Raw genomic sequence first — 288358 nt, 5'->3', positions numbered from 1 at the left:
AAAAGGGGGAACTTAACTAAATTTAATTTTCACTAAAATAATTAAGTTGAAACTCCAGAACTAAATTATTCATTATGTAAATAAGAATGTGCTAAGAATCAATTAAATTTACATTTCTAAAGTGGTTCTTTAGACAGAGCCTAGGAAGAATAAAGTGCCAAATTCCAGAATCAAGATTTAGGCCCAAGTGAAATCAGATTTTATCTGAATCAGTCCAAGCCAATCTGTTTTCTGAGAAAGGATCAGAATGAAATCTTGTGGTTATTACTTTTCATGTTGAGAAAAAGGGAAGCATTGTGACAGGGAAAGTCTGCAAATAGCTCACTTGGTGATTCTTTCACAGTCAGCTCATGGAGAACTAATAGCATTGCATCACTGGTAGGTGTAGGGACCCACACTCATGGAATAATTTTAGAAGTGACTCTTTTGAGAAGATCAGTGGCATTCTGTTTTCTGTTTGTCCATAGCTATGGAAAGAAATAACCTGAGCAAAATTTGTCATTTTTAAAAAAGTAATTTTTCTGCAGAGCTGCCATGGTAGAAGAACTTGGGTGAGCTGTTGTGACATTGCTCATTCCTGAGGGCAGGATCACCGCAATATTTGGGCTTGTTCTCAAAGATTGCTGGCACATAAGCTAAACATCTCTTCTGCCTTTTTTTGGACTCAGTTTGGAATGGAACTCAGTTCTGCTTTACTTGTGTTTCCTCCCCCCCCACCACACCACACACACACACACAGTTTTTCTACTTGCCAAATATTTGTATGTGATAAACCATCCTGCAGCTGAAAGAGGGTTTGCATCTTTATTGTCTGCATTTCTCTTAAACGGTTGCTTTAGTTTTTTCAAGCTTTCCTTGCATATTTTGCCCCAAAAGAAAGTGCCACGGCCCTCCTTACTGCTACTTCTTGCAGTGGTGCAGTTCTATGGTGCATCAGTTTGATATATTATTAAACAGAGCTCTGTGGTCTGGTTCCCAGATGCGTTTACAATTACATTTTAAAAGAGATAGAAAAAAAAGGAAGAAAGAAAGTTCATGGATTCACTAGTAGTGAAAGACTGGAAATCAATTTGGCCAAAGATTCAGTGCCGTATGGTGTCTGCAAATCTCAAGGAGACTTTTCTTAAAACAGGTTGTCCCATTTAGCCAATACCATATAGATGCCATTCTGCCATTATGATTTCTTTTAATGTATTCTTTAGTTTAGAGAATTACATTGATATAAGCTCTTGTAAGGACCACTTAGGGAGTGTGTGCTGTGAAAGCCTGAAATATAATCTGCAAATGCTAAGTATAGTATTAGCTCTCTTAGCTGTAAATCTTGAATCAAAACATATTTTTCTTGCTCAACAAGTGGTCTACTGCTTTTGGAATCTGAATTAACATTTCCATGCCAAGAAGTAGGAACTACTCCTTGCCCCACCACACACCACCCAGGTTTTAGAGTTGATTTTTTGTTTTTGTTTTTTTGAGTTCATGGTAGAGGGAAGAAGTGTTTTGCAACAGGCACATGTGACCATTTGCCTGAGGTGTGGTGGCCAATGATATGTACTTTCCATGGTGTTCCTTCAGTGCAGTGCCCACTGGGATTTCTGCAATGAGAGAGCATTTCCTTGCTGCAGCTGTGATATTCTAAAAAAACAAGGGAAAATAACAATAAAAAGTAAAATAACAGGACAGCTTGTGCTTCATTGGATGTTCAGACACAAGGACAGCAAACAGATGTAGCAGATTTGATCATATGAGTGTGATTTTGGCAGTCTTTCTGTGCAACAGTCCCACCCATGGTTTGTGCACCTGTGAAGATGAAACATTTATCTCTTTCAGTATCCTTAAAACATTGACGTACATGCATATATCTGCTTCTTAAACTAGTTTTGAAGGTTTTACATTTGAACTCCTGAATACTTTGTTTTACTGCATAGTTAAATCTACTTAGTACCTTTGCTTAACAGCCATCAAAAAGATCATGTCAGTGGTTTCTCTGATGAACTGGCTACTCAGCTTAACAAAAATCCTTGAGCAGCCCCTGACTAACCTGTTTTTATGAGAGTTGGATCCAGGTTTGTTTTGTAAACCTGAGCTGCCTTCTGCAACCACCCTCCTTTCTTAAAAGGAAAAGAGGAGGGAAACCCTGATCCCTAAACCCAAAGCTGTGGGAGATACTGTCTCTGCATTGCCTCTTTCAGTTTCCATCCAAAATTGACACTTGGGGTGGGGAAGATGAGAGGGAAGCTAGCTTCAGAAACTTAGTGTGTCTTTCCTATATTGCTGGAAGTGGAATGGATATTTGGATGACTGCCAGTTGATCACTGAGAGACCATACCTCCTACCCTCCACCTATCCCTAGAACGAAGCAACCACTAAGAAAGTTCTTCTTGCCACAACAACCTTGTTTCCTGAACATAAGGGGACATATGGCTCAGGATATTCTAGGAAAAGCATCTCAGATTGGAGGAACCAAGTTTATTTATTTACTTATTGATTTGATTTATATTCTACTTTTCTCCCAGTATGGAACCCAAAGCAGCTTACACTGTAGGTTAAAAGAAATAACTAGAACAAATTGTAATAAAAAAGTTTTAAAAAGCATTAAACAACAACCCACTTCAAACGTCCATTTAAAAGAATTTAAAACATATTGAAATATATTACATATTAAAAACAGGTAGGAGGTCCTTAGTAGTTGTCTTGGAAGATAGATTGTGTTTGACTTTCTTTGTGGTTTGTTTTTGTTTTTAATGTATAAAATCATTCATTTATTCCAATAGTCATAACATCGTCTTCTGGCTATTGGTCCCATATCCTGACTAGACACTATATGTGAAATGTGCACCCTGTGGATTAAAAGCTTCTGCTGCTGGGTCTCTGTCCAGCTCTTTAAATCTTTTAAATGGCTTACTATTGTGTACTGAAAGAAGCTTGCTTTGCAAATTCTAAGGCAGTGGGGCCACTTTTTTCTCCCTGTTGGGGCTCTTCTTCCCTCCAGAGTTCCTTGCTTGCTTACAAAGGTGTCTGGGAAGAGGACTGGGTTATGTTCTCATGTGTCTGTTTGAAGATGAGCTGCGTGAGAATTTTAAGAGGAAGTGAACTCTTCAAACATGAAATAGTAGGAGAAGCTTTGGTTGAGAGTTATTTGTGGTTTTAAGATGAATACTCTTGTTATCTGGTCTAGTGACTAGCAAATGGACCAGAGAATAAGTAGAATGTGTTCCTTAAGAGTCTTGGCTAAAGAGTTGGCTAAATTTCTTTTTTTAAAAAAAATCTTGCCAGGCATCTGCAGTTTAGTTGAACTGAAGATTAGCTGAAGAATAATCTTGAACACAAGCATCCGTGTTTGTCAATATGAATTTAAAACAGGGAGTCAGATGAGGGAGTGAAGTTCAGGTCTGGTTCAGTTGTTTCGACTCAGTCCACTAAAAGATAAGTCAGCTAAGAACATCTGAAACAATAATGTTGTAATTCATGTCGGGAAATATAAAGACCATCCACAGTATAATTCTGATTTACAAATTTGTATGGTAGTAGGTCTCAAGGAGAAGCAATCCAAAATCCATGGCCATCCAAGCTTGTTTCCTGCATCTCTGCTGTCCAAGCATCATGCAGATGGCATCACTAAACATCTCTTTCTGTGCAGCTTCCTATATTTTTTTCAAAGTTTTCAGCATGGAGTAATGATTTGAGCACTGGACTCTGGAGACCAGTGTTCAAACCCCTATTTGGTCATGGAAACCCACAGGGTAACCTTGAGCAGGTTGCACTCTCAGGATGGCAAAGGCAAAAACCCCTCTGAAGAAAATTTCCCAAGAAAACCCTGTGATAGGTTCGCCTTAGGATTGCCATAAGTCAGAAGTGACTAGAAGGTACAGAGAAACAAGAAACCAACTTTTGAACAAACATATACACACACAGCTGGTTAAAACTTGCTTAATCTAAGTTTAAAATAGGACAATATCTTTTTCATTTTATGCAGTAAATTTTGGACTCTCTTCACTTTGTAGCGGGAACTATCTTATGAAAGTGTTTCAATATGAAGGCTGTGTTATAGTTTTGGTCAGCAAATTGTGTTTTTTTTTTTTGGTTTGGCAGCCATGTGATGTTTCCATTACGCTGCCCAGGGGAGTAATTATTTGACCATATACACTTATATGAAATTGTTGAAGTCATTGGCTCTACAGTTGCTCTTGTACTCAAAAGGAGAAGCTGGCTTTACCAGGAGAAGTGAATATTGCCAAGGTATATTATCTAATTATAGTACTTTTACTGACTGCCTACAGGTTGGTGCTGTACAAAAAGAAAACATTGCACAACTATATTCATAGGCTCAAACTCTATAATAACATTAAGTAGGAAAACTAGAGAAATATTAAGACAAATGATTGGCGAAGAATCAAGCTAGATTTTAAAAAAAAAAACCTTCTGTGAATTGAAATAAGCTTTAAATCATGTGTTTAAACTCTGGGAAGGATTCAGCAGTTCATCTATCAGTAGACATCAGCGATTCCAGGGATGGGCAACTAACGAAAAAGAGCAGAGATTGGAGAGAGATAAAATATCTGACATTCATTGGGAGTGGTAAATGGAGGAGAAACCAGATGAAAGCACAAACAGGGAAAGGAACAAATCCAAAGCAGAGAAGAGAAATTATCTTGGGCAGGAGAATGTAAATATTTAAATGAAAGCAGTGGTTTTAAAAAAAATATTGATGCTATATAAGGCTCTGTGGAAAGCAGAGATGGATAACTGTTGTTCTACAAGATAGATCCCATCCCCAAAGCAATTTTATTTCTATACCCTGTCTGTTCTACACAGTTTTAATAAAAAATGTTATCCTATAGCTTTTACTCTCAAAGAAGACAAATGTTTTGACTTTAAAGAAATGGATGTATGCCCTACTTGAAACTACAATACTGTAGTTTAAAAAAGAATAGTGTAGAAGTAAAGATGCTCTGATCCAGTTTTGCACCATTCCTTTTGAATCACCATCTATTGTAGATTTTACATATATAGTTCCCTTGATTACTTGTGAGGTGCTGAGTTTCCTTGGCAATGGACTGCTGTATGGGGCATAAAATGGTTCCTGAAGATATAGATGCTGATGTGGTCTCTGATGTGTAAGGTATACAGTACTTACAGTTGTGTTTGCTTTCTGTCCTTCTACTTGGCTAACCCATGTACAACAACTGAGGGCTACAGGAATTTGGAGCCCTGTTGAGCTTTTTATAGAATGCATGGACTGCTGCAGTGTTCTGTTGAAGGTCTATTTAAAACAAGTGTGTGTAAAATAGGAAGGCAGGTCATGGGGGTGGACTTACGATGGTTCCCTCACTGGAAACATTATAATAAAACTCAAACTAAAGCTGATGAATTGGATTCTGTTTCATTTTCAACGTTATGTTAAGTGTTTCTGCAGTTGTTTGTACAGTCTGAATTTAAATAACAGATAGTTCTATAGTCTTAAATAGTAAATAATATTTATCACAAAAGAGTGAATACTAAGATCTCACTTGGGACCACAACGGTGGTCTGCTTCAGGAGTGGGCAGTCCCAGGTCAATCGGGCCAGAGCGGTCAGAAGCCGCTTCTTTTGGGCCATCTGCTTCGGCCCTCAGAGAGTGTAACTTGCCCAAGGTTATCCATTGGGTTTCCGTGGTTGAGTAGGGGTTTAATAGTCCAGTGTTCAAACCACTACAACAAGCTGGGTCTCTAGCATACAGTACTTAGATCCTGTTCTACACAGGGTGAAACAAATGAGATGGTAAGAATGTATTGTACTAGTTCAGAGTTGCAACTGAAGATGCGTTGAATGCTGCCTGTTTTTGAGTAGAAAAAAAGAAATCACCTTTTGGTAAATAAAGGTGTAGGAAAATACCAGGGAAGACCCAGTGTTAGAACTTTTTTCCTCACCTGTTAATCCTCTTTCTTTTTTGCTTGCCTGAATGTTCTTTTAAGGCCTTCTGTCATTGGGACTAAGCTAGACGCTGAAATGGTCTCTTTTCCACCAATCAAAAGCATCTTCATGGTTTGTGTTCCTAAAGTCTCTGATTAAAATTCAGTTGTGTAGTTGGTGAGCATATCTGACAATGGTCTTGAATGCAATATTTAGTGAAACACCAGTGTAGTTGGGTGTGCATGTGATCCCCCATCTTGTCTTATCTGTGCTAGATGTTCTGAGAAGTCATGTATCTTCAGGTGATGCAACTTCGTAAAATGTTCCTTTGGGTTCCATTAATGAAGCAGGAATGAAGGCACTGGTAGTGTATTAATTTATTATTTGCTTTCAAAATGAAATACTCCAGGCATGCTGCCTTTCAAGTCTGGTCTTTTGAGCTGTGGTGCTATATAGCGATAACAACTTGTTTGCTTTAGATACCACCCGGTGATATCAGTGGCTCAAGATAAGTCTTTCATGCATTTTAAATTAAAACAGACTCACACACCCTCTCAACTCATTCCTTTTGCCTTTTGCAACCAGGAAACAGATGTTCCTTATAGGAACGGTGCTTTCTTTTTATCCAGCCACTGGGATTTGAGAGATGATTGTGGAACTCTGTCCAGGGTTAAAGACTTCTAAAGTCCAGAATCTCAGAGAGTGTAACCCTAATGTGGCCCATAGGTTCTAATCCTGTTCCTCATTACAAGCAGAAGGTGACTTTGATGCTGTGGGATTTCTCTAGGTGATGTAGCAGAATGAGGTTATTTCAGTGCGCAGACAAGGCTCTATGTGTGTTTTTTGGCTACTGTTCAACAACTGTGTCATGATCTGAGGAGTGTAAGAGTAAGGCTGCTGGTGGTGCTGTTTTCAGACAGGCGTGTCCTCTGAAAGATCAGGCATGAAGTTCATCCCTCGCAGCTGAACAGATCTTTCACAAAACTCTTTAGAAGTACGTGGGTTTAAGACTGTACCTTGAGAGAAGATGCCTGTGGGTAAACAATGTCCCTCACCAGCTTTAATTTTGGATTAGGATCAAGAATGACTTCATAATATTTTTATCCATGCTGTTATTTTTACTTCAGGTGTGGTCATTTGTGATCTGGAGATGCCTGCTAACCCCAAGCAGCATGGTGCCTCTCACAACCATATCTCACTGTGTTTTCAGTGGAACAACGCAATCACTTATCTTTCTGGAAATGTTGTATGGAACAATATTGGTGAACTGGTACAGTAAAATGATCTCATATCCTGAAAGCATGTGTGCTGTCAAAACTGGAAAATCCACTGAAGGAAAGAACTTCAGTATTTTGTTTTGCTATGGACTTGCTAGGAAATTAGCCTCCTTGAACTCACTGTGGAGTCTGAGCATAGTTTTTCAGAGTGTACAAGGGAAGCTACTGATTTTGTATTGAAATATCTGGATAATATCTCATGTAACCTGCAGAATAAATGTTGATGGTTAACAGACACAGTGGTTGTAATTAAGGGTATTCCAACTGGAACTCAGTTTTAAAAACAACATGAAATTAAAGAGTTAAAAGACCTTAGTAAATGGGGAAAAGTGGTGTTATTTTTTTTACTTGACATCCAAAAGAAAAGAAGAGTACCAGGCAAACTCACATCTAATAAGGAGAATGACCTTAGGTGGTGTTCTACCTATTAATTATTTTAACCTATATATCCAACTCTATAACTGGAAAGCTCCCATAAAGATGTCTCCATGCTTTCATCACTTTAGAATATACAACTGCAACTCTCAGCACCTTCAGGTGTAGCATAAACTAATAGTTAAGAATGCTGGGAGTTTTAGTTCAATGATATGTGGAGGGCTGCAAAATTTGCAACCCATCTTACACAAAATATACACATTTGCTTTGTGTCTTTTAAAAATTTTCCAAGCTTTTTAAGCAGATCATACTTACATCTTTTCTATTTTGGGAAGTTTTAAAGATCAAGACATTATTGGGGTTGTTGTGAGTGCTGCTGTATTGATTTTATTTTCTGTTGTCTGCTCTGTATTGCATTAAATTTTATGGTCTTAATCTTGAATTTGAATTTGATCATTCTTATAACCAGCTTGTGGAATGTTTGTTGGGCCCCATGTAACTATTCATAATAAATATAACTAAGTTATATTTTTCTTTTCTGGTAGTTTAGATCTGCAAAGAGGTTTAGATTCCATTTCATCTCTCCCTCTGCTCTTCCCCTCCCTTTCTCAAACCCATTTCAAAGATTTCAGCCTTCCCAGCAAGAAGATAATATCTGTGTAAAAGAAACATATACAGCCTCTTGTGAAGAACAGAGAGACCTCTATTTTATTCAAGGATGCATGTCATTGATGGGATGCATTTACAGCCCTGCTGCAAACTTAGTCTCCATGCTTTATACATATGCAAATGTGATTCTTTCCCTTTTTGCCTGTCCTGGTCCTGTTCGGTTTCCATCTACTCACAAACACCATTGTTTAAAATGAAAACATCTTTTAGGATTGATGTGTGATTTATGGTTTTCCCTTTGTCAAAAGGGTTCCTTGTGATGATCCACATATCACCTTTCTAATCCTTAGAAGAGGCTTGCCAATAATAATAATAATAATAATAATAATAATAATAATAATAATATGTTTTATTTTTATACCGCTTTTCCGAGGTGATCTGCATAATGTCATTTCTCTCTACAGTGTAAGGTTTTCAAAAACTAAAATGGTACAAGGCTTAGTTTATCTTTCTGTCATTTACCATAGCCCTCAGGAGTTACTACCTTGGGGTTTTAAAATATTGCTGTTGGGGAAAGAGGCAGAGAGTGATTTTCTATGAGTACAGTTAGGCAGAAGAGTACTATAGTTGCTTTTTAGTGTAAAGTAGTGAGAAATGCCTGTGAGAAAACACGTCTCAAATCACTAGCTGAGCCCTTCAATCTGACATTAAATTGTCACGGAATAACATGCAAGCCCTGTGCTGTCTTGACCGCCTACATGCTGTACTCAATGGGGCCTTTGTTCCAGGTCACGTTAGAAAAATGCATGAGCTAATGGAGTGGTGGGAGTTTAGCTTAGTTACAGAGTCTTGGAGGCTTTGCAGAATTTCCCAGAGGCTGCTAGTATTTCCTGTACCCTTCCCTCCTAAAGGATGAATGTTGCAGATAACCATAAGGATTCCTTGTCTAGATGTGTGTGGCTATTTCTCTACACTCCAGCACATGCACTGCTTCCACTATCCCTATAAAGCTTTCTCTTTGTTGTCCAGCAGTTAGGTCCTGCCTTCAAAGCTGTGTGATAGAAGTGTCACACACTTGGCTGAGTGATGAAAATGGGTGGTACTGTGCACCATTTGTTCATCTTTTTAAAAGATCTCATTCTTGAGTCTACGAATTCTTAAGCAGCTAACACGTAAGAGACAGAAAATCATAATGGTTGGTAAAGTTAGACTTATGGTGACCAAGAGTCTCCGTTATCAGTTGTGCTGCTCCCGCTTTGTAAACTCATGAGCATGACTTCCTTGATTGAATCAATCCATCCATTATTTGATCTTCCTCTTTTCCTACTGTCTTTCAGTTTACCAAGAATTATTGTCTTTTCCAATGAGTCATGTTATCTCATGATGTATCCAAAGTAGAGTAGCCACAGCTTAGTCATTTTGGCTTCTAAGACAGTGTTCAGACATTACAGTGCACCCACACCATAAGCGAGCACACTATATGCGGCTTTCAGCTTACATTGAAGCCGTGCTGCAATACAATGAAATGCATGCACACTGGCGCGCCCAAGCCCCATTATATTCAATGGGGCTTGAGCATATGCGTTATTCGCCTTACATGGGGAGGGTGGCCGGAACGGATCCTCCATGTAAGGCAGGGGTTCACTGTATTTGTTTCCAGACTCATCTACAGTGGGTCCTCCCCTTATGTGGGGATCCATTCCAGATCCCGGCCCAAGGGGAAATCTGCGTATGCTCACGTCCCATTAAAAACAATGGGCCGCATGCTCGTGGCTCAGGCCCATTGCTTTAATTGGCATGCGGCTTCCGCGTAAGCTGGAAGCTGCATATAGTGCGCCCATGTATGGCGTGGGCATACTATATTTGTATTTTTAGCAGTCTGCAGTATATTTAGTATTCTCTTTCACCACTACATTTCAAATGAGTTGATTTTCTTCCTGTCAGCTTTCTTCATTGCCCAGGTATCACCCCTGTACATAGAAATCAGAACTATGGTGGCATAGATGGTTCTGACTTTGGTATTTAGTATCTTTACACTTAACAGTCTTACTTACTTTCATAGTCTATTTGATTTCAATATTGACCAGCCAATGACGTCTGCATATATACATAGTCTTTGGTTTCCTAAAGAATTGGTTTGCAATGAACAAGCTGTTGGCCTCACATTATCTGATAAGCTATCCTCCCACTTTATTTTCTGATTTAATGTTTGGTTCTGCTGTTTCTAGCTTTTGTAGTCCAATTGCCAGTGATTATCAACATGTCCTGTTTCGTTGTGTAACTAATTTCTTCCTGGTTGCCAGCACAAAACCTTTTGATTTATTCCTTATCTGTCTTTATGGTGGGAACATAAACTTGGATCATGATTATATTGATAATCTTATTAATATTATTTAATCAGAGTCTCCCCAACTATTTTTACAACCTCTCTATTGATGCCATTCTGTTTCTTCTTTGTCATTTCCAGAGCAAAACACTGTAATTATCTGAAAACATTCCATTCTAGTCCACTTTAGCTTGCTCACACCACGTTTGGCTATATCTGTGTGGTCTGTTTCCTGCTTTATGATTTATGAATTTTAGGAGTTTGCTTAATAATTCCACATTGCTATATCCTTTATCTACAAAGAATTTTATTTTCCTTTTACTCACAAATTTAATAAACTTTCTGACTCCAGTCTGCTGTCTTAAAATATCTTAGCAGTAGTCCTCAAGATCTCATCCAATAATACGAAAGGCAGAATACTCACCTAGGCATTGATGATAACCACTGGATCAAAGATTTATTTATTTCCTGTAAATCCCGTTGTTACAAAGATTATTTTAAAAGTACTTTGTTGCCTTTGTCCGTAAAGGCTTGCATGCAGCGGGGTGATCTGATGGAATTTGTCCTGCAGTCCCTCCTCCCTCCCCCACTTAAGTTGTGGTTGACTGTCATAGTCCCCACAAGCTTGGCAAGGTTTTCAGACTTTTGTGGATGATTTCCTTGTCCCCTCCCATCTGAGAAGAAAAATCACCTGTCGGAACTTGCTTCCAAACCACTGGTAGCACCACAACCAACAATCTTCAGATGGCACTGAAATACATTATGGTGGGATCAGGTCAGCCAACACAGGGGAGCATATCCTTCTAAAGAAGGGTAACATCATTCAGAAGGCACTATCCCTAGGTCCATGCCTACCTATCTTTTAAAGAAGGGAGAACAAACCATAGCTTCTGTGGAAGATCTTAACATCTCAGTAGGTTGTCTTTTGAAAGAACATGCCTCAAGAAGTTGGGTCTTTAAAGGGGGAAACCAGCAGTTTTGGTTCTGCTTGAAAACAGAGATGGAACATTCTATTTTGGGACAAGGTTCTGGAGCATATAGTGGCCACCCAGCTCCAGGGGTGAAGAAAGCTTTGGTCATCTTGTTGGACCTATGCAGGAAACTGGACATGGGGAGTGTGTCCCTATTGATCCTGCTGGATCTTTTAGCAGCTTTCGATACCATCAACCTTGTTATCCTTCTGGGCTGATTATTTGAGATGGCGCTTGAGAGCACTATTATGCAGAGTTTCAAGGTTTTTTTTTTGGGGGGGGGACTCAAAACATCGGTGCTGGGGAACTCCTGTTCAATGCCCTGGCTGTTGACCTGTGGGGTCCCTCAGGGTTCCATTTTGTCCCCCATGCTGTTTAACATCTACATGAGATCTCTGGGAGAGGTCATCTGGTGTTTGGGGGTTTGATGTAACCTATATGCTGATGACACCCAACTCTGCCTCTCTTTCCCATCTAATTCTAAGGAAGCTGTTTCAGTACTGAATCAACGTCTGCTGTCAGTAATGGACTGGATGAAGGCAAACAAATAGAAACTTAATCCAGACAGAAAGGCTCCTGGTCAGCTGAAAGGCAGATCATGGAATAACGACTCCTCTGCCTGTGCTAAATGGAGTTATGCTCTCCCTGAAAACTCAAGTCTTTCAGCTTGGGTGTTCATCTGGACTCTGTGAACCTGGATGTCCAGGTTTCAGCAGTGGCAAGGATTGCATTTGCACAGCTAAAACTAATGTACCAGCTGCGTTCGTTCCCTGAGATGTCAGATCTGGCTAAGGTGCCACATGCCTTGATTACATTCCATTTGGACTACTGTAACTTACTTTATGTGGAGCTGCCTTTGGAAACTGCCTGGAAACTTCAGCAGGTTCAAAATGCTGTGGCCAGAATGCTGACTGGGGCCAGTTACAGGGAGCATATAATTCCCTTGTTGAAACAGCTTCACGGGCTACCAGTTTGTTTCTGGGCCCAATGCAAAATGCTAATAATGATCTCTAATGCCCCATACAGCTTAGGTCCAGATTATCTGAAAGACAGTATTGCTCCACATGTACCTGCGAGGATCCTAACTTCTACAGGGGAAGGCTTCCTTTTAAACCTGTGCCTGTCACAGGCTCATTTGGCAATGACATGAGAAAGAGCCTTCTTAGTGGTTGCTCCCATCTTCTGGAACTCCCTTTCACAGGAGGCTAGCCTGGCCCCCTCCCTGCATTCCTTTTGCCCACAGGCAAAACATTTTTGTTTCAGCAGGCTTTGAATGTGTAAGCAGGGAAGATTCTCACTGGAATGTATAATTTATTTATTTTTAAATCACTTTTTATGTCTTTTAATTGATTCTGTACTATTATAATGTGAGAGGTTTGATTTTTTAAAAAATAAATTGACTTTCTTTGGGATCTTCTTTAGGTCCCATTCTGGGAGAAAGGTGGCATACAAATTAGAAAGAGGGAGAGTGTGTGTGTGTGTCTTACTAGATAGATGAATGTTTTTCTGAACTTGGAAATGACCACTCTTCTGATGATCCTGTGGTGAATAGTGACTTCCAGCTCTTAGGCGAGGATATGTTGCAGAGGGTTTTGTCTTTAGCAGTATCATTTGAGATTGTATGCTTGGTGCACAAGGGTCTTTTGTATGATGTTTGTTGCTATGGCGAAAGGAGTGACCTCTCCCAATGACTTGACCTCTCCAAATGCAGCATTTTCTTCTACAGAAATATCTTTCTAATTAGTAATGGCTACTCTCTCACACACACCTTCTCCTGGTTTTGAGTAAGCTATTAATATTTCTGTGTTTTTTGCTGTTTGTTAGATTTTCCAGGTTAATTAACTTTCATCATCTTGCTAGCAGAGAAAGAAATATCTGGGATATACTGTATTTAAAGCATGTAATACTACACTCAAATTATCTAACTTTAGACAGTTAATTGAATTAGACAGAATGTAAGTTAATGTAAGAATACAATCACCGAGAATGCAGCTAGTTAAGATTTGGATACAAAATGAAATTACTGGTAGCTGAAGAAATGGAGGTTCAGCACCAAAATTTACCTCCCTTCCTATCAAAAGAATCAAAACTTCACATTGATGCTAGAAAACAGGAGTATTAAGGTGTTGATTGTGCTCAGTATATTTGGACTGATTGCCTTTTGTGGGTGGTTGGCTTTCTTTGGGAACAGTACTTCATGTACAAGTGAACTGCATGTTCCATTAACTATATTTTTTACAGATGTTCTGGAACAGCTGTTGACATTTTACTGCCCATTTTATGTCACTGATATCTGGATGGTAGATTTAAGCTACTGTTACAAATTGGCTGGATTTTTTTTAGCCCACCAATTGCTTGTAAGCATATAAGAAGTTGCTTATGTTCTCCCTTGTTAGCATTGATGCAGGGCATCAACTTTGGTTCACATAATTGAAACCAAGGCTTCAATATTCAAACTGCTGGCTAATCAGTGTTAATTTTTTTTTTAAAGTACTCTGATAGGTTAGCAGATATTTAAAAAACTGTTGTTTTTTCATTTCATTTAACTTCTGTGTTGCCTTTCTTCCAGAAAGGAATCCAAGGCAGCTCACAGATAAATTCATTCAAATTTTTTTACAATATCTTGATAAAGATATAAACGGATTAGACTGATACTTACCAAAATGTACAGATATCGATTATAGATTATATTTGTGAGTAAACACAGATCAAAGAAAGAATAGCAATGGTCATAGAAAGAACAATGAACTGATTTGGCTTTAACAAAACTCAAACAAAATAAATAATATGTTAAATAAGGTGGGAGACAGGGGTATTAAACTAATAAAAAACCACAACAAGACAGTGTATATGAACATGTAAGAAACAAGAAAATGTAAATATATGTAATCTGTAGGAATGGATATTGAAAAAGTATGAATCACTGATGTTGAATAAAGATATTAAAAAATTTTACAATAAAAATGTAAAACAATTAAAATTATCTAGCTCAAAAACTGTATAAAATGACAAAAAATGTGCAAAAGTTTTAAAATATATCTAAAGCACACACCTTGTATAAAAGCCTTCCTGACACAATTATATATTAAAAGCTTGCCTGAATAAAAATATTTTTGCCTACTGGTGGAAGGAAAGCAGGGAAGGGGACCAGCCTAGTCTCCTATGGAAGGGAGTTCCAGAGGGTGGGAGCAGCCACCAAGAAGGCTCTGTCCTGTATCCTCACCAGGCATGCCTTTGATGGTGGCAGGACTGAGAAAAAGCCATCCTCTGTAGATCTTATTTGTAATAGAAATACTTAAATAACACACTTAAGTATCTTACTGATGGTGGATGGGGACTGGGGGAATACCTCCTCTAAGGCAGTATTTGTGGTAATGTGTGACACTTAAAAAGAGAGAATTTTGGTTTATTCATATTGTTTATTCATAGCTAAGTGATGTATTAAGACTCATATTAACAAAGGATTTCTTTGATCAAGTGGCAACCCCAATTGAGGAGTTTAGGTGTTTTACAGACCACCTTTGTTTGCTGCGCGTGGAATGAGATGCTGGGGAAATTGAAAGTCCCACTCAGCATGGCTAATTGTAAGTTATTGTGGAAGTTCTAGTCAAGAACATCTGGAGAGCAAAATATTATCTGTTCCTGGTACAGAGTATGATCATCAAAAGTGCTGTTCAGTAAAAATGATATGGGTGTCAGAGGTGAGTGGCTTGAGATAAGAAATGGGGAAGCCAGCAAAGCAGCCAATAGGAGAATAAATAAGATAAGGCACTAATATACCAGTGAAAATCAAAATATAATAATATGGCTGTTTGATTCTGTGTAGCCTATCTTGACAGTTTAGGAGGTATATTTTTAATGATCATCTCAACAACCCTGCAAGTTTGAAGGATGTCTGAACCAGAGGGATAACACCTTGCCTGTGAGTTCCTTGTGAGTCATAAACTCACCAGAGGTTAGATTTGACCCAGTTGTTTTCTAGTTCACACCCCTCTTTCTTAACAATGTGATATACTGGCTTTGCCCAGTTTGATGGCATGATACTGCTTAAGTGCCACTAGTGATTAAAATGGCTTGAGGGCTTCTTTCTCTGAAATCTGAAGGGACGTTTCCACAGCTGAAATAGTCATAGGGACTCCAACGGGGTTATTGGGATGCTGGCATATTTGTAGCTTTAACTATCATTTTATTGTGTACGTGCACAGACACCAGTATACGAAGGTTATTCCTTGAGTGTGACTTAAATACAACTTTCCATTTGAATCTTGTTTAAACTTCTAAGTTGTCCTTCATTTCCCAGACACATCTGGCTCCCAAGGGAATTCCTGCTTGAGTAGGTGGACATTTTTTATGGTTGGCAGCGGATAAAACAAAGGAGACAAAATGCTTAGGCTGTTCTTTCAGAAAAATTAAAAGAAAACATAAAGAGGTAAAATGCATCCTGTTGCTACAGGCAGAAACGTTCACAGGGGCCAGAGAACAAACCATGTCTTTCTGAGCATGAAAGGATGTGATATGACCTATTTAAAAGAGAGGGAGGGGGAGAGAGAACTCTTTATTATGTCAATTGATTTCAGTTAGAAGGTGGTCTTGTAACCAATGTCATACACCCTAAATGTTATAGAAGGATTCCAAACCTTTACCAGAGGCTACTTGCCTACCTCTTGATTTCTTTTCCTCCTGTAATCCAGTTAAAGTCTCATAGAATAGGAAGAGATCGCAAGGGCCACCTAGTCAGTAGTTTATATCTTTCGGAGGTGGCTGTTTAAAACCACCAATGGAGGAGAATCCCCCACTTTCCAAGGCAGTCTGTTCCACTCTTGAACAGCTCTTACTGTCACAATGGCCTGTTACAGACAGCCAAAATAAAGCTGCTTCGAGTCACAGTGGAGGTATGGTGTTTCAATGATGCATGCGTCCTAAGAGTCCAGAAGTCGCACCAAAGCCACGCTCCAGCCCTAAGGACTGGAGCGTGGCTTTGGTGTGGCTTCTGGAGTCTTAGGACTCATGCATCATTGAAACACCATGCCTCCACTGTGACTCGAAGCAGCTTTATTTTGGCTGTCTGTAACAGGCCAATGTATTTCCTAAGGTAGTTGGGATCTTGTTTTTTGTAATTAGACCCAATTGGTTCAGGTCTTGTCCCCCTGGAGCAGCAGAAAACAAACTCATTGCCATTTTCCATCCAACAGCCTTTCACATATTTAAAGATGGCTGTCATGTCACCTCTCGATCTTCTCCAGCCTAAACATGCTGAACAGGTACAGTCGTTTCTCATAGGGCTTGATTTCTAGACTTGTTTGCCACTCCTGTTTGGGGATATGTTCATTCTTTTGTCTCCTTCCCTTCCAGTGGCTCCAACAGGTATAGAAACTTAAGACACTGATGATTTTGGAGCGGGGGGGGGGGGGGAGAGGCAGAATCTCTAGGTTGTAAAGAGAAGGAAGAATGGGTGGGTTAGAGAGGTTCTGCACCCTCTGCTGTCCTACTGATTTACACCACTCTCACTTTTGACCTGTCTGCCATTTTAATACATGGATTATGCAACATTCACATCTAATTGGATCTCTTCCCAGTGAAGTGAGTGAGACCCTCCATTTGTTACTGGACTCCAACTCTCATCAGTCCAAGCCAGCAAAGACTGTGATGAAGAATTTGAACAACATCTGGAGGGTTATGCTGCCCACTCTTAATCTAGCTGGAGTCTTGGTTTAAATGTGATATGGGGGAAGTGTATATTAGAATAGTGCAGAACAATCACTGAACTGATGTTGTTGTCTTGTTTTCATTGGGCTCCTGGCAACTACAGATGCAGATTTCATATTTATGCTGATGTTCTGGCCACTGAGCATGTGGACCCTCTTCAAGCGTGTATGTGTACACGTGCACATACATATCCTCCTTCCATCATATATAATTTAGGTCTCAGAATGCCAACTGGGTGAAAAAGAGCCTTATGCATGTCTCTTGCATAACCCTGCATTGTAATAGGTGTACTTTTTTTGAGTGTGTGTCCTGGATTCTTTTTTACTTCTCTTTAACATTTAAGAATTGTTAGCTATTCAAGAAGAATGGCTTTCAGGTGGCATTAATTTTATTGGGCCTTTGGAGTTTACCCTCAGACAGGATACAGATTTCTGCCTGCTTTACTGTAAATTTGTTCTTTGTAGTTTGTTATTCCTACTAACAATTTTGCATGATGAAGTGTTTAACTCTGGTGTGTTAATTTTCATACTTGTGGAAAAGTTTTCATTATTAGGGTCAGATAAGTTCTGTTTCCTCCTAGAGATCAGAAAAATATTTGTTTGGTCCACATATAAATAAACAACTGATCTATTTGCCACTTCCTTATTGAATGTGTGAGCCAAGTGTCTATTGCTTGTGTCTGTTTTCCAAGCTTTGAGGTTTGGATCAGACTTGTGTCTGTTGTAATTTTTATGCAGACTTTTAAAAAAAGCATTTGCAAGGTTTTGCAGAGCAGATTTGCGCATGATGAAATACAGATATTCCAGAAAATAGTCCATTCTTGTTTGCCATAAACTAGGCTACAGTTCACAATTGTCCCCAATTGGTGATGCTCTGTCAAGAGTATCATAGGTGATAGAAACTGTGTAGCTGACTTTGTGGTAATCTGGAGAAGAAAAAAGTCCATGTCTTTACCAAGAACACTTGGGCTTTCCCAAGACTTGCCTTCTGGTTGCAATGATTGTACAGTGGAACCTTGCCATACGCGGGGGATCCGTTCCGGATCCCGCCGCGTATGGCGATTTCCGCTTATGCTCGAGCCCCATTGAAAACAATGGGGCTCGTGCACGGCGGCGTGGAGGTGTGTGCGGCACAACGGGCGCACCCATTCAACTGAATGGGACGTGCCGCCCTGCGCGCACCCAGCGGCTTGAGCGCATACGCTCAAAGCCGCTTATAAAAAGTTCGCGTATGCAGAGGCCCCACTGTACTGAGAAAACGTCTATGTAACCTTGTGTATCCACTACCTTGACTGACTAGCCTTCCCTTTGTTACCTCAGATGTTAATTGACAGTCCCATTAAGATATCTTCATTGTGTATTAAGAGCAGCTCTGAAAAATTTAAGATGCAGGGAGCAAAAGTGGAGGAATTTCCAGCTCATGCTTATCTCACGAAACCAATCTTCTCACAATCTGGCACTTGTATCCATCCGTTTTGAAGAGCAGAGGGACAAGAGGACGTTTGTACTCTAAGGACAAGGGAGGGGACTTTTTCCTTTATTGACTTAAATGGCATCTCTGCATAGTTTTTCCCTTCTCTGTATTTATAGATTCAAGGCTGCAGCACTTCCTTTAGATTTGCTGGCATTTATGCCGAGGGATTAATGTGGCTTGCAACACCCCCTCCCCACTCATGTCAATCTCGCCGCCTGTTGCTGATGCCCACCTCTTTTTAAAAGCTATTTCATAGCAAAGCCGATGGGAGCTTGCGAATGGAACTGCTAAGGGAATGCTTGTTTGAAACCCTGTGGGCCAGCAGATATTTAATTAATGGCTTTTTCAAACACAAACTTCGGCCTTCCAGGGGTTTTGGATTGCACCATCCACTAGCCTTGATTATTGACTGTGCTGGCTGGGAGTTTAAGCCCAAAGTATTTGGAAGGCTTGAGGACTGTCTTGGATCAATGCAGTATCTAATCCAGGGGACATTCCTCTCTGATCTTGGGCTGAGTCTTTAGCCTTCTTATTCAAAACCTCTTTCTTTTAAACTGGCAAAGGTAGAGACTGAAACTAATGCTCTGTAAATGCAAAGCCTCTGTGCTCTCTCTCCATGGTTTTAAGGTGCCCACAACCTTATGGAGGTATTTCCAAATGGTCAAGTGGAAGAGGAAACATAAGTAGCATGTTCATTTCCTACCTCATTTCTGAATATTGTGAAAAGGTGGTATTGGGTGGTGAGGGGATGCACCTTTTCCAAATACTAGGACAGAGTCAACATTGCTCTTCTACTCCAGAAGCAGTGAGTAGAGTGACCAGATTTATCTTTCTCCAGTAGAGTTACTGAAGTAGTCCTCTACTTGTTGCAAGGAAGGATGGGTTGTTGGGAACCAACTGATACTCTTCTTGAAGACAATCACTAATATATTTCTGATCTAATATTTTAAATCTTTATCTATTCATTCCTTTCAGACTTGGATACATCTGATATATTGAACATGCCATCTGGTCATTAGAGGGCTTAAATGCATCGTACACTTCGTTTTTATGTAGCATAGGATTGTTCATAACATGAAGCCCATCCCTTTTGCTTCAGAAAGCAAAAATTTCAGAAACCTTTGAAGTGTAAGACCCATCCTTTGCCCCACCTTAATGTTGTTGACCTTTAAATAAAAGGCTCAAAAGCACAGGTTGACCCTGTGTTCTAGTTTTGAAATAGTTATTTGGAAAGTTTTCTGCTTCCTGGTATGGTTTATGATTGAGGTCCACTCCCCTCCCCTTTCTGTTATGTACTGACTTGAGTTCAGTGCTTTATTACCTCCCATGAATTTTCATTTAAAAACGTGAGCACTGTGAAATAGAATGGGAACTGAAGGAAAGTTGGTTGATAGTAAGTAAGTATGGATTAAAGGTAAATTTAGTTTGAAATTTGGAGGTTTTAAAAATCATGACAAGAATGACTATAATTTGGAAATACTTCTTTTTGGAATTGCAACTCCCAGATTTCCTAAAGCCAGCATGAAATGCAAAGGGAATGCAACAAACAGTTAACTCCTCTAGTATACACACTTTCTGATTTTGCATTTTCATCTGTAGTATCTGTTTAACAGATTTCTAGGCATGGAGACCATGAGCAAAGTATTGTCTGAGCACTCTATAACTTCCATTATCAACAGGATTCATCACAAAGAAGGAGAACAAACTAGGATTTAAACTGATATAAATAAAAATTGGCTTGGACTTTACGACAGATTTGAGTGGTGAAGGCATGGGTTATATCCGAAGGGAGAAGCAGGAGATATAAATAAAATTTTATTATTATTATTATTATTATTATTATTATTCTCGGTCAATTCTGTACTTCAGTATGCTTCCAATCCAATAATTTAAACTAGAATCAATATTCCTTTCTTTCTTTTTCTTCTATTTATTACAAATAAGAGACTATAACCAAGCGATTCCCTAAGAGAAGGGAATGACTCATACTTCCTCCACATGTTGTCTGACTGCAAGCCCCGGCATCTCTAGACAGCATAGCAATGCTAAGAGTCTTGATCTGGATAGTAAACCCAAATGTTTTTGTTTATCCTTACTGTCCACTGTATAATTATGCAAAAGATCTGCAATGTCCACATTACCCCCCAAAATTAATATATTAGCATTAACATTATTTGTAAGGAATTACTTCCAAGTGCCTCCTTGGCAGTCCTTTTTCTCAAGATAAACTTGGCAGAAGGAAATGACTCTGAGCAGGGATATGTATATGAGTGTGTTTGTGTATGTCCTGGTTGCTTCTGTGCTCCATATTCTCCTGCCACCACCCTGCCCCCAGCAGTTTGTCCAAAACTGGACAAGCTGCTAGGGTTTGTGTTCACATATTTGCATTTATTTAGACTCTCAGTTGTACTGCTGCTCTTCTAAATCACTGTTTGCAGCGAGGGTGTTCATAATATTTGAATTCTTTGCATTGTAGTCTAAGTCACTGAACTCTTAAACACACACACACAGACACACACCCTTATGTTATTTGCTAGTCCCATCATGGCAATACTTTTTTGTGTTGGTGAGATTATGTGCTCCTGTGAGGCAAGGGGCTATACTGACAGTAGCACTGCTGCTAGTAGGTTCTCCATGTCAGACAGGCTTTTGCTGAGGAGCCAGATCAAATATGCCAAACAGCTGCTGGGCGGTGGGAGTAGTGGGTGTTGACACTAGTGGAGGATCTCTCGGAGACGACATCAGTGGCATCATGGCTAACACTTGGTAGTACTGTGCAAAGAGGGAATGGTAAACCTCTTTTGAATGTCTCTTACTGTGAAAACCCTATAATGACACCATTCAAAATTAAACAAGAGGTACTGCCAGAAGATAAGACTCCCAGGATAGAAGATATTCAATGAGTTACTGGAGTACAGGAAACTATGAGTAGAACTGTGCCCAATGATGCAACTAGACTCAAGCTGAAAGGATGTTTAACTATTGATATGCTCAGATGTGAAAGGAAGGTCCAAAGATGTACAACATATATTACAGGAACATGGATTATGACTATCAATATAACCATAACCCAAGTTTATGTCCCAGCTACAGAGGGAGAAGAAGAAGAAACTAAAATATTCTGTTATGAAGTCCTGGAGGAAGTTGGTCACACACCAACACAGAACTTGTCCATCATAGGTGATTGGAATGCAAAAGTAGGAAAGAGAGCAGAGTCAAAGATTGCAGGAAAATTTGGCCTAGGAACAAAAAAGGAAGAAGGAGAGTGACTGAATTTTGTGAGGCCAACAGTTTGTTCATTGTAAACACATTGTTCAAGTAACCAAAGAGGTGATTATATGCATGGACATCACCTGATGGCCAAAATAAACATCAAATAGACTACATGATTGGAAGCAGAAGATAAAGAAATTCCGTTCTCTTTGCAACAAGAAGAGCAGGAGCAGATTGTGGCACAGACTATGAACTGCTAATTAAAAAAAATAAAGTTAAAGAACACTAAACCAACCATCATTCCAAAATGCAATCTGAAGAATTTCCCAGTAGAATGTTAAAATAATGCAAAAAATTTATTTGCACTATTAAGCATAATTAACTGGAAGCCATAAGAATCCTGGACAGAAGCCAGGGACATGTCAGGAAGGAATGGAAAATTATGCTATCCGAAGCCAAAAAGAAAGAGATGTGTCTGTGGATAACTAATAAAACTCTTCAAGCAGTTAAGGACAGACAAGAAGCAAAAGTAAAAACTGACAAAAATAGAGTTGCATGTAACTAAACCCTGAGTAAAACTGTTCAGTGACTTGTTTGGAGGGACAAGGAAAACTATTAACATATAATAAGCATTGCAGAGAAATAGAAGATGATGACAAAAAAAGGGAAGAACAATAGACCTCTTCCACAAGATTCAAGAAATCAAAGAGAAATTTAAACCAAGAATGGGGATGCTCTATAATCAGCTGATGAATACATTACATGACCAAGTACAAATAAATAGTTGATGGAAATGATACATTGAAGCATTATATAAAAGAGATGAAAAGGTGACAGATTCATTCAAGGAAGAACTATTTGAAGATGAGCCTACAGTTTCAGAAAGTGAAGTGGAAGGTGCACTCAGAGCACTTGGGAGAAATAATTCACCAGAAACAGATGACATAACAAAAGAGCTGCCTCAAGATACAAAGACAGAATCTACTCTTAATTCTGATTAAAATCTGTCAACAAATATGGAAAACAAAACAATGGCCCACAGACTGGAAATGCTCAATTTGCAATATATCTCCCAAGAAAGATGACACTAGAGATTACAGTAATCACAGGACAATTTCATTTATTTCCCATGCAAGTAAAATGATGATCAAAATTCTACATCAAAGACCAAGCATGCCACAACATTGTAAAAAGTAAAGCTGCATTTTATCATCCTGTCTGTTCAATCTGTATGCTGAAAATATCATACACAAAGCAAAACTACATTTGGAAGAAGGCGGTGTGAAAATTGGGGGGGGGGGGACATCAATAGTGCAGGATTTGCAGATAACACTTTACTACTAATAAGAAATAGAAAAGACTTAGAACAATTACTGAAGAAAGTCAAAGAAAGTCAAAGCAGGTTTACAGTTGAATGTTGTTGCTGTTGTTGTTGTTGTTGTTGTTGTATGCCTTCAATCTGACTTATGGAGACCCCAAGACAATGGCTATCAAATGATTTTCCTGGCAAGATTAGTTTAGAAGGGTTTCGCCTTTGCCTTGCTCTGAGGCTGAGAAAGTGTGACTTGCCCAAGGCAGTTGAACATTAAGAAAATAAAAATAATCACACTGATTATTTTAAAGTAAATAGCAAAGACATTGAAAGAGTTAAAAGGTTTATTAGAAGAATGAGAAGAAGGCTAAGACTTAGAAGGGCAACTATGAAGGAACTAGACAAGTCTCTGAAGTGTAAAAGTGAATCATTGAATACTAAAGTTAGAGTTGTCCAAGCCATCATATTTCCTGTTTCTACATACCATTGTGAAAGGTGGAAAGTGAAGAAGGCTGATAGGAACATAATTAACTCATTTGAAATGCGGTGCTGGAGTAAAGTTTTATAGATACTGTGGAATGCTGTACATAAATAAATGGGCCCTAGATCAAGCCTGAATTCTCCCTAGAAATCAAGATGAGTAAACTGAGACTGTTGGACATATCATGTGAAGACATGGCTCACTAGAAAAGACAACAATGCTTGGTAAAGTGGAAGGCAATAGGAGAAGAGAAGGACTGCATTACAGGTGGATAGACTCAAGCAAGAAAGTCACAGCCCTGAATCTGCGGAACTTGATTATGCCTGTTGATGATAGAATGACTTTCAGGTCCTTCATTCATAGGATGCGAAAGCTGAAGTTAGTTTGATGGCAGTTGACAACAACAATTTGCAACTCCTTTCAGTTTCTCCATTTGTGCTATCCATGTTCTTTCCCAAAGAAACAACCATGTGTGCTAATGTGTAAATGAGGGCTTAACTCAGGATAATTGGTTTCTCAAAGTTTAGAAATGAAAATAATTTCTCAACATCTTGGCTGAAATGGAGCTTTTTTATTTTGTTGACTTTTTGGCACTTATGCATTTTAATTCACCCATAAAATGACTGTGGTTACAGTTATTAGCAGCTTCTTTGCCCTGCTAAATCTGTGTTGTTGTGAAAATCCCCACAAACTGGTCCCATTTGGCTCTTTCAGCAACTAAATGAAGGAAGCTTTGACGCCAGGTTTCTTGCTTTACTTTTTAATAGAGTAAAGATTTGAAGGCACATGAATACACACACACGCACACTCACACACAAGGGTACAGATTCTTTTAAGTCTTATTAGGAGATTGACAGTGAATTGAGTAACTCCTGAACCAATGAGAACTAGCACCTGGTCCTCTGGATGCCAAACAGGCTAGAAGAGAACAGAATACTTCATCTGTGGAGTAGAGTGTGTGCATGTGTGTACCTGAAGGACACACACACACACACACACACATTCCTTCCTACATCTGGAGATCAGAGTTCAGTGTATAATAAAGTTAAATCCTTGGCTTGAAGATCAGCCCCTCAGTAAACATAACATGGTTTCAAAATGAACAACTTATATAACAAAGAAACTTTTGCAAACTATTGTAAACTGTTTAACTTTATTTGTCTAGTGTCTGAGCAAATAAAACCCAAGGACTAATGAAATTAATCCGAATGGCAGAAATCAGATTCCTCATACCTACAGCAGAGTCACAAATTCAGGATTTGAATGTAGTTTATGGATCTTAAACAGGCCTGTTTCAGGAATTATACCAAATGAGAGATGCATGCATGCACTGGGCTGTTTCTTCTGTGTGCCACGGAGGTCCTAATGTTTAATCAGTGCTCGTGAATTTCCCATAGAGATCACACAGGAGAATGTGGCTGCAGACAACTTTCCCACTTGCTAAGGATGGTGTAATTTGTCCATATTGCTACTGGTCATCTGTTTGGAGTGACAAGGATAGGTTTATCAAATATTTCACCAAGTACTCGCTAGTAGAAGGTTTGGCATGATTTAGTCCATGGTGAAAATAATTTTGTCATAAAACCTGTCTTTTACAAGACAAGTTAAGATCCCTGTGTGGTTGCCTTCCTTTTTTATCAGGATTTTGGAGGATGTCAGTGGGAGTTGAAAAGCTTGTTTATTTATTTTTGCCAATAATTGTTGAATAGCAAACTTCAAAGCAATGGTAATTAATTTCTTCCATCTCTCCCCTCAGCCCCCAAGTTCCTGTGATGTATATAGGAAAGGAAAAATAGATTTTTAATGGCTTTCCCAGTATTCTTCAGAACAGAGAGGTTTGGACCATTGGTTATTATCCAAGTTCTAGTATAATTTTTAAGTTAATCCACAGGCTCTTCCGAGTCTGTTGTACTTTTTATATCGGACATATGAGTGCTTTGGTTTTCATGTTATGAATTATAATTTGCTGAATTACACTTTTAGAAATATTTTGATATTTGTTATAACAATGTATTTATATGGGACCAACTAAATCCAAGGTGCTTTACAAATTAAGGGAAGATGGATCACTTTGCAAGGGATTTATAGCCAAGAAATTTTAATGGGGAGGCAGTGGAGAACGGGAAGGAGACAAAGCTTGGGAGAAACCAGGAAGATTTTATTACCATATATAAGCACGTATACGTTGCCATTGTTGATAGCTGCTTTTGAGCTGACTTCACCTTATGGCAAACCTGTGAATGAGACACCTCCAAACTCCTCTGACCTCCTACAAAGGATGGACTACACAACTTTTCTTTCTGGCACAGTATATAAAGCCTGGCCTGTGCAAAATCTGAGCAGGGCTGTTGATAACAGGGTGACCTGGAGGTCTCTCATTCATAGAGTTGGCATAAGTTGAAGTCAACTTTACAGTAAGTAACAACAATGACATAAAGCTAACCTGTATGCTGCTAAATTCTTGTGCTATGGTGTAAATCAGAGGTTTTCTATACTGTTTTCCAGGTGGCACTTTGAAGCATTTGGGGATCCCTCAGTTGGAAGATAAGTACAGTAACACAGGTTTCATGGTCCCCTCTAGTGGGCAACCACAGGGAAATGTGTTTCTGAAGAGTGACAGAGAGATCTGACAGGCCTTAGCAAACTATATGTGACCTGAATATGCACCGTGGACAACTGTGGCTTCCAGATGTTGTTGGATTCCAACTTTCATCAGCCATGCGCCTGTTACTTGGAGCAGAATAGCCAGTAGTGAGGGTTGGTGGGAGTTGCAGGCCAGTTGCTACAGGTTATGGAGGGCCACATGTTCCTAATTTCTGCTCTAAAATGATCCCAGGATCATCTGCTCAAGAAGGCAGATTCTTGTAGGAATATGGGGTTTCCTCAAAACCAACTCTTGTAAATGAATTGCAAAGACTTAGGCTTGAACAGAGAAACAAAGAGAGTTTGAAAGGCTGTGTATTCTACATTGTAAATCTGGTTCTAGTAAGAGTGACTAAGATGCAAAAGTCTGAAGCACTCATGCACATACTGTAGTTGCTGACTTACATGTAGTACATGAAGGTGTTGTGTTATTCTGGAGACCAGTTTATAAGTGTGGCTGAAAAGAAAGACTACTGCTCCTACTGTTGAAAAAAGAAGTTTGGAAAGCTCTCATCTGAAGCTGAGGTAGAGTCTTGCTCAGAACTTGGAAATGTTTTTATCCCTTTGGCCAGTTTTTTGTAAACTGGTTGATTTTCAAACAGCCACTGGACTCTTGCGTCTTGCCACAATGGATGAATGTCATGACTCTTTAAGAAAAGAAACAACCTGGGTAATGGGTTGTACCAAGTAACAGGCACAATCAGTATAGTAACGGAAATTGTTGTTCATAGCCTGAGGAAACCATGCCGCTTTGAGATGACCGTGATACCATAAACAACTATGTGCTCTTTTGTGTTTGTATAGTGCATAAAAACTGGTTTGGGCTGAAGGGCATTCTTCTATATGTGTTTTTGTTGCCAGGCTGCAGAACGGGATGATTAGGGCAAGATTGTATGTGCATCCAATCCTGCCCACTGAGGTGAAACAATAACAGCTGGCGTGCAGCTGTACACCTCATCCTGGGAACTTTTCTCACAGCCAAGAAGTCTTGAGAGGAAGGTGATTTTTTTTTAAAGCTCTTCCCACAGTTGTAATTCTTGTTAACTATTTCTGGCACCCCAGGGGCAACTCTCTAGCTCTTCCTTTGCTCTCCGGGTCCACTTTTTCCTCCTGTCACCAGGATATAAGAGTTAGGGAGCCTGCCCTGCAGATGAGCACCCAGCTGGCCTGTGTGGGTATCTCAGAAGCTGTTTGTCTTGAGCCTTAGGGAGGCCATTGACCAAAAAACATTTCCCAGTTTTATATTCCTGGTGAGGAATGGCAGCCATTTCAGCCTGCTGCATCACTGTAAAACTTGGAAACAATAAGCACTGTCCCCTGTTGCTACATTCGGCTGGAAGGCTGTCTCTCTAGTCCTTGCTGAAAATTCCTTGAAGCGTCTCTTTAACAGAAGTGCTAGTGTTCTTAAACAGTGAAGCTTATGAGCTGTTTGTTTCATTTCCAGTTCAGAAAGGCTTTCCTTTTCAACCCAGATCTTGAAGCTGTTAAAATTGTTTGTGGTGTCAAGGGACTTCAGCAGAACACTGTGGCTCAGGGAATGAAAACTGGGTTCTTTCTAATGTCCTCCTTTCACATCCCTGCTGCTTCCAATTCCTGCCACCTCCACATCATGTGCTTCTTTTATGGCAGATAATATTTTTCATAATTTTGAATGTTCCATTCTTTGGCATTTAGGGGTTAGGGAAGGGCTATTTGCAATTGCTTCAGTCTAGGGCTGGAAGAAGTTAAGCCAGTTGTTTTCAAACTGTCTACAGTTTCTAGTCTTCTTTTGAGATGCTTCCTGGAAACAGAGAATACAGCATATGAAATTCATCTGTTCCCCTGGCCATTTCTTTTTATGGTCTTTCCCTGAGAGGCATAGCTATTTGCGGGAGGCATAGTGTGAGGTGTAATCTAGACCAATGCTAATAAAAGTGGTGGGCCTGTGCCATTCCTCAAGCCATTGGCTGCCAGTCTGTGGCAGGTTTTCAAGGAAAGAAAGAATTGTAGCCATTGGGCACAAATATAGTGCTGGTTCCAGGTACATTTGGCGAAAAGACCTACTGGTCTTTCATATCAGATAGTTTAAGAATCACTGCTCTAGACTAGAGTACAAAGATTGCCCTTATGAATGGTATTTGTCCTAGAACAGCATTGCGGGGGGGATCATTTGACTCCCTGTGATGAAGTAACAATTACTTGCAGTCCACCAAGTAGGTAAGACCTCTGAGAAGGCTAGCTGGTATGCAGTCCAGGCCAAATTTTAAACTCTCAACGCTCTCTTGTCATTGATGGGAAAGGTCTAAATCAATTGGCCTTAAAAATACTGAACTGAACTTGGATTGTGTCCAATGTTCAGTGTGTTTCTTTTGTTTTGCAGCCCATCAAAATAGGAATGGCTTAGAGGACTAGTAAAAAAATTCCTGCAGGATAGTAGCTTTCAGTTGACTTACTTACAAGGCAGTCCCAAAATTCATTTGAGAATTGTCCGCTGTGTGCTTGGGTTCTTTGCCAGACAAACTTTTTGTAGAAGAAGGTTTTCTGAAGGAGGAAAGTTTGAAAAAAATACATACTAGATAACAGAGAAGTGAGAACCTGAAATTCCACACATTCTTAGGAAGCAGCAATTCTCATGTTTAAATGAACTGACATTTATTGGACTCGTTTAGGGATATGGCAGTATTTGGAAAGAATTATAAGGGGCAGCCTCTTTGCACAACTGTTTTGGGAAGTCCACACAGGGTATGGTGGATATTTTGTACATCAATTATAGAGGAGGGGGCTTGCAAATTTGGGTGCTTGTGGAATTCGTAGTGTAAGCCCCCAAAGTATTATTTATGTATCTTGGTGATCTACAGATAAATAATGTCAAAGGAGCTTTCTCCTAGCTTCTCTTTGTCCTTTCCAGGATGATTGGGTTGAGCTGAAAACAGTTCCTTCATTCCCTTCGCTATAATCCCACAAGAACTAACAATGGTTCCAGTTATAACAAAAGGCCTCCACTTTCTGGCCCAGCTCCAGCATTTCCTCTTTGCCTTCAGAGGCCATGGAGAAAGAGGCTTTAGAGAAAGTGGAACTATGAGCATGGCCAGAAAGCTGATCCACTTGATTTTGTTTCTTTCCAATGGCCTTACTTACCAAAAGTTACTTTGGAGGATTACAACTCTCATAATGTCTTAGCTAGCAAAGTCACTGGGCCATGGGGGTTGTTCTCTAAAACATTACTTTTCAAGATCAGGTCATATTCCAGAATCATGTCATCTGGCTTGGAGTTCCCCGGTGAGGCTATGTGGATCCTCCTTAAAAACAACACCTAGTGAAAATATTTACAGTATGTTTTGAATGTTCAAAACAAACCAAAAAGTGTCCTCTCTATAGTTTTTTTCAGTGGCAGTATACCAGTGTCAGGGCTGAGAGAATGATTTCATTCAGCGCACCTAAGGAAGCCTGACCAAGATAAGATCTGAATGGAGAACTTTCCAGCTCAGTGTGACACTTCACATATTTACTTAAGCCAGGGGTAGGAATTGTGCAGCCCTCCAGGTGGTGGTGAACTACAAACTGGCATTCCTCACTATTGGCTAAGCAAGCAATGATTGCTGGTAGTTAAGGTCCAAACAGCATCTGGAAGGTCACACAATGTAATTTTCTCTTAGGAAAAATAGGCATAGGAGATCAATCTTAGCTGCTGTTCTGTAAAGTTAGTAATATGGAAACACTGGCCATGTTTCAACAATAGTCTCTCTGCTTATTAAATTAAGACACAAAGGAGCACATCCTTTTTGCATTATTAAGCCAAACATTCTATAATTAATAAATAAATTGTGAAGTTTTTTTTTCCCCTGAACTGGGAATAAACCGAGGTCCTAAACTATGGTTTGAAGTTCATCTTCAAACTGGCTTAGATGAAAGAGGAAACTGTAGTTAATTAGAGGCTTCCTGGTATTAGTTAGATGATTTCCACTGCAAAGAAAGAAGCAAAGCGTCTGCATGCAGAAAGGGGGGAGCTTGTTCATATTTGGCTTGACCATACAAAATGGGCCACTCATAAAAGAGCTTAATTTTGTATTTCAGTTCAGCAAAATGCTATTGAGATGTATTTATCTAAGCTGCTTGTTCAGATTACCCACAATTATGAGAGCCAAGTGAATTAAGGGTTTCTTTTTTAAACTCACGGGTTATCACTCTCCCTATTAATCTTTTTATTACCAGCTTTTTTGTGTTTTAGACTATATTAAGATTCTGATTTCAAACCTTACCCTGCAACTCATCAGAAGGTCTTAAAATCCATGGGTAAGGAAGAATGAGGTAGGGCTCAAGATCCAGATATGTTTTATACCATTTTAGAAACTGCTTTTAAATGAAATGATAAAATTATAAAAGCCAGTTACTGATCTTACAATACAGTATTGAATATGCAGTCTCATTGTTTTTCACTCAATTAACAAACTATCTAATATAGAACAGATGTATTGCAATCTGAATAAGATGGATCATATTCAGAACTCGTATGTTTCCTTTAAGTGTTTAATTTTACACAGAAGAAACATGCCCTGACCATGACTCCAAATCAGTATGGGCAGAGTACAGTATTTAAACTAGGGAATGATGAGCTAAAATCCCTTCTCAGTACATGAAGCTCGCTTGATAGCCTTGAACTACTCAAATATATCACTGATCTATCTTCTGGGGTTGTTGTGAGAACAGAAGGAGTCATCTCTGAATTTACAGTGAACTTAGTTGGAAGAAGCTCTGGGTACAAATGTGTTAGATGTATTTCCCCACAAGGTTTCCAGGGCAGCGTACCTAAGTATGTAAAAATGAATATTTGATTCTAATAAAATGTACAACAGCATAAGGTTTAAAACCGTATTTTAATCTATCCAAAATCAATTTAGACCAAGCTTCTAATTTTACACTTCAGACTTTCTAATCCCTGAGCAAACAAATATCTTAATTTGGTACTGAAAAGAAAGCAAAGTTGGCACTAAAGTCAAAGTGTAATCACTGAGGAGGCCCTCCCTTTTGTAAATCTTTAACATATTTCCTTCAGTGAAAACCTCAGAAAGAAACTCTTGAAGGTCTTGAATATATGGCAAGAATGATAAGGGAGATGTTCCTTTCCATATAACCTTTTCTATTGTCCTTATTTTCCACTTTTGAGAAGGAAAGTGATTATATACAATTTTGTAGTATGGTGAATATAAATGTTTATTCTGACCAACACACTCATAAGTTGGAAAAGTTATTGTTTGCACTTGATCTTCTAGAGTCCCCTGACCAGCATGGCTACTGGCTGGCTAGGAGGTCTAGAAATGGTAGTCTCCCCCCCCCCCCAAAAAAAAAATAACCGAATCCAAGCTATGTATGGAACATAGCACTTTTCACATATGTAGTCTAAGAATCCAAACCTCTGATGGCGTTGGAAAGACTGAGGAGATATTTCTGCCTCTCCTTCTACTTTCAGCTGTTTTTGTCTAATTTCCAACCTTTCTCCCATTGTAGGAAAGGCCTTTGATATTACGTATGTACGCTTGAAGTTCCACACCAGCCGGCCAGAGAGCTTTGCCATCTACAAGCGGACCCAGGAAGATGGCCCATGGATACCTTACCAGTATTACAGTGGATCCTGTGAGAACACCTACCACAAATCCAACCGAGGCTTCATCAGGACTGGGGAAGATGAACAGCAGGCACTTTGCACAGATGAGTTCAGTGATATCTCTCCACTGACAGGAGGCAATGTGGCCTTTTCAACCCTGGAAGGAAGGCCCAGTGCATATAACTTTGACAACAGTCCTGTATTACAGGTAAGGGGGACTGGAGTTGTGAAATTGTAACAATTCTATCTCAATTACTGAGAATCTTGGTTTCCCAAAAACCATCGCAGTAAATACAATGGGAACCAGATTTCCATATTCTTTCTCTAGTGACTAAGTGGTTGGATCCCCAAATGCTTGTGCTTTCCTTAATCAACATCTGGTCAACCTGTGGGCTGTAGGCATCCATTGAAGGTCTTCAGTGCAGCACTCATGAGAGCCATTCCTTCCCTCCCAGCCCCCACATCCTAACTTCAAATCCCATTTGGACACTGCATGGCAGGCCAGGAGGAGAAAGTCTGTGATGATGATTATGCTGAGTAGCACAGTTAAATCCCTGTATATAGTCCTCCCTATGTAAATCATTGTCTCCACAGTGCACCAAACAGCATTAAGCAGGCTAGGGAAAGGCAGTATACAGGGGTGGCAGCACAAAGAAGAGGAAGGTTAGTGCTGGCCTCCTCCCATGACAGTACTCCCATGTATATTTAGTTGCATGGGGCGGGGGAGGCTGTGTTCATGGAGCTATGTTTATGTGGCTGTGTGAGGGATAGACTTGAATAGGGGGAAGCCTGTGTCTGAGAAAGATGGAGTTGCAAGACTGAATAGAAGGGAAAGGCTGCATGTAATAAGGAACATCCATGTATGCCTGCAGAGTATGAAAGGATTATGCTTACTCTGACCCGAGCCACCACCAGCTCCAGCAATGACCACAAGCTCCTGACTCACAACCTACAACTGAATTAAGTCCTCAGAAACCAAAAGGTTGCATTTTGCTGTCTTAATAATCACCAATTTTCTTTCTGTACTTTGCTGTAGATGAGTTGTTGTGTGCCTTCAAAGTAGTCAGTCAAAAAAGGAGCATTAGTATGGGCAGAGCTGAAATCAGTTTCTGGTATGTGAGTGGGGCAGCTTGTGGGAACAATTAAAGAAGTTTCTGGCCTGGCAGGCAAATTGGAAATCGGCTCAGATCTAGCATCCCTCTCCGGTTGTAGTTCTTCACAAGTTGTAGTTCTTCTTCCTGCTCCCTCTTTCTTGGAAAGAACATGAACTATGAAATAATAATCCAATAGGCAGAATTGGATACATAATGCAGAATAGTTAATAAGTGGGGAATCTTGGATATTTGTTCCTTTTTTGGTTTACAGTGCAAGTCATTCCATTCAATGGGGGATGGAAACTGTTGCTAATGTTTATCCATTCAGATTTATATCACTTCACAACTCTTAATAAGGAAATAAGCCATCTTCCCTTTAAGGAAGTAAAGCTGTTGCACTGTATTGTTGTGGTGTTTGTCTTTGGACCCACCTGCTTCCTTTTCATATTGTAGTTAGCATAGTTTAAAATTACTTATACATGAAACAGATGGGGCGGTGGGGGGGGGGGGGACTTGATTGCTGTGACTATGAAGGTTATGCTAATGACTATTCAGTACATGTCTGAATGAAGGCTCCAAAAGTCAAATTTGGCTCTTTGTTTTAAAGAACAGATAATATTGCAGATGAATCAGTTAATGCCCACTTCCCTTGTGTGACAGTACGTTTGTGAGAATGGTAAAGAAAGGAAGCTGCAATTTAAATTAAGCATTCATATAGGGACGCTACAGTATTTTCTGCCTACTCCTGTGGTTCTGTGACTGGAAAGCTACAAGCAAACCAAGTCCATTCTCACATATTTGCTTAAGTTTTTCATCTTCTCCCTGAACTTCCTGGATTCAGTTCTATAAAACATTGCAAATCATTTGAAAGGAAGAAAATGTGTGGTAGGACTTATGCATTCCACTTGTGCGGGCCGATGACTTCCATGGAAAATATTTTTGCTACTGGGGTGGCACTAAACCATAATTACCTCCCTTAGGCTCTCTTGCTCCATATGTGTGGCAAGGGGAGTTTCTTACCTTGGAGAAAACGATAACTTGTCATTTTCCTTCAAATTAGGACAAAAGGCAAAGGATATAAGGAGATGGGTTGTGTTGATTTAGGTGTGAAGAGAGAAGGGATATAGCCAGGCCTGAACTCACAGTGACAAACCATACTTTGACAGGACATCTGAATGAACTCACTGAATTGTGCGTTGCACAATGCAGTATATACATAATGGACTATGATGAGCTTCTTGGTACAGCTTCCACAGTTTGGTGATGCTGATCTTTTAAGTGGGGGAGATGGAGATAGCATAAGACAGAAGTACACTTTTTGCTGATCTTTCATTGGTGTGTCAACAATGCTTGATTGTGAAGAAAATGAACCTGCATAGGCACATATTTTTCAGTCACCACTTTAGGCTGCTGTGACATACTTCACATGCTTAGTGATGGGGTTGCAATTGAAAACAGTTCAGAAACAGCAACCTGCTGGTTGGAGTTCATTTCCATATAAGGTGGGGTGGGGTGATTGATGCATGTCTATCCTGTTAACATCAGTTGTGCTGGGTGTTGGTCCACTTCTGGGGAGCAATCAAATGGTTGTTAGCAACTTTAGACTCCTAAATGGTTTGTGGCATCTATACTGAATGGAATTTTTTTCCTGTGTGATCCTGCCCACTCACAGAAATCATGAGGAGTGACCTTCTTGTAGTTACAACAACCTCTCCCCCCCCCCTCCAATATAATTGGTGGGAATGTGAGAGAAACACTTTCTAAATTGTGGCACTATCTTGTGGAACTCTTTCTTGCCAGACCCATATGCTCACATTTCTGGTAGCATTTCCTTATGTCTGAAGAACAAGGCTTTGGTCTGCCTCCTGCTTAGCTTTTGATGGCTCTTTCTTGTACTTTTATAGCATTTGTGATATTGTTATTTTTTCCCCTGCTGGTCTCTTCTTAGCATTTAAAATTTTCTTTGTGATTGTGTTTTTTAAAAAATGATTATATTGCCTGCATCAGGTGGTTTGCTTTGACCTAGGAAAATGGAATAAAAATGTCCCGAATAAAATAAACAAAATGCATTTACTAGCTTGTTAATGTAAATGGCTGTAGCTAAAGAAAGTTAGTACAGTCACCCCTCCATTTTCGGGGACTTGAGACCTGTGGTCTTGAATATTCATGGAGAGGCGACCTCCACTAATTTCAATGGGGTGCACCCCTGTGGTGCATGCCCTGCGTGCGCTCGCGGCATGCACCCCATTCAAGCCTCTGGGACTTGAATATTGATGAGTCTCTATTTTTGTGGGTGGGTCCGGAATGGATCCCCCCAAAAAACGGAGGGCTGACTGTATATAGAAAGGAGGTGATTCCTTGTGCATAGCACTTGGATGGACCTTCAAGGAATACCAGATGTTTTGGGCTATATTTCACATTAACCTTGTGAAATTCATGGATTACCATAAGTCAACAGGCAACTGTGAAGGCACATATTCACACATTTTAGATGTTGAGATCTAAACTGGATCTTGTTCACTTCCTAGAAAAATATGAACCTAACAAGAGTCTTGTACTTTCTCTTTCATTTTACTCTTTTTGGACATGGGAAAACTGCTCTGTTTTCCTTTTTCATTCTGGCAATGAATTTAGTGTCAGGGGAATTCCATACTTAAATAACTCAGTGTGACTCAAACTTGTAGTGCTTGAGGTACACACATTTAGAAAAAATGAAATGAATTTTAAAAATAAAATAAAATTGGAAGCATTCTTTATGCATTCACATCATTAAAGGCTTACTATGAGAGGTTGTAAGAATTATATAAATTGTGAAGTCGAAGGCTTTCATGGCTGGCATCCATAGTTTTTTGTGGGTTTTTCGGGCTATGTGGCCATGTTCTAGAAGAGTTTCTTCCTGACATTTCACCAGCATCTGTGGCTGGCATCTTCAGAGAATGCTTGCCTGGAAAGGACTTGGGTATATATATATTGTGTGACCTGGAAAGGCAGGCGTGATTTGCATGTGTATTGTTTTGTTGCTAATGGCAGGCCTCTTTTGAAGACCCTCCCACCCTGAGGCCTGCCATTAGCAACAAAACAATACACATGCAAATCACGCCTGCCTTTCCAGGTCACACAATATATATACCCAACTCCTTTCCAGGCAAGCATTCTTTGAAGATGCCAGCCACAGATGCTGGCAAAATGTCAGGAAGAAACTCTTGTAGAACCTGGCCACATAGCCCCAAAAACCCCAATTTTTTTAATATAAATTGCCTAAGCCAACCTTCAATATGAGCCATCAAATTAGAGATGCCTACGTGTAAGGCCAGGACTCCAAATAATGGAGAGAAATCAGGCAGCTTCCTCCATGAGTAGATGATCTGAGGCCCAAAGAGACTTCTCTTTACTGAAATTTCTTGTGATGTATTAGTTTATCCTGGGTTGAGACACAGCTTGAGAAGTCTGAACATGAATATCTTAAAACAGTTTCTTTTTCCTTTTCTTGTATGGCCATGGGCTGAGTAAGGGAGGGAGGTATCAGTGATTCTTGTTGACAGAGATTTTCAATCAAACAGAATTTAAAACTGTATTGATACAACTGTATTTTCAAAATTAATAGCTCGTGCCTCCAACCCAGGATATACAGTGGTACCCCGGGATACGAATGCACCGCGTTACGAAATTTCCGGGGTACGAAAAACTTAGATTTAAAAAAACTGTTCCGGGTTACGAAGGATTTTTCGGCTTACGAAGATTTTTTCGGCGCGTTTCGGCGCGAAATTCAAAAGCCGCCGCTAGCCGCTAGCGGCTTTCCAGCGGCTTTTCGGGTTGCGAAATGTATCGGGTTACGAACGGCGCCGCGGAACGAATTAAATTGGTAACCCGAGGGAGCACTGTACTATACTTCAAGATCTCAAGTATATAGAAAGGTTTCTGCTTCATTGCGTGTTGCAATCTAATGTTTTTTCTTTGTTGATCCTAAGTCCTCACTTACACTACAGATATTTAGTGGCCATCACCTTTTGTCACAAATGTTGTGAGGCAGACAGGGGAACATGACTACTTCAGTAAATCATGCTAGACATTGCCTCATGATAGATAATTTTCAGATGACAGCTGTTTGATGTTGTCTTTGCTTGATCACTAGTCACAATTGTAAACCTTGGTCTCGACTTCTAGAGGTAGAAATAATGCAAAATGCAAATGATTCTTACATGTGAGGTTTATAACATAATTACACATAAGGATGTACAGTGGACCCTTGTTATACTCTGGGGTTTGGTTCCAAGTTCCCCCGTGTATAACAAAATCTGTGTATGCTCAAGTCCCATTAAATATAATGACATAGCAAAATGCTGTCCCTTATAAAAATGGAAAATCAAGGTTTGATATTTGAAATTTATACTTTTTTGAACATTTTCAAACCATGGATGCTTGAATCTGTGTATAAAAAATCCATGTATAAGAAGGGCCGACTGTACTCTTGTCAACACACATTTTTATGGAAGCTACAATACACATTGTTTTTCTGGGTTGCTAAGTGAGTTCACCAGTACAAGAAAATTGCACTGGTAGTTTTAAACAGAAAAGTTCTCTGCATATTTTGTGTTATGTGCCTTTCCCTCCTTCCTCTCTCCACTCAAGGCATTTTTCACCCAATCTCCTCCTCCTCTTTGTGTTTTGTTCATATATGTGCCTCTTACAGCTCAAACTTTTCTCGCACTTCCCTTAAATGCTTCTGGATTCTTTATACTTGGAGAACAAGGCTATTTGTGTATGTGAAGAATTTCTGTGGCTTATCTGTTTCATTCTCATTTTCCTTTCTAGGAGTGGGTAACTGCCACTGATATCAGAGTAAGCCTAAATCGCCTGAACACCTTTGGAGATGAAGTTTTTAATGATCCCAAAGTTCTCAAGTCCTATTATTATGCTATTTCTGATTTTGCTGTGGGTGGCAGGTAAGTAATAATCTACACTTAATTGCCTTCTTAATAGCTTGAATAATTATTTGCTTAGGGCTCTGGCTGTATTTTGATGGTATCTTCTGTCTGTGGCAAGTTATTTTAACGTGCATGTTCATCTGAAAGGGTGGTATCATAAATCATCTGTTATTGAACCTGTACAGCTATATAAAGGGTGGGGTAGTGGCCAGAACTGGAGAATGCAGAGGCATTAAGGGGTGGGGTAGGGATTTCCCTTAGAATATATAGGGCCTAAGAGCTTCTTATAGAATCATAGAATCATAGTTGAAACAAACTCATTTGGTCATCTTCTCCAATTTTATCAGCGCAGGGATCTGCAGCTAAATTTCCATTACTTTAAGTGCATCTTTTATTTTTAATGTATGCTATCCAGCTGTGATAGAGTGTTTATCAAGTTTAAAGGTAGTTCTGTTATTGCCTATTTTATCCTTAACTAATGAGGATTGCCAGTAGGTAAAAAAATAAGTAAGGTGAATCTACCTGTATGTAGTCAGTATAACTCTTTAGATGAGAAGAAAAGAAAACCTTTAGAATTTGGCTTACTCCCCTCCAGCCTCTGTTCAATGAGTCTAAAATGAGAATTCTAGTTTTCTCACAAAGATTTATGACGGCTGAATTTGTAAAGTTCTTGGATTGATTCTGAATTTCTGTAAAAGTGATGAATATCTCCTGAAACAATAGAATGAAATTCTCTTATTCAGACAATTAAATATGAAAACTTTAATATGCTCTGGATTTATGTCCCTCAGCAGTTGCTTATTTCAAAATATAGACCCATTTTAGGTTTGAGCAAGGTGTGAAGACATAGTAATATTGTCTCACTTCTGAATGAGCCAAACATGGCCTAAATTAGGGACAGGATATATGGGCTTCCAGATGTGGTTCTGTTGCAACTCCCATTAACACTCACCATTGGCTATGCTGGTTAGGACCGATGGGATTTATAATCCACCCACATCTGGAAGGGGCATATATTCCCCAACTCTGGCCTAAGGACTCTGCAAATTCCACCACCTATTCTGAATAGCATTAGAAACTGGGCATAGTTCTCCTTCTGCAACTCAGTTGCTCACTTCTATTTGCATGAGCGTCATGCATTGGGAATTAACCTTGTAGCTGGAATGTGTAAGTAGAGAAATCTGACCCAGTCACTTTTGCTTGGGATCTAGCGATCAGACAATATGGCATTAAAGCCTTTTGCTTACATCTAAGCAAGCATCTGAGGGTACATCATAGAAATGACACTCTGATTAAAATGTCTGCTATTTATTGCCTATGTCTTGGCTTGCTTGGGAGAAATCAATTAGCAGTCCCCATAGCCTGGACTTGCAAGTCTATAGTTGCTGATTTGTAATTTTATTGTCTTCATTGGGAATCTGTTGTTGTGATTCCTAAGTAATACTGAAGTACGCTGGACTTTGGGGGAAGGGGGCAGGGACTGTTACTAAATTAGATTGCTAGTCATTACTAGAACTTGGGTAGATTACTTTTTTGAGCAAAGATCCCAGAATCCCCCAGAGATCCTGGAAGTTGCATCCCCAAAGAGTAAATTCCCCAAGCTTTGCCTTCAGTTGGATGTCAGCTGTCATTGGAATAAAGCAGGAGTACTTGCTCAATTCACTTTATTAAAGAAATTTCCGCTTTCACAGAATGTCCTCCCTCTTAGCAATGGAACAGCCAGGGCCCAGGATTTCCTCCAATGTGAGTCAGTCTCTGGCTGCTTGGGTAGTATGGTCTTGTTTGGTAAAAGACCATACATGTTGCTGTTTTTTTCTTGAAGTTTGTTCCTACCTTTCAGGTGCAAATGCAATGGCCATGCAAGCGAGTGTGTGAAAAATGAATATGGGAAGCTTTCCTGTAATTGCAAACATAATACCTTTGGGGTTGACTGTGAAAAGTGCCTCCCTTTTTACAACGACCGGCCTTGGCGAAGAGCAACAGCAGAGAGTGCCAATGAATGTTTGCGTAAGTTTGCGTTGGGGTTGTTCTTAAATAATCTGGCTTTGTCTAAGAAGAAAAATCTTCCTGCCAATTATTTCACCACCTCCTACTGTCAAGTGGGTGGTAGCCAATTTTAAGAAACTTCGGTGTGTTCTCTTCCTTTTTCCTCCTGGCAAGCTCCAGTGGCTTCCTGTTTCTGTCATCCTGTATTAATGCAGGAGGTTAACATATTTTTAACTCTAACCTCAAATGTCTTTGTTTCATGTTATCTCTTGGCACGTGATAATGCAGTGGAAATTTATTGAGCCCAGCAGAGTGTTGGATAATTCTCTTCTTAATACCTCAAATCCAGACCACACTAGCTACTGTTGGTTCATTATCTATAGTTATTGTTGGCTTACCTAGCCTTTTATCCAAATTGCAAAATGGAAAATATATTTCTTATTCACGTGTTGTTGATTTAGTATAAATGTCTGGGCTCAACCAATTATCACCTAGAGCCTTTGTTATACACGCCAAAATAAATAGATAACTGATCCGTTTAAAGGTGACCCAAATCCTACAGTCACGAGAATAAAAACCTGCAATCTGTGTGGCTACTAGTAGTAGCCATGTAATGTATGTACAATAGGAGGTGATCATGCATTTTTGCTTAGCTGACCCAAAGCAGGAATGTGCTTCTACTTTTGCACGTATTATCTGGCAAGTACCATTCCTGGAGGTGGGACAAAGAGCTAAACCAATCATTAAAGTCTTTCCTCCTGAGAATTGGAAATTCTTATTGGAAAGCCCCTTTGGCTGCTGAAACTTCATTCAGTGTTGGCTGCATATTTTCAAGCACATCTTTGCAGATGCTACTGCTAGTGTCATTGGATTTGTTTGTTTTTTTAAATAAAAGCTGAAATTTTCAGGAAACTGAAGACTGAGGTGGTTCTAAACTCTGTAGTCTGTGCTTCTTCTGAACTTCGGAAGAATTACGACACACAGACAGTTCTGATCATGGCTTCAAAACGTCCTGAATACAGATTGTAAGGTGATTCAAGAAACGGACAGTAATTTGGATTTGTTGTCTTTATCCTGGGTGAAACATTGATAAGTTTAGTTTAAACTTACAACTTACTGCTTTTTCCCCATGGAACTGCTGTGAGAACAAAGTTAGAAAAGCTTTCCCTAGCCACAGGGCTGGAAGACATTAATGTGAGATGTGCCCATCAAAATTAGTCTTGGTATGCAGAATTTTACAACATCCTGTATGATACAAGAGAGCAGGCTGCTTCCTCCAAGGCATCTTACATCTGTGCTATTTCACTGATCCCAGAATGACTCCTTTTCTGCGGGAGGGATTGATAAAAGCCATAAAGGGCTCACAGATGGCCTCTTGTTGAGTTCACTTGAGTTCAGGACTGCCACATGACAGTTCCTCTCTGCAGAGCTAAAAATGCTGCCTTCCATAGGTTTGGGACTACAGTTCCCACCATCCATTACCATATGCCATGCTGGGAGTTGTAGACCAAATTGTCTGTAGGGATAAAGGTACCCACTCCTGTCCTTACTATGTAGTAGAGAAGGGCCATAATGAAGGTTGGAAGTCTGTTTTAAGTTATTTGTCTGAAAGTACTTGTGTGCAATAGTTGTTTGTTTCTTCCATGCCTTCCTTGGGAATTAATTTTCTGAACTATTCATATGAGAACAACTTCCCTGCAAAAGGAGGCAAAATATTTTTGACAAAAGCAACATCTTTTTCTTGTCTGTTAGGATACCTGTTTTGTTTATCTATGTGGTTCTTCAATTGTATATCTTTGTACGTTGCAAATATATTTGTGACATACAAAGATTGCTCTAGGCTTTTGGAGCAGGCAGTGGTGTTGGATACAATAGGATGTCTACCATCAATGTTTCAATAGATTGTTTGTAACTGTGAAACATTTATTGCACTCAGATGTCTTCCTTTATCTTTGGACAAAACCACATGTTACAGAAAGAACAATGACAAGCTCTCTGTGGTCTTCCATAGTATAGAATACAACTTGTTTTAACTACTGACAACATCATGTTGTGCATTTTCTTCCTCTGTTATTGGCTCTGTGTAATGTTGTCAGGGTAGAATGCAACCCTGTATTCATAATGGAAGGAAAGATTGGCAACTTAATGCAGGACTGCAGCTGTCTTTGGCAAAAGCTCTGTGCTTCTTTACATCATGTATTTCTGTCCTTAAGACTTCCAAGATTTCTGACACTGAAGGGTTGGGATCAGGAGAATGGCACAGATTAAAATCTGTGGTTCCAGATGCTTGCTTGCTTGCTTATTTATTTATTTATTTATTTATTTATTTATGTATTTATTTATTGCATCTGGAAGACTAATAGCAGATAAGGGTCCACTCTTCTGCGATACAGACCGGAAACTCCAGAAAGAAGCAGCATCCAGTATCTGCCCTTCAGGTCAATGCCTTGCACAGTCTTTTCCCAGGCAAGAAGAGCAGAAGGAAGAGACAGTACTTCTGCTAAAATGACCTTCTGTATCCATTTATCATTTTCCCCTTGTAGTTGCAGGATGCATGCCACACCTTGTAAGATCTTTCATTTACACATTGGCCAAACAGGTGCCTGGTGGGATGGAGTGGGGACGGATCCTGGACAGTGGAAAGAGGGCTCAGGTTCAGTGGTTGCGAGACAGTATTGGCTGAGTGGTTCGGTAAAAATCTTATATGGAAGCAAACAGTTTGCAAAACACTCATAGGGTAAGCTGTCATTCTGTGTTCAGATCTCATTGATTATACAAACAGAACTTTTCCTGAGCTTCTGCTGACCATCATTACAGTATGGATGGCAGGAGGGGCTTTAGTTCATCAAAGTATGCAATTTTTTTCATTCTGTTCAGAGGTGAGAATGGTGAATAGGCATTATTATCACAGCAGGCTAACCCAGATAATACCACCATGCAGCATCTTTCACTTTCCTTTGGTAAGTTAGTCCAGGATGAGATGCTTTCTGCACTTTGGTGATTCTTCTGTGAGCTCCTTCCCTGCCAATTTATCTGTGAATTATAGCATTGTTTTAGAAAATTCCGCTTTTCCTTCGTTGTCATGATAGAACTGCCCACATCGTGCCATTTTTGAAAGCACATTTTAACCTCCTGCACTTGATGTATATTACTACTCTGTCACATGAAAAGATGGAAGGTGCCTTTACAGATTACATTGTTGTTTCCCACTTTGGATGCTGTGTTTAGAAAAGTAACCTTTTTGGGCTCTAGCTCCCAGAATCTTCCAGCCAGCATGGCCACTGTTCCCAGCTCTCTATTTGAAGTCGTGATTTGATTTGAAGGCCCAGCAGACCTGATGTCTGATGGCTCTTGTTCTGCTTTGTGTCCTAGACATGAACAATTAGGTCTGTCTGCAAAAAAGCGAGCTGAAATACCACCTCCCCCAAACAGGATGCAGTTGTGGGTGGCTGGTCTCACCGTTATCTTTCTTGTAGTTTGCATGCCAGAGAGCAGCATAACTGTGTGGGAAGGCTGTGGGAAGGATAGGAACTTTAGCACAGCTGGAAAGGCAGCTGGGTGGAAAATCCAACAACCCAGCAGCGTTTTCCAGCTGCAGCACAGTTGCCATAGCCTAGTTTTTCTCTAAAGGCAGATTGCTTCCACTTCCTGGAGCAATGGGCATGCTCTTAGGGCAAGTAAGCCCTGTCAAATCCATTCTGGTTTGTGCTATAATTCATATACATCTCTTCCTGTCTTCTCCTGCTTTGGTTTGCCCGTAGTCTAGCTGAACTGAAGAAGGATGACACCAGAAGCTTGGAAACATTACTTTTTTGGACTATAGCACCCAGAATTCCCTCACCAGCATAGATTCTAACTTTTACAAGCACAGCATGACACTGAGAAGGCAGGCTGATGAATGGGCCTGTTGGTCACTTGGCAGCTGGTGGCCTGGGAGCTGAGCCGTTCTCTTCAGCCACTATTCTCTCATGCTAAAGAACCTCCCCATTCTACACCTTAGCCTTTCCCCCCATCTATGCCAGCATGGCATAGTGGTTTTGAGTGTTGGACTACAATTCTGAAGACCAGAGTATATCTCTACCTGTAAACAACTATCCAGAATTCTCTGTCATAGGCAGAGGTGGATACTCACATGTTGCAGTGCTCTCTGCCTGGTGGTATTTGTGGTGACTCAGTGAACTAGAAGAGAGCAAACCACGGTGTTCTGGTGTTTTTGTTGTTTTTTTAAAAAGCTGATCACTAAAAAGAGAGTGGTATAGAATGCTTCCTTATTTTGTAGGTACTATATAGAATAGATGCTGTAGAAGGAGTCTTTGTTTTCTGTATGGTTAAGGCAGAGTCTTTTCTGAAGGAGTAAACACCTACTCTGTCATCTCTGAACATGCAGAAACCATTCCTTACAGGAATGGCTTTGTGCTTTACCCATCCCCTAACCCCTTTTCGTTTCTGACCTATTCATTTTTTATACAGTAGTCTTTATTTTTGGACTTAGAACATTATAGACCTAATAGTATTTGTTTCAGAGTCTATTGCTGTGGAGGCTGGTTTGGTGGCGGGTGGGAATGGAAAAGATTTAAAGGAAATCTGCTTTATAATCTATTGAACAAATGTGTGTTTGTGCCTTACATACAGCCTGTAACTGCAATGGACGATCACAGGAGTGTTATTTTGATCCTGAGCTGTACCGTTCTACGGGCCATGGTGGCCACTGCACTGGCTGCTTTGGTAACACGGATGGACCAAACTGTGAGAGGTGCCGAGAGAATTTCTACCGTGTTGGTAGTGAGGAACCATGTCTTCCATGCAGCTGCAACCCTGTTGGTGAGTAGTAGGAATTCTGAATTTCTGGGTGCTTTTTAGTTGTTAGATGACATGGATGGCAGTACGTCATTGTCATTGCCCTCTTCCTCCTCCTCCTCATTTAGAAAGGCTGGGAGGGGGAAATTCTCAGCCTACTAATAGCTTCAGCAACTAGCTAATGCTCATTTGTAAAAGGTACCAATTAAAATCATAATGTGTATGATGTGAGCTCTAAGCAGAGCTCAGAAGTATTGAATTACAAAGTAACTAGTGACTTTGGGGGGTGATAATAAAGACGGATTCCAAATGTAAGGTTAAGGGGAAGAGAAAACTACTTTATTGGCATCTATTTACTTTTAAAAGTTACTTTATGGTTATTTTTACAATTTGAAAAAGAAAAAAAATCCGAGTTTCATGTCATTATTTTATTTATTCTAAGGGTTTCCCCCTCAAAACCAGGAAGTAATAAAAAATAATAATCAGTGCAACAAGCAATATAAATTTTCCTCCATTTCTAGCATCATCACAAGTAATGGGAATAGGTTACCTGTTGAACACTGCAATGTGTAATGGGAGCAAGTTACTTTTTAAGTAACTTCCCAAGCCTTACTCCTAGGTTAGCTTTATTAAAAGCACAGCAAAATGACTGTGAACATAATAGATGTGATATATAGGGGGGAAAGAGCCAGTGGGGTTGGAGCATCCAGTGTCAGGGGTAGAGGGTACATCTTTGGAAAGATACAACACTGTGTCACCAGGTGTGTACAGCATTTTACCTCTTGAAGTGAAGAGTTTAAACTTTTGGCTGGCTCCAGTGTTTGGCACACAGGATAAGTTTATCCCTTCTTTGTTTTTCCCTAAATTAATTTGTGTTTTGCTCACTCTGGCCAATAAACAGATTTTTGAACTCAGTGTGTGTATGAGACAGAGAGACACACACACACACAGAGATGGAATATGTATATATAAATCTCTTTGTTTTAAAACCAAGTTCACAGAGTAATTTCCACCTCTAAGATGAGGTGTCCAAACTCAGACACCAATTTAAACTGTGATTTGCATTTCTCCACCAGAATAGGGCTGTGATGAGACTCCTATTTTGACTTTGCACCTGGGTATAACAGTGTAACAATGAAGGCTGATAGCTCAGTCATTCAAGGGCAAATTTAGAAGGCTCGATAAGGAGCATTAAAATCTTGTAGTATATTCCATGACACACAGGCAGCCAGCACATATTTAAAGAGAGAGAGAGAAACTGTGTGTGTGTGTGTTGATGTAAGATGATATTTTTGTCTGAGTAATTGTTTCTAAATAATTATAGGCCAGACACAAGAATGTTGACTGTATATGGTAAAGGCATTTAAGAGCTCTTCCTTGCTAAATGCTTCTGCTTTGTTTAATCCTTCTTCAAACCTGTGGGTTTTGTTTAGCCTGAAGGTGGCAGTTGTTTTTTTAAAGAAAAAATAGCTTTTAAAAGAAAAATCTTGCTTTTTTATTTAATTAATCCAAGTATGGATGCCTTGCTGTTAAATATGCTTATATCTATTCACTGTTGTATCTATTCACTGTTGTATGCCACTGTGGATTTTTTTTAATTTAGAAAATGAAAAGTAGTATAGACGTTTTCACAAATAAATAATACTTTTAAAAAGTAAACTAACAAGTTTGAATGCACCAGAATTTTGGAAGTATCTCCACAGTATACATCTGTTAACTTCAAACCAGTTCATCTGCTTTTGACTTTCAAAGGCTTTAATGTAACAGTTAGCATGTGGGACTGCCTAAATCATATTTGCTTCCGTTCTGCCACTGCCTAGTCTCCATTCATCAGAGTGGAGAAGAAAGTGGTGTGGAGACATGGCATATTTGCACCACACTTTATTTAGTTATCAAAGTCCACCTGGGAAGCTCATTATTGGCCAATGTACAGTCAGCCCTCTGTTTTCATGGAGGAACCTTTCCGGAAACACACACACACTCGCGAAAATGGCAACTTGCAGATATTCAAGCCCCATTGGTTTGAATGGGGGCACATGCCCCATTTTAACCCCCTCCGTTTGCTCCTCCCAAGTAAGCAAGGGTCGCAGACCTGAAGTCTGCAAAAATGGAGGAGCAACTGTATTAACAGATTAGCATCTGCATTATTTCAGAGCTTGCATCTCTGAAGTCCATAGGTCTAAGTAATGGAATGAGCAGACAAGTGAAGACATCTTGGTGGTTTCTTGCACACTGGGATTGTACACATCTTCTGTGAAAACCTTTGGATTTGTTTTGGTGGTAGTTGCCCTAGTTCTCATCAGGCCAGTGGATTTTGTCTGTGCTAGAAGGTGGAATCCTGCCCACAGAAACATTCTTTACCATATTGGAAAGGAGCATGCCAAGGAAATGGCTAGAACCATTTCTTTCTATCATCCAGATTTTAAAAATGTGTTTGCTTGCATATGGAGCATTCTGTTACTTGAATGCGCATTTGAACTGGTGTGGTCTAAACCCAAACTTTGAGAAGTAGGGAATTGTTTTCTGCATTGAATGGATTCCATACTCTTTCTGCAGTGTGTTATTGTCAGAATTACAGCTCCTAACAAGTTAAAGGAGAGCAATTTTGAAGGTTTGTGGGTTGTTCTTTTTGCTTGCTGCATCCAAGCTTCAGCCTCTTGTGACTGAATCATTGGCTGATTTTTAAAATTCCTTGGCATGAGGGAATAATACACTTGTTCTGGGTCATTCCTTCAGCCAGCCTGAAAATGAGGTGTCATATGGTAAGCCAAAATAAAAAATAGAATGCAGACCAAAGAAAGTTAAATAGAGTGTGTGTGTGTGTGTGTGTGTGTGTGTGGAGGGAGGACTCCTGTGTCTGTGTATGATACTGTTTCTGTCTGAAATGCAAAACGATAACAAGGCAAGGGGCATAGATAGAAAAGGTACTTGATCCTAAGGATTCCAAAGTAAAATTAGATGACACTGGGAGTAAAGTGGAGTTTGAGAAGATAGCTAGAAAGCCAGTACCAGAAGGACAGCACTAATTGTTTAGATGTTTATGACATTCTTGAATATCAGAGGCATTATATAAATGCTGAGCATTTAAATGTAATATAATTGCAGCATGAATGGAACAGCTGGCCCAAGTCCTGAAGCTTAAATTGGGAATGTTAAAGTGATTACATTTTGTGTATTTGACACATAGTTAAACATTTGGCTTCAGACTTGCTTAATTTGGAGTATCATCATGATAGTCCTGGAAGACTACAGAAATAATATATTATTGGGATCTTCACGGCATACAATAAAGACTTGTTCTAATTCTTTAGAGCATTGATTGATGAACAACAGACATATGTGGATTTTTTGTGCATGTGTTTTAAGTGTACCAATTTCACTTTGTTTTTACAGGCTCCCTCAGCACACAGTGTGACAACTATGGACGGTGCAGTTGTAAACCTGGTGTGATGGGAGACAAATGTGATAGGTGTCAGCCTGGTTTCCACTCTCTCACAGAGGCTGGTTGCAGGTAAAAGCTAATTAGCCTGGTAAACCATGATGAAGATGAGAGTAGCTGTATCCAGTGTCAGTGTATAGTCTTGAATCCGGGTTTCCTTATTTTTCTGACAAGTCTGATGGGTTTCTTTTCCTTCAGGCGGTGCTCTTGTAATCCTGCTGGCAGCACAGATGAGTGCAACATGGAAACAGGGCGTTGCACTTGTAAAGACAATGTGGAGGGGTTCCATTGTGAGAGGTAATGTTGTCTTGTGAGAACCGGTGTGGTTTAGTGATTTGAGTGTTGGACTAGGACACTGGGAGACCAGGGTTTGAATTTCTGCTCAGCCAAGTCACATCAGAAGAAGGCATGGAGCAAACCCCTTCTGAACAAATTCTATCAGAAAGTCCTCTGATCGATTCACCTTAGGGTTGCCATCAGCTGGAAACAAATTGAACTCATAAAACAACAATATGTTGTTTTGATTGATGTCAGGATTTTTGATGTTGGACTTTGGTCAATTTAGCTTCCCTTTTTAGAATTTTCTCATTATTTTAAGGAGATCCCATAGCTAAATATTTTGGCCAATGCTATGTCATTCTGACTAAACTCCGTTAAGATGAAAGAAGGTGTCTTACTGAGAGCCACCTAATGAATTTCCAGGTTGAGAACAGATCTCCACTTTGACCTCCTTCTCACAGACAGCTGATTTGCATCTGACCTAGAAGATGCAGAAGGAAATTTTCATAAGAGATTTTTTTCCCCATGTTTGTGGGAAAGGAGAAGTTTGGGGTACTGAAAAAAGGACTGTTTGGGCCATGGGAAGAAGACATGGGAAGAGAAATATATTGATGTGGTCAGAGGTGGCTTCGTGGTTAACAGCAATCACAACTACATCTACAGTGGACCCTTGTTATACGCTGGGGTTTGGTTCCAAAATCTGTGTATGCTCAAGTCCCGTTAAATATAATGACGTAGCAAAATGGTGTCCCTTATAAAAAATGGAAAATCAAAGTTTGATATTTGAAATTTATACTTTTTAAAAATATTTTCAAACTGTGGATGCTTGAATCTGTGTATAAAAAATTTGTGTATAAGAAGGGCCAACTGTATTTAGTCACCTCTGTGTACATATTCTTTTGTACAGGGTGGCCACAGCTCTTGTAGTACTATCCACTGATATACCCATGGCAAAAACAACTGCGCTATACAGTGAAGGGCCATTTTAAGTCAGAATTTGAATCCAAGATTTCCTGTTTGATACCCAGCAGTCTACCTGCTGTACCATGCGAACAGGCCAACTTCTGCTTTATGTCATGCCCTTCTCAGAACAATTTTTCAGGGTTGTAGCTATTGTTTTACATGGATGGAAAATAATAAGAGTGGAGCATTTCCACCCAATGATCTAGTGTGGCTGTATGATGTATTGTGGATTTGACCTGTTCTAAAGCTACGAATATAGGAGTACAGAATAAAAACAAGAGAGAAGTACTTGGATTAGACATTTCAGAGTTGTTGTTTTTTTCTTTTTAGGTGCAAACCTGGCTTTTTTAACCTGGATTCCAGTAATCCTAGGGGATGTACCCCCTGCTTTTGTTTTGGGCATTCATCTGTCTGCACTAATGCCAATGGATACAGCATCTACAGAATTACCTCTAGTTTCCAGAGTGGTAAGTTTATAAGACAATGGTAGTAACCATACCATAAATCATTAAAATTATCTTCATTTAACGTAGAAACATTGGTGCTTTCCATGTTTACTACAGTGTAACACACTTAATGTTCTGACCACACAAGTAAAAAAATATGCGGATATTGTAAATTAATGAAATGGAAGCAAGACCAAATTAGGTTATGCAGCAAATTAATATTCAGTGCTAACATCCAGGAAACTAAACTGGTTAAGCCGTTTGGAGGATATACCTTCCAGTTATGCACCCTAATAAGGTGCTCGGGGGAGGGGGGGGGTAGCTGTCCTAAAATTGTTGGAATTTTGCAACCTTCTGGTTTTTTTATTTAGATTTCTTTAGTAGTATAACACAAGCTTCACTGGCAAACATGTAGGATCATTCCATGTTCCAGACAACTTACTTATTCCCCAGTGGCTCATCCAAATTGATGTCAAAATACAGTAACAAATTTTTAAAATATATTTCTGTATGAAAGAGTAGTAGTTAATCTCTGTGCTTTTCCGGTGTTCTCATATACTTCCAGGAAGAAAAAGCACCACTGCCAGTTGTCCCCTTGAGAGGATCTGTCAAGAACCACGTTTTCTTTTTCAGATCTTCACCACTGTGTAATCACTGATGTTATACCCTGCAATCGTATAGTCTCCATGCCACTTGAAATTGCCTTCTGCTAGATGGTAGCAACTTTATTAGAAAGCGGACATCTGTGAGGGCATTGAATAATGTTGATTCTCAGAATTATTATTTGGAAACCAGAGCAATTTATGAAAACACAGAAAAATAGCTTTCTTATTTCCAATGTCTTCTAGTTCGGGCATTACAATCTCTGTCCAGTAAGCCATGGCTTCTTGGACTCAGTACAAGTATTGAGCTCCTGTGAACCCTTCTCTTTATGCATTTTAACACAAAAGTTATCTCAGGTTTGTTAATACAAAGTTTCTCATTACATTGGGACCAGGATACTAGTCTCTTATTATAAGCCAGGATAGTTGTTGCTATTTTGTTAGTTTTAATACTACAGTTATTTTAAAATTATACCAGCTCAGATTTGCACATAACAGTAAGTGTGGTTTATTTTGAGCAGCCTGCTAGTGTACAGAGTTCATTTGCTTCTGCTTTGCACAAACAGATAAATCAAATCAGAAATGAGAAGCTCTATGTGACATCCAGACCCTAGGCCCCTAGGGACTAGGAATCAAGTAGTAAGGTCATCATGCAGAGATTCTCCATTTTGTTTTGTTTTATGTGCCCATCAGAGTGGAGAAGCAAAGCAGGGCCAGATGATGTCCATGCACTACCATTCTGCCCATTCACAATAATCCATGTTGATCCAGAAATTCTGTTTTATTGTTGTGCATGCATGCTTCAATTGTGGCCCAACTAATAAGGTCTGTCCTCGTACATTATATAAGGTAAGTTGTCATGCAAGAATACAAAAAACAATTAGTGTGTTCTTAACCGCTACATTGACTGTGAAATAATACATCCTTAGCATACAATGATTTCTTTCTGTGGCTATCAGGAGAGGAAGAGTGGCATGCGGAACAGCGAGATGGCTCTGAAATCTCTGTTCAGTGGATCACTGAGACTCAAGAAATATCTGTGATTTCAGACACACCTTTTCCCATTTACTTCATTGCACCAGGTATATTATGCGAATAATTAACTTTTGTATAAAACAATATAAGCCTATTTGCATTTAAATTTTCTGCTTTTACCATTACTTGGATGTGAACTTTGTTGTTCTCCTTTCAGCCAAGTTCCTTGGAAATCAAATCTTGAGTTATGGGCAAAACCTGACATTCTCTTTTCGGGTCGATAGGCGGGACACACGCCTTTCTGCTGAGGACATAGTTCTTGAAGGTGCTGGACTGAGAGTATCAGTGCCTCTGATTGCTCAAGGCAATTCCTATCCCAGTGAGAACACACTGAAGTACACATTCAGGTAAGGCAACGTATATGTGTGTGTATGCGTGTTTCTGGTGGAATACATGATTGATCAGAGGAAAGCACAAGCAAACACAACATAAAACACAGTTTAACATAGAATAAAACACAGCAGAACTTTTCAAGGGTAGCCATGTTGGCTATAGGGCAAGGTACAATAACATCTAAAATCCATAAAACAGCAATACTTTTAATGTGTGTTGTGTGCCTTCATGTCATTTCTAACTTATGGCGACCCTAAGGCAAACTTACCCTGGTGTTTTCTTGGCAAGATTTGTTCAGAGGAGATTTGCTTTCCTTTGAGGCTGAAAGCATATGACTTTCCCAAGGTCACCTGTGGGTTTCATGGCCAAGCGGCAATCGAACCCTGGTCTTCAGAGTTGAAGTCCAATGCTCAAACCACTAAAAGTACAAAATACATGAAGCAAGCTTTCGAAGCTCCACTGGCTTCTTGCATCAGACAAAGTTGTTAAACATCAAACAGGAGAAAGGAAGAAAATGACTGTGTTGGATTCATAGGCCTACATTTTTTCAAGACTGGACTTTAAATTTCATTTCCTGGACTTTACAACTCTGTCTTCAAGAGCCCACATGGCCAAGAAGGAGAAATAACCATGCCTACACAGATATCCCTCTGCACCATATAACTGAGAACAAGTATAACAATGTGAAGTCGAAGACTTTCATGGCCAGTATCCATAGTTTTTTATGGGTTTTTCAGGCTATTTGGCCATATTCTAGAAGAGTTTATTCCTGACATTTCATCAGCATCTGTGGCTGCCATCATCAGAGAAATCGTTTCTGAAAATGCCAGTCACATATGCTGGCGAAACGTCAGGAATAAACTTTTCTAGAACATGGGCACATAGCCCAAAATACCCATAAAAACTAACTATAACAATATTGTAGATTTTGAGTGTTATTATACAGCAGAACTATGTTTACTTTGAAACCACAGGCTAACAATTTTTAAACACCTTCCTGTTATTGATGGTGCTTTCAGAAGCCAGGTAGTGGAGAGACTGCATTGCTGTTGCTGTGGCACTTTTGGATCGGGAAGTTTTTGGAAGATCTTCCTGGAAAGCTTATCCAATAAACCTACAGTTCTGCAAGGCAGTCCCTAGCAAGAGCAACCCATTAAAAGACTGTCAAATTACAGTAGTTGGGGCGGGAGGGGAGATGTTGGGACAGGGAAGAGAAGGGTGATTGAGAAGTTGTTTCTGACCCTGTTATCTTGGCTGGTGGGAAGGAGAGAGAGAAACCAAGCACACAAACCTCTTTGCTTAGCTTTGGCAGAGTCTGGTGCTACAGCACAATAACATCAAATGGTTGAGTTCTGTACGTGACCATTGCAAAACTAAATTCTTCAGAGATTTGAAAGTAATGTATTCTTCTTTCCATTAGGCTCCATGAAGCAACAGATTATCCCTGGAGGCCTTCTCTTACCCCTTTTGAGTTCCAGAAGCTGCTCCGCAATTTAACTGCTATAAAGATTCGTGGGACTTATAATGAGAGGAGTAAGTTGGCAATAATAGTTGAGATTGAATGGATAACAAGGAATAGCTTTCCTTGTGACCTACCTATATGATGAAATTCTTTGCTCTGAGACTCATCTCTGCACCCCCAAATCTTATGGTTTCCCACTGAAAAGACATTCCTGCTTTCGTCAGTCTTTTATTTTATTTTTAGGTAGGTTTTTTGGGGATGGGGGTAAATCTGGTGCTTTTCTCTTATCTGCTGCAACTCTTGTTTTTTATTTATTTATTTAACCTGAATGATGTTGTATTTTGTGGTTTATTGTAGTTCTCAGTTGCTCAATGGTGCATAAGTACTAAGAGGGCAATCTCAGAATGGTTTGGCGGTTATTTTTTAGTGTGTCATTCAAACAGGATCCTGCTTTGTCATTGCTCTTACAAGTCAGGATCATAAACCATGTCATGTTCTTGATTTACAAATCCTATCTTAATTTGCTGAAAATACTTGGTTCAGAAGACTAACCCGAAAACATCAACCCCTGGTTTTTTAGTGCTAATACTGGTAAGGAGGAGCAAATTGGGAGCAGATAGACTGTATGTACAATCTTGCTCAGAATACGCCAGATTGTCTAGAATCCCCAGATTATTGTTCCATGTGAACAAATCCGCTTGATCCTTTTTTTAAGGAACCAGATATTCCTCTTCCCAGAATTTGAGTGAAAGACAGTAAACAAGTGGCATCATTATTATTGCAATTCAGAAACAGGGTGGAACCAGGAAACAAATATAGATCCTTGTTCTGAAACTATACAGCCTCCTTCTTTGTGAAAGACATTCTGCTAAAATTCTGTAAAAGAATGATGTAACAATCTCTCAGGAAAAGGTGTAGTGAATGGATAATAATGCTGATTCAACTAGCACTTTCATAAAATAGGCCCTTGATATCTGCTGAGTTTGGTTCCAGAACCCTCTCGTGGATACCAAAATCCATGGATGCTCAAGTCCCATTAAATACAGTGGCATGGTAAAATGGCGGCCTTTGCATAAAATGGCAAAATCAAGGTTTGCTTTTTGGAAATTATATATTTTTTGAATATTTTCGAACAATGAATGGTTGAATCTGTGGATAAGGAATCTATGGATATGGAGGGCTGAATATATCACTTTTGGATATTGATCTTATTTATTTATTACATTTATATGTCAGCTTTCTCCCAGAAGGGACCCATGGTAGTTCACAGATAAAAAGATTTTTTTAATAAATTACAATAACATTTATAACATTTAAAATCTTCTAAAACAGTATAAAATTACATTAAAATATACAAAATATAAAAGCACGACTAAAACACACATATTCCATAAAAACCATGCTGATATGATTATATATCAAATACCTGCTTAAATAAAAACGTCTTAGCTTGCCAATGAAAGTCTAGTCTAGCCTCCCATGGAAAAGAGTTTCTGAGGAAGGGAGCAGTTCCAGAGGGCACAAGATAATCTTGGGATAATCTTCCCAAGGATTATCTCAGAAATCCTTATGACAGCCATGTAAAGTTGTTGTTGCATGCCTTTAAGGCATTTCCGATTTATGGGTTATCCTAAGGCGAACCTATGACAGAGTTTTCTTTGCAAGATTTGCGCAGAGGGGGCTTTGCCTAGCGACTTTCCCAAAGTCACTCACTGGGTTTCTATGGCCAAGTGTGAGTTTGAACCCTGGCCTCTCAGTATTCTAGTCCAACACTCAAACCACTATACTACACTGGCTCTCTACCATGTAAAGTACATCAGTATTATCTACATATAACAAATTTAGTGTGTTGGAAACTGAGATGAGAGGAGAGTAACTTGCCTGTAGTCTCTTAATGGGTCTGTGGTGGGTTTTGAACTAGCAATTTAGAGATTTGCAATTCAGTGTCCTACTGATACTGCCTATGTACTGAGGATATCGGAATTAAAAAGGTAAAACATAAGGGTAACCAGGAAGCTCCCCTTAATATTACACTAAATTGGTATAATGCAGAAACCTTCATGCTAGCTATGTTTAAAATGTATGGAATTTTGGGAGCACTGAGAAGCTAAGTATATTTAAGGGAAATGTCTTTACTGGAGAAGAAGAGATTCATGAAGATACAGTGTAATTAACATTCTTCTCATTTCTAACTTGCAGGAGTGTTTGTAGTTGGATTCAGAGTTGCTACTCAAAATGTAAACATCCTTACATCAATATATAGCCCCATAAAATTACTGTATACGTAAAACAGAGCCCTTCCTCAGAGCAATTACTTAAATGTAGCTGTCATAGACAAGATCATGTGAAGGAGAAGACAGTCAAACCTGAAAAGGGTAGTTCTCTCTTTTCTAGGATTTTTTTTTCCTGGAAGGGCTTAGTGTATTTATAAATTAGACTGAAAAATCTACCAGTCCATCTGTAAATGATGGGGACAGTTCCTTGTTCTTTTCTGACCATATATGCAGAAGGAATGGTGTGCAAATAAATGTTGTGGTAGTAAAAACCACATTCTTTACCCACACTGGGCTTTTACAAGGAGGATGTTTGGATGTTTGCCATCCTTGCATGCCTGTTAGTGAAAGCAAAGGATCTACCCACTTTGATATCTGGGCATTCCATGCAGGCCTGGTACAGATACAACACTACTTCCCTGCAGACCAGATTTGCAATTCTGGAATCGACATAAGAAATGCACATTCCCTTCTCTCTGTGGGCCATTCCTCTTCTCTGCACAGCATTAGCAAGGATGGAATGTGTATCACTGACACAAGCTGTGGATTTCTTAAGAGTCAAAGAGTGAAAAAAATGTTTAAAATGGATTTGGAGTTCAGAAGGTGATTTCCATACGGTTATGGCTTCCTTTAGAATGTCAATGCTAATGTGAAATAGTGGCTAACACAGGAAAATTGTACCCCTGTTTGAACCATTTTGCTGAATCCTTAGGGAACAAAATACTACTGAAAATAGCTTTATGGCGGGTTACAGACCGCCATTTAGTACGTAATGAATACGTACTAGGGTTAAGAAGGGGCGGTGCTTCCGCACCCCCCTAACCCTAGTACGTATTCCATATGTACAACATGGCGGCGCCCCTTCCACATGCGGGCCACCATGTTTACGTATCGGATGCTGTGCATCCGCACGTGTCGCGACGTCACAGACGTCGCGAGTCCGCCCCTGGCGCCTCGCGACGTCATAGAGGCGCCGCTTAAAGAAGCTCCATTTTGGAGCTTCTTTTTTGCTCCGCAAGGGAGCCGCGTGGTGTGGGTGCGGCGGCTCTCTTACGGAGCAAACGGCGGCGGCGGCAGACCGCCTCAAAGCGGCGGTCTATAACCCGCCTAGGACTCCCTATCTCTAGCTTCCCTGTGCCTAGTTTCATTTATGAACTAATGATTCAGACATGTGTGCACAGCCCACATTACCTGACGTACTTTGGGGTTTTTTTAAACAAATAAGAAACAGTACATGATAATAGAACGCTCCAGAGCATGCAATGAAGAACAGGACACACAGGGAAAAGCCTGTAATGCAGTGTTGATTGCTGTTGTTGTTGTTCTTTATCTTGTTGTTCTTGTTGTATTCATTTTTATTCCATCTTTCTCCTGATAGTGGGACTCAAGACAGATAGCATATCTAAAACAATACTAATTAAAACAATACAGAAGTATCTTATATAAGATTTTTAAAACAACTAAACAATTTATGAAATTAAAAACATTAAACATTAAAAATATTTAAAAATGCATTAAAAGACTGTATACCAACCTTAAAACAGAACTGCACAGCATTAAAAGTCCAACTTTAATTGATTTATAAAAGCCTGATGAGACAGAAATCTTTTGACCTGATGTCAGAAGGTGAGCAAGGATGAGGCCATCCTGGCCTTTCCAGGGAGGGAGTTCCGAAGTCTGAGAGTAGCCACTGAGAAAGCCCTCTCCCTTGTTTTCATCAAACAAGCCTGAGCGGGTAGTGGGACAGAGAGAAAGCCTTCTCTGGATCAGCATACAGCTCTACTGGCTTCAAAGAGTGCTGCATTGTGAAAATGACTGGGAAGGGAGGGAATTTTGGAGTGGGTGATGCCCTCATCATCCCAATGGTCAGATGGCTCATTGGCTGCAGCCATCTCCTAATCAAATCATAGTGCATTGAACCTACAAAGGTCTCATGGATTAGCAACCTTTATTAGAGTTAATTTGTGTCATAGAGGTGGAGTGTTACTGAGTGTTATTGAGGACACTGATCTAATCTTCAGTTTCATTTCTTAATGGAAAAGCCTGCACAAATGAGCCCATTAGAGCTGCATGAGTGACAGTGGGCCCTTGATATCCACTGCGGTTGGGTTCTAGGACCCTTCAGGAATACCAAAATCTGTGGATGCTCAAGTCCCATTAAAAACAATGGCATAGTAAAATGGTGCCCCTTAATGACAGTATCAAGGTTTGCTTTTTAAATGTATATTTTAAAAAATATTTTCAAGCCGTGGATGCTTGAACCTGTGAATAAGAAATCCATGGATATGGAGGTCTGATTGTAGAAGTGTACTGCAGCATGTAAGAGCAATTTAGGTAACTGAAGTAAATATGTCAAAGTAGTATGCTATTTAGGAAGATATTGGTAGTTGTAGTTGTTAGCCAGATTCAACTGGAAGAATTGTTCCTACTCCTAGATATTGCTATTATTTAGACTCTCTGAATGTGATATAATAACATGCATGTAGAGCCCCTCAGTATCTGATTTATATATATATATATATATATATATATATATATATATATGTATATAATATTCATCTGTAGCTCATAGTTGTAAATACTGATCACATAGTATCAATAAGAAATATTAAAACATCTACAATTAAGATCAAACCATCTGTTTACAATTAAATATGCACTAGATATACAGAATCTGCATATTGGCACTACGTATTTCCATCAGTCATGAGCCATTTAAAAACCAAATCATTGTTGAATATACATTTTACCATTTAATAACTTGTGGAAGTTTTCTTGACATTCAACCTTAGGTTTACCCAGCACAGCAGGACTCCCTGTTTTGAAAACAAGCCAGATATTAGGAGTGATGAGGAAGACTTGTTGTTCTACTAAGTTTAGGATAGGTGGTGCAAGCAGCAACTGAATCTGCTCTGGCAACTTTAGAAAATGAAATTTGCCATCATGCCTTCTTTCTCATCCCACACTCTGCCTTCTAGGAAAACAAGTTGCTGTCCATTCCTTTGGAGGAGTGAGATCAAAACATGTTGAACCGAGTGCTGAACTCGGGGACTAACTGGAAATTACAAATATATCCAGCTTTGTGTGTATGAATTTGTATATGTTCTGTCTCTATATGATCAAGGTTTTTTTGCTCCCTGAGGGTGCTGTGAAGGTTTTTCTGCACCTGATTCATTCTACATCTCTTCCAGATGCTGGCTACTTGGATGATGTCACTATTGTGAGTGCTCGGCCTGGCTCTGGAATTACAGCAACGTGGGTAGAAAGCTGCACATGTCCCACAGGATATCTAGGGCAGTTCTGTGAACGATGTGATGCAGGCTACAGGAGAGAGACTCCTAGTCTTGGGCCCTACAGTCCATGTGTGCCATGTTTCTGCAATGGGCACAGCGAAACCTGCAACCCTGAAACTGGTAAGGAAGAATGAGCAGTACAGATGGTGCTGAATCTAGTTGAGCTTGGTTGTTAGGCACAAAATATGAAGTTTGCATGCAAAATGCATGCATGAATCAAAGCCTTGAGAGCTGTCTCATGAGGCATAGCTCCTTGTGTCACTGAACAAGCACACTGAATGTTGCAGTATTTTCCTTCTTAGTTGTATGGGTAGTACCTAAATGCAGCAGAAAACAAGCCAGTTGCTCCCTCTTCTGGCAGTCTGCCATAGTGGCACAGAGGGGAAGGTGCTTGGTCTGGTCCCAAGCATTTCCAGTTATCTGGCACCTCCTGGGACCTTACAGAGGCATAATCTCAGCAGCCAAGGTTAAAATTCCTCCCAAGCATAAGATTCATTTATTTTTTGAATATATAGGTGCTTCTTGTCCTAGTATTCGCGAGGAGGCAAACAGTCACTAAAAAAAATGAACAATAAAACACATTATGAAATCACTGTCCTCTCTCAGTGTGTAAGTCATCAGCATACAATGTTTTTGGATCAGACTACATGCTGGCAAATATGCTGGGACAGGAGCAATTTCTGTAAGACAATTACCCATGCAGCTGCATCATGCTGAGGAACAAACCTCCCTCTTTTCCCTGTCTAATCCAGGAGCCTGTGACTGCAGGGACAACACAGCTGGTCCTCACTGTGAGAAATGCAGCGACGGCTATTATGGGGACGCTACCACAGGCACTTCTTCGGATTGCCAGCCATGTCCGTGTCCAGGAGGTTCGAGCTGTGCCATTGTACCAAAAACTAAGGAGGTGGTGTGCACTAATTGTCCAGCTGGTACCACAGGTATGCCACTTTACATGTTGTTGTACAGGTACATGCTGCTTGCCAGAGGGTTGCTTGTAATGCATGGTAAGGAAATGAGGGGGAAATGGTCAAACAATTCCCTAGGCAGTTTTAAACTAATGTATGAACTACAGGGCTATGATAACTGCATTCATAGGGTTGCTCATTAATGTAAGATTTGTCAGTAGAAAAGTCTTTTAATGGCTTTCCAGTATTAACAGTAAACAATGATGTATTGCAGCCAAGATGGAAAGATGTGTCAGATTCAGGGAAACAGAAAGAGAACACTCTTCCTGTGGACCAAGAGCATAATGAAGCCCAGGGGTTTGACACAAGGAGTCTTTGGCCCTTAAGTAAATAAATAAATTTTCCAGAAGCCCAAGATAGCATGGCTAGTGATAAGGGATGATGGAATTATGTAGCCCAAAATATCCAGAGTCCAAACCTTTCCTATACTTGATTTACATAGTCAACTCAAATTAATGAACTGGATGCAGTTGTTAATACCAATCTGTTTCTAACCTGCTCCAGTTCCAAGAAGATGCCCATGGCAAGGGGGAGTTGTATAACAGTCAAGAGTGCAAAACAGATGTGAATCCTGGTAGAATTTGCTTTTTTTTTTTTCTTTGTCAGAATGCCCTTGGGTATCTCATGGAAAATTTTATGAAGAATATGGAATTGCCCCCTTTTTTCTTGTCACCATTAGAATTGACAGAAGAGTTCATATATATCCAGACTTTTTACAATTCTGTCTTTGTGACTTATTGGACAGTTTGGAAGTGGGCTCCAAGGATTTGCTATTCCTGCCTCATGATTCATCCTAGGGGAAAGGAACCTCCAGATAATTGCACAACTTGTCTACGTGCTTGAGGCAGCTTGTCAGACACGTCCAAGCAACACTGCATGACATTTCTGTGTTAGATTTATTGCAGGTGTGCATTTGTGGTTCCTTTGTTGTTCTTATCAGTCTGAACAGCTATGATACAGACCTGGATTCCCATTTCTCTGAAGTTCACTTTTTTACACATCTTTTCTTCTTCCATTTCACTTGATGGATAGATGACCACAGTTGGTGTCACCCAGTGTGGTAACTCATGGTGTCACTTTCCACGCACCATTGACCTCCTCCCATTTGACACCATACAGAATCCTTAATAATGCTTTTTTTGCTCTACTCATAAATCATAATTCCCATATACCACTGAATGTAATGCTAATAGTTTTGATATAAACAACTAGCAAAATTAAAATTATACCTTCAAATTACAATATCATCTGCACAACCTGAATGTTTTTACATACATATGTTAAAAGAATAATTTTTTAAAAATTTCAAAAAATCTTAATTTCTTTTTTAAAAACATAACTTTTTGACATTTGAAATTTTAATTTAAAAAGATCAGGGGCCTCTCCCTTCTCCTCCCACTGAGCTTCAACCCACTCCCACCATCCTTTATATCATTTTAAAGGGAAGCAGATGAATGCCTCAGACCATTTCTGCCAAAAGATAGGTGTTTGAGGAGCAATGGTATCACACACCCCTTTAGGGTGTCACCTGGTGCAGTCCGCAGCCCCCAAGTGATGCCACTGGATGACAATTCTCATAACTAGTCAGCTCAGTGGCTGTAAGGTTTTGTAGAAATTTGGCAGTCTCACAAAGCCAAATAAATGACTGTTCTGTAGAAAAGAGGAAGAAGCTTTACCCCTGTAAAGATGAACTTTCAGAAACTGAGCATTTCATGCTGTCCTGAATTTCTTGCCAATACAAGCACTAAAACATGAGAAAACAACAACATATCTTCTACTGGTATTTATTTTATCCTGGCTTATCTTGACCCTGGTTCCTGTACTAATCCTATGTTGATTGGTCATTCTAAGTCATGACTTTAAAAGTTCTCTTCCTTGTGTGTGTGTGTGTGTGTGTGTGTGTGTGTGTGTTTAGATTATAAATCTGATCTTATATATTTGACTATAGTTGTGTTCTAATGTTTCTTTGTGTTTAGTTTATATAGATATTACTTCAGTTAAGTTTTTATTTCTCTATACTCTTTGATCTTTCCAGACCTCAGATTTGCTTTGCATTAGGTAACATATATATTTTCTGATTCATCTTTGTGCTTTCCCCATCTCAGCCCCATATCTTTGGAATTTGCTACCAGCTATAGTCAGGTCAGAATGATTTTTTTCCCATCTTTCAAAAGGCGCACAAAGTCTGTCTGTGCTGCTGTGTACTTCTGTCATGTCATTTGAATCTGCTTGTCTGATAACAATCTCTTAACTACTTTGTGAATAAAAAAAGATTTTAAAAGAAATATATGAAATCCCATTTGTTTCAGCTGCATCATGCTTAATTTTCTCCTGTGTTGGATTGTGAATGGTCAGTTTGACTTCATTTTCTTTCCAGTTTCAGTTTTCCCTTTTCTCTTCATTTCTTCTCATATTGTTTTAATTATTTTGTGAGCCTGCAGGAATGCCCTGGTTGCTGTTATCTCCATTCAGCACCTAGTTTGTTTTTAGTACTTGACAAGCTATCTTTTAAATAAATAGATGTTTAGAGAGTGATACCCAGTGGTTAGATCATAGGTCTTGCATGTAGAAAGTGCTGGTTCATGTCTCCCTAAGGCTCACCCATTGGCCTTAGGGAAACCATTATCTCTTGGCCTAATCTACCTCCCAGAGTGAAGCTACAGTTTTACACTTGAGTTTCTTGGAGAAAGGTCAGGATGCAAATGTAATGAACAGGTGAGTTTGGCAATAACATGTTACAGTTTATCCTCCCTTGTTCAGCAGTTCATCCTTGTTCAGGGTTCCAGCTACCCATTCGTTCCCAGCAGGGAGAGCTCACGCTCTTTCTCACCCATATTTGTTCTTCTAATTTTCTTCTTATACCATTGCCTTTCATTATGTGGCTGCTGATCGTGCCTAGTCCTCATTGGGTTGTTTCAAGGGGTACAATTGCTCCTTTGGATTTAAAAGTTGCTTTTTTTTTTATTTCTGGAAAACTTGGGGTTCCCCTGAGTATGCTGATATAATTAAGTATGCACCATGTAGTGATGAGAGCCAGTGTGGTGTAGATATTTGAGTGCTGGACTACAGCTCTGGAGACCAGCATTTGAATCCCTGCTCAGCCATGGAAATCCACTGGGTTGGGGAAGTCACAGTCTCTCAGCCTCAGAGGAGGACAAAGGTGAACCCCCTTGGAAGAAGCTTTGCCAAGAAACCCCCATGATAGGGTCACTTTAGGTTCTTCATACATCAGAAATGATTTGAAGGCACACAGCAACAATATATAGTGAAATATAAGTGTATTTACAGAGAAGCCTGCCTCATGATAGTCTGTGCTTTAAAGGAAAGACATTAGAGAGAATTCGATTTGCTTTCTAATTTCCATAAATTCTGTGCCCCTGCAGGTAAAAGGTGTGAGCTGTGTGACGATGGCTATTTTGGAGACCCTCTTGGCACTAATGGCCCTGCCAGGCTTTGCCGCATCTGCCAGTGCAGTGACAACATTGATCCTAATGCTGTTGGGAACTGCAACCGCTTGACAGGGGAATGTCTGAAGTGCATCTATAACACAGCTGGTTTCTATTGTGACCGGTGCAAAGATGGATTTTTTGGGAATCCCTTAGCTCAGAATCCAGAGGACAAGTGCAAAGGTAAGTTTGTCTTCTCTGTGTTAGTATGCTCTTTGTACAGTCCAGTGGTCTAAAATACCAAGACCTAAATGCTCTTTAATACCAGTTAGGGTAGATCTGTTGAATTGCTCTACCTAGGACTAAAGAACAGGATTTCAGCCCAAGTACTATTCCTTCCATGCACTAGGAGTCAGTATATTTTCTAAAGAAAGATTTAGACTAGTGATTTCCAAAGTGGGCAGTAATGCTCCCCTAAAGGTGGTGGAGGAAAAGAGGACAGCAGGGGGAAGGCTTTCAGTATTGGTCATAAGAAAGACAAGGGGAGCCAGTGGCCTTTAAGACCATGGTAGGGTTGAGAGTGGGTTGAGAGATGCATGAAACTTCTCTTTCCAGGGTCCCTTTAAAACACCGCACAGCATTGTGGATTGCAAAGACTGGCACAGGCAAGAGGCTTCTCAGTTGTTGCTCAGCCAAATGTTTGTTTACTGCTCCCAGGATAGATAAGGGAGCAGCAACTAAGAAGCCTTTTGCTTGTGCTGATCTTTGCCACAAGGCTGGTATGGGTGAGAAGCTTCTCAGTTGATGCCCAGCCATGTTCCTAAAGTGACTGAGTACAAAGGGAGCAGTGACCTCGATTGGTTGTTCTGAATTTGTTTAGAGTAATATATTTAATATCAAGAAATTAGTGTTGGTGGGGCGGGGATACTAGTGTTGTCACCCAAGAGGCAAGGGAGCAGTAGCCTAAAAAAGTTTGGGGACCACTGGTTTAGACTCCACTGTTGCCACCACAGCCGTGGTCACAGGTCTCTTGGGTGTATTTGCTTCATTAAAAAAATGAGTCTTCTTACTGTGAAATATCTACAGGCCTAAGGGATGCACACACATCCTAATCCTTGGAAGTGTTAACCTCACAGAAGCTTGACATAACTATTCTATGTGTGATGGAAAACTAGAGGTGGGAAGTGTGATATGATTTCATTTGCTAGTCTACCAATATAACACGAAACAGGACTCATTCGTCTATCAGGCATGATGTATTCCCTTGTCTTAGACAGTGGAGTGTAGGCAAAAGTAAGTAACAGTAATTGATATAAGACAGCAAATGTCATCATTTCAACATGATACAGTCTTAACTCTCTTCTCTCAGGGACTCTTGAGAAATGTCTTACCGTATATACTCGACTATAAGTCGACCTCATATATAAGCCGAGGACAGGTTTTGGGGCCAAAATTATGGATTTTGATATGACCCATGGATAAGTCGAGGGTAAACCTGGGGGGCAAGTAATGAAGGACGTAAAGGACAATGCAAAGGAAAACAATGCCAAAGAACTTACAAAATTCCAGCAGGCATAACTATTTGTACCCATACTAAAGACAGAATGGATGAGACAGTAGAAGCGGGTCAGTACTTCCAGGGCAGATTAAACTCTTGACTTTCTCCGTGTGTGTGTATGAAAGTTAAAATACAGTACTTGCATTGACCCGTGGATCAGTCAACTCAGGTATTTTTGGGTTTTTAACCTAAATTTCTAGACTTATACATGAGTATATACAGTAATTTGTATTTGCTTAATTGAAATGGTCAGCTATAAATTTCATAACAGCAAAGATGGTGTAAACTGCTTCCAGTGAAGGCTAATAACAACATCTATTGATAAATAGCTGCAGAAGGTAAGGTCTGGGAAGGTGGCCAAGATAGACATCTTGATTTACTCCGTCAGAATGAGACCAAACCAGAGAGGCTTTCCAAAGTGTGTAACTTCTTCAGTTAATTGTTGGAAAGCTAATAATTGAGAAGCAGATGGAAGATTTTTGTGCTCATTAACATTTTGTCTAGAGCATATCCACAATAATTTTCTTGTTTTTCTCCCAGTGAGGCATTGCTGTAGGTATATCTTAATGGCTTTTTTAATAATATTTTTTTTTAATACAAAATATAGCTTTTTTATTTCTCTGACATGCTGATGCCTCACCCCAAATGTTGAAGACTATTGGGATTTGTATCTGACATGCTAGAGAAGCACAAAGATAGGAAGCACAAATCATTTGTGCTCCCTGTAACCATGACCAACCTTGCAATGTTCTCTGGAACTTTGCTTATCAGAAAATGCATGCTGATACATTCCTTTTTGCTCTTGCAGCTTGCAGTTGTAATCCTTATGGAACAGTGAATGTACAGACAAACTGCAATCAAGTGACTGGGCAGTGTGAGTGCCTTCCACACGTCACAGAGAGGGACTGCAGCTCCTGTCAGCCTGGTTTCTACAACCTGCAGAGTGGGCATGGCTGTGAGAGGTGAGCTGGTCTCACTGCTCTGAAATGGGCACAGGAACACTTTGGGGGATGGCACCCCTCTTGCTGGATGGGAGAACTAATTTAAAGTATATTGGTCTGAGATTAGAAGTGTTACAGGTTTTGCTAAAGCCTGCTCTTAACAGAATTTAATGGAGAGGGATGCCTTCTATTCCCTTTATGCCTAGAGTAACCACATTTTAGGGAAAGGGATCACTTTTCCCTTAAAATTTATGCCCCAGTCCATCTTTTGTAGAAAGACTTAATTCAGTCATTTAGTTCTCATCCTCCATCTGAAACTGAGCTTGACTTTTTATGACGGCACGTATGTGTAATGTTTCCCTTTTAATTTTTGTCTCTGTCTTCATTATTGAATGTTTAGATTGTAAAACTGCATAGGGCAGAAATTGTTGATTTGGTTAATGTTACTTTCTACAGAACTGTATGCATTTTCAGTGGTATATAACGAATAAAGACAGTAACATACAGGATAAATGTATATAAAAAGGTAAAGGTATTCCCTGTATTATCAAGTTGTGTCCAACCATAGAGGGTGGTGCTCATCTCTGTTACTAAGCCGAAGAGCCAGCATTGTCAGAGACTACTCTCTGATCATGTGGCCAACATGATTGCACAGAACGCTATTTACCTTCCCACCGAAGGTAAACTTGCAAGGTACTAAAGTATCCAAACATGCATTTTATAATCATTTTAGGTGAGACAACATAAGTGTTAAGATTATTTATTAAATGGAAAAGTTTTAGTCTTCTGTTGTTTGAGAATAGGTATTAGTGCTCCGCAAATAATGGAATAGAAGATTGAGTTAAGGTGCCAGTCTGAAATGTAGTTGTATTGTGCCTTGTGTTAGTTTAAGCTCCTTTTGAGTGAATACACATGTATCTCACAGGCAAATCCCCCTTGTCTTTTATTCCATACCTGTGCTTTTAAATTTAGCATTGTTACAAAATTCTTATGGGAAAAATCAGTTTCTTTCCAGCATCCCCAAATAAAAGTAGTGGGCCTATGAAAACTTGGTACTATGCACATTGCACTGTTCCTCTTATTCCTCCAGGTGTGACTGTCATCCATTGGGTTCCACTAATGGCCACTGTGACATACAGACTGGGCAATGTGAATGCCAGCCAGGCATCACTGGCCAGCGTTGCGAGAGGTGTGAAACCAACCATTTTGGATTTGGTCCTGAAGGCTGCAAACGTAAGGGGGAGTGGGGAACACAATGTCTCCATCCCATTATCTCCTTTTCCCTTTGTTTACTGAGCCTTTTTTTCTCCGTACTAAGAGTCTTCTCATATTGAGAGTCTGCTCATTTGCTTGTCACTGTTAGTTTGTTTAAGGACTTGAACATCATAGAACACTCTTTTCTTCTCTCACCCCCTCCCCCCGCCCCTTGTCTGTTTCCTGCCTGTTATGTGAGTTTCAAACCCAGTGAGGATGTTTCTGCAGTTGTGCAAATCTTACTTTCGCCCTCTAGGGCATTATGTTTGCATATACTTCTAGACCATCTGCTGCTTCTTGTCATAAACACTTGTTCTGAATTTTGTCCCAGAACTGACCTGTTTTCTGGCTGTTACACTCCTACGCGTCTCCTCCGGAATGTGGCCTTTAGCTGCTAACTCAAGCTTGAGAACATACAAAGTGTGTAAAATTTGGACATACATTCCTATTTATCTAAATCCTTCCATCTGTTTCCCTAATATTTCAAGAATACATCAAGCCTTACTTGTGAGTTGGATGAGTGTGGTTGCTGTGGCAAAATGCACATGGAGTCCTGGCTTCTGGCAAACTACAGCTGGCAGATCAAGAGCCAGACTTGGGAATACCTAGACTGTTAATCTTCTTCCCACTCCAAAGCAGTGTTGCTACTTCCTTCCCTTTCTTACCATTTGCCATGATGTGTGTTGAAATACATTTTGGAACTTTGTTTAGTGGTGGTGTGCATGTAATCACTTGCTCTGCTTGCAGGAGGATGGAGGGTACATTTTTTCCAAGTTACAAACTAGAATGAGCAGTCACACACTACTACCCAGGCAAGCATAAATGGTAGTATGAATTCAACTAGAAGAATGCAAATGTATTTCAAACAAAGCTTTCCTTGTGACATTATATATATATATATATATATATATATATATATATATATATGAGAGAGATGTATTTGAACTTCAGCATGACCTCACACAAATGGCTGTAATCTGTTTAAAATATGACATGAGATGACATGACAAACGTCCATCAAATTTTAAGCTTATTGAGTGCAATGCCTTACAAACAAATCCTTACATATAGATAAGTAGATGTCAGATAGAAGAATTTTAACACCTTTGTCCACAGTCAGAAGTCATAGGCCTAAATTGAAATACTAGTCCCAATCAGAGGAATTTATGTAAATAATGAGCTGCATCTAATTATTCAGTAATACACAAAAATCATATTTCTAAATGGCAGTAGCATATTACCAGTGTAAGTTCTAAGCATCTGTGAATTTGAAAATCATATTTTTACACAGCCTTCATGGATAAGACTCAATGAAATCAATAGAACTACTTGTTAGTATGGCCTGTTACAGACTGCCAAAATAAAGCTGCTTCGGGTCTCTTTGGAGGTATGCTGTTTAAATGATGCATGTGTCCTAAGAGTCCGGAGGCCGCGCCAAAGCCACACTCCATTCCTAAGCACTGGAGTGCAGCTTTGGTGCAGCTTCCGGATTCTTAGGGTGCATGCATCATTTAAACAACATACCTCCAAAGAGACCCGAAGCAGCTTTATTCTGGCAGTCTGTAACAGGCCTATGTTTGCAAAGTTGTGTCTTCATAATAAAAGACACAATTGTAGGCTATTCATAGAATATAGTCTCCCAAAAATCTTAGCTGCATATAAACTGCATAAGCCAAACAAATTCTATGATCAGTCATTCACCCCATGGTTATTGCATATGGCTTAGTGAACATCCATCCCTGACAACCATTCAGACAATTTTGCCCTTATGAATACCTAGGGTGAAAGTTGAAAAGGAAGTGTTTGTGTGTGTGTGTCCCCTGTTCTCTTGCCATGATAGAATGCAGAATGCCAAAAAGTGATAAACAATCCAGGGTCAGGAGCTGTAAATCAAAGCAGAGGCATAGCAAGATAATAAAAATCAAGAAGCAGCCCAGGGTTTAAATGACAGGGTGGTATCTCACAGTCGGCTGAGAGAAAAACCCATTAGTTTCCAGCAGCGCAAATGAGGAAGGCTACAAACTTATAAAGCCCACCAATTTTGCAGACTGTATTTCAAGAGTGTGTTTCCCTACTGTGCACAGGCTCTCACTTTGCCTGTGGGGAAGGGACTGGTTTGTGCCAACGCTGAAGCATTTCTCTTACCTGTACCTTTTCCAAAGGACTCAGAGCTGTCTCTCCTACCTTCTCTTTGTCTGGGGAACTCAGATGGCTGTCAGGCTGATCTAGAGGAGGACCCAGTTGCAAGTCTGTTTTGTCTTCTGCAGCTGAACTCTCAAGGATGGGTGGGGGCATGTCAGTTTGGACCTATAACCGGGTTTATATTTTTAGCCCTTCCAGGCTTTTGCAAACAACTAAATCTGTGTGCTATGTGTGCTTATGAGGTGCAAAACAGGCTAGTGATATAGAACTCTGTGTTTTACTTAAAAAGAACATCTTGCTTCCATCCCAGACATCCTTTAGTGTCACCAACACCATGCAAATTGTCTGTGATAGTAATGGCATCAGTGTCTGGAGCTTTCCAGTCTGTGCAGCAAGGATCTCTTTGGAAAGATGCTAGGCAAATTATGATATTTATAAAAAAGATTCAGCTATACGCATGTACTCATAAAAAGTCCTATTGGCTTAAGTGAATCTTAACTGTTTCATTTGGATTGTGCCCCCAGATAGTCTTCAAACTTCCACATCCATACAACTTGCAGTAGGTAAGTGATAGCAAGAAGTGATGGTTTTCAGTAACATATGATACAGGTTCTATGATAAACAGAGTTCTGCGTTTTTTTTAAAAAACCCAAAAAAACTAGTTTTGGTAATCCTGTGGGACTTTAAAGATGTTAGCCCATTGATTTTCAGGGTACCATAACATTCTCTGTTCATGTATGTGCTGGAAAAGAGTCATCCAAGCCCATTTCCCCCTTATTTTTGTCTTCCCTATAATCACTTTTAAACTTTGTGTTTCCTCAGCTTGTGACTGTGACCCTGAAGGTTCTCGCTCTCTTCAGTGTAAAGAAGATGGCCGTTGTGAGTGCAAAGAAGGATTTGTGGGAAACCGCTGTGACCAGTGTGAAGAGAACTATTTCTATAACAGATCCTGGCCCGGCTGTCAAGAGTGCCCTGCATGTTATAGACTGGTGAAAGATAAGGTCAGGCCCATGAGAGAATTTATGTGTTTAGGCCTTATATGATTTTGTAAACAAAGAACTCAGTCAAGGTACACTGCATGCTCATGTAGCACTGAGGCATAAAACAGGCCAAGTGATATGGATTTGCATGCTTTAAAAAAAAAACCAAATGCACCCATTTCATCTACCCTGTTTCCAGATATATGTATTTCACTTGCCCTCAAAATCTTTTTATTCACTTCAGTATCTTAATTTGCATGTTGAATATTCATCATTATTTTATTTATCTGTAGCCACTTGATCTTTGTTGAAATGCTTTGTCTTGTTTCTTCTATGTTTTTTTTTTTTGATCAAGCACAGTTAAAATGCTAACTCCCATCCAAACACATTTTGCATATTGGACATCTTTCTTGGCATTAAGAATTTTGCAATCTATGTACACTAATTCAAACCATGGTCCCTTATTTACCCAAAGATTGAAAGCAAAGTTTGAATTAAATTTGCAAATCAGAGTTGCAAAAAGAGTAGTTTGTATTAATGGTAGCTTGTCCTGGTGCATATGTAATATGAACAGTGGCTAACTTTTGGGGAAATGAAAAGGGGAGGTCATTTCAGAAAGAGGAAAAATTGGGCTAACTGAAGAGGGGCACAATCATATGTCACCAATTATGATTGCAAATTTAGAGTCTGTGACTTGCAGTACATCAAGTTTGTTAATTCTGCTATGGGCCTTTTTTGCATATTGCCCTGCATATTTTCTAGAACCCATATTATTAAATGTCCGCAGTGTTTATAAAACCTAGCATCTTTATAATATTTGTCAGTCACTTTTGCAGCACACTTGAGACAGACCACCATCATTTTTCACACATGTGAGAGTGAAGCTGAAAGGAGAAGGCATTGCCTATTGATTGTAGATTTGAATAGGGGGATCCTATACTACTACTGTATATGATTCTAAAAGCAATAGATATTGCACAGTTGCTCAAATTAGTTGTGATAGGGAGGAATTTGGAATTTTGTGATTGTGGACAGTAGATTGGAAAGAAGGAATGGGATAAGTGAAGTAGAAAGCACTAGTAGCCCTACTACATTATTACATTATATGTGTGTGTGTGTGTGTGTGTGTGTGTGTGTGTGTGTGTGTGTATAGTATGGGTATAGTCCATGCATTACAATTTCTGCATGTTTGGTTGAAATTGTCAAAAAGCTTCTGGTCTTTTCATTGCAAAGATAAGTACTGAAACTTGTAAGTAGGACATCTTGGGATTTCTGACTTGGTAAGAGACCTGTCTTGAAATCACAGGTGTTACAACTATGTGGAATCCTACTTTTCATGCCCATACCTTCTTGTAGAGAAAGATTTGTACATGAGAACTGAGTGACTCCTGCTGGAGTCCCAAATGTTTGACATTCATTCATTATTTGCAGCCAAACAACAATAACCTGTTGATACAGCCTACCAACTGGTTAAAAAAAGAGAAAGAGGAAAAAAAGAAAGACAGTGCATTCTAGTATGTGTATAATCTAAAAATGCATGACACAGAAAGAAAAGGGGATGGGGAGGAAAGAGAAAAACAGCAGGTAGCCTTTTAGTGGGGCTTACAAAATGGTCCACCTTTCCATCTTGTCTCCCATTGTTGGCCTGGCTCATCCCACCTCTACACTACTTAAGTAAAACACATTTCCTTAGCCTTATCTTTTGTTCCTTTTGTTTAGGTGACAGAACAAAGGGAGAGATTACAGGAGCTGGAAAATCTTATAGCCAACATTGGAACAGGTGATGAAATTATAACTGACCAGGCTTTTGAAGACAGGCTGAAAGAAGCAGAGAAGGATGTCATGGACTTGCTTCGGGATGCTCAAGGCATCAAAGGTAGGTCAGTGCCATGGAATCAATCTCTTTGAGATTGAGTGAGTGCCTTCTGCTATCTATGCACTCCCTGCCCTGGAACTGTCTTCTGGTATCTAGAAGCTCTTAATACACTTAAGCAAAGGTGAAATTTTTTAAAGTAGCATTGAAAGTAACACTGTGCTTCAGTGCTGGAGAGCAACATTTGTGGTGGAAGTAGTAGTATATGCTTTTATTATTATATAAAACTGTAGAATTGGAAACTACTTCACCACCTTGTACAGCCCCCTGCCATAAGAGCATGAGTGAGTACTTCATAGTTTTGCTTGCTCATTGTTTTTGTGTGATTAATTCAGATTCTCCTGGTTATTTTCCCTTTTCTAGATGTAGATCAGGGCTTGATGGACCGTCTGCATGAGATCAACAGAACCCTGTCCAGTCAACTTGGTAGGTTGAGGAACATCCAGAACACAGTAGAGGAAACAGAAAACCTTGCAGGACAGGCCCAAACTCGGGTTGACAACACGCAAGAACTCATTGATACAGCTTCAGATATGCTGCAGAGAGCAAGAATGGCTGTTGCCAATGTGGTGAGTGCTTTTTTAATGTTCTGTTTGAAATTTCACATCAAACTGCTGAGTTAGTTAGACCTCTGTGTGTGCTGCAATTGTGCTGTCTTTTTAAATTAAGATTAGCTTTCATTTTTTTAAAGTGAGTTTCTAGCCATTATGTCTGAAAGGCTGTAAGCAATACTTAATAAAATTGCTTACGTTAGCCTAAAAATATGTAGTACTGTACTAATTTATAAAGTACTACATAGTTAAGGCTAAAACTACATTGCAAACTACTACCTAGACAATTTACTACTAAATTATTAAGGCAAAAGTACTAGTTTAACTTGGAGGTGCACACCTTACTGAAATCAGTGGCATTCATTTCTGAGTTACACTGTGTGTGTGTGTGTGTGTGTGTGTGTGTGTGTGTGTGTGTGTGTTTGTTTGTGGTGTGTATATTCTTCCCTAGCTTTTACCTGTTGTCCCCCCCATCCCAAATTTCTACTGACTGAAAAGTTCAGCATGAAGTGGCAAATAAATAAATTGCTGTTTCTGGCAAGAAGCTAGATTCTTCTTCGTGGTCTCTGCGAATCACACAAATGGGTTATTTCTGCGCGTGCGCAGCAAACTCGGAAACTTCTAGAATCTCTGGGCAGAAAGTCATGTAACTTTCTGCAGCCTCTTTGCAACTTTTTGGCGGTAGCCCCGCCCATCCCGTATATAAAGCCCCTGGTGGCCCGCTCCTCTTCAGTTCCTTCATTCCGCCGCGCAAGCAGCTCGAGGAACTGCACTTGTTAGCACCATACAGAATCTCTTTGGACATTTGACCACGGACCGGACTCTACCATTCCTTTGCCTAATGATTCGGACTTGTTCCACTCTCCTCTCTACTGTTTTGACCGCGGACCGGATTTGACCATTCTCAATTCCACTGGACTGGTAACGTCTTCTTCCCCGCAATGGCTTCCTTTAAGCAATGTGTGAATTGCGGGGCCAAGTTCCCCATGTCGGACAGACACGATAAATGTGTCCTGTGCTTGGGAGAGGGCCATATCCCCGGGACTTGCAAGCACTGCAAGGCCATGACGGCTCAGGCGCTAAAAAATAGAGACCAAAAACTCAAGGCGTCTCTATACGATAAGGTCTTTCGACCTGCGCCATCTGAGGCCCAACCTTCCACCCCAGATGCTCCAAAATCAAGGGCGGACAAGGCTTCAAAGAGGGCCCATGCCGACAAACAAAAGCCCCCCAAACCGCCTAAGGAAGGACGGGAGTCCAGGAGAGCCAGATCAGCGTCTCCGCCACCAAAGACCAGGCGCAGGGGCCCCCCAAGCACTGTGTCGGTGCCTCCACCGGATTCACGTCCCGTGGCTACTCCAATCCTAGAGCTCTCCTCTGGCTCGGCGCCTCCACCGCTTGAACCAAGGGTCCTCGTTTCTTCCCATCTTGCAGTCCAGGACCCAGACTTGCAAATAGTCAATTTGAATAACTCATTGGAGTCCGAAGGTGAAATTCCGGACTCAGACGCACCACTCTCCCCCCAGAGGCAAAGACAGCCGTCTCGCTCACCGTCCCGCCCTAGACGGGATAGAGTCTCACCGACCCGTGACAGACGGGACAGAACCTCACCTGTGGCAAGAGACAGAGCTACACTGGGAACTGAGGCTGATGAAGCCCTGGATAGGGACCGCCGTGATCGTTCCCCATCATATGACCAACCAGACAGAGCTCTTTTTGATACTTACCCTGACCTTATTTTCGATTACCATACGAGTCAGTACTTGTTGCCCGTGGACGCGGACCACCTGCGCCGTAAGATTCCTGGCCCTACTAGAGTGAGGCTTCACTCTCCTCAACGCCTTTCCACCCATGACAGGCCGGAGGACTTGACCAGACGTCATACCCCAACCAGGGAGCCGTCGCCATTAAGCCTTAGAGACAGCAGATCTCCTTCTGTTTCTCGCTCACGTTCAGCATCTCCTTCTGTTCAACTGGACGTGGACCAGCCGATGGCCTTCGGCATACCAGATGCTCCATCTCCGACGGACGATGTCCGTTCCTTCTCAGACAAAGTTATCAGGATGGCCGACGCGCTCAAGTTGGAAGTGTCCCATCCAGAAGACGACGCACTCGATCCGGTGGAACGCCGGATCCATGGCTGTGCCCCTGCTCCACCATCCCTGGCATTCCTACCATCACTGGAAAAGATTGCCAAGAGGTCGTGGGATAAACCAGCATCTATAGCCTCTACGTCCAGAAAGATAGAGAACCTCTACAGGGTCACACCCTCGGGACCGGCTTGGCTGTTTAACCACCCTAAGCCCAACTCGGCCATAGTAGAAGGTTCTCAGACCTCGTTTGCCGCACGCCCCTCCTCGTCCCCCATGGACAAGGAGAGTAGGAAGATAGACGCCCTGGCAAAAAAGTTTTATGCCTCTGCTGCACTTGACATAAAGATTGCTAACTATGCAGCATGCATGGGAGCTTATGTCCAGCTCCTCATGGAAAAGATGGACCCTGTCATCAGTGAACTTCCAGATGACAAGAGGAGGATCATGACGGCTATCCGCAATGAGGTGCACCCTGTTGGAGGTCAACAGATAATTTCGGCAAGGCACTCCACTGACTGCTCCTCAAAGATCCTCTCGGGCTCAGTGGCTCTCCGACGCTACGCTTGGTTGCGTTCATCGGACTTGACCCCACAGGCCAAAGCAGCTATCGAGGACATGCCTTTCGATAACTCCGGCCTATTTAACAAGGAAACTGATGAAAAACTGAGCTTCAGATATAGAATGAAGACGGCTGGCAAAAAGCATGGCATGTCCACTTCCAGCTCTAGACCTCAAAGACAGCGCTATAGTGGCCAACGCAGCTGGTTCCACCATGGTCAACAACGCTTTCACCAGTCTGAGCGTCAGTTCCATCCCCAGGATCCTACTCATCAAGGTGGACGTCCTAGGTCCCCATCTCACCAGGACCGTCGCCAACAGCCACAAGGCCGCTACCAACAGGGCTACAAAAAGAAAGAGACCAGAGGCAAGAAACGATTCTGAAGTCCTCCTGCGCACTTCGTCACCCCCCCGACAAATAGTCTACAGCCCTTCTTTAACACCTGGGCATCCATCACTACAGACTCTTGGGTTCTCAACATAGTTCGAAGGGGTTATGCCCTAGAGTTTTCTGAGCTCCCCACCACCGGAGCCATCATTACCACCGTCCCCTCGGACACCCTTCTCGACGAAGTGCGCTCTCTCTTGGACAAGGGCGCTATCGAGCCCGTACACCCTTCTCAGGCTCGATACTGTTTTTTCTCTAAGTACTTTATTGTCCCTAAGAAACCTGAGGGCCTTAGGCCTATTTTGGACTTGCGTGCACTAAACTCCTTCATAGTGTACAAACGCTTCAGGATGGTAACTCTCACTTCTATTCTACCACTCTTGCAGAAGGACTCCTGGTTCGCCACGCTCGCCTATTTTCATATCGCAATACGAGACGATCATCGCAGATTCCTCGCCTTCACCGTCGGACCAGATTTCTTTCGGTACAAGGTCCTTCCCTTCGGTTTGTCGTCAGCGCCGAGGGTCTTCACGAAGTGCATGGCCCCCGTCGTTGCTTATCTTCGCCAGCAGGGAATTGTAGTATTCCCTTACCTGGACGACTGGCTGTTCACCGCACCGTCGAGGGAGTCCCTCCAGCACCAGATGGACTTTACACAAAACCTTCTGGCATCATTGGGACTTCGAGTCAACCGCGAAAAGTCACATTTGACTCCATCCAGACAGATCGAATTCATAGGAACACTACTGGACTCGGAGTCAGCCAAAGCCTACCTTCCACGGTCCAGATTTCAAACTCTGGCAATCGCCATACGAGCTTGTCTACGGTACAGACATCTACCAGCCCGTGTAGTACAAGTGGCAATGGGACATTTAGCCTCCACAACCTTTGTCACATCCTGGGCAAGACTGCGCCTCAGACCCGTACAATCTTGGTTCCTGTCCGCCTTCGATCCGGTGAGGGACCATCCGGACAAGATTCTCACCATCCCAAGAAAGGTCCAAACTTCCCTGAAATGGTGGCTCCAGCCAGACAACGTATGTTCCGGTATGCCCTTCACGCCGCCCCAGCCAGAGATAACCTTGACTACAGACGCATCCCTACAAGGATGGGGAGCCCACGCGATGGGTCTGACCGTCAAGGACAAATGGACTCGCGGGGAGTCAAATCTCCACATCAACGCATTGGAGATGCTGGCGGTGGAAAAATCACTCAGGGCCTTCCAGAGTCTACTCTCCGACAAGGTGGTGCTCCTTCTAACAGACAACACCACAACCATGTATTACCTCAACAAACAAGGAGGTACGAGATCAAGGACTCTCCTAGACAACACACTTCGAATCTGGGAATGGTGTATTCAACACAGCATCCTACTCCAGTACATCCATCTCCCAGGGGACGAAAACGACCTGGCAGATCAACTAAGCAGATCTCATACAACATGCCATGAATGGAAACTACACCCAGACGTAGTCTCCTTCCTCTTCCGTCGGTGGGGCACGCCGACGGTGGACCTATTTGCTTCCCCAAGCAATACCCAACTGAGCAAGTACTGCTCACGGGTTCGTGCGCCTGGCTCTCTGGGAAATGCTTTCCAATTTCAATGGTCGAACCACTTCCTTTACGCGTTTCCCCCCTTTCCACTGGTGACCAGAGTACTAGCAAAGATGTGGATGGACTCCATGGATGCGATCCTGATCACCCCGTGGTGGCCCAGACAACCATGGTTTGCCCCTCTGCTTCAACGGGCCCAAGATCATCTTCGCCTACAGTACCGGACCGACTTACTTTCCCTACACGACGGGCAAGTTCACCACCCAGAGATGCAGTCTCTCCCATTGGTGGCATGGAGGATTCGATCCTGACTTCACTCCCACCAGGCGTACAAGATATAATTAGGGCAGCTCAGAGACCGTCTACCCAAAGGTCCTATGCCTACAAATGGGACAAGTTCCTTGCCTTTTTACAGACCAAGGATATTACACCATCCCGTGTTTCCATCCCAGTAGTCCTGGACTTCCTCATGACACTGGCTGAGGCAGGTCTCTCCTTAAGCTCTATTAAATGCTATCTGTCTGCCATCTCTTCCCACTACTTGTTTCGGGACAAACCCTCCTTATTTAGGGACCCTCTTGTAAAGAGGTTCCTCAAGGGATTTAATAATTTGCACCCGCCGGCCCTCGACCCCCCACCACAGTGGGACCTGGACACTGTTCTGGCTCGACTAGTATCTAAGCCCTTTGAACCCCTAGCTACCACGGACTTAAGACTCCTAACTTGGAAGACAGCCTTTCTGGTAGCTATAATGTCAGCCCGCCGGGCTGGTGAACTTTGTGCCCTCAGAATGGACCAACCCTTTCTCCGTTTCCATAAGGACAAGGTGGTTCTCCGTACGGACATTACTTTTTTACCAAAGGTGGTGTCTGCTTTTCACATGAACCAGGACATTGTTTTGCCCACTCTGGCTCCTAACCCGACCACAGACTCTGAACGCCAGCTCCATGCCCTGGATGTCCGCAGGGCGCTGGTGTTCTATTTGGACAGAACGTCTGCTTCCAGGCGTTCGGAGAGACTGTTTGTGTGTTACTCCGAAGCCAAGAAGGGACTGCCGGTTTCACCGCAGAGGTTCTCCAAATGGGTGTCCAACACCATCCACCTCTGCTACAAACTGGTGGGTAAGCCCTTGCCAGGCCGGGTTAGAGCCTACGCAACCAGGGCGGTAGCAGCATCCTCGGCTTTTTTGACAGGAATCTCGCTCGAGGATGTGTGCAAAGCTGCTGTCTGGTCCCAGCCATCAACATTTATTAAACCCTATAGGCTGGACGCCAGGGCCTGGCATGAAGCAGCTTTTGGGAGGGCAGTGTTACTCTCTGCCATGCACTAAAACCTGAAACCTTTGCACTGTTAATAAATTACACAGTTGTTTGGTTTACATACTTTATTGTTTGTTGTCTCATTGTTGATTCTTGACACTCCCTCCTCCACTGACTACAGCTCGCTAGTCTAACCCATTTGTGTGATTCGCAGAGACCATGAAGAAGAAGGACAGGTTGCTCACCTGTAACTGTGTTTCTTCGAGTGGTCATCTGCGAATTCACACAAACCCACCCATCCTTCCCCTCAGTGTCTGCTCATTAGCAACTCTTGTGTTCGCGCTGTTTGCGGCTCATTCGGAACTGAAGAGGAGCGGGCCACCAGGGGCTTTATATACGGGATGGGTGGGGCTACCGCCAAAAAGTTGCAAAGAGGCTGCAGAAAGTTACATGACTTTCTGCCCAGAGATTCTAGAAGTTTCCGAGTTTGCTGCGCATGCGCAGAAATAACCCATTTGTGTGAATTCGCAGATGACCACTCGAAGAAACACAGTTACAGGTGAGCAACCTGTCCTTTCCTGTACTGCTGCTTTATAAGTAGAGTTCATTCGAAAAGCCAGGATCAAATTGTGTCTGCCCAATGTGGCTGCTGTCAAGGCCTATTGCCACATTCGCTTCACACACTGCTCTCACTGCAGTTACAAATTGGTGTTTGGTCTGGTACCTCTCAGTTGATGCATCTCAAGCTAGACCTAATCTAGGATTCTCAAGCTGTTGATTGCTACTAGAAGTACTTGGTGGAGGTGAAATTATTAAATTTGAGTGTTTTTACATTTACATTTACCTGCTGTTAAAGTCCACTGTCAACAGATTTAAAATGTTACAAGCTGTTGGCCATCAGAAAAACTCACACCTCACTCTGTGCCAAGTTCCACCTCCTATCCCTTGTCACCTGTCTCCATGTATTGCATTTCCTTACTCTTACTGGATTTTGCTTGCAGAGGTGAACATTACATTTCATACTTCATACCAGTATATTTCAGGGAGAACAGTGAGAATAACACAAGATTGTGTATTTCATCTGCAACCCTGTTTTTCTTATGGTTACAGTTGATACAGTTCAGTAGTCAAATAGACAATGTTTCTTGTATATTTAAAGATGTAAGAGATGGTTCCTGAAAGTGTGTTTGGTTCCTTCTTTAGTCTATTACTCCACCAACATCAACTGGAGACCCCAACAACATGACTCTCCTAGCAGAGGAAGCCCGTCAACTGGCTGCACGGTGAGATTCAGTAGATTATGTAAGAGACACTTGGCTTCACCTCTAAAGTGTCCAAGTGCATTCAAAGCATTGTCAAGAAACAAAAGATGGATATCCTTCTACCTCACTTCTATCCTTTCGAACATATCCTGAGCCACACACTGTAGCTTTGCCCACTTTATACAGTTAGCCCTCCATATCCAGATTTTTGTATCCATGCAAGCATCCACTGTTTGAAAATATATATATATTTAAATATATACATTGTTTTGTATAAGGAACACCATTTTATTATACCATTGTACAGCGTGCCCGCGTCATACGCAGGCGCGCCATACGCGGTCTTTTTTAAAAATATGCCTTTATTAATTATTATAAGACAAATAAAGAATTACATACATATACAAGCCATGGGGAGCACGCGGGGCAGAAGGGGCGGCACGTCCCATTCAATTGAATGAGGGTGCGCGCCCATGGCACCTTGCGCGCCGCCACGCCGCCGTGCACAAGCCCCATTGTTTCCAATGGGGCTTGAGCATAGGCGGAATTTGCCTTACGCAGCGGGATCTGGAACAGAGAGGGCCGACTGTATTTAATGGGACTAGAGTATCCACGTGTTTTGATATCCACGGAGGGGCTGGAACCAAAGGGCAGCAGATACCAAGGGCCCACTGTACAATCTCCACTACCATCTGTTTGAGATCCTCTTCACTACCATCACCTGTTTGCCACCTCTACTTGTGCTTCTTTCCCACTCCCATAATCCCCCCTCCCCATTGCCCTAACAATGTTAAGATTATTAGTGATAGAAACAGGATCTCAGTAATGGAACAGAGCAAATCCCTGTTCATACCAAACTGTATTCCTTCCAAATTATTTGACTATTATACGGGTTGCTGCTTGGAAAGCTTAGCTTTACTTCAGTACAGAATACACAATGCATACTAACTTGTTTAAGTTATGAAGGAGGGGGCAGATGTTTATATATATAGAAACCTTTCCCATTAAAACACAATGTGAAAACCAAATGAAGAAGAATCCTGTTCCCACTTGAATTTATTTTAAAGGGGAGAAAACCCACAATTTAAGCACACGTCAGAGGTTCGTAAGTCAGCCCTTTTGTATACATTTTGTACTCTGGATATATCCAGACCTAAATACAAAATGTTATATATAAAAAAAAATCACCCTGAGGGTAAGAAGAGCACAACTCTAGTCTGTAATCTGACTTTATTCTAGCCCCAGTGATCTAGGCATACATGGATGACCAACAGCCTATTCTTAATCTCCTTGACTAGGAGACCTGTCTGGAATACAGATCACATCGAGTGTATTTACCTGACCTTGAAAGCTAGGGACAGTCTGGGGCTTCTGTTGGTATACCGTCCACCCCGTTGCCTAACAGGCTGAGCTGACACAGCTGGTCTCGGAGCTGGTGTTGGAGTCCCCCAGGTTTCTGGTACTTGGGGACCTCAGCATCCCCTTCGAGGCCAGCTTATCAGATTTATCAGGTGCGGCTCGGTTGTTCATGGATTCCATGACAGCCATGGGCCTGTCCCAATTAGTCTTGGGTCTAACACATAGTGCTGGTAACACACTCAATGTGGTCTTTAGTACGGATCAGGAACATCCGTGGGCAGATGTAATACAGACTTCTGCCCTGTCATGGATGGATCACTTTCTGGGTCAAGGTGAGATTGAAGGCTACTTCCTATATTCCTCTAGGGGGTGGAGGACCTATTAAAATGGTCTGCCCTTGAAAGCTGATGGAACCTTAAACGTTCCAAGAAGCCCTAGAGGTATTTATGATTGGGAACGACGCCAATTCTTTCGAAGCCTTGGTTGATACTTGGAACAACAACCTTACCAGGGCTACTGACACTATTGCTCCCGAGCGTCCTTTCCAGCCCGCTTCAAATAAAAAACCATGGTATATGGAAAATCCCCGTCAAATGAAGTGGGCTGCGCAACGACTAGAGCGCCGTTGGCAGAAACATCAACATTTATCTGACAAGACATGCCATAACAACCTATTGGATTCTTATAGAGTGGCAATCGATGCAGCAAAGAATTTGTTCTGTGCTGCACGCATTGCATCAGCAGAGTCTCGTCCAGCAAGCTGTTCAAGGTGGTTAAAGAGCTAACCCAACTGCCTCCCATCCTGAACCTGTTATTAGAACAATTATAGCCTGCTGTGATGTTTTTAATGACTTTTTTCAGATAAAATCTCTCAGATAAAGGCTGATCTGGATGCAGATATTATAACAGAAACAGTAAGAAAGGTGTCCAGTGACTCCGCGGACTGTGTTAAAGTGGATCATTTTGAGTTTGTAAATACTGATGAAGTGGACAAGCTCCTTGGAAGTGTAAGGAGGATGACGTATTCTCTCGATCCTTACCCATTGTGGTTGACCATTTAGGGAGAGGATGCAACAAAAATTCTATTACATCTTATAATTGATGCATCCCTTAAGGAGGGAACATTTCCATCAAAATTAAAACAAGTGATAGTTAAACGGCTTTTTAAAAAACCCTCCTTAGATCCCCTGGTGAGTAACAATTACAGATTGGTCTCCCTCTTACAATTTTTGGGCAAAGTGATCAAGGGCAGTCATCATCCAACTCCAAGCTGTCTTGGATGAAGCTGATTATCTGGACCCATTTCAGACCGGCTTCAGGGCAGTATATGGAGTTGAGATGGCCATGGTCATCTTAGTCGAAGATCTCCGTCTGGGCATCAACAGGGGAAGTGTGACCTTGTTGCTGCTCTTGGTCATCTCAGCGGCTTTTGATACCATAGACCATGGTATCCTTCTTGGAACGCCTGAGGGAGCTAGGCATTGGGGGCACTGCGCTCCAGTGGCTCCGATCCTACCTCTTGGGCAGATTCCATATGGTGAATCTGGGGGTCAGCTGCTCTTCTAAAAGAGAGTTGACATCTGGCATCCCTCAGGGCACCATCCTGTTCCCCCATGCTGTTTAACATTTACATGAAACTGCTGGGAGAGATCATCCAGAGACATGGGGCGCAGTATTATCAGTACACTGATGACACCCAAATTTATTACTCTATGCCTCTGACTGATGCAGTGACTAAGGATGGCATCTCTCCTCTGGATTCCTGTCTTGAGTCGGTAATGTGCTGGATGAGGGAAAACAATCTCAAGCTGAATCCAGGGAAACAGAGGTACTCGCGGGGTGGAGATTTGTCAACCAGTCCTGGACGGAATCACACTTCCCCTAAAGGACGAAGTTTGCAATTTGGGGGTACTTCTGGATCCATCTCTACAGTTATTATCTCAAGTAGATTTGATGGCCAGAAAAGTGCCTGGTATCAACTTCGGCTGATACGCCAACTGCGTCCCTGCCTGGACCAAAAGGACCTTGAAGCAATGGTACATGCACTAGTAATCTCTCATCTGGATTTCTGTAATGCACTTTACATGGGCCTACCTCTGTACAAAGTTCGGAAGCTTCAATTGGTGCAAAATGCGGCAGCCAGATTGGTCACTGGAACACCTAGGTCAGACCATATAACACCAGTATTAAAATCTCTTCATTGACTGCTGATTAGCTTCTGGGCGCAGTACAAAATGTTGGTTATTACCTTTAAAGCACTATGTGGCTTGGGCCCGAATTACTTGAAGGAACACCTCTCCTTACACAATTTGCCCCGCACTGTCAGAACATCCGGGAAGAATTTATTAGACTATCCAAAGACCAGATTAATAACAACTTCCCACACAGCATTTACTGCCATGGCCCGCAGACTGTGGAATAGCTTACCGGAAAAGATCCGTCTTATCACCACTTTAAATGCCTTTAAGAAGGCACTCAAGACAGATCTCTTCTGGCAGGCCTACCCCCCTGATCTTCTATGAATAACCATAAGAAGACACTCCACTCTGAGCATGTTCACTAGAAACTAGATGTTTATATAGTTTTATTGATATTAAAACAATGTTGTGATTTTATGGACTGTATTTTATATGGAATTGTAATTCTATTTTTATTGATGTAATCCCGCCTTGATCCGCAGGGAGAGGCGGGAAATATAAATAAAAACTATTATTATTATTATTATTATTATTATTCTCCTGGCCTGATGACACAAGTGTCAGCTATTATTTATTTATTATTATTTAGAGCCTTTATATCCCAGACGGATTCCTATAGTGGCTTACTACTGTATATACTCGTCTATAAGTCTAAAAATTTATGCCCCAAAATTGACCCCAAAATCCCAGGTCGACTTTATTTATGAGTCACTGTGGGAATGTGATAGCAGCTCTTTCAGATTTCCCCATGTGCTCAGGAGACAGTTTCTTTTTCTCTTGAGCCAAACAGAAAGAGTCCTGGCTGATTGATGGATATTGCTGTTTGTTTAAGAGTCCCCCTCCCGCCCCCGAAGCTGAAGCAATGAAGAAAAGCCTCAGTGAGAGTCTCTCTTGCCATATGCACACATACACACATTGAAGGAGCCTCCAGGTTTTACTCTCGACCTATCCAGGGGTCATGGCAAAATCCATAATTTTGGCCCCAAAACTTGACCTCAATTTATACATGAGGTTGATTTATAGTTGAGTATATATGGTAATTGTTAATTTGACAAACCCTAGGGCTTCAAGCTAGCTCTGAGCTGCAGTCTGCAGTGGGCCCTTGATGGTGTTTGGTTCCAGGACCCCCTGTGAATAACAAAATCTGTGGATATCCCATTAAATACAGCGGCATAGCAAAATGGAGTCCCTTATATAAAATAGAAAATCAAGGTTTGCTATTTGTAATTTATACTTTTTACAAAATATTTTCAAGCCTTGGGTGCTTGCATCCGTGGATAAAAAAAATTGTGAATAAGGAGGGCTGGCTGTGTTTTGTGCATACACAACAAACTGACTTGTTTGCATTAGTCACTTCCTTTTGGAGCAGTATTGTTGGCTTGTGGGAAAGATATGGCTTCCTGCAGGACTTGGAGAGGAATCATTGCATTCATATTTTCCAGATGATGGAATTCCATGTGCCTGTGGAGTACAGGTGCTTTAGAGTTACTTGCCCTTCAGAGATTCTTTTCACTTTGGTTTTAGACCAGGTTTTGAGACCAAGGGTCTTTTGGTCAACTTGACAGATGATCTTAGACCAGAACTGGACAGGAGGATTCTCTGTGTTGGTTCAGTGCTACCTTTCCATTATTCTTTTGTTACAACAGCTTCTCACGTGACCACTCTTCTTCTCCGTACAATTCGGAGTGCTGGATGTGACTCTTAGAGCCCTATATTACTTGGGACCAGTGTTTTTGAAAAATTGGGTTCATTCATTTGCTTTTGCTGGTTTTAAGGTCTCCAGGCTAGGCCACGTCCTGATTACACTATTACAAGAGATCTTTTCGATGACTGGAGTTGTGTTCTGGAACTCCCAGCCGAAAGATGCTAAACAGATTGCCTCTTTGCTGGCTTTCTGCTAGAAAGCGAAATGTTTTTTTTTCAGACTGGCTTTTAATTTTTAGGTTGGTTGAATTCAAAGACTTAGCTGTGTTAGTCTGGGGAATCAGTATGCAAAGGGATTTTGAAGCACCTTTGAGACTAACTGAAAGAAAGAAGCTGACAGCATGAGCTTTTGTAGACTTCAGTCTACTTCACGCATCTGAGGAAGTAGACTGTAGTCTACAAAAGCTCATGCTACCAGCTTCTTTCTTTCAGTTATTCTCAAAAGTGCTACAAGATCCTTTTGCACATTAATTTTTAGGATGATTGTTGCAGATCCTGTAGATTTTGATCTGGTTTGTATTATTTATTTTTTCTTTTAAAGAACTGGTGTGTGTTACTGAGTATGTGTTTGTGGATTTTTATAGTTTTAGTTACAATTTTATATTTCTGTTTTATTTTTAGCTGCCTTGCGTGCTATAAATAAATGACTGCAGAGTTGAGTTAAAAATGGACAACTGATGTCATTGGCACCACATGTTTTTGTCACTCCTGCTGAGGAAAAGGAGGAAATGGGCCTGTGCTATTGCAGGGAGTCAAAACTTTGCTGCCTGCTTCCCCTGCGCCATCTGGCTCCTTAGCAAAATAGCTGTGTCAGTAACCCAGTCCAAGTCATAGAACAGGGGTGGCATAGTACTGCCCATGTGAGTTTCAGGGCAGGTTTTGGTGCCCCTTTGCATTCAGAAACATCTTTTGTCAATCTTTTTTTTTAAAATGCCCCTATATGCCCTTTGGGGGCTTAGGGAGAATGTTCACCATATCCCCCACACCACCATTTTAGATCCAGGGGAGGATGTTAAAATGAAATTGAGGGGAAAACCAGCAGTGATTTTTCAGTCACTTCCTGTCCCTTAGGATGTTGTGGGACATTGAGATACTTTTAAATGGTTTTCTTTTGTTTTTTGCAGGGTGTGTGTGTGTGTGTGTGTGTGTGTGCCGCCCTTCACTGAGAGGCTAATGCAACCCCTTAGCCCTCCATAGTTGCCCATGCTGTCTTAGAGGATGGCCTTTGTCCATTAATACACAGTGGACTGTCACTATATCATTACTTAAGACTTGTTTTGCAGCAAACTTGCCAAAAAGGCTCATGAACACTCTACATATTGTTTCCTTTAAAAATTGTGCCAGCAATATCATTTGAAGAGGAAAAGGAGAAACAGTTTTCTAACCATTTCGTTTTACTTCTCTAATTATTGCTCCAGACATAAACAAGAAGCAGATGACATTGTACGTATAGCTAAAGAAGCAAATGATACGTCATCACAAGCGTACCAGTTGCTCTTGGACACATTGACAGGAGAGAATCAGACAATGAACGACATCAATGACCTTAACAGAAAGTAAGTCTGAAATAAAAACAGATATAAGGATGCTCTGACTCCAAAAAATCTGTGGCGATCTTGCTTTTCATTTAAAATGTCTTACCCTCTAGAATCTGTTGCCTGAAGGGGTTTGCATATAATAATAAGTAAGCTAAAATGGAACATGTTTCTTTTGTATTTTGAAGCTCCCAGTCCAGTAAGTCCAGCACACATTTGAAAAACAGTTTAAATCATCATTTTAAAGAGCAAGTAGCAAAATAAAAGTATAATTTACTTTTCTGGTTTATTTATTTGCTTCTGCTGGCAGGTTTTTTTTTAAAAATCCAACATTCTCCAGCAACCAGTCTTAGTTTTTTAAGGTGTTTTTTTTTGGGAGGGGGGAAGGAGGGGTTTGGAAAAGTACCGCCAGTGAATTTGTGTTCAAGACATTAACATTCTCGTTCTCAACGAAATATAGCATCTCCTTAAGTAACTTTTTCAGTACCTTAACCTGAGGTACTGAGGATGCCTAGCCTATTTGAGAAGGAGGAGAATTAACAAATAGTAAAAGTGTAACTGAAGAGAAAGGAAAAAGAGGACAGAGAAGCAAAGAGCAGGAAGAAAAAGGAAAGAGGGAAGGAAAGGGAAGGATTTTTTTTAATCTGAGATTTTCTTACCTTGAGTAAATAGGAGTGCCACACATCAGCTCGGTCTTCAGTGAGGTATAAGAGGTTCTGCTGAAATCTTCAAATTAATCTTGATTATCTATGTTCTCATTTAAAACAAGGCTGATGGATTCTTATTTCGATCCATATCTGAGGACCAGCAATAAAGGAGCTAAGCATAGATGTTTCCTTTTGGTTGAGACCCATCCATGGAATGGTATTCTTAGCCCACATTCCCAAAATATGTGACACGTACCTGCTCCCACACCACATGTACCTCTGGAAGTATACCCCTGAAGAGACCTGACTCAAGGTACAGAAGTGTGCAGGCACCCAATGGATTTGCAACAGTGATTTTTACTGAAGCAGGTCCAGCTTGGTTCCAAACATGTTTTGACTCAGATATACAGTCGCCCCTCCTTTTTCACAGGGGATTCATTCTGGACCCCCTCACGAAAACGGAGTTTTGCATATATTCAAGCCCCATTGGCCTGAATATAGATGTGTGGCAATGGGAACGTGCACACATATGCCTCGGGCACACACCCCATTATTTTCCCCTTTGTTTGTCCTTCAAGCATAAATGAGGGACGCGGGCTCCAACACCATGAGAACAGAGGGAGGACTGTACTTGGAAGGGGAGGACATTCATCTTACCATGAGCAATTTCTGTGCAAGATCACTAGGGTTGTTATGGTGGATCAGGATCACTTCTATAGAAATCCTTCTATTTACAGGCCTGGGGTTGAGGATTGGCAGTGTTAGGGAGTGCTATGAGCCACACAAATGGCTTTGGAAAGCCATCCATTGTGCATTCCTGCCAGAATAATTGGTAGAATTGAGAGGGTTTTCTTGTTCTCTAGGTATAACCAAGCAAAGAACATTTCCCGAGATCTGGAAAAGCAGGCAAACAAGGTCCATGCAGAAGCAGAGGAGGCTGGGAACAAAGCTCTGCAGATCTATGCTAATCTTACCAGTCTGCCTCCTATAGACACTGAGGAACTAGAGGTAGGTAGAACTCAATTTCTTGTAGATTGTGTTTAGGCATTATGACTGACAAAGCTTTAAAGAGTGGGTTTGATTCACCTCCTCAAATATAGGTCTTATAATTTGCGGTTGCTCAGAAATATACAATGTCCAGTAAGCATTCACTTCTTTTCTCACTTTTTCTGTCTGAGCAGAATGAGGCAAATAAGATCAAGAAAGAAGCCAGAGATCTGGACCAACTCATCAACAGAAAATTGAAAGATTATGAAGATCTGAGAGAAGACATGAAAGGGAAGGAACTGGAAGTACAAAACCTTTTGGAGAAAGGCAAAACTGAACAGCAGGTCAGTTACATTTCTGTGAAGAAGTTCTTGTCCATGAGGGATGCTATGAATACATGTTACAACAGAGTCTGTTCATTTAACTATTCTTACTGAGAGCTTGTGTTAAACATACTCCAGAGAAATGGCATGGTCATGCAGCTAGATCCCTCTAATTTCTATATTTGTTAATGTATTTATTTGCATTGAATACAGAGAACAGACATTTAAAATTAAGTTTACCTTTGCATTTTTGTGTAGCAAAATGATAAGAGCATACATGATATGTTGTGTGTTTGCTTAGACTGCTGATCAGCTGTTGGCTCGAGCAGATGCAGCCAAGGCTCTGGCTGAAGAAGCTGCTAAGAAGGGGAAGGACACACTCCAGGAGGCCAATGACATTCTCAGCAATTTGAACGGTAGGCAGCCTGACTTCCTGATGAGTCACTTGGTAGAATTGTAGCGTGGTTTCTCCAAGTGATTCAGGCCTTTCTTGGAGGTGGAATAAGGTTCCATGAAATTTTTGTTCCGGTTATTGCCATCTGAAGTGTTGTAAGTCATTCAAGAATATACTGTCTTGGGTTGGAGCTTGGAAAAGTTTGCTTTCTAGGGCTGCATCAACACAGCAGAAACAATCTTTTACTTCCATGGCTCAATACTGTGGAATTTTAGGAATTGTAGTTTGTTGTGACACCAAAGCTCTCTGACAGAGAAGGCTAAATATCTCACAAAACCAGTTTACAGAATCCCATAGCATTGGGCCAAGGCAATTAAAGTAGTGTTGTACCGGATTATTTCTACAGTGTGGATGCAGCCCTAGACTATTGCTCCCAGAATCTCTTTGGCCAGTATTGCCACTGATTGTTCTTTGTAGGACCTTGCTAGGAAGTTCATGTTTACATAAGAAGTTGATTGCTTCAAATGGCTTTTAAAAATAGGCTCTTTTGACCATATAATCATATTAATTTATGTAGATGTTTTGTACATATATGTATCATCCTGAGATCCAGAATTTGCTGGACAGTTGATATAGCTAGAAAATAAATAGGCACCCCAGCTGCTTATCACTAGTACTGCCTAAGACCACCGCAACTAAAATCAGTCTAATCACAGATGCTGTAACAATCTCTTTTGAAAGGGCTCTGGCCCTGGCCTGATGGTAGTAACAATTTCATATCTGAACTATACTACTATAGAGTGCAGGTCTATAGTATCTTCCAGATAAAAAGCCAGAAAGAAAGCTGGAGCCCACTGCTATATGGATGGAGTTTTAAAATATTTTTGTAAGAAAGATTAATCATGTATTTTAAGATCTGAACATTTCCAAGTGGAGCATGCCTGTGAGGCAGAGCATATGTAAAATGTTGCAGGTTTAATTCCCCAGGAATTCCCAGGTTCACTTGAGAAAGATATGTTTGAAACCCAGGAGATCCACTGTGCCTTGACTATTTGATCCCAGTCTTCAGTCTAAACCTGGATGCAAACCACTCTTAGTGAGACTTAAACCTATAGATATCCATGCTTATAGAGTTAATTGTAAAATAAAATGGCTGGCAAATCCAGTTCTTCTCATCTTCTTAGGTTGAAATGGATTTCTTAAGAATTTCTGGATTTTCCTATGAAATAATGTCTGAATTTGTGGAGGAGGGTAGGCCTGTCAGTGGCTATTGGCTGTGGGACCTCTGAATGAATTGAACTTCCATGTTAAGAACATAGCTTAGAATATTATATTTTAGGAAAAGTCCAAAAAGTGACCTCTCTAAGTTCTGGTTCAGAAACAGGGGATCAAATGACAGAGTGTTTTTGACTTCCTGACTCATTTGTGTGCATTTCAGGAGCATTAATCAGCAACAGAAGGCTGGACTTAATTAATTGTTTGTTTGTTTGTTTGTTTGATGCAAAGGAACTGTTCTCACTATGTTTTTCTCTCCCTCCCAGATTTTGATAAGCGTGTGAATGATAATAAGACTGCTGCTGAGGATGCGCTAAAGAAAATTCCTGCCATTACCCGTACCATTTTGGAGGCCAATAACAAAACCCGCCAAGCAGAAGCAGCATTAGGCAGTGCTGCTGCTGATGCCAGGGAAGCAAAGAACAAAGCTGATGATGCTGAGAAAATTGCCAGTTCTGTACAGAAAGTAAGTCTTGGGAAGAGCCATAGACTTATACCCATGCTCTGAGTCATCCATAGGAAAAACAATCATTTACATGACTGGTGCAGTGACCAAATGTGATGCTTATAACTGTCTGCATTGTGTAGAGTAGACCTTTGGTATAGTCACTCTGTTGTTGTGCTGGTTCCAGGGACTAAATGCAGATTTGTACATAAAAGAAGCCCACAACACAACTTTGCTCAAACTGATTCCTCCTGTCTGTGGCCTAAAGTGGTAGAGTCCATAAAAATCTGCAGCACATGTTTCCTTTGTATATATAGGACAGCAACATGTAATAGGAGGACCAGCATGGCGTAGTGGTTTGAGCATGGACTACAGCTCTGGAGATTAGAGTTTGGTTCCCCACTTGAGCACAAAAATGCACTGGGTGAACTTGGGCAAATCACACACTCTCAGCCTCAAAGGATGGCAATGGCAAACCCCTCTGAAGAAACATGCCAAGAAAGCCCTATGATAGGTTCACTTTAGGGTCTCCATAAATCAAAAATAACTTGGAGGCACACAACAACAGCAAACATAATAGACAAGAAGTTGTCTTGTTCCAGAAGTAGAAACAGAATGCAGATTTTGGGATGGCAAGTGCTGGGATTCTATGTAGGCTCTGTTTCTACAATTGAACAATTGACAAAGGAGCACATTTAATGTTCTTGGTCTGTTTTTTGTATTTAATTTCTTGTTACCCAGGTTAAAGAACTTTCCTAGAACACTGACAGGTGAAATAGTGTAGCAGTATATTCTTTCGTATCTCACTGAGAATCATAGTTCAGTGGCATTAATAATGCCTTCCTAGCAGAGGAGTGGACAACTTGTCCTCTAGATGTTTTGGGACAGCAACTTTCATTAGCTTTAGGCAGTATAGCTATTGGTGAGGGATGAAGGGAGTTAAGTTAACCCTGGAAGGATTCCAGCTGCTCACCACTGTACTAGCATCTCCAGGTAAAGGTTGCAATGCCAGAAAAGACAACTGCATGAGACCTTAAACAGTTACTGCCTGTCAGAGTACTGCCAGCTTCCTGTGTTCTTGTATGTTCAGATTGAATTTTCATAAAGGGCAGCTTCATATGTCCCTATATGTTCAGACTGAATTTTCCAATAAAGCTATAATCAAAAAGGTTTTAATAAAAATGAAATAATTCAATACAAACACCCCAGTATCTCTATTGAGTTATAGACCTCTCTGTTGCTAGACTGTTGGTTGATCCTGGCTGAGCCTACCAATCATATTTTACCTATGATTGGATCAGTTAAGCACTGGTACTTAATATGCTCTTAGGCTCATTCTGCACTGTTCTTTAACACTTTGGTTTTTGCCAATCTTAGAACGCTGCTGAGACAAAGAATGAAGCTGACAAGACCTTTTCCACTGTTGCTAACCTGGACAAAGAAGTGGGCGACATGTTGCAGCAACTGGAAGATGCCGAAAAAGAGCTAAAGAGGAAACAAGAAAATGCTGATCAAGATATGATGATGGCAGGAATGGTGAGTAAATTAGTCTACGTTTATAAAAAAAATGATTGCATTTAGGAAGGTCTCATCCAATATACTTTAAATTGCATAAAGTAGTTGAGGGGTTGTAAGGGAAAATATCTATTTATCAGCACATAGGTTTCTTAAATAAAATAAACAGTAAATACTGTCACAAAAATATTCCTTCCCTCTATGCTTCCATTTCACCCTGGTCTTCCGGTAGAAATTGAACTGTATGATGTAGTGGTGTCTGATACTGAATGCACACTTGCACTTAATGATTATGCTTTAGTTGATTTTGACTATCTGAACAAATCCAATACAGGAACTGGATATTTCATACTACTCAAAAGCACAGTATCTAGTTCATGTGCTCCATTTCAAGTAATTGGATATGGAATTATGCGTATATATTGAGTTACGATATCTCTTCACCTTCTGTTATTCCACAGGCTTCACAAGCAGCTCAGGAAGCAGAAGACAATGCAAGGAAAGCAAAGAACTCTGTTAACAGCTTACTCACCACAATCAATGACCTCCTTGAGAAGCTAGGCACGTATCTTCTTATTCCGCTGCTGAATAGAAAGTTCTGACTAGACAATTTAAACCAGTGATTCCCAAAGTGGGTGGGACGCCCTGCTCCGGGGCAGTGGAAAGATCTGAGGGGGCAGTGGGGGGAAAGGGGCTGGCAGGGAGGCCTTCAGTAAAAACAAGCAAGAAAAGAGGAACCAGCAGCCTTTAGGACCATGGTTACACGCAACTTCTCTTTTCAGGGTCAATTAAAACCACGGTGCAGCATCCTTGATTGCAAGGCCAGCACTGGCAAGAGACTTCTTGGTCACTGCTCAGCCAGCTGCTTGGTTGCTGTTCCCAGGGTCACTGGATGCAAAGGGAGGAGCAACTGAGACTGATTGTTTTGGATTTCAAGAAATATTTGTTGCAGAGTGCTAGGGTTGTCAACCAAGAGGAAAGGGGGCAGAGGCCCAAAAACATTTGGAGATTACCAATCTAAACTATGTGGTATTTAGGGTAATGCTTTCATGCTCTTCTGCCAGCTGGTGGTTTCCAAGTGTTTTGGCCCATAGCCCCTTCCAGTCTTACCTAGCATGGCTGGTGGCTAAGGAATGATACCAGCAGATACTAAGGGCCCACAGTACTCTCTATTTTTGCACTACCATAAAAGTTCATTTACTTGTCAGCTATTCAACTTGTGTGCCTTTAAGTGGTTTAAATACAGTGGTGTAGTAAAATGGCATCCCTTATATAAAATAGCAAAATCAAAGTTTGCTGTTTGAAATGTATATGTTTTAAAAATATTTTCATGCTGTGGATGAGGAATCAATGGATACAGAGGGCCGACTATATATGCTTCTTAACTCAAAATTATGATCTAGCAGAATATGTGAGCCCATGTTCATACATCAGAAACTAATACTGGAAAAACAGTTTTATAGTCCAGTGAAACAATTAAAACATCAGGTATGATGAATCCATAATAATATCCATCAGAAATGATACTGTGACAAGTTTCTTTTTTGCTTAACAAAGTACATGATCATTTGTGATGGGCATTAAAATGCCCTTGTCATATTTGACACCAATATATTAGACCCCCTTAGCTTAATTAACCCTCTGCCCACCATTTTTGTGTACAGGTGCATACCTGTGTATATGTGATATATTCCTCATTATTTCCAGTTTCCTATTCCAGTAGTCTTTTGATGGTTACATGGTGTTTTCTTTTGGTATATGTTTTCTTTTTAATCTTTTAACCTCCTCCTCACCACTTCTCTTTTGCTGCCTCTTATTTGGGGTTTCATTGACCATAATCCAAAGAACTATGAAACTAATTTTGTGAGCCAAGCACAAAATGTTATTTGTGCATTAATTTTATTATTTTAAAAAAGGTGTAGCATGTGTTGGTTTGTTTTTTAGCAGAGACCGCTATGCTACATAGCAAGCTCTTGTTAAGACCTAGGAGAGACACAGATAAGAGTTCATATTATATACAGTGGACCCTTCCCATACATGGGGGATCCATTCCAGACTCCCCTGCTTAAGGGGAAAAACGTGTATGCTCAAGCCCCAATGGGTGCGCTCTCCCATACACGGCAGGTGCTTGAGCCATTGTTTTAATCACCAATCTAAACTATGTAAATCACCAAAATTTGTTACTATAGTTAGAACTGCTTGAAAACAACAAGCTATTTCCTTGTTTTTTCAAAGTCAATGAAATAGTTATTTTTACAGTTGCCCCTCCTTTTTCGCAGGGGATCTGTTCCAGACCCCCTTGCGAAAATGGCGTTTCACTTATATTCAAACCCCATTAGCGCAGGGTTATGCCCCATTCATTTCCCCTCCATTCGTCCCTCTCGCATAAGCGTGGGACGCAAGTCTAAAGACTGAGAATGGAGGGAGGACTCTAATTGTTTGTTTGTTTTTTAAAAAAAACATAAGAATGCTATAAGCTTGTTGCCTCTGGAATGAAATGCACCAAACAGTGCTGCCATATAACCTTTATAACTATGAAACACATAGTTGCAGTTAAATCATAGAAGAAGTGATGTCATGCCATATGTTATTCCAACTGCAATATGATTTAAATATGCTTTAGTTAAAATGAACTAATTACAAATAATTAATTAGTTAGAAGTGTAAATATATACTTCCAAGCTCTGGTTGTGAGCACAGTAGGCTCAAACCTGGTTGTAGCATAGATGTTGCCTCTTAAAATGGGCTAAGGTGGAAGTTTCAATGCTACACCTTTAACATTTTATACACCATGCTGCTCTGTCAGTCTATAAACTAGATGTGCACCAGAGAGCTTGTAGGCATAACAGTCAAATGCAGAGAACGGACCAATTAATTATTTATATTGCTGATAGTATTACACTCTAAAAAGTTAATTTACATGTGTGCATGCTGTTTGTTAAGAGAGGAGGAGTGCAAACACATACTAAAACACAAGTGAAATAAACTTCAACATTCTTGATGTAAAAAGAAGAAACTTTACACTGGAGGAATTTCTGTTAGTGCACTTTGGAAAACTGAATTGAGTGGACATGTGACAATGTTGAAAAATCAGGATTTTGAAACTTAAATTTAATAATAGGCATGTAAAAGAGGAATTGCTTCTACTCTAGTGTCAAGGATATCAGGTGTTCTTTTAAATGTATACAGCCAATGGACAGTTTGCTTTAAGAAATGTCATCTCTTTATGTTCTGCATTTACTTGGCAAGTGGAAATTTTTTCTGTAACATATTGAAATGCAGAGTTCAAAGACATAGCTGTGTTAGTCTGGATCAGTGTGCAAAAGGATTTTGTAGCACCTTTGAGACTGAGAGAAACCAGGTTGTAACATAAGCTTTTGTAGACTGAATCTACCTCATCCGATGCAGGATTGAAATGCAATGGTCAAATGCCCCTTTTAATTTCATATATTGCTCGCTTTGCAGGGCGGGTGGAGCCTGTGGATTCAAGTAAACTGACTGAGATTGAGGATACCTTAAATGCTGCCAAAAAGCAGATGCGGGACAACGATCTGGACCGGAAAGTGTCTGATCTAGAAAAAGCAGCTGAAAAGCAAGCAAGTGCCATCAATGAATACAACAGAGACATTAACACTATCTTGAAAGACATTAGCAATCTAGAGGACATCAAGAAGACTTTACCAACTGGCTGTTTCAACACCCCGTCCATTGAAAAACCCTAAGGGTGTGCTAAGGGCAGGGGGGGCTTTCCCTCAATGACTGGTGGAGCAGTTCTTTTGGCTGTGGAGTGCCTTAATTCCTAGGTTATGTCTTTCAGGACCCCCACCTCATCTCCCATACAGCTCTCAGTTCTTTCTCTCCCAGTTCAAAGCGAAAAATGCACATTTTTGAGTTAAAAGAAAATTAAGTATCAGCCTCTAGGGTATCAAAAAGTTTCAAAATGTTAATATCTACACACTTTCTTGCTCAGACACTCCACCTTCTTCCCCTCTCTCAGTAAACACTCTCCTTTGATTTACACAAAAATGTGAAATATTATGGACTTGTACTGAACCGCAGAAATGGCGATGGGAATGGATATATCATGAGGGGCAATCACAGGCATTTTCTTCATTCCCTTTTCCACTTTGTGTTTCCCTGCCTTTCCCTCCTCAGCCTTACCCACACAGCTCTCTTTTCTTTCTTCTATGAAGGAAATGGTGTGGCTACCAAAGTATTAAATACTAATGGCCAGGTGTAAGAAATACCAATGGATTCAACGGTTGAAACAAGAAGGCGACAGCGCCAACCATATCCATAAATTAGAATTCATCAAAGCACCACTTCAGTAGCCAGCTGCCAAATTTTAAGAACCTTTCTAGAGTGCAATATGTCTGTGTAGATCCTGTTTCTGAAGCCAGTTTCTCAGAAACATTTTGAGGAGTCATGAGGAAAGAGTAGTGTGGTAGGTCTCCATGGTGCTATGCCTTGGCCTGTATACCAGGCATGTCTTCAACCTGTGAGAACAAAGGCAGAATGCATTATACCGTATCTTCAAGTTGAGAAGAACCTGCTTAGGGCCATAGTGGTCCCTGTCACCAGCCAGTCAGTAGACGTCTCCAAAAGATATCTTTCAGTATATGGTTCCGACTCTTTTTTTTTTTCTCTTTTGAAAGACACCCATCATCCAGAGAGAGCTTTGCCTGCCATGAAACTGGATATCAGCGTAATATTTTGTGGTAGAAAATAAAACCTAAGAGGTCTGCGTAGTGCTCTCCAAGTTGAATTATATTGTAAACCTGCCTTAGCAGATTTACCTCTTGTCTGAAATTCCAAATAGTAGCTGACCCAATTTTTCTAGCAATGTTTGTTTTTAAAAATGGTCAATTAATTATGGGGACAAATAACCCCAAGAGTTTGCAGTATTTACAAACTGAGTTGCTCGTTTCTCAGTATGAGTTCGTGCCCCCGTTCAAAGTTTGCCTTCCTCCCCGACTTTGGATACATTTCCCTATAGAGAGCAGATTGTTCCTTTTATGGGATTCTCTCCCCTCCATCCTGAGTGAGAGGAAACAATCTACCTCTGCAGTTTCCTCATTTGGTTGATATTGATACTTCCACCCCCCTGCCTTTTTAATCAGTGTATACCTACCCTTAAACACTATGCAACTTTGTACGTTTGCGTAGAGGGGAAGAAGTTTTATTATCTGACACACACTGGTGCTATTAATTATTTCAAATTTATATTTTTGTGTGAATGTGGGTTTTTGTGTCTTTTTTAATCATGATTATAGTGTGAGGAAAAGTCTGTTTCTCTTCCCTTGCTTCCCTCTGTAAATATGCTTGGTTTTGTTTCCAGAGTGGCACTGTTTCTCCCCTTTGCTTCCTCTTAATCAACACACTACACGCAGCTTTTTCTCCTGTAGTTTATTACTCGGCGTGGGGTAAGAGAAGTCAGCTATTTTCTCTGTCCAAACTGATCCCTTTGTATCTCCATAATGATAGTCAATACTGTTCTGTGGTATCAACATCAAGCTATTTACCATTCATATTCCTCCAAGAGACAGGTTGCCCATCTCTTCTAAAGCCAGCACTGATGCCTTAAGGTTTCAGAAGGGTGTAGCTCGAGAAAAATGAATACTCTTTGGGCCTTTTCACATGATACTTTGCCCCTGAGAGTTCTGCCTGGGATGAAACAAGCAGCAGGCCTTAAATGTTTGTACTACTTTCCTTCTTTCCCACTTTCTTTGCAAAGAGCAGATGGTAAGCAGAGAATATGGAGAACATGTACTTGATTAAATGTGCAGTTTCCCCGGGGGGAATGTCCACCTGCAGTGAAGGAAGAGAGGGAAGGAGTCAGAGGCAAAGTTTTACCTGAACTAGCCCTTTGTTTCTGGTTTACAGATATGCTTATACTGATTCTGGTTTTATGAGTGGTTAAGGGCTTCTTGTTGGGTCTACAGGAAGAACGTCACTTAGACCTCGTTCACACTGGAGTGGTAAACCTGTGTCTGTCTAATACCATTTCTCCATACTAAAAACATATTTCCACATAGAATGCTCCTCTATAAGGAGGAAAAGTAGATTTTGGGCCATTCTTATAGTGCACTAGTTTTTTTTAACATGGAAAGCAATAAAGGAGCATTCAATTATATGAGCCTGTCATTTGCAGTGGGAAAGTGGTATCAGACTGCCACATACTCAGTGAGAACTGGACCATTCTAAGTCAAAGAGCAGATGTGTGGATTTAAAACTGTGGCCTTTCCACCTGTACCAATCTGGGCAAAAACAATCCATTTGAGTCTTTTTTTCCTCCCTTTTTCAAAGTTAGGGATGACTATATTCCAGGGCCAGAGGGAAAATAGGCCACATTTTCATTTCTCGTCTTTTATCCAAGTGACTTAACAGTTTACATTAAATCAAGGTGCCGCCTACATACAACTCGGAAGTGATCGGAAGTGACATTTCACTGTGGCGTGTCACAGCTTGGCCTCAGTATTTTTCATCTGACCAGTCAGATGTCTGCGCTCTTAACAGTATCTCTTCTCTGTCCCTCTCCTACCACCTCCAAAAAACAGGAAAAGAGGATGACAATAATGCACTCAGTTGTTTTCTTCTGGCCCTTTTGCTATCTTTCTAGTATTTTCCCTTTTTTTTTTCTTTTAAAACTGGTTTAAGTAACAGATTTTTTTTTTATTTTTAAATAAATAAATAAATAAATAAAAAGACCTTTATAAGAATCCTCTTAATTGCAAATACTGTGTTAACAAGCCATTATCACATTTGTATAGGTCCAAGTTATTTCTTTGCATAACAAAAAGACGCAAGGGCTGCTCGCAGAAACATACAACCAGGTGCCACAGAAGAGACCTCTTGAAGAATTCCCCTCATATTATTTTGAACTATGAGCACTTTTATGTGTGCCTTCACTCCAGTTTTTGCCTTAAATCTGTGGTCTTACTGTCTGGGAGCAGTGAACAAAAGCAGCAAAAAAAATGCAACACTTGGCAGTTTTATGTATAAAACAGTATTTCTTATTTATAATAAAGTCAGAATATTTGTAACCCCTAATATCCTGGATTCCTGAGTATTTACTGGAGTGGGGTAATGTAAATGCTTGATATCCAAAAGTATTATTTGTTGCAACCAACTCTACAGGCAGTAGGAGTGACACTTTGAAAACATTATTTCACCTTTTAAACTTTGCTTGGGAGGCAGCATGATTTCAACCAGGCCTGAGGATAGAGCTTGAACAGACCACGAAAAGGCTTCAAGATTTAATTTCACTAATTTATAGAAAATAAACCCTTTCTGTAATGGCTAAAGTGTTCTGTTTGAATGCAGATCTAGATCACTAGAGATTTTAGAGATCTTTTCACTGACATCTATATTTCATGTGTAGTGCATAGTTTGTTGCAATTACATTGAATACTGCCTACCATTTTGTTGCCCATTTGTCCAGTTTAGAGGGGTCCTTCTAGAGCTCTTCATGGACTCTGTTCTGAGTAATCGGGTCTTTTTCAACTTGGCAACCTCCCTGTCTGACTTCATCAATATGTTAAATGATGCTGACTCCTATACAAATCCTTGGGAAGTCCCACAGCTTGCTTTCCTCTAGAAAAGCTGGTTCCTACCCTTTGCTTCCTGTTAGCCATTCATAAACTATTATCCCCTTATTCCATATTTGCAAGGTTTACTTAAGAAACATTGGTAAGGAACATCATCAATAGCTTTGTGGAAGTTCCAGTACATTGTGTCATATCAAAAGCACTTGTTGATTCTTGATGAAATCTGAAACCGGAGAAACATTACTCCCTTTTGTCTTTCTGACTGATTCATCCTCAGCAAAACTTGCTTTTATATAAGTTTAAGACGTCTACCTTTTATGCTTTCTGCCAGTTTGCAGACTGGCATCTATAATTGCCTATTTTGCTATCAAGATGGATGCCATAAGCATGGAAACATCATCCAAAATACTACCTCAAGATATTGTTAACACTACATGTCTCTTAAATAGTAGTGGAAACAGTCCTATTTGTACAATGAGGTGTTCCCATAGTGAAAGCACTCAACCCAAGTATGGTGAGGAAAGGAACAAATTATTGTATTAGCATCTGTTTGCCTTTCTTATTTTCTGGCCACAATAGAAACTGAATTCAAACTGCAAGGTACAGTAGGGTTTGGTTCCAGACCCCCCCCCCTCCCCCCTATATAGCAAAATTAATGGATGCTGAAGTCTCATTATATAAAATAGTGTAAAATGGTGTCCCTCGTTTTTTTAAAATGGCAAAATCAAAGTTTGCTTTTAGGTGATTTTTTTTTTTTGGGGGGGGGGGGAGAGATATTTTCAAGAAAATGCCATGCCTTCCAAAGAGACAAAATAGTGAATCCAAAAGAGATACTTTCAGATTCGCCTAAGATTTACAAAGGAAATCTTGGAGTGGTACTCTTTAAGCAAGAGGTATAGGATACAAACTGATAGCCCAATTCAAATGCAAATTGGTGTGAAATTTGGAATTTTAGTCAAAGTACCCAAAACCAGTCTGCAGAGAACCCAGGACTAGAATCTGCAAGACCTAGCACTTTCTAGACATGTACTTGTGTGTCTTGTTCTAACGTTACTATTTTTTAAATGATGCAATGACAACAAATGCTTGCGAAACACTGATCATTCAAACCAAAGTTAGGCATGGAAGTTATCGTAAGTAAATTACATATCATCTGAATTCCAAAAGTGTATTCAAGACTGGAAATGTACTGGAAGATTTAATCAAATCTGCTAAAGGCGGCTACTACATCATGAGTAGAAACAAATAGAAAACTAAAAGTACTGCTGTGAGAGAAGGGCAGAAGTACTGAAATAATCTGAGATACCAAATAATAGCACAAAATCCTAACGGTCAGTGGACACCTGACTTGGTGTAACAAAGATGGTGCAACAGACCAGGCTATACATGGGAAAGAAAATGGAAAGGTTTAGATGCACCTGCATGGGAAAGAAAATGGAGAGGTTTAGATGCACCTGCCAACACCTGGGGGGGGCACCCTTGGAGAGCTGTCTGTGCTAGATGATGAAAGGGATGCTAGTGACCTAGAACCTAGTGACATAGAACAACAATATATTCATGTGGAACTAGAAACCCAACTAACCAAAGGAAATGCCAATGCATATTCAGCCAGTGCAAACCATATCTCCATTAGAGAATTCAGCCATGCTTTCATATAGAGGCGCTATATGCTCCAGAAGCAGCACAGGTTTGTTGTTAATTGCCCTTGATTCGACCCTGACTCATGGCAACCCTGTGGATGAGGCATCTCCAAGGACCCTCATCCTTCACTGCTCTACTTGAGACCTGCAAATTCAGGCCTGTGACTTCCTTGATTGAGTTTATCCATCCAGCGTGTGTGCCTCTCTTTTTAGTGCCTTTTACTTTTCCTAGTATTATCGTCTTTTCTAATGAGTCGTGCCTTCTCATGGTGCGGCCAAAGTATGATAGCCAGCTAAGTTCAAAAGGAGGGAAGCAGTTAATGGCTTGATGAAAGCATGACTGAGGTCATTCAGGAGTACCTGTGTTGGCCATTTAACAAATACAAGCAAAAACCCATCAGTGATACCTTTATTGGCCAACTGAAATGCACAATATACTTGTTGCAAGCTTTCGAAGTTCCATGGGCTTCTTCTTCAGACAAGATAGGGGGGGGAAAAAATTGGAGATGTTAGATGTCTGCATGTTGTTTCAGTCCTTAGTAAAGATGTTATGAGATGTTGAGATGCAAATGGCCTTTACATTTCCTGAACTTTGAAAATCTCCCAGAAGGTGGAGGAGCCTGCCTGCAAAAGAAATCCTCCCAATCATAACATCTTTACTAAGGAGTGAAACAACATGTAGGCATCTGAGTAACATCTCTTATTGTTTGTTTGTTTTTCCTCCTGTTTGGTTTGTAACATCTTGCCTGATGAAGAAGCCCATGGAGCTTCGAGAGTTTGCAACAAGTATATTGTACATTTTGGTTGGCCAATAAAGGTATCACTGATGGATTTTTGTCATGATTGAAGTCATCACTGCCAGCACATTACCACTTTTTCTGTTTGAAGGCATTTGTGTGTGTGTTCTGTATTCAAGATTTAACTATCTTCCTTGGCCTGTGGAAAAGCATGCACAGGTTCATGTTAATTACCCTGCCAAGAAACTGTATATATAGCCCTCTTAATAAGTCGGGTACATTACCAACTTTTGTGGAGCTGGCATTCCTTAGTCAAGATTGAACAGACCACCTCTACTCTCTCGGTCATTTCATGTTGCTGCTATATCAAGTCTAGTATGTTTTTAAAAGGGGTGTAAGTGGAACCTGGCAATCTGTAGTTTGCTCAGTCAAGCCAGATGACTCAGATGCTCCAGTTAGATCAAGGATCTGTTACTTTCAGATAGAGATTAAATCAACTATTTAACCCTAATGGTGTTTTAGGAATTTAGCCTAACAATTCAAATTAGAGCTACATCTCAGTCTAAAAATACAGTCTCATAAATGCTGTATTTCTGTATAACACAGAATCAATTATATATGTTATAGATACAGCTTCCCATCTCCTTAGATTTTATTAGAATGCCCCCCTCCAGGAAGTGAAGGCTTTTCATCCTTTCCTCCCCAGGGATACAATGCAGTAGTGGTTGTTGTTGTGTGCCTTCAAGTTGTTTCCGACATGGCAACCCTAAGGCAACCCTATCACAGGTTTTTCTTGGCAGGTTCCTGCAGAAGGGGTTTGCCATTTTCATCCTTTGTGGCTGATGTGCTCAAAGTCACCCAGTAGTAGGTTTTCATAGCTGAGAAGGGATTCGAACCCTGCTCTCCAGAATTGCAGTCCAACACTCAACCTACTACACCACACTGGCTCCTTCTATGTAACATACTTGCAGTTAAAATCTCTTTCTGAAGCCCAAGAGCTGACAGAAAACGCTTCCCAAGCTTAATCAGGAAATGCTAGGAATGCTGCTAATTAATTCCATTTATGTTCCTTTGCTGACCCCTATAGCAGTTTGGAAAAGGATTGAATGCCTGTGGAGGGTCAAAGGCACGGAGGCTTTGATCTTTTATGGGAAGGTTAAAGATTAAAGGGAGGGTGAGGGCCTTCCTTCTGCCGGAAGGGGATGGAGAGTGGGCAATGTCAAGGCTGACTGTACTTCCCTGCCTTGCGGACACCTCAGCCACCGTCTCGCCAGGTATGCCTCACCTGGCTTGCTCACTGGAACGGTACACCAGGGTGTGGTTCTTCGCTGATCTACCACAACCCTGGGAGTGCGGTGTGTGTGAGTGTGTGCATGGAATTCGGCCTTAGCCTAAGCTTGAGGAAAGCAGCACCTGAGGCAACGTTATCTGAGCAAAGAGGTAGTCACCAGTTCCTAGGTAATGATAGCTTCCAGTTAAAAAGTACCTTTAGACACAGAGTGCTTCCAAAGAGCTTCTATTGTCAGCTCAATTCAGCACCAAAGATCACATTATCTCTACTTTTTAGCAGTATTTGGGGGCTTTTTCATGTATGGAACATTTCGTATATGGGAAGCACTCGCACATGTGGAACCTGCAAGATAACATTTTGAGTGTTCAAAACTTTACCATCTCCGATGTAATCTTGGCAATCTGTGCTGTCAACTACTGAGGTCCTGAGGCTAGAGAGATTTGCATTTTTCATTGTGAGGACTGAGTAGTCGTAATAAACCATGGATTCCCAGGAGACACAACTAACTGTTGCAGCACAGAAACACAATATAAACATGCACAGGCTGTGCATTACCTTGCACATACTGTATCAGGTTGAAAGTAATTCCTACATGCGCCTCGCATCTTTGACAGTAAAAAATTCTGAAGTATTTCTGGGCTCAGCTAAGCTTGGCTTGTTGACTTTTTGTAATATTCGAGTTTATATTTACAAACATATTGGTGCAGCATGAGTGGAAAGGACAGCATGGCTATAAACAATAGATCTACTGCCCCACATCACATCCTCAGATATTTTGTTTATAACATTTGCCATCTGGACCACACTCATAACGTAGCGCTGATCCTGTCATTATCCTGTTAATGCAAAATGCCGGGCAATGCCACTTCAATGACAGGATCAGTGCAATGTCATTTGAAAGGCTTTTGCACGATCGCTGTCACTTGCGCTTTCTGCATGGGATGTCTGATTAAGTGCAACGTCATCTGAAAGTCCTTCCCGCGATTGTGCTGGAAGGACGGCCCAGGGATGGGACAATGACATCCCGTCCCCTGTGTGATAATCTCCAGGGTCTTCTCAGGCTGCTTCACACTGCAGAATTAATGCAGTTTGACACTATTTGATGATTCCCCCTAACCTTAAGCAACTTTTGAAGATTATTCTTTTTAAAAGACTGATATTTTTGCCCTGTGATTATGATACTTTTAGCCCTTTGGAGCAGCACTCTTTATATTATTGTTTCATTTTCCTGTTTGGTTGCTGGATTTCAGTAGTATTTGGATTTAATAGTATTATTTATTATGTTGTAATTTTTTTAAAAAAATATTCTTGTTATGGAATGTCATTTAGATTGTATGCCATTTATCATATGCCCTTCTGTGGCAATTAACAAGTATAATAAATAAATTTGTCAAGAATCCTGACTCGTACTTTTTTGTTAAACGGTTTTCTGCTTCACACTGGTTAGGGGATACTTTTTTCTTAGAAGACTGCTGCATCTTCCTTGAATGTTTTGAACAGAAAAAGTTAAGAGTTTGGGATGGTGGTGAAGGTAGCATACCACTTTCACACACTTAAGAATGAGCTAAACAATATCCATACAGTATGCACCCCCCAGTGAACAATAAAAAGCAGTTTGTGGGAGAGAGAGACAGAGAACTTTATCGCACATCTTTTTTTGCCCATTACGGGAACTGGAAGGGGACACTTGTGTGAGTGTGCGACCCGTCAAAAATGGATTTTATCGCATGCCAAAGCGTCCTCCAAAAGGCCCCGTTCCATGCCCCGGCGCCAAGCCATCCCCATTCAGTGCTGTCGGGCGCCATTTTCTTCGGTCGGAAAACTTCCAACCAGAATATTTAGTGCTCCTCAGCACTGAATGAGGATGGCTTGGTGCCGGGGGGCAGAATGGGGCCTTTTGGAGGATGGTTTGGTGTGTGATAAAATCCAGCTTTGGCTGGTTGCATGCTCACACAGTTGTCCCCTTCCAATTCCCTTAACGGGCAAAAAAAGGTGTGCGATAAAGTCCAAAGACAGAGACATAAGCTAGGAAAGGTTGCAGCCATGTGCTTTTGCCTAACTCCTGGGAAGAACAAGATTCTGCCCCCTCCTCTCTTCTCCCCACATTGGACTGAGTGTAATTTTGCACTTTTAAGTCTGTTTGCACCAGTTGAAGTAATCGGAAGACAAAAAATGTGAATGTGGGAGAAGAGAGAAGCTGGGACTCTGTAAAAGCAGCTGAAAAACTGGAGAGATAGAAGACTGATCAGGCCTGTCCCTGACAAACTGGGACAGTTGGAGGATATGTACTTGGCAGTTCTTCAGTTAGATTTGATTTTCTCCCTTCAATTTCTTTTACTGCAAATGTGAAAAACAGAAGGCTGTTTCAAATATTAAAGATTATTCTTCGGTCCAAACATTATTCAACAGTGTTTTCCTTCGATTGTGCTGCTGGCAGTTTCTGAGACCGTCTATCTCTCTATAACCTGGTTGGTGTGTGTTTGTTATTTTTGGCACTGGTATACTGCCAAACCCAGCATTCTTTTGGCAGATGCTGTAACTCCCCACCAGAACATTTATGATCTCATTTTTCAAGGGAAGCAGTCATTGTGTACGATGTTTCCTTGCCTCTACTCTACACCCTTGGTGCCTCTCCAGGGATCTCTGTAGGAGGTCCGCATATCTGACTTTGGTGGGATTAGACAAATTCAGAGAGGATAAGGCTATCAGTGACTACTAATCGTGATGGCTATGTACCATCTTTGAGATTAAAGACGTCTTTGGAGGTGGAACACTAAGATCACAGCCAATTGGAAATACAAGTTGCTGGTGTGTGCGGGAAACCCCTGGGCTTCTAGCATGCAAATTTGCAAAAGCACGCTCTTTTTCTCTACAAAGAGGGCAATCATGTTAAGGTTTTACTGAAGTCAAAGTATTTGACAGAGCTTGGAAGAGAACTGCTGCAGCAGCTTTATCCATAAAAGATTACTTGGGGCAGTAACAAGAACCAATAAGATAATGCATGGTAATGTGGCTCCTTTTTGAGTATCAAGTAACATTTACTTGTTAAATCTGTAAAGCGGTGTCAAAACTTTTGAGAGGGGTTATGTATACTTTTCTGGAACAATTTGAAAGGATTTTCCCCTCCAAGGGCTTATTTACACAATTAAAATGCTCTTCATTCTACTTGAATAGAATGCAATCCCTCCATATGCAATTCAGATGAATTTGGACTTTTTATCGAGGGGAGATAAAAAAAGAACTGTGTTTTTACCGAAACATCTGCAAGTATCAGAAATGATGTGCATCATTATCTAACAGCTCATCATTTATTTGCTTTGCATGGATTTATGTGGCTGCACATTTTTAGCAGAGGAAGGGTGAATAGATGCAAATTTGTGCAGGAAATTGAAGACAATTAAGTGTCAATGTGAATATATCAATATCTGCAGCAATTCACATAATACACTTACGTATAAACTAGCCCCAAATTGCAGTCAATGGTAGGAATCTTGTTGGTTAGTCACAGCTAGAGTAGACCTAATTACTCACTTGGTGAATGGTGAGTCAGCAGACAAATACATAGTGTAAATCCAACTCATTCAATGGCTGCACCCTAGTTGGGACTAACAGTAGGACTCAGGTCCATTTTCTTTTTCAGATGCATTTGTTTTCCAAAAAGGGAACCTCTTGATTGAATTGGGAAACCAGACTCCTATACCTTAGAGCTGGAAAGAACCCAGGGGTCATGTCAATGGATGTTTTAAAATGTCCAGTAAAGAAGTCTCCAGCAATATCTAAAGTAGTCTCTTCTAGTATCAAACAACACTTACACTCAGGATATTTTTTCCTACTGTTCGGCCCAGAGGTGGGGAAAATAACACACTGCTCCTTTCTATTTTTCCAGACTTTGGGGGCAATTTTACACCTCTCCGCCCAATTTAGAATGGAGATTAGGAGCTTGGGGGGTATTTTGAATGTTACTGACCTTCTAGATTAATGTTTTGGGTTTTTTAAAATGGGCTTGGAGATTTGGAGATTGCAAAAAAGAGGCTAGTTGTTCCAACCCCACTTTGTGCCCCTAAGTTAATAAAGGCCTTATTTTTTTTGGGGGGGGGGAGGGAATTTGTCTCAAAAGATCACCAAATCCTGCCAAGAGTACCTCTATCATTCAAAACACACCCCATCCCACCAGTCCTCAAACTCCATTGAACTCTTCCTTCTGTGTGCTTTTTTTTGTTTGGTTCAAAGGTTGGGTGAAAAATCCATAAGTAAAAACTGGCACTGACTTTTGGCAGCTATATGAGCAATGGCCAAAAAGTCATACTCGACCATCCCACCATCCCTGTGGCAACAAAGGCACCAGCGGTCCCTGCTTGAACTCAAAAGCAAAGAATAATAGAACAAGAAATGTAACAAGCAACTCATATTTCTTGGTGGGAGCATATTATCTTTTTGGACTTCAAAATAAGTTACATAATTAATTTGTTTTAAAACATAATTTCCTGCAGTCTGGTTTTCACTGGTGGCACATGCTGTATGGCAAGGCAACTTTTACTGAGGGCTGTACCTTGGAATTAGCTGCATAGCTGGGTTTGGTATAAGGAAACTCAAGGGCTGTTCCCACTATGAAATAGACCGAATTGCCGATTAGTGTAAATGACCCTCGTTCCCATTTGAAACCGATTCCTGTCGCAATGCGACCGAATCCTGTTGTGATACAGCAAGGCAAAGGCAAAAAACTCAGTTTTTCCAGAGAGTAGTTTCAAAGTGGTTCTTTTCAGAAGAATCGATTCTGAAGCAATTTCAATAAGTGGGAACGACAGATCAGAATTTATTCATTCTGGTGGGGAGGGACTATGGCAGAGGGGTGTTTACCATCCCTCCTCAGTTTTTGACAGATCCACCATCCCCCCCCCCTTTGTGCTTGTTGTGCGACCAATGGGTGCATGTTTGTTTGTTTTTAAATAAAAGTCACAGAAAATTTGATTCATTTATGTTGCAACTATTTGCAAAGACAAGTAGTTGCAAAACCAATTAATTGAATTTTCGATCAATTTATTTTTTAAAAGACCCCTGCTCTGCTTGGATCGGACAATGCATCTTAAGGGGCCAGAAGCCATGCCAAAGCCACGTTCTAGTCCTAAGGACTGGACTTTGGCTCAGCTTCTGGCCTCTTAAGATGTGTGTGTCATTTAAGAGGCATATCTCCAAAGTGACCCAAAACAGCTTTATTCTGGCCTGTCTGTATGGGCCAGAGTCTGGCTGAAGTGAAATACATAATAATAACAATTATTATTATTATTATTATTATTATTATTATTTATATACCGCTTTTCCATGTTGATCAAAGCGGTGCACAATAAAAAAAATAGAAAATACAATAATACATGTTAAAAGTACAAATGTACATACAATAAAACAAAACAAAATAATAAAGATTATCAGTTACAATGTAAAAGCCATAAAAAACCCAATCAAAGCCAGCTGAGTTGATATCAATGATGCAAATACATGTCGGGGGGAAACCACACAATATCAAGGCACATGGGGGAAAGCTTGGTGGAAAAGAAAGGTCTTCAGTCTCTTTTTGAAGAGATCCACGGAGGTGGTGAAGCGGAGCTCATCGGGAAGGGTGTTCCAAATTTTTGGGGCCGAGATAGAAAAGGCCCTCTGCGAGGTTGACGCATATCTCGCGGTCGGAACACTTAACAGATTCTTCCCGGCTGACCTGAGTGTGCGGGGCAGATTGTATGGGGAGAGGCGGTCCTCTAAGTAACCTGAGCCCAAGCCATTTAGGGCTTTATAGGTAACTACCAACACCTTGTATTGCGCCTGGAAGCGAATAGGCAGCCAATGGAGGTCTTGTAAAATAGGTGTTATATGGTCCGCCCTGGAACAACCAGCGACCAATCTCGCGGCCATATTCTGCACTAATTGAAGCTTCCGGGTATGGTACAAGGGTTGCCCCATGTAGAGCGCATTACAGAAATCCAATCGAGAGGTTACCAGAGCATGTACCACAGTTTCAAGGTCCCCCCAGCCCAGATAGGGTCACAGCTGGCATATCAGCCGAAGCTGATAACAGGTGCTTCTGACCGTCGCATCCACTTGAGATGTCAATTGGAGCAACGAGTCCAGAAGCACTCCCAAGCTGCGAACTGAGTCCTTCAGGGGGAGCGTGACCACATTCAAGACAGGTGGACAAATTCCACTACCCGGACCCAGGGAGCCTATCACTAGTACTTCCGTTTTCTCTGTTTTTCCTCATCCAGCCCATTACAGACTCCAAGCAGGCATTTAGAGGAGAGATCCAATCCCTAGTCACTGCATCAGTCGGAGACACAGAGAAGCATATTTGGGTGTCATCAGCATATTGATAACACCGCGCCCCATGTCTCCAGATGATCTCTCCCAGCAGTTTCATGTAAATGTTAAATAGCATGGGGGACAAAATAGCTCCTTGAGGGACACCAGATGTAAGTTCCATCTTATCAGAGCAAGAGTCCCCCAGCTGCACCATCTGGAATCTACTTGAGAGGTAGGAAGGGAACCACTGGAGTGCAGTGCCCCCGATTCCCAACTCCCTCAGGAGTTCCAGAAGGATACCATGGTTGATGGTATCGAAAGCCGCCAAGATGTCCAAGAGCACTAACAGGGACACGCTTCCCCTGTCCATGCCCAGACGGAGATCATCAACTAAGGCGACCATGGCAGTCTCAACTCCATAGCCTGCCCGGAAGCCAGTTTGAAATGGGTCCAGAAAATCCATTTCATCCAAGATCGCTTGAAGCTGGAAGGCAACTACTCTCTCAGTCACCTTCCCTAAAAAAGGCAGCAGTGAGACAGGTCGATAGTTATTACGTATCAGGGGGTCTAAGGAGGGCTTTTTTAGCAGAGGTCTAACTACTGCTAATTTTAAGCTTGATGGAAAACGCCCCTCGCTGAAGGAAGAATTAATTATACGGCGCAGCATAGATGTAACCGCTGTTCCCCCCTGGGCTGTCAGCCCTGAAGGGCAGGGATCGAGAGAGCATGTCGTCTTCCTAACACTTCGAAGAATCTTGTCCACTTCCTCGGTACTCACAAACTCAAACTGATCCAGTTTAATAGAGTCCACGGAGGCTCTAGATGCCTCTCTTATAGGTTCTGGAAAACTACTGGCGTCGAGATCAGCCCTTATCCGAGAAATTTTATCCGCGAAGAAGTTGTTAAAACTGTCACAGCCGGCTTTAGATGGTTCTAATATAGGGTTCAGGGAGGGGGGCAGTTGTGTCAGCTCCCTCACTACCCTGAACAGCTCTGCCGGACGCGACTCCGTGGACGCAATACGTGCAGCATAAAACGAATGTTATGCTGCACTTATTGCCACTCTGTAAGACTTCAAAAGAGTCTCAAGGAGTGTCTTGTCGGATAACTGCTGGTGTCTTCGCCAGTTGCACTCTAGTCGTTGCATGGCCCACTTCATTTTCCTGAGGTCTTCCGTGTACCAGGGCTGTTTATTAGAAGCAGGCCGGAAAGGATGCTTAGGAGCGATACGGTGTATAGCCCTGGAGAGCTCTTTGTTCCAGGTGTTAGGGCATCAACAGAATCACCGTCAGTTCCAACCATATAACCCTCTAGGGCTTCTTGGAACCTTTTGGGTTCCATCAGCCTTCAAGGTTGGACCATCCTAATAGGTCCTCCACCCCCGAGGGGGATTTGGGTAGAAGCCTTTAGTCGAGCCTCAACCAGGAAGTGATCCGTCCATGATAGGGCAGAGATGTTACATACCTCTACCCACGGAGCATCCATGTCCGTACAAAAGATAACATTGAGTGTGTTACTGGCACAGTGCGTAGGCACTGAGACCAATTGGGACAGGCCCATGGCAGTCATGGTAGCCATGAACTCCCGAGCTGCACCCGTTAGTTCTTGTGAACTGGCCTCGAAAGGGATGTTGAGGTCCCCCAGGATAAGAAGCCTAGGGGACTTCAACACCAGTTCCAAGACCAGTTGTGTCAGCTCGACTAGGGAGTCTGTTAGCGCACAGGGTGGTCGGTAGACCAACAGAATCCCCAGACTGTCCCTGGCCTTCAGGGTCAGGTAAATACACTAGATGAAATCAGTTTTCTGGATATGGTTCCTGGCTAAGGAAAGGAAGGGTGTTCTTATGGACCAAGGCAACACCCCCCCCCCCCGCCCACCTAACCTGATCTGGTCCGTGACTGAGTACCCGGCTGGGAGAGCCTGTGCCCACACTGCGTCACTCTCGGTCCCCAGCCAAGTCTCAGTAATGCAAACCAGGTCACAGTTCTTATCCTGTATTAGATCGTATATTATGTGGGTCTTAGAGGCTCCTCCCTCCCTAACTGTCATCTTTCGGCCTCTGAGGGAGAGAGTAGGCTGGCCCAGTTCCATCAGGGGCTAGCCTGAAGAAGAAGAGCCCTCCCTCCAGTCCATCTGCCTTGGTCCAGGCCTCAGAGGGAGAGAAGAATGCTGGACCTGATTCCCTCCCTCCTTCACCATTCCCTTCTCCTTTTGTGTCGTGTCTTTTAGATTGTAAGCCTGTGGGCAGGGAACTGTCTGTTATCCCCTCTATTGTAAACCGCTCGGACTCCCAGTGATTGGGCGGTATATAAATAAAACCTATTATTATTATTATTATTATTATTATTATTATTATTATTATTTCTAACGGACTTGGCATTGCACAGGAGCAGAGACAGGGTTTGTGGTATGGTTGGACTGACCCTCAGTTCTCTTTGGTTAGATAAACTGTGTTGACTGATGAGTTAAAAAAAGAGGGGAGGGGATGGAGAGCTGTACATTTTTATGAAACATTTGGCTAATACCCAAATATGCAGATATTTGGTTGTTCATGTTGCACAAGAACACACCCTTGCACTTGGCATTAGCCCAGAATAATCCCATGTTTTCATACTGGCTATAATTATTGACTGTAAATTAGCACCTCCCCCTTCACTTCTAAACATGCTTTTAAGGAAAGCACCATTCAAAATTGACAGAAGTCATACTGGCCCCTGCAATTATGATTTTTAGGCGAGTTGTTAAGACATATTCCGTGAGTGAACAAAAAGTTTAGGGGGGATAAAAGAGAAACACAGCAATTTTATTAAAACAATATGTTGCAATGGAATGCTGAAAAGATATTAAAAGAAATTACAAAGCATAGATTATATGCTATCCTGGACACAAAAAGGCTTTTTCTGGCCAGGCTTGCCACTCACTTCTTGGTTTGACTGTCTTGCCCCCTACTTAATACCTTGCCATTTCTCACCACATATTTTTTTGTCCAAGGGACTTTCTGACCATTCAAACATGTTGAAACTGGAGCTTATCACTTTTGCCAATAAGCGGGTTTACCTCTTCCAGCTTCAGTTCTGGATCAGGATGCCCCCAGATGCTATCATAACTAAATCACCACCGATCTACACCGGATGCCGCTGCCCGGATGCATCCCAGGTCGAAGCCTTGCTCAGTCTGCACTTTTTTTTAAAACTGGAGAGCTTCCAACTTTAAAAATTGGTTGGCTGAGCAAGGCTTCAACCCAGGATGTATCCGGGCAGTGGCATCCCACATAGATTGGTGGCAATTTAGTTATGATAACATCCAGGGGCATCCCAGATCCAGAATTGATGCCAGAAGAGGTAAACAAGCTTATTTGCCCAAGAGATAAACTCCTTAGTATGCCTCTATCCAACTCTGTTTTCTCAGTTTTGTACTACCTTCTACTGTCCAGTGTTGCCGTGGAATTCTAACACTCGGTGTTGCCTTGGGCCAAAGACAAAACATCTGATAAACCAAACCAAGGCATGGTCATCTCACCTCATCATGCTGTAGCAATGGTGGTTCTGATCCTCTCGGCAATCAGCAACCACAGAAGATTACCCTGTCTGAGACAACATCAGCAGCGTAAAGCTGTGGAAGCTGTCAGACAATTCAAGAGATTATGGAAAACATCTGAGCGTTAATTATCTAAAATTACAATTTGGAATCAGCAACACTAAGCTAGGAGCAGAGAAAGACTTTGCATGTATGTCAACTTTGAGTAAGTTTAGAATTCAAGGGAAGTGGATACAACTATCATGCTTCTATGTACCACTTCTCAGGTGTATTATCATCAACTAGGCAAGGTAGAAAGACGACCCTGATAAAATAATTAATGATATGTATAAAGACATATATCCTTCACCATATCATCCTTCCACGTGAAGATAAACAATTATGGTAGTTTTCTCCCTACCACAGGAGAAAATGAATACTTCTCCAAAATATTCTCCTCATATTCAAACATCGAGCATGTTGAAGAGGAATTATGTATAGTGAAAAATGTCTGCCTTTGTGTAAAAACAAACGAACAAAAGGCTTTTTTGCTCAAAAAATCATTTTTTGCAGTAACCTCCCCCACATGTTTTCTCTGCAGAATAATTTACCAGCATTATTTGAATAACAGGAGAAAAATGCACAAAATTCTCACGGGTATATTACTCTTTCTGACAGTTGGAAAGTCCATTTTTAGATCTGATGGTGAAGAATTGTGAATATTTGGATATGTATATAGTGTCACTGGTGATCACCCATCACACAGGCAGAACTGTAGTGGCACGCTACTTTTGAAAGTCTCTGCCGGAAACGCTGCAAGAAAACTTAATGGAGAGTTTTAACTGGTCTTCCAAGTGGGTGAAATCAGTAAATACAAAATCATAGTAATTGTTTTCAGGAAGGACGTCTAAGGGGCTCTGAAGCACAGAGGTGACTGAGAATTAGCCTCTTTACTAGATGTGGCTTTTAAAAGATCAACTGCAATAGAGTCCTATCACCCTAAGCTGACAGGATGCTAAAATAAATGTCCCGCTCATAACAAAGCTAGGGATAAAATAAATGGAAAAACAAAAGGGAGTCCTGTTTCATCAGTTATTTGGAATCCAATGAAAGTGTCAATAAGCATGAAGAAGACAGTGGTGATCTGAAGACAGACACTATGCACTGACACTTCCATAAAGCTTTTGACAATGTCTTTCACCCATGGCACTTAAGGAAACAGGTCAAATGATCAGAAGAATGATTCATATTACCAATGGGTAATTGATTAAACAAAAGGAAGCAAAGGACAGCAATAAGTGGAGAATTTTCATAATGGAGAGAAGTAATGGCAGTTTTCAAACACACACATTTAACTTTATGAATATTTATTTGCATGCAATTAAAAATGGAAGGAGAAATGTACACACTTGTGCTATAGTCTACTCTAGCAGACCACGTATTGGTTAAATATGTGGGGGTGGGAATACATATTGCAATTTTATTTTCCATCCTTTTAGAAGGGATAGATACTGTAAGCATTCTTGTTTGTTCTGCTTTTCAGTCTGGCAATCCTACATGAACCCTCTAGGGCTACAAGCCCTGATAAAATAATTGCTAGAAAATATTTGAATCCACCTCCTAGTCTGAGACAGCAGTTTTTAAAAAATATTATTTTTATTTTCCTCAATTCAAGTACATTTAGTGGTTATTTTCCATTCTGCAGCTGAACAGGTATGTACCAGATAATTTTCACCTGAATGAAATCCGGACCATCTTGGCATCAGCCATCTTTTCCTCTTTTTAATTACAAATTCAAGATGTGTAGCAGAGTAGTACTAGATGGAATGGATTTAGGATTGCTAGATTGTAAATTGTAGAGGGTTCCCATACTTTTAATAATGGTAGAAGAGAGGGTATTTCAGCAAGCTTTGCTTGACAAGCAATCAGGTAGCAAGCAATGCTTGCTGAAATTCCTTCCTCTACACAACTGTTAAAGGTACAGGAGCCCTTTCCAGTTTTCACTCTGAGTGTTGCCAAAGCTATAATCACAATGCTAACAAATTCTGCAGAAGTATTTTAGCTAAGCAAAGGTGAGTGAGAACATGCCCAGCTCATTCCAGCACTTGGCACAGATTTATCCGAAAGTAAAAGCAAACTCCTTAACGGAGTCGTATTTGATGTTGATGAGTTTACACTGATGTGGAAAAGCTCCTTGCCGTGAGTCTTTGGCTCGCCCCCGTAGGTAACTTTAATGAGGAAGACCCAGATTGAAATGGTTCTTCCAGTCCTACTGCCACCTACCCCACTCCTTCTTGGCTGGCTGCCACGGGCGTTTGCTGCTCTACTCTCTCAAGAGCCGCCCTTCCGAATGGCTAAGAAGAAACTGTTAAGTGTCTCCCTGCACATGGGCTGGGCCCTCTATTTATTTTTTGGGAAAAAAATAATTATTCACTAGGTGAGTCAGACTGCAGGCGAGCTCTGTTCTTCCTGTCTAGAGTGATTCAGGCAAAGGGAGGTGATAAAAACCACCTGAAAGGAGAAGAGGAGACAACAACTCCGCAGCTAGAAGCCTTGACCCCTTGGTCCCAAGACCCTCCTCTAGAAGAGAGCTGGATTTGAGCATCTCCTGGACCTAGACCTGGACCTGGACTTGTGGAATAGTGTTTTTCTGAATTTCCCGAAATGCTTCAGCACTGGCTAGTTACTTGGAGCTGCCTTGCAGCCTCACTTCTCCTCCCTGCAACTGTTGGCACCCGAAGAAGAGAAGGTGAGGCATGCAAGCGTAAAATTACCCTGTTTTCATGAGATTTCATATATGTCTCTCACCTGTCCCATTGCCCTATTTAGCTCTCAGGGAAGTGTCTTCTTGAAGCTGCTAAACAATGTCTTGATGGGTGAGACAGAGGCTATATTCGCACTGCAGAAATAATCCAGTTTGACACCACTTTAACTGCCATGGCTCCATTCTACCATTCCCAGAATTCCCTAAGCATTGAGCCATGGCTTTTAAAGTGGTGTCAAACTGGATTACTTCTGCAGTGCGGATACAGCCAGAAGTAACTTGAGGGTTGTCTTTTAATGAGAGTGTGGGAGTTTTCTGGGCACAAATGGTTCATTGCGGCCCAGCTTTCTAAATATGAGCAAGATGGATGGCAGGACTGGTTCTTCACTCTTCTTCCTTCCTTTGGGCTGGAAATCCCCTTTCTCTCAAATCTGCTCCCATCATCTCAAGCTAGTAGATGGGGAAGCACATGGGATAGTTGCATAGCAACTGACAGTCATCTTCCTTATCCTCTATGCTTCAGTTGGATGGCTAGACTGAAGTCTGGGAGCAAACAGTTTGAGTTTCATCTCCCATCAGTCCAATGACTATGTCCACTGTAGAGCTGTTAGTCCAAAGTGACAAGATGTTGCTCCCCATAGATTAACACATAAGATTTAAATTTTAATTATTTTTATTGATAAAAATCCCAAGAGCTTTAAAAATATTATTCTTTCTGTTTTCCCCCAAACCTTTGGAGATCATATAGGTTCATTTTAGGGGAATGCAATAATCTGTGAAACCACCACTTTTTATTAATGGTTTTGGAGTTGCTGGTTGAGGCGGAGTCAGAAATTCAGTTTTCAGGATTTATAATCTGAGAGCATACAATCTTTGTGTGCATATCTCTTGAGGTGATACACCCAGTGAAAGGCTTTTGTATAATAGTGGTATAATCTTCCCAGAATGGAGCCTGCATTTCTGTGAGTGTGTTTTTGAAACTGTGTGTATGTATCTGTATGGTTAAATATGTATTACTTTAGTGGACAGTCATGTCAAATTTTACACAGTTAATGGGAATGCTAGAACTTAGTCCAGGTGTCTGAGCTTAACTGCCTGCCATAAACTCGCTAGGAGCTGATCTGACAGTATGCACTTACAGTCAGTCTATCTTGTTCTTACATTTGTTGTAAAGCAATCAGTGCATTTATGATGCATACCCCTTGCTGCCTTTCTTTTCCTTCTAGAAATTGCCATTTGGTGAGGGTGCAGAGAATATACATAAATCCCTGCTCACAAACATGCATGGTATATGCATATCCCTATGCAGTCATACACACATACACATATTAACTGCTTCAGTAAAACGAATCCTAAGGAAGAGAGAATCCTAATCCTTTTCTTGCTTACATGTGCCTTCAAGTCATTTCTAAATTATGGTGACCCTAAGGTGAACCTATCATTGGGTTTCTTGGCAAGATTTGTTCAGAGGAGGTATGCCATTCCCTTTTCCTGAGGCTGAGAGAGACTCACCCAAGGTCACCCAGTGGGTTTCATAGCAGGGCCAGGAATCAAAATCTGGTCTCTAGAGTTGTGGTCCAACATCCAATCCACTATGCCATTCTGGCTCTAAGAATTTATTCATTCTCCTAGCATGGGTCCTTATGTAGCCTAAGCGGTACAAGGAGAAAAGTGCAAACTTCAGGGAATCACACATTTTACAGAAATAATAATAATAAAAATATCTTTTTACGTCAGGATCTTGTTTAGTTTCTTAATTCTTGCCCTTCTAAGCCCTAGTCTTCCTCTGATTTCTTGAGTGCAGTCTCCATTCTGATTAAAGACTGAGCCAAGGTTTAGAAAATCTTTGACTACTTCAGTGTCTTCTTTGTCTACTTTAAATCACATGTGACCATTGTTTTTATTTTCTTACAAATAGTTTCATAATGTTCAACCACAAACCTTCCTTTACACGTTCTATCTTGAGCTTTTTCAGTAGTCTTTCCAAGTCTTTGCTATTTTCTAGTAGTAGAATGGTGTCGTTTGCATATCTTACATTGTTGACGGTCCTTCCTCCAATTTTCACACCTACTTCCTTAGAGTCTAAACCAGCTTTGTGTATGATGTGCACATTCCGCATATAGGTTAAACAGATAGGGTGATAAAATGCAGCCTCACCTGACCCCCTTGCCAATTGGAAACCATTCTGTTTCTCCATATTCTGTACTAACAGGTTATGCATTAGCATGATCAAATGTTGTGGTACACCTATTTCTTTAACAGTGATCCATAGTTGTTCATGATATACAGTATATGATCAAAGGCTTAGCTGTTATCTAGAAAGCATAAGTTCATTTTCTTCTGAATTTTTTAGATGCACTCCGTTATCCAATGTATGTTTACAACATGATCCCTCTTCTGAACTCAGTTGGAAATCTGGTGTTTCTTGCTCCTTATGTGGTAAAAGTCTTTGTTGTAGAATTTTGAGCAGAATTTTGCTTCCAAGGGAGATTGATGCAATAGCCTAGTGGTTACTTCAATCTCTGGTGTCCCCTTTCTTGGAGGCTGGAATGTATATTGAGTATTTCCAATCTATGGGCCATTCTTTTATTTTCCAAAAATTGACAAATTTTAAGGAGTATTTGAGTTCTCTGCTGCTTGTAAGAGCCTTTTGGTATGCCATCTGCTCCTGGTGATTTACTTCTCCCAATTGCCGTGAATGTAGCTTCCAATTCAGTTTCTAAAACCCTCATGTCTCTTCCTTGAATGAATCTATCATCCTTTCATTTATTTCACACACATGCTAGACTCTTAGGAGAAAAGAAAATGCACACCATGTTTCAAATATATATATATATATATATATATATATATATATATAGTTTGAAAGATATAGGCCCAAACCTTTTTTCCTCCAGGTTGAATATTAAATAAACTACCTCCAATTTTACTAAGTTAAAAGCTGCGAGTGCGCTGATCCAGGTTTGCATGCAATAGTTGGAAATGGTTTATTATATCCCGAGGCTTTGCAAAATTGTGTTAATACTATGACATTGTATAGTATCTTGAATGTTAGTTATTAATAAAGTTAGTTAATGGGGGGAAATCATAAATCCTGTCTAGGCGAAGAAAAATAAACAATTACTAGATGCATAAGAGCCAAACTGGAGGAGTTCCATTTATATATTTTTCCACCATAGTCAGCCTTTTTGCCAAAGTACAGTTTTAATACTGCTTTAGTGTTCTGCATTTGGAATGTGTATGACTTTTGAGGGAATTATACTGAATCTGGATTAGGAGCAGGCTCTCAAACTGGGTGTCATTGAAAACAGGAAAGGGGTTGGGAAGTAAAAATAAGAAGAAGGAGGAGGAGGAGGAGGAGGAGGAGGAGCAAGAGGCAAGGAAAGAGAATAAGGGGCTTAAGACTTACCATTATCTTGCCTTGTTTTCATTTTGTGTATGAGTATATTTAAGTTTATTATAACCTGCTCATATCTCCTGTGACTGGAAGAGAGCCAAACTCAGATAAATAATTCTGCAGCCAGAAAATCAAGCCCTTCCCTGAACATAAATTATACATATTAAACTAATTTAGTACATGCGCTTGATTTGTGAGCTGCTTTCCGGTTGTTTTTGGCTAAGCACATTATTGCTATGTTCTCTACACACACACGTCTAACCCATGAACAGAACCAAGAGGAAGGAGTTATAGTGAACAAATGTGGGCATGCATGACTCCTCCTAGTCAGTTCTTTATTACCCAGATGCCATGGGGTGAGTGGATAGGGCCTATATTTTGGCACAGAATTACAAAAACCAAGCTGCAGCCTATTGCTTCCACAGCAACACAGAAGGGTTATTTTCAAGGTAAGGTATCTCCAGTGTTTCTTGGAAAGTACCTTGAATTACACTAATTCTGTTTTCTCCCTTTCTGCCCATCCAAAATAAAGGGGCTTCTTTTGTGCCACTTGTAATCCCTTTCTCAAAATTCAGTCTGCTTTACTTTGGATGCTGCACACAGCCCCATATTGAGGTGAAAGCAGCAGGATTAAATCACAGCTAGGGTTGCCATAAGTCAGGACCTCCAAACCGGGACAAATGTAGGACAAAATTTTAAAATGTAGGACACCTTTTTTTTAAGTTGAGGACACGTGAAAAAAAATGGGTGATTTTTAAAAGAATGTCAATATAAATGCGGAGGGGAACAGGCAGAGAGGAAGGGGCACGGCAGGGCCAAGGAGCCTCGCTTCAGCGAGGCTCCTTGGCCCTGTCAAGAGGGGAGGGGGCCAGGCAGGGAAGGAATCCTCCCCTCAGGGAGGCTTTCTTTCCCCACCTGGGCTCCGTCCCTGCCAGCGGAGCCCAGGTGGGGAAAGAATCCTCGCTGAGGGGAGGCTTTCTTTCCCCGCCTTAGCTCCGTCCCTGGCGGCGGAGCCAAGGCGGGGAAAGAATCCTCGCTGAGGGGAGGATTCTTTCCCCGTCTGGGCTCTGTTCTCGGCAGCGGAGCCCAGGCGGGGAAAGAAGTCTGGCCTCCGCGAGGCTTCTTTCACTCCCTTGGCTCCGGCGGAGCCAAAGAGGGGAGGGAAGCCCCCCCGCCAAAGGAGAGAGGTCTACAGAGGCCTCTCTCTTTCCCCCACCACCTCTGTTGCAGACTTTGCAACAAAGCCCGCGGGCAGGGGAAATCCTGGGGGCAGGGAAACCTGGGGCGGGACTGTGCAGACCCACCCAAAACCAGGAAAGTCCCGCCCACAGGTGGGATATGGCAACCCTAATCACAGCCCAATTGAATCTAACCGATTTGCCCATTTCAGCTTTATGGTACAAAGTGGAAAGTGCTGACCCCCAAATGCTGTCTTGTAAAGACTAGTAAATAAAAAGGTGCCATTCCTTCTGGCTTGCCCAAATAATCTGTTCCCAAAGTAGTGATTTGGAAATCTGAGTATTCATTGCCAAGGGAGGAGGAGGAAACATGGTCCTCAGATTTGAAATCTAAGTTTGGAATTGAAAGGCCCTGTTCCAGAGAGGAAGGAGGCCAGTTGACCCCCATGCCTGTCCCGCCTAGGGCTTGAAATGGGAACCCCAAAGCTTTTGACTAGAGTGTTATCTGAGACTTCTTGGGCTCTAGCCTCCCAACCCTCTTCAGGCACAGACAAGAACAAGGAACCCAGCATCAGTTAGTAGACATCAGTTAGTAGACAATATGATGCCTCTGGACTGGCCATGAAGACCTATATAAATATTTAAGCACACCATCTTCAGTCTGTGCTTCAACAGAAGAGCAATGTGTTTTGCTTACACTGGGATGTCAGGTATTCAGGTCCATCTAGTCGTCAAGGCTCCCTCCAACCATACAATCCCTCTTCACCACTCTTATAATGTGGTGTGTGATCTACAGTATGCCTATTGGAGGCAAACTACAATAATATCCACAATCCAGAAAACAGAGTGTTACCTTTATTGGTCAACCAAAATGCACAAAATACATATTGCAAGCTTTCAAAGCTCCACTGGCTTCTTCAACAGGCAAAGGTGCTTAAAATCATACAGGAGAAAAACAAACTATGTTAGTCACAAGTCTGCATTTTGTCAAGATGTGTCTGTTCTCAATTCAGGTGTTATTATACTTGGCTATATGGCCAGCACGGCTACCTATGGATATGTCCTACAGGAGACAAAACTTCAGAGAGAGAGTTGGGGGTATCCAACCCCATCCCACCCCATGTATTCTCCCTTTATCTTGCCTGCTCTGTAATATTCTTGCTGCCTTGCTGATGTTAGTTGCTCTGACTTCACTTCTCCTCACTCCTCTCATTAGTGCAGGTTTTGTCTTAGGTGTACTGCCATAGCGAGCAATTCTCTTCTATCTACCAGACACTGTAATTCCCTTTCAAAATACTTCAGTTAAGGTGATCCAAATGTCCATACAAACCTAACCTTTGGAGCTTTAAAAGGCCATTTATTTTGTTGTTTTGTTCTACAGCCAAATTAAAATGTGGCAATCCTATGCAATGCAAAGTTTTTTCTACTGGGGTGCAGAAGGTATTCAGATATAGTATTATAAGGCTCAAGTACTGCTGTTTCTAGGCGTTACTGACAATAACATTATTGCTATTTCCCCAACTTATTCAGTTTACACGTTGAGGATTAATTGAGATCACCATGTTCTTATCTGTTTTTTGATGTCAGTTTATTTTCACCTAGGTTTTTACTATTGAGAGAGAACATACAAATAAAATAAATAATACATGAATAAATAAAAATGTTGTTGTTGTTGTTGTTGTGCACCTTCAAGTCGTTTCCAATTTATGGCAAATATAAATCCCATAATCCCAGCTAGCATTCCTCTATTGAGTGGGAATGATGGGAGCTGCAATCCAGTACCTCTGGAGTTCATCAAGTTAGGGCAGGCTGCTATAGGTGGTGAGCCTGACCTTTGAGTTTTGTTGAATCTGCTTGTGTCCTCCTGTGTGTCAGTTCAGTTTTATCATGAAAGCCCAATGCAAGAATGAAATCAAATTCAAAAGCTTCCTGAAGGAACTCGACAGGTAGCAACAGCACTGTGAAGCGGTGTGAAATTCTCTTGTAAAAACCATGCAATTACAGACATGCTTATTATCATGATGTAATTGCTTTCAAAGATGCTATTGACAGCTCCAAGACATTTTTAAAAATCCACAGCAGAATCAAAGCATGTTTAGGTGATGTCATCTGTGAACTAGTTGAGGTATTGGGTATGAAAATTGGTATGTGGTGCTAATTATATGTGTTTCTTATTCTAGCCAGCATGTCTTGCCATATAAGGTACCTTCGGTTTGGTTTGGCTTGGTTTGGTTTGGTTAGGAAAAGATGAGCAAAGGGCTAGCTGTCTTATTTCTTACCGAGAAGGTAAATCCATTTCGGAGCTTCACAGCATGAAGTAATGCCAAAAGTATGATGCTAAGAACCCACATGATTGACTGCAAAAAAAGATAAGGGTGGCACATAGGTCCACTGGGAGGATGTCCACCTGCCTCAAGGAAGTACATAATGGCAAGGGACTGGGACCAACTTGGCCTCATCTATCAACCAGAGGAACAGCAGCTTCAGAGAACATGTTTGCCATTCCCTAGTAAGAAGACATAAATTTCCTTTTTTCCTCCTCCTTCAAAACCCATTTTTCTTTTGTATCACGTCTTTCAGATTGCAGATCTAACTGCAGGTTCTATTGTTCTTTGTAAACTTCTCGGGAAACCTTCATCATCTGAAAGGTGGGAGTAAAAATGCTTTAGATACATGTGGCAGGGGATTTCTTGCCACACTGAAAAATAGCACACCAGGAATAATGGTTGTTGTATGTCCTTGTTGTCATGTTAATTTTCTATGTGAAGATAAAGATATAGTATGGAGTTGCACTCAAGCATGGAGATTTCCCACAAGCATTCTTTGGTATCCTCTGAGTTCAAGTTGTCATGTTTACCATAGTTTAAATACTGTGATTTAATGTATCCCTTAATAATGGAACACAGCATTACAGTGACTTAATTCAGTTAACTCACAAAGATGGATTAAGGCAGCTTTATGTTGGTTTGGGGTGGTTGTTGAATTAGCAAACTGTGGTTTGTTATGGCTTTATACTATAGTAGGTGGAGTAGTGGTCTGAGTGTTGGGCTATGATTCTGGAGACCAGGGTTTGAATTCTGGCTTGGCCATGTAAACCCACTGATTGACTTTGAGTAAGGCGCGTTATAAACGGGCCTTTAATATGCCCCCGTCACGTGCTAGGGATTGGCCGAGAACCTAGCATCCATACCGGCCTCACCCCTAGCATGTGATGGGGGCGTAAAGATGGCGGCGCCCTATACACACGGGCGCTGCCATCTTTACGTGCTGGACGCATTGCGTCCGCACATGTCGCCCCGGAAATGACGCCGCAAATGCGCCCCTTGTGCTTTGCGGCGCCTCTTCCGGGGCCTGAGAAGGAGCGCGATTTCCACGCTCCTTCTCGGCAGCGTCCGGGAGCCGCACCGTTTAAAGGCTGCAGCTCCCGGACGGTGCAAGCGGCGGCGGCAGCAGACCACTGCAATCTGGCGGTCTGTAATGCACCTAAGTCACACTCTCTTTGCCTCAGAGGATGGCAATGGCAAACCAATTCTGAAGACATTTGCCAAGAAAATCCTGTGATAGAGTCGCCTTAGGTTTGCAGTATGTCAAAAACATGAAGGCACATGACAAGAACAACAACAACGAAGCATCATTAAGTACAATTTGAACTGGCTTTGTATATCATGATTTATTCTAGTAATGGTTTGGCATGACAACAGAAGTGATTACTCATCATTATGGCCATGACCCTACTCCATGCAGAAACTTCTGCTGTGGTGCTGGGGATGAGTTTATGCAGCTCCATAGTGAGACAAAAGAGAATGAAAGCTTCCCATCTTCTGTAAACTATGGCTTGCCTTTGAATGTTGGAAAGTTCAAACATGAGATGGGTAGGGTAAATCATAGTTTGGAATGATGTCTGAAAATGAAGTAATATAGCCAATATCTTACATAGCCCACCTCCACCCCCAAAAACAAATTGAAGGGAAATTAATTTTTTTTTTGGGGGGGGGGGGAGTTTCATCTACAATGGCTGCTTATTTTGCCTTGGTTTAAAAGTGTCTTAAAGTGCTGTGTCCCTTCCTTAGGAACTATTGCATGGGAAATTAACACTGCAATTGAGCCATCCACCAATGAAACTTTAAGATACTCTGTGTCACTCTCCTTATAAGTGTACAACGTTGACCATACCCTAGAAGTCTCTTTGTATATAATGGGGTCTCCCATTCCAAATCTGTTAATTCTTTGAACATCTCTGGCAAAGAATTTCAACACCCTTGTTGTGACTCTACTGTCATTTCTTCCTTTCCCCTTATTATGTTGCACATCCTCCTGAACATTGTCCATATCTAAAGTCTGTAGCGCCCTTTTTAACATACATTTAAAATTATCTGCATCAAATAACCTGCTCAAAGTTATTTCTTTCTCCATACCACTTTCTGTAGTATCCGCTCCTTCACAAAAAATTCTCCTTTCCTGATTCACCTTCAGACATTTCTGAATCTCCTCAACTGAACCTGAATCTGTGTTAATTTTTTCTAAATGCTTAGATTTTAAAACACATTTTCCGCCAGTTAATTTTGTTTTATTTTTTTGACTTTCTGTTTTCACTATCTTTCCTCTCTTTGCTTCACATATTATTAGTTGACTTACATGATAAATTCTGTTCCATCCTTTTGCTATTTGAATCAGTTGTATTAATTGATTGCTGAAAATCATTAGATAATAAATTCATTGCATTTAATTCCTGTCTGTGCATTAAATTCATTAGACTTATTTGAATAAACCAGTTCATTAAGTTATAGTTATTACAGTTAACTGAACTGCCTTCCATTATTAAGGGTGATGCAATACATCAATTAAGCGTACAATAAATTTCTGCACTCACTAATTGCCTAATTAAATCTTGTAAGTTTAGATTGTTTTCATTAACTGAAAGTAGTGTCATGTGGTTGAGTGTGTGATAATTCATTCACTTGATTGTCTGTTATCATGCTTCTTAAATAATTTTAGAATGAAGGTTAACTGTCTTTGTCGTTGCTTGGCTGCTTCTTCCTGGCCTCGATTCACTTTCTTATTTATGATGGATCTGTGTCAGTTAAGCTTCATGCCTGTGTTCCAGCTTCCTTCTGTTTGTCTCTGTTGCTTGGAAACACTCAGCTCCTCTCTCTGCAATGGGATGTCCATTCCCAACATGGTGGCCCAAAGTGAGGATTGATTTTTCTGCCTGAGTTCCTGGTCCCTTCCAAGAAGGTAACTCTCAATTCTTTATTTTTAGTCCAGACCTAGTTTTCTCCAGCCTTCCCCCCCCCTTTTTTTTTTTTTTTTTACTGTGACTGCAAACTGGTGTGCATATTTATTTCCCGTTTTACGTCCTTGGCTGCTTCAGAGATGTCTGTAATGAACCATTTGACTTGCTATCACTAGATGACACAAATATCTCAGAGATATGCTGGCCTATAGCCATTTGGGTTATTTTACTTATATTTCACCTGCTAGGCAACAGTCAGCACAACCATTTCTTTCACTACATTTCTTTCTTTCTTTTTCACATAGTGAAGATGCATCAATATTAACTGTTTCATCCTGTAATGTCTTTTTTTCTATTCTATATGTTATCCATTATTTTTTTAAAAACCTGTTTGTATTATAGGGGTGTGTGTGAAGGCAGAAAAACCATGACTATTTGGCTAGACAGGAAAATGTAAAACCAACATGAAAGTGGAGGGGTCAACAGTCATAACAGAAAAGAACTTTGGACTTTTGGATTCCTGATATGTCTGCTGGCACATGAGGAATAACCAAACTGTTTGTGGATTGGTCCTCTATGCCATCCAAAGAATAATTGATAACAGCTATTTGGATAGTGAGGTAGTGTTGAAGACTGACTGGTTGAGTGTGCTTTAAGTACCTCTAGATTTTATGCATCTTTCCCTGAGCATTATATGTGCATGCAGCAAACCAAAGGGCATGTGCACAGAGTTGGTCAACAAGTAGTCAAAGCAGGATGGTGGAGACAGTAGAACTAAGAAGAACTTGGGAAAATCTATTGCATATATAACACCCACATTGTGCACTCTGAATTGGATATTCATTTTCTTTTGTATGGAGGGCTACTTCCAAATGGACAGCAACTAGCTTTGTACAGCAACTGATAACTTCATCTAGCCTATTGAATTTTTTTTCCCTTCTGGAAAGGAAAAAGAAAAGGCTATGAGGAAATAGGGGTACGATGTAAATGGAAGACATCATCCATTATCTGGTCCCTTATAAAATTCCTGGAACAAAGCAAGGCAGTGATTGCTCAGTATATCTTACCTGGAAGCTCTCAAGCTGTGTGTGACAAAGCTCAGTATATTCTGGTTCTTGACTCAGCATATTCTGGCCCCAGGTTTTTAATTTACTGTACACATTACTGCTAATTTTAGTGCACAGACATCTTAACAGTCTGCATAATTCAGAACAATGCTTTCCATTTACATAGTTCCTCTCGTTAATTTAAAATATCTGAGCAAGCTCACTTGCACATGTTTTTAGTTATATGCCACAAAATGTAATGTGAAAATTGGATTTAAGATGGGGTAGGCAGTTGGTATCCCTACAGTTGTTAACTGGATGACAGCTCCTGATAAGCGTTGCAGTTCACTCTTTCCCATCTTGCCACCCACCCAAGTGTTTTTGACTTTAAAAGACAAAATCTGGAGGAAACACAGAATTTTGTGTCATGCTTTGCTTGCGCCTGTGCAACCAAGGAAGCAGCAAATGACCTGCTTCTGTAGGAACAGGAGGCCTCTAGCAGGAACAGCCAGAAGGTGAATGAAGCTGCTGAGAGGCACGTGAGCCGAGGCACTGCCTGGGGCTGAAGGCTGATTAAATTCCAGGTGCTGCTGAGTGAGGGTTGAAGGGAATGAGATCAGCTCTGCTTGGCATGGCAGCCGTGGCAAACCCTGCCTATGTCTGACACGTAGGAACCTCTCAGGTGCTTGGAATGCAAGTGTCATGCCTGAACCTGATTGTATGTGCTGGCAGCCAACTGGAGGATTAGCTGGAGCAGCTGTTGGGTGCTGCTCTCTGGGTTTCTAAGACTAACACTTGAGAGTAAAAGCGTATTCGGTAGAAATGCAACAAAGAGGCTTTGCTACAAACTCACTTACATGGCTACCCCCTTTGGAAATTGGAATCTGCAGACTTTGGGGTATAATAGAGGCTGACATGTCATTCCTGAGAATAAAGTCTCCCTCTTCCTTTCCCTTTCACCTTTCTAGACCTTTTCATATTCTGTGTAAAGGCATGCATGTACATACAATCATTGTGGGGGGGGGGGGGGTTCAATGCAAATCCTAGCCTAGGAAGATAGACAAATAGGGGTATTAGTACCCCTATAGGTACTTAGATGGAAATTCAGCTTCACTACCATGCCTTGTAGTCTTGTATGCCGCAAACTTTAAACTTGTGTCCACAAAGATCAACTGCAAAATTATAAGACTGACACGTATCCAAATTCTGTATCAGCTACTCATGTTTGTTCAGAATTCTGTGATCCATATTTATTTGTGACTACTTTCAGATGAGGTACAGTGACCTGGCAAAGGCCTTAATGGTTGTAGCATCCTGCCTGTTGAATCCTATCCCTAAATTGACATAACTGCCACTTATCTGTAACTGAGATTTTTGATTACTTAAAAAAATTGATGATGATACCATTGTGTTTTGCTATTTTTGCTTTTCATTGTATTGTATTGTTGTTACTCATGCTTATATTTTAATATTTTGTGTAAGATGCCTTATGCATCAACTGATGCAAAGGAACAGTATACACTGAAATGGGAAGCCTTTTTGTTTTGAAAGACCACATTCCTTTTTTCTTTTTTCTTTTTTTTTTTTTTTGAAAGACCACATTCCTTTAGAGGAACAACTAAAATCTTTTTGGACCAACTAAAATCTCATGGGATATCCCTGTGCAGTCAGTAACTGAAACCTTTTGCATCTCCAGCCTCCAAATTACTCACATTTGGAGCCAAATTTTGCAAGCCTATAGACAAGGTGGACAAAATGAGGCATTTTGATGGCCTAGACATCAGAAGGGAAAAAAATAGGAAGGGTACTTAGGAAGGACAGATTTTTAGTTTCTGCACCTGACATAAATGCTAAAACAGTGAGGGGATGTTTAGGAGTAGCTGAGACACAGACTGAGGATTGTGGGGAGGCTAGGTTTCCTTGGGCTTGGATTTGTTCTAAGGTACACAGAGGTTGGTAGAGGAAGCCTTGTGTGATCAGGTGAACATTCTCATGATCTCTGTTTGAACTTTCTGATGCTTTCCCCCAGAGATCCACAGAAAATGTGGTGTTTCTGTAACACAGAAGGAACCCAGGCAGAGGGTATATGTACAAATGAATTCAGTGTATGCATAATGCTGTGCTTGCATACCAGCCTGGAACTCATTGTAATGGGTGAGGAATGTCTAGAAAATTTCAAAATGACTAAAGGAGGAGTGTCCATAGTCTATTTCTGGAGTCTCCACAAAGGGAAGAAGCTATTTTTCCTCATCATAGTATGTGATGGTATGTGCAGGGGGTTCTTCTGTGGAAGATCCATCTGGCTCTGGGTGTTATGTACTTGTCATCAGAGTTTGGAAGATACTTCCTTTTTTCTTTTTTAAAAAAGAGCATTTAACTTGTAACTTTAAAAAAATAACATCCCAGGTTCTGGTTGATAGTGTCCCCCCATTTCCGATCTCATCTGTGATCTTCCCGCATCCCCATTTGTTAGTATTCTACTTATTTTATTTTTGCATTCATAGTTGGAATTGTTATGTGCCAGCCTTTTAAAGTGGCACATGCTTCCCTTTGCCTTTCCCCCACTCTACCTTCCTTGGCATAGCTTGCGATTTTCCGGTCGACTCTGGGGCCAAGCAGGAATTTTTAATTGTGCCCTGGTTGGACATTATTATTAGTTTGCCTACTCATTGCTATGCCTTTTGGTTGCTTGTGGTTGCATTTTACTTTCAGAAATGGTGGGGTGCAGGCTTTCAGGTTGATGTTATGTGGCCTGCTGAGCTTCCTATGGCATCAGCTTGTAAAGGGACCCAATTCACTTAACCTTTCATTGCCATCTGGCTTGAAAAATAACATGTGGGAGGGGGAAATACCTTATTCTCAAGCATCAGCAGGCTCTAAGAGTTCAAACCAGTGCTAAGGGACTTGAGATGCTACATTGATATCCTCTGTTCCCTGAATGGGGAATGGGTGGTGATGACAGAAGTCTTGCTTCTAAGCTAAGAAATATTTACCCCAAGAGAAGTTTGCCATGTCCAGACCCTCTACTTAGAGCCTGCATTACCCATACACTTCTTGTTGCAGATTTATTCGTAGTAAAGTTCTGACCTCTAAAACGCTATACAGTTGTCCAGCATGTTTATTTGGTGGGTGGGTAAACAGCAATGAAACAATAGAGAAATAAAACATAGCCAGGGAAAGGCAGCACTTTCTTCAACTTCCCATTGGCAGGATGCCTGGCACCTGAGAAAGCCACACTACAGGATTTGTGAAAATCACGTTGAACATTGACGTCTTCACTACACTGTTTCAGATTGCAAATGGAAAACGGTGTGTAGTTTCCCCCCTGCTTCAAATACAACATATAAGTAGGCTGAAGAAATGTGACACCTCTGGAGACCAGAACTCATGATCCCCACCAACCAATAACCTGTATTAGGCATTCCAGCTGCAGTGACATCCCATGACCTTTAGGTTGACTCTGAGTCTACAAACTGAATGTAGTTTTCAAATGCTCATTGTCAAATTAAATATGTAAACTAATTTCTCAAAATGCTGCACAGGTCCCTTTTGTTGAATAATGGCCATTCTCTTTGCTTTGGTTTTCAGCCTGCGACTGCAATGGGAAATCCAGACAGTGCATGTTCGACAGTGAATTACTCAGACGAACAGGAAATGGATACCTCTGCCTCAACTGTATTGACAACACAGAGGGAGTCAATTGTGAGCGGTGTAAGGAGGGCTTTTATCGCCAGCATGATCACAACGGTTGTGTGGCCTGCAACTGCAACCCTACAGGTATGCAAGAATTGACAAGGAACCCAAATTAACTGAATTTTCGTAATCTTGAGTCCAGAACAATTAGCTAAATAAGTGGTGCTGGAGGTTGCTGTTGTATTGCTGGCTTCCTAACTCATGGACAATTCACACGTTACATTTTTAAAGTGTACAGCTAACGTAATGTGCAAATAAGACAAACTCATACAAGTTTGCACCAACAGGCAGCCAAGATTGCCTGCAGCTTCCCGTCAAGCGTATGCTTGTTTTCAAACTGAGGGTCAAACTAGATGATATGTTTAAAACATTTTCAAAGAGGGAATCCTTCAAGTGTTGGAAGACAGCATGTTGTCAGAGTTAGTAATGCATATTAGATTCAATAGACTTTCTTTTGTCACTGATTGTTTGAAGCTAAACATGAGCTACCTCTGCAAGACTGATTGCTGACACATTAGTCTCTGAGGCGCTCCTGTTGTGGGAGTCAGTTTTGGGAAATACACCTTCCCCTTGAAACCTCTTTTTTGACTCTCAGATTTGTTGTAATGCAATTTGAGAAAAAGGCCCACATTGCTAATTTCTTCAGGTTGGAGAAAAATTGGCCACCACTTTCCTTCACCCTAGTTTTGGATTTTTCCCCATGCTAGGTACCATGGCTACATATATATTTTTTGTCTTACAGCTGTATCTCGTTGAAATTGTTTTTTGTACTTCTAAAACCATTCTGAGTTCCTTTTATATAGGACACTGAAATAATCACTGCAATGCCTTTCATGCCATTAACGTGGATGTTTACTTAATATATAGGAGAGTACATAGGAGAGACTTTATAAAATAAAAGAGATTTCAGGACAATTTAGGGCTTGTGATTCTGTCCAGAACGGACTGAAACAAAGACCTCCATTAGATAAGTAAGGACTGGAATTTCAAACGTGAGAATATCGTGTGAGTATTGCATCCACTTTGTGGAAAGTATAATTTTCCCTCAGTTTCATCCTATTATATAAGTGGGTTAGTAAATGGAGCTTCCCTTGTGTATGAAGACCTCAGGCAAATTCCTCTGGTTCAGAATTCAAAGTTGGTACAAATGACTGAAACTGGAGTGTTGGTCTGCTACCCCTCTGGGAAAATTCAATAGGTTTCTTCACTACCATATGACTGAGAATTAATGCACATTTTCCTTCCATGTCCCTATTTGTTTATCACACGTTTGTTAATCACGTACAAGAGTGATCTTTTCCTCTGTCTACAAACCATTATTAATTTTATGCAGATTGTTTTGTTTTGTTCAACCAAGCTACAGGGAATTCTTTCCAGTTAAGGTCTGGATGATCTTCCCATAGGCTGGAGGAGAGGAATGATTGGACTGAGGTTAATACAAATAAATAATAAAAGTTTAATTTTTACCCTACCTCTCTGTCAAAGACAACCGAGATGGCTTACAATTGAAACAAGAACATAATACTCCATATCCCAATCAATCCCTCCCTCCCCTAAAACAACAATTAAACAGACTAAACGTTAAAAGCAATACAATTAAAATAATCAGTGATGGGCAGATGGCGCACAAGTGCTCAGCTGCTCTTTAATCAAAGTGCATCCAAACAGTTATGAAACAGAGCAGTTCTGGTTCCCTTGACCATCCCCTCCCAACCAGAAAAGTCATTTTCACAGAAGTGACAATGCAACCTGTGGGGGCTCCTGGCAGCATGACCAGAGCTGAAATCACTGATAAGGGCAAGGCGGAGAAAAGTCTGTGCCACGGGAACGGTGAGGAAAATTATTTTGGCAGAAGTGTTCAAGAGCAGCGAGAACTGACAGTTTCCGAAAAACCTGGGTTAAGGGGGATTTGCACTGGGCCCAACCCAGTTCGGGTTGGAAAAACCCAATGAAAGTGTAAATGCCCCCCTTTTAAACTGGTTTGCAAACTGATTTATAACATAGTGCTGCAGATTCCTCATCATATTCAAGTGAGAATGGCATTCCTATAAGTTATACTGGGTTGAATCTGACTAGGGAACGGGCTAACAGTGAAGTAGTGGTACAGAGCGCCCCAGTAGTGGAGAAAAGACCAATATTTAAGGCAGGTGCATGACATTTAACTGCACCTTATAAAAGTGGTCCCCCAAACACATCACATATTTAGGGCCTAAATAATTAATGCTTTATCTTCAATATTGCAGCAGTATAAAGTGTTAATAGGGAGATTTCACCTTCAAAAAAGAGGGCTTGAAAAAATGGGGCTCCATTTGCTCAGTCATTTTAATTGGGATGCATCTAGTCCCTATGCCCTCTTACAGAAATGCTTTCTAAAAGGTGAGGGAGCAGTTGATCTCCCTTTTTGTATAATATGTTGAATATAGATTTATGCCAGATACGAATATGAATTTTACTTCCCTCCCCTTGCCCCCTAAGAAAGAACCATATTAGTCTATTGCAGCAGTCAGTCAGTCAGCCAGCCAGTCAATCAATAAAAACATTATAGCACCTTAAAGACTAACAAATTGGATAGTTTACTAATGCTAATCATAAATCTGTTAATTCTTTATACGCCACAGGTCTCTCTGCTGTTTTAATTTGTTTTCATATTCTTGCAGTTGCTGCCTAGATGTGTATATGCCTACATTATTCAAGAAGGATTTCAGCTGTATTCTAGGGACGCTGATATTTTAAATTCTATATATGTTTACTTAAGATAAGTAAGTTCCAATAAAAAAAAACCCAGTGGAGTTGCCACCAAGACAACTCTAGGCAGTGGCATCCATAGGGATTAATAATGAATAAGAAATAATCTTGTCTCTCTATTTGCCAAGAGAAAGTAGCCTAGTTCCTAGGGTCTGTTTTGAAAAGATCCTGGAAGCCAAACAGTTGTGGCAGTTTAAGTTCTTGACAGGCAGCAACTGCTGCTTGATGCTGTGGAATTTTCAGTTAACTGACAAAAAGAAAGATGAACCACTGCTCAGCTTATTTTGGTGCTGTACACATAACCCATAATACACTCATATATTTACCCATAGCTTGAGAGATCTGTGGGGATAATTGCTTACAAGGACATGATCTGCAGTTTTTGTCACATTGTGCAGAAAGTTGCTGGGAAGAAAAGCACAGTATCCCAACTCCTGGATATAACAACACTGAAAGAAGTCAGTGAAGCTCTAAAAAGGCACAGGGACAAAGAAAGTGGGGCTGGCTCCAGAATTGTGGAAGTGTCCAGGCAAGGCATGCCCCCTAAACGGGAAGGATGAAGCAGAAATACAATCAAAGAATCCTCTAATGTCCCCTCTCATCTTTTCATACTCTTGCAAAATATGGAAGGCAGTACCCTTGGAAGCAGTGGATCCTCTGCTGGTCGTCTTGTGGTTGTGGCCCCTGTGGCACTTTTTGGAAGAGATACAATCGGGAGCCCACTTGAAATGTCAAACTCTTTAGCTGCTTGTAAAATAAAAATATATGTATGCATATTTGCAAAACGAAACAGCATATCAGGAGAAGAAGATTGACAGGAAACTCCAAGCCTCTCCCCCCCCCCCCCCATATTTTAGATTGTTTCCTCAGTCCTGTATAGAAGCAGAAGATCCTGTCTTGCTTGGTTGTCCTGTCTTGGCTGGGTGAAGAATTTGGGACAAGGCATGGAGCTGCAGAAGCAGCTAGCAGTGGTATAGATCCATGACAGAAGCAGTCAAGAAAATGACATGGAAACAGGATCTATAGGGCCAGATGAGCATCCCAAAAAGCACCCAAACAGAAGTGCTCTCTCTACTGAAAAGTACACAGCAAACATAGAACTCTTTCTGTGTCCTAGTGTGATTCCACTTCATGTTTGTGGAGTTGGGGCAGCTCAGCTGTTGGGGGAGATGTACAGGCAGCAACTAAAATAGATAGAAGGTGGCCAAATTACAGAGTGGACTATGCCACAGCCTTGTCAAAAAACAAGTGCCTCTTGTGGCACTTGTGACATGAGATATTTAGTCTTCAAACATGACACAGTAGAGTATTCTTATGTCTTGCATATAGGTAAGTCAGAAACAAAATGGACTCTAAAAATAGTATAGAGTCAAGCCAAAAATAAGTTTAAACCTGGCAAGCATGATGGCATAATAGAAAGTTCTCTTCTGTCTTACTGACTCTAGTCCATACAAATCTACAAAAGGAACTACATGGTACATTTATGTTCGATATGCGTGGGAAGAACCCAGACGAAGTACACTGATAAACTGCCATCCTGAGAATGAGTTACATGGTGAGCTTGCCCACCTTGTTTAAGACTGATGTCAGGAGCGCTTCAGCAAGTTCCAGGGGGCTAATGCTCTACTGGCTCAAATATACCAGGATATTTTTAGTTTAAGAACCTAAGCATACCTGGACCTGGATGGTACAGGTAATTCTCCCAAATCCTGCAGTTGCTTCTTAAGTACAGTCATCCCTCTGTATCCACAGATTTTTTAATCCAATTATTCAAACATCTACGGTGTGAAAATATTTTAAATATATATAAATCCCAAAAAGCAAAGCTTGATTTTGTCCTTTTATGTGAAAGACACCATTTTACTATGCCATTGTATTTAATGGGACTTGAGCATCAATGGATTTTGGTATCCACGGGGGGGGGGTCCTGGAACCAAACTCCACTGGTTACCAAGGGCCCACTGTATTTTAATTTAGATATCCTATCTTGGCTTGCCAGGAGGCTATATGGGATGGATCAAAATGATTTAGTGAACGAAGGCTCCAGGTTCCTTGGTCTATTTCCACCACATTGATTACACGGAGAGCTCAGCTTTCTTTAAGACTGGAACCGCTGAAGCACCGCTCCTCCGATTCTCAAATTCCCCAAGCATTCCAGGATACCTTTGGGTGGTGGAATCAAATGCCGCTGAGATGTCCAGAAGCACCAGCAGGGGTACACTCCCCCTCTCAATGCTCAGTAAAGCCTCATGATCATGCAACAAACAAAACAAAAAACAAACCCACACACCAAAAGCCCCAAGCACAACAGAGTACATGATATAAACCAGTGATGGTGAACCTTTTCGAGGCTGAGTGCCCAAACTGCAACCCAAAACCCACTTATTTATTGCAAAGTGCCATGTCCCTCTGGCTTTCTAGTAACAAACTGGTAAACTCTGTGCTGGGGCAACGGCACATGTGCCCACAGAGAGGGCTCTGAGTGCCACCTCTGGCACGCGTGCCATAGGTTCGCCATCACTGATATAAACTAACATTGACTGGCATTATGGAAAATGATCATGAGTTTGACTGAAATTCAGGCATTTGGTCTTCTAATTAAAATCATTCATCTTCTTGGAGAAAACAGTAGTTGACTTGCTTCCTTTCATGTAAAGCATAGCTGTGTGTCCAAAAAGAAAATACTAGTTCCTAACGGGGTGGATTGTACTGATTCTCCTTCTGTTTCTTCCTGAGATCATGATCCTCAGTTGGTCAGAGTTGTCTATAGCAGCATGGCTTCTCTGCTCCCCAAAGCCACTGAGATGGCTTCAGGTGCAATGTAGGTTCTTGTCCCATTGTCTGTGTTCAAATAAGATTCAACAGCCAGTCCAATTTGGTTCTGCATGCTGACGAAGATCAGGTGCCATATCGTCCTTTGTCTCAGGCAACAATTTTTTTTTTGGAGGGGGCAGATCTTCTCTCCAAGGGTATTGTTCATTGTAGAAGACCCCACCAAAACATGCAATATAATCTCTGCTTCAGTTTGGAAGAAAAACGACCCTGCAGCCTTTTTTCACTACCAAAGCTGTTTCTTTGCCACCTTGGTGTGCAAGAACTCGCAGTCCTGAAAACGAAATGTACTGACAGTGTTATTATGATCATCACTGCTTATTATCTCAGTCCACATGATGATGTAAAGGCTGTGGTTATTTGACGTAAATGCTCTGAGAAGACATTATCATTGCTGTTATTACTGGAGGGGGAAAGAGCAGGATTATTATGAGGTGTTTACACTTCTTGAGGCTGGCCTTCTATCTTTTTGAGGGCCATTTTGTGAATTTGGAAGAGGGATGCTCAGAGAATTGTTACTGTAGACAGAGGATTGCAGAAGCAAGCGTGAAAGACTAACTGCTCATCCAGATCCCCTTTGGTCAACCTCAGTAACTGCCTCTGCTAACTGCCACCAGGACTTCAACGTTCTGTGGCATTTCTTTGTATTTAAACCAACCAATCAGGGAAAAGCTGGCGGCTTCTAAACTATGGCAGCCATATTTAATGCAATAAGGATTCAAATGTTTTAAACTATATGTTTCAAGTGAAAAATGCAACTTGTGTGATAGTCTTATTTCAGTGATTGTACAATCTAAGCATTGCTATCAGGTCAATTCACAAGTCCTGGACCTCTCCCGATGATGATGATGATGATGATGATGATGATGATGATGATGATGATGATGATATAAAACTTTATTTATATCCCGCTTCTCTGTCAGAAAACAACCGAAGCAACTTACATATTAAAATTCCATACAAAATGCAAGACAATGCATTATCCCCCAGTTTCCCCCTAAAAAAGAATTAAGCATGTTATAATTAAGATAATTAGTTTTAAATTAAATTAAATTAAACAAATGGGAAAGGAGGTACACAATACAAGATGGGAGGCTCATTTTGGATGGGTGTTTCTATTCCGGAAAAGCCAGCCGGAAGAGATTCGTCTTGACAGCTTTCTTCAAGCTGTCCAGGATAGTAATTTGATGGATCTCCTCTCGCAGGCCATTCCACAATCTGGGAACAGCAGTGGAAAAGGAGGTAGCAGTCAGTCTAGGTATAAATAAATTCCACCCTGAGGATCTGAGTGTGCCAAGTGAGTATATGGAAAAAGGTGATCCCTTAGATAGGTTGGCCCCAGGCCATGTAGGGCTTTAAAGGTCATAACCAACACCTTGTACTGCATCCGGAAACTAGTAGGCAGCCAGTGGAGTGATTTCAAAATAGGTGTGTTATGGTCTTTCCTAACATGGATGCAGACACACTGCATAATTAATCTCATGGTTTCAACTGTCATGGCTCCATCCTATGGAACTGTGTGATTTGTAGCTTGTTGTGGCACCAGAGCTCTCTGACAGAGAAGGCTAAATACAGTGGGTCTTTGGTATCCACTTGGGTTTGGTTCCAGGACCCCCATGGATACCAAAATCCATGGATGCTCAAGCCCCATTATATACAACAGCATAGTAAAATGGTGTCCCCTATATAAAATGTTAATATAAAGGTTTGCTTTGATAAGGAATCCATGGATAAGGAGGGCCAATTGTATCTCACAAAATGACAAATCCCAGATTTCCATAGCGTTGAACCATGGCAGTTAAAGCTGTACCAAACTGCATTAACTCACATTAACTCTGCAGTGTAGATGCAGCCCCAGGGATCAGAGCAAGCTGTATCATTAAACCGAATGTATGAATCACCTCAGGCAGGCAGCGAACTGTGGATATAATGAAAAGGCAACAAAATGTTAATTATTTACTTTATTATTCTTACATTTGATTGCAAAGAAGAGTTGGCAACAGAAGTTTGTAAGATTGTTTTGCTTCAACTTCCAAAATAATTTGGTCAACCTTTTAGTACTATGCACTTTGACCTGGGAGTGAGGAGGCCTGCTCTGTGCTTAAGGCAGACAAAACTCTTGGCTTGATCCTTTCCAGAAGTAATTTGTTTTGTTTTGTTTTGTTTGCAAGGAGAGTTCTGGATAAACAGAATCAAAATCTTTTAGGGGGCCTTCAGCAAAGAAGCCTGGATATAATGCAGCCTCTAGTACTCTAGTCTCTATTTCTGAGGAAGGCAATGACTGTTGTCTGCAAAAACCCTCTGAAATTTATTGGGTCACCATAAATCGGCAAACAACTTGAAGGCATGTACTTTAGTTAGTACAGTCTGAGAAAATTGATCCTTATCTAAGTCCCATTGAAATATTCCTAAAAGAAAATACATTAAAATATATGTCTGTGAGCACATGTGCTATAGCTGTGGATCAAATATTAGACACAAAAGTTATGTGGATTACAACTCCCAGAATCCCCAGGCAACATGGCCACAGCCAATTGGCCATACTGCCTGGGGGATTCTGGAAGTTATAGTCCAAAGAACTAACTTTGGGAAACTCAGCATAACCTTGCCTTTTGTCAGAGTTTACTGGTTATCTTATTCATTCCCACTTCATATCATACCATAGGCCAGTGTTCTCAGTCTATTCTGAGCTGACTTGTTTTCTGAACTGAAACTAATGGCATGCTTCATTCGAAGAGCCATGAAGGTTTACTTTCAGAGTGTGGAAGAACGCTTCACCTTTAGATGAGCCATTTCCTGTGTTTGTGTCATTGATCAAGGCCTACATCCAGACTGGAAGGAGGCAAGATACTAGTATGGAAATTCTCCAGGGCAATACCTTTGGAGACCTTTGGAGAGCAAGTAATTTTTTTCTATATTCCACTTTAACTGCCATGGGATCCAGGAATTTGCAATTTAGGAAAGGCTTCTCAGCCTAAGAGTTCTAGCTCCTCATCAGACTACAAACTCCAAAATTCCATAGGATGCAGCCATAGATTTGAAATGAAATATAGCACTATATCTGTGGAAGCTGGAAAGAGCTGAGCCCAGAATAATAATACAGAGGCACGGCAGGTAGGTGATTTAGAGGAGATCATTTAGTTACTCCACTACCTGATGCAGGGTTGAGAAGGACCTCAACTGGGGAGATTACCGCACTGGGTTCTGAGAACGTTCCTATCATCACGTGATGAGAACGTTCCTGGAACAGATATTACTGCATTAGTAAACTAGAACGTGATCAGAACGTGATCAGAACTGCATTTTACCGCACAGCGCTTGAAACCGTTCTCAGAACGGTTTGCTGTATTAGGTTTTGTGGGCTGTGTTCTGATGACGTTGCCACTCAGTGGTTGGACGGCTCGGGAGAGGGGCTGCTCCCAGGAAAGAGGGAAAAGGGAGGCTTGGCTTACTGAAATCCCTCACCTCCCTTCCCCATAGGAATCAATCCAAAAACGGAGTTTAAAAAGAGCAGTGAGCCCTATGGGTCTTCATCTGGGGGGGGGGGGGGCAGAGGATGCTTGGCTATGAGGATGTCCTGCCATCTCTTTCTCTGCCCTCTTTCCCCATAGGAATCAATCCAAAAACGGAGGTTAAAAAGAGCAGTGAGCCCTATGGGTCTTCATCTGGGGGGGGGGGGGGGCAGAGGATGCTTGGCTATGAGGATGTCCTGCCATCTCTTTCTCTGCCCTCTTTCCCCATAGGAATCAATCCAAAAACGGAGTTTAAAATCTCTCCCAGATGCAGACCCAAAGGGCTTGCCTCTGCTCCTTTTAAACTCAGTTTTTGGATTGATTTCTATGGGGAAGGGAGGTGGGGGATTTCAGTAAGCCTAGGGACTCTGGCCGGGAGAGTGCTTCTCAGCCTCACTGAGAAGTCTTCCCTCCGAAGATTCTCTTGGGAGGGAAAGAAGGCAAGCCCCTATAAAACGCTGGGGCTTCATATGCTGGCATATGTTTGAAGAAAATAGGATAAAACCTATGTAACTTGATGGGCCAAGGGCAGAGTCCCCTCCTTGGCAGCCTGGGCTTTAAGGGAGCTCCACGGAGGTCCCTTCAAGCGGAGGGAAAGGGAGGGGACTGGGCCAAGGGCAGAGCCCCAGCAGCCATTGCAGCTCTTTAAACCGGTTAGAAAAAAAGAGTCCTCTGCTGTCATCCCATTTCCTCCTCTGTGTGTACATGTAATGTGTGCCTTCAGGTTGTGAGCTTCCCTCCCCGCTTTAACTCTTGTCTGGCTCTTTGCTATGGAATTCTGGGAGTTGTTTGCTTGCTTTTCTGTGGTGCTCCAAACAGAGGAGCTTTTGTGGGTTTCCTCCTGGAGGGAAGGAGGAGAAGGTCCTGGGCATCCCTGCCTCCTGCATTGTGACAGCACAGGAGCCCCACTGGACATGACACTAGAGGCCCCTGCAGAAGCAGATAGACCCTCTCCCTCTTGCTCTCTGCTCTGGTCTCTTCTTTCCCTCTCTCTTTCTCTCTCTTTCTCTCTCTTTCCCTGCTTTCCTCTTCTCTTCCTTGTCCCACCTTTCCTCCCTTTTTCCTTCCTTCCTTCCCTCCCTCCTTCTTCCCCCCCTCTCTCCCTCCCTCTCTCTCTCTCTCTCTCTCTCTCTCTCTCTCTCACACACACACACACACACCTTCCCTCACTGCAGTCGCTCGCCTGCCTGCCTCCCTGTCTCCCTGCCTCCCTGCCTGTCATTCTTTCAGCCAATCAGGAGACGGAGGAATGAGGGAACGGATTTGAGAACGGATAAGAATACCGCACACACTTCTGTTTGAACGGTCTCATCACGTTTCAGCTCTCTGGGAACACATTCAGAACACATTCAATCTGTACCCTCCTGGAACACATTTGGAACACATTTAAACGTTCTGAGAACCCAATTGGAACACATACGTGCGGTATACTAAAATGCGTTCCGTTCTCATCACGTTCTCAGAACGTTCTCAGAACCCAGTGCGGTAATCTCTCCAGACGCTCAAGCCGTCATGGTCAATGCTAAAGATTATGGGAGTTATAATGTATAAAAGCTGAAAGGCCAACAGTTAAGGAGTATAGGTTGAGGATTCATAGTTATGAGTGTGTGAAGCAAACAAAAATCTTTCCTTTAGGAACTGTCATGTTATGAACTTCAAACTTTAATGGCTCTTCTCTCCAGTCTATTCCTTTTTTGGCAATATTGTACATTTTTGCTCTATATCAGTCTGCAAGAGAGTGGGTCCTAATGCACATTCCAAGATGGCTTTTGTGACAAAGACCAACCTAATAGCGCATGAGGTCACAACTCCTGCTCCCCAAATTAGGAAGATCACTTGCATATTGGAACAATGTGTTGTTCTAATAATGCTATAGCAACCTTTCCTGAATTTCCCTGGGATGCTAATGGGAATCATAAACCAAGCACTGTGTAGCAATCAGAATTGGTGTAACTGCATTTCCCTGCAACTGTCTCTTCTCCTTCATAGGTTCTGTCAGTGCACAGTGTGATAACCATGGACAATGCCACTGCAAACCTGGTGTGACAGGTGATAAATGTGACAGATGCCAACACAATTTCCACTCCTTCTCAGAGGCTGGATGCACACCTGCTGGGCAGATACAGTAAGTGCTGTCTGGTTGATGTAGTTGTTAGATGCTAGAGGTTGTATCTCCTTAGGATTGCAGGTTTGCCCCAGTTAGTCGAGGAAAAGAAGAAGAAAAGCTTTCTCAAATATTGTGGAGGGGGAATGACATACTTACATTTCAATACCACTTTATAGTGCTAAGCACTCTCTAAGTGGTTTACAATGTGTAAGCCAATTGCCCCCAACAAGCTGGGTACTCATTTTACTGACTTATGAAAGGATGGAAGGTTGAGTCAACCTGGAGCCCTAGGGTTGAACTCACAATGTTGTGACTGCAGTACCATCATTTAACCATTGTGCTATCAGGGCTCCCTGGTGTGATATCTAGCATGAGATCTAGTGAAATGATAACTAGATTTCTAAAATATGTGCAGGAAGTCATTTTTAAATGATGTACCATTCAGTGATGTAGTTCTCATATCAACTGACAGCTGTGTATGAACTGTGTAAATTGCATTGTTGAACTGTGCCACTTTTAAAGGACTGTGTGTTTGAAAATTCTCAACCACCTGTACTTAGAATACTAGATGCCTGAGACAAGGTACTCTCTATCATACTAGTTTTCATAGCGCCATTGTTTTCTTTCAATAGGGCAGCATTCAAATATGTGCCACCTGCATCATCCCTTCTTAAAAGATACAGTTGATCAACAGTTTGATCATATTATCTGCAGATTTTGTAGTGGGCTGAGGGAACTACATGTTTACAAATTTTGACATCAGCTGACACCTGATCCATATTTCCTGGGTTAAGGTGTAGATTGGAATGTAACTGTCCACGGGATGTTTACACTTCTTTAAAATGCTGCAGTTCAGTTGTTTGCTCCAAAACCTATCAAATGGATTAAACACATGAGTTCTGAGAGAACATAGATCTTCAAATGCATGAGAAACATTTTAACACTGTAAATATTTCTGTAAATGCAGATATTGTTCAGATATTTAAAAAAAACAAGAAAGATTAATGCAAAAATGGAATAGAATGAATTTATAACTGAGCATAGGCAAAAGGTGGCAGGAACTAGAGAGAGAATCTACTGATCTGCAGTACCCCAAATATTATTGATACTGTCTGGAAAGGAACACTTTGGTACCTCCATCCCCACCCCAGTCACTTATGAGCTAAGGGCAATATTTCTACTCTTTAGCAGCATTCCATTAAACTTTTCTAGGTCTTCATAATGTGAATCATTGCCTCCAAGTTCTTAAGACAATTGACCAACTGGCTAGATAGGAGTAAAATATGATAATGCAATCCATACAACATTGTCTGGAGAGCCAATGTTCTGACCAACAACCAATTCTGTTTAGTGGATTAGTGGCTATCTCTAGCCACTTTTGGTGTATACATTACCATTATATCACCAGGCTGGCTCAGTGGGGGTATGTTGCCCCATCTGTCTCTTTCTATGTCGAATTGCTTACATGTTTCCATGGTGAGTATAAACTTTAATTTGAACTTAATCTATCATTTGTCTCAGGATTTCCAGGTGTAATTGTGATCCTGCTGGAAGCACAGGCGAGTGTGTGTCAGGGCGCTGCATTTGCAAGGCAGCAGTTACAGGAGATCAGTGCAACAGGTACCTGTGTAAAATTGTATGATGAAAGGGTTTTGGTTTTGTGTAAAGGCATCAAGGAATCCTTTGGGTGTGCCAAGTTGTTCTTTAGTTTTGCTTTGTTTTCTTTTTGACTTGTTATTCTTCAGGACTATGGCTGCATCTGCTATGGAATCCTGAAATTGGTAGTTTGTTGTGGCACCAGAGCTCTCTGACATAGAAGGCTAAACATCTCACAAAACTACAGATCTCAGAATTCCAAAGCATCAAAGCATAGCAATTAAAGTGGTGTCAAACTGCATTATTTCTGTAGGGCAGATGCAGCCTATGTAAGTCAAATTAAATATGCAAGCATGGAATCATATATTATTATTATTATTATTAACCTTTATTTATAAAGCGCTGTAAATTTACACAGCACTGTACATACAATCTTTTAGTCAGAAGGTTCCCTGCCCTCAGGCTTACAATCTAAAAAGACACGACACAAAAGGAGAAGGGAGTGGTGGTGGGGAATAGGATCAGGTCCAGCAGATCTTCTCCACCTCCGAGGCCTGGACCAAGGCAGATGGACTGGAGGAAGGGCTTGGCTTCTTAATGAAATATGTGATCCCAAGATCTCTGATGCTGAGAAGTTCTGTTTCCAGCGTAAAAATTATGGTTTTCAAAGTATTTGGGAATATGGGCCTGTAATGTCTGATTGGAGCCTACGGTATATACTCATCTATAAGTCTAAAAATGTATGCCCAAAAAGTGACCCCAAAATCCCAGGTTGACCTATTTATGGGTCAGTATGGTAATGTGAAAACAGCTCTTTCAGATTTCTCCATGGAGAGAGAGTTTCTTTTTCTCTTGAGCCAAGCAGAAAGAGTCCTGAGTGTTTAATTACTGTTAAACAAATAAAAAGAGTCCTTCTCCCGCTATCTGGGGAGTGAAGGGTAAAAGAAAAATTGAAACGCTGAAGCAAAAAGTCTTCATTAGAGTCTCTCTTGCTGTGCACATAATACACAAACTGAAGGTGCCCGCAAGTTTTACCCTCAACCCATCGATAGGTCATGGCAAAATGCATAATTTTGGCCCCCAAACCTGCCATTGACTTATACATGAGGTCGAGTTATAGTTGAGTATATATGGTAAATACCTAAAGGCACCAGATCCTGTCTGGTCTTGGAAACTAAGCACAGTCAGCCCTGGCTAGTACTTGGATGGGAGACAGCCAAGAAAGACCAGGTGCTATTGTTTATATTTCAGAGGAAGGAACAGCCAAAACCATCTCTGAGTATTCCTTGCTTAAGAAAACCCTATGAAATTCATGGAGTCACCATAAGTCAATAGGTAACTTGAAGGTACATGCATGTACCAAAGGGCAAGAAGAAAGTTTGCAGTGTTCTGATCCATCTGACCTCATTGCTACTCTTCCCCATTTCCCCTGTCTGTACTGCCCACATTTCTCAGTGCACAGTGCAAGTGTTGAACTGCACATTAACAGAACACAATTACACAATGAAGCTTTGAGGATTTGGAGGAATAGAAAAATATTCATTCTATTGACTTTTTGACATGAGATAACTAGAATGACAGAGAAGAAAGGAATTTGAGATGAAGTTGCAGGGACATAGCTAGGATTTTAGGAAGGGGGGGGGGTCCAGACTAAGTGCCACCATTATAATGGGGCTTCGGTGCGGCAGCGCGGCAGCACACACCATTCATTTTTCTAATGGAAGGGGGGGTCCGGAGCCCAAGAACCCCCTCCCTTGGCTATGTCCCTGGAAGTTGGCATTTAATCCAGCTCCTGCTAGGTCTAAAGCCCCAGGACAGGGCATCTTATGCCTAAAGTGTCTTGATAAATTCCTGCTCAACCTTTCCTTCCAAATTCTGTGGATGCCTCTATAATCTTCTTAAACTGCTTACTTGTGTACAATGGACTGAATTCTACAGAAGAGACCAGGAACATCCATCTGCAGAACCTTCGTGACAATAACAAAGCATGCCCCCAGGCTGAACCTCTTGTTAGAGACAGGCCCACCATTGCCTGTGCCCTTGGTAATTGCAGCTCTGAGGGCAGAGCCATGTTAGAGCAGGTGAGGCCATATGGCAAGATCTTATCCAGGCCTGTGTTCTTTTGAGAGTACATTCTGTATTGTTTAAATCAGAGGTTGCACCCTTCCCTGAAATGCATTTACCTGAAAAAAGGATCTTGCAAGATTTACTTTTCCTTATTCTATTTTCTTTGTTTGTTTGTATCCCACTTTCCCCAAAAAACTGGGACTCAAGTGCCTTATAGTTAAAAGACTAAAAAGAGGTAAAGGTAGTCCCTTGATATGAATGTCTAGTTGTAACCGACTGTAGGAAGCAGTGCTCTTCTCCATTACTAAGCTGAAGAGCCAGCGTTGTCTGAGAACTACTCTGGTGGCCATGTGGCTAGCATCACTGCATTGAATGCTATTATCTTCCCACCAAAGTGGTACCTGTTTATCTACTAGAAAACTGGGCCAAAGCTAACAAAATGAAATTCAACACAGAGAAATGTAAGGTACTGCACTTAGGGCGGAAAAATGAAAAGCACAGATATAGGATGGGGGACACCTGGCTGAATGAAACTACGTGTGAAAGGGATCTAGGAGTCCAAGTAGACCATAAGTTGAACATGAGTCAACAGTGTGATGCGGCAGCTAACAAGGCCAATGCAATTTTAGGCTGCATCAATAGACGTATAGTGTCTAGATCAAGGAAAGTAATAGTTCCACTCTATTCTGTTCTGGTCAGGCCCCACCTGGAATATGGTGTCCAGATCTGGGCACCACAATTCAAAAAGGACATTGAGAAACTGGAGTGTGTCCAAAGGAGGGCGACTAAAATGGTGAACGGTCTGGAAACCATGTCCTATGAGGAACGACTTAAGGAGCTGGGGATGTTTAGCTTGGAGAAGAGAAGGCTAAGAGGTGATATGATAGCCCTGTTTAAATATTTGAAGGGATGTCATGTTGAGGAGGGAACAAGCTTGTTTTCTGCTGCTCCAGAGACTAGGATCTGGTGCAATGGATGCAAGCTGCAGGAAAAGAGATTCCACCTCAACATTAGGAGGAACTTCCTGACAGTAAGGGCTGTTCGACAGTGGAACAAACTCCCTCGAAGTGTAGTGGAGTCTCCTTCCTAAGAGGTCTGGATGGCCATCTGTTGGGGATGCTTTGATTGTGATTTCCTGCATGGCAGGGGGTTGGACTGGATGGCCCTTGCGGTCTCTTCCAACTCAACGATTCTATGATTCTATGATACAGTACTTGCATTTGCATGCTTTCCAACTGCTAGGTTGGCAGAAGCTGGGACTAGTGACAGGAGCTCACCCCATCATGCAGCACGTAGGCCTTGAACTGCCAACCTTTTGATCTTCCAATCGTCAGAACTGGTGTCTCAATCACTAAGCCACTGCATCCTTTACAGTTAAAAGTACAGCACATTAAAAAACTTACAAAAGTGAAAGTTAAAATGGAATTAAGCTATAAGAGTAAAGTGTAAAGGGGCTTATCTTTGAGGAGAGGAAGAGTCTCCCTGTCCTTGAAGTGTATATATAAGGATGACCACACTGACAGGGCTTATATGTATGAGAGTAAGTAGATTCATCAGACATGTCACTTGAAATATACATATTCATGGGATGGCCAGAAGATCAATCCACTTATGATGGCTTCTTCCCACGTGGTTTATAAATAAGCATTCTAGAGCAAAAAATAAAGAAAACCAACCTGTTTGTTTGGGAGGTACTTGATAACTTGATGTGTTGTCAGGCTTGATTTCTTTATTTTTTGCTCTAGAATGCTCATTGACTGGTAGCACCTACCATTCTTCAGATTTGTTTTATGCCACGTTCTGTGCAAAATGGAATGAAAACAGTAAACACCCACCCATCCACACACACACACTCACCAAAGAACAGATTGTTGACGGGTTCCTGAGACTGAAAATGTTTGGGATATTAATCTAAATCTATCAGGTTTGGTCCAAATTACATAGATCACAAAAAAATATGGATGACACTTAAAGACATGGGAGTGCCAACACGTCTGATAATACTGATGAGAAATCTGTACTTTGGGTGACAGGCTACTGTTAGAACAGAATATGGAGAAATAGAATGGTTCCCAATTGACAAAGCGATCAGGCAAGGCTGCATTCTATAGCCCTGTTTGTTCAACTTGTACTCTGAGAATATCATAAGAGCAGGTTTAGACTCAGGAGGAGGAGTGAAGATGGAAGGGAGAACAAGCATTCCCAGAGGTGAGCCCCTCTCTGACCCAGGAAGCCTCCTTTTAACCATCCATTAAGAAGCCAAGCCCTTCCTCCAGTCCATCTGCCTTGGTCCAGGCCTCAGAGGTAGAGAAGAACTGGACCTGATCCCATTCCCCACCACCACTCCCTTCTCCTTTTGTGTCATGTCTTCTTAGATTGTAAGCCTGAGGGCAGGGAACCATCTAACTAAAAGATTGTATGTACAGCGCTGTGTAAATTTACAGCGCTTTATAAATAAAGGATAATAATAATAATAATAATAATAATAATAATAATAATGTAGACGACACCATACTACTAGCAGAAAACTTATCAGACTTGGAACAATTACTGAGGAAGGTAAAAGAAGAAAGTGTAAAGGCAGGCTTAATGCTGACTATAAAGAAAACACAAATAACAACCACAGAGGAACTAGATAAATTCAACCTAGACAATGAGAAAACTGAAATAGTTAATGATTCCTGTACCTTGAATCAAAGATGGGTCAGAATGTAGATTGTAGTCAAGAAAACAGAAGAAGACTAGGAATGGGAAGAGGAGCAATTAAAGAACAAGATAAACTCCTAAAGTGTAAAGATATTCACTAAAGTTAGAATTGCCCAAGCCATTGTATTCCCCATCAACATGTACGGATGTGAGAGCTGAACAGTGAAGAAAGTGGATAAGAGGAAAATCAACTCTTTTTGAGATGTGAGGCTGGAGAAGAGTGCTCAGGATACCATGGACAGCCAAAAAGACAAACATGTGGGTTCTTGGGCAAATAAAGCCAGAAATTTCCCTGGAAGCTAAAATGACCAAATTAAGGCTGTCATACTTTGGCCACATCACGAGAAGGCATGACTCATTAGAAAAGACAATAATGCTAGGAAAGATGTTGGGCAATAGAAAGAGAGAGAGATGGCTAGATGGCTAGACTCAACCAGGGAGAGCACAGGCATGAATCTACAAGACTTAAGCAGCGCAATGGAGGATAGAGGGGCTTGGAGGTGTCTCATCCAGAGGATCACCATGAGTTTGGGATGCGTCAAGGGCAGTTAACAACAATAGCCAAAGGTTCAGCACTTTGGATAGTTCTTTTAATGACCAGAGTAAAACCCATAGTAGTTTCACTGCTTCACTGAGATGGAAGCCACCAGCCAGCACTGCTGAGCTGGCCCCAAGCTGTTACCTCTTTGGAATGGTAACCCAGGTTAGTGAATGGCTGATCAAGCATGTTATTGCTGATACATTCTCAGTTTAGCTACCCAGTTGGCTTTCACTTATGAAACGAGACAGAGGTATCTGGAATGGTAATAAGATATGTCTTGATCACCACCTTTTGGTGCAGATGTGAATAAAAAGAAAACAATTACATGATATGTTGATTTTTTTTTCTCTCAGTTGCAAGCAGGGTTATTATAACCTTGATGCAGGAAATCCAGAAGGCTGCTCTCAGTGCTTCTGTTCTGGACACTCAACTAAGTGCACCAGTGCAAACAATTATAGCGTCCATAGGATTACCTCTTCTTTCCAGCAAGGTAAAACCTTCACTGCGATCTATCTTTTCTTTTGCATGAGCAATATTTTTGGTGTTACACTGAAGTTGTAATTCTTGTTGCCAATACCAGGCACCAAAAGCATAATAGAAAGGCTGGGGTAGATATAGCCTCCATAGGGCATCCAGGCCAATGTTTCATGTAGTAAGAATGTATGTCACTCTTGAGCAGTGTTTTCCAAACTTTGGTCCTCCAGATATTTTCAACTTCAACTCCTAGAAGCCATAGACAGTTTGCCCAACAATCAGGAATTTGGGGAATTGAAGTCCAAAACATCTGGAGGACCAATGTTTGGGAAACACTGCTCTAGAGTTTAGTTGGACAGTAAGTCAGTATTCATGAAGGGAAGACAATATTACCAGTGACAGCTGGTGACATCCAAGTCAATGGGACCATGAATGCCAAAGAGCCCTTCAAGAAATAGAAGGCAATGTTATGCCTCCTAGTAAAGTCCAGATGTTACAGGAGCTATCCAAGGTCCAAAACACACTGCAGAAATAATCCAGTTTGAGACCGCTTTAACTGGTCTGGCTCAGTGCTAGGGAACCCCGATGATAGGGTTCAGCTCCTTTAAAGTTCAGGCTAAAATCTGAAGCAAATTCACCTCCTCTCTGGCACAGAAGTCATCAGCTGGCAATGAGTGTTACCAGAGGTTTGGAGTGAGGAAGGGTGGGATGTAAAGACATGCATTTTCTTAAAGTTCCATCTCACCAAGCTTGGCTGCAGAAGTAACATATAATCAGCCCTTGGAGAGCCCCGTCTATGCCACTGAAGCAATGATTCTGTTAGATATTAATTCCTCCCTCATATTTGGCATAACATTGCCTCCTATTATTTACTTGTATTCCTTGAAGGGCTCTTTGGTATTCAAGCAAGCTTTTAAGGTTTCCATGATGTTTCAGATACACCCTCCTGAAGTGGAAAAAAATTGTCAACCCCAGTGATTTCTTTAAAACAGAAAAATACTGTAATGGCTTTATATATGTTTCTCAGTAGTACTAAGAAACCTGCTCTGATTGGTGCATTTATTTATAACTGATAGTTGTTGTTGTTGTTGTTGTTGTTGTTGAGTGCATTCAAATCGTTTCTGACTTAAGGCAATTCTAAGGCTATCATGGGGATAACAAGGATTTTTTTTTAAAAAGTGTTTATTAATATTATTATTATGATTTGTCATTCCACTGAAATTTCTGCGTAAGGTCAGCTGCCACAATCAAATCCACATTGACAGTAATCTAGCAGAATAAGCATCTCCATACGTGTTTCACATAAAGATCACTCAAATTAAAGCGATATGCTTCTGATTTTAATTTTTATTTATTATTTAAATGTATAGCTGGCCTCCCCACCCATGAACTTAAGACAGTAGGTATGGACTTCCCTGCTCCTTACTTGATTCTTACAACAACACTGTAAAATAGCTCATGCTGTTAGTGACTGGCCCAACATTACCTACTAGGTTTAATACTTCATTGGGGACTTGGACCTAGATTTCCAAAATTGTAGCACTTTACAATGGCACTGCTCTAGTTGGTGTCAGCCGGTGTGGTGATGGTGGGAATTACTTTGCCCTTTCCCTGCCCAGTCAGACTCCAGCAGCCCTGGCCCTAAAGTCCCATGCAGCTCTTGACGTGGGGGGGATGGTTCTCTGAAGGCCACTCCTCTGGGGTCCTGTGGGGCTCTTGACACGTCGGGCTCTGAAGGCTGCTCCTCCCTTTTAGGATCTGGTAGGGCTACTGGGCAAACAGGAAAGTGCCCTTGCTTGCTTGCCCAGTAGCCATACTGGACTCTCTGGGTATACCACCCCACCAGATAACACTCCCCTCTGGGGTGTCACCTAGTGCAGTTTGTACCCCCTGTATGCCCCTAGCGGTGCCACTGGGACTTTATCACACAAGCCTTGGTCTCACCTTGATCTTGCCAGTCATGTTATTAAAAGAATGAAAATGTGCCAGTTTTGGAAATGTTATTACTTCTTCTGTCTTTCAATAGAACAACTTGGGCATTTTCCACCACCAAGGGTCCCGGTGCGCTTGCTTCTTCATTCTCTTTTAACTCCACATCCTTGCCCCATGGCCAACCCCTTTCTCTTGTTTTTTATTCGTAATATAGTTCTGGAGTAAATATTTTTGCTCGCTCTCCCCTCATTCCACCTGCCGAAGAAGAAATGAGAATCTCTCCTCACCAGGAGAAGACAGTAATTTTTGGGGGGGTGGGGGGGTTGAAGAGAAAAGAAAAAGTATTTTTAAAAACCTGCCCTGAAATAGGGAAGGAGGAAAGGGAGGAGAGGAGAGGACACTGACACCATGTGACTGTCCAGTGATGGAACTGCCACTGAGGAAGTTATCACACTTGATGACAAATGCTAGAGCAGCATATTTGTGAGTTTATTGACGGATGTTCCCCATCAATGAAAAAGGACACTCTAGCAGTAAAGCAGGAACAAAATAGTTACAATGGCGGGATACACACCGCCATATAGTACGTATTGTATACGTACTAGGGTTAGGAAGGGGCGGTGCTTCCGCACCCCCCTAACCCTAGTACATATACAATACGTACAAGATGGCGGCGCCCCTTCCACATGGGCGCCGCCATCTTTACGTACTGGACGCATAGCGTCCAGACGTGTCGCGGCGCCTATGATGTCGCGAATGCGCCAGCGGCACCTCGCGACATCATCAGTGCGCCGCAAAAAGAAGCTCCGAAATGGAGCTTCTTTTTTGCTCCGCGCAGGAGCCGCGCAGTTTGGCTGCTGCAGCTCCCGCGCGGAGCAAATGGCGCCGGCGGGGGAACGCCACAAAGCGGCGGTTTGTATCCCGCCTATGTCATGTGATACGTACTGTCAATAGTAGCTTTAAAGCCCTAGCCCAGCATTCCAACCACTGCATCACACTGGAAGATTATCTAGTCCGACATTCAAGGAATCATCTCATCCTTAAAAGAAGGAATGACTGTTGACCATGGCTACTTATTTTCTCCATGTGCACCGTTCTTTTATATAAGATGGAAAGAATTGCTGTAACTCCTTTGCGGTCACATTTTCTGAGTCAGTGAGTGTGCTGTAGATTGAATTTCCAAGTTCATTTAGTAAATTGGTTTTCTTGTATATCAGGAGATGAAGGTTGGCAAGCTCAAGGAAATGGGTCCCCTTTACCGCTCCAGTGGTCTTCACACCATAAGGTAGTTTATGTGGCAGCAAGAAGGTCAGATCCCATCTATTTTGTGGCACCAGGTATGTATGTCTGTATCTCACAGCAGAGTAGCAGTACAGAGAATGATCTGATAGTTCATTTGTATTCTTTAATATTATTAATTATTTGCTAATATTATCACATGCTCCTAGCCATTGGTGCACTTTAACTCAGCAGGTTCTAATACATGTCTTTTGGGGCTGTAACCCCTATCGAGCAAGCATAGCCCACAGTGACAAACTATAGGAGTATCGGTCCAACAATATCTAAATGTCCACACATTCTCCATCCCTGTTCCAGCTCATACCGTTGTTGACTTCTAGAGGGTGTCAACACTTTATTTATAACACCCTTTGGGGCAAAGCTTCCCCCAAGTTATTCACAGAGTAAAACTTTAAATCAATAAAATACAATCAGCTGAACTATCATATACCATGTAAAACTGTATCAAGAATGAAAATCACATTACTAAAAGACATCTGGAATAATCAGTTCTTTGAAGCCCACTTAAATGTTAGGGAGTTGGGCCGTGCACAGTTAGAATAACAGTTATTCCTCTGACTATTCTGTTTATGTCCCATTTTAAATGTGTTCTTAATCAATCTTATAGTATAGTTGAGACAGCACTCAGTGTTCTTCAGAATGCTTCTATTCACTTTCTGGACACTGTTACATCCATTCGTTTTGTCCAGAAATTCATGATATAGGGTGTTGCATTTCTCATGGTTAGAGGAGCTACAAGTTAATGATCTGTGAAGATATGTTCAGTAGCTTCCCAGCAATTGAAATAGTGAAATAATTTAAGTAAAAAGGCATGGTTAACCCAGGATTGCTCTTTCTGCAAAGTGAGCCATTCAAAATAATGTTCATAGTGTACTACTGGAACATGGTGAATAGTTTGCTCTGGAACACCTTTCAGGATTAGAATATCAGTGGAAAATAGGCCATTGATACTGGTAAGTTTCCTTGAAATCTTATCTACCAATAAGTTGTCACATCCCTAATGCTAGCCCCTGTCAGTGGCATACATTTGTTTGTTTGTTTTTAGTAAATGTCATTTTAAACTGTTGTTTACTTCATACTTCTTTGTAGCCAAGTTCCTTGGAAACCAGCAGCTGAGTTATGGGCAGACACTGTCTTTTGATTATCGCGTCAATCAACCTGGACGTCGTCCTTCCCAACATGATGTTGTCTTGGAAGGAGCTGGCTTAAAAATCACTACTCCGCTTATGCCCAATGGAAGGATGCTGTCTTGTAGAGCCAGCCAGACCTATACATTCAGGTAAATTATATTAAAAGTCTGCTTGAAAATAAAAGTTTTTGCCTGCCAGTAGAAAGAGAGCAGGGAAAGGGCCAGCCAGACTAGTCTCCCAAAGGGCAGGAGAAGCCACTGAATTGTAGTTATTTAGTTAGTGTTTAGGATATTTAGTTGTGTTTATTGGTTTAGTGTAGATTTTAGTACTGTATACTGTTTAGTACAATGTCTAGTCATAGTTTAGTCTTAATTTTACATACCCGTATTTTCCGGCGTATAAGATAACTGGGCGTATAAGATGACCCCCAACTTTTCCAGTTAAAATACAGAGTTTGGCATATACAGTCGACCCTTCTTATACACGGATTTTTTATACATGGATTTAAGCATACACGGTTTGAAAATGTTCCAAAAAAGTATAAATTTACCTTGATTTTCCATTTTTTCTAAGGGACACCATTTTGCTATGTCATTATATTTAATGGGACTTGAACATACACGGATTTTGCTATACACGGGGGATCTTGGAACCAAACCACAGCGTATAACAAGGGTCCACTGTACTCGCCATATAAGACTACCCCTCTTCCAACGCACACCAAATAAAAATTTTAAAAAGCAGATTTGATTTCAATATGGTAATTTTAATTGAAATGCTTATGACATGCAGGTACTTAGTAGGAAAACTTGTTGTATGCAAAGCCTGCTTGGACTGGTCATCTCTCCCTGCCTGCCCAGCCCTCCCTGTCTCCAAGATTTTATATCTTGTACAGCACCTCCCTTCCTGCTTTCATATGGTCGCCACACATGGAGGGGATGAGGCTGCGGCCATTTTGAGCTCCCCCCCAGCATATGTGGCAACCGCAGATTCTCCAGTCCGGCTCGGAAGTTTCAGCACCTGCCCTATAAGATGACACCCGGCGTATAAGACGACACCCAACTTTTGAGAAGATTTTCCTGGGTTAAAAAGTAGTCTTATACTCCAGAAAATACAGTATATATATGTGCCCACTTCACCATATAATCTTTTACTCATTCATCTTCCATCTCTAATTTCAGAAGAATATTTGTACACTTTTTTGATTACGTGAACATCATGTTTGCACAGTTCTGAATAAAACTAATTTTCTCCAACCTCTATGACTGGATTTCTATTAAGTTGGTCAAATCTCTCCATGAGATTTGGAAACAAGTTAAGATACTTGCCTTCTAAGTAGCATTTTCGTTGATTTTAGCTCCCAACTGTCTTGTTCCTAATATATAACATCAACATATAATAACCGTTTTCAACTTTTAGCCCATTGTTTCCTAAGGAAAGCCTCTTGAGTGGAAGTAGCTAATATCTTGGCGAAGAGTCTTAGCTTGTACTTAAGCCAAACTCACAAAAGGGCATTTCTTATACAGTGGGCCCTTGGTATCCACTGGGTTTGGTTTTAGGACCCCGTGGATACCAAAATCCATGGATGCTCAAGTCCCATTAAAAACAATGGCATAATACAATGGGGTCACTTATATAAAATGGCAAAATTAAGGTTTGTGTTTTGGAGTGTGTGTGTGTGTGTGTATTTTCAAGCCGTGGATGGTTGAATCCATGGATAAAGAATCCATGGATACGGAGGGCTGACTGTACAATGATTTTTAAATGCAGCATGCGCTTTAGCTTTATCTTACTAGGTATATGCATACCACCCAAGTCTTAAATCATAACCTCCATGTTCTAAAAAAAGTTCTCAGCATTTTTGAAGTCTTGCTTCTCATTTCACACAAATAATTTCTGCAAAGTCAAGATGAATTATTTAAACTAGGAATGATTTAATACATGACCTGCAGGTGACATGCAACCCCTGCCCCACATTTTTTTGGCCTCTGTCACCTCACCAACATCAGTGTTATTTAACTCCCAGAAGCACTGCTGAAGTGGAAAGTAAGGTGCAGTTCAAAAACAGGAATATGGCCCTTCCACCCCAGATATTGCCCACCTTGGGACCAAACAAAAGAAAGTGCATATACCTCAGTTTCTGATCCATCATTTTGCTTTATTTCTCTTTATCTTAACACCCATCTCTTTTTAGGTATCACTTTTCCGTTCCTCAGGTTGTAATGGCAAAAGCAAAACTTGAAAATAAAAACAGATTACACCTTAGGCGGCTCATTTTGAAGCCCAGCAGGCTGCACCATTCCATTGTGGTCATTATTTGGGCAACTGAAAGTGACATTGCATCATTCTCAGTCACTTTGGGGGGCATTTTAAGTTGCTGATGATGCCCCCCCCCCCCATTTTGGAGTTGCAGGCCCTAAAATAGCATGTTTGTAATGGAAGGGTATCTGGGAGTTTTGGTGGTTCACTGGAGGTCTTGAAGGCATCTCTAGACTCATCTGCTGGGACACCTGCAGTCCATGGATTGCATGATTTCCACTCTTGCCCTTGGATTACTGAAGAAATATGTATTTTGTATGGGTGTTTGTGCCCTGAGAATCACAGGTACCAGACTTCTGTATCCTTTGCACAGACTTCTGTGTTCCTCATTTTTCTCAACCAGAAAGTGTACCATTTTCTCTATATCATTAGACATTTGAGCCTTTCTCCACTGCTAATTGTAAAACAGCTAAGTGGTTCTGTCTTCATTCATTCATAGGTATTTTTGCTAAGTGAAATGTTATCTCTAAGGATAGCTGCTCAGATATCTTTCTGTATAGCCTCAGTTTATTTCTGCTTCTCTGACCTGCAGGTTGGATGAGCACCCAAACAATAACTGGAGTCCTAGGCTGAGTAGAACTGAGTATCATCGTTTAATTGGGAACCTGACAGCACTGCGAATCAGAGCTACTTATGGAGACAGTGAGTTGGAAGTAGGATAGTAGAATGGCTTGTGTACATTTTTTTTAGATGTATTAACTTCATTTTTTAAAAAATCTCAAAAGGATGCTCACAGAGTGCTATAAAACAATATAAAAACTCACTGAAAAGCAGATTGTCATTATTTCTCTTCTGAGGCCTTGTTTTGTAAACTTCTCTTCAGGAACATTGTCCACAGTGACTTGCTTTCTGAGAAACTGTGTGTGACTGTCACAGAAACCCCTGCATGGTACAGAAGATTCTGGGACATGTTTTAAGTTGCAACCAGCATTCACTTGGAGTACTCTTGTCCAGACTATACTTTAGGCTGCTCCCCCACGCACACCTAAACATACGCCATGGCTCCAAATTGGAATAGTGGTAATGAGGGCATTGGTAATAATGAAGACTATTAGAGAGAAAGCTTCAGTTGTATTCGTCTCCTCACTGAGAAATCTTTTGCAATCCAGCATCCCCTTATTTTAGCATAAATATTTGCCTGCAGAGATATGTTGCGCCAGTACTACACAACCCCCTTGCGGACGAGCAACAGTGCACACAACATATACCAATGTTTGGGTGCCATCCTGAAATGCTCAGTGTGCAGCCAAGGTGTGCAATGTGCAACTGCAGTGTGCATCCACAATGCACAGTGCATAACTGGAACATGCATCACTGCTGTATACACAACTCTGCTATAAGCCAAATATGACTGTTGTGGTATTATTGCAAATAATTCATCCAGCATGTGTATCCCACTAACAGAATGCCAGGCCTTTTGTGCTTCCTGGAATACTGTTCAAACATCCCCGATCAAAACATAAATAATTAAAGCCAATGGGCATGAGTTAATCTGCTTACCAAGAAAAGCCTATTTAAAAATACATGATTTTTCCTGTTTTGCAAAAGCAAGGCAGGGCTCCCTTAGCAGACTGAATTCTTAGCAGAATTCCTCACGAAACTGCTTAGCTTGAAGGAGGATTCCACATGATGGTTCACACATTATGGAAGAAGATTCTTCAGAACAAAACTACAGATCCCAGAATTCCACAGGACAGGACAAAGGCTGCAAGTGGTGTCATACTGCTGTGTGTATACACCCTTAAAACTGATTTTATTTGTCATTCATCATCCATAGCCAATGCTGCAAAATGTGTTTCTGTGGAGGGTGAAGGTAGCTTGTGATCTCTAATTTCAGGACCCCCAGCCAGTTGATTTTTATATGACTTTTAGAAAAGTAGCAGATTAATTCAGAAACAGGATGGAAAAGGATCACAAATGAATTTGTGCGAAAATTACATCATACAGAAATGGAATGATCTGTCCATTTCTAAGCCTGCTCTCCAGACATCTGCTCTTCTCTTAGATATTATCTAGTTGGGATTTTGGGCTGTATGGTACTCATCATGTTATTATCTTCTCAAGAAGTATTCAGTGCAATCTGCTTTCTGTTCATTCAGCCACAGGCTACCTCAGGAATGTCATTTTGATTTCGGCACAGCCAACCTCTGGCACTCCAGCACCATGGGTGGAACAATGTGTGTGCCCAGCTGGATACCAGGGGCAGTTCTGTGAGAAATGTGCTCCAGGGTACAAGAGAGAGAATTCTGGTAGACATGGGGCTCTCAGCAACTGTGTGGTGTGCAATTGCCAGGGAGGAGGACTCTGCGATCCAGATACAGGTATGGAAATCCACAGGCACCTATTGTTCTGGACATACTAGTTTTTTTTTAATTATGAGAACAACAGTCTGGACTCTAATAGAAAAGTAAAATAGTCCTCAACCTGTTAGCACAGTTTTCTTTCCAGGTTTTTGGCTCTGTGAGGGAGATGTGGGCATGGCATAATTTTAATAATAATAATAATAATAATAATAATAATTTTTATTTATACCCCGCCTTTCCATGGGTATGATCAAGGTGGCTTACAGAGGATTAAAACAGTAGGATACTTTTTATACTTCATATAAAAAGGAGATTATTGCATTTTTTTTCCCTGAACTGGGCACGGGCTGAGACCGGGGTTGGAACAGGTGTTATCGCATAGCTCTGTGCCCAGATTGTTACCATCCCATCACTGATCAGAATGTCTTCCGTTACGGAAAAGAAGTGTTTTTAGCTAAGGATAGGAGAAGGACAGGATGGTAATGATCTGAGCCTATAGCTGTGCAATAAGACACGGTCCCAGCCTGGTCTCAGCCCATGCCCAGAATAGGAAAAGGCAACTAGTGTGATAATCCCTAAAGTAATGTCCAGTGCAGGCACTGGACAGATATTCACTCAACAAGTATGATTTCTCCAGTTTTGAGAAGAAGGCTTGACCCAGTTGGGCAACATATTAAGGAAGGTCCATTCCACTTAGGTTGTATCTTAGGTTGAATGAAAATTGGGAGGTAAGTGTGCATCCTCCCCATGTGGCAACAGAATGCATTTATAAAAGGCCCTTAGAGCCCTGAGAACTTTAGCCAGTCTTATTGTATTAAAAAAGAGAGAGTTTCTGTCCCTTTTGTGATGAAAAACTTCAGTGTCTTGAGAGATTCTTCTAAACCCATGGTGAACCTATGGCATGCGTGCCCTCTCTGGCATGCGAAACCATTTTGGAGGGCACGAGGAGAGACCTCTTTTCAGAAACAGATAAAGACCCAGGGGGGTGGGGAAAAGAAGAGGAACATGCACGCACCTATTCCTCTTCTTCCCCCACCCTCCTGGGCCTTTAGCTGTCTCTGCAGAAGTCCCACCCTGGAAGTACCGCCACCAGAAGTTGGAAGTCCCACCCCTGGAAATCCCATCCTCTCCCCCCAGAAGTTCCACCCCCGGCACCAGGTAACATCTGGTGCCGGAATACTTTTGAGTTTGGGCACTCTGTCCCTAAAAGGTTCACCATCACTGTTCTAAGCCTTTTCCAGATAATGTTTCAAATTGCATCTGGATGAACATCCACTGAGATTATATTTATATATCTGTTGGTTTATTACACTTCTATACTGCACAATAACTACAAGAGGCTTCTCTGGGATAATACTGTTTGCAATGTTTAAAGCCCACTGCCACATACATAGGGACAGTCACTTTTTAGCCAGGTCCCAAGCAATTAATCCTGCCTATATTATGGTGCATCATTAAACCTTACAAAAGTTCAAGGAATGGATTTGAAGGGGAAAAAAGCATCTGCCACCTGCTGCTGAGAGGTCGAAACCACAATAAGCGAACAAGACAGATAAACAACTATTTTAGACTGATTACAGAAGCCACATTCTCCAAGGAAGCACCTCCGTTATCTTTCCTTCCCAACCACTATCTGATACTATCCAGCAGCTGAGAAAAAGAGAGCATTCCAATAATTCCTAAGAGATAGAGCCTTTAATCAAGTGTGGATATCATCTGCCATGAACTAGAGCTCTACAACAAAGTAAATAAATACTGTTAACAGATGATTTTTAAGGCTGTGACTGATAACTGTTTGCAAATTAATTGCAATTAGAATATGGAATAAAAAACTTTCCTCAAAAATATTTCATAGTTTTCAGAATCTGTGAAGTATATATTGTAAATCTATGTACAGTGGACCCTTGTTATACACTGGGTTTTGGTTCCAAGATCCCCTGTGGATAACAAAATCCATGAATGCTCAAGTCCCATTAAATATAATGACATAGCAAAATGGTGTCCCTTATAAAAAATGGAAAATCAAGGTTTGATATTTGAAATTTATACTTTTTTTGAACATTTTCAAACCATGGATGCTTGAATCTGTGTATAAAAAATCCATGTATAAGAAGGGCCCACTGTATAGTCAAATCTATGCTTTAATGTAGGGATGGGCAGAGTGTGATCCAAGGGGCCACATACAATCCCTCAAGAGCTGCAGGGCAACCATTCTCCAGTCTCCAAACCAATTCTTTCTTAATATCCTTTTTAACAGTAAAAGGCCTCTCCTGCCCTCTAGGGGACACATAAAATAATTTTGGCAAGTTTAAGGCCCACAAGCTGTTTTGGGCCCGGGGGAAGCTTTTTTATTATCACAAATGTCTTCAAGTCTCTTCTTATGTTGAAAAAAAAGCCCCTTACGACTGTAAAACAGTATTGGTTGAGGGACTTGCCAAAACTGTCCTCATACTTTCTAATGAGTACAATGCACAAGGGACAATTTCTGGTAAATAATTAAAAGAAACCAGGGTTAGTGGGGGTATGGGGAGAAATGTGGGGGCTGGAAGGGTATATGTGCAACCTTGGGACTTTGGGGGGGGGGGGTTCCACTTTTGATTAAGTGCACTTCTGATTTCTTTCTGTCCTCCCCCCCCCCCCCATTTTTACCATCATCTTTTAAAACGTTTCTGTGCACAAATGGTAGAAGCCTGTTTTGTGCTTTGTTTCTAATGCCCTTATCACACTACACTGTTATAATGTTATATTCCACTTCAACCACCTCCTGCGGCATTCTGGGGTTTGGAGTTTAGTGAGGTCCAAGAGCGCCTAAGAAATCTAAGTGCCCCTCCTTAAACTACAAATCTCAGGATTCTATAAAATGTCACCATGGCAGTTAAAGTGGAATAGCACTATAACAGTGTAGTGTGATAGGGTCCTATACTGGAATTCTCAGGGTTCTAATAAAAGCTGCGCAAAGGACCTCAAGGCTAGATTCAACTTATGAGTCGTATGTTGTCAAACTCCACAACTTTACTACTCTTGTTTCCCCTTTCTGTCTCTGTTCAGGAGAGTGTTATTCTGGCGATGAAAACATGGAGCCCATACATGCTGGCTGCCCAGTTGACTTTTACAGATCCCCATGGAACCCACAGAGATGCCAGCCATGCCCGTGCCAAAGTGGCTATGGCTGTTCGGTCCAGCAGAGCACAGGGGAAATTGTTTGCAATAGGTGCCTTCCAGGCACGGACGGTAATGCCCCAGTTATGATGTATAACCATTGCTTTTCCTTCAAGTACACTTTTCTGTTTCCTCAGAAATGTCAGGAACCTATATTATAAATCTGTTATAAATCTGTGCCCCATAAGGATCAAACTAAACATTCAGGGTTCATATAAATATGTGCAAGGATAAGATATGATTTGCTGGTACAGGTTGAGTCTTCCTTATCCGAAGTCCAGAAATCCAGGATATTCCAAAATCCAAAATTGTCCACATGGGTGGCTGAGATAGTGATACCTTTGTTTTTTGATGGTTCAGTGTACACAAACTTTGTTTCATGCACAAAATTATTTAAAATACTGTGTATAAAATTGCCTTTAGGCTATATATGTAAGCTGTATATGGAACATAAATTAATTTCATGTTTACAATTGGTTCCCTTCTCCATGTACAGTGCGCCCGTGTTATATGTGGGCGCGCTATACGCGGCTTTGAGCGTACGTGCTCAAGCTGTGCGGGAGTGCGCAGGGCACAAGGGACGGCGCATCCCATTCAGATGAATGCGGTGCGCACCTGTGGTGCACACACACCACTGCATCGCCACGCCACTGCACGCACGAGCCCCATTCAAGTGAATTGGGCTCAAGCATAGGCGGAATTCACCTTACGCGGGGGGGGGGGGCAGAATGGATCCCCTGCATATGGCAAGGGTCCACTGTATATGTAAATGTTCGAAAATCCAAAACACTTCTGGTCCCAAGCATTTCAGATAAGGGAGACTCAACCTGTAGTAGATGCATGACCAGTGAGGCAAAGAGTATTAAACACTTCCTTCTACCATTATTGCATCCATCCTCTCTTCTTCTTTTCTTCTAGTCAGATATCTCAGGCATATGCTTTTGGTGGTTTTCAGTAAAACATGCTGGAGAGGGACCTTCAGTTGTATTGTTCTTTCAATATTGTTGAGCTGCTCTGAGTCCCAGTTCTGAGAAAAGAGCAGGATTCAAGTAAATATAATAAATAAATAAATATAAAATAAGTATAAATATAAAACCTCTGTGCAAGGCACCTCCCTTGTGTTAATTTTTAGATGCTTACTAAAGACTCATGTTTCTAGAGTCATAGTACTCTCAGAGAAGGTAAACCTTCTCAGTCCCCAACTGGAAAATAGATAGATAGATAGATAGATAGATAGATAGATAGATAGAATTTTTTTTAAAAAAAAAAGCATTTGTTAGGGCTGTGCCACCTCAGATTGGAAATAAAGTGTTGAGATTAAATTTATCCTGATCCAAAATAATTTCCTTGACATGTAAAGTTAACATGACAGTGGCTAACTTGGAACCCTCCATCTTGACACCTGTGCTACTGTATGAATACTGTATCTGCAGTATTAAGATGTTGAATTATGGGGTAGTAGTAGGAGGTGTACTAAGTACTAAGAAACAGTTAAGACACTGACCCTGTCAATTGCAAGATCAGGAGGTCAGCAGTTTGAGGCCCAGGCACTGCATGACAGAGTGAGCTCCCTTCATCCTGATACCTGTGCTGCTATATGAATGGAGTGAACCTATCCCAGCTTCTGCCAACCTAGTAGTTCAAAAGCAGGAGTAGGCAACCTGCGGCCCGTGGGCCGGATGCGGCCCGGCAAGGCCTTGGGACCGGCCCCAGCCCAGTCCTGCCGCCGATTGCCACCAGGGCCTTTGGTCTCTCGCACGCAGGGGCAAGGGGGGCAATTGTCTATAGAAGCCTCAAAAACATGCATTTATATTAACATTTTTTTAAAAATCAGCAAATTTTTTTGCATGTCCTCCACTTTTTAAAAAAAAGTGTCCACCATTTGAAAATGTTGTCCTACATTTGTCCCGGTTTATTTATTTATTTAAATTTTTTAAAAATTATTTAGTTATTTATTTTTTGGCTTCGGCCCCCAGTTGTCTGAGGGACAGCAACCTGGCCCCCGGCTCAAAAAGATTGCCTATCCCTGTTCAAAAGCATGTAAAAGTGCAAGTAGATAAATAGGTACCACTGAGGTGGGAAGGTAACAGCATTCTGTGCAGTCATGCTGGCCCCGTGATCACAGAGTCATCTTTGACAACGCTGTCTCTTTGGCTCAGTAAGAGAGATGAGCACTGCCCCGTACAGTTGGACAAGATTAGACAATCTTGTCCAGGAAAAACCATTAACCTTTAACCTTACTAGGAGGAGGCATCTTAATGCAATCTGCAAGCCCCATCTTCTGACCTAACAAATGCAATCATTTACTGTAGGCTGTACAGTAAGCCAGGAGCCAAGTGTTGGGCTGGGAATCAGAAATGAGGATGAAAACTGAGACCAAAGAGTCAGTACTGAAGGACAAACCAAGAAGCGTGATTGAGGAGACTTTTTCAAGTTTTCTAGAGTCATGAAGGATGTTTAGAGGGAGTTCAAATGTTGCATGGTCATGGCTTAATCTACATGTCCTTCCTTCTTTCCTTTACTTTAGGAGTTCGCTGTGAGTTTTGTATCTCTGGCTATTTCGGAGACCCTTTGGGAGAGCAGGGTCCGGTACAGCCTTGCCAACCTTGCCAGTGTGAAAACGTTGACCCTAATGCTTCCCAGATGTGCAACCAATTGACCGGGGAATGCTATTGCAGGGATGGATTCTTTGGAAATCCTTTGTCTTCTAACCCAGCAGAAAAATGCCAAGGTAATAATTATCCTGAGCAAATGAATGTTGACTTCAAGGATAAACCACTTCTTAGATTAGATTATAAGAGCTTGGATGAACCAGGCATTGGGGCAGCCTAGGGATAAATAATGAAATGGCTGCTTTAAATTTTTGTTTCCAGACACAATCAAATTTACATGCTTTGCCTGTATAGGTAACAGACAAGACTAGCTATCTGGCAGATTTTTGAAGGGCAGGGTTGGCTTTAGATAGTTGGATGTTCATGTGTTGGTTGGAGAGCCACCTAAGGAAGACCTGGCAGGGAGGAGCTGGGAAGTGCTGGAGGGTAGAGTTATGTGGAGCAGATAGCCTGCCCAGCATCCTTTAGAGTTGCCCGCTACCATTAAATGTAGTGGAATAATGTATTCTGTCATTAATCACTAAAGTAAGATTACTTGTAAATGGAATTGGGCATCTTTTCCTTTGCCGGGGCAGAAAAATGTCTTGGTCCAGACTTGGGTAAGAATTGTGAGATGTTCTTGAAGGATTGTAACTTATTAAATAGCTCTAAAACATCTAATTGGCCTACAAAGCATTTGAAAAAGGAGAAAGATGGGATAGAAATCAAATAAACAAATAAATAAATTTTATTATATGTCCATTTCTGTCTCTGTGGATTTGTAGTGCTTGTCTCTTATAGCTAGGGAGCATATGCTACGTGTGAGCCTTTTTCATCTAAAAACTCTGCTTTTTCTGACCTGTGCAGCTTGCAATTGCAATCCATTGGGTGCACTTGAACCCCTGCAGTGTCAGAGAGATGGAAGCTGCATTTGTAAGCCAGGATTTGAAGGACGAAGCTGCGAACAACATCCCCGCTGCCCAGCCTGCTACAGTCGAGTGAAGACTCAGGTTAGGCTTCTGAGTTTGTCATGTTCTCATACCAAACACATCACTCCAACAGTCAGTTTGCATGAGAAATTTCCATCTAGCTCCCGTTGGTTCTTTGGATGCAAAACAATGAGTTGTGTTAATGTATACCTCCCAAATAGCTGAGTGATGTCATTTTGCAACCACTAGTAGGAAGGCTATTCATTTAGTAAGCATAAGACCTTTCTTCCTTTCCTCTGAAGGGGTCACAAGGGAAAGCTTGCACCGTAGCTGTTTCAGCATTTGTATTGTGTCCTGAAGCAACCCATTGCCTAACACATTTGCTGTCCTTTTCCTCTCCGAGAAACAAATGCACCTCAGCTCTGGGGAAAATCTTACCTGCTGCTGCACCTTGGGGAAAAAATCTTGAGATGGATCCATCCTATCCTGCTATCTGCAGCAAGGACAGGCTGCCAAGTAGATACATTTCTTGAGAGGGAGCAGCAACATAAGGCTGAAATGTAGGACATGTCCTGGGGAAGGAGGACATCTGGTCACGCTGGACAGGGAGAAACATGGTGAAATTGCCTCTCACAGCCCCAGGGGACATGTGGACATTTTGAGTAAAGTTGTTAACTGCTCTTGAGTTGACCGAGACTCATGGCGACATTTCTAAGACCTCTTGTCCTCCACTGTTCTGCGGGCTCAGGACCATGACCTCTCTGATTGAATCCAACCATCTAGCATGTGGGGTTTTTCCTGATGCAAAACTTCTTTATCAGTTTTGTGTTTTCTCCCCTAAATTTGGGGTGTATAGGCTGTTGGTGTTTTGAGAATTTGGAGGTCATAAAAAAAAAACCTAGTTAATTGTATGTGATCCACATGCACCAGTTTTACCACTCTTATTCTATAAGCTAATTCCCTGAGGACAGTGTGAAGCCTTACATGGAATTCTCCTTGGAGGTAAGCCTATTTGGTTCTGTAAAGTATTTGGATGGAAGACCCCCAAGAGCCAAATGTAAACAGCTCTGAGCTCTTTGGGGGAAGAGCAAATAATGTAATAATCAGTATAAACTGAAATAAAAGAATAACTATATAAAATATCTACATCCTAAATATTAGTTTTTAAATCCCATTGTCTCTCATATTTGGGGGTTTTTTAAGTAACATTCTGGAGTTGCTGGCGAAGCCCTGAATGTTCCTTTTTGCATGGTGTCTATACATCTCTTTCTGTTGCTTTCTGACAGATAATTTGCCTTCTTTCTAGGTCGATCAATACCTCCAGAAACTACAGGGACTTGAAATGCTTGTCCACCAGATAAAGACCAGTGGAAATCAAGGAGATAATGCAGAGCTAGAGAGGAAGATGCGAGAGGCTGAAGAGATGCTCCAGCAAGTCTTGAGAGAAGTCCAGAGCTTACAAGGTGATTTGAGTCTCTCAGACTCTTGTCGGGCTGAGGTTAGAGAGGAGGGAAGTTGGAGAAAAGAAATGCTTAACAGCAAATGTAGAAGCCTGTTCTTTTTGTTGGTTTTGCCTGCCCACCCCCAGCCATACACCAGTTTCCCTTCTACATCAATAATACTTTGAATTTGTCAAGTGAAAACTCTTTTTTAATTCTCTTCTTTTAACATCCAAGCCTCTGATAGGGCCTTGGGGAGCCGCCTGTCAAAGATGAAGGCTCAGAGCTTGACCTACCAGAGTCGTCTGGATGAGATAAATGAGACAACTAATAGGCTCCAGACATTGGGCAAACAATACCAGAACCAGGTGCAAGATGCCAGGAGACTAGTGGAGAGAGCTCGTGTGGATTTAGAGCAAAGCAAAGCGCAAATGGGAAGCATGGCAAGTATCTTGTTGTGTGCTCTCTTTGTCATGATGGTGATCATCCTCATCATCATCACCACTTGAAAAATCTCCTTTTTTAAAACTACAGCTCCTAGAATCTCCCAGCCAGCATGGCCAGTGGTATAGTTATTGCAGTCCAAAAAAGTCATTGTTCCAAACTCTGTGCCATATGAGCAACATAAGAGAATTCAATCAGTCAATCAACATCACATTGAGATAGCATTTATTTGAGGGGTAATTGTGTTGCTACACAGAAGTAAACTATCTCTATTGCAGAGAGTCAGAAGGTGTAGCTTATAGTACCTGTCCCCCCTTACCAAACACCACAGGACAATATATGTGGATCAAAGAGTCATTCAGAATTCTGTTTCCAAGACTGGCCACCCAAATGCATGCTGAAGGTAACAGCTTCTTTTATTATTTGCACACACACACACACCAAAAATCTGGATTTCAGAGGTAGATACTGCCTCTCACTATGAAAGCTTTGTTTAGCTGTTATGGCTAATGTTTGCTAATAGATGTTAAACATCCATGTATTTTCCCTCTTCTAAGTGATTTGGTTTCTCCTTGGCTCCAGTCACCAGTAAGCCAGAGAAGGAGAAACAAATGCAAAGTACTGCTGGGATAGTGATGATCATGATCATGCTTATTATTTCTTGGACTGAGGCAGGGAGCAACAACATTGAACAAATACATGACATGAGTTAAAACACACACCAGTTTAAAATGACAAATAAGATGTACGGTACTTTTTTCTGCTTCAGAGTAAAAGGAATTTATTGATTATGTTCAGGTTCTGGATAGTTCATACTTCTGTCTAGTGTAGATGTGAATAATATGTAAGCCATGTGTCATGTGCATCTCCCTACTACTTTTTGACACACACACACACACAGAGAGAGAGAGAGTCCATCTTATTATCTGAAACAGCCTCTGGTGCAATCTTACCCAACTAGGTGTCTTCTAGATATGTTGGATGGTTATGTTGGCTAGGAATAATGGGAGATGTAGTCCAACACACTTGGGAGGCAGTAGATTGGAAACGTCTGCTGCAATATATTCTCTGCCCTATGCTATTTTAAATTTTTCATGCGCCAGAAAACAGTACCTAATACTCTGTGGGAGCAGCAGTCATAGCAAAGGAGAGCAAGGGAGCAACACTTGTTGAGCAAGGTCTTATAAAGAAGTTTAAAATACTAACTTGTAAAGGTAATACTGACACTCCTCCCTAAAGTTAGAAGAAGATGATCATAATTATGATGATGGTGATCCCACTTTTCTCCTAAGATTGGGACCCAAAGCCGCTTACGGTCTAAAAAACACAGTACAATTAAAATTTTACAAAATTGACAATTAATTAAACTATTATAATATGAAAAAGATGGTGCATTTAAAAAGAGATTACAATTTTTAAAAGATAAAATCACTTTAAAACAATACCCACCCCTCCACCCCCACATACTTTAAAAAGGAGCACACTTTCTTTCATCAAAAGTCCGGAACTGATTATTTCCTTTCTCTGCATATCTGTGGCAGGCAGAGTATATGCTTACATGATAAAAAGTGTTCAATTCTTGCTCAGTGTAAAAATGCTGACACATTCTTTCCCTCCAACTCAGATTATTCCATCATCAGACATCCCTGGAAGTTCAAACAGTTTTTTAATCCTTGCCCAAGAAGCAATGAAGTTAGCAAACAGGTGAGTTGATCACTGTCTTTACCAGACTGCTCTCCACACCATTCCTGTCACTTGGCCTAGCCTTGAACACAAGCCAAAATTTTTGGAAGAAAACCCCTGTTAGTTTTATAACAAGGAAATGCAAATACTGTATGATCATCAAAACATATAATTTAGATAAAAGAAATGTTCAAAATGTTCCTGATTTCCACAGTCTCTGTGATGGACATACGTCTGGGTGGTGCTGGTGGGGTGCTGTTTGGACAATGAAAAGTTGATATAATGGGAACACTAGGGTATGGAATTTTGGGGCAGAAAATGTCCTGTAAATAAAGGTGGTGTCCCCTCCCCTCCCCACCTTTAGTTATGGCAACTGGTCCAGCTTCTGGTAAGTCTGGATGAAGCAGCTTTAGGGTGTTTATAGCTACTAGTGATGGCATTAAATGTAAGCCTTGATTTTCTGATGGACATGGCATGTTTAAAAAAAATAATAATTCAACAGCTGACAAATTCTGTCATAGCATGAGCATGATTAAGATATGATAAGAAACCACACATCAGCACAGATATAGGATGGGGCGCACCAGGCTGAATGAGACTACATGTGAAAGGGATCAGGAGTCCAAGTAGACCACAAGTTGAACATGAGTCAACAGTGAGATGCAGCAGCTAAAAAGGCCAATGCAATTTTAGGCTGCATAAATAGAAGTATAGTGTCTAGAGCAAGGGAAGTAATAGTGCCACTCTATTCTGCTTTGGTCAGGCCCCATCAGAAATATTGTGTCCAGTTCTGGCACCACAATTCAAAAAGGACATTGAGAAAGTGGAGCATGTCCAAAGGAGGACAACTAAAATGGTGAAGGGTCTGGAAACCATGCCCTACGAGGAACGACTTAGGGAGCTGGGGATGTTTAGCCTGGAGAAGAGAGGGTTAAGAGGGTGGTATGATAGCCCTGTTTAAATATTTGAAAGGATGTTATATTGTAGAGGGAGCAAGCTTGTTTTCTGCTGCTCCAGAGTCTAGAACATGGAACATGGAACATGGACGCAAACTGCAGGAAAAGATATTCCACCTCAACATTAGGAGGAACCTCCTGAGAGTAAGGGATGTTGGACAGTGGAACATACTCCCTTGGAGAATGGTGGAGTCTCCTTCCCTGGAGGCCTTCAAACAGAGGCTGGATGGCCATCTGTTGGGGATGCTTTGATTGAGTGTTCCTGCATGGAAGGGGGTCGTACTAGATGGCCCTTGTGGTCTCTTCCAACTCCATGATTCCATGATCAGTTTAAAATGACAAATAAGATGTACTTTTTTCTGCTTCAACGTAAAAGGAGTTTATAAATTATGTTATGAGATTTTCTGCTGCATAAATAAGCCACACTGAACCTCATGCTTGCACATGCCCCTTCCTGTCTAAGCCTCCTTTGTGCATGGAAGAATTTGTATGTCAGTATTAGGGCTAGTCTACACATAAGTGTATTATGTGAATTGCTGTGGACTTTTGCACATTCACTTCAATATTTAATTGTCTTCACTTTCCTGTGCAAATTCACATCTATTCACCCTCCCTCTGCTGAAGATGTGCAGCCATGTGAATCTATGTGAAGCTGACAGATGGCCAGATTATACGCACTCTCAGAGATACTTGTGGGCACTCCAGTAAAAACTGTGAATTATTTTTCAGCTGTGTATGGAGTTTTTTATTCTCCCTGCTCCCTGCAAAAGGCTGAAATTCTTCTGAATCATATATAGTCAGACATCAGTCTGTTCTCTGGATAGACAGGAGGAGGAGCCCACAAGAAGCACTGGATTGTCTCCACTCTCCAGCTGGCCAGGCAGGAATGAACAAAACGGCTTGAAAGTAGTGTAGTATAGTGGTTTGAGCATTGGACTCTGACTCTGCAGACCAGAGTTCAAATCCTTGTTTGCCTATGGAAATATAGGTGGGATACAGACCGCCCCTTTGGGGCGGCCTGCACCCTCCCCTTTCCCTGACGGATCAGGGCCTCAGCTGCCACAGCAGGAGGCCCCGATCCTCCGCTTTTCCTGGCCTCAGGGAAGCAGCAAAATGCTGCTTCTCCGCGGCCTGAAAAGGGGTGTCCTCTGTATCGCTGGCGCGGCCGTTTAAAAGCCGCGCCAGTGATACGCGCAATGGAAGGAGCTCTGAAACGGAGCGCCTTCTGGCGCTGCTGAAAAGGCGCCACAAGCAGCCTGCAGCGGCGCCAGGACGTCACATCCACACCGCACTGTTGGGCTGCAGCATGGCCGTGACATTGTAATGGTGGCACCCATGTAGACAGGGTGCCACCATTAAAATGCCACGGTTATGTGCTAGGGTTGCAGGGTGTCTGGAAAGGACACCATGAGGCAATCCTAGCATGTATCCAGGCCGGCGCTTTGCGCCGGTCTGGATACCACCATATTCACTCAGCCTCAGAGGATGACAAAGGAAAACTCCCTCTGAACAGGTCTTGCCAAGAAAATGTTTTAGGATCATCCATGAGTAAGAAATGACTTGAAAGTGCACAAAAACAAAGTCATAGTCACAATACATGAGTTATGATGTGGATGCATACTTATTCTCCTATTCTCTATATGTAGAGGTAGGATGAGATTTTGGGCCAGTTAGAGGATACTGCGTTAGATAAAGTGCCATGTGTAGCCAAGAATTTCTGTTTGGGAGGATAGAAATGGTTGCTCTGAATACAGAATTTCCCACCCTTATTCCTTTAATGCTCAGCTCCCTGAAGCTAAATTGAATTTCACACTGAGTCACTGCACAGCAAGCAGTACTTAAGAGAGATGAACAATTTAGAAAGGAGTCCATGAGGGGGATGGATTTTGGATTTTGTAGAATTTAGGGAACCAGCAAAAAAAGCAGGACTTGTGAAGAGATCCCAAGTTGAGAGCTACTGTGTATGAGAGGGGGTGGTTGCATGAGAGAGAATAGACTTTAAAAAGTAATAGTTTTACTGTCATGCTCCATATAATCTAAGGTTTCTGGAAAGATGGATTATTTGTTTCAGTAGCTCACAATGAAAATGTTAGGATTAATTCCTTCACCCTATGATAAAAGGTAGGGCTGAAATAAACTGGAATAATAGTAAACATATTATCAATACTACAACAATGCTTTGCTAAGTGAGCATTTAGTATAAAATCTATGGCTGGCTTCTGTAGTGTTTGTGCAGCTCAGCTTTAATCTGCATGGTATTCTTTTACTTGTAATTTTGTATAACAGATGGTTAAACAAATAAACATAATATTCTTACAGAAATTTTTTTTTATTAGCCTCAATTTTAATTTTAATTTCAGTTGTGCTTAAGTGGGGAGGCACTTGGATCGAGTAGAGCCTAACTTTACTGATCCTTCCCTCCACCTCCAGTGCTGCAGCAAAGCTCCACTGAGGCCTCATTCACATGTTGTTTCTTTTACTGGAACAATGCGAATAACCTCACTCATGTATTCTGGGTTTGTTATTCACACCATGGAACCCCATCTTTCCGGGAACCACATCACTCTGCATCTCTTGTGAGTTCAGCTGCTCACATGTGTGGACACGCTTCTCTTTTTTCTGCACCCACCAGCACCCCTCAGCCGGAGAGAAGGGGGTTAGCATCCCTTTTTCTCCCTTCTCTTTCCCTTTCTCCCTCTTTTCTCCTCTCTGTCCTTCATCCACCCCCACCCCCCATACACTTTGATCTCATTTCTAGATATTTTCTCTTTGCCTTTCAGCCACATGCAGCTGGCAAATACCATTGAGCAAGCATCCCGGGCTGCAGAAGATGCCACTCAACAGGCACTAGCATTGCTGCGGTCATCTGCAAGTGGGGAAGGCATCCTGGCCAACTCTGCACATGGGCTCCAGAAAAAGTATGTCCAAAGGAGGTGGCTTTGCACGCTCTTTTAGGGCTCACATTGTTGCCTTTCTCTTTTCCTCTTCAACAGCCTCAGCTCGTAACTATATGGTTGTGATTTCAATGCCTGCCAGTATGATGAAAGCCTTGCATGCAGAGAGACGGTTTGTTTACTGCAAGGCATGCAAAAACAGCTTGCAATCCTGGTCCAGCCAAGGCAAAGGCATCAAGAATTTGGTATGCCACACATCATCCAGGACACATTGACTAACAAGGGGCCATACGTGGTAACTTTCACTCTGATGGGAGAAAGTCAGGGTCCATCCAAAACTTTTTGTTACCTCCCTGATACCCTTTTGTCTACAGTTTTCACCTTTCAGTTCCAGCAAGCTTTTGGGAACTCACTGTTTTACATGCAAAGCACTTTTTATTTAGTGTGCTGTATTACCTTTATTCTATGCTTTCATATGAATGTTTTAAACTGTTTTAATTCTATAGACATTTTAATACTATTTTAATTTTTAAAAAGTACATGGGAAAGTGTTCTAGTAGAGCACAGGTCGAGCAACACATGAGTCAACAGTTCAACAACATGATGCCACAGCCAAAAAGCCAATTCAGATCTAGGCTACATCAATAGGAGTACAGTGTCCAGACTGAGGGAAACAATAGTACCATTCTCTTCAGCTTTGGTCAGATCTCACCTGCAATATTGTGTCCAGTTCTGGGCTCAGCAGTTGAGGAAGGCTGTGGACACCCTGGAATATTTCCAGAGGTGAGTGCCCAAAATGGTAAAAGGTCTAGAAACCAAGCCCTGTGGGGAATTAGCTTAGGGAGCTGGAGAGGTTTAGCCTGGAAGAGAGAAGAATGGGAGGTGACATGATAGGTATCTTTAAACACTTGAAGGGTTATCATACTTGTTCTCTGCTGCTCCAGAGATGAAGGGTATATCTGCACTGTAGAAATGATACACTTTGACACACCTTTAGCACGGAGCCATGGCATTTAAAGTGGTGTCAAACTATTATTTCTACAGTGTAGATGCATCCCAGGACTCAGATTACAAGAAAAAAGTGTTGGAAGTAAAGAGGCATTAAAGACTGTATAAAGTAATTAGAGATAGAGGGAGTCTAGAAAATGCCTGCCCTTTGTTTCGCCTCTCTGTATCTTTCTTTGGTCTCCATTTTGACTTCTATTTTACCTACAGAGTTCACTTCCCCTTCTTTGAAAAGTTAGTTGGTTTCTTTCTTCCCTGTGTCCTCTTTGTCTGGGAAGGGAGTACCCATGGGACTCCAGCCCAGCTAATGGATGCTAGCTTACATCCACACATGAGAACCAGCTCTTAAGGGGTTATCTAATCAAGTTTGGGTCAACTTCTTTGCTTATCCCCTTTCTTATCCTAAAATGGATTTCCTGAAACAATTCCACCCAAACATTCAGAAAAACCTCCTGATGGTAAGAGCTGTTCAGCAGTGCAATAGACAGACTCTGGTAGACTCTCTTTCTTTGGAGGAGTTTAATTGGGTTGCATGGCTATCTTTTGGAGAGCTTTAGTTGTACGTTCCTGCATGGCTAGGATTGGACTACATAGTTCTTGCAGTACCTTCCAGCTCTGTGCTTCTATGGTCAGAAGTAATCACGTCATAGAAGACACAACCAAATAGGGATCGTTTAGTGCTCTTTTCAGTTTACTCTAAAAGTTACTGGTGTAATGGAATGTGGTATCACTAAAGGAAAACAGCCTCAAACCTTTAGGCTTAAACATATATATACTCGACTATAAGTCAACTTCATGTATAAGTCGAGGGCAGGTTTGGGGGCCAAAATTATGGATTTTGAGATGACCCATGGATAGGTTGAGAGTAAAACCTAAGGGCATGTAACAAAGGATCTAAAGGATGAAGCAAAGGAAAGCAATGCCGGGGGGAAAAATATCCCCTATGGATCCCAGCCGTGAAAGCTTTCAATTTCACAATGCCAAAGACCTTACAAAATTGCAGGAGGCATAACTGTTTGTGTTCACACTGAAGGATGGGTGGATAAGAGAATAGAGGAAGGTCAGTGCTTCCAGGACAGATTACTCTTTCCTTTTACCATGGGATGTTTTCTATTTTTATGAGAGTTAAAGTACAGTACTTACATTGACTTGTGGATAAGTTGACTCAGATTTTTTGGGTCAATTTTTTGACTAAAAATTCTAGACTTATACATGAGTATATTCAGTAATCTCCTTTTTTCAGATATGATGAAGTAAAGCTGCTCTCAAGTGAACTGGAAGCTGATGCTGGCAGGGCCGCATCTGATGCTGATAGAATCTACCAGAGTAGCCAGCTGCTGCTTGGCTCTCTGGCACGTTTACCAAAGGTTGACACAAGTTTCTTTCAGGTAAGGTTTTTGTCTCTGTGCACGCAGGGACACATCCCAAGAGATTTTGAGGAACTCTTATCAATGTCAGTTTTAGTTAATTAACACTTTCATTTCTTCAGTATAGGGATGGTAGAAAAAGGGGAGAGTGTCTTGTATGGGATGGATATGACGAAAGGTTCTAAACAATTCATTCTCCATACCCTTCTCTGATGTTCTAGGAAGAGGCCAGACAGCTCCGGCAGAAAGCAGACTCTTTATCAGGCTTAGTGGAAATATACATGGGAGAATACAAACGGCTACAAGGCAACATCCAAAACTGGGAGGAAGAGATGAAAGAGCTGTTGCAAAAAGGACAAAATGACAGACTGGTAATGTACATCTTTCTTAATAAATAGGAAGGCATTGTTCAGTAGTGGGTTTTGGGAGGCATAAGATTCTAGCCCTAGTAGCAACCCATGGTCTGGCATGGTGTGCACCTCATACTACTACTGCAGTCAGGGCATTCTAGAATTGCATTCATAGATTTTTCTACCAATGATCCCAACTTATTTCAGGGCTTGTATGTTTTTCTCTGAGATCCAGTGTGGCATAATGTTTTGAGTGTTGGACTACAACTCTGAAGACTAGGGTTCAAATCCCCACTCAACCATGAAAACACACTCAGTGACCTCAGGCAAGTCCATTACTCTATCTCAAAGGGAGGCAAAGGGAAACCCACTCTGAACAAATCTTGCCAAGAAAACCCCATGATAATTTATCTTTAAAGTCACCATAAGTTGGAAATGACTTGAAGGTGCACAACAGCAACATTTTCCTCTACACAAGGACTAAAAACATGCATTAAAAGAAAAGATATACTAGGTCTGGGGAGAGGGCTGATTTCATGTCTTGCTATTCAGAATCAATCAAATTTTAAACCCTTAAGCATGTCAGTTACCTGGACCTGGACTGTAAATGATACTGGCCAACCTGATTTTTACTTAGGGACCAAACAGACAGGTCAAAATAAAGCTGCTTCGGGACACTTGGGAGGTATGCTGTTTAAATGACACACACATCTTAAGAGGCCAGAAGCTGCGCCAAAGCATGGCTTTGGAATGGCTTCCAGCCTCTTAGGATGCACGCATCCTTTAAACAGCATACTTCCAAAGTGACCTGAAGAAGCTTTATTTTGGTCTGTCTGTTCAGGCACTTAGCAAGCAACTAAGGCAGACTTACAGTGTCTGATGCTGAACTCCATGTCAGTGGGGTTGGGGGTCCATTCCAGGTTTCAGTCTGAGCTATAAAGGAACTATCCAGGGTGTCATAGGGGCTCTTCAGACTGGCACTTTGGGCCAGCTGGGGGGGCGGCATCAGGGTGTAGTGTCTCCACAAAGTACGCCCTGGCTCTGTCCCCAGGGTGCCATGATTCTGCACGCTGGTCCATATGGCATGCAGCGTCATGGTGCTCCTCTGGTGCTGCATCTGGACAATGCAGCACCAAAGGAGCACCATATAGCTATGGTGCTGCAGCTGTCGCACCATTTCCAGGCCGCAAAAAAGGGCCACTTTTTGTGGCTCCTTTTTGTGTCCTGGAAAGGCCAGATCAGGGGTGCAGCATGAGGCTGCCACAGCCCTGATCTGGCTGAAAAAGAGATATACTGCATAGCCCCATACTTTATTCCTGAAGTAGATTCAGCACCTTTGATTGCTCCCTTAAAGTTTGGACTAAAACCCAAAGCAGATTCACCACCTTATTGACAGGAAAGCATCACCTGCCATTTTCCTCTCATGCATAGCATAGTTGTTCAAAAGTGAGTTCTGGGAGTAGGGTTGCATTTTCATACTGTGTGCTTAATTTGTTTTTTTGTCCTGCTGCTTTGTTGCAGGTGTCAGTCCAACTGTTGTCTCGTGCCAACCTTGCCAAGAGTAAAGCCCAGCAGGCAATGAGTGTTGGCAATGCAACCTTTGATGAAGTGGATAACATCTTGAAGAATTTGCGGGGTGAGTAGCTTAAAAATCTAGATCACCATCTATGTCATGGCAAGCTTGTAAACCAGGTAAAGTGTATAATTAATTGGTTGGAAGACAGACCAAGTGTAGAATTGGTCTTCTTGCCTATCACTTGACAATAACTTTAAATTCTCTGTCAAAAAGATTTTGGACATTAATAACTGAGATCAAGAAAAGATATGCAAATCAGCTCATGTGGTGTGCTCTTTTCTGGATGCAACATTTTAGTTTTGCGGGAGGCTGGGTCAATGGATGCTGTTTGAATGAGGTTGGATTTTGCTTTTGGAGTCAATTTTTGAACTGATTTCTAGTTGTTGGTGTTTAAGAAGTTTTTAATACGTTTCAAAGGAAGTATTGTTTTGATAAGCTTCCCTGAGTCCCACTGGGCTTTGTGTCAAGGCATGGATAAAATCGATCACTACTTTCTATCTGCACTGAATAATCTAATCATATAGTTGGAGGGATTCTTGAAAGTCACCTAGTCCAGGTTTGGCTTACTATGGGAACTCTGGAGCAAGAACATCACTGGGAGATGATATCCTTGTTTGCTGACTCGTAGCTCCAAACCATTGCATAACTTAAACAAAGTTGTGGTCATACACTTGGTGATTTTGGCTCTGGCTTCTGCTCCCTTTTCCCTCCCCCACCTCTCCCTACATATAATAATAATAATAATAATAATAATAATAATAATAATAGGATTTATTTATATGCTGCCCAATCACTGGGAATCCGGGCAGCTTACAACAGAGGGGATAATAGACAGTTCCCTGCCCTTCAGGCTTACAATCTAAAAAGACACAACACAAAAGGAGAAGGGAATGGTGGGGGGGATCAGGTCCAGCATTCTTCTCTCCCTCTGAGGCCTGGACCAAAGCAGATGGACTGGAGGGAGGGCTCTTTTTCTTAATACAGATACAGATACAGATAGGGAAACTCTCACTGCTGATTGGGCTATTTACATTGCTTTTCTCCCCTTTCTGCTTGTAGAGTTTAATCTTCAAGTAGGAGACAGACAAGCAGAAGCCAAAGATGCCATGCAGAGGCTTCCTCGCATCAGTAGTATGGTTGCCAGTGCTGATGAGAAGACAAGACGTGCAGAAGCAGCCCTGGCCACTGCTGAAACGGAAGCTGGAACAGCCAGGAGAATGGCAGGAGAAGCAAAGGAGATTGCTGGTGGCATTAATCAGGTAGAGGAGGAACACAATTTTTTTTAAGAATTGGGTGTGAGGATTTCTGACACTGAACATTGGTCATTCAAACTAAACTCTACACTGGAAGTTTGATTTGTTATTCAAAATTATATCAACAAATGAAAGGCGATACTGGTTTTGCCTGTACTTTTGTACCTGTACTTGTACCTGTCTCACAGTGGAGTCTGGAACTGGTCCTCTCACAGTTGAAGAAGACACCTTTTGAGCTGATGGTGACATGTGACTTCAAACTGCTCACCTGGAAGTCAGGGTTCTATGTGGCAATTACCACAACAAGGAAAGCTGGTGAGCTTTGTGCGGTGAGGGTTCATCAGCCATGCTTCCATGACAAAATTGTCCTTTGACCTAACATTTATTTTCTCCCCAAAGTTGTTTCTGCATTCCATCTTAATAAAGATATTGATTTGGCAGAATCAAACCTTGGATCTGGGGCATTCTCTCCATTGCTTCGATGTCCCTGGCTTTTTATGTGGATTGGACAGCTTTTCTCCCCCCAGGAAATTGCAGAGGCTTTTCCTCTGTTGCTGACAAAAAGGGTATCCTATATCATCTCAGCAGCTATCCAAATGGGAGGCAGCCACAATTTGTCTGGCAAATGAGCTCGCAGGCAAGCAACCTCCAGTTCAAGTGAAATCTCACTCAACTAGAGCAATGGAGGCTTTGACAGAGCCTCTCTACACGACATCTTTAGAGCAACCACTTGGTCTCAGTCATCAACATTCATCTCTCACTATGGACTGGACACAGGATCTCAGGCAGAGGCAGTTTTTGGAAGGGCTGTGCTCTTTTCCTGTGTGGCATCTGTAAATTCCCACAACCCCACCCAGTCATGTCCTGCTTTCCCCTTACATCCTTGGGTGCTGATACTTTGGCATCCATGGAACCAAGGTGTTAGGAGGGAAGGACATCCATTAGGTGCACAGAGAGTTGGCAGGTTTACTTCCAAAATGCTTGCATAACAGCTCTTGAAGTTTCCAAATAATGCACTGCACAGGACCAGATAACTCCATTTGTGTGAGTTCACAGATGACCACTCAAAAAACCCCAGTTACAGATAAGCAACCTGCCCTTATAAATATAACTCAGTAAGTAAGGTACCCCAAATGCCTGTCTTATTTTGATCCCATCACAAGAGACCTCATGGATGTTTGTCCTCTTTTCATCCTTGCTTATTCAGGAGATAGGACGACTGGCTTTGGAAGCCAACAGAACAGCAGATGGAGTGTTAGCCCTGGAGCAAGAGATTGTTTCTCTGCAGAAAGAGGCCAGAGACATGGAAAATGAATTACAAAAGAGGGCACTGGAAGTTGACATGGATGCCACTATGGCTCAGGAAGTGAGTCTGTAACTTTTTGCTTTTCTATGCAAATGTCTTTTTGAGAAATCTGTTTAGGTGAGAAAGCCTGCTAATACTTTTCATTGTTGTCATTAGGCTCTTCAGATGTCACAGAGAGCCAAGGCAAATGCTGGCAGTGCTGGGAGAGCTGTCCAAGACATGCTCAGTGCCCTAGAAGGCGTTTTACGTATGATGGGTAAGAGACCCCATGATTTCCTATCAGGGCTTCAAGCGTGAATTGGTTCATCAGTAGGAGCCAGTTATGGCAGATGAGGACACACTTGAAATTTCAGGGCAGACTTCACAGATTTCAGGTTGAAATTTCAGGACAGACTTTATAATTTTTTGAGCCCCTTTGGGGCTCTGGCATGTTATCTTGATGAGGAATGGGAAAGAAATAAAGATGGCTTTTATAAGGTGGCATGTATTACATGCCCTTGAGCATCTCAAAAGTCATATCTGTTGAAAATTTGATGATACATAGATGTAATTAATTAAGATAGTTGAGTTAACACTCTTTTCAAGACTTTTCTCTATTGATGCTCCTATGTATTTGTTCTTGATTTATTGACTAAGTGCTTAATTTCTCACTAACCACTGTCCTTTAGTTCCGTTTTGTATAGATCTGGAGGGTTTATAGTTTTAGCATTTGTTGCTAATATCAAAAATGATATTTCACTTCAGAACAACAACAAAAAACCTTTAGTATTGCTTCTGTTTCTGAGTGAGAAACTGTTTTAACAATTTTCCCCGATTTCAAGAAGGCCAGCCAGTAAGGGTCAGTTGCTAATATCAGAAATGAAAACATATTGGACCTGCAAGCCAAGAACAATTCCCAACTTGTATCCCCAGATGTTGGACTATAACTCCCATAATTCCCAACCACTGGCCATACTGGCTGGCCTTCTTGAAATCCAGGAAAATGCTTAGAACAATTTCTCACAAAGAAACATAGAAGCAATGCTACTTTAGTTGTTGTTGTTGTTGTTGTTCTGAAGTGAAATTAGTTTAAATCGAGGAAAAGGGGCTTTACTTACCAGGTGTGTGTGTGTGTAATGGATATCCCGCCTTTCTTCTAAAAGCGTTTAAGGAAATAAACACAGAAAAATCAAACCTCACTGAGTAAAGCACATCAGTGAAAGCACATTGGGGTGGGAGTGGGTGGGAAATAGCATTACCCAACAGATTAAAAACCCATTTCAAGAGCAAACAAGCTTAGATGCCAAAAGGCAGCCTGAATAAACACATCTTTCCCAGTTGATGGAAAGACATCAGAGGTTTCACTAGCCTAGCCTTCCTAGCTGAGAGATCCAAAACTTGGGAGCAGCCACCAAGAAGGCTCTCAGATTTCAAGAATTGCTTCAATAAAGGCTCTGGCTGGTGGACAGTTGGATAATTACAGTACTTAGGATCAAATTAGGATCGGTTTATCATATTTTCATAGAAGTGTTTCCCCAAAACAATGAATGACATCTGTTTGTAATAATATGCTAATTTCTTTACCTATGTATCCTGTATATATTGTATATGACATGCTTTGTTTTGTGATTCATAATTGGAAGGAAAAATGGGTTTAATTTGCAAACCATATGGCTGAAGTAAAATACCTCTGAAGAAATCCTGCAATGGAAAATGGATTAATTGCAGTAATAAACATCTTAACATCTAATTTGATATAGACTGCCAAATGGAATGAAGGTGCACATTCAGATATTTTGCTAATAAGTGCTTGCTTCTCTTTCTTTTGCAGACCAGCCTGAGGCTATGGATGAACAAGGTGTGAACCTGCTTGAGATGAATCTCAGTAAAGCCAGAATAAGACACAGTCAGTTGAAAGAACTCATGTTCCAGATGGAGCAAACAGCCAGCCGGCAGAAACGTAAGATCAAAACACTGGAGAGAAGCATTACAGAGATCCTTGCAGATATTAAGAATCTGGAGGAGGTACGGGATAATCTCCCTCCAAAGTGTTACAACATACAACCCATTGAGAGACCTTGAAGCTTTATGAGGCAGGGGAAGCAAACTGTCACATATTCTTTTGCCAGCTCTTGGACGTAACATCAAGGTCAGGCATATTATATGGAGTGATGCAAAAGATCCAGCTCTCTGAAAGCTGCATGTGCTTCTACTGAATAGACTCTTTTCAAGTTGCATCACTGTTACATCACTGCCATGCAGCCATTATTTGGTTGGGACAACACTGAAAGAGATAGTTATTCCAGTTGACCAACTCCAGGGGAGAGAGCAGTAAACAACCAAGCTGCATAATGAAGAAGGTGCCCTGACTTAGTATGTGGACTCTGTCCAAAACTTGGATCCAGTAGCTGAATCTCAACTCTCTACAATATTTCATCCACCTCTGGTATACGTTCTCCAGAATTGGAGAAGGATGGATGTTATACCTGAGGCTTGAAAGAGTTACTTTCTTGGACAGTAGTTCTCAGAATCCTTAAGGCTCCATGACCTGTGGCTATGAAGGCTGTGGGACTGTGGGAGGTACAGTCCAAAAAGGTAAATCTTCCAAGCACTTGTTTGCATCCTGTTAAATTAACTGTCCCGAGTTATCAACTCTTGTGTTACCATGAATAGCTCTTAACTTTCATTTCTGCCTTTAGTATCCCAGAAGATGCTTTTTCTTAAAAACAAAACAAAACTTTACATAATATATCTGGAAGTTATTAACATTAATAGAACAAATGTAGCATTCTGAAAGCATATCTGCACAACACAACTGGTTTAATAGCCATTAATAGCCTATTAATTGGTTTAATAGCCAGTACCTCAGCCCGGGGATTCTGAGAACTAATTCTATATGGCTTGGGTAGAGATATCGAAATAGAGTGCTCCGTAGTCAGATCAGACTACCACTCCCAGCATCCTTTGGGGTGGGGAAAAAACTTTGAGTCATTCTGTTCAGCTATATAAATAGGTCTACCTTTCTATAACTACCTTTCTTACTATGTCTTTTGTTCATTTGTTCCAGTTTTGCTATTGAACATAATAAATAATAATAATAAAATTTTATTTATATTTCCCGCTTCTCTCTTCGGATCGATGCGGGATCACAGCAGTAAAAACATCTTAAAATACATACATAATTCATACATACATAAAACATGTAGGGATGGGGCAGCATTTCTGGTTAATGAGCCAAATCTAGGCCCTGAAACGATGGAACGAACTCCAGAGTAGTTTAAGTGGCTCAGGTGGCTTTGCATGTCTTCATGTTTCAGACATGAGTCTAGCCGAAATTACTTCTTATGGGGAAGACAATATTATACAGGGTTATTCCGTTTTTAAAGTTTGTGTTTGCAATATTACAATGTGTGTGTCCAACAATTGTTCTAGAATGTGCTTTTTTAAAAAGTGATTCCGCTCCTTGCTCTCAAACAGTATGTCATAGACAAGTGTAAAGGTGCTATGTATTATGTATTATTGATGAGAGGGAAAGCCTAATAAATAATGAACTCCCATGGTTCGAGAAGGCTGCCATGCTTATTTCTTCATTCTGTTTCCCATTCTGGAGACTTGTGCGGGAGAACGGTTAGGGGAAAATTAATCTGAATTTTGAATAAAGGGAGATATCAATGAAATGGATGAAAGAAAGTATTTTGTGATTGCTTTGCACCCATTATTTAAAACGATTTGATTATTAACCTGTTTTGTAAAAAGCCCACTGTGTTTCAGCCTTTATATACTGTTTGGCCTCCTACAGGGGCTACAGATTCAGACTATCAACAACAGAAGTTCCCGGAGTTGGCTAAAAAATTCTCTCTCCATATAACTGTGTGGGTGGCCATAATTCAGAAATTACTTGAAAGCACACAACAACAACAATAATGATGCCTTCTATGAAGAAAAATGAGACAAAACAGCTGCCCAAACCCTCTGGTCAATCCTTTTGGCCCTTTTGTAATTTTGGCTGAGGAGTGCTTGGTACCAGCTTCGGCTGATACGCCAACTGCGTCCCTGTCTGGACCGAAAGGACCTTGAAACTGTAGTACATGCACTGGTAACCTCTCGCTTGGATTTCTGTCATGCGCTCTACATGGGGCTACCTTTGTACCAGGTCCGGAAGCTTCAATTAGTTCAAAACGCTGTAGCCAGATTGGTCGCGGGAACTTCTAGAACCGACCATATTAGACCGGTACTAAAATCTTTACACTGGCTGCCAATTAGCTTCCGGGCGCAATACAAAGTGTTGGTTGTTACCTATAAAGCCCTACATGGCTTAGGCCCGAGTTACTTGAGGGAGCGCCTCTCCCTACATAATCCGCCCCGCACCCTCAGAAAAACAGGGAAAAACAGGGAACGCCCAAAAGTAAGATTGGCAGTAACACATCAAAGAGCCTACTCCGCAACAGCTCCAACTCACTGGAACGCACTCCCGGAAGAGATTCGACTTAGATCGACACTGGAATCCTTTAAGAAGGCCCTAAAAACTTATCTCTTCCGGATAGCATACCCTCCCGATTTGTAAAGCTGGTCCCTAATGGATGGATGAACTTTTTTACCTAACGCCCGACTGCTGTTATATATCTTTTTTTAAAAAAATTGTTCTATTTTTGAAATTGTATGCACTGTTGATATATTGTACTATGACTTGGATCATAGAGTTTTAATGATGTAAAACCGCTTTGATCGGAAGGAAAAGCGGTATACAAATAAAAGTTTTATTTATTTATTATTATTTATTTCACCTCTCCAGACCTACATGCAACAAATCCCCTTTGCCTTCCCACAACTAAGGGAGTCAATCCCATCAACCTCCCACAGGCTATGACCCTTCCAGACCACCAAAACCCAACCTGTGACTTATAGCAAGAGTCAATAGGGGAAGGTTTGCTTGGTTTCTTCAAACCTGGCAACATTCCACATCAGACCAATGGGTACTGAGGACCATAGAACAGTGATATGCCTTAGAATTAATTCTGCCATCCAGGACCCACTTCATCCAATCTCCAGCCTCCAAATCACTAGCCAAAAACTATCTCATTCAGCAGGCCATTTCTCATATACTGTCTCTGGAGTCTATACAGCTGATTTTTCAGAAGGAAAGATTCACAGGAACATACTGGAATGTTTTTATGATGTTGAAAAGGGGTGGGAATTATCCAGTTCTGGATCTGAAATTAATCAGTAAGTTCATTGGATACAAGGAATTTTGGATGTTGAGTGTTCAAGTTCCAGGGGACTTTCTTCTTTTGATTGATCTGTCAGTAGCCTATCTACACATCCCTGTGTATATGACATATAATGCTTGTGATGTCATTGTTTTAATTTCAAGATGTTGCACAGCTTCTGTACAAAATAGTGATGCGTATACTATCTAGTTCTATCACTATATCTTGATTCCAGGATATTTCATTTTCTAAATTTCCAGAAATGAGGTGGTATGCTACAAACTGCAGAAGAGGGGCTTCAAAGCTTCCCTGTTATGGAAACAAGAATGGGAGTCTACACAAATTTCATTAGCATATGTTTTTTTATTATATCATTTTAAACATTTTGCCAATTAATTCAAACAGTTCATTTGTGGTCATGATGACCATTTCAGCAACAACGGCCTCCAGCATATTCCATTCGAGTGGAACTGCCATCTTCAATTCTTTTTTTTTTTCTCCTTTTACAACTTTTTTTTTAAATAAAGCAAATTTTACGCTTCAAAATTGCAAGTTCAAGAATGGAAAACAAACACTTGCCCTCTCCCCCTCCCCCCTCCCTCCCTCCCCTGTGCATCTAAAACCCATTTCCTAGTTGTGTAGGTCAGAGTTTGGGTCTTAATCCCATCTCCAACCTTTCCCAAGCCAATCCCACCACCACCACCACCCTCTGAATGTATGCAACACTGTGTCTCCCCCCACCACCCTACCCCACCATAAGCATAACTGAGCATATGAAGGCAAAGAGAGGACTAGTAAGTTATTATATACATCATTTGTACCACAATGCTATGTTCCTAAGGCATGCTGTCCTAAACTGGATGAAATTGGATAGTGACCTGATAATCCATTTTTTGTTCAAGAGTACGGAGAGTTTGTCCTTCAGCTTTGTCTTTTTCACTGTCCACATCTTTTGTTTCCACCATGGAGCTGCCCTTCAAGCCTTTTTGGAAGGCCACGGTTTCTGTCAGATGCACATAAGGTCAGATACATGGTTGGCATTGCGCTTTGCAGCTTGGTATTGAGACATAATAGTGGATTCCAGCAAGAGGTTGTGGCTGCTCTCAGTAACGGAGGCATGTGAAAGAGAGAGTGCATTGGAAGTAGTACTTGATATGCGCAACAGGACAGCGAGAGAGCTATTTTTTAGAGAGTCATGTAGGATATCTAAGCCTTCCGTGAGTAGAAAAATTCTCATCAAAGAAACTATCTCTTTTGTACATCTGCCTATGACAGCAGTGAGTGTCCAAAGATACTGAATGCTTTGAGTGTGCTGCCAAATAGCAACGCAGAGCTTCACAGAGCCAATTGGATCTTCATATATCCCACCATTCACTCTGATTTCTAAGAGGTTGCGTGGAAAAAGATGCCTACATTCTTCATTGGCTGACATGAATACTCAACATAACAAGAGGGAGGCTGTTTCCACATAAGAAGTTGAGTGTGGAACTGCCAGATTTTATTTGCTCACTTGAGCAGGTGGGAGGGGAACCACATAACATTATCATCCGTCTCTAACCCTCTGATATTTTCCCAGTGCAATTTCTCTGACTTTTTAAAGAATAGAAGAGTAATGAAATTTTCACAAAGTTGCCCCTTGTGCTAGTCTTCCATCTTTTTCAAGAGACATGTATATATATTTATATATATTTAGGAAAGCGTGCTGTGATATATTAGGGAAACCTATTACTGCTTAGAACATGTTCAGTATGAACATTATTCCAGTAGATTTTGGATCTTACCCCGGTTACAATTATGTTCCACCTGCTGACACAATGAATACCAAGAGGAAGTGCTAACTCCCCAATACTGTGAAAATCAAATGCAATTCTATGGAGTTTATCACACAGAGGGTGAATTGGTAAAATCCTATGCAGAAACAGGATTTTAAAATCAGGGTGTTGTTTGTCAGGTGCATTGGCGTGAAAAAGAAATAACATGAAAATAATCCAAACGGAAAGCTCTTTTGTACTTTCAGAATTTAGCAAAAGTAAAAAGGAAGTAGTTTTGACGACTTTTTGTTTGGGTTATTTTCGCATTATTTCTCTTTCACGCAAACGGTGTCTGAAAAACATCCCACAAATGCTGGTTTTTTCAACTTTCTGTTTTCATTAACATCATCTGAAAAACAACCCACTCGTTGAGTAGCACTGGTTTAGAGTAGTGCTTCCTAGGCTTTGTGATGTGCATGACTAGCATCCCCCCCCCCCCCCCCCAATTTACCAGAGATGGGTAGCATATTTGTGCCTGTTGGTTACACCTATTTCTTTCTTTCTTGGAAACTCATCATGGGCCTGCAGACTGACACTGGTCTACAGACCACCGCTATGACAGCACTGATGTAGAGCAAAAGAGCAATTATTGCTAAATGCCTCCATCCAGAAGCAGGCTTATGATTCTTTAATAAAAACTGATTTCCTTGTCCCCCTGAAGAACACCAACTGTATTCAATTCAAGTTGTAAGATTCATGTAACCCAGGGAGACTAGAAGGAGCTCTTTAGATCTGAACTTCCGATATCACAATTGCTGAAGCACCCCTGCTATTCCAACCAGTAACAACCAGTCTACACTGGTAGAAATATCACATGGAAGCTACACCCACACACCAGTGAGCCTGTACTATTCTAGAAGGCTCATAGAGCATCATATGGTTTCAGGCTTCTTGAGATAAAACAAGCCAAATACGACTAGTATGACACTTTTCTATCCTTTTAACTTCATTTATCTGGTCTTGGAAAGGTTTTGTAAAGTTGTTCCTAAGAAATGATTGCTAACCATTAGGTTTCTCTGGGCTTCAGCTTCTTTTCATGTAAAATGGGGATACATTGCAGACCTCTCATGATTTACACCAAAAAATACTTCCTTAATCCTTTCATAAGGATACATATGCCTTCATGTTCACACTGCTGTGTAAGGCTCCTCTTTCTGAGGCATGAGGATGTACACCCATCCATCACAGTACTTGAGTAAGGGCTTTGCGCCAGCTGGGTTCTACTATCGGCGCCCAGGCACTATCTTGGCACGCACCCATCCATACGGGGCGTGTCATGATGACGCATGGGCATCAGAGCACTCAAACAGCTCTGGCTGGAAGGGGCATCACCATGGCACACGAGTGCACCTGTGGCGCCCCTACAAAGAAGCTGCCTAGAGAGGCTTCTTTTTAGGGAGCAAGTCGGTGCCGCAGCAGGGACAAAGATGGGTGGCTTCAACCGCCCGTCTGTACAGCCCCTAAGTTGTCTTTTACAGCTGCAAGCAAAAAGCAATGTAGCTTGGCCTACCTGAATTTACAATTTGCCCTCAGATGTCCCTCACAGTAACCCCTGGTTCATTTCAGTAGCTATAACACAGTTTGCAGCTAGCTGAGCTGCCTCATTTGGAAGTCCAGGAAATACCTAATCCAGTGCAGCTGCTGGCACTTATTTTATTACTGTTTCTTGCTGTATCTTGAATTGAGGGTGGGAGTGGGAAAATATCTCTTTCTCCGAATAAATTTAAGCAGCAATTTCATTTCAAGGAGCCTTTGAAGGAATGTGGGAAAACAAGAAGGCCATCTGAGTGTGGAACAAATGTATAGTTGCAGACATGAAAAGATGGCTGTGTGTGCCTGTTATTGATAAAGGATAACAATTGCAAATTGAACCTGGCTGAGCTGGCAAAACTAGCAGGAGTATAGCTGAACGCACAACCAACGGTCAAACTCTGATGAGTGTTTGGAGAAAATGGGGAGCTTTCAACCAAACAAGGGGCAACCAATCCAGTGCCCAGTCACAAAGACACTGTGAGAAAATGAGGGATAACTCATAACTTCCCTGGAGGATGGGCTCTCTGGCTATTCCCCTCCCTGGGTCATCACCTACTTCCTTTAAAAACTGACTTAAAGCACAACAGAAACCCCATTTTAAATTCTCTCTCTTTCAAAAAAATGTATTTATTTACAATAGGAAAGGATGTGCTACATATTAAGCAAGCCAGATTTCTGCTCTTCTTGTGCCAGCAACTCTTTTTCTTTTTTCTTTCTTTTTTTCACAGCATAAACAGCCTCAAGAATGTAGGCTGCTTCCTTCCTTTTTTATCTTGAATTCAAGGCTAAATACTTCCATGGCTGACCTAAAAAGCCTGGGCTTTGTACCAAGTGGGTTGGAATTGTCTTCTGCCAGTTGTACTGTAATTTAATGGATCACAATGATAAAAAGGACCCAATAAAAGCATGTTTTTTTAAAAAACAAAAAACAAACAACCACTGAGATTTATTTAGCTGACACATGATGGGAGAGAGAAGACAAAGAAGGCAGATATTTCCCTGAAAGCATGCTGGGATGGTAGACACCAGAGCCTCCCTCTTTAGGCACATGGCACCTGATCCTCATTGCTGCTTCCCCTCCTAACTATGGGAGAAAGGATAGCTTTGATGGTATGTATGCACTTGGTTGCCCAGTTGTATGCAGCACTTTCCTGCACTTAGCTGGGGATGGGTGAAGTGGGGACATCAGAGTGAAACAGGCAGATGCACACAAGAGGCAGTGAAAATGGAAAGAGAGAGTGAGAAAGAGAATTGTGATGAACAACCATAGGAAAGTGCAGCGGTTGGGCTGCTTTGTTGCAATGCCACAGGAGCTTTACCCAGAGGCATTCAAGTACAGCTGACTCTTGAGGATGTAATCGATGACTGGCTGACACAAGTAATCCACAACATGCCCGTCTCCATGCTGAAGAGCCAGTCTGCAGAAGAAAGAAATGGGGAGGGAGGACAGGAGTCAATTTCTGTAGAAGCTGGAAGCTTCAAATGCCACCTTGTATGCTTGACAGATGAGGGACATTGTTTCTGGGTGTGCGTCTCCAGAGTTTATAACCTGGCTCCCTTCTGGAAAAGTGGAGTTTGGTGGAGGGACAGCAAGGGGCAGAAGAAAGTGGGGAAAGTCCTACAGCAAAGGGACATCTAAGAGCAGCAGGAACCCTCTGTGTACGTATCTTTCAAAGTATCTTGCATCATAGGGCCCTAACAGACAGGTCAAAATAAAACTGCTTTGGGTCACTTTGGAGGTATGCTGTTTAAATGACACAGGCATCTTAAGAGGCCAGAAGCTGCAGCAAAGGACTGGCTTTGGCACGGCATCCAGACTCTTAGGATGCATGCATCATTTAAACAGCATACCTCCAAAGTGACCCGAAGCAGCTTTATTTTAGCCTGTCTGTTTGAGCCCATAGATAGTGGGATTGCTTTATGCAAAGCTGACTACACTATATTTTATTTGGGGTCATTGTTAGGCATATTATGCAATCATTGCTGTCTGCCTTCAAGACGCCCCCATTATTTGGGTGTACATTTGCATTAACTGCAGCCAGATTATTGGTGCTAAATGGGGAAGGAAATCGTGTTATTGGGGTTGTTGTTGTTTTTTACAGTAAGGATGAAGACACCTTGGCCATCCAGATATTCAGGACTACAGCTACCACAGTTTCTCAACACTGGCCATGTGTGAGCTGCAGGCCAAAATATCTGCAGGGTTGAAGGATCCTTTTCCTATTTTAAATCAAGATTGATCTTTTCTTAATGCAAATAAGATCACATCTACAAAAAGAACAATTGTTGCAGTAGGCAGAATACATAATTAAATCCTGCTGTCCTGCCATCCTACAATACAAGCAGTTTACCACATGCTCAACCATCTGTGTAGGCCAGCCCTAGTACACTTAGGTAGACTGCTTTAATAATGGTGAAAACAAGGAAGAAAGTTCTGGTCACATTTCTAACCATTATGAGCTTTATGAACACTGAACCTGAAGTTGAACCTGAAGAATATGTCTTTATCTTCAAGAGATCTGCTGCTTCTCTTGCCTGTCCAGACAAAGCTGCCCAGGCAATGCTGCCCTTTTTGCATGCCAGAAGGCAGCAAGCAAGAGGAGAGGGTGCGGGTTATTGTTGTTGTGCAAGAATCAAAGAGAAACATCTTTTGCAGCAGTAGATCAACTAGAGAAACAGACCCTGCACAGCTCAGTGTAGCATAATGTTACCCTCATGCTGAGCCATTTCCCAGCCCCTTGGACCTATTGTTTAGATGCTGAGTTGCACGGGAATTGCAGAAGTCCCTGGCTATGTCCCCATAACCTGACACAAAGTGATTACATTATCCAGTGAGGTCCACCAGGGTCCTCCAGTGGCCTCAGTGGCTGATGTAATGATTTCATTGCCAGCTATGAGAACAAAACCAAATACTTCTGTGATCAGACCTCCCCCACAACCTTGCTCTCTATTAGGATGGAATGCCTTCAGCGGCTCTATGGTAGGTCTGACTGCTGTGAAGGGATGAAGAAGGAAATATAATTCTCCACAACAGCCAAAAAAGAAATATGTGCATGCTGCTAACAGGGTGGCAGCCACAATCTCTGCGTTATGACTTGTCACCTTAAGACAAGTCATAATGGTTTATTGTATTGACAACTGACATAATAGAAGCCAGCAGGAGTAGGAGTGTATTACTACTGGTGTCACCATATAGGACTTGCTCAGAGATGGAGGAAGTGGGCAAAACACTCCATTTGTTTTACTTTCTGAATTCTTTGCAAACTTTGATGCTTCTGAAGCCCTCTCCCCACCTGCAACTCCCACCTCACCCACCTGCTTTTGGTGGAACTGACAACGGCCATGGGGTGATTCACATCATCCTTCACAACCAGAATATTGTTCTGTGGAGAAACCATTGACAGAACATTGGTATCATCCCTTCTCCCATGCTATCATACGATGATCATTTGATTCCCTATACTGAAATATCACTTCCCTGTCAGAATTCAAACTAACTAGTGTGAAAGGCTTTTAATAGTAGCATCTTGACTCTAGAAAATTTCTCTCTCTCCAGATATATATATTTATTTATAAATACCAGCTGTACTTAGTTTTAAGAAAATGGTGCAGATTTTTTTTTTTAATTCCAGCAGGCATTTTTAGGGAGATGCTAGACATGAGAACTAGTATTTGCTGCAAATAAAGTGATGTAGTTTTAAAATAACTAGCTGCTCTCTTGTTTTTATCTTTAATTAGGTATTTTATTGTTACTGGTGACTTTATTGTTATGAGTAGAGCGGCCAGATCTCAGGCCTGGATTCTATTTTCTGCTCCTCGGGGCAAGAGCACTGCTTTGAAGAGTATGTGTTTACATATTTTTCTCATTCATTAGGCCTTGTATTTTTTTTATTTTAATGGTGTACTCTCTTCATACATTGATGCTTAATGTATTAGTGACACCACAGTAGGCTGATCCATGTAATGTCACCCTTGTAATATCACCAGGGCTCATCTCTTGTACCATCACAATGGTTGTCACCACATCTCCAATTTTGGCTCTGAATTCTCAGCGCCTGGGTTAGTCTTGACTGGGCAATGACTAAACATCCATTTATTGTTGCAATGTTACAGAGGACCTACTTTGTACTTGCGGAGTACTGAGGAGTGGCTCATGATCCTGTCTGTGTCAGCACCGTCTCGTGGTACAACAACAATGCCAAAGTCTCCAACTATCACCTCCATCTGTTACAAAACAAAAAGAACTCACTTTAGAACCAGGAAGGAATATTTAGTTTCTATTCTTTTAAGCTTGAATCAGCTTCTGATTTACTGGTGCCTAATGAAGACAAATTTCACATGCTTAATTGTACGTGGATCCTATATGCTCAGCGCAGTCATCTTTCAAAAAGTGCTTTAAAGACAGAAACATAGAATTTTAGGGCATGTTTATAGTGTATAGTATTGGCTGAGCTATTGTACTATTTCTCTAGGGTGCCCTGGGAACTACAGAACTGTCAGGGGAGCTATGGAAATCTGTTCCTAAAATCCCCTGCTTGGAAAAAGTCATGATAGTTACACTGACAAAAAAAGTGATATATGATTTATTGTAATTTACAGACAAGTTGGTTTTGACTTATGGAATCCTATAAATGAGAGACCTCTATGGGCCTAGGTCTTAAGAACGCTGCTCAGATCTTGCAAACTCAGGGGCATTGCTTCTTTTATTGACTCAATACATCATAATGTGGACTTCCTCTTTTTCTGCTGCCTTACACTGTATTAATCTCTGTATGTGTGTGTGTGTTTGTTTATGTGTGCGTGTGCGTATGCACACATACACTAATAAATATATAAAAATAAAACTTTATTTATACCCCGACTCTCTGTCAAAGACCATTCACATGGCTTACAGTTAAAACATTCATACAAAATCCCAACATCCTAGTTTCCCTCCCTCCCCTAAAATAACAATTAAACAATAGAACATTAAAACAATCCAATTAAAATAGGCAACGAGCAGTTACGGTACGGAGTATTCAATGAGGTAGTCATATTCGGTGTGAGGCTGGGTTTACTATTCAGGAAAGGCCTGCCGGAAGAGCTGTCTAGGCTGGTAATATGACGGATCTCCTCCGGCACACCGTTCCATAATCTGGGAATACACCTTGGGACCAGGAAGGAGTGAGATGCAACCAGGTAACTAACAGCACCTGCTGAAATTCCCTCTTCTGCACAACCATTAAATGTTTTCACTCTGGGAACCCTAAATACAGAGTGGCTGGACATAGTGAATTTACAACCATTTCTTGGATAGATCCTTTAATGTTCAGAATAAAACCCAGCACAGATTCTATGCCCTAGTGACACAGAAGTTACCAGCGACTGCTACTTACAGGTACTGGGAAGTGGCAGGCAAGCAATAAGATAGGAGACATTAGCCCAGACTGATGTTCTGCTGTATCCAGGGACAAAATCCTTGGGCATAGGAAGGGTGGACAGGGAAAGGGTCTGACTGGTATTTTAGCAATGGAAGTTAGTTCCTCTGCTCGACAGTCTGCATCCAAAGAATGCATCATAGAATTTCCTGCTGTAAGTCAAGCTTCGTTCCTTAAAAAAAGGAGGTGTGTGTGTTTGGGGAGGGGCAGGTATCACTTCTTTTTATCCTTCTCTCAGTTTTATCTCAGAGTATTAATCTTGTTTTTGCCTTTGCCAGAAACCATAACCAGTATTGGCTTGGCTGGGTTTTATCATTGCTTTCTTTGTATTCCAGGCATGGAACCTGAGTTGGGAGAGAGAAAAAGGAAAGTATCTGTTGGTATCTGTTGGTAATGGAGGATGTTTGCAGGCAGACCAGGAAAATTAGAAAATGGAGGCTCTGGCAGAATAAGCAAGGGTGATAGTGAACAATATTAAGATCATACATCTTTTAAAAAATATTAGCACAGGACTAGTTCTGTCACTAAGCAGGAGACAAGAGCCTAAGGCAACAGAGGCCAGGGGACAGGAACAGGAGTTTTGACAAGGGGACAGCCAACTACCAGCACAGTCTGGGGACAAGTCACCCAGTTGCAGCCAAACAATAATGTATCAGAGTTCAAAAAACAAAAACACCCAGCTACTGGTATCGGCAATGCACTGACCACTTTTCACACACACAAGAAGACAACTCACAGGTACAGTTGATACATCCAAAGTTCTGGAGGCTTTATCTTCAGTTGCAATGTGTACAATATAATACAATATTTACACACACACCGATTTTCTAACAACTTCCAATCAACTAATCCAACTGCTCCAAACCAATCCAACTAACGCACAACCACTCACGTGTGACCAGTCTCTTGGTCCACTTATATAGGTGGTTGGCTCTGGGTCATTATTCAGTGCCACACAGCTTGATGCAACCTTGCAGCAACTTTGCCTCATGCCATGTGCTCCTGACTCAGCAGTCTGTGCTTGTCACATGGGATATATGTCATCTGTCAATCAAAATATTTCTCTATTGTTAAAAGCACAATTACTCCAACATGACTCCTTGGCCATTACTTTTTCAGGTAGATCAAAGCTGTGTACCCCACATCATGTGTGTTGCTCTTACACTGCCTTGCTGATCTCAGGTGTTGTAGAAGATAATATTTCATTACTGGTATTCAACTTGCAACCCATCCAGGGTGTGTGGGTTAGGATGCACCATCTTGTCCTTCACCCCAGGGGAGCAAAGTGTAATGTACAGTATTGTCACATGCATTGCACACGTGCAGCAACAACAAACCAGGTTTGCCACCAAATATTTCAATAATGCTAGTTCATCAAGATGCTATAATAGTGTAATATATGCACTTCAAAAATTCTTTTATCACATTCACATGTTAACAGGTTCATTCACTTTAAAAAAAAAAGGCTTAACACCTTTTTAAAAGAGAACAAGTGAAGTGGCCCTTAGCATATCTAGTTTTTTTTAATCCATCCCCTTTTCTTTTTCTGAGTAATCTTAATGTTGGCGTGTTTGTTTGCTTTTAATCTCCAAACATGGAACAATTCAAGGGTCTGGAATTCATTGTATATATTTAGTGATTTTATTCAAATCAGGATACAGCTTATTGATTGCATATTATGTTGCCGACTTCACAGCATGTGTTTCTCTTTTTGGCACAACTCTGATTGCAATTCTTCTTTTCAGTCTAGAAAATGGTTAGGTTTTCATGTTGTATTTTACTGGGTGAATCTCAAATTCTGAGCCTCTAAAGCACGATGGGCAGGGTTTTGTAGCTATTATTAAACATACGTCATGCTGATTTTATTTTTTAAAAATCCTTATTTTCTGCACTGTTGTGGAAACATTTCTAACCATATTCAGTCTCACAAGGCTCTCTCTACCCACATGCTAAATTTAGGACTCACATTATGAGACTGTGTGTTCCTTAATACAGCTCTTTTGGAAGGAACCTTCAAAAATGCCCCAGGAGCAGCAGTCCTGCTGCTTCCAGGATGGTTCTGTTACTCACGTTCACAAAGCAACAGGGGTGTGGAAGGAACAAGAAGATCAAATGAGAGGAATTCTTGAAGGTGCATGGAACAGAACTGGCTATATTTAAACTGTGAGATCTTTGAGATACTGAAGATAGGGGCCTTGATTATTCTTATTTATCACAAATACAGACAGACATAAACCTAAGCTGGCATCCTGTTAGTGGCATATGCAGATGTTAAATCCATCTATGCCGGCATATGTCTTTTGTTATTGTTGTTGCAGAGACTGGAATCCCCTTCTTCCCTCCTCATGGTTAAAGCCCCCTCCCATTGACTCACCATTCAGGCACTGTACTCCCACTCTGTGTCCATGGCTGTTGGAGGGAGGGTATCGGAGAAGCAGCAGGCTATGTCCCCATTACCAAAGTCAGAATGATTATACCATCCATTGAGATGTCAGTAGATGATGCAATCATTTTGCCTCTGGCTATAGGGACATAGCCAGATGCTTCTCCAACATCACTTCCTGGCTCCCCAGTGGAGACAGGATGGCTGTGAAGAAGCTGCAGAAGCTCAACAGTAAGTCCAGGGAATGTTGACTAGCTAGCTGTAGCACAGTTCTTCACATGAAACTATTGCACTATGCTGTGCCATACAGCATCTCAGCCTTTGATGGAAAAGGCTCCCACAATGTCTTACAAAGATCAGCAATAACTTATTCCCTGGCCCAGGCTTACAAAGCAAAAGGTACAACACAAAAAGAAAAGGGTCTGAGAGGGAATGGAGGGGGAGGGGGGAGCCTGGTTTTGTTTCTTTATATTCAGCAATGCACACTGTTCAAATAACTATCACATGCCTTGGATTGCTTTTTCTTTAGGGCAGGAATAGGAATTATGCAGTCCTCTGGAATGTGGAGCAGCTCTAGCCAACATGGCCAATACTGAGGAAATCAAGGAGTCGCAGTACAACAGTGTCTGGAGGGACACACAATTCCCACCATTGGTTTGAAGGGACACACTATTCCCACAAGTCCTGCTAACCAAGAAGAAAGCCCTCAGAATGTGCAAAAAGGAGTGAAAACACTCTCAACCATGTCAAATACAGTGGGACCTTGTTATTTGCTGGGGTTTGGTTCAGTGGATCAGTGGATTTCTGATGTCTGAGGAAAGGCTGTTCTGAAGAGCAAGTAATAAGAGCAAGCGATAAAAGCTTTCTTCCAGGATCTTGTTTGATTGACATTTCACATAGGTTTTAAAACAGCAGTACAGAAATGCTTCAAAAGAATTAAAATCAAAATATATGATGAATGCACCAAAAGGTTTCATCTACTGATCTTTATCTAATAACCCCAGTGGACAGTATTACTGCTACTACTATTAACTTTATTTATACCCCACCCTTTCCCCAAAACTCAACATATCTTGAGATAATAATATGGGAGAAGGTGCTTCCTCAGGTAAAATTGGTCCCAAGTTTGTGTACAGTTTTATGTGCTCATAACAAAACCTTTAATCTTGTTCAGTATCATTTTGATAGCCAGTGAAGTTCATCCAACAGCTTCTGGCGATATACTTATTGTGGTAGATCACTCCAACAAGTATTCTGTCTGAGCTGTTGAACTAACCTCAATGACATCTGGGAATATCCCACAAGAGTGGGATTGTTTTCAGACGTTGTTTGAAAACAATCCCACTCTTTCAGGATATTCCCCGGTTTAAATGCTGGTTATCAATGGGATTTTAGCACTTCCCTCCCATGTGATAAACTCCTTTGTTAGATTTGGAAATGAAGGCTTTACACAAATAGAAGTGGAGGCTAGAAGTGGACAGACCACTCACTGGTTTCACTGAGGCATTTAAAACTAAAAAGAGACTCCTTGGTGAGAACATTATGCTGAATCAGTAGCAGGGATGTGAGAAAATGGAGTGAGTGAATCATCAGGAAGCATGGAAGAGAGGAAGAGAGCAACAAACAACAGACCACAGCTTTGTCCATCTCCTTGCAACTACTCACATCTGCTTCATTCCATAGGCCTGGGATACAGAAGGATTCCAGCAAGTCACTGCCACACAGCAGCAAGATTCGGAGCTCTACAGAAAAAGATAGATATTCAGATATAATAGACATGGTTCCCTAAATAATAGCCCTATACAAATCTCTTCCCCAAGACCCCAAAACCTGAGGGTGAGGGAGAGAGAAAGAAATTTTGACAGAGAGATTTTGACAGAGCTGTTTTTCAGATTCTGTTTACAGGCCTGGCTGCCTCTCAAAAGCATCTCCAATCTGTGTGCCGATGCATGAATGTCCTGCATGATTGCGCTGTTACTGTAAGTGGCTTCTGGACTGATTTATAAACTGCTTCTGGAGTGCTGCAGCAATTCACAAATGGGCTGAGTAAGCTGATTGTGTGCCCTGCTTGCTGCTGGCAGGATGTCTGTTAATGTTAATGTCTGTCAGGAAAGGATGTGTTTATGCACTCATAATGGTAACTTCCAGGAGTCACTCCAGTTCTGAAAAAACAAAATGTATGAAAAGTTCTTTTTTTAAAAAAAAATATCTCATAACAGCTTCAAGAAAGTATGATTTTCCTAAAACATTCTCAGATTCAAAGTGATATGAGAAGATAGGTAAAGTGCAGTTCCTCAGGACAGTAGACTGTGCCCATTTTAAAATTCCAGGCAGAAAATCCCCTCCAAATCCCCCAAAGACAACATAGCATAATGGCATAATTTGCCCTTCACAACCCCCCTCCCCACAAAACCAGTCAAAATCAGTGAAAAATAAACTGGAAGTTACTTCTGATTACTTACAGGTTGCTCAGGATGCACTGGTGCAGCCCACTAGCTAGGCTAGGGCAAAATTGGGTATTTGCTCATTCCTGTGATATAGCAGGTAGGAATTCTCCTACAGTCTTTTGAAACCATTTTCTGGTAATATTAAATCAGGGTGAGGAATATGTGGCTTTCCGGGTGCTACTGGTCTTAGTTCCCATTATTCAGTATAGCCAGTGATGAGGATTGCTGGGAGATGCAATGCAACAAGACTCAAAGGGATGCATGTTCTTCATCCCCCTTTTGAAATCACTGTGGTCTACTCGCTGGATTGCATGTGTTTTTCTATGTGTGTGAACTCATGTGTCATAGCAGGACTTCTCAACAAAAATATGCAAAGATTTAAGTGTTTAGAACTGTAACTCCAACCTACAAAGGCCACAAGGAAGTAAGTTGGTTCTCAACTATAAACTCTAATGGGAATGTCCTGGTACTCCCTATTTTTGCCACAGAGCCTCTTGTACTGAATAATGTTTTTAGCTGACTAGGTGAGATCAGCATAATTCTGTTTCAGTCTGTCCCCAGGTCCTTAAAGGCATGACTGTGAAAAACTTTTTGAGTAATCAGAAGTATGTCTTGAGCATTCAACCTTGCAGTGCTTGATAGGGAAATGAAATGCAAGGGCAACTCTCTCAGTTGCTAATTTGGTTCCAAAGAGGAAGCAGGAAGATTTATGTCTCCTATCAAATGGTATCTCCATCATTATCACTTTATGAATGCATTGGGGTGGGAGAGCCAACACAGTACAGTAGTTAGGGCATCGGACTAGGACTCCAGAAGATCAAGAGCCAAATACCCACTTGGCCATGGAAAACCACTAGGTGACCTTGGGCAAATCACTCTTTCTCAGCCTCAGAGGAAAGCAGGCTTTGGCCTGTTACAGACTGCCAAAATAAAGCTGCTTCAGGTTTCTTTGGAAGTATGCAATTTAAATGATGCGTGGGTCCTAAGAGTCCGGAGGTTGCGCCAAAGCCACACTCCATTCCTAATTACCGGAGTGCAGCTTTGGTGCAGCTTCCGGATTCTTAGGATGCATGCATAATTTAAATAGCATACCTCCAAAGAGACCCAAAGCAGCTTTATTTTGGCAGTCTGTAACAGGCCTTTGAGAATTAAATGTTTATTTTACAAATAATAAGTAGAAGTACACATAAATTCTGAGTAGTTAAGAGGAAAGTGAATTTTATTATATTAATTCCAATGATGAGAGAGCAGGGGAAAGTGTGTATTAATGTAAATATGTCTTAAAGAATAATTTTTAAAGATATGGAGGAAAAACAAGGAAAGCCACAGCAAATCGGATCCTGTCAAGAAAACCCCATGATATGGCTTTCAGGTCACCATACGTCAGAAATGACTTGAAGGCATGCAGCATCAGCACTGCCTTGGGGTGGTTTTACAACAATGATCAATAGCTATTGTGATTTTATACATAATGGACTGGATCCATTATGTATAAAGTATTCTTATGAACCTACCCAACCTGCCAAGTTTCCTGGGTGACAATCTCACTTATAGAATATAAAAAAAGGTTTTCTTCTTATGCTCTAATCAGATGTGAATTCTCTCTCATGTATACAGCTGCCAATGTGAAAACTAGAGATGACTCCTGTCCCTCTAATGGTTGTGTACAGGATGGAATTTCAGCAAGTATTGCTTGTTGTCTCGGTTTCATGACAAGCAACACCTGCTGAAATTTCTTCTCCTGCACAACCATTAGAGGGGCAGGAGATGCCTCCAGTTTTTAATCTAGCAACCCTACTTGTGTGTGTGTAAGAGATGGCTGGTTTGATCCAATTTGACTATGCATTACCTATTGCATATGTTTTCCTTAATGTGGCTAAGAGTGGAGCCACATTAAGGAAAGGTGGAGAGTGGGGTAGGATTAGTTTCCTTCCCCTATCTAAATTCCATCTCCCCATAGTCATCTCCTGTACAAGATGCAGATGATAGGGGTCTTGTCATTGAACTTCCATATCACATATAGTTTCATCTCCTAGTGTTCTTGTCACTTTGGTTCCCTGAGACTTACAGTGTTTGTACAAATGAAGCAGTAACCTTTCCTTCCCCCATTTGGCAAATATGCCCACTTTTTGACTTTGATCCACTGATGATCATCTTGACTTACCAATTTCTTCATATCTCATCACTGTCCCCAAATTTGCATTCTCATCTGGGAGGAGAAAAAAAAAAGAACAAGCTGGAATTTAGATTTCATAAAACCAGTGACAGCACTGTCCATTAGTTTAGTGTTATAATACTGGGCTTGGTGTTTAAGCTATCTAATGTGTGGGACTAGCAACTTTTTTCCTTCCAACATGCCAAGGACAGGTACCATATTTGTGTCCATTGGCTACAATTATTTCTTTCTTTTCTGGAAACAATCCAGGGACCAGCAGCTAATGATTTGTGAACTGGGACTGGTCCATGGACCACATGTCAAGTAGCATACTCTAGGTAATAATAATAACAAGAGCTAAGCTACACACGGCAACAAATCTGTTGACAACTAATGTGGTGGTGTAGCAGTTTCAATGCTATACTAAGAATTAGGAGATCCAGGATCTAGCTTGACTGGCAAATGAAACTCAGTGAATGGGCTTGGGACAGTCACTTTTTCCCAGCATGAACTAGGGTTCTTGTGAGGATAAACTGGAGTAGAGAGCCATGTATGCCAATTTGAGTTCGTTGGAGGAAAGATGGAATAGCAATTTAACTAATAAACAGCCATAAATAAATAGCTGAACAGGGCATGAATAAGATGCTGAAAAATGTGCACAGGAGGGTGGCAGAATTGTACACTGAATTCTCCCCTCACCTCCTCCTTCTCTTCAATAACAATCTCCCGGCAGCCATTTTTCTTCATTGTTCTCTAAATAGGAAAATAAGCTTGGAAAGAACATGGGAGAGCAGAGAGATTGCAGGGGCAAAGCACAAAGCAAGGAAAAGGTTTGGCACCGCTTTTCTCTTTTCCAGCTTCTGTTAATTTCAACAAGGCTTGGGAAGGAGAATCGCCTGATGAGTGTTTGTCTCCAGCCTTCTGGCACTAATAGTACCAACTACCAATCTGTTATGGTAGTCACCACGTTATTCTGTTAAAATTCCAATTTTTAGCCTCGTGTGATAAAGCCCCAAGACAATTTCAAGAGAATGAATAGTTCCAAGTCACAGGTTATGACTCTGAACTGGTAGTGATCGGTTACATCCCTTTAACATACCCACAAAGGTGAAACGCTCCATCGGCGGGCGAACACAGCAAATCCTGCTCAAGCTCTCACCCACTTTCCCCAAGAGCTTCACTTAAAAAAACAAGCAAACAGAGAAGGGAGAAAAATCAATGGCCAGGATACAATGGAAGCCGTCTTGTGCTTAAAATAAAACAGTATTTTGCAATGATTATCACACGTGTAAAAATAACATTTTTAAAATAAAAAAATTGAGGTTCCCTGACAAATCTGTTATTAGTATTCTGGTGAGATTGGTGGTGGTATTTCTCATCACAGATTTCTTTCCTTGAAGTGCATCCAAAAGTTAAAAAATATCACCACATTTAGATGTATATCACCAGAATTGCAAGCTTCACTCTGAGATTTAGCATGGGTAACTGTACAAATATACAGCCCAATCCTAACCATGTTTGACTGGAAGACAGTTACAGTAATTTCATCCACAGTTACATGTACGTAAGTGTCTAGATTGGGAGAAGTAATAATACCAGTTTATTCTGCTTTGGTCAAGCTTCACCTGTAAATCTGGGTTCTGGGGATGTCAGTTCAAGAAGACTATCAACCAGGTTGAACATGTCTAGAAAAGGGCAACCTAGATAATAAAGGGTTTGAAAACCAGAGGTTAGGACATAAACCACTGATTCCAGTTGGAAGAAGATTCCTTCTAAACATTCAGAAGAACTTCCTGACAGTAATAGCTGTTTGATAGTGAAATAAATTGCCTGAGAGGGTGATGGCCTTTCCTTAATTTTTGTTAAAAACACAGGTTGAATGGCCATTTATCAGGGTGCTTTAGTTGTGTATTCCTGTATGGCTCTTGTTGCTCCTTCCAGCTCTATGGTTCTATGATTTGATGTAGCAACTAGACGATAAATCTAAGGTGGACACTACCAGTTACATACAAATGTTGCCTGTCAACCTATGGTGAGTCCATCTATTGGATAGGGCAGTGATGGTGAACCTTTTAGAGACCGAGTGCCCAAACTGCACCCCCAAAACCCACTTATTTATTGCAAAGTGCCATGTCCCTCTGGCTTTCTAATAACAAACTCTGGCAAACTCTATGCTGGGGTGACGGCACATGTGCCCACAGGGAGGGCTCTGAGTGCCACCTCTGGCACACGTGCCATAAGTTCGCCATCACTGGGATAGGGTATTCTTAAGTGAGGAATACTCAGAGGTGGGTTTGCCAGTTGCTTCCTCTGAAATATAGGCTACATCACCTGGTATTCAATACATAGCACCAGATCCTAGCATTACTCCCCCGCCCCTTTTACATTAAAAGTAGTTTTGGGAAATTAAGATTTTATGTGTGGGAGTGTGCATGTGCTTAACTCTTTTTCTGCCAACATTTTTCTTAAATGAAACTGTTTTCAGATGTTCCTCCTCTTTAACATTCTAGGTTTGTGTGTATATATGGCAAACTATGTACTGCCTTTGGAACCCTGTGAGGAAGAAAGCAGCAGGGTGGTGGTGTTGGTTTTGAAGGACGGAAAAAATCAGTGGGAAAGATGTAAGCATCCTTGTCCCTTTGTCACTCTTTTCAACCTCATGCCTGCTCTTCAGATGTTGTTTTTATTTTATTTTATTTAAAAAAAAGCAGTGCTGGGACTTCCTGACATACAGTTTATCCCACAGATTGATCCTATCCATATTTCCTCAGTAATACATTCAACCTCCCAATAAAGCATACATAGAACTAGAGCATTTGTTTATTCCCCACAAACATCATCTGGAGCCTATTTAATCTTAAAGATCCCCATCCAGTTGTACTGGCCAGCAATTACTCTTGATTACCCACAGATACATCCAGGCATTTTTATGGGCCCAACTAAAGGTTTGAGTGCACATGAAAGTGAAATATCTGTGCTAACAGTCCATGTGAAAATCTGTTTCCTCAATGTGTCTCTTTCCTCATGTTTAGGAAGTGAGCATTCAGTGGGTAAGTGCAAGGCATTAACAAAAATAAATAAATAAATAACGCTGATTTCAGAAAATTGCCTAAATGGAACAGCCTGTTCCACAACCGGAGTATATTTCTGCCAGAAAATATAAACTTCTGTTATTTTATAAGGTGTAGTAACTACAATCCAAGAGTATTATTAGCCACTTACAGGCAAACAAACAAGGGAATGTGGGTGTAGATTTATTTATTTATTTATTTATTTATTTATTGCATTGATTCCACTTATTATTATACTCAATGACATGCTTGGAAAAGTAACTAAAATATTGTATAAATAAAGCTCTCATTCAACTGCAGTTTCGCCTGTGAATTTTAGATGCTGGGGCAGTAGTACTAGAAACAAAAGACAGGGATAGATGCACTCTTGCTCTGATTCTGCAGCACACTAATGATTTCAAGAGAAAGCATGGCTAGTGAATGACAGTTTTAAAAAGAGCCCTACCCTCTCCTCTTCTCTTCCAATCTTGCTTCTCACCCATCTGTCCATTTCCTGATTTTCAAAATGCTCACTCTTTTCATATTCCAGTTGTTTGGACTTGAAACCATAGCCTTACCTGAACTTGTTCTAGCTACCCACACAATGCACACTTTTCTTAATTCTTGCCTTGTAGAGATTCACCAACAAACCAACACACAACTTAACATGTAAATCACTTCCTCTCAACCAAGGGTCACACAGTATATATACCCCACACACCTCCATGCCATCATTCTCTGAAGATGCTAGCCACAGATGAAAGTAAAACATCAGGAATAAACTCTTCTAGAACACAGCCACATAGCCTGAAAAACCCACAAATAAATTATTCTCTCTGAACCTTCAAATCAAAGTCAAGGGAGAAGGCAGTAAATCATTAAAATCATTTTCTTCTGATGCTCTGTGTGCCATACAAAAGTGGATCACAGGACCAGGAAAGTGGGGAAGACCACTGATGCCTCAAGTCAATACGCCATTCAGAGAAGGACTGAGAAGAGGGATTGTTAGGCTACAAGCTGAAACCTTTATTGAGCAGGTATGGCCTTAGATATTTTGCTGCTTGAGACAAAACAACAAATGGTTCTCCCACTATGTCATGGGAAACGTAGTAACCCAAGCGAGCCATAACTACAATAACAATCACCCAAATGGCATGTTGCCTTTTCAACCAAGTTCAGCCCAATGGAACAGCCAACATGGGACTGTCCCATTTACATCCCCCTCCCCATCTATAGTTGCTCCTTGAAGATCTGCAGTCCTGGAGGCTTCCATAGCCTCCTCCGGGGATGCCTGGAGATCGCTTTGTTGCTTTCTATGGTGACCTACCTGCAGTGGGCTTGTTTGAGAGGTTGCTGTTCTGATAGATAGGCTGTGGGGTCTCATTCTGCGGCTGTCCAATCACTGGGGTCAGGGAAGGTGTGTTCACATTGGAGAGGATGCAGCCAGTAACCCGCTAGGAGAAATAGTAATTGTCAGTTGGTATTTATAGCATTCATGACCACTGGAGAAAAAATTAAGTATGTTCATTAGGATTTCATCATTCAAACTTCTTCCATTATTTTCAGAAACATATCCAGGTATATCTCAGCTTTGACAAGTTCCTGCCTATTACCACCTAGGTTCACCGCCTTCTGCCACCCAAAAGTAGAAGGACACAAACGCCCCCATATTTGACTAAAAACAATTGGGTTTTGGGGTAATGATAAAAATAATGGGTAGAATGCAGTCTGCTCCAATGAAAGATCCATAGGCAAAGCAAGGTTGGGGTGCAGTGAACAAGGAGAGGCTCTGGATATCCGGATCTGCTGACAACTTTTGCATGTGGTGAGAGAGGGAAGAGGAAGAAAGGAGACAGCAACTTTCAGTAGACAACCTAGTCCTGGGTTTCTGAAAATTATCTGAAAAAGATGCTTAAGCTCTTAAGCAAAACACATATTCAGAATCACTTAGCACCCTTCTATGACACCTCTACTATTGATGAACAATAAGTATGCAGAATTGCTTTACCTTAAAGCCCTTCATGACTGAGGAGCCAAATACAAATACTAATATCCTTCCTGTGTGCCAGGTTTGGCAGAGGGCGATTTTGACTGAGTATCATCACCAAGAGAAGCATATTTTACATTTACAAAGGACTGGGCCCTCTCTTGGGTGTGTCCCAGTTCCAGAACACCCCTCCAAAGATGGTCTAAAGGACACTGACTTTATATTCTTTTTGGTGTCAGGTCAAGATGTTTTTATGTGCCCAGGTATTTTAAATGCATATGGTACAAATAGTTTCCTGGGAAAGTGATGCCTCTCAGTTTCATTGTACTGTTTGATAGAGGTTTTTAAAAGAATATGCTTGGCTTTTACAAAAAGTCATACACCACTCTAAATCCTTTCTTGAATGGGGGGCTGATTCAGGATTTTTAACATAATTAAAGAGATAGAAGGAGAAGAAAAATTAAAGGTGGTAATGACCGATATTGCTCAGGACTGATGTCAACCCAATCCCTGTTGCAAAAAATTCTTGTCAGTCTAAGGAATATACTTAGATATACAGCTGGCCCTCCACATTTGCATCTTTGACTTTTGCGTTTTTGATTAAAATGTTCTCTCTAGGAATGTCTATGTTGTCCAGCATGACTCTATTGTCAACTTCTGCCAAAAGTCACACTGGAGAACCTAGAGATTCCTAGAGAGAACATTTTCCTAAGTATCCGTAGGTCCTCCAGTGCATTTTCATTGTCAACCTCTGGCAGACCTTGACCACAGAATTGCCCTGGAGGATCTAGCAATTCCTAGACAAGTATTCTCTCAGGTAAAAAAAAAAGTGGGGTTTTTTATTTGTGGTTTTCCCACTTTCACAGGGTCTCCACTGTACATTTTGAGGTAAAGGGCACAATCTTTTTTCTTAGCCACTAGAGGGTGCTCAATTCTTTCTTTAAAAAAGGAAGGTGCAATGCAATCCCATTGTGTGCACAAAGAGGGGTACACAAAACTGTTACTGAAAGCACGCCCCCACAATATTCACACTGAGTCAGTGTGCAAGAGTCCAGAATCATGTGGCTTTATTACAGTGTTACCCAGTCTTAGGACTACACTGCAGCTCTCTAAGCATCCTGCCCATTAGTGTCATCTAATTGAAATATAGCAGGCCCTTGGTAACTGCTGGGGTTTGTTTCCAGGACCTCCCTGTGGATACCGAAATCCATGGGTGCTCAAATCTCATTAAATACATTGACATAATAAAATTGTGTTCCTTGTATAAAGTGGCAAAATCAAAGCTTGCTTTTGGGAACACACACACACACACACATATATATATTTCAAACAGTGGATGGTTGAATCTGTGGATAAGGAATTTGTGGGTACTGAGGGCCAACTGTATTGTTATATTGGACTAGTCCATACAAAGATTCAAGCTGTTTCAGTAGTCCTTCATGATGACAGTTAAATGGGTATTAAAGGATCATACGTAGGGTTGTCAGGTGAAATAGAGAGTAGTTTAATGGTTGCCTTTGTTGTTATCCATCCTCAAGTTGATATTGACCCACGACAACCCATGACTGCTCTTAATTCTTAGTCTCCCCCCTTTTTAGGGTGTTAGATTGTAATCTTTTAATTGTAACTTCTTAACTGTAATCTTGTAACTTGCTATGCTGTATTTGTTTTATTATTTCATTGTTTATTGGCATTTGCTTCATTATTTTTTGAATGAGGGGTTAGAAATGGGGATTTCCTTTTGATAATTATTGATTTGAATGTTATCCTTTGTTGTTACTGAATTGTTATGAAATTATAATTATTATTATTTACTATGTATTGCTATGTTATATTGTTTTATTAGTTTCATGTTTATTGTTATTGCTTTGTATTATCCCCACTGTTGTAAGCCGTCCCGATTCTCAGTGATTGGGCAGGATATATATAAATAAATCATATTATTAGCTTTTTGATTCCTTGCTCATACTAATGGGACATCAGCATATATTCCCTATTGGAATCAGTTTCAGTATTTTGGGACATTTGCTACTCGGTTCCTTCATCCACTCCTGTCTCCACTCTCACCAGACACCTCAATGGGAGGAAAAGGTGCTCAGACTTATTTGCTTGAGCACAGAGCATGAGAACCAAAGTAAGACCCCAAAGTAGAGCCTTTGTTGTTATGATTAAATGAAGTTGTATGGCTGGCCTGTATATTGGGGTGTGTGTGTGTGTGTGATTGGATGGAGGGCTGAAGCCAGGCGTGTTTTGACTGTTCTTGTGTACCTGATGAAGAAGTAGCAACCTCTGTCCCCAGAGTAAGGCTGCTCTTTCTTTGCCAAGTGTTCAAGAGAAGTCACAACATGCCTGAGCACACTCCTGTGTCCAAACAATGGTCAGAAGGCAGGGACATGCCTGACACAGCTGCCCCAACTGCTTGCTCATTGGGAGTGATGACTGCACAGGGCGGTACAATATACCACCTTATGCAACACCATCCAAAGTATATGACATCACTGAGAGTTACAGTGGATCCAGGCATAAAGAGTTGTTTTTCCTTAGTATTAATAGCTGCCAGAGAAGTGACAGTTAAATGGAGGGGGATTTTTATTTCTTTGATTTATATACCTTTTAACCAGGGAAGCTTGCAAATGCTTTCCTTTCCTACTATCAAAAATCCTCCCCTCTGGCTACTGTTCACCCTGGGAATTCCCACTGATGTGTATGAAAGCTTCCCACTTCCCTCTGCAAAGAGCAGTCACAATAATATGTTGAGACCCCTACTGAGGAAGAAAAAGGTTAAACACACACACCCTTGGGTGCCACAGTTTTGGTGAAAAATACCTTTTTAAAGTGTCAGTTCTCAAGCAAGAAACACTTCACTGAGAGCTACTGTAGTTAAGTGACTGAACACCATTTAGGTGGTCCCTAGTCCTCCACCCTTCCATGAATTCAACAGGTTGCCTTACTGCAATTCATGGTCGGCCCTCTAATCCCATCTGCAATATGTGTACAGCAGTGCTGGCCTGTTGTCTGCATCTTTTAAAGACATTACTGAGATACGTATGAATGAGATACAGTATTCTGTAGTGGTTAGATTGTTCAATATGGAAGATCTGGTAGCTCCTGCTTCTGGTCCCCACAGAACCATGAAATTCACTAGCTGACATTGGATCAGTCATTCTGTCTCAGCCATAATTAACTCACACAATTGTTGTGAGACTAAAGTAGGGAGAAGAAGAAGAGTCAGGTGGATCATCTTGAGCTCACTGGAGTAAGGGTGGGGTACAGATAAGGAGGCAGATAAACAAAACAGAGGATGAGGATGATTGTCCCCACCATCTGGGCTATATAGTATTTGCTGTGTAGAGCCAGTGTGGCGTAATGGTTTGAGTACTGGATTACAACTCTAGAGACCAGGGTTTGATTCCTAGCTCAGCTATGAAACCCACTGGGTGACCTTGGGCAGGTCACATGCTCTCAGCTTCAAGGAAAGGCAATGGCAAAACCTCCTCTGAACAAATCTTGTGTCACCATAGGTCGGAAATTATTTGAAGGCACACAACACACACACAGCTTTAGAAACAATTCTGGTGAAAGTCTCAAGAACCTTTAATTTGGAAAGTCAATTCTCTCACAGAGGCATTTTTAAAGAACTGGTAAGATGGAAGCACTACTAAAATAATCTAGGGATGTAAATCCTTGATTAGTTCATTCTCATGTACAAGAATGAATAATTGCTGTAGGTTCTTCCTCACTTCAGGTGAAAACAAATATTTCTTTGCAGTATTTTTTCCTGTACTTGAACGTCCTGAAGTGCTGTAGGAAAATTAGTGTGCAAAGAAAAACATGTGGCATATTTTGCACAAAACACATTTTTCCTATGAAGGAAACAGTCATTTTCTGCACAAGAAACCTGTTTCTTTGCATAGAAAACCTCTTTCTTTCTTTCTTTCTTTTTTTTGGTCCCCAACGATGTGATTTCCTCCAAACAATAATTCTTCTGCAATGCTTCAAGGTGTTCAAATACTGGGAGAAAACAGCATGAAAGTCTCACTGCTCTAAAATGCATCTCAACAATGTCTCCTGATTATCAGTAAACAAATCATTGTGAATAATTGACCCAGAAGCCAATAACTGTACATATCATTTCCTTCCCTATCAAATGCAATGAAGAGAGGAGAAACGTATAGGGCTTTACATTGTTTGGCTGTATGATGTCAGGGAACTAGGTGAGGGTTCCTATAGGTTTAATACTTGTGTGAGAAAGGAATTTTAGCCAAAGTAGCATGTCATATTATATATGCTATATGGAAGGTATTAGAGGCCTATCCACTTTTACATGTGGTCACTCCATAAGGCAAAGGCTAAACCTTAATGCACATCATTAAAGCCAAGCCCTCCCTCCAGTCCATCTGCCTTGGTCCAGGCCTCGGAGGTAGAGAGGAATTGCTGGACCTCTTACCCTTTCCCTCCATCACTCCCTTCTCCTTCTATGTCATGTCTTTTTAGATTGTAAGCCCGAGGGCAGGGAATCGTCTAACTAAAAAGATTGTATGTACAGCGCTGTGTAAATTTACAGCACTTCATAAATAAAGGTTAATAATAATAAATAATAATATCAGGAGGAGTGCACTGTGGCAAGGCGAGCTTACCATGGAGGCAAATTAGGTAACTACCTTTGGTGCCAAAATGCCAGTTGCTGTGCCTACTTTGGGATTAACCTATTGCTATATAGAGAGTACTTGTAATTTTTCCAGTCCTCAATGAAAAAGGGTGTCTCTGTACATTGAGCTACTCTGTCAATAAAATTACCGAATGCTGAAACAGAATCATAGAGTTGGAAGAGACCACAAGGACCATCCAGTCCAACCCCCTGCCATGCAGGAAATCTCAGTCAAAGCATCCCAGACAGATGGCCATCCAGCCTCTGTTTAAAGACCTCCAAGGCATTTCTGAATCTTTCTGTGAAAAATCTTTGCACAAAAGACTAGCTCCTACCACTATACATGTTGGCTTTTGCGCAAATGAATTTCAGAAAAAATTGCAAATGTCCATTTAAAAATTAGCAAAAATTCTCTTAAATCTCAGCCAGCAGACATTCTTGACGGTAAGAACAAAAATAGTGAAGACTTGCATCTTTACTGCTGTCGCAACCAATAGGACTTTAATGTATAACAGTGGTAGCATCAGGAATATTTAATCTTGAATGATAAATGCAAAGAACAATAGCTCTTAAGTATTTATAATTAAAAATGAAAAGATGATCATAATCAACTCTGGGGAGTTCATCAGACAAGGGGAATTGAAAGTATAATCCAATGGCAATCTGAACGCAATCATGTGGTTTCATGTTATTGCGTGATAGACTGCCACATGCAAATTCAGGCAATGGCATGCTATTTTTGGGCAATGGGGAGCCAGTTGAAATGCAATCTGTATTCACGCAATTGCGTGAAACTAGCGACTTTAAGTGAATGCATTTTGGCCCCACTTTCTTTTCATTTGAATTTAAGAGAAATTCCTCCCGTTTGATAAACTCCTGGGTCAGTTAAGTTGCCATCCTGTGCACATTTATCTGGGAGGTTGCTGAGAAACAATGACAATTTACTTCTGATTAAACATGCATAGGATTGCAGTATGAATGTGCTGTTTCTATGCATGTTTACTGCCATTGCTACGATACTCCACACACTGGCAGAAATTTAAACTCTGTGAGCTTTGGAAAAGGAAGAAATACCGCCTTTTTCTTGTAACATGTTGATTTCCTCAAAGCAACCTAAATTGGCATGCTAATCAATTCATCTGCTGTTAGTTCACTGCAATGCAGACATTTCTAAATTGTTCCTTTGTGAATGCTTTCAACCTTATAATTTAAACCTTTTAAATTAGAAATGCCTTCAGTAACTAGCTGGTAGTCTGGGTTTTTTAACCAATAAGGCCAAAAACTTCTAGCAAAAGAAAACCATGCCAAAAGATTGCACTATAGGACTTGTTAACATGCATTTTCACAGTAAAAAGATTGAGGTTACCACCACCAACACCCTGCCACCAACACCAGTCCACCGTAATAACCCTGAACTTTGATATTGGGCTTTCAAATATTCCAAATGTTTCACATGTGTTGTTGTTGTTGCCTGCTTTCAAGTCATTTCCACCTTATGGCAATCTTAAAGTGAAACTATCATGGGGTTTTCTTGGCAGGGGTTTTTCAGAGCCTTCCTTTGAGGCTGAGAGAGTGTGACTTGCCCAAGGTCAACCAATAGGTTTCAATGGCCAAGCGGGCATTCAAACCCTGTCTCCCAGAGTTCTAGTCCAACACTCAAAACACTGCACCATGCTGGCTCAGTGTTCACATACATTATCTAAATGTAATTCTGACAGTAATTCTTACAACAATTCCGGATCCCGCCGCGTAAGGCGAATTCCACCTATGCTCGAGCCCCATTGGAAACAATGAGGCTCGTGCGCGGCAGCGCGGCGGCGCATGCGCCCATTCAATTGAATGGGACGCGCCACCCCTTCCTCCCCGTGCGCGCCCTGCGGCTTGAGCGCGTATGCTCAAGGCCGCGTATGGCGCGGGCGCGCTGTAAAATATATCGGTGGTGTTATTTCAGTTTCATCAGTGTCTTACAATCTATGCTATTCCAGAGTGCCACAAAATAATGTCATCCCAAGATATAATAATAATAATAATAATAATAATACAGTTTATTTATAGACCGCTTTTCCAAAATAGATCAAAGCGGTGTACAACAGAACAAAACAAATCAATTCAAAATAAAACATAACATATTACAATCATAATCAGATGATAAAACTACTAAAATTACAATTAAAAATTATTAAAACCATACAACCATTAAAACCCAATAAAAACTAGCTGGATAAAACAATATGCATATCGAGGGAAAACAATATCAGGATACATGGGGGAATGATGGTGAAAAAGAAAAGTCTTGAGTTTTTTTCTAAAAAGGTCTAGGGAGGTGACGGAATGGAGCTCGTCAGGGAGGGTGTTCCAAATCTGCGGGGTTGAGATGGAGAATGCCCTTTGTGAGGTCGATGTATATCTCGTCTTCAAGACCCTCAACAAATGCTTCCTGACCGACCTGAGAATGCGGGGTGGATTGTATGGGGAGAGGCAGTCCTCCAAGTACCCTGGGCCCAAGCCATTTAGGGCTTTATAGGTAATAACCAACACCTTGTATTGTGCGCGGAAGCGAATGGGCAGCCAGTGTAGATCTTGCAGAATAGGTGTTATATGGTTAGCCCTGGAACATCCAGTGACCAGCCTTGCTGCCATATTCTGTACTAATTGAAGCTTCCAGGTTTGGTACAAGGGTTGCTCCATGTAGAAAGCATTACAGAAATCCAATCGAGAGGTTACCAGAGCATGTACCACCGTTTCAAGGTCCCTCTGGCCTAGGTAGGGTCGCAGCTGGCGTATCAACCGAAGCTGATAACAGGCGCTTCTGAATGTCACATCCACCTGAGAAGTCAGGTGGAGCGACGAGTCCAAAAGCACCCCCAGACTGCGAACTGAGTCCTTCAGTGACCCCATTCAGGACAGGTGGACAAATTTCCTTTCCCGGGCCAGGAAAACCTATCACAAGTACTTCCGTTTTCTCTGGATTCAGACTGAGTCTGTTTTCCCTCATCCAGCCCATTACCGACTCCAAGCAGGCATTTAGAGGAGAGCTGCCATCCCTAGTCACTGCATCAGTCGGAGACACAGAGAAGCATATTTGGGTGTCATCAGCGTACTGATAACACCGTGCCCCATGTCTCCGGATGATCTCTCCCAGCGGTTTCATGTAAATGTTAAATAGCATGGGGGACAAAATTGCTCCTTGAGGGACACCAGATGTAAGGTCCCTCTTATCGGAGCAAACGTCGCCCAGCTGCACCATCTGGAATCTACCCGAGAGGTAGGAACAGAACCACTGGAGCGCAGTGCCCCTGATACCTAACTCCCTCAGGCGTTCCAGAAGGATACCATGGTCGATAGTACCGAAAGCCGCTGAGATGTCGAAAAGCACTAACAGGGACACGCTTCCCCTGTCCATGCCCAGACGGAGATCATCGACTAAGGCGACCATGGCAGTCTCAACTCCATAGCCCGCCCGGAAGCCAGTTTGAAATGGGTCTAGAAAATCTGTTTCATCCAAGATCCCTTGAAGCTGGAAAGCAACTGCTCTCTTGATCACCTTCCCCAAAAAAGGCAGCAGCGAAACTGGCCGATAATTATTCCGAATTAGGGGGTCTAGGGAGGGCTTTTTTAGCAGCGGTTTTACTACTGCAGATTTTAGGCTAGATGGAAAGCGTCCTTCCCCAAAAGATGAATTAATTATACAGCGTAACATCGCAGTTACCGCCGTCCCCCCTGAGCCGCCAGCCATGAGGGGCAGGGATCGAGGGAGCATGTCGTCTTCCTAACACTTCGAAGAATCTTGTCCACTTCCTCGGTATTCACAGACTCAAAATGATCCAGTTTAATGGAGTCCACTGATGCTCTGGACACCTCTCTTCTAGGTTCTGTCAAAATACTGGCATCGAGATCAGCCCTTAGCCGAGAGATTTTATCCGCGAAGTTGTTAAACTCGTCACAGCAGGCTTCGATGGTTCCAAAATAGGGTTCGAGGAGGGAGACAGCTGGGTAAGCTCCCTCACTACCCTGAACAGCTCTGCCGGACGCGACTCTGCGGATGCAATACATGCAGCATAAAATTAATGTTTTGCCGCACTTATTGCCACTCTGTAGGCCTTCAAAAGGGACTCTGGGAGTGCCTTGTCGGCTAAGTGCTGGTGTCTTCGCCAGTTGCGCTCTAGTCATTGCACAGCCCGCTTCCTTTCCCAGAGGTCTTCAGTATACCAGGGTTGTTTTTTGGAAGCAATACTGTGTATAGCCCTGGAGAGATCTTTATCCCAGGTGTTAGTCAGGGCCTCAACAGAATCGCCGTCAGTTCCAACCATAAACCCCTCTAGGGCTTCTTGGAACCTTTTGGGTTCCATCAGCTTTCGAGGGTGGACCATCCTAATAGGTCCGCCACCCCCGGGAGGGATTTGGGTGGATGCCTTGAATCTAGCCTCGACCAGGAAATGGTCCGTCCATGATAGGGCAGAGACATTAGTTACCTCTGCCCACGGAGTCTCCATGTCCGTACAAAGGACGACATCGAGTGTATTACCGGCAGAATGCGTGGGCCCTGAGACCAATTGGGACAGGCCCATGGCAGTCATGGTAGCCATGAACTCCCAAGCCGCACCAGTTGGACATTGACTGGCCTTGAAAGGGATGTTGATGTCCCCCAGGACAAGAAGCCTAGGGGACTCCAACACCAGTTCCGAGACCAGCTGTGTCAGCTTGGCTAGGGAGTCAGTTAGCGCATGGGGTGGCCGGTAGACCAACAGAATCTCCAGACTGTCCCTGGCCTTCAGGGTCAGGTAAATACACTCAATGAAGTCAGTTCTACGGATATGCATCAAGATGATTGCCCAAAAATAAATGTGGCTATTGCTGCAGATAGGGAGGGAAATTCAGGCACGGTCAATATGAGTTTGGACACAGATCCCTCTTGTATCCAGAACAGAATTAAAATAGATTGAATTCAGAGGCAAAAGAAGAGAACCTTTTCCCTTTTCTCAGATTTACTTGATAAAAGCAACCAGGAGCATTGACAAGGAGATTCTGGTTTTAGAAAATGTGGACAATCTTTGTTTTACTTGGGATTTATGAAAGTAAGCCAAACTTTCCACATGATTTGAAACTGGTGCCACCCTCCCATGGCTCAGGAAGGGGATTTCAGTTTTAATTGAATATTAGTTTTTAAACTTATCTGCATCAAGGTTTTATTTGAACCCAATTTTTTTAAAAAAAACCTTTTTCACATGTCCACCACATATGATAAAATGCCCCTTTGTGGTGCTCACATTTCCAACATACATAAGAAACACCTTATACATTCTATACAATTTCTCTGGTGTCATATACAATCAATGCATCATCTTCTAAACATTATCCCTATGATCATATCATATAAATTTAAGTCCCCTTGACCACATATTCTTCCATTGGCCCATCTGTTGTTGTTGTTGTTGTTGTTGTTGTTGTTGTTGTTGTTGTGTGCCTTCAAATAATTTCCAACTTATGGTGACCCTAAAGCCCATCAGTGAGAGCCAGCATGGTATAGTGGCTCGAACACTGGACTATGATTCTGGAGACCAGGATTTGATCCCCAGTTCCGCCATGAAACCTACTAGGTGACCTTGGACAAGTCACACTCCCTCAGTCTCAGGGGAAGGCAATGGCAAACCTCCTCTGAACAAACCTTGCCTAGAAAACCCCATGATAGGTTTGCCTTAGGATCACCATAAATCAGAAACGACAAAGACACACCAAACACACACACAGAGTCGATCTGTATATTATAGCCAAAATTCCTGGCCCATTCTATAATGCATTCTTTACCTTGTTCTGCTTCCATTCCAAATTTCAACAAAGGTTTACACATTTTAGCAATTACATGTTCATCGTCTGTACACAACTGCTCTTCAAATGCTGACTTGGGCTCAAAACTATACATCTTTTTCTCCATTTTCAATTAAAAACCAGAACTTTTTCCTTTGGGGCTGTTGGTTTCACAGCTAGAGAACACTCACAGATTATTACTTCAGTGTATGACCACAGCAGCAAGATTGTTGTACATGTACAGAAAGAATTCGGTACTGCCTACAATGGAGGAATGGTTGTTGAAATTAACAGACTTAGCAGAAACAGTTAAGCTGTTTTATGTGATTAAAGAAGGTCATTTCTCAAAGACTGGAAACCCCTTAAAGACTTTTTGTGGGGAAGAAAAGAAAATGATTGGTCAACCTTTGGTTTTGATTATTAGAAAGAATGGACTATCGAGATAAAGGAATTTGTTGTATTACTAGAGAGTGAAGCATGAATAAATAGTATGTGTACTGTATATAACTGCTGAAAGAGCAGAAGCCATTTTTTCCTTTTATTTGTTTCATTTCTTTTTCTTATAACTTTTGTAATACTTATTGTAGCTTAAAATTGTGAATAAAAATAATTTAAGCAACAAAAACAAAGGGGGTTCTAGGCCCAAGAGGAACACAACTTCTGAGCCAGTTTTGGACAAACTCAGCCCAGTTTTCTAGTATCATATTCCTTACAACAGCCATTGCAATTGTATTAATCTTTTGTTTTTATCAGATAAAAACTCTTTCAACTTTCAATTGTAATACTTACCCATACAAATATTAAATGCAAGGTACTCACATCTATATGTAAAATAACGTATATATTTATAAAATCTTTCATGCCAATTCCCAGCTCCCACCATCAATCTAACTGATCAACTCACTTTCATTAAGTCCCGATGGTGTTCCAGTACACTGCAAGTGGTCTGCCAAGTATCTTGATAACATTCCCAGGGGTCCACCCTATGGTGAGGAAGAAACAGAAAAGCTCACTTGATCGTCAGAAACTATTTTTGTCAGATAAATATGTGCTCGTTCACCCTTTGTACAGATTTATTTATAACCAGATTTATTGCTGAGTATTAAATAATAAATGTTCCCTACTCTAACTTTTTCTAATAATTAATCAATAATTAATAGAGATGTTCTATAAACCTACAATCAGGATTCCTCCACTGTAGCCGAAATCATGTTTTGCTTTTGATTTTATGGCCCTGCTTTTCCAATTTGTCAACTTTCATTTGTACATGTGCATATGTGTCTATGTATGCACATATCACAGGTGGCCCTCCATATCCACTGATTCTTTATCCACAGATTCAACATACATGGCTAGAAAATACTCCAAAAATATATAGATGCCAAAATGCAAGCCTTGATTTTGCCATTTTGACACCATTTTACTATGCCTTTATATATAATGTGACTTGAGCATCCATGGATTTTGCTATCCACAGGGAGTCCTGGAACCAAACCCCAGTGGATACCAAGGGCTCACTGTACATCTCTAATAATCTAATATTTGTCAGCTAGAGACCCAGGGAAACTTACCCTTAATGTCTGCCTAAAACAAGGGACCTTATTAATATCCTCAGCGTCTGTTTCTTGCTTTTTCTTTCTTCCTCTATCTTCTTCTTTCCCGTCTCTTCCTCCCCCCCACCCACAATATAGAGGCACTTATATTAATTCCTCTTTCTTGATAGTCTTCTTCACTCTCCATTTTATCTTTTCTTTCTCTCCTCCAAATATAGTGTCATTGAACCAATGGTTTCCAACTGTGGGCCCCATGTATTGTTCAACTTTCAGAATCACTTATCATTAGCTCTGATCTGGGAACTGTCAAAAGCAGATTGACAGGACTTTTTCTGGAACAGCCTCAAGGCTCTGTATTGATTCACAGAGGGATCATCATTGCAACTACTAGCTGAGAATGCCTCATCTTATGTATGGTTCAATAGTGTATACTCCCAAGAAAGTATCCATATATTTAAAGGTTTGGGAATTTTCCTAATCTTTAAACTGTGAGTGCTCATGTGTTCTCCTTGAAAAAATCTGTACTGTTTTGCAGCAGTGTATCTGCAGTAAACAACGTAATAAAGCTTGAGCTGTGAAATAATGGGATTCTACTCTAACTTATCCTACTGTAGTTGTGTGTGCCTCCCTATGGCTGAATCCATACTGCAGAAATAATCCAGTTTGGCATCACTTTAACTGTCATGGCTCATTGCTAGGGAATTCTGGAAACTGCACTTTGTTGTGGCACCAGAGCTCTCTTACAGAGGTTAAATGTCTCACAAAACTACAGTTCCCAGAATTCCACAGCATAAAGCCATGCCCGTTAAAGTGGTGTCATACTGATTATTTCTATAGTGCGGATGCAGCCCTGGTCTCTTCCTACATGTGCTTTTATTTCATTTTAATACTGTGGATTTTACAGCTGCTGATATATATGTTTTTGGTAACTGTTAGAATTGCATCGCTTAGTTTTGCAATCGTGATTAACTTCAGCCTACAATACCGGAGTCACTTTTCATTTTTAATCATGTTATTTTTGTCTTTTCTACCTTGAAGAAATTTAAATCTGTCCTTTTATTCCCCCTCTGTCAGAATAAGTGGAAATTAACTAAAATAATTAGCTCCAGTTGTGTTGATTTAAGGCAAGGTGACATTTAGGCTTTCAAAAAGAACTCCTGGATGGACTGAGTCTCCAATGGTCTGCCTCTTCCCCTTGGCAAAACTTTCTTCATGGATGAGCAGAAAATGTCTATGAGCCTTATCACATGGAGGTTTTTGCAGATTTTTGCAGCTCAGATCTGACGTGACTGCGGGCCCAATGATGCGAATTAGCGTTATAACGTGAATGTTTTATCAGATGTGATTTCTTTCTATGGGCTCTCCTTCCATGGCGCTTCTGCAGTGAATCCAAAGTGACTCCTCATTTTGATGAATTCAGAAAAAAGTGAATTCACAGAATTTGCTTCCAAGCATACTTCAATTTCACTCCGAATTGGTCTGGTGTTGAATGCAACTTTGCTTCTGCTCTGGGACACCACCACAAACCCCCTGAGTTGCAAATTTCCCATGATGCGGTGCTGCAATTTTCCTCCATTTCCTTTCCTTACTCCTTTCACTTTCAGGGCAATTTTCAGGGCAATTCATTTTTTGGGACTATAGATATATGTGTATGTGCGCGAATGTGAATATACAGATACATATGTATATCTATCTATATATGTGTATGCTGAAATTGCTGAAATGGAAGGAAAAATAAAGAAGGCAGATGAAAAAGACACAGAAATATTCACGAGGCAAATATTCACGCAATCACGCAATTACGCGAAATAGGAAACAAGAACTTGCCCCCCTTTTCACCCCAGAAACGTACAAGGTCACGATGCGTTCAGATCCCAATGAGCATGCGCAAGGGTGCCGATTCGAATAGTTGAATCGCACCGGTGTGGTAATACAATTTGCACTCACTCTGCTTTGCTTGAATCCGCATCACGTGACTTGCCTTGGATTTGATTCCCCCTCGATTCGGAAGGGCAACGGAAGGGCAACCAGGTGTGATAAAACATTCACGTTATAATCTGAATTCGCATAGCTGAACCAGGAGTCACCCCGGATCTAAGCTGCAAAAACCTCCGTGTGATAAACACCCTGAAAACCAGAGGAACTGTCACTCCCCCTTACTGGAAAGAGGGTGCAGTAATTTATTGTTTATTGGAATTTATCCTTTTTTGTGGCTGGCATCTTGCAGGCAGGTTTACTGTAGTTGGGGCCTCCTGGACAGATTCACTGTAACAGAGCGGTCTTATGGACTGATTTACTGTGCTGAGATCTCATGGGGGATGTGCTTGTTGCTGCTGTAGTGTCAAATAAAATTGAGTTACATCTTTTTACTTGTGTGGCATGGATTTCTGTTCCAGATTACAAGGTTGGGTTAACCCTTAAGATGATCTGTGTCAGTGCTTACATAAATCACCTTCAAGATTAGCATCCCCTCAACCTGTTGTAATCCAGATGTGTCAGATGGACTACAACTCCCCCTCTACTAGGGTCAGCTAACAGGATTTATCCATCATAACCAACCAGAAGAGCCACTGGTTAGAAACCAGCATATTAGAAACCAACGTATTTGGCATTAGAAAACGACATATTTGGAGGGCACTAGGTTGGGAAAGGCTGCTCAGAATGTTTCTCCTGGTGAAGTAGAACTCTCAGAACAAAGCACAGAGTGGGGAGCAAAGCTTGCAATGTCAAGTTTGAAAATTAATTTGATAATGTCATGTATTAGAAAATGGAAAATTAATTCACTAGCAAAAACACTAATAATTGAAAACATTTATTTGTTAAGTTATCATTGATTAACTCATTGACCAGAATTCTAGTGTGGGGCCAAGCCATGAGATTTACACAGCATGGCATGGAAGGGATCATTGTTGGCCATAGGGAAGCACGTCTGGATGCAAGCCCTGGTGGCGCAGTGGTTAAATGCCTGTACTGCAGCCATTCACTTGAAACCACAAGGTTGCGAGTTCAAGACCAGCAAAAGGGCCCAAGCTCGACTCAGGCTTGCATCCTTCCGAGGTCGCTAAAATGAGTACCCAGACTGTTGGGGGAAAATTAGCTTACTTGCTAATTAGCTTACTTGCTGTTCACCGCTATGATCTTTGGAATAGCGGTATATAAATAAAACAAATTATTATTATTATTATTAAATTCTACCTAGTTTCATCAAAAGATATTTGGGTCCTCTCAAAGTGATCTGCCTCCAGCCTGGAATTTTCCCCCATATGACTACAAAGCCCATAATAGGACTGTTGCCTGGTAATGCTTGGAGTTGAGCAAACCTGGGAAGTGTCAAGTTGGGGAAGGCTGTCCCAAGGCATACAATCTCATTTTATAATTTATTCCATTCAGTTTGTCACTCATCTGCACTCTTCCTTTCCACCCCCATTACTACAACTGCTTCAGTGACCTGCATGGGAAAAAAGTCCCAGTGCACTCAGGGATGGATGGTGAGGGCTGTCCCTTCTGCCCTCTTCCCTTGCATCTACTACATCAGATGGTTGTCCCACTCTGTTTAATGGCAGGACTGGCCCTGATACCATCTAATATTCCAATATGCTATTACCTCAGTCTCCTACATGTATGGGCCAGTTCTACTATACCTAGACTCCTAGCTCTAAAACTACGTTGTTTTGTTTGCTGCCCTCGAGTTGATTTTGACTCATGGCAACCCTGTGGATGAGACATTTCCAAGACTCCCTATCTTTCATTTCACTGCTTAGGTCCTGCAAGCACATGCTTGTAATTCCTCTGACTGAGTCCCTCCACCTCGCATGTGGTCTTCCCCTCCTTCTTCTACATTTTACCTTTCCTAGCAGTATTGTTTTTTAAAGATACGTTAAAAAGGTAGACTTCAAAGACATAGCCATGTTAGTCTGTAGAATCAGTATGTAGACAGATCTTGTAGCACCTTTGAGACTAACTGGAGTAGTCTCCAGTTAGTCTCAAAGGTGCTACAAGATCTCTCTACATATTAAAACAGATAGGCTGAGTAAATGCTGAGTGAGAATCACCATTCCCTGGTGATGCATTGATCTCTTACTTCATATGCAATTTGATTGTATGAATTGACCAGTTAACAAGAAAAGGCAATTTTTTCCCTTACAGGAAATATTTTGCTTTCTAAATATCAAGTCCATATCAAGTTGATAAGAGTCTTCCATATGTTTTACATAGAAGTCTATGTGCTTTTCAATTAAGAATATCTTTAAGTAGGGAAATCCTCCAAGCAAGACTGTTATTAACAAGAGACGTCTCTTGCTTCAAGGTGCCCCTTTCAATCCATGGATAAAAAAAACCATGGTCATCTGTATGTGAAGGGGAAAGTAGGGCTGTGTCTGGTAGGCCCAAGAGATATGTTAAATGCTTTCTTCCTGTATAGTTTCCCCCTGACTAAATCCTAGATTCAGATCTTCTACTAGCCTTGAAAGGAAAAAAAAATACACGTTTTAGGATCCTTCTGGGTCTGACCGTAAAATGCAAGCTTATTTTAGATTCCCCGCCAGCTCAGTGCTATGAATTTAGCTGAAACCAACAATGCGTCCTCATTCACATATCCCACCCTGGGCATTTCCAGGAGCTGAAGCAGTCTCCTACTGTTATGTCTGTCTCTCAGAGGAGGTGGGAGCTCATGGTGAAATTGTGCCAAAATTCCCAAGGTTTCCTCCATCAAAGCTTGTAATAAAGGAAAATTGGGGGAAAGAAACAAAAAAAGGGGAAAAAATGTCAAAATCTCACCAGCTGAGCGGGCAGCACAAGATCTTAATTGAAAACTTAATGAGCTGCTAAATTGGGCTGTTTCTTAAACATTTTCTGAGCAGCTAACTCACTTTTCTTATTCTCTCCACTTGAGGTTTTCAGATATGTGAACTTGCTAATTAAAACACTCTCACAAATGATGTTGCAAAGTGCTCATTCATGCAAAAACAGTTACCTCAAGACATTGGCAGGGGTTGTGAAATGGGAAAGAGGTTGTTCAAGGTTAATTCATTCCACACAATCAGCCAACAGTAACTCGACTGGATTCTGACTGAAAGAATCTACAACTGACACATCAAATACAAGGTTTGGCTTCTTAAGCAATCCTCTTTCTCAGGACCAGCCCTCCCATTAGGGAAACTTGCTAAGTTTTCCTATAAAGCTATTAAATGTGCATGATCCTCATATCCTTTTGCATCTTCCCCCACTAGCCCTCTGCTGTCTATGTGTAGAATTGTATTTTGATAAGGAGGGGATCTAGCACCACACCAAAATGCACTGAGTCCTTTGCTGCAATGGATACATTAACAATGTTGATCAAGGAGAAATCTTTGAATACCTTTAAGAAAGATTGAGAACTGTTTACTACTTTTTTGCAATCTCATAGGGGGTATACATCAGTTTTAGGATTCATAAAATAAATAGAGTTTGAATGACAGAGAATAACTATATTATTAGATAAAGGAAGTAGAGTATTAGTGGAATATATCCACCAGTTAGTAGGTGAGAAGTCAGCAGTGTAACTTTTGTCCTTTTTTGTTTTGTTGTTGAATTGTAGTTTTGTTGTCTATGTATGTGTGAGATAAATCTATACATCTTTCCATATAATGTTACTGTGTGCTTCAAGTCATTTTTTACTTATGGCAATCCTAGGACAAACCTACCATGGGGTTGCAAGATTTGTTCAGAGGAGGTTTGCCATTGCCTTCCCCTGAATCTGAGTGTATGACTCGCCCAAGTTCACCCAGTGGATTTCATGGCCAAGCTGGGAATTGAATCCTGGTCTCCAGAGTTGTAGTCCAATACTCAAAGCACTACACCATGCACAATTGTCTGTCCTGTAGCATAGGTGACTGTGTCAGCCCGTGTTTCTCAACCAGGGGCCATATGGCCCATGGGAACCTCCAGGATGTTCCAAGGGGGCCACAGGTGAACATCGTGTGGTGGGGCATGGCACCAGACTAAGGGGCCATAGAGGGAAGTGACAGGTGAAGAAAACAGAGAAATGGCTGAGAAAAGAAAACAGAGAAGTGAAGAAAATAGAAAATAGAGAAGTGAACAGAGATGTGACTGTGCTTCCCAGTGGATGGCTCGCCATGCACACTCTGCAGCAATGTCGCTTCCAAGTCCTTTCCCCTCCCACTTCCACACTCCATCGCTGTGTACACCAAACTGTCCACATCTTGTTTGTCACAGGCAAGGTGTGTGGCTGCAGCAATGTTAGTGTGTGAGGTGCTGTTTCTTCATGCAAGCATTACTGAGAAAGGAGGTATGTTGCTACATGCAAGAGTTCTGCGTGTAATCTTCAAGTATTTTTAGCCATTATGTTTGCCATTGCTTTTGCAGCTGGTCTGTTCAATTGTTTCTCATTGTAAAGATCTACCAGGATCAGACACAATTTTTCATTTCTCTTTCTTTAGATGCCCTAATGCTGTTTTATTTTTGAGAAGTGATATTATTTTGTAGTTGCAAACATATGTAAAATTAGTCTGTATCTCTATCGAAGTCTGTTTTTTAAAATTTCTAGATGGCTACCTCTGCAAAAAAGAAATGTCGACAATACTCTGCTATGTCTTAGCTATGGATTTATTCTGTCACCACAAGACCACACGATAGCTATGTAGTTTGATATGTATGACTACACTTTCTAATGAGAATATGAATCCATGTAAGCTGCTGAAGCATTTGGAAACATCTCATAAAGACAAGAAGGGTCAATCACTGGAATATTTTCTAGCATTGTGAGATAAATTTTAAACTAGTCCTAAATGGAAGAAAAGATTTCTTCAGAAATTGGTTTTACATGACAAAGGTTTAATTGCATTTTATGAGATCCAAACTGATAGCCAAGGAAGGGAAACCACACACTATAGGGGAATTGTTGATTTTGCCAGCAGTGTCTGTTGTTATTTCAACCATCATGAAACAACGTGCTTGTGAAATTATCGAAACCATTTCAATTCATCACTGTCAAGGCATATTGACGAAATGGCAGAAGATGCTGAAAACCAACTAGTCTCGCAGTTAAAAATTCACAAGCTTGCTTTGCAAATTACCAGATAACACAGCAATACTGATGGCTTATGCTGGATGTTTGCATGATGACAAATTTAAAGAAGAAATGCTATTTCTTTGAAAGCTTAAAACAGATACTAAAGTTGAAACAATTTTTTTGAAGAAGAGGTACTTCAGTAAGAAAGATCTCTCTCCCAAGAACATTCTGGCCTGTGCTACTGATGGTGCTGCTTCTGTGACAGGTAGATACAGAGGATTTATTGCACTTTTGAAAGGTGTTGTGCCAGAAGTATTCTGCATTCACTATGTAGTTCACCAACAACACTTGGTTTCAAAAACACTAGCAGGGTTCTTCAATGTGTCTCTACAGATTGGAAAAGCAGTAAATTACATTCAATCAAATGCACTTCAAGACCACCTGTTTTGATAGCTTTGTGAGGACAATAACAAAGACTTCACACACTTATTATTGCATACAGTAGTCCGTTGACTGTCCAAGGATAACTGCCTTTGTTGTTTTGTTGCTTTGTGGGACTCATCTGTAACACTTTTCAAAGGCAAGGAAATGGAAGAAAAGATGACCCCTGCTAAATTGTGGTCTTTTTCAAGCAAGGAAATTATTACAGGGTTTCTTTGAAAAGTCAAGCAGTATGCCACCAATATTGGATGTCAAGAATTTGCACATTTTTCCTTTTTGCTAGCAGTTAGTGACAAACTGAAAGACGATGAAAATAATTGTGTATGTGAATCATTTGAAGCAGCTTTAAAATGATACAGAAGTTGGTTTCTGTGATCTGCTGGACATGGATATCCCAGCCTGGGTAGTTTGCTGTGAATGATGCTGATGTTTCTTTGCAAGAAGCGCTCATAGAGCTATAGAGGGACATAGCAGCCAAAGTAACTTTCAGTAAAGGAATAAACCATTTTTGGATAAAGAGTACAATGGAGTTTATCCCATGGCTTAATAATTTGATTTACCTCTACCCAGCTTAAATCTTAATTCGGGTGGCATCATGAGATTATTGGAAGGTTTTTATCACCTAATTTGCTGCCCGAATACAGCCCAGGTCCATCTCCGCTTCCAGGAGTGCTCTAGCAGCCATTTTCTTAACTCAGAAAACTCCTAGATCCAAAAAGAGCCAGGAGAAGTGCTCCTGGAAAAGGGGATGGACCTGAGCTGTAGTTGGGTTGCAAATTAGGCAGCAAAAACCTTGCAATAATATCAGGATGCCACCCAAATTAAGATTTAAACCGGGTAGAGGTAAATCAATTTATTAAGCTATGGGATAAGCTCCATTATCTAAAAAGTTTCCACAGCTTTGGGATAAAGCAAAATTGTTTTTCATGGCATTTCCTACTTCGTATTTGGTAGAATCAAAGCCAATGAGATTTTAGGCAGCATCAATAGAAGTATAGTGTCTACATCAAAGGAAGTAATAGTGCCATTCTATTCTGCTTTGGTTAGGCCTCACCTGGAATCCTGTGTCCAGTTCTGGGCACCCACCAAAATGGTGAAGGGTCTGGAAGCTATACCTTATGAAGAAAGACTTAGGGAGCTGGGCATGTTTAGCATGGAGAAGAGACGGTTAAGAAGTGATATGATAGCCCTGTTTAAGTATTCAAAGAGGTGTCACAATGAAGATGGAGCAAGCTTGTTTTCTGCTGCTCCAGAGACTAGAACACGGAACAATGGATGCAAGCTACAGGAAAAGAGATTCCACCTCAACATTAGGAAGAACTTCCTGACAGTAAGAGCTGTTCAACAGTGGAACACACTCCCTTGGAGTGTGGTGGATCTCCTTCTTTGGAGATCTTTAAACAGAGGCTGGATGGCCATCTGTCAGGGATGCTTTGGTTGTGAGTTCCTGCATGGCAGGGGGTTGGACTGGGTGACCCTTGTGGTCTCTTCCAACTCTATGATTCTATGATTCTAGAATCAAATTTCAGTCATGTGAATTATTTGCTCAGCCTAACGCAGAATTACTTTAGCATAATGGACAGAGGTGATCTTTGGTTATCCCTCACAGCAATAGAATTGGATATAAAAAAGCTTTTTCTGGTCATCCAGCACAAAGGTCACATTGATTGAGAAATACTTAAAGTATAATTTTTTATATGATTGTATTTTGTATAAATTATAAAAAATTATAAATAAAACATGTTTTATTTAAATAAAATATTTAAATAGCTACCTTTCTACTGGTAGGACAGGGGAGACACAGGAATGTTAGAAGGGGGCCACAGTCAGAAAAAGGTTGATAAATACTGGTCTAAGCCACCTCCTGAAAAGTTCCTCAGCACCAAGAACCCCTTCCCTCCCAGAAGCCAGGCATCTGGAAAGGCATCTCAGAGCTAACAGCCACTACTTCCCATGATTGCCCCTGTTGTGGCATTTCCCCACAACCTTTGTCATCTTTTCCCCCTGTGTGACATTTTTCATCATTCTGCTATGACAGTGCCTATACCGATACTGCCACAGTTGTTGGGTTGGAGTAGTTTCACAAGTGGATCCTGGCCCTAGTCAGAAATAGAACACATTGCTGTGCCTTTTCTGACAAGTGCTACATAGGAAACAGAACGCAAGCTATTCTTAGCCATTGCAAAAGGAACATGCTCTGTGTGACGCACTGTTATACCTTATCCAGTCGGAGGACTGAACGGCCAGCTGGCACATTGTCAGGCGGTGTCGGCTGGAGACCAAACCCTGTAAATTAGAAGATTGTCAAAAATTGTGAAAAAGAGAAATTCTACAGCAGCAGGCTTCCCTAAAGTAATAATAATAATAATAATAATAATAATAATAATAATAATAAAATTTATTTGTATCCCGCCCCTCTGAGAACAATCGGGGCGGCTAACAAAGTTAAAAATACAAAACATATAAAATCCCTGGTACCCTCCCCTCCTTAAAAAAGTATTAAATTCAATGCAATTGAAAAAACAGAACAAAAAAACAACAAACAAACAAACATACAAGTTAAAAACTGACCAGAAGGTCAACAACATCATACCAACAAGTTAAATCCAGTGTCATAATTTCAGTGCTCAGTTAGACCTGGATTCAAACTAAATTTACTGGTTACTCTTAATTATTCCACTAATTTCCAGCCTAACCCACATATACACAGAGGTGTTCCTCCTGGATCTTTGAATGGCAGCTGCCACTTAACCATGAAGACACATTTCAGGATGCTAAAAAGACAATTTGTTGTGTTTGCTAAACGGGTCCAATGTATTTTGGCCTGTAGATGCTCTTAAGAACTTCTTTAGAGGGCTATATAAAACTACAAAAGGACAAGCATAAATGCATGACATCCATTTATAGAAGAGCTTTAATACACTGCTTCTAGCTGTACACACCCACTTCAAATCAAAGCTACAGAAATGTCTGAGCAGAACTCAAAAAGCACTTAGTGGAAGAATGAAAATGTGTGTCCAAAGGCTAGGTTTTTTTTAAAAAAGAATAGATATTGTAAGGAGATGGAGGTAATGGAAAGAAGCTGTCTGAAAACATATAATTTTTTATTATAATATGAAATGGTCAGCTTCCTTATTTGAACACTGAATTTAAAAAAGATTTTAAGATTTTAAATTCTGGAAGATTTTATAAGAGTGAAAGATAATCAGTTTCCCCATTCAAAAGGTCTTAAGAACATCTATTGACCAAAATGTGGTGGGCTCCTTTAGTAAATAAATACAACCTTTTCAGCATTGGGAGATCAGTCTCTTCTTTCTCTGTGGATTTCACTGGATGATCTCCAATTTTTGCTTTTTTCAATTGTCTTTTAACTACCAATTATAGACAAACTGAAAGGCAATAAAATATAAAACTGCCTTATATTGAAATCAGACCATTGCGTCAGAACAGAACTGTGACTAGCTGGCGCTTTTTAAGATTTCAGCAGAGAACAGTTGAAGCCCCTGTGTATGGAGTTGCCAGGGAATTCAATCTGGAATGTAATCCTTGCAAGAAACATGTGCTAGTCAGGGGAAGGCAATGACACACCTCCTCTGGACAAATCTTGCCAAGAAAACCCCATGATGGATTCACCATAGGGTCACCATAAATCAGAAATAAGGCACACAACAACAAACAAGAAAAAGGATAGAAAGCAGCCATTAGCTGTGCATCCTAGAAACCTGAAAGCTGATACTTTACTATCCCTTCTGTTCACAGAGCCTATTATAATGATCTGTAGTTTGAGATTTAAACACAATGGCTAATCCTCCTAGCCACTGTGTTTAAATCTCTTCCTTTGGTGTTGTCTGCCTTCATGTTATTTCCAATTCATGGCAATCCCAAGGCAACCCTATCACAAGACTTTCTGGAGCTGAGAGTGTGTGAATCACCCATGGCCAGGTGGGGGATCAAATCCTGATCTTCAGAATCACAGTCCAACACTCAAACCACTACACCACTCTTGCTCTCTTCTTCCCTTACTATCTCCTAATTTTTTATACCATCATTTCTTATAAGAGTTCTGGGACATCATGAAAACTCTTGCCACATTTGCCACTTTTGTAACATTTCACAGGTCCTAATAAAAGTTATTAGGCGACTATGGAAAGACTTTCAGCAATACCCACTATGCCAATTCAGCTAGAAACTATAGATCTGAATGGAAGAGGGAAAATGTTTATACTCACTCACCTGTTTCCCATAGGAGTCATGTACAGGTGAGACAATTCCACCAATAACAATGAACCTTCCCGTCTTGTGCAGATAATCCCGGGCTCTTTCTAGTGAAAAAGGAGAAAGCGGGAGGGGTAACAAGTGAATACTTAAATTTGACTCATCCAAAACAAACAAACAAAAGATGGCAAAACCAGCACAGATATGTCAGAATGCAGGGCTACAGCTTTTCATAATGGGGATCGCACTCAGTCATCAAATCCTTAGGCATGTATTGTTATTTAAAAACTCAAAGTGTTGTATAATCCTGTGGTAGCTTTCAAAGAAGTAGCCATGTTAGTCTCTTGCAGCATAAAAAGAAGGAAGGGAGAAAGAAAGAAAGAAAGAAAGAAAGAAAGAAAGAAAGAAAATGTGGCGGCACCTTTAAGACTGTTTTTTTTTTAATTTTCATGTGAGTTTTTGTGGCTATAAATCCATTTCTTTGGATGCAGTGTGTACTCTGTCACATCGCAGCTGTGATGGCTGGGCCTCTATTCACTACTGTATTCACTACCCCAGAAAATTTCTGCCATGTTAGTCTTTTACGTTGCTTTTCTAAATAATTTAGTGGCATCCACAAATGTCACACCACATCTCTTACCCTTAGCGCCAGATAATGAATGAACAAATTAAAAAAACACTGATTCCCATACAGATCCTTGGCTGATCGATAACACAGTGAGAAGCAGTGAGAGGAAGAAAACATGGTACACACTCAGATGTCAGTTCTTTAAGTTACGGTGTAGTTCTTACAGTCATCAGCTGGAAACAGAGCTCTTTTCTAAGCAGAATTAGTAGAACAGCAACCCTATGTATCTCTCCCTCAGTAGCAATCTAATGAAACGGCTGCTGCTAGGTGAAGGATTAGAATTATGCATCCCTCCATATGTTGTTGGACTGCAGCTCCCAGCATCCTTGCCAATGATGACAAACGCTGAGACTTTTAGTCTTAACAATATCTGTGGTGCTATATGTGCTAAATGACTACTGAGCTGTACTGACCTCTCACCAGGGCTGATAATGGAAGCCCTAATGCCGATTTCCTTCACTGCTGCAGCCTAATTGACATTCCTCAGTCCATAACTGACTTGTAATTAAATCTAACACTGAAATCTCCAGGATTTGTCCTATCTATAGGCACAGTACTTATTCCAACAAGGAAAAAATTGTAGATGTATATTATATTCAAATTAAAGGGCAGCCAATTGACCTGTTCTCGCCTTGTATTGCTAAATCTGGCACTGCCATGCTGGGACACGGTTTTGCATTTAATTGTCTGCTGGCGCAATCATCTCACTAAAGGAACTGTAGAATCCTTTGAAAAAAAGCACCGCCCACAAATCCTACTGACACAGTTAACTTAGCAGTGAATATAGGCCAGAGTCACAGCTGTAATGTGACAAACCTGGATTCGACAAATTAATCTGCAAACATTTGAGAGGTAGAAGCAGATGGTAGTAATTTTGAAATCAGGGTGGGGAAAAGACCCGATCAATAGAAGTTGCATTGGTACATAGAAGCTGGCCTGGAAGATTTTGAGCAGGGATGGGAGAAACATTGTCTAGACAAAGGGAGCTCTGGGGTGGAGGTACCAAAAATTATGCTATACGTAAAATATACGTAAAGTATAAAAATCAACACAGCATTGATTAGTGGGTTATTGATCAGATTAGTTTAATCCATTAAAAAACTTTTTATCAACAAAAACATCCATTTGGATTAAATTTAAACACTTACACACACACACACACACACACACACAAACAACGTTGGTGTTCGGTACCATTTTAGAGTAAATATCCTTCTTTCTTTTTCATTAGGAGAGAAAGCTTCTAAAATGATTCCAGCCGCCACAACAGCAGCAGCAGCACTAGCAAGTATTATCTAAATAAATAATGCTTCCCCCCCTTTAGAAAACCTGTATTATACATATGCAAATTTCTGTACACTTAAAAATCATAGGAGGAATTACCAAAGATTGCTTTGATCAGCAACAGCCCTACTATGAACATGTTTATGCAAATTCAGTCAGGAAGAAGAATAGAGGTGAACACCATGCAGCCATCATACTGCAATGACAGGTGATTCTGAGCAAAAGAGGCAAAGCTTGGAAAAGTTACTTTTCCAAGCTTTGAAAAGAGGAAAAGGTTACGATCACACTCACTCACTCATTATTACCAAGGACTTATCACCAGCCCTGGAGTGTGTGCGCAGGTTGCAAGCCCTTCTCCCCCATTCTTCTTCATGTCATCTTTCCTTTTCTCTCTCTCTTTCTCTCTCTTTATTGCTTTTGGCCAATGGCCATTGCAAAAATCAAAGTAATATTACAATACACATAAAATTTCCATTAAAACAGTATACAACAGATTGTACCAAATAGCAAAAGTTTAACATTAATAATTGTGGATAACTTGGATAACACGAATATGTTAAGATTCACAGTTGGGCCCTTTTAGATCAAATTATCCCCATTATGGGAAACAGCAAATCTTTCCTTTTCAGAAAATCTCTTTTAGATAAAAAAAATAATCTAATTTTTCTTTAGATTAAGAAACAAGTTGAGAAAAAATTGCAATTACAGTCACATCATCAAAACACATCACCCATCTGTGACATTTCAAATCAGAGAGAACAAAGAATAAGAGCAGACTTTATCAGAAACTATTGTTCCAAATGGTAACAAACTGCCCCCAACGAAAAACAAAGCCTTAACTTTAAAGCAAGAAATCATGGTTGGAGCTATAGGTCCACAGAAGGAGAAAATCCAGACCACAGATCAGCCCAGAAAACTCAATACCTGGGCACACCAATAGACCCTCTTTGGTGTACTTTAGCATCCTCCCTAAGTAAACACTACAGCATACTCCCACTATGTATCCCACCCACTAAGATGAGAAGTAAACTTCAGTGATTCTTTCCAATTGTCTCATCTAGCTGTTTCTAATAGTAAACGGTTTCCCATCTCATCCAAAGCCATACCCTCCAACTCTTCACACATGAAAACTGTGACACATGTGCCCAAGCAACATCAGAGTGTGGTCAAGCTGGCAAAAGGTATTACAGCCGGCCCTTCTTATACACTGATTTTTTTATACACGGATTCAAGCATACACAGTTTGAATATGTTCAAAAAAAGTATAAATTTCAAATATCAAACCTTGATTTTCCATTTTTTATAAGAGACACAATTTTGCTCTGTCGTTGTAATAATGAGACTTGAGCATCCACGGATTTTGTTATCCATGGGGGATCTTGGAACCAAACCCCAGCGTATAACAAGGGTCCACTGTAATGAGGAAGAAGACACAAGCTAGGAGAGGATGCAACAGTTTGCATTTGCCTGAACTTACTGGGAAGAAAAAGGGTCTGAATACCCCAAATGTACCAGATCCTGTTTGATCCAGGAAGCTAAAGACAGTCAGCCTGGTTAGTACTTGGATAGGAGAACATTTAGGAATACAAGATGCTGTGGGCAACATTTCAGAGGAAGGAACCACTTCTGACTACTCCTTGCCTAAGAAAACCCTTTGAAATTCATGGGTTCACCATAAGTCAACCAGCAACTTGAAGGTACATGCACACATGAGGAAGGGCAAGATCCCCCCCCCCCCAATTTCTCCCCTCCCATCCCTCCTGTTGAATTAATTGAGTGCAACCGAGTTGTTCACTTTGAACTGGGTTTGCAGGAGTTGAAATACATACGTAAAGAACAGAGGGGGGAAATGGGGTGAGGAGAGTGTTATTGGAACATTTCAAAAGCAGCTGAAAAAGTGGGATGATTGACAATTAATCAGGACTGTCACTGTTAAATTGAGGCAATTGGATATGCAAAGTTCCTCTCAAAAAAGAAATTTAGTGACACTTTTAGTAAGGCTGGTGAAATCTGTGCCAAATAACTGTGTTATCCCAGTGGTTATTAACCCATGGCCATGGACTCCCCAGGGGCGCTGTGATATCCTTGAAATTCTAGGTTTCTTTCCCCTAACATTGGTGTGTGCATGAATGAAAAAGAGTATTAAAAAAACAACAACCTCAAGTCAATATTTTTTTAAAAAGTAACAAAGGCACAGCTTCCTTCCTCTTCATTCATTTTACTTTTAATTCCCACCTCCACAAATTATTTCCAACCTGCAGGGAAAAAATATGCCCCATTTGCTTCCTTGGGAAGCAAAAAGCGGCAAGGAATCCCGAAAGGCCAGACTATGCATGTTGTTGTTTGCCTTCAAGTCCTTTCTGATTTATGAAGACTCTAGGAACTTTATCACACCTGTTTTTCCCCCGTTATGGGTACAGGAGGAGGATGCTCGTGTGCACATCCGAACAGCCAAAAACGGATTTTATTGCATGTCAAAGCATCCTCCAAAAGGCTCCGTTCCGTCCCCCGGCGCCAAGCCATCCCCACACTGGCTCCCCTTGGCCATGACCTCACTAGGTTGCCTTAAGTAACCTAATTTCTCAGTCTCTCCACTGCAATATAAGTATAATTGCATGGACTTATCTTGCGGGGTTTCTGAAAAGATTAGTGAAACAGCATATACAAAGCGCTTTGAACACTACATCATTGTTTAAACTTGGTAAGCAACTATGGCCCTCCAGATATTGTGAGACTACAAATCCCATTTAGTCAGCATAATCAGAGTGATTGTGGGAGTTGCAGACCAACATATGAAGGGCCACAGCTGTCCACTCCTGATATAAACAGCATTAGAATACTGTCTGCATAAAAGCTATCTGAAATACAGTTCTAATGGATATTGGCAGCGATTCTGAAACTGCAGCATAACAACATCCTCCCACCTAACACGGTACATCTCTGATGAGAGACTCTCTGACAGCACGAGCTTGGAATACAATAAAACAAAAATGCTGCTTTTACATAACAAAAGGGTTGTACGCAAAGTCTTCTCAAGCTTTTCAGTTTAGAAAGTTCAGGCTGTCAGTCTGCCTTAATTTTATCTGCCTGTCCTTGCTGAAACTCCGCATACAGGCATGAAAGACAGCTCCACTTTGGAAAAGACTGTCAGCCTTAGATCTTAACACTGTGGCTTTGCGTCTTCCAGTGTCAAAACCTTCACACAAGGTTCGATCTCTGTCCTTAATACTGCCTGGCAGTGGACTCCAGTTAAAGAATATCCGCAGATAGAAGAGCTGTACACTTTAAACATTGTTAAAGATTCTTGCAGGTCTCCCACAACTTTTCTTAACTTAGAGCCTGTGAACTAAGATCCTTAAGAAAGAGAATCCTTTCCTCCTTTCCCCAGCAACCAAAGTTTAAAATCCATGCCTAAAGCAAATATTAGTATTCAAATTGCTGCAAATAGGATGCAGGGAGAAAGAGGTAACTGGGTCTTATGCTTTGTCTGGTCAGCTTATTCACCTGTCACTAGGACTGCCCAGTGGCCACTGAGATGCCTAATGTACCACAAAGCAACAATGCTGGGACTACAAATCTTACGGCCCACTTTCAAGAGTGTGGCAAGATCAAGTCTTTCCCAGGGGCTCACAATTGGCAAAGAGTCCCAGCTCAACAACACTTTCATTCTCAACCTGTACAGAGCATCCAAGAAAGCCTTTGGAGAGTTGTGAACTCTTTAGAATATTAGACAGCCAAACTGTACACTGTACAAAGGAAATAGGAAATGCCCAACCTAGTGGGGCAGGGGCTTGACATGGACAACAGGCAGGGACTGCTGAATATTCCCAACCTAAATCTCTCCTGCAAATGCTCCCTCAAATTATTTCTTCTCCTACCCCCTTCTATCAACTGGGCTCTGAAACCAGATATAACTAAGCTGAACTGAGGGGGGGAAAACAAGCATTGGCAGAGGGACAGAATAAGCACACTACCCACCCACCAGTTTTGCTCTACAAAAGCCCACTCTCTTCTCACTTTTAAATGCCACGTTGCCTTGGATTTGGGAATAGGGTTGCCAGAGTGAAAACTGGAGACAATTCATGTACCCCTCATGCTTGTATAGAAGCAGGCATTTCGACAGGTGTTGCTTACCTGGTTTCATGACAAGCAACACCTGCTGAAACACTCTCTTCTCCATAGCCATTAAAGGTAGAGGAGCTGTCACCAGCTATGAAGCTGGCAATCCCATTGGGGAACTTATTTTTGCCAAGGCAAAAAATATAGTTCCATTCCATGTTGTGTTTCCATGAGTATGAAACCCATTGGGAATGTGTGTGAGGAGCCAATACATAATTTCAAATCAACCCAAAACTGCATTTGAAATCCCATCTCTGTATCATTATTTCCAACCCATCCATGTAATCCATTTTGGCATCTCTCATACTGAAGGTGTCACCCCAAGACCAGGCCCCCAATCACCCCTCTCATATTTGATATCAATCTAATATTAAAAGGGACACTGAGACGAGTGACCTGTAGGTGGCCTGTAAAGGCAACCTCAAGGCGGAAACCTGGCCCTAATCCAGTTGGCTCCAGCAAGAGAGGAAGCAAGGCACCCACCACAATGAGATCACCCAAGACATCAACATAATCCCTTTGGTCTATGGAGGGCAATGATGGGACTCTGGCCGAAGAGGACATGGTTGTGTTTATGCAGACAAAACACACTTCTATGGCAGCAAGAGGTTCGCTTTGTCTGAGATAGTTACACCAGTCACCATCTGAACATTTACTACAGCTTTCAACCATTCGTTTCTCATGGAAAACCATTTAACTGACAGTTAGTCCATTCAGTCCTTAATTTCTTCCCCAGACCTGATTTTGGGTGCCTGGACCCTATCAATGTGGTCTACTTTGTAACCAGGCTGACATTGGGTTGTGATCCCAAGGCCAACTGTTGCCCTGGCTGAAACATAATTTGAGCTATTAAAATTCCTCTAAAGGATATTAATTTGTGGGTGCCTTCCATGGACTCCAGCATTTTGGGTAACAAATGGGGGTCCACTAGCAACAGTTTCTCCAGATTTCCTTCCCCAGCATCCTTAGTTCTAGGCTTTCTGCACCACAGAAGAGCATATGATAAATTATATTTTTCAGCATCTGTAGATTATAAGAAAATGGCTGGAGTACTGTCAGGGGGAGGTGTCCAAAATGGCTAAAATCTCATCACTGGTGTCAACTGGCACCATTTGAAAGTTGGAACATTCCTGTGGGCCTCAGCAATGATCTAAGGGACTCGAGCTACATTCCCCATTTTACAAAAAGATATTTATCTGCAGCCCAAGAGCTGCAGAATCTGAAGCCGATGGCTGGAGAACTGTGTCTAGTAGGCATGAACTCAGCCTCTGCCCCACAATAAAGCAATGATGGGGAAGAAGGTATGCTCTTAATGGAGTCACTCACTGCTGTGCTGTAGGTCACTTAAAAGTCAAACTAATTTCACCATTTCTGGTAATGACTGGAAATAAGAGCCCTGCATCTTAAAATCTATTAAAACAACCTAAGCTAGCAGTGTTCCAATTAATAAACTGTCAGAACTGCATTCAAAGGTACACACACACACACACGAGAAAGAGAGAGAGAGAGAGGATGCTCATTTATTTATTTATTTGCTATATTTATTTTGGATGGACACTCAACACAAAAGCCAGTATCAATGAGTAGGACTGCAGTTGCCATAGAAACTAATTTACATTGTTGGAATAAAAGCAATAGATCATTCCTGGCATTTTGACACTCTCAGATGATAAGCTCTTACTACACTTCAGCCTCAGATTTCTTTAGAATGAAAGTGCAAAATGACACTAGTTAAAGTTCAATAACATCCAAACAATGGCACTTTACAGAGCGCCCAAAAAGGGCGCTCTGTCGGCACCACTGGTTACTGCGTCCAGGAACCACAGCAGACAAACCGTGCAATTCCCGGATGCAGCTTCTTTTTGCGCCAGGGAAATGGCACCGCAAGTGGCCAATGGCGGACTTGCAATGCCACTTCCGCCACATGACGTGCAGATGCTAGGTGACCACGACGTCAAGATGGCAGCGCCCGTGTAGAACGGGCACCACCATTTTGTATGCGCCAAGCGCATACTAGGGTTAGGGGCGTCCAGAAAGGATGCCCCTTTCTAACCCTAGTATGTGCCGAGCACGTACTTTTTGCCCGTTTGTAACGGGCCCATGATACCTTTCCTGGTTCAACTAAAATGCACAATTACACGCTGGCTTCTTCATCAGGAAAACAGGAGAAAGAAATGGAAGATGCTAGTCATAGGCCAATAGACTTTAAATTTTCTTGTCTTTGAAAATCTACCAGTGACCACATGGCCAAAGGGGGAGGTTCCAGCCTGCAGATAGCCCTCCCTACCATCTGACCTAAGATCAGAAACAGAGAATGCCTAGGACTAACATCTTCAATTTCTTTCTCCTGTTTGCCTGATGAAGAAGCTAGTGTGACTTCGAAAGCTTGCAACATGTTATTGTGCATTTTGGTTGGCCCATAAAGGTATCATTGTTTGGATGTTATTGTATTTGCTATATGGTCAACACGGCTACCCCTAGATGTTTTTTGGATTACTAGTTAAAGTTGACACAGTTGTTGTTGTTGTTGTTGTTGTTGTTGTTGTTGTTGTCAATTACCCTCGAGTCCACCTCGACTCATGGCGACCCTGTGGATGAGACATCTCCAAGGCCCCTGGTCCTCCATTGCTCTGCTTAAGGCTTGTAGAGTCATGCCCGTGGCCTCTCTGATTGAGTCCAACCATCTGGCAGGGGGTTTTCCTCTCTTTCTGCTGCCCTCTACCTTTCCCAGCATTATTGTCTTTTCCAATGATTCATGCTTTCTTATGATGTGGCCCAAGTACGACAACTTCAATAGGCCCCAAATAATCAGTGTCCCTTTCTTAAAGTTCCCTAGCTAGTGTGAGATGAAACAGATATAACAGGGCTGGAGAAGACATGAACTACCCATCAACCCTATCAGCTTGGCCAATGTTGAAGATGTATGGGATGAGTAGTTCATTACTTCCTGCAGGGACAGATTCCTCACCTTGGATCCTTCTCCTGCTAGCTATAGGTCATGGTGTTGCATTTCCTCTATCAGTAGTATAGTGGTAAATTTAAAAAATGCGGTAGCCCATAATGAATACTCTTATAGTCATCTCCTTCCCTGAGAACCTATAGTTTTTATGCCTTTCAATATAAATATACATATAGCAATGTTTTTTGCCTTTTAAATAATGTCTTCTCAAAATGCAAAACCTCTTATAATAAAAACAGATCTAACAAAAAATAAGAAATAATATCTCATATATCTGTTTACCAGATGTGACTCCAACCTCAATGCATGCTTATCTGGGAATCAGTTCCATGTAATCCAGTTGTGCTTTCTGCTGACTGCTTAGGCCCATGTTATAAAGCAGACTGGATGTGAACAAAACACAGCTTACTGTATATACTCATGTATAAGCCTAGAAATTTAGGTTAAAAAAATGATCCAAAAAAAATGAGTTGACTTATCCATGGGTCAATGTGAGTACTGTACTTTAACTCTTATTTTAAAAAAGAACCATCCCCTGGTGAAAGGCGAGAATATAATCTGCACTGGAAGCACTGACCCTCTCTATTCTCTCATTCATCCAGCCTTTAGTGTGAGCACAAACAGTTATGCTTACTGAAATTTTGTAAGATCTTTGCCATTGTTTTCCTTTACTACATCCTTTACATCATTTGTTAGATGCCCCTAAGTTTTACCCTCTACTTAACCATGGGTCATATAAACATCCATAATTTTGGTCCCAAAACCTGCCCTCAACTTATACATGAGGTTGACATAGTCGAGTATATACGGTACATTTACCAAGCATCAACCCCCATTTTGGATCTCAAGTTCTGTTAACCAGCCTAGAGAGTAAAAGTCTAGTCCAACTTGTAAAATATAGAGTGGAGGTTGAGTCATGATTTGGGGCTACAACAAAATAGTTCTTTCCAAACTGTATCCAGCTACTGCACATTATGGTCTCTGGGCAACTTACAGATATATTTTCAGTGCAGAGCCAGTCCAATCTTTAGGCATAGTGAGGCAACCATCTCAGGAAGGAGATGCTGGAGGGTATCAGACATAGGACCTTATCGCACACATTTTAGGTACCAATCTGGGCACGGGAAGGGGACACTCGGGGGCATGCATTGCTGAGGCAGAATGGATTTTACTGCACACTGAAGTGTCCTCAGGCCATCCCCATTCCATCGTTCAGCACAAGGCCAGCCTGAATCAGGACTGAAGCATGTCATTTTGGTCTGACGGAAAGCTTCCACCGAAGCAAAATTATGCACCTCAGTCCTGATTGGGGCCAGCCTGGTGCCGGGTGATAGAATGGGGCCAGCCTGAGGACACTTCGGTGTGCTGTAAAATCCGTTCTCACTCGGTAACGCGCATCCCTGAGCGTCCCCTGCCCATGCCCAGATCGGTACCTAAAATGCATGCAATAAGGTCTATAGACTTAGTCCCCACCCCATAGCCATTCTTCAGAGCCTCTTGCCCATTTCACAGTTGGAGGACAAAGCTGTGCATGCCACAAAGCTGATAGTTACTCTCAAGTGTAAAGAAGACACTGTCCTGTCCTCAGATATGAATTAACATTCAATGGCCAGTTCACCTTACTTTTGTACATAAAATGTGGGAGGGATGCATTATTTTGTCCTTTGCCTCAGGCAACAAATATCTTGATCCTGCCCAGTTTAAGCCCACTATGCATAAGCCCTCTATGACCAGTCCCTTCCCTTCTTTAAAAAAACACAACAACATAGGTCATATTGCCAGATAAAATGGAGAACAGAGATGGAGGGAGGGTGGCCAAACTGGAAAGATAGAGTTTGAGATCAATGGGATGGACAAGTAAAATGTTCTAATGATGCTGAGATTCTAATAAGGAGCCTGAAGTCACATGGCCACACATTAGGGTAATAAGCTTTCCAATTACTTTGATCCTATCTGGAAATTTAAAAAATAACTGGAATCTTATTTTTGATAGAAGACGGTGATGGATTAAAAAACAGTGAGAAATGCCCATTGGTTTTAGTGAATAATGTGCAGTGGTGAAATTCCTCTGGTTGTCTTAGAAACAAGGCTAGAATGAATTTTAAAACCATCCTATTGCCCACCTCATTTAGGCTCTTGTGGACAAGTCTGCCAGACGCAAGCTCATGTTCCAAATTGCAATCAAAAGCTTAAATGAGCAGCTGGAAAAAGCAGGCAGGGGGAAATCATCTTGGCACAAGCAAGGCAGGACTAGGAAAAAGGTCCGTAGTATTCACAACAGAAGGAATAAATAAATAAATTAGGGAATGGGATGGATTGAGATTTGGGCAGAAGTGGCACATTAGATTGTTGAAAACAGAATGTTACGGGGAAACATAGGAACTTGGTGATACACAGCAGCTAAACATATAATCCTAAACTATTTTAATTTTAAATCTAAAAGTAAATTTCTGATTTTTATGTATGGTTGTAAAAGCTGGACAGCGAATGAAAAATGACAGGAAGAAAATCAACACATTTGAAATATGGTGCTGGAAGAGAGTTTTAAAACTACCACAGACTGCCCAACAGATAAATGAATGAGTTGTCTAACTCAGGCCTAAACTCTTGCTAGAAGCCAGGATGACTAACCTGATTCTATCGTACTTTGGACAATAATTGTTAAGCTGGAGCATGTCCAGAGGAGGGCGACCAAAATGGTGAAGGGTCTGGACATGCCCTATGAGAGGAGACTTAGGGAGCTGGGTATGTTTAGCCTGGAGGAGAGAAGGTTAAGAGATGACATGATAGCCCTGTTTATGTATTTGAAGGGGTGTCATATTGAGGCTACAGAAAACTTGTTTTCTGCTGCTCCAGAGAAAAGGACCTGGAACAATGGACCCAAACTACAGGAAGAAAGATTCCACCTAAACATTAGGAGGAACTTCCTGAAAATAAGAGCTGTTCAACAGTGGAACAAACTCCCTCAGAAAGTGGTGGAATTTCATTCTTTGGAGGTTTTTAAACAGAGACTGGATGGCCATCTGTCAGAGGTGCTTTGGTTGTCAGTTCCTGCATGGCAGGGGGTGGATGGCCCTTGTGTTTCTTCTAACTCTATGATTCTATTATTGTATGGACCTATCATGAGATGACATGACCCTATGAAAAAGTAGACAATGGTTGGCCCTGAGTTTGCAAGTCCTGAGCAGGTCAATTGATGATCAGGGATTTGGGCATCTCTCATTCATAGGATCACCAAAGTCAAAGTTGACTTGATGGCAAATAACAACAACCTTTCCACTCTTACTTGGGAGTTAATTCTATTGAAAAGTAGACTTTAATGCCAAGAAAATCCTGGAGCTTCATGCATTTAATTCCCTCAGTTTTAGTAAGCTCTCTCTCTCTCTCTCTCTCTCTCTCTCACACACACACACACACACACACACAGATTACATAATAAAGCTGTTTTTAAACGGTGTCAGTTCAGATTGAAGTCAGGAGCAATTTTATGACAGTGTTTCATCATCATTGAAAAAAAGCATATCACCTAGGTTCCATCAAGACCAAAACCTATAGACATTTCCTTCACAAGACATTTTAGCATACTGGAGCACTAAGTCAAAGCCTTCTCCCTGACATCCTATTTTCCAGAGGAGGACAGTTTTAATTCAGGGGAATATTCAAACATGCCATTCCTTTCCTGCATTCCAGAGCAATACTCTCCCAGAACAGTTTTTTTATTGTAATTTGTGTATTTGTTGTTGTTGACATGTGCCTTCGTGTCATTTCACATAATTTCCAATTCATTGGGAACTGAGATGTTTTCTTGGGATTTTCATGGGGTTTTCTGGGCAAGATTTGTTCAGAAGTGGTTTGCTTTTGCCCTGTTCTGAGGCTGAGAGAGTGTGACTTACCCAAGGTCATCCAGTGGATTTCCATGATCAAACTGGGATTCAAACTATGGTTTCCAGAGTTGTAGTCCAGTGCTCAAACCACTATGGCATCTTGGCTCTCCCCATTTGTGTATATTTAGTCTTAATAACTCAGGACTTCATCACACAAGGCTATAAAAGCAGAATTTTAACAGGATAAAAGTACGTAGCCAGTACGTACCACACAACATGGTATCAATCCTGCTGCTGCCTTTTATTCCATTCATTATGGCAGTACACCCTTTCATTGAAGAGCAAAACTTGTCAACAGGCTCTCAATCTTACTATCCCTTTACTGCCTTCATGCAATAGGGTCCTTCTGCTGCAGTTCTGTTTCTTAGGCAGTCGCATAATGTGAGTGGACATGATTCTTCTTCTCTCCATCTCCCCCTCACCCCCGCAGCAATTGTGACCTCCAAGACCTTCCCAAAGCCAGCTGCTGTGTGCACATTCACACAGAAGGAGCTTCAGGAGGCAGCAGCCCCAATCACTTGTTTCCCCCTTCCTTCCAGATGGTGGCATTTAGCAGTGTGGAAAACACTACTGTGGGAGAAAGTGTGATAAGAAATTGTGCCAAACCAGTAGGTTTCCATTCTTAAACTAGCACGATTGTGGCAAGACAGCAGGCTGGTGTGATAAAGTCCTTAGTCACAGAGTACTTGCCAATGTAGCTTACAGATTATTTGTGGAAAACCACAGGATCATATGACGACCACATCAATAGCTTTCCACATCATGTATATGTGCAAACAAATACACACACACACATGCCCCAATGCCTAGCTAGGAGAGATATGTTCAGCTAGAGGAGTAAGATAACTTGAGTGGTTTCAGTGCTCTCTCTCTTAGTTTCCCCTTCCGTGGTTAAAATGTCATGAGTTTTTCATCAGTCATTAATGAATTCTTTGCCCACAGTGCCATTTTTATCACTTCTCCAAACTAAGCTTTTCCAGCTTGCACTTTAACATTTTCCTACTGATGCAGACTTCTGCAGGCTTTACCTGACTTCTGCAATGCAGGCAAGCACCTCTCAGGGAAAGAGATAATTTATCACCATGTAATATGTTCTTTGGTTTCATGATGACATCAACAAAATCATTGTAATGCACCTCCCTCCATATGTCCTCTCTTCTCCTTGCAAGCTCTATGATGCTAACTCCCTTCCCCTGAACTATGCCAATGTATCAAATATATATGGTGTCATTTCTAACTACAAAGGGTAAAGTAATGTTCCTTGCCAAAGATTTTGTTATAGCCATCACGTTTAATGTGCTTTATCACCAGGAAAACCTTCCCACATCAGCTGATAACCTAAGAACCACTGCATGCCTGCCACAGAATACAGGCACAGCAGAGCATTCTGGGGCACATTCCATAGGACATCTGACTAACTTGGGGTACTGACCATGACTGTGGTGTTTCATCTTCATGCTGTGTGAACTAAGGACACACCTGACAAACTCTGTGTGGAAGAGTGGGGAAGTTGTTTTTCGGGTAACTTTGTCAACAATTAGTTTTTAAAATAAATAAATAAATAAATAAACCAAAGAAGGTTGTGACAAACTTCTCATTCAAGTGGACCCTGTGGTAGGCTTCTTGGGATAAGCAGAGACTGTAAAAACCAGTGGATTAGACTCTAATGATTAGAGCACTGATGTGGTAGTACATTCTTCCCTCACATCCAGCTACACACAACCAAGAATGCAAACCTTTGCCCAGTGGTCATGAAAAGGAAAAATGTTTTGGTGCATGGGGGATAGTGTAAGTCCAGTGGTGTAGTTGTTGATCACTATCTTAATTAAGATCAACCAATGCACATCAAATGAATTTGGAGGCTTTGGATGTCTTCAAAAGTGTTAATCAGGTTAGGTCAGCCTTCCCCAATCCAGTACCCAGATGTTTTGGTCATACTGAGAATGAAGCAAGCTTGTTTTCTGCTGTTCCAGAAACTAGGAGATGGAGCAATGGGTTCAAACTACAGGAAGCAATTCCATCGAAACATTAGGAAGAACTACCTGATGGTAAGAGCTGTTTGACAGTGGAACACACTCCCTTGGAGAGCGATGGAGTTTCCTTCTTTGGAGATCCTGTTCAGTTCAGTTCATCTTTATTATGGGCATAGACCAGAACAGGTAAAAGGAGGATACACAATAAAAGAAGGTAAAAACAAGGCAAAAACACAGATTAAAAACCAGTATTTAAAATATCCTTTTTTTAAATCCAGTGTGGCAGGGCAAGATTGGTACTAGCCTACTGCGGAGGTTATTGCCTGATGTATTTTAACTGCAGCTACACAGAATCTGGCAAGATTATATGTTATATCAGGGCTGGTGCCCCAAAGCAACAAAGAAGTGTAAAATTGACTGGTGTGTGCTCGATGTTTATACAATAAAGGTGAAATAAGGCTGAGGCGGATCTCCCTGGAGTATGAGCACTGGAGTAATATGTGCTTTGTTATCTCTATTTGGCCAGAGTCATAGCAGCACAATCTGTCTGAGAAGGGGTTCTTCTTATATTGGCCTTCAAGGACAGCTGAAGGAAGGGTATGACATCATGCCAAAGTAAAGGCTCTCTGGTGTTTCGGTACTTTGGGTTTTGCTAAATATGCAAAAGGTGATGCCAAGTATCTGTTGGAGTCATTCAAAATAAAAGTTGGGGTGCTAGCTAGGTGCTCTATATCCATCCCCCATTGTTTGATGGTTTAGTCTTTTCATAACCCTTGCTGAGCAAAAGATCGGGACAGAAGACCAGTGAAGAAATTTTAGTCATCACCGTCTGTTTCCACATAGACTGGAATTCATCAGTGGAGCAAGATTGGTGGGGGGGAAATGGATAGTCTGAGCCAGTAGCTGAATATGATCACCCATACTCTGGCCTCCATTTTCATAAAGCCTGACTCCAGTCTCTTTCACATTAAAGATACATTTTGGAGCTTGGAATGCTGATCATAGTAATTTGGATTGCACAAGTTCTAATGGTGCAGAGTTGGAGAGAGGTCCCAGTTAGGATCCATAATCAGTTGTGCAACTGATCCAGCTTCAAAAAGTGTGAGAGCCGCCAGTATATAGTAGCCTCCTCTTGTCATAAGAAATCTGAGGATGGCTGTTGAGCTCCTCTGTGCCTTACCAGCAACATAGTCCCCATGCACTTTCCTACTACCAGTAGTGTGGAAGATTAGCCCCAAATATTTGAAGCAGGAGGTCTTTGGAGATCTTTAAACAGAGGCTGGATGATCATCTGTTGGGGGTGCTTTGATTGTGTGTTCCTACATGGCAGGAGATTGGACTGGATGGCCCTTTTGGTCTCTTCCAACTCTATGATTCTATGAAATCCCATCAGCTCCAGCCAACTTGGTCAGCGAAAAGACATTACGTGAGCTGTAGTACTAAACATCTAGAATGACCCAGGTTGAGAAAGTCCAGACAATGGAGATGATCACGCTGACAAATAACCCGACTGCTCCCCAATGGGATACAGTTGGGTTGCGGGTTTCTGGTGGGTATTATCAGATGTAATTTGTCACTGCTGCCACCAGTCAATTGTAACCCAGCTTTATCCTGGGTCCCAGGCGTGCGTCAGATGCTGCTTTTTCAAAACGGCAAGCTCCCAGCTTGGAAAAATGGTCTCTGAAGCTCACCTAGGACCCGGGATGCAGCGAATTACATCTGATAATACCTGCCAGCAACCCACAACCTGAATGTATCCTGTTGAAGAACAGTTGGGTTATTTATCAGTGCAATAATCTCCTAAATGGTGTGAAAAACAAAAGTGGAAAAATAGCAAAACCAAAATTAGATCAGATGTTATGGCTATAAATTTTCAAATACAATCACAGGAGGCACATATGGCCAGCAGAGAAGACTGATGTGACATTGTTATTCCCTCATTCCATACAATAATAGAATGAATTAACTCCAAAAACTTTTATAAGATTTTATACGATTTACAGTGGGGAAATTTTCCCCCAGTTCCATCCTATAGCTTAAATCTTTTCCTTGCTTCATAGATAAAGGAACAAAAAAGGCTGCAATTAAGTACTACTGAGGAAGGAAAGCACAGTGGGAAGAAACCTCTAATTCTTTTACTCCAAATCCTGATCAGGCTTGAAAATGAGTTCTTTAGGCTCAAGGGTGCTTTAGGCTTAGCTGCACAGAGGAGCATCCAAGTATCACCCTCCTGAATTGACAAATTACACCTTTCAAAAGCAGCTTGAACTATTGCATGAGGAAAGCAACTTTGTGAAGATCAAGCTGGCAGTCCACTGGACAGGTGCAGTTGCCTGTATCCCAGCTTTGGAGAGAACAGAGTCTAGGAGGGGACAATTCTCCTCTTTGCCATGTTTTCTTCAATTGTAGCAACATAAAACTGACTTCTGAACTGTAGCAATAATATCTGCGCAATGACTGCCTGTGAGGCCAGAGGGAAAGCTCCGTTTGGGGACACTTAATTGCAAAGCTGTCAGGACAGGACAGAAATTTCTCACTGCAAGCGACAACACTGGCATTTCTTGCTATTCTGTGGCTTTAGGGTGACAGCAGCAAGTGAGGTGAGGTGTTAGAGAAATGCCTGGCTGTCTCTATAGAAAAGACTAGTCATTGATGCCATCTGCAGTGGCAGGTCTTCTCTCAGCAATCATCATGCCTCAGCAGTCACAGCTTTTAACCTACACCATTGCCTGCTTAGTCATACAAACCACCACCACATGTTTTGGACAGCCCAGAATCAACACATCTTCTGACTCCCATTTAAGTGCTTCACATAAACATGTATCATGAAAAAACATTCCCACTTTATATAATTTCATGAGGTTTGTTTGTTTTTGCTCTACTGGTTTTCAGATTTCCCAAGAAACTCAACAAGACAGAAGAACACATATCCACTATTGTACTATCCTACCAATGGATAAAGGGTGAGAATCAGGCAGCCCTGCAGATGTTGGGGTCAAGCAGATGGGAAGGAAAGAGTGGTCCAAAGTCATTTCTTCTGAGAGCAGGCCAAGACCCGCTGACTACTCCATCCACTCCCAACGTTTCCCACACGCACACGCAATGACCAAATGACATGGCTTCAAGTCGCACTGCTGGGGTTTTGTTTTGTTTTGTTTTGTTTGTTTTACTTTGGCCCCCACCATTCATGCGCACCATTGCAGGAACACACTGCTGGTGACTGCCTGCTGCCTAGATGCCATCCCATTGGATGTCCACCCCCTTTGATTGTGCAGTCACACTTGTGACCCTCCACTGGGCATCGGAGCAGAGGTGTGCCCAGTAAAACACTGGCAATGCACAATCCTGCCACTCGTACATGCCCCCTTCACCCCCTCATCACCCCATGCCCCATCTTGGACTGTCTGATTTTTGTATGTTGTACTTATAGCTATTCGAGGTGTCACTGCCACCCCGACTGCCAGCTCTGTGCACCTGAACCAGTGCATTTATGTACTGATTTAGAGTTAGGGTTAGGATGGAGCACTCCTTTGGAACTGGTCTCATGTCACATTGTTTATATGTATGGTCGAAGGTGCATATTTTTCTGGAAGGAGCAGTTTCTTTCAACTTCTTTTTCCAACATTAGTGCAGCTGTGGCATGATTTCTGACTGCTTTGAGGCCCCCAAAGTGACCTGAAACTGTTCTTTTGGCCCCTCTGTTTGAGGCCGTTGTTGGGCTGCCACTTCTAGCAGCCTTAGCCAGGAACGCTGGGAGTGGTGGTCCAACAACAGTTGGAAGGGCACACAATTCTCACCTCTGCATTTAGCAATGGGATGGAGAAGTCTGAAGTCCTATATGGCAAAAGGGGTTTGGATTAGATGGCCCTTGGGGTCTCTTCCAACTCTAGGATTCTAAAAGTCTGGAGAGGGGCAGAAGGGACAGAAGAAGATCATGTTGGGGTACACAAAGATTGCAAGGAGAAGGCAATGGGTAGATCCTCCTGGATGTACCAATTAATGTTTTCCCCTCCACAGACATATGCAGTTAAATACTGGTGTCAGATTGCTTGGTTTTTGTAGTTGGATTAGTTTGAGGTGCCATCTTGTCCTTTGCCTCAATGGTTTGTAGTGACCCTACTGGGTTTATAGATAATGAAAGAGGTTTAGCTGTACCATTCTGCACATTTGAGAAGTGACCTATTCAGAGAGGTGACTCAGGGAACACAGCATTCCTCTCCATTGTGTGCCCTTCCAATATACAGGAGTTTTCTTGGCCAGACATATTCAGAGGAGGTTAGGCCTGCTTCTAAGACTGAGAGAATATGATTTGTCCAAAGTCCCCCTTGGGTTTCCATGGATGAGTAGGGATTTGAACCCTGGTCTCCCAAAGACCTGATCCAACACTCAAACCACCATACCACACTTACTTTCATTTCTCATCTTACACTGGGACGCTATGTTCAAGAGCAAAGTAAAGCAATATAAAATGGTTTTATTGACACGCTCGCCTGTCACACCATTTAAATTTTGTCTAGACCTGACAGCATGAGATTTTCCTGAAGGGATCACTGTACTCTGCCAACACAGGGGCTTTGGGCTTCCTACAGAGCAGGAACAGACCAGATCTCAAAAGAAGAGACTTTATGGATGCAACAGAGAACTGAAATTTTACTGTCTATATTCCTAATATTTTGAAATATAATAATTTGGTTGTATAGATCACGAAAAGCTATGGAACGCAGTCAAAGATATGGAGGTGCTACTACATCTAACAGTCCTAATGAGGAATCTGTACCAAGGACACAATGCCACCGGTAGAACAGAATTTGGGGAAATAGAGTGGTTCCCAATAGGCAAAGGGGTCAGGCAAGGCTGCATCCTATCATCCTACTTGTTTAACTTATATGCTGGAAAAAACATAATAAGAAAAGCAGAATTAGAGTCAGAAAACGGTGGAGTTAAGATAGGAGGAAGCAGCATTAACAAACTAAGATATGCGGATGACACCATATTATTATCAGGAGACATTCAAGAATTTAAAAAGTTAATAAGGAAGGTCAAAGATGAAAGTGCAAAGGCAAGTCTGATGCTGAATATAAAGAATACAAAAATAATGACCACAGAAGAAATATGCAAATTCAATCTAGACAACGAGGAAATTGAAACAGTTAAAGAATTCCCATATCTATGATCAAACAGTTAAAGAATTCCCATATCTAGGATTCACCAAAATGGAGACTGCAGTCAAGAAATAAGAAGAAGACTAGGAATGGGAAAGGCAGCTATGAAAGAACTGGAAAAGATACTGAAGAGCAAAGACATACAACAGACCACTAAAGTCAGAATTGTTCAGGCCATTGTATTCCCAATTGCCATATACAGATGTGAGAGCTGGACAGTGAAGGAAACAGACAGAAAGAAATGTGAAATGTGGTGCTGGAGAAAAGTACTTAGGATACCATGGACAGCCAAGAAGACAAACAAATAGGTTCTTGAACAGGTCAGACCAGGGCTCTCCTTAGAAGCAAGGATGTTCAAGTTGAGACTATCGGACTTTGGCCACATAAGGAGAAGGCATGGATCACTAGAAAAAACAATAATGCTAAGAAAGGTAGAGAATAGAAGAAAGAGAGGAAGGCCACAAACCAGATGGATAGACTCGATCAGGGGATTATGGGCAAGGGCTTCCAGGATCTGGGCAAGGTAGTGGAAGATAGGGATTCTTGGAGATGTCTCATCCACGGGGTTGCCATGAGTCAGAACCGACTCGAGGACAGCTAACAACAGCAACATCAATTCCTAATATTCAAATAGATAGCCCTGTTTAACAGAAAAAGTCTGCTTTAGGTTTAAAAAGTCTGCCAGTAGCACCTTTGAGAAATTGGTTTATTCTAGCATAAGCTTTTGTGGATTTGTGAACAAACCAAACAAGATACTACTGGATTCCTTTATGTCATTTTATGCCCGAATCCTGTCGTTTTTGTGCCTCTCTTTTGGGATGAGGGGAGCATGGGTGAGGCAGGGTTTGAATTTTCTATCTGTTTAAATGTTGTCTCTGCAACTTTGCAAGATGCAGAATTGTAATTCTTAACATTGTCATTCCCCCTGTGTAGTTTTTGTCAGATAAGGAGCCAGTGAGCTTTGAAAGCTAACTCAGTTTCTTATTTTACATGCACACACACACCCCTCTACTTTATGATTGTCCTAATAAAGGTAACAAAGGCTTTGTATTTAGCCTGAAAATGAGTGTCCAAAAGGTGGACACTGAATTTAATGGTTGAGTGGATTTGAACCTGTATCTTCGCAAAACTAGGCTAAGACTCTTGCTAGCTCTATTGTTAAATAATATTAGCAAATTCTTGCTTTTGTCTAAGGAGGAGAGTGTGTGACTTGGCCAGTTTCATGCAATAGGTTTCCATGGCTGAGGGAGGATTTGAACTCTGAACTCAAAGAGTCCTAGTCGAAGAAAATGATGCACTTGTTTTCTTTGGCATTTTATAGAGTAAGAAGCAAAAACAAAAACAAAACAAAACAAAAAAACCAGGCCTCTGTTTTGATGAATAATCTGAAATGTTATTTATCAACCTATAGATCTGGTTTCTATCCCAATTTCTACCATTCCCGTTTTCAAGATGGGCTGTGAATACATTTGAATAGCAATGACTTCAGTTCAAGTAGTGATGGGTTTCACATGCAGATCTTTCATGCTCAAACTAAGTTGGAAGCTTCCTCACCCTTGCTCTTAAGATCTCCTCAGGATCTTTAGGGTTGTCCCTATCTCAGCAGTGCTTTTATTGTTGTGTACCTTCAAGTTGTTTCCGACATATAGCATCCTAAGCTAAGGTGACCCTATAACAGGATTTTCTTGGCAAGTGTTGCTCAGAGAGGCGTTGCCTTTGCTTTCTTCCTCTGAGGCTCAGAGTGTGTAATTTGCCCAAGATAACCCAGTGGGTTTTCTTGGCTGAGTAGGGATTCGAACCCTGATCTCCAGAGTCCTAGTGCAATGCTAGTGCGCTACACCATGTTGGTTCTTACCTCTGCATTGGATCATAAGCAAAGCTTTGTCGTTATCACATTGTCCACCTTTGCCATGTGGCTCTTCCTACAAAATGGCCAGCTTGACAGAGGGCAACTATGGCCCCCTAGATACTTTGGGATAGCTCCTACACAACTCCTATAATGTCTCACCCCTGGCTATGCTGGTTAGACTAATGGAAGTTATAGAGCAAAAAAATATTTGGAGAACTGCAAAATGTCCACCTCTGCCTTATCAACAAGGCTGCTGTTTCTTTTATTTTTAATTCATAGTTTGACTATCAGGAGGAAAGGAAGATCATGCGTGAATGAAATGGCACTTAGGCTTTTGCTTTCCTAGTACAGGAATGCAGAGCTTGTTACTCTCCAGATGTTACTGGATTCTATATCCCATTGGTCCCTATCAGCATGGCCAATAGTCAGGGATTATAGGAAAGACTGGACATTTAGAGGGCAGTGAACAAAAGGCAGAATTTGTAAAAGTTACTTTTTGGAACTCATCTTGAGTCCCAGTTCTGGGAGACAGGTAAGAATAAAATATAAAGAAGTAAATAAAATATCCAAGCTTTCCTAAAATGAATGCTCTGCCAAATCTCACATGTTAAAACCCTCTCCTACTATGGCAGTTTTCCACAGACCAGCCATTTTTAATAGCAACCAAATTAGTAAATACATTTTTGTCTATTTATGAAATGTATTTAAACATGCAATTGCCTTTCTACACTGTGAAACGGCAGTATCATGGTAATCTGTATCACTACATGCCTTCTCTGAAAACATAAAACAGCCTTTCTACTACTGAGTTTGAAAAAGGAGCTTTACCTCCTTATGCGCCTTCCCATAGCAGCAACCGCTTGCACCTTCTAATAAAGGCCTGTCCTGCCATTTCAGAACAGAGGCTCCAAGCCAATCTCCTGCTTATTTAATATTTTATATTCTCTTAATGGGGTTCCAGTGGGATTAACAGTGCTGAAGTACAGTCCACTTTATTCTATAGGATGAGCTTGAATTGTGTTTTAACTTGATCCTGTCTGCCGACTTCTGAGTTGTACCATCCTCCTAGTAAAATAGCATCTTGGCAGACGTTGCATAGGTGATTATATTCTTTGTTTCTCAGTGGCGTGTTGGAGGCTGTAAACACTAGAAATCGCTCTGAACCATAAGGACAGAGGGCCTTTGTTGTTTATAGGGAGTTATTTTCTTTCAGTGTCATTTTACCAGAGAATCCAACCACACAATCAAAGTAAAACACCCACATTTGAAATGGTTACTGTCCAGTCAGGAACACTGACCCTCTTCTGTGACTTTTCCAGCTCCCAATTAAGGGCACATCTGGGCAGCTGTCCCAACATATAAGTTAAATGGTTTTCATAATATTTCTTTTGGAAAGATTTCACGGAGAGAGTACAAATGTGAGCTTTGCTTCGGGGGCTTTGATTTCTCTCCATAACTAATGCTGATTTCGCTCTTCATTTATCAAGTCAGCACTTCCTGCCAGTTAAATTACAGCCTTAGGGAAGAAAGCCTAGATGAGGACAGTTCTCCTCCAGGATGATCAAACAGCTTCTCAGAGAGGACAAGGGAGCGCTTGCATTTTCCATCCCACATGGCAAACAGCAAAAGCTGGGGGGAAATGCAGAAGGCAGGTCCTACCACAAGGCAAGACATAATCATTGTTTTTGTGGCTTTTTCGGGCTATGTGGCCATGTTCTAGAAGAGTTTATTCCTGACGTTTCTCCAGATCTCTGGATTCACTGAAGATCCCAGCCACAGATGTTGGCATAGCTCAAAAAACCCACAAAAAACTCTGGATGCCAGCCATGAAAGCCTTCGACTTCACATAATCATTGTGTTTATTACATCTGTATCCTACTTTTCCTCACATCAGCTCAAGGCAGTCTACACTTCTCCTCTTCCCCACTTTTGCTTCACAGGTCAGATTGAAAGAGTGTAAGCAGCCAGAGGACTCTCTATTAGTTTCATGCATTAATGGAGATCAGAACCCAGATCCCTCAAGTTTCTACATGCTCTCAGCCTCAGGAGAAAGCAACGGGAACTCGCCTCTGAACAAATCTTGCCAAGAAAACCCCATGATAGAGTCACCATAACTCAGACATGACTTGAAGGCACACAACAACGGACTCTACATATTGCAGATCTGAGGTACCATTAAAGCAAGGGTAGGAAAGTTGTGGTCTTCCTGATATTGTTGGACTCCAGCTCCCATCAACCACAGCCAGAAAGACAAAATGGTTTAGGAAGGGATGGATTATAATAGTCTAGCAGCATCTGCAGAGGCTCAGGTTCCCCAATAAAGGTAGCAAAGTGGGAGGCAATGTCTGATATGATCCCTTGGGATATAGTCATAGGTTCTGTTTAAATAGAAGGTAGAATCCATGTACAGCTTTTATTGATTTCAGTATAGTTTCCTGACTGGAATAAAATCTCAGTAGATTGGGCTCTGTGTTAATAACAATGGGATGTCCTTTGGATTTGCCTGCTGAGACTATCTTGGACTAAACTACAGCAATATGATCCTCATAAAGACCCTGAAAACTGATTAAATCAGACTGTGGAAATTCCACATGAACTAAGGTGGAGGCCTTAAAAAAACCTCTCAGCAATGTATGATCAAGTATAAACACAGGTAACTAGAATCAGGCTGTTGCCTCTTCATAAAGGCCTAGGGATTGATATACAGTAAAAAGATCAAAATGCAAAAGCTTTATTATATCTTAACTTCTCTGCAGAGTGTTTTGAAAAAATCTTTTTTATTAAAGAAGATTAACTACATTAAAAACATACAAAGGGGTTGTTCCCACTAGGTGAAACCCCGCGTTCTGAATCGAATCCAAGGAGTGGTGTTCCTATTAGGATCCGATTTAAACCTAGAACGGTTCTAGAGCAACCCGCAATCGTCCCCACTACAAATCGAATCGTAGAGCGGGATAAAAATTTAAATCGAGTTTTCCTCATTTAACACGTGTTAAAAAAACACTAGGGTCTGACCTACGTTTTTCCACTGATTCGATTTAGGAACCGGAGCATTTAAATAGGAACGACAGCCTTTGAAAGCGTTAGATGAATGGGAGGAGCGGAGTGCGATGGGGCTGTCCTTGGGGGAGTTGCCCTTTCTGTCCCCATCCGTCTGGCTGTCGCCATTTTTGCTTCCCTCACCCCTTTGTCCGCTGTGGTCTTTCAATAAGAGATAAGGATTATTTTTATTTTTTATTTTAATGGTTTACAGGCGCTTAATCTCTTCAGCGCTTTAAACACCTGAAGTCCCAGCTGCTCAAGCGCCTGCATCTGCCGGTGGATTGCAACCTCCCCTCTGTGTGGGGAGAGCCCATTTCTAATGGAGGAGAGGCAGGAAGGGAAGGCTCCTCTCGAAGTGGCATTCCCTGCCCGCTTGGGCTCTGATCTCGCCCAGACAGGGAAGGGAAGGCTCCTCGCGAGGAGGCATCTGATCTCACCCAGGCAAGGAAGGGCTCTGATCAATGGGGGGGGGGGGGATAGAGCCTTTCTCCCTCCATTTCTCAAATGGAATCTGCCTTCTCCTCCAACCCTGGAAAGAGAATCTTTGGGAAGAGTGCTCCCTCCCTGCTTTTCCAGCAGCCTCCTTCATTGATCTCTGTGCTCTCTGAAGGGATTCTCCCTGGCTGTCTTGGGAAACAGGATGCTGCCCTCCAAAACCTATCCCATAGTTCCTCTGGAAAGAGCTTCGCTTTTTGCCAGAAGCCTCTCCCATTGATCTCTGTGCTCTCTGAAGGGATTCTCCCTGGCTGTCTTTTGGGAGACATGAAGAGGGGATGCTGTCATGGAAAACCTATCCCATAGTTCCTCTGGAAAGAGCTTGGGTTTCCTAAATTCGCTTTGCCAGAAGCCTCCCCCATTGATCTCTGTGCTCTCTGAAGGGATTCTCCCTGGCTGTCTTGGGAGACATGAAGAGGGGATGCTGTCATGCAAAACCTATCCCATAGTTCCTCTGGAAAGAGCTTGGGTTTCCTAAATTCGCTTTGCCAGAAGCCTCCCCCATTGATCTCTGTGCTCTCTGAAGGGATTCTCCCTGGCTGTCTTTTGGGAGACATGAAGAGGGGATGCTGTCATGGAAAACCTATCCCATAGTTCCTCTGGAAAGAGCTTGGGTTTCCTAAATTCGCTTTCCTAAATTCGCTAAATTCACAAACAGTCAATGAAATGGAAACGATGCCAAAAGATAAATCGCTTCCAAATATTCCGGATTAACGTTACGTCATTCTGACGTACTATTGATTGACAGCTCCAAATAAGGTATGGAGGAGAAGAATCGCTTTATTTAAACACCGATTTCATGCCAAGTAGGAACGCTTGCAGGTAAAAACTTCGATTTAAATAACCAGATGGGAACGATGAATAAAGCGATTCGGATAGCGGGATAAGAACAGTGTTATTTTGAATCGATTTTATTAAAAACGTTGTATTTTAAATCGTTTCAAATCTTAAGTGGGAACAACCCCAAATAAAACCATTAATGCCAAGAAATAGAACAAAAAAGAGAACAGAACGAACAAACAAAAAAGAGAAAGAAGAAAAGAAAAAGAATAAACAAAGCATCAAAGAAATAAATATTTACAAGACCTCCAGTTTTCTCCACAATAGTTGCAGTTCTTATTACCAAAGTCTCACTGCTCCAATTACCAAAATTTAAATCTATAGACTATATAAACTTCTACCAGAGGCTCTCAATCTTTCAAAACCTTCACCAACATTTTTTCCTTAATAAGAGAAGATGGCTTATCCATCTCTATGAGATCAGAAATGTTTAACCGCCAGTACTCTTTTGCTGGAATTTGAGTATTTTCCCATTTCTGTGTGTACAAATAAACTTGCAGCTGTAGTCATATATTGTAGTATTCTTCCATGTTTCTTCTCTGTCTGGTCATCCAGCAGTCCCAGTAAGAACAATTCCGCTGTCTACTGAACTTCAGATCTTCAGAATCTTTTGTATTGTGTATTCCTGCATGGCAGAGGGTTGGACTGGATGGCCCTTGTCTCTTCCAACTCTACGATTCTATGATTCTATGTAAATCCAAAATCAAATGGATTCAGAACCACTTTTTAAATCACACTTCTATCCAGCTTTACCTCCAAAAGCTAGAAGGTGGCATATATTCGGATAATTCCATCTAATCTGTTTATTTTTTAGGAGTAATGAAAACTATCAAAATTGTGTGAACTAAGTTAGACTAATAGTGACTGGTCCAAGCATCAAGAAGTGGTGTACAAGACTGGTTTCCCTCCAGATATCATTCCAGCTGAGTAAAGGATTTTTTTCCCCAATTGAGTAAAGGACAGCCATTCATTTGTATGGAAGGGAGTAAAGGCATGGATTTAAGGATATGGCATTTGGGTTGCAGACTAGCCTTAATTCTTACAATTCTGCAAAGTTGCCCCCTCCCAGCTGTAACTACAACTCTAACTCGTTTACTCTGCCCTGTAGAATACAACGGGCCCAATGAAACCTAGCCAACCCCGACTTTCATTGCCTGATATGGGTTATGTTTCTTGGGCTTAATCTGAGTGAGAGATTCGGAACTTTTTCACACTATGTGTACACAATTATAGTGCTATGATTTCATTTTAACTGCCAAGGCTCCATTCTATGGGATCCCGGGATTTGCAGATTAGGGAGGTGCATTTAGAATGGCCTTCCTGAGAGCTCCTAGGATTCCACTGGATGTAGCCTTGGCAGTTAAGGTGGTATCATAGTGCTATAACTGTGTGGAGTAAAACAAGTGTTTGGACTGTGACACCTGAAGTTAGGAGCTCACATGATGGAATGATCTTCCTCACAGAAATAATACTTCCACACACAAAAGTAGCATTGTTGTTGTTGTGTGCCTTCAAGTCGTTTCCAACTTATGGTGACCCTAAGGTGACACTGTCACAAGGTGTTTCTTGGCAAGTTTCTTCAGAGAGGGTTTGCCATTGCCATCATCTCAGGTGGAGAAAATGTTATTTGCCAAGGGTCACCCAGTGGGTTTCATGGCCAAGCAGGGATTTGAACCCTGTTCTCCAGAGTCATAGTATAATGCTCAAACAAGTACATCACGCTCACTCTTATTCCAATTTCCCCCCAAACATTTTACCTTTTTATACTTAGAACTTAGCAGTGTTGAAAACCATTCTATCATGTGAGCCTCTATCCATAGTTAAACATTTTACAGCCCAAATACATATTTGCCATCCCAATGGGAACTAGATCTGGGGCAAACTAAAATGAACATGAGTATTGGAAAAGTGGAATGCTAGTAACCAACTTTTATATGGGCAGAAGCATTGTATCTCTTGCAGTCTAGTATACATACTATGAAGCATACTGGGGAAAATTTCATTTGATGACATAATACTAGACTAGTGAAAATATTCAAGGAGCCAAATCCTGTTCCCAGTGCCATACTTGCTGTACTGTTTGTGGCAGATTTAATCCTGATCACACTTATTCAATTCATCTCACTACAGGGTTTTATGCTTAAATGAAGATGCCCTGCAAACCACGACAGGCAATAATTTTCCTATCTAGATTAATTGCACCGATGAATTATTTCCCCCCATTATACCTCATATATAATACCGGCCTGACATTTGCTTCTGAGCACATCACATGATGGCAAATTTATTTGTTCTGTTTCTTAGACTAACAAAGACCTTAACATTTCTAGCAAGATAACATAAAAAGGCTGCACTCTCAATGACCTCAAACAACTATTGCATATATATCTAGAAGATTTGGAGAAATGCCTGAGCTCACATTGCGCCATATACTGCCTAGTAAGTAGTTCTCCCCCCTCCATCCCACATTATCTTTAGGTTTGGGAGGTGTCATCAGTTTGACCTGTTTGTTGGTCTCTTAATAGTGCTGGCATTGATCATATTTTGCACTAGATGAAATACAAGAAGCAAAGCTTTCAGAAGTAATTTACCAAGCCAGAATAGTGTTACTGGTTCTTCCAGTAACAGATAATGTTTTCTGGTTACATTTCCTACCTTCATTTGAAGGGTTGTGAAATCTGTATAAATGGAATTCTTGGTGGATTTCCCCAAACTTTAATAAATTGTATCAAGCTGTATTAAAAAGTGATGAAGTGATGAAAATTACCAAGCAACATAACAAGTAATGTATACAACACTTCGTAAAATTTGTAATGAGCAAGAACAATTAATTGCCCTTTTCTTCTTTCTTAAACACTGTGCCAGGAAAGAGGAGCTACTTACTTTTGAAAACTTCCCAAACTTTGTAAAGAACAAAGACATAGCTGCAGGTGAAATGGTTTGATATTGCTTTTATTCAGTACTGAAGCCATGTACACAGCATAAGGGACATCAGGATGTAACTCCACCAAAGGAATGATTGGCTAATAAAATTCTTACAAGCACCAGATGTTAGCCAGTGATTGCTTCTAATATACTGGGATTATTGTATTTTTTAAAAAATAAAGAATTGCAGTGAAGGATTGAGAGAATTCATTCACTGCCATTTGACCCTGGAGTACCATGGCTTCTGCAAGAGATTTTAGAAGCAGGGAACAAATTACTCTGGGGTTTGGCAGAAGCACATCTGGACCTGCAGAATGCAGCCTGACCTGATACCATAATCTGTGTTAGGAGTGGCCTAGTCCGCAGTGCTTCTTGTAATCTGTCACTAAATACATACAATAATTGAAATTCATGGTAAAAGGAAAAAAAGAAGCCATCTCATGTACATCAAAAGGCCAAGACCTCATTTAAAAATGTAAATGTAAACATGAATCAATGCATGTTTACTCAGATGTCTCACTAGGTCCAGTTGTGTTTATTCCAAAACGAGCGCACGGGATTTCAGCCTATCAGCACAGTCCTATAATGTACAAAATCAGAAATAGGCCCCACTGACTTCAGTGGCTGTACTTTTATTTACATGGACACAGTCATTCAGTCTAAATAACTTTTGAAAGTATAGCCAATATATAAATCTTCAGTCTGAAAGCTGCAATCCTTAACTGGAAAGTCTCACTGAAATCAATGATGCCGACATCCAACTAAACATGCATAGATTTGCATCATTAGTTGCAAATGCATAAATTACGCCATACATTTATGGGAACTACCAACAAATATCCTGTTTATCTATAAGTTCCTCCACAAAGTATTGGCACATAAAATAATTTGCCACTTATTGGTACCTATCATCATTTGCAATCATCTATAAATTGGATTGTGTTGAGTAAAAGTTTTGCATTTTGTACGTACATCAGAGGCAGGCAACATGTGGCCCTCTACATATTGTTGGTCTACAACTCCCAACAGCTCTAACCAATTATGAAGGGACAGCATGTAGCAATAGCAATAGCATATACATTTTTGTACCACTTATCACTGAACTAAGCACCCTCTAAGCGATTTACAGTCTGTAAGCTAATTGCCCCCAACAAGCTGGTACTCATTTTACTGACCTACAAAAGGATGGAAGACTCAACCTTGGAGCCCTGCTGCCTGGGATTGAATTTATAACCTTGTGGCTGCAGTATTGGCATTTAACCACTGTGCCACCAGGGCTCCCTAGGGATTATAAGAACTGTAGTCCAACAATATCCAATGGGTCACACATTGCCCACCCCAGCCTTTGTCATAAAAATAAGAAAATCTGAAGGAAATTCCATAGTAGTTCAGACTTTTTAATCACTGATTATCTTCATTCAAGCACTACAGCTAAGCTTTAAACTAGAGCTGTGATGGAAATGCCCACTTTCCCCCTTAACACCATGGAGATTATCGCACTGCGTTCTGAGACCGTTCTCATCACGTGATGAGAACGGAACGCATTTGAGTATACCGCACGTATGTGTTCCAATCGGGTTCTCAGAACGTTTAAATGTGTTCCAAATGTGTTCCAGGAGGGTACAGATATGAATGTGTTCCCAGAGAGCTGAAACGTGATGAGAACGTTCCAACAGAGGTGTGTGCGATATTCCTATCTGTTCTCAAATCCGTTCTCTCATTCCTCCGTCTCCTGATTGGCTGAAAGAATGACAGGCAGGGAGGGAGGCAGGCAGGCGAGCGACTGCAGTGAGGGAAGGTGTGTGTGTGTGTGTGAGGGGGGAAAGGAGGAGGGAGGGAAGGGAGGAAAGTTGGGACAAGTGAGAGAAGAGGAAAGAAGGGAAAGAGAGAGAAAGAGAGAGGGAAACAGGGGGGCCAGAGCAGAGAGCAAGAGGGAGAGGGTCTGGCTGCTTCTGCGGGGGCCTCTAGTGTCATGTCCAGCGGGGCTCCTGTGCTGGCAGCCTGCAGGAGGCAAGGATGGCAGGGATGCCCAGGACCTTCTCCTCCTTCCCTCCAGGAAGGAACCCACAAAAGCTCCTCTGTTTGGAGCAACACACAAAAGTAAGCAAACAACTCCCAGAATTCCATAGCAAAGAGCCAGACAAGAATTAAAGCGGGGAGGGAAGCTCACAGGCCCCACCTGGAATATTGTGTCCAGTTCTGGGCACCACAATTCAAAAAGGAGCGTGTCCAAAGGAGGGCGACTAAAATGGTGAAAGGTCTGGAAACCATGCCCTACAAGGAACGACTTAGGGAGCTGGGGATGTTTAGCCTGGAGAAGAGAAGATTAAGAGGTGATATGATAGCCCTGTTTAAATATTTGAAGGGATGTCACATTGATGAGGGAGCAAGCTTGTTTTCTGCTGCTCCAGAGACTAGGACCCGGAGCAATGGATGCAAGCTCCAGGAAAAGAGATCCCACTTCAATATTAGGAGGAACTTCCTGAGAGTAAGGGCTGTTTGACAGTGGAACACACTCTTTCCTCAGAGTGTAGTGGAGTCTCCCTCCTTGGAGGTCTTTAAGCAGAGGCTGGATGGCCATCTGTTGGGGATGCTTTGATTGTGATTTCCTGCATGGCAGAATGGGGTTGGACTGGATGGCCCTTGTGGTCTCTTCCAACTCTATGATTCTATGATTCTATGAAGGCACACATTACATGCGCACACACACAGGAGGCAAAAGGCTGACAAGCAGCCAAAATGGGGAATTGGGATGACAGCAGAGGACTCTTCTTTTCTAACCGGTTTAAAGAGCTGCTATGGCTGCCGGGGCTCTGCCATTGGCCCAGTCCCCTCCCTGGCAACTTGCTTTTCTTCGGCTTGAAGAGACCTGCATGGAGCTCCTCCTTCTTCCCAGCCTTGCAAAGGAGGTTTGGGATGTAACTTGCAAGGCTCATCTCTCCCCATTTCTCTTTCTCCCTGCCTTCCTCCCGATCCCTCCTTCTTCCCTCCCTTCCCTCCCTCCTCCTTTCCCCCCTCTCTCTCTCACACACACCCCTTCCCTCACTGCAGTCGCTCGCCTGCCTGCTTCCCTGCCTCCCTGCCTGTCATTCTTTCAGCCAATCAGGAGACGGAGGCAGCCTTGGTGGAATATGTTCTCGGAACGGTTTCAGGAATCGCTGTGCGGTAAAATGCAGTTCTGATCACGTTCTGATCACGTTCTAGTTTACTAATGCAGTAATATCTGTTCCAGGAACGTTCTCATCACGTGATGATAGGAACGTTCTCAGAACGCAGTGCGATAATCTCCCAACAGTGTGTGTGTGTGTGTTAATCTGACTAAGGAAAATACACTGGGAAGAAGGAAGGGTGGTCTATGACACACTATTTCCCCAGTCAAAATTCCCCTCCTCAAACTGCTAGTTATGCTGGTAGTGGTGGGCAACAGTGGGAAGACATGCATGATATTTTTTATTTTTATTATTATTATATCACATATGAGAACCATTTCTCCAGCAGCATCCCCTCCATTAAATCCAAGACACTCCACAACACCCTTTGAAGTAAGGGGGAAAAAAGACATCAAAAGAGCCAGCTACTGATCTCATACAAAGTGTGTAGTTCAGGCCTCAGGCTAGACTGACGCCGGTTAAAGATTTGCCTGACACTGGGGCAGAAGTGCAGAATGTGAGCAAATTCAAAATCTAGGTAGCTAACACTGATACGTTTTATGATGGGAGAGGATAAAATATACAAAAGCAGATTCACAGTTTTTCAGGAATTTATATGTGTGTAGGGGGGAGGTGATCAGACAGAATATACAGTATATAAAAGATTCACAGCAAGCCAGATACGGTGGCATGAAAATTTGGAGGAACTTGGGCTGCTGAATACCCTTTTGTATCTAACCATGGTGAACTATTAATCGTGCATGTTTCCAAAATTATATTTTTCTTATAACCATAATTAATTATAATTATATTTTCTTTCCACCAATGGCACTACCTTTCCACGGTGGTGGGAATGCGTACTCCCATGAGGCAAGAGGCTATGCTGATGGCAGCAGTGCTGTTAGGAGGGTCTCTCATGTCGGACAGGCTTTTGCTGAGGAGCCAGACTAAAAATGCCACGCACCTTCTGGGCAGCAGCAGCAGTAGGTGGAGGATCTTCCAGAGGCAATATCAGTGGCACTATAGCTAACTCTAGTAGTACTGAGCAGATGGAGACATGGTAAAGCCCTTTATAATGTATTTTATCATGAAAACCCTATAATGAGACAAACCAAAATAAAAGAAGAGATAATGTCCGAAAATGAGACTCCCAAGTCAGTTGGCACTTAGAGAGTTACTGGGGTATGGCAGAGGCAACTACAAGTAGTGCTATGGCTATGATAATTTTTTAATGTTTTGAAGTCAAAGGCTTTCACAGCCAGCATCCATGATTTCTTTTTATGATTTCTTTGGTAAGTTTTTAACCCCTTTGCCTAAAGGTACTTCAAATATACATTTACATGTATACAGTATACATTGTGTGCATTTTAAATGGTCCCATTAAACATATCACTGTTTTGTGGATTTGGGGTGTTGTTGTACTTTGTATTACAGGTGGATAGACTCAATCAAGGAAGCCGCAGCCATGAGTGTGTAAGACCTGAGCAGCATAGTTGATAATAGGTCTCTCATTCATAGGATCACCATGGGTTGAAGTCAACTACATGGCAGTTATAACACCAACAACATTTTCTTGGCTTATTGTCCTGTTACTGTGGCAAAAACTTTTTTTAAAAAAATCTTTTAATATCCTATCAGCCACTTTTTCTGTCAAATTCCAAGCTTTGGCTAAATGTGGAATTCTAAAGTAAATTTACAGCGCTATATAAATAAAGGTTAATAATAATAATAATAATAATAATAATAATAAATTCTAAAGATTGATAAAGAATTAAACTCTTTGGCTGCAACTGAGCCATCACATCCCCAAGAGCAAGTCCCATTCAGCACAATGGGACATGCTTCCAAGGGTAGGGTGGCACTGTTACTTACTGTCCCCGCTATGTGGAACCTAACATTCAGAATTGTCATGTGGCTGCATATTATGAATAAGCCTAACACACATGAGTCTGAAAATGTCTGAGATTTCTCTTTTTCTTGTTTCCTAAATAAAAAGGCCACTTTGTCGGGCTTTTCCCTAAATATTGTCCACCTATGTTTAATGACAGCTGATATTCCCACACACAGAGAGTGTTGTTGGCTCCAGCTCATTGTGGATGATGTGACATGGTGAGAAGGCTGCTAAGACAATTTCAGCAGGAGCAGGAACAAACTTAGAAGTAGAAGGAAAAAAAGAAATTGTCTCTGCCACTGCTAATGGTTGGTTCTAGGGATTCCAGATTTCAAGGCTTACTTGGACCAGGCCATGGGAAGAAGGAAGGAATCTCAGGATAAGCACTACCCTGAAAAGAAATGATTGTTCTCCCTGTGTGCTGATCATAGAATCGCAGAATCATAGAGCTGGAAGAGACCACAAGGGTCATCCAGAGCAAACCCCTGCCATGTAGGAAATCACAAAGTATCTCCAAGAGATGGCCATCCAGCCACTGTTTAAAGACCTCCAAAGAAGGAGACTACACTACACTCCAAGGGAGTGTGTTCCACTGTCAAACAGCTCTTAATGTCATGATGTTCCTCCTAATGTTTAGGTGGAATCTCTTTGCCTGTAGCTTGTATCCATTGTTCCGTGTTCGAGTCTCTGGAGCAGCAGAAAACAAGCATCCTCAATGTGACAATCCTTCAAATACTTAAACAGGGCTATCTGTTCCCCAGGAGATTATCACACAGGGAAAAAGACATCCTTGTCCTGTCCTTTTCCCATCCTTATTGCACGATAGCAAAAAGATTTTCAGATGACATCATGCTTATCCGGTCATTGTCCTGTCAGTGAACCGCAATTGACTGCAAGCACACAAAAGACTTTCCCATGACATCGTGCTTATCCTGTCATTGTCCCGTCATTGAAGTGGAATTGTCCTGTCATTTTGTATTAACGGGAGTTCACATTAATACAATTCCACTTAAAGGATGGGACAAAGCAAGATATCTATGAAAGGCTTTTGTGCGATTGTGCTAAGGATGGGATAAGGATGGGAGAGTGATTTGCTTCGCTCCCGACCCCGACCCATCACCATGTGATCATCTCCCCAATCTATTTTGGAGAAACTCTATAGATCCTCCGAAAATTTCCCCCCTTCCCCTTTTGTCTCATTTGTCAAACTTTGTGATTTCTGTTTTCTTTATCTGAATGACATGTTCTCAGCAACAATTTGTTGCTGTTGTGTGCCTTCAAGTAGTTTTGGACTTAGGGCAGCCCTAAGGTGAACCTATCATGGAGTTTTCTTGACAAGATTTGTTCAGAGGTGATTTGCCTTTGCCTTCGTCTGAGGCTGAGAGAATGTGACTTGCTCAAGGTCAGCTGGGGTTTATCACAGCCAAGTGGGGATTTGAACTCCAGTCTCCAGAGTCAAATGGTCCAACCACCATCTGGGGGATAATTAATATTCTTAATGGCATCACCATGTCCTGCCCCCTGGCTTATCACAAAGAGGTCATCATTAGGTTTTGGTTATGACCAGACATCCTCTTTTTCCTAGACATGTCCTGCATTTCAACTATCTGTCCAAGAGGAATTCTAAAATGTTCTCCATTTTGAGCATGACTGAGAAGCATGGATTTACATTTCTATGACTGTTTTCAGCTTTTATTTGGTCATGTCCTCCATTTTTCTTGTGCTGCTTTGTCCTCCTTTGCAGTTACCCTGGTCACCCTGGTTATGAAATCAGAGGGCCAAGCATCCTCCAGAGTTGGCAACCCTACTTAGGAAGTTGTTGTAGAATTTGGATTTTAAAAATTCCCCAGACTCCGTTTACAAACAATGTGTATAACTGCAAGAGGCCATTGATACACAGCTCTAAAATTTCTGCCTGTTCCCCAGGAGAGCAATTTTCTCTCCTGCTGCTATGATCTCTCAATGTTATGTTTGGAATGGAAGATTTTCTTCCATGAAAGGACAGAAATCAGTGACAAAATCCACTGCCAGTTATATAGGGAAGACTTCTTGCGATCCCTGCTGTTTTGCTTTCTGAGAATGTGTTTTATTTTTCCTGAGCAGAAGCATATGTAAAAAATAGTAAATGCAAAACACACACAGGCATGCCATTCATCTTAATACCCTTGCGGCAGTCTATTCTGCTGCTTAACATAAAAGGACCATGTGCATGATTGAAACAGGGCAGAATTACTGCGATACAACCCCCAAGAGCCTCTGGTTTGCATCTCAACCAATCCTTTGGTTTTAAAATGATGTCAGCAAGGCTTTTTTTTAATGAAACCCTAGTACAGAATACATCCTTTTGTGATCTATTTTATCTCTTATATCTAGTCTATCTATAAGAACTGCTTGTGCGCAAATGAGAAATGTGTGTCATTCATGCCATCACAAATGTGTGATTTTGGATTTTAGATATTTGTAACTTGTGATTTTTTTAAAAAATGTAGATGGTTACCTGCCTTGAGCTTTCATAAGGAAGAATTTAAAAACAGAAGGACAGCTTTGGCATGGCTTCTGGCCTCTTAAGATGCATGTGTCACTTTAAAAGCATACCTCCAAAGTGACCCGAAGCAGCTTTATTTTGACCTGTCTATATGGGCCCATAGTCTCCCTGTCCGCTTCCTGTTGCTGACCATCTCCATCTCATAACCAGACCAGATCTGAAGCCAGATTGAAATGGATCTAGAAAATAAATTCCAGCCAGGAACCCCTGAAGGTGGCGTGCCACCATATCCTCCAGAATCTTGTCCAAGAAAGGAATATTGGACACTGGTCTCTAGTATGATGTGGTTCAGGAGAGAAGGTTCAACAACAATCCCAATACAGTGTCTTTTATGCCTAATGACTAATGGTAACATTAACTACTCCCTTTATCCACTTGCCCACCCCGCCCCCTGGCTGGTTTCCAGAGCCAGGAAAGACACAGGTCCAGTATGCTCATGATGGCCCTCATCTCTCTAAGGATCCTTACCCAGATCTTCAGGCTGCACAAAATGAAACATATATGACAACACTCAACAAGCATGAACAAAGATTACATCCGCTGGACCAGTACTACAGCAGTGCATCACAAGCTATCTGATGTGGAGGGCTGGTAATATTTTTTCCCCCAATGTGAAAGGGGCTGGCACTAAATCTGTACCCATTGTGTACAACTGTTTCATTTTTTCCTGGAAAGCTGCCAGCAGCTGGCTCAGGGTCCAGCATCAATCCAAGGATCACCACTTTGAGTAGCACTGAACTACAGCATTTCAAATCAAAGCAGATCTGGTCAACTTGCAAACTGTTTTACAAATTCTTCACAGTAGGCATCCAAAGGATCTTTGTTCTCTTCATATAGGACAGAACTAAGGAGGCTCTTGACCACTTGAGATAGCTACATTGGGCAGCAATAAACAAATGCACAGCCACAACATAGTCTTTCCAAAGAAACTCTTCTACAACATGGCCACATAGCCCGAAAAACCCACAAAAAACTATCTTTCCAAAGACTTGCTCTGAGTTTTCTGCAGTAAATACTCTTGTGTCCATCCCACTTGTTTCATCACTACCCCTGTCCTAGTAAACCCGGGAGCTTGCTCCATTCCATGGGAAGAGAAACTCAGGAGCAATCATGTCCACTGCCCTAGTCATTTCTCCATTTCAGAAATCAGCCAAGGCATTGACAAGATCATCTGCCAAAGCAACAGAAAATCCCTTGAGAGCCATCAGGAAACCATATGGATCCATTAGCCTCCTGGAGTGGACCATCTTAATTTTTCCTCACACACAGAGGTTTTGAATCCCAGTGAGTCTCAGATCCATCAGGTAGTGGTCTGTAGTGGTTTGAGCATTGGACTCTGGAGACCTGTGTTCAAATCTCTGCTTGGTCATGGAAACCCACTGGTGACCTTAGGCAAGTCATACTCTCTCAGCCTCAGAGGGAAGCAGAGATACCCCCTCAAACAAATCCTGCCCCCCTCAAAAAAAACAATGATAGTGTCACATAAGTTGGAAATTACTTAAAAACACCCAACAACAAAGTGGTCTGTCTATGACAATTGGACTATGGAAAGCTCCTCCACATCCAGACCACCATCTTTCTGCCCAATACAGAAAACTATATATAGAGTATGGCCAGCAGCATAGGAGGCACTAGACACCACATGGAGAGTCATGGAGGATGTGGAGTCCTGAGCTGCTTTTGACAGCAAAAGGAGCTAGGGAAATGCCAACACCACCACTGAGACCAACTCAGCCAGTTAAAGACAGGACTGCAGCAGGGTTAACAGTCTACCAGCAGAAATCATATTCTGCCCCAGTCACCCACATTCATACAAAAATACTCAGACCCAACAGAACATTTAACGCCCCTCAGCACTGAACGGGGACAGCTTGGCGCCGGGGGATGGACCAGGGCTTTTTGGAGGACACTTTGGCATGCGATAAAATCCGTTTTTGGCTGGTCGTGTGCGTACATAAGCATCCTCTTCCTGTACTTGTAACAGGGGGGGAAATGGGTGCAATGAAGTTCTCTCTAATACAAGACAGACTGGCATGTTGCTCTACAATCAAGTCTGGACACATTGCTTTTTCTATTAACCAGCCTGGGATTGAACACGTCATAATTGCAAGTAATTATAATTATAACTGTATACTCCAGGACTACTTTTTCACATATGTATCCCAACCTTCCTCCATTTCAGTGAGTCTAAGGCCTGTTACAGACTGCCAAGATAAAGCTGCTTCGAGTCTCTTTGGAGGTATGCTGTTTAAATGATGCATGCATCCTAAGAATCCAGAAGCTGCACCAAAGCTGCACTCCATTGCTTAGGAATGGAGTGTGGCTTTGGCGCGACCTCCGGACTCTTAGGTCCCATGCAGCTTTATCTTGGCAGTCTGTAACAGGCCTAACACACTATACATGGATTATCCCATTGTGTTCTTATAACCCTCCAAGACTGGTAAACACTTCTGAAGTTAACATAAACATTTGAGTTCAGGAGAGCCAGCATGGTGTACTAATTTGAACATTATGACTCTAGAGCAGCGGTTCTCAACTTGTGGGCCGCAACCCCTTTGGGGTCGAACAACTCTTTCACAGGTTTCAGATGGTTTGGGGAACCGATTTTATGGTTGGGGGTAACCACAACTTGAGGAACTGTATTAAAGGGTCACGGCATTCAGAAGGTTGGAAACCACTACTCTAGATTAGGGTTCGATTCCCCGCTTGGCCATGGAAACCCACTGAGTGACCTTGGGCAGGTCACACTCTCTTAGACTCAGAACAACCTTAGGGTCACCATAAGTTGGAAACAAAGGCAGATAACAATGATTCAGTTTTAGTTTAAACAATACCACCAACATAATTAGGTTGGAACGCTGAAAAAATTATCTAGAGTGGAAGAGGGGAAAGGCTTTGTCATCAGAGAAAATCTGAGAGGAAATCAAAGCTGTACAGAGCCAGATTCAAGTGCATACAGACTGTGGCCTGTTACAGACTGCCAAAATAAAGCTGCTTTGGGTCTCTTTGGAGGTATGCTATTTAAATGATGCATGCATCCTAAGAATCCGGAAGCTGCACCAAAAGCTGCACTCCAGTGCTTAGGAATGGAGTGTGGCTTTGGTGCGAACTCCGGACTCTTAGGACCCATGCATCATTTAAATAGCATACCTCCAAAGAGACCCGAAGCAGCTTTATTTTGGCAGTCTGTAACAGGCCTGTGTTTCCGAAGAGGTCCTTAATAAAAAAAATTAAAAATCTGAACTAAACTATGAGTATACTTCTGCAATCATGACTCTGCTTACATCATCTGACTGCTATCACCAAATAGTATCTTGCTCAACCTGTATCTAGGGAAAGAAAAGAAATCCACATTATCTTCTGAAAATATCAAGTTTCAGGCCTTCTAAGATAGACAACAGATCGAAGCCCGTATTGTCTAAGAAATCTATATATTTCTGAGACTTGTGATGTATTTTAATGTAAAAAAATGCAGAATTACATGTGGAGGAAAATGTTCACATCTAAAAATACCTATGCTTGAAAAAATGCACACAAATGTGTGTCCTTTAATAAATGCAAAACGTGTATACATTAGTTTTAAAGATAAAGCTTACAAAAATGTATACATGTTGGGGGAAAAGTTGACACTGAAACACAAATGAATGTCTATATGAGAAGAACAAAAAAGTATTGCGACCAAACAGGAATGTGGACAGGATAAGAATGTTGTTAGGTTTTGAAAAATGCGATGACAATTAAGCTAACATATTTTCACATCCTGAGTTGTAACCTAACTTTCTGTTTTCCTGATACCAAATTAGACAAGACACTAGATTCCATACAATTGTTCAGCTTTGTCTCATATAACTTGATGTTTAAGCGTGCACCTGCTGGGACTTTCATCAAGAGCGTCTCTTGCAAGGACCTCTCCATGTTTTGCAAGGCTTTTGTTTAAAAAGTCTGAGTTTAACCATACAGGATCTCAAATTCCAAGGGACATAACAGTCCCTTTCCTTCGAAAACCTCCAGGAATAAAAGATACATGATACAATGCATATGGCTGATGATGGAAGTTACTTGGTGGTAAGCCCACCTACCAGCTCTCCTCAGATATAGGCATGCATACAGGTTTTCTGGGTCTCCTCTTTATTACCTGCCCCAGCTGTACGACTTCTCTGATAGTGATAGTCTTCATGAATATACAAGTTTACAGTGCATCTGTTGTTCATGTCGATTGAATATTGAAAAATAGAGTATTCAAGATAACATCAGGAAGCATGGATTTTCCACTAGATCTCAAAAACTTTGTTCACAAGTTAGAGGTTATCTGTTATTTGCAGCAATCAAATGGTGAACAAGAAGGTGTGAACCTGAGAGGTCAGCCATTCTCTGAGGACCGTTTCCCACTGCCTCCTTTTGTCAAAAGTCAAGAATAATGGAGGTAGAGAAGGAGATGGTACTCTAGCAAGAACGGCAGAGTCTGAGCATTTGCAGAGGCTTGACATTCAAAGCTGAATTACTTGTAACAGTAAAAGATAATAACATATAATGCAGCTCTTAGAGAAGCTTTTACTTTTATTTGTAGGATGTAAGCCTCAATCAGAAGCATACATGTTCCTCCTCTTAGGGTGCTGCATAATGCTGGATCAAGGCATAATTCTCCTTGGAAGGAGTCGTTTTGGGCTCCCTACATGGCAGTCTCCAACCCCATCAATCACTGTGATTGTTGTCACTGGGAACATAGTTAGACCCAGATTAGAGGTAGGAAACCTAGATTTTATACAAGAATAACATGCATTCTGGCTGCCAGAATTCAGCTTCTTGAGAATTTCAACTTACATTGTGGTTGTTTTAAGAGCACAAGACTAAAATCTTGTATGTACTGGCCTGAGAATTGAACTCATATGGGTTTACATCTGAACAGATTAGATGTAGCTTTGCACTGCCAGTTTTTAGCCTCCAAGTTTGCAAGAACATACTTGAATATGCCATGTTTTCTGAAAGCCTGAAGCTAAATAAGATTTCCAATGGCTGGGTGGGGTAATGGACCTTAGGTATAATACAGTGGGTCCTTGCTATCCCCTGGGGTTTGGTTCCAGGACCCCCTGTGGATAACAAAATCCATGGATACTCAAGTCCCATTAAATACAATGGCATAGCAAAATGGTGTCCTTTATATAAAATGGAAAATAAAGGTTTGCTATTTGGAATTTATACTTCTTTTTAGCATTTTCAAGCTGTGGATGCTTGAATCCGTGGATAAAAATAATGGTAGATAAGGAGGGCCAACTGTATATATTTCCTTCTTCCCCAGGCCTAGCCAAACCAATAACTAAGTAGGCTGGCTTGTAAACCATATAAATACATTTATCCAAATGGGGGGAAAACTATGAAAATATAGTGGTGGTGGTATGTGCCTTCAAGTAGTTTCCGACTTATGGTGACCCTAAAACGAACATACAGTATTATGGTTTACTTGACAAGATTTGTTCAGAGGGGGTTGGCCATTGCCATCCTCTGAGGCTGAGAGTGTGTAATGTGTGCGAGGTCAATGGATTTCATGACTGAGTGGGAATCAAACCTTTGTAGTCCAACATTCAAACTGCTATTCCACGCTGGCTGTCACTTGAACGTAATTTATAAAGACCAAAAACTTCAGCTATTTAAAAAATGTCATTGAGTTTTACTTTTTCATGCAGATTACAAACTTTACATTTAAGAGCCAATGTATATAATGAACAGAATTGTGTGGTAAAGCTTCTCTTGGACTATACCTCTTGAGACTGTGGGGGAAATAGGTCAACATGTTTAAATGCTTCCACAAACCCCATACAATAATTAAGGCTTCCATTTTCTCCGATGCACTGTGTTTCTAAGTGCACACTGCTTCTGTTGGGTTGGTTGGGTTGGTTTATGGGAAGTATTCAAGCAGGTAATGCTTTACCTATACAGGAGATATTTTCATTTTCATTTTTAAGGTGTAAACGTCCCCCCTTTAAAGTGTGTGTGCCCTGACACACAGACAGAGTTAATTTGCACACAAAAAGCTGGGGTTATTTTAAATGCCATCATCTGAGACAATCTGATCTCTCCCAGAATGCAATAAAGGTTGCTAGATAAATATTTAAGCACACAGAATTCTTTAAAGAGGCCACGAATAGCTATTGGCAGAGTCTAATCCCTTTGAAGCTCATAAAGGCTAGGGATGTGAAAAAGAATTAAAATGCGCTGGAGAAAGAGCAAACCCTACAGCATGTGCATTGCTATCCATTTATTTTATGGTACCTCCTTGGCCTATAAGATCTCACACCTTTTAATGCTTTAATACAGAAAAACAAGATGACATGATGATATAGATGCCCATCCCTATTTATTGGAGTTGGTTCTTTTCCTACATTTACCTCTTTGGGAGCAAAAGCAAGGGTATATTTTGCAACACGCACACATACTCCTCGAGGAGGGAAGGGAATCAAACTAATTCAAGCAAATAGTTTTATTGATGACTATTTAGATGAAGGTCACTTGCAGAATATGGATTTTCAGACTGCAAAGGTTGCCTTATTGTTTTTAACGTGAGCTTTTGCACCGAATGTTGTATAAAAGGGAAACCCATGACATCTCCTAGTCATTCTTAGTACTTGGCAATTCAGGTAACAACACAATAACCTTAGCTTGCAAATCTGACACAGCAGGCTTGTAAATAGCTGTGCAAGGCGGATGGGATCCTGTGGCGAGAGACTTGTTGCCAGGCAACCAGATAGGAAAGCCTTAGGAGAAGATGGTTTGTTTCCTTGAGACCACAGGTTGCCATGGCTATGGCTATATTTCTATGCACACCGGCCTGGCAAGTAAGGCCTATTAACCATAGCATCATCTGTTCTATGATCTGAAAATAGAGGACCTGGTGTTTGGAGTGTGTAACCCTCCAGATGTCACTGGACTACAAGTCCCATCAGCCCTAGCCAGCAAGCCAATGGTGATTGATGATGCAATCTTCAGTCGAATAATATCTACGCAGTCCTTCGTCCAGAAATATACAATAAAACATTCAATTTTCATAAGTAAGAACCTATATTATATGCATTGTGTAACACAGGGTGCACCTACACAGTAGAAATAAAGCTGTTTGACACCAGTCTAAGTGCTGTAGCTCAATCCTATGGAAACCTGGGATGTGTAGTTTTACAAGATCTTCTCTGCCAAAGAGTGCTGGTACCTCACAAAACTACAAATCCCAGGATTCTGTAGGATGGCGCCATGGCAGTTCAAGTGGTGTCAAGCTGCATTATTTCTACAGTATAGATGCACCCTAAGTATCACACTGCTAAAAGTAAATTCTACAGATTCATACACACCTATATGATTGTTTCCTATTTCTAAATAAATACTTAATGAAACTATGCTGAGTGCAACAGCCAGAGGAGAGGCCTGTGGCTGAGAAATTCCATTTGTTTCAAGTTAATTTCATCTCCAGTTTTTTCTGCAGTAGCAGAATGGCATGGCAGAGGTTTAAGTTAATTATAAAGGAAAGAAATTATTTATTTTTTAATTCTTGCATACACATCTCATATGGTAGTTTGACAATATTAGCTCTGCTTTGGCAGTTAACTGAGCAGATTATATAGTTTCTGTTGACCAAGTTAATACATATTCTATGTCCATGGTTCTCAGGTCTCCAAAATACATTTTGGTTTGTTTTTGAAGCAGGCAAAGCCCCTCCAATAATAATTGGGAAAGTATCTATAAAATGTGTATGTATTGTCGCACAATGTGCAGAAATATTTTAAAAGAAAGCAACAGCAGTAGAACAGCACAGCTGTAGTTTTCCAGGAATGAATACTCAACTAAAGGACTCCCAAAAGATGGTCATCCAAAATCTGCTTAAATGCCTCCAAAGAAGGAGAATTTACAGTTCTCTAAGCCAGTCTATTCCACACTCAAACAGTTTTTGCAGCCAAAAAGTTCTTCCTAATGTTTAGCTGGATTTTCCCCTCTTGTAATTTGAAACCATTGATTCACATTCTAATGTCTGGTGTAGCAGACCACAAGCTTGCTTCATCCTCTACAAGACATGGTTATCTAATTCCTCTATTATCTTCTCAGTTTTCTCTTTTTCAAACTAAACATACCCGATGTCATGGCCAGCCAAGATCAGCTCTCGGAGGAGGAGGAGGAGGATGAGCCTCCTCCAGAGCAAGGGCTGATTGAGGCAACGCCAGGTGCTGTTCCTGCCCTGCCAGGTCCCAGCTGTGATCCTCCAGCCCCAGAGGAGGAGGTTCAACCAGGTCCTAGTGCCAAAGAGAGGCTTCCTTCGGTACCACAGCCTAGTGGTGACTCTGGAGACGAAGCTTGCCTGCAGGTGCCTTCTTACAAAGAGAGAAGAGCCGAGAGTGCTTGCAGACGCAGATCACAGAGGATTGCCGAGAGGCAATTAGCCAACCAGCCTCAGGTGGCACGAGGGAGAGTTTCCCTTACTTAAGTGGGAGAGAGACTAATGCAGGTTGCTAGAGTTTATTGCATGATCCCTTGGCGTGATTGCTGCTAGCACTAGCTCCTAGTATCTAGATTCTTTGTTAACTTGATCTCGGACCGGACTTCGTTATCTCTTGGCTGTTTTGACCCTGGACTGTTTGACTACGCTGTTTCCCGGTATCCTGACTTCGGCTTGACTTTTGGAACGTTGGAATCTCTGGAATCCTGACTTCGGCTCGTATTCTTGACCTGCCCTCGGACTGCTTCTTTGCAGGGTCTGCTTTACTTCCACTAAACTAAAGGCTCTGTTGTCAGCTACGGTCAGTGTTGCTGGAAGCTTTCCCGGACACCCAGCTGCGTAAGCCATTCCTCATAGGGCTTGGTTTCCAGACATTAGACCTTCTTGGTCGTTCTCCTGTAGACAGGTCCCTGCTTGGCCACATCCTTCTTGAACTGTAACTGCACACAACTGGACACTGTATTTGAGCAGCCTAGAATGGCACTACTGCTTCTTTGGATCTGGACACCATTCTCTTGTTGACACAGCCTAGAATTGCATTGGCTTTTTGGGCTGCTTCATCACTGTGGTCTACTAAGACTCCTAGATCCTCTTCTCATGTACTGTTACAAAGCCAGGTGTCACCCATTTTGCATTTCCTTTTTCCTGCCCACATTTTTCTGCTAAACGTAGTGCTTTCCTGTTGAAATATATTTTGTTAGTTTTGGCCCAGCTCTCCAATCTGTCAAGGTCCTTTTGATTCCTGGCCCTATCCTTTGGGGGATTAGCTACCTTTCCAAGATCCTGGGATTGTCTTGAGTTATTTTTCAATGGTTTTTACCCTTCTAGGAGTACATGAACTTGTTTTATTACTTATCAGTACCCCAACTGAGAGACATATAGTTCTTTATTTCAGGGCATTCAATTCACTCTTTCCCCCTGCCTGGTTGCATATGTATGTTTGCAAAATCATACCTTAAGGCCCATACAGACAGGCCAAAATAAAGCTGCTTCGGGTCTCTTTGGAGATATGCTGTTAGAATGATGCATGCGTCCTAAGAGACTGGAAGCCATGCCAAAGCCATGCTCCAGTCCTAAGGACCAGAGTGCAGCTTTGGCACTGCTTCTGGCCTCTTAAGATTCATGTGTCATTTAAACAGCATACATACCTCCAAAGAGACCCAAAGCAGCTTTATTTTGGCCCTTAGTTTCTCCTGACTAATTATCCAATGATTTGTTAGTATCATGCTCCCTTTGCCGTTTTCATGATCTGAAAGGCACCAGTCACCTCCATCATGGAGATCCTGAATTGCTGTCTACATCCTGCATGGTGGAAATGTGAAGGAAAATTAGGTCCAAAAATACAGTGCAGAAATAATCCAGTTTGAGACTGCTTCAACTGCCCTGGCTCAGTGCTGGGGAATCCTGGGAATTGTGCTTTATTGTGGCACCAGAGCTCTCTCTGTCAGAGAAGGCTAAATGTCTCACAAAACTACAGTTCTCAGAATTCCCTAGTAATGAGCCAGGGCAGTTACAGTGGTCTCAAACTGGATTATTTCTGCAGTGCATTTTGGACCTTAGTTCAAGAAATCCTCAGATTAAAATTGTGTTACTTTTATTCCAATGTACAACCCTAAAGGAATTAAAAGAGGTCTGGGAGGAATTAAAAGGAATTAATTAAAGGAATTAAAAGGTCTGGGAGTACCATGCAAGGGTTAGAATTAGAATGAAGCTACATTTTTAAACCTGGGTAGATTGGAAGAAGCAAGGAAAAAAAGCCAGAACTGTGTAACATTGAAAAGCATGAGCCAGTAGGTTTATTACACAGCGTCTCCTAAGCAGGAGCATTCTGTATCAATAGTAGTAATTCTAAACTGCTTCTGGGTGGATGGTTATAGAATTAAAATTTTGCTTTGGATGTGGGAGATTAAAATTGCTTAGTTTGTTTTTAAAATGGAGATCTTACTTGTCTTCCCAATGGTGCTCTAGATTAATCAATCTCTGTCTAATTATTATTAGTAACGACAGCTTCTTACAACATAATGAGATATTCACATTTAAAACCAAGTGTTCCAACTTCACTGCATTTTAAAAAGCTCAGTATTTTAACACAACAAAACTATGGCAGACCAAGACAGTATAAACTTCTCATAATCTACATATTTAAGGGCTATTTAATGCAGCAGCTACTTGGTGTGGGTGTGCTATCCCCAGCAATATTATTTAAGTATTTGATATTATTGAAATAGTTATGTTTTATTCTGTAACTGTTTAAGTGCCATGTGATAAATAAACGATGATGATGATAAATATAGCAATATTTAACTAAATCGCAGTCATACAATTTTAATACTATGACTATTATTACTATTACTAATAGTAATATAGTGGACCCCTGCTATCTGCTGGGGTTTGGCTCCAGGACCACCACCTCCACCATCCGTCTGTGGATGCTCAAGTCCCATTGAATACTGTGGCATAGTAAAATGATGTCCCTTATATAAAAAGGCAAAATCAAGGTTTGCTTTTTAGAATTTATATATTTTTAAAAAATATTTTCAAGCTGTGAATGGCCGAATCCTTGGATAAAGAATACATGGATACAGAGGCCCAACTGTAGCAGTATCGGAAGGCATTATAATACTTGACATATACTGCTGTGTTTCAAAAGTTCAAACATCCAATGCCTTCTCTAGATATAAGTTCCATGACAGTAATCTGCAAACTCTGGCCTTCTAGGGTTTTGGACATCAGCTCCCAGAATCCCAGACTATTGGCCAAGATGGCTGAGATTTCTGAGCGCTGAAGTCCAAAACACCTGGAAGACCAGAATTTGGGAATCACACAATCTATGAGAACATTTTAAGATAAACCAGTATTGTTACCCACTCTAATGTATATTCTGCCATCTATGATCTGTACTTTTATACTCTCTATAACAGAAACAACAAAAAACAAACAAAAAGTATCTGCCCTAAGAAGCTAACCATCTATAACAGAGGTGAACCGTAAATCCCAGGAGCCATATGTTACATAGCCAATACTGAGGAATTCTGGGAGTTGCAGTCCAATATCTGTGGGGCATCCTTCAACCTCTATGCCAGATTATAGAAGAAGCAATAAACAGAAAGAGGCGAAAAGAAAACAAAGCATAATGAGTTGTTTAAACAAAGAAATGGGAGTTGCGATGCTCATAACGAAACGTGAATATCTGTGCTTGTCTGGCTAGCTGCCTTCCCCCATCTCCATCAAATCAAGAGAGATCAAGTACAGAAAGAGAAGTTTATCTTATAGTGTTTGGTTTGTGAGCCTCTGGTTCACCATTGATGTTTCTCCCACTCCAACTCCCAAGTTACAATAAACTGAAAAAATATTCAGTTACAATCAACCTAAAATGCCCAAGGAATTTTAAAAGCAAACAACATGCATAAATGAATGGATGGATGGATGTAGATATTGTTGTATCTTTAAATACAGTTTATGGGATTCTGCTGTTGCTGTTCAATGTTCCTAGTTCAGTGGAAAGTGTGTTTAACTTATGGGTTTTAAAAGTATTCTCAGGCTTAGTTGAAACATTAGAAATCCCCACCTGAAATTAAAACAAGGAACAAAAGTGGCAAGACAGCCAAAGGAAGAAAGTTTACCTTGTAGGGAAAATACATTATGTAGGATGCAGGGGGGTGGGAATGGATGGTCTTGGGAATGTATAATTTTAATGTTGTAAGCCGCCCCAATTGGGTTTCGTAGAGGGGTGGGATATAAATAAAAATTTATTATTTATTATTATTATTATTAAAACTGACTGAGGGCATTTGAAGGGGCCAGGAGATGCAAATGGTATATCAAAGCTTTCACTAAATACATATGTAAGGCTTGAGGATTCGTGGTTTGTTTCTAAAATTTTTAGCAGTATCTTTCTTCAAATCCTGCACAACCCTGGAATGCTTGGAAAGGATTTCCCAGCATATGTACTGATTTGCTTATGACCATGAGATAAAACCTGGCTTCTCGTTTTGTTATTGTGTGCCCTCATGTCATTTTTGATTTAGAACCTATCACAGTGCAGTTTTTTTTTGTTTGTTTGTTTTGGCAATATTTATTTGGAGGTAGTTTGTTGTTGCCTTCCTCTGAGGCTGAGAGAATGTGACTTGCTCAAAGTCACCCACTGGGATTCCGTGGATGTGTAGGGATTCGAATTCCAGTCTCCAGGGTCATAGTTCAGTGCTCAAATCACTACGCCATGCTGGCTCTCAAACCGGGTTTAAGAGGTGCAAACAATGTTTGCAGACAATCCCTTCTGAAGGCAAAGCTGACAGATTGGAGGGGCAAGGACTTCACAGGAATTAGTTAAGTGGGTACTGTAGGCCTTTTCTTGCATTGCATTGCATTGCGTGAGCGCTCTAGCCAGGGTTCCCCACCTCCTTTTGCTGACACATAGAAAATGAAAGGACTACATGGACAGGACGTTCCCTAGGATGCAGATCCTGGCATTTCACGGTGGAGTCATGGGCTCTTAAAGGAAACCTGTGCAGATGTGAAAACCTTGGTGAGCGTTTGCAGTAATGTGAAGAAAATGCTGGCACAGCAGGCACCTGGCAGGAGGAAAGATGCCTTCCTGCTTCTCATCATCCTCTATTGTATTATCAGCAACTGTGTGATTGCATTCATTCAGATTTATTTCATCTGCAGCCCAGTATTTGCATACACTGATGTGCCAGACTAAAACGCTGCTATCCCTGAGCGCTGGGCTTTTTCAAATCCCCTTTAAACGTCAGCCCCTGTCTAGACACACCTAAGAGCCTGGCCTTGCTCGGTCCTGTAGCAAAACTCCTTGAGGCATTATTGCCTTGCCCCAGGATGGAAGCCACATGGCCAGGCCATCTTGCAAAGAAAGCTGGAGAGTGGTCCTCTGGAGCAGACGCAAATCAATTGTTAACATGCAAAGCATCTGCATTATTTACGACGCTGTGTCTTTCTCCTTCCTGTGAATCGGTGGAGGATTTCTCCTGGATGTGTTGAAAGATTCCAGTGTAATCCCACCAACGGGAGCTGCATTTCTGAGCAGTATTTAGAAAGTGAACATAGGAGAGAATGGCAAGAAGTCCTCCCTTGAGAATTTCCCCTATCTCTATTGTTGTTGTTGTTGTTTTTATAGGCACACAATTGAGAGCTTTTCTTTTTTTAAGAAACCAAGCTGACTTTCTCATTTGGGCCTCACAGTTTTCTCAATGAATGGCTGTTTAGCCGAAGCATCCACTCCAACTGCATTAAAAGGTTGCCAAGGCTAGCCAACTGAAACATGATGGAGACTAGTATATACAGTATGTCTTTCCTCTTCTCCACCATGGAGCCATTTCAGCACTGAAAGCTGTGGACAGCAAACGCCCTTCAACCTCCTGCCAAACCAAGGCAGGCAAACAGCCATCAAAACTACCCTTCCATACAGACTCCATAAATATAAGGGCATAGTAACATGAACATTATGGATATCTATTAGCACCCGGGTTTATTGGATTCCAAATAATAGATTATATTCAGCCTTCCCTCCTAAACTCTTCTTTCAAAGAAAAGGGAAATCAAAGTGTGGGCCAAAACCTACTGCAGAAACAATCCAGTTTGAGACCACTTGAACTGCCCTGATTCAATGCTAGGGAATTCTGGGAAGTGTAGTTTTGTGTGACATTTAGCCTTCTCTGCTAGAGTGCTCTGGTGCCACTAAACAACAATTCCCAGGATTCCCTAGCACTGAGCCAGGTCAGTTCAAGCGGTCTCAAATTGGATTGTTTCTGTGTTTTGGGCCTATGTTGTCATTCTTTAACTGTTTTTAAATTGTACAGTATATTAAAAAATGTGTATCAAAGGGTGATGGTGGAGTACGACAACCAGCCAGGATTGATGCCACACACAGAGCGTACATGGGATGGATGCATGCTACCACAAGTGTGGGCACACAACTGGATCACAGGGTCCCCTCCCAAGACATGCCACTTCAAATCCACTCTGGCAGCCAAAATAAACATAGTTGGCACTGTACACTTCTGTATGGGCCTAGGACTCAGAAATAGCACACCGCCACCCACCAGGTCTTCCCTCCACATCACACCCCCTGGTTTCACACCAGCACCCAACAACTCCTTTCTCACCCTCCAAAGAATCCCACATGCCCTTAGCATGAGAAAAGCTCTTTCACACATTACGAGGGACTGAGAGGCACATGCCCAAGATGTTGCAAAAAGGGAAGATGTGTGTGGATGCCAGAAGGAGCTGTTTACAAAACACAAGAGCCACATTGTTTCCAGACACAGCCCTTCTTAGCTGCTACTCCCTGCCCACGTCTGCTGGCCCAAATGGGCTTCTGCATTATGATGCTCAAGGGGCCCTTGGTGCATTGGTCCTACTCAAGGAGGTACCCAGCTCCCTCTATCACAGGGTGGCAGAGTAGAGGGCACAGCCCAGACCCTCCTCTCCTCCTCCTCCTCCTCGTGGGCCACGATCCTCCCCCCTAGCTGGTCTCTACCCCACCAACCCTTCCTCCCGAGGAATCCATCCAGAGCAACACCCACACACCTTTCTTAGGGAGCCCCCTCCACTCTGAACTAGACCTTGCCCTCCCCAGCCCCCTCCCAGAAGAGCCCTGCCTCCCCTCCATCCAGGGGATCGACAGCAAAAAAACAAAACAAAAACACCAGCAGCTCTCTCTCTCTCCTTCCTTCCTTCCTTCCTTCCTTCCTTCCTCCCTCCCCTTACCTCTCCTTCTTTCCTATCTTTTCTTCCTTTCCTCTTTTTCCTCCCTGCCTTCTTTCATCCTCTCCCTCTTCCCTCCCTTTCCTTCCTTCCTTCCTTTCTTTTCCCAACCTCCCTCCCTCCCTTCCTTCCTCTGCTCCCTCTTCCTTTCCTTCTTTTTCTTTTTTCCTCTCTTCCCTCCCTTCTCTCCCCTTCCTTCCTTCCTTCCTTCCTTCCTTCCTTCCTTCCTTCCTTCCTTCCATCTTTCCCTCTTTTTCCTTCCTTTCCTTCCTTCTCTTCCATCCTTTTCCATTCTTCCTCCCTCCCTTTCCTTTTCTTCTTTCCTTCCTTCCTTCCTTCTTCTTATCTCTCCCTTCCTTTCCTTTCCTTTGCTTTCCTTCTTCCCTCTCTCTCTGCCTCTCTTTCCTTCCCTTTTTCCTCCCTTCCCTTCCTCTCTGCCGCAATCTCTGCCTGGGAGATGGATGCTCCTTTCTCTCTCCCAACCCCACGATCCCTGCCTTGCTCTAGCCCTGGCAGGAGGAGGGCAGGTATTTCCCCCCCCCCCCCCCAGACACACAGAGAGAGACCCCCTCTTCCCCTGCCAGGCCCCACTGACCGAACATCTGGATGTGTCCCTTGGTGATGGGGTTGAAGCTGCCACAGGCCAGGAGGATGACGTGGGTCTTGGTGGTCTCGGTCATGGTGCTGCTCTCCTCTGGGGACCAGGCAGGGAAGGAGGCAAGGAGGAGGCAGGCAGGGAGCCACTGGGGGGCTCCTTTGTGCCTCTGGGTGTGTGCTGGGTGTGTGTATGTGTCAGTGTGTCTGCAGAGAGAGAGAGAGAGAGAGAGGGGAGGGCCCTCAGACGTCACTGCCTCCCCCTCCCTTTAACCCTCTTGGTGCCAGGCCAACAACAGAGGAGGCTCCTGGCTGGGCATGAAGTGGGCACCACCTGAATGGGCCCATTGTACTCACAGGGGTGCCAGGGGATCCAAATCTACCTGCCTCTATGGAGAGAGACTGCTTCTGTACAACTTGTGTACAAGCAGACCTACTGGCATTGATTTAAAATGTACAGTGGAGCCTTGTTATACGCTGGGGTTTGGTTCCAAGATCCCCCGTGTATAACAAAATCCATGTATGCTCAAGTCCCATTGAATATAATGACATAGCAAAATGGTGTCCCTTATAAAAAATGGAAAATCAAGGTTTGATCATTGAAATTTATACTTTTTTTGAACATTTTCATCCGTGTATGCTTGAATCCGTGTATAAAAAATCCGTGTATAAGAAGGGCTGACTGTATACTCGTCCCTCCATATTTGCAGCTTTCATATTTGCAGATTTGATGATTCATGGATTTGATTCATATGTTCTCTCTAGGAATCTCTAGGTCCTCCAGTGAAACTCTATGGTCAACTTTAACCAAAAGTTGCGCTGAAAGACCTAGAATTTTTTGGTGGGTTTTTTGGACCATGTGGCCATGTTCTAGAAGACTTTCTTCCTGACGTTTCGCCAGCATCTGTGGCTGGCATCTTTCTCTGAAGATGCCAGCCACAGATGCTGGTGAAACGTCTGGAAGAAACTCTTCTAGAATATGGCCACATAGCCCGAAAAACCCACAAAAAACTATGGATGCTGGCCATGAAAGCCTTCAACTGACCTAGAGATTCCTAGAGAAAATACTATACTAGGCCTTTGCAGCTCCTCCGGCGCAGTTCTATAGTCAGTGTTTGTCAGACATTGACCACAGAGTTGCCCTGGAGGACCTAGAGATTCCTGGAGAGGTGTCCTCTCAGGTAAAAACATGGTGTTTTTGTTATTTGCTTTTTTTCCATATTAACAGGGGTCTTGTGCCCCTAACCTTAGTGAATATGGAGGGACAAGTGTATATTTAATTGTTTCTTAATATCCTGTCTTTATTCCTGGGACAAGAAGTATAGATAGATACCATATATACTTGACTATACGTCGACCTCATGTATAAGTCAAGGGCAGGTTTGGGGGCCAAAATTATGGATTTTGATATGACCCGTGGATAAGTCAAGGGTAAAACCTAGGGGCATGTAATGAAGGATGGAAAGGACAGGGCAAATGAAAATGATGCCAGAGAGCTTAACAAAATCCCAGCAGGCATAACTATTTGTACTCATACTAAAGGCTGGATGGATGAGAGAGTAGAAGGGGGTCAGTCCTTCCAGGGCAGATTAAGCTCTTGTCTTTCACCAGGGGCTGGTTGTATACACATACAGACAAACACACACACACAAATATACCTCATTTGGTCCATTGTACCCAAAGAGGGACCAGGAGATTCAAATCCACCTGCCTCTATAGAGAGAGAGATTTGGATCTACTGGTAACCCTAACCCTAACTATATATATATATATATATATATATATATATATGGGTTGTTGGATTTGCTGTTGGCCATATAGCAAATCCAATAACATCCAAACAATGATACCTTTATGGGGCCAACCCAAATGCACAATTACATGTTGCAAGCTTTCAAAGTCACACTGGCTTCTTTGTCAGGCAAACAGGAGAAACAAATCGAAAATGTTAGTCATAGGCCTGCATTTTCTGTTTCTGGTCTTGGTTCAGATGGTAGGAAGGGCTGTCTTCAGGGGTAGCATCTCCACCTTTGGCCATGGGATCACTGGGAAATTCTCAAAGTCAAGGAAATTTAATGTCCATTTGCAAAGAAGATGTTTCCTTGGAATCCTGCATGTTTGAATGGACTCCAATCTGCTTGTGGTTGACACTTACGTTGAATCAATTTGGTGAAAAAGACATGAAAAAATCAGCGTCAAAAAGACAAGGGTTAAATGGGTCTGGTGTATCCCCCCCCCCTCACCGAATCGCTTCAAGCAAATCGATTTAAGTGGGAACCAGGGTCATTTGAACCGGTTCAAACTGAATTGTGATCTAATTTAAAAGGTAGTGGGAATGAGGCCTTAATTTATAATATAGGCCATTAACCATAATACGGCACCTTATTCCAGTAGCACACACCTGTCTGAACAGCTCACTTTTGCCATTGCTTATTCCAGTTCCAAATAAAATAATCCAGAACAACTCCCCTTGCCTGTCTGGGTACTTGACTGCCCTTGACCATGACAGAATCTCAAATTAGTCTCCCGAATAAGCTCTTCTTACTCATTGACTGGAATGGAAATTGGGGGGGGGGGGGGGAGACATCCTTTTAATGGTTTTAGTTCAAGAGGTAAGGAAGCTGAGGTTGCTGTCCAGATCTCTCTCTCCTCTCACTTCTGCCTAGTCTCCTCCACCTCCCTTAAACTGAGCCCAATCTTTGCTTTTGGTCCAGCTTCATCTAGGTCCAGTTCTCTGACATTTGGGACCCCATCTGCTGCTGAACTAGAACTCCCAGAATCCTCATGTTTTTAGGAATTAAGGTCCCACAACCAAGTTTGGGAACTAGTTTGTTGTTGTTGTGTGCCTTCATGTCATTTTTGACTTATGGCGACCCTATTGTAGAGTTTTCTTGGCACGTTTCGTCAGAGGGGGGTTGCCATTGCCATCCTCTGAGGCTGAGAGTGTGTGACTAAGTCACCCGTGAGTTTTATGCTCAAGTGGCGAATTGAACTCTCATCTCCAGAGTCATAGTCCAGTGCTCAAACCACTACACCATGCTGGCTCCCTTGAAACTAGTAATCTAGACTATTTCTGAAGACTGGCCCTGTGCTTTGAGTGTTGGACTACAACTCTGGAAATGAGGTTCGATTCCCCATTCAGCCATGGAAACATACTGGGTGACCATCAAAAGCTTGCAACAAGTATACAGGTATTGTGCATTTCAGTTGGCCAATAAAGGTATCACTGTTTGGTGGGTTTTTGTTTGAATTTGCTAAATGGCCATCACAGCTATCCCTGCATATTTTCTGGGTGATCTTGGGCCAATCACACACTCTCGGCCCCAGAAAACCCTGTGATAGGTTTGTCTTAGCGTTGCCATCAGTTGGAAATGGCATAAAGGCACACTACTACAACTACTGTTGAGAAACAGTCCTCAAAGAAACAGAACTATCTCAGAGACAGGGTTATGGCTTTCAAAAGGTGAGTGGTGGGTTGTAGCATCAGGCTGTTCTCTGGCACTTTCTTGGGGAAGAGTAACAGAGGCTTCTCTCTGCAGCTACATTGTCTGGATGCCTGTTAAATGGGACCTCTGCATCCCTGACCACACATACACATCAAGCTATCCAGTTCTCAGGCCAGAGCAAACAAATGGAAACTTCCTTCTCCCTGCCTGCATTATCGAGACAGTGGTCAGATGAACTAAGTGCAGGAATGTAGACTATTCCCACATTCCCACTACCTTTTAAACCGAATCATGAATCGGTTTGAACCAGTTTAAACGACCCTGACTCCCACTTAATCCAAATCGCTGAAGCGATGCCAAGAGGGGGCCCATGCGCTAGACCCATTTAACCAGCGCCTTTTTGATGCTGATTTTTTTTCCACTTCTTTTTCAATAAATCGAATCTGCGCAAGTGTGAACCACATGCAGATCAGAATCGATTCAAATAAGTGGGAATGGGGCCATATATTACTTATAGAAAATGGAGAAAGTTGTTTTTCGATTACAACTCACAACTTCCCTAACCATTATAGCAACCATACTCTTCTGGTTTTGGGAGATTTCCAAGAGCTGTAGTCCAAAAAGAAAGTTTGATGACCCCTGATCATTTATTTCTATAGCACCTTCAGTTTTTATAGCACTTCACAGAGTAATATGCAAGATGACAGACCCTTACCCCAGGAAATTTACATGCTAATGCTGATTGACATCTGAAGACATCAGAGGAAGATTGAGGCAAGGGTCCTATTTTGTTCCTTATCATCAACAATCCTATAACCCTCTTTACACCCCTTTTGTCCAGCTTCTCCCTGGTAAGCCTATGCCAGGTTTCTGTCTCTTCAGATATTACAAGTAGAACATTTCATTAGAAAGCACCTCACTACAAATAAGAACAACACTGCTCTCCTTCACATTGAAAATTAACATATGAGAAAGACTGGACTGAAAACCCATCCCTGATATTGAATTTTCTGTGCAGAGAGAATTATTCTGTGAAGAGGCACATTCAGTCACGTGAATCCTTACTGTACTTAGATAAAATCCAGCTCACGTAAAGATTGTGCACCTCAGTGTGAACTATGTCTTGGTCTAGCAACTTTTGAAAATGAAGCAGTAAGACCACTCAGACTGGATTCTAAAAGTTAAATCTCTTGCTTGTTTTATCTTAAACTGCATAAACGGTAAGGCCAACTAACATTTCAGTCCCCATTCTATGGATGGAAACAGGGCTGAGGCTGCTAAAGTATGAGGCCACCAAGTGAATTCACAGCACAGTCAGTTTTTGAACTAAGGCCTTGTATTATCCTGGTCAGTGGTAAAAGTCATTCCATTGCTTTCCTGTTGTTGTTGTTTTGTAATTATCTGGAGCAGAAGCATGGCAGAATTTGCCATTCCACTTCATCATCAATGCAATTGATGGATAAAAAAAAAGAGCTATCAATTTTTAAAAATCGATTCCCTTCCCCCTCTTCTTTCTCCTTGTAGACAGGATTTCTTTTCTCTTGTCCAGAATGTCATCCACAGATCTCAGCACTCCTTCGTTCCCTTTTCAGATGAGTCAACAGAATAAGATGTTGATTTTGCCCCATTGGTAATTGCAATGATATTAGTAATTTTCATAAATGATCCATTAGTATTACTAATCATTTATATAATACTCGCTATTTTTACCCAGAAACCTGTTGCTGTGTGAGACATACCCAAAGTGGTATACCAAAAATATATATAACAATTATTATTACAGTATTATTATTATTATTATTATTATTATTATTATTATTATTATTATTATTATGTTTACTTATATCCCTTGTTTTGTCCTTCATGCATTCTTAATAAAGCATTCTGGAGGCAGCTGCTGCCAGGCATACATGGCTATAGTAGGATCACCTACACTACAATCTTATTCTTTCCCAGCTCAAGCTTTATTGCATTCTTTCCTGAAGACATCATGTTACATCTGGACAGTGAAAGTCTTCATTTATAAAACCCTCTTTCACCATTCACCCAGTGCTGATGCTGCTTAAAAAGCTTTTACCTACAGAGGAAAAGGAAGAAAAGGGTGCGAGGTGGACATTAAAAAAACCTTTGTCAAAGGTTTAGGTTTGTAAACCAAGATATGTCTTGGAAATGAAAGCAAGTGGCCTCCACCAACACAATGAATCCAGTGGTGCAACTTAAATTTTGTTATCCAAGTTCTAAGTCATCCATCCATTTCATCTGGCAACAGTGAAGAAGGGAAGCAAGCCCATCATCAGCTCTGTTGAAAAGCCAGCCCATTAAACCTCTTGCCTCCAACAACCAACACTTAAAAGAAGTCATTACATCAAATTGCAAGGAGAAGAGAGACAGCAGGGCTCTCCTTCTCCCTCAACATTACTGGGACCAGTAGCATTTGGGTCTTCTTCTCTTTGGGCTGTTTCTATTCCAGCTGATCGCTATAAGAACCATGTAATCATGAGAAGGAACGACTCATTGGAAAAAACAATAATGCCAGGAAAGTTGAAGGGAAATAAAAAGAGAGAAAGGTTGCATACTAGATGGATGGACTGTGTAAAAGAGTATGAATTTGCAGGAACTGGAAAAAGCAGTGGAGAATAGGGAATCTTGAAGATGTCTCATCCACCGGGTTGCCATGGGTTGAGATTGACTGGAGGGTGGATAACAACAACAACAAACCCTAGGAACTAGTTTCTAAGTTTGTTCCTTTCTCTCTTTCCTTCCAATCGCTCTTCCTTTTGTGCTGTGTAGTTCTGGCTGCAAATCTGGGAACAGGCATTCTCTTACTAGTAATCATCACAATTGCTTCAAAGCTCCTTTGGAAAGCCCTTTCTGCAAGAGAAGAGAAGCTTAAATAAAGTTCAAATTATTTATAGCAAATTGAAAGTAATACATAAATGCAACATACCTACTTAATGGGTGCCAGCTCTCTCTCTTCCTCCCGACCAGTTCAAACTCTATGTTTTCTGTCAAGACTTTGATTTAACAACTTTAATCCACTTTGTACCTGGCAAATAATCTCAGTTTCCACCTGGAAAATTTTTAATTACACATAAGGCACTTGTTTGCATTCTTCCCTTTCAGGATGCATCTGCACTGCAAAAATAATGCAGTTCGACACCACTTCAACTGCCATGCTACAATGCTATGGAATTCTGGGATTTGTAGTTTTGTGACATTTTAGCCTTCTCTATCAGAGTGCTCTGGTGCCACACCAAACTACAAATCCCATGATTCTATAGTATTGAGCCATGGCTCAATGCCACACCAGGTTAAAGTGGTGTCAAACTGCATTATTTCTGCAGTGCAGATGCAGCCTCAGCCCTCTACACTGAAAATACACAGGGCAGGGTTCTATCTGTTGCTTATGCTACTTTTAAAGCACCATATGCGTATATTTAAATAAAAAGACAGATAGCTTCTTTTGTCAAGACCAAAAAATAGCACTTTTGCATGCCTTCTGAGAATGAAATCTAAAAGGCAGGAGCAGTCTGCATATGCCAAACTATGTATAGTCACCAGCCTCTCACCGCCCTCATCCTTCTAATATAAAAATACATCTCTGTCTTGAAAAGCATCTGCTATATGAAACTTTTATTCACAGCCATGCATAATTTGCCATGTAGATCTCTCTTTAACATCATTACTTTACTTTAAACCATGAATTGGTCTGCAAGTATCTATTCCTAGAAAGACATTTAAGTATAGATCTGTCATGCTTATAATGCAAGGCCTTCTCTTCCTCCTCCTTTCTTAACAATACTGTCTTCTTTCCTTCTTTTTTAAATTTCATGTGTTCCCTCCGCATCCTTGATACCAATAAAGATGTATTTCTTCTTTATGGCTTTCATTCTGAATCAGCAATTTTGGATTTACTTTCTGTGTTATTTGATAAGCCTTCTTCCAGCTAATGGGCCAAAC

The 288358-nt window shown here is 41.4% G+C and overlaps 3 protein-coding genes across 5 annotated transcripts in view; 2 read left to right on the top strand and 1 right to left on the bottom strand.

Annotated features, from left to right (window-relative positions):
* Positions 1–98982, top strand: part of LOC149316585 (laminin subunit gamma-1-like) — a 138732-nt gene extending 39750 nt beyond the window's left edge. The window contains exons 2-28 of the mRNA XM_089515877.1: positions 31760–32064; positions 37763–37893; positions 39716–39882; positions 44494–44682; positions 48052–48169; positions 48296–48394; positions 49670–49806; positions 51347–51469; positions 51580–51769; positions 53176–53288; positions 58682–58903; positions 59536–59724; positions 63135–63380; positions 65504–65657; positions 66727–66869; positions 69855–70033; positions 71732–71888; positions 72249–72454; positions 79492–79571; positions 86230–86367; positions 87857–88001; positions 88175–88324; positions 88605–88719; positions 90239–90438; positions 91795–91953; positions 92394–92493; positions 95398–98982. Coding sequence (XP_089372003.1) covers positions 31760–32064; positions 37763–37893; positions 39716–39882; positions 44494–44682; positions 48052–48169; positions 48296–48394; positions 49670–49806; positions 51347–51469; positions 51580–51769; positions 53176–53288; positions 58682–58903; positions 59536–59724; positions 63135–63380; positions 65504–65657; positions 66727–66869; positions 69855–70033; positions 71732–71888; positions 72249–72454; positions 79492–79571; positions 86230–86367; positions 87857–88001; positions 88175–88324; positions 88605–88719; positions 90239–90438; positions 91795–91953; positions 92394–92493; positions 95398–95654 — 4412 coding nt within the window. The 3' untranslated portion in view covers positions 95655–98982. The remainder of the gene's footprint in view (positions 1–31759; positions 32065–37762; positions 37894–39715; positions 39883–44493; positions 44683–48051; positions 48170–48295; positions 48395–49669; positions 49807–51346; positions 51470–51579; positions 51770–53175; positions 53289–58681; positions 58904–59535; positions 59725–63134; positions 63381–65503; positions 65658–66726; positions 66870–69854; positions 70034–71731; positions 71889–72248; positions 72455–79491; positions 79572–86229; positions 86368–87856; positions 88002–88174; positions 88325–88604; positions 88720–90238; positions 90439–91794; positions 91954–92393; positions 92494–95397) is intronic.
* A 16399-nt stretch (positions 98983–115381) lies between these two features.
* On the top strand, positions 115382–183457 carry LOC149316584 (laminin subunit gamma-2-like). 3 transcript variants are annotated; one of them, XM_089515874.1, is made up of 23 exons: positions 115382–115700; positions 130158–130346; positions 141341–141476; positions 142980–143078; positions 148722–148858; positions 151992–152111; positions 153163–153352; positions 156055–156164; positions 157622–157843; positions 160874–161056; positions 163512–163715; positions 164443–164585; positions 165811–165967; positions 166181–166386; positions 168012–168091; positions 171807–171944; positions 174169–174313; positions 174514–174663; positions 176164–176278; positions 177278–177477; positions 178679–178837; positions 178934–179033; positions 180588–183457. In XM_089515874.1, the coding sequence occupies exons 1-23, from the start codon at positions 115616–115618 to the stop codon at positions 180836–180838; spliced, it is 3519 nt and encodes a 1172-aa protein (XP_089372000.1). In that variant the 5' UTR covers positions 115382–115615; the 3' UTR covers positions 180839–183457. The 3 variants fall into 3 exon arrangements, with proteins under 3 accessions (XP_089372000.1, XP_089372001.1, XP_089372002.1); XM_089515875.1 differs by lacking the exon at positions 115382–115700 and adding an exon at positions 125408–125525; XM_089515876.1 differs by lacking the exons at positions 115382–115700; positions 130158–130346 and adding an exon at positions 138632–138740.
* A 3984-nt stretch (positions 183458–187441) lies between these two features.
* Positions 187442–281175, bottom strand: LOC149316583 (nicotinamide/nicotinic acid mononucleotide adenylyltransferase 2). The gene is made up of 11 exons (XM_089515873.1): positions 280954–281175; positions 228436–228524; positions 226421–226488; positions 216104–216182; positions 204087–204213; positions 200809–200889; positions 199719–199763; positions 196773–196849; positions 191430–191531; positions 190623–190690; positions 187442–188725 (listed from the first exon to the last, which is right to left on the bottom strand). Exons 1-11 carry the CDS (start codon positions 281036–281038, stop codon positions 188623–188625), a joined length of 924 nt encoding a protein of 307 aa, XP_089371999.1. The 5' UTR covers positions 281039–281175; the 3' UTR covers positions 187442–188622.
* Positions 281176–288358: the final 7183 nt, after the last annotated feature.

The sequence above is a fragment of the Sceloporus occidentalis genome, unplaced genomic scaffold, assembly GCF_023333645.1.
Source record: "Sceloporus occidentalis isolate IW3139 unplaced genomic scaffold, rSceOcc1.0.p SCAF_3, whole genome shotgun sequence".
Classification (NCBI taxonomy): domain Eukaryota; kingdom Metazoa; phylum Chordata; class Lepidosauria; order Squamata; family Phrynosomatidae; genus Sceloporus; species Sceloporus occidentalis.
Note: the sequence above shows the minus strand (reverse complement) of the source record. Positions and strands in the feature narration are given on the sequence as shown.

Excerpts from the sequence above, each read along its gene's own strand:
- LOC149316584 (XM_089515874.1), top strand. The coding sequence starts at position 115,616 with ATGCTTCAGCACTGGCTAGTTACTTGGAGCTGCCTTGCAGCCTCACTT. Across the intron at positions 153,353-156,054 it reads AGCCAGACCTATACATTCAG|GTTGGATGAGCACCCAAACA; the intron begins GTAAATTATATT and ends TCTGACCTGCAG. Across the intron at positions 176,279-177,277 it reads CATCTTGAAGAATTTGCGGG|AGTTTAATCTTCAAGTAGGA; the intron begins GTGAGTAGCTTA and ends TTCTGCTTGTAG.
- LOC149316583 (XM_089515873.1), bottom strand. The coding sequence starts at position 281,038 with ATGACCGAGACCACCAAGACCCACGTCATCCTCCTGGCCTGTGGCAGC. Across the intron at positions 228,525-280,953 it reads GGGACACATCCAGATGTTCG|AAAGAGCCCGGGATTATCTG; the intron begins GTCAGTGGGGCC and ends CTTTTTCACTAG. Across the intron at positions 188,726-190,622 it reads GTCAGTTCCACCAAAAGCAG|ACTGGCTCTTCAGCATGGAG; the intron begins GTGGGTGAGGTG and ends TTTCTTCTGCAG.